Source organism: Rana temporaria, chromosome 2 (assembly GCF_905171775.1).
Source record: "Rana temporaria chromosome 2, aRanTem1.1, whole genome shotgun sequence".
NCBI lineage: Eukaryota > Metazoa > Chordata > Amphibia > Anura > Ranidae > Rana > Rana temporaria.
In genome coordinates, this window is record NC_053490.1 from 306,840,933 (window position 1) to 307,129,290 (window position 288,358).

General features: G+C 42.9%; 3 protein-coding genes and 1 long non-coding RNA gene across 4 annotated transcripts; 3 read left to right on the forward strand and 1 right to left on the reverse strand.

Moving 5' to 3' along the window:
• Window positions 1-30,581: 30,581 nt before the first annotated feature.
• Window positions 30,582-105,957, forward strand: CSF3R (colony stimulating factor 3 receptor). The gene is made up of 16 exons (XM_040337340.1): window positions 30,582-30,804; window positions 47,028-47,106; window positions 51,664-51,942; window positions 53,988-54,111; window positions 54,219-54,406; window positions 60,013-60,161; window positions 66,628-66,775; window positions 76,643-76,725; window positions 83,121-83,331; window positions 85,303-85,482; window positions 89,421-89,522; window positions 91,783-91,929; window positions 94,246-94,386; window positions 97,592-97,688; window positions 102,063-102,141; window positions 104,813-105,957. The coding sequence occupies exons 2-16, from the start codon at window positions 47,046-47,048 to the stop codon at window positions 105,242-105,244; spliced, it is 2,421 nt and encodes an 806-aa protein (XP_040193274.1). The 5' UTR covers window positions 30,582-30,804; window positions 47,028-47,045; the 3' UTR covers window positions 105,245-105,957.
• Window positions 105,958-121,532: 15,575 nt separating this feature from the next.
• On the forward strand, window positions 121,533-152,771 carry MRPS15 (mitochondrial ribosomal protein S15). Its single transcript, XM_040337341.1, has 8 exons — window positions 121,533-121,756; window positions 126,809-126,856; window positions 127,923-127,998; window positions 129,750-129,798; window positions 134,001-134,085; window positions 143,150-143,208; window positions 149,825-150,016; window positions 152,444-152,771. Exons 1-8 carry the CDS (start codon window positions 121,627-121,629, stop codon window positions 152,537-152,539), a joined length of 735 nt encoding a protein of 244 aa, XP_040193275.1. The 5' UTR covers window positions 121,533-121,626; the 3' UTR covers window positions 152,540-152,771.
• A 19,373-nt stretch (window positions 152,772-172,144) lies between these two features.
• On the forward strand, window positions 172,145-185,717 carry LOC120926981. The gene is made up of 5 exons (XR_005747014.1): window positions 172,145-172,249; window positions 172,355-172,473; window positions 179,641-179,777; window positions 182,445-182,545; window positions 185,627-185,717. It is a non-coding gene; the product is annotated as an uncharacterized LOC120926981 (long non-coding RNA).
• Window positions 185,718-206,791: 21,074 nt separating this feature from the next.
• On the reverse strand, window positions 206,792-226,684 carry EVA1B (eva-1 homolog B). The gene is made up of 3 exons (XM_040337343.1): window positions 226,390-226,684; window positions 213,300-213,383; window positions 206,792-208,976 (listed from the first exon to the last, which is right to left on the reverse strand). Exons 2-3 carry the CDS (start codon window positions 213,367-213,369, stop codon window positions 208,549-208,551), a joined length of 498 nt encoding a protein of 165 aa, XP_040193277.1. The 5' UTR covers window positions 213,370-213,383; window positions 226,390-226,684; the 3' UTR covers window positions 206,792-208,548.
• Window positions 226,685-288,358: the final 61,674 nt, after the last annotated feature.

Sequence of the window (288,358 nt, forward strand, 5' to 3'; positions counted from 1 at the left end):
GATTTGAAAATATTGACCAAAGTCCTAGCCCTGAGACTGAACACATTTCTCCCTAAATATATTCATCCGGACCAGGCGGGCTTCGTGCCTAATAGGCAGGCGTCGGACCAAACTCGTAGAGTTATTAATTTGATCTCTGCGATTCAATCTAATTGGGATGGGGAGGGCGCTAGGGGGGGTATGTTGCTTTCGCTGGACATCCAGAAAGCGTTTGATTCCCTCTCTTGGGATTATCTGTTCGATGTATTACGTCGATATGGATTTGGGGAGCTTTTTCTGGTCCTCCTTCGAACGCTTTATGGTGCACCGACAGCCTCGTTGATGATTAGGGGATACCCCTCTCACTCTTTCAACATCGGAAGGGGAACTAGGCAGGGATGCCCGCTGTCCCCGCTCTTGTTTGTCCTGGCAATAGAGCCGTTGGCAATAAAAATTAGGGACTGTCAGGATGTTAGGGGGATCGTCGGGGGAGGCTACGAGCATAAATGCTTGTTTTTCGCCGATGATCTATTACTGACAATGTCCTCACCAATCACGTCCCTTCCCAACTTATATAATATCCTTAAGCCATTCTCAGAGCCTAGCTCAGCCCAGTCGGTGATTGAACGGACACATCGGTTCCAATGGGAATCTGAAGCACTTTCTTATCTGGGGGTCAATCTGACCTCATCTCTCCAGACTTTGTATAGTAAGAATTACCCAGCCCTAATTAAAAGGATACTCGAGGACCTGGTGAGATGGCGAATTCACCCCCCATCGTGGTTCGGCAGACTCCACTCAATTAAGATGAATGTCTTACCGAGGATACTGTACTTATTTCGTACACTACCGATAGCCTTGGTACGCAGTGATTTGGAGATGTTGCAAAGAAAAATCCTTGAATTCATCTGGGGAGAGAAGAGGCCTAGGGTGAACAAACGCACTATGTATACTTTGAAGAGGAAGGGAGGATTGGGCTTACCTGACCTGCTGAAATACTTTTATGCGGCTCAGTTGGCCCAGCTCTCCAGGTTCCACTCAAAGAGGTCGCAGGCGATTTGGATGCTTATGGAATCCTACGCTTGCCGTCCGACTCCTATATCTCATATTTTGTGGCTCTCGCCTAAAGACAGACCCACCATTCTGTGCCCATCCTTGTCTTTTTCATTGGATGTCTGGGATAGGGTCTCTAGAATACAGACCTTCAAGTCACCTCATTCCCCATTAGCTCCCCTGTTGGGGAATCGTGCATTCACCCCGGGTCTCGACCCAGCTGCTTTTCAATGGTGGACAAACAAGGGACTGCTGCGCATAGCAGACGTTTATGACAGAGGGAAGGTTCTATCTGAGCATGTTATGCAGGAGAAGTATCAAATGCCATTGGTAGAATGTTACAGATATGTTCAGATACGTCATTTTATACAAATGTTGGCCCGCCAGGGGCGACTTGGAGGTTTATACTCCCATGGAGTATCTTTGTGTTCGCTATGATAGCTTGCGGGGACACATTTCGGAGCTATATGCGATGCTGATGTCGTCCTCAATTAAACTAAATTACATGCTCCGGTGGGAAGAGGACCTACAGGAAACCTTTGACCTACACAAGTGGTGCGAGTTGGCGGAAACGGCTTCTAAGTCTCTTATAAATACATCCATAATAGAAGCCAACTACAAAGTGTTGCTTAGATGGTATATGGTGCCGGCCAGACTTGCAACTTTTGTTCATGGGGCCACCCCTAACTGTTTCCGGGGATGTGGCCAGGTGGGGACTGCTTATCACATTTGGTGGACATGTCCAAGGGTCAGAAGATTTTGGATTCGAGTATACAACTTTATCTACTCGTTGACCCAGTTGAACATGGCTAAATCTGCGAAGCAGTCTCTTTTGGGTGACAGGGTGGTGGGGGCCTCCAAAGCTCAAAGGCGCTTGCTTATGTTTATTTTTATATCAGCTAAAATCACAATAGCTAGAAATTGGCGCTCCGCCTCCTTGCCACTTGAACAGCTTAAAAGGAAACTGTCATGGTTGATGTTAAATGAAAGATTGACGGCACTGGTTCAGGACAAGCTGGAGAATTTCAAAAAGGTTTGGGATCCATGGCTGGCTTATTTAACTAACGATCTAAGATCGCTGGAGGGGTGAGCTACAGTTATGGTTCCATTTGGCGGATTACTGGGGGCTGGCCGGTTGCTCTTCTATCTATTCTCTCTCTTTTCTGCTCTTTCTTTTCTTCCTTTTCTTTACTATGTACGTTTCTGTCCACTTCTTTACGTCTCCACCTTTCCTACGGAAGATGTTTGATGCGGGTCCTCCCGTCTGGATAGCATTATTGGTGATAAGATGGGTTTGGGGTTTCCAGATCTGGGACCCCTGACTGACGGGTTATGGGCCTACTTAGGTTGGGCCATTGAATATTTGAGGGGAACTACACCCCGTGTTTTATTTTGAAGTATTTTGTTAAGTGTTCTTCCTATTTGCTATGATGAAGATGCCAAACAATATAAGGTGTTATGTACTGTGATCGAGACCTTTCGGGGGCTCATTGACATTTTCAGAATATGTGGCGATGCATTTCTATTGTTGTAATACTTTTTCATTCTTTCAATAAAAACTATTGAAATATAAAGAGAAAAAATGGGTTAGGAGTACAGATCACTTTACTAACTGCGTAGGCCGTGGGTGGAGCCGGAAGGTTCAGGTGCAGAGTACAGATCACTGGGGAAAAACTTCCCAATAGTCATTCACCACTTCCTCTCAAATGGGTATTGCTCACCCGGATAGACCCCTCTCACATGGCCTAGCAGAGGGAATGATGCACAAACAATGATCAACAACAGTCTCTGCCACAGACTGGTTGTGAGCGAAAATGAACAGTCTGGAATCCTCTGCCACAGGATTTAACACTCGAACTTCCAGCCATACAGTTAAAGAGCCTTTAAGCTGACCCGGCGAAACTGTAGGGTAACTTGAGCTGTAGATCCCCCCCTTAATAGGGTCACCAGGCCTATCCCGAGACATTAGCCTTCCGATTGGTCTCCTCCTGGGCAGGTCCTCCCCTAGTTCCCTCCATTAAGAAGCTTCCTCTAGTAGACGGACAGTTTGGGATCTCTTTGCAGTTGTGCGCTACACACCTCTTTCCCATTCCTTAATTGTCCCCATTTTCTGTATTTCCCCCAGGTTACTATTTTCCCATAAGGGGGTAAACTCTCTAAGTCCCTTGTATTTCAATAGTGTCTTCGCTGTGGCACATACTGGGAGTTCCAAAGGAAAAGAGCTTGCTGCCTCCACCGCTTCCACTAGTGAACTATGTAGGGTATTCTGTAGGAGCATCCTCCTTCCCACCTCTCCTTCCTCCCCATTACATCCCCCCATATATTGAAGTTGTGATGCCAAAAAGTAACTAAAGGGGTATGGAAGTGCTACTCCCCCTTCCTGTTTCTGTAATTGTAAGGTTGCTAAGCGAATTCTTGCCGAGCCTCCCTTCCAAATTAGTTCTCTAAAGAGAGCATCTATCTTTAGGAACCATTTTTTATACAGCCATATTGGGGAGTTGTGCAATGCGTACAAAAGCTGCGGCATCCACAATTTTTTTTTAGATTACAATGCCCCGCCACAGATATGGGGAATCGCTTCCATATTTTTATCTTCCTCTTAAATTTAGCCAAAAGCGGAATGACATTGTCTATTATATATTGTTTCAGGTCTCTGGAGATATTGATACCCAGATGTTTCATTTTGTTCACTATTTGAATCTGAGCAACCTCCTCAGGGAGAGGACCTTCTAGGGGGTCTACTGGTAACAGAGTGGGTTTTTCCCAATTTATAGTATATAGTTGACCACTTTTTTTTGAAAATATACATTGCCTTCACAAGAGAGCTCTGTGTCTCCAAGGAACAAGATTAAATTGTCAGCATATAGTATGACCTTTTCTTTCCCCTCAGCTCTTCTGTAGCCTCATCTCCAGAGCGGACCTGAGGGCGGCTGCCAAAGGTTCAATTGCAAAGGGCAAAAAGGAGGGGCGACATAGGACACCCCTTCAATTACGTTATGAAAGCAATTCTGAAATGGTAATAGCAGATATCTGTTTTAGTAAGGCCCTTTTACAAACTTTTGATTAGTTTAGTGAATATTTATTGACTTAATACTTTTTAAACAGGCTGTGCCAATGTTGGTTAAGTGAGTTATCGCCTGGCCCAGGCCAGGGGAAAGGGTTAAAAGGGTTGTAAAGGTAAAAAATGTTTTCCCTAAATAGCTTTCTTTACCTTAGTGCAGTCCTCCTTTACTTACCTCATCCTTCGATTTTTCTTTTAAATGTCCTTATTTCTTCTGAGAAATGCTCACTTCCTGTTCTTCTGTCTGTAACTACATACAATAATGCAAGGCTTTCTCCCTGGTGTGGAGAAAGCCACTTGAGGGGGCGAGCAGGAGTGTCAGGACGCCCACTAACACACAGCTCCTTTCTCTATCTGGAAGGTAGAGAGCGTCCTGACCCTCCTGCTCCCCCCCTCACCCCTCAAGAGGCTTTCTCCACACTAAGGATGAGCTCCAGCGTGTTCGCATGGTACACGTGCAGAGCCCGCCTGGAAGTTATGCACGGCGCTGCGCTAATCACAGCCAGGGAGACATTGTCCCGATGCTCGACTGCAGAGATCGGGAAATGTCTCCCTGGCTGTGATTAGCGCAGCGCCGTGCAGACTTCCTGACGGGCTCTGCACGTGTACCATGCGAACACGCCAGAGCTCATCCTTACTCCACACCAGGGAGAAAGCCTTGCATTACTGTGTGTAGTTACAGACAGAAGAACAGGAAGTGAGGATTTCTCCGAAGAAATAAGGACATTTAAAAGCAAAATCGAAGGATGAGGTAAGTGAAGGAGGATTGCACTAAGGTAAAGGAAGCTATTTAGGGAATTCATTTTTTTTACCTTTACAACCCCTTTAAGTTATGTGTCCTTTTTGGTCTTAGCCAGCCTACCTGTGCTATAAAAAAAGAGGAATGCTGAGGTCTACGGCTCTGGTTGGTTGGTTCTGATCCTACTCTTGGCTCTGGGTTTCAGGACTGCTGTACCTTACAAGGAATGGAAACTACCAGCATGAACTATCACCTCATGGAGGTATGCCTGGACAGCGACACTATTGGAGTTAGGGTTAGGAATTGGACAATGTTCATACTGGACAGTAAAGTTACATTAACTGTTCTAAGCCCGGTCTGAAGTTAATTAAAGAGATGCATGTTGGTTCTGGCGTATCTTAAGAACCAGGGTCTGTAAAACACAAAGGGATATAAAGCTAAACTTCTACAAAAGGGTTAACTTGGCAAGACAAAGAGAAGCAAAGTAGTGGCTATGAGTTACAAAGCACAAGTTCAAGACACTAAGGGCCAGATTCACAGCCGAGATACGACGGAGTATCTCAGATACTCCGTCGTATTTCTCAGAGTATCTATGCGACTGATTCATAGAACCAGATACGCATAGATATCCCTGAGGCCCCGTACACACGACCGGATCTATCCGCTGGGATTGATCCGCGGATCAGTTCCAGCGGACAAATCCGGTCGTCTGTACGGCCTAGCGGATATTTATCTGCAGAGATTCGTCCGGCCGGTCCATTTCAAGAGGATAGAAATTTCTTAGCATGCTAAGAAATCTATCCGCTTGAATCGGGACCAGCGGATTGATCCGGTGGTCTGTACAGACTCACCGGATCAATCCGTCCGCTCCCCTCCCTCGCATGCATCGTAATGATTCGACGCATGCGTGGAAGTACTTACCTTCCAGCGTGGCGCACGTCGTCGCGTCATCGTCGCGGCGACGGCGTGACACCTCACCGCGGAGGAATTCCGTGCGGATTTTGATTCGATGGTGTGTACACGCCATCGGATCCAAATCCGGAGGAGGAATCTCCGCTGGAAACGGTCCAGCGGACCGTTTCCAGCGGAGATCCGGTCGTGTGTACGAGGCCCAAGATCTGACCGGTGTAATTGTTTTACACTGTCGGATCTTAGGATGCAGTACCGCGGCCGCCGCTGGGGGGAGTTTGCGTCGTAAACCAGCGTCGGGTATGCAAATTAGGAGTTACGGCGATCCAGGACGGATTTTCGCGTTCGATACGTCGCCACTAGTCTTGTTTCCCGTCGCAAAGTCAGTCGTCGTTTTTGGTGCCTTAACTTTACACAGCACACGTATGTGCTGTATAAAGTATGGCCGTCGTTCCCGCGTCGAATTTTAAAAATTCACATCGTTTGCGTAAGACGTCCGGGAATACGGAAGTACGCTACGCACGTCGCCGATCGAAAAAATTACGTCAGTTCGCGCAAAGCATGGCGGGAATTTCGAAACAGAGCATGCGCAGTAGGTCCCGCGCGGGAGCGCGTCTAATTTAAATGGCACACGCCCCTTTAAATTACGCGGGCTTACGCCGGAGGCCACCAGCGTAGGTTTTCATTGCAAGTGCTTTGTGAATCAGGCACTTGCGATGAAAACTTGTGGCGGTGTAACGTATCTACGATACGTTACGCCGCCGCAGTTCTACGTGAATCTGGCCCAAAGCAACCAGTCGTTAGGCATGGAACCTGGTAAAGGTGACAGGTTCTCCGGTAAAGAGGGGGTCATTGCTGGCTCCTTCCCCAGCGGTCGGTTTCCAATATCAACAAAGATTCATGGCCTGTTCACGAGTTGTGGAAAGGAAGGAGTTAATGAGCATGCATGAGGTCCAGGCTATGTGCTTGGCGGGACCCCATTCTGTTGCTGGGAGTATGGTAACAGAGGTATGCTGAACTAGTGGAATGGATGCAGGCTCAGCACATCTCTTCTAATGCAACCTGCAAGTTACAGGACAGCACTTTTCAGAGAAACTCTGTACTTAATTAAGTGCACACAGTATGAAAGCTCATCTCTAAGTCGGGGAACTTTTTTAATGTTAAATTATTCATGACTGCAGTCTTTGCCTGGTCCCGGGCATTGATGAGTGCACTCCGCAGGAAAGGAACCCCCACATTTCAGGGTGAATAGGACCTGCCCACATACTGGTCAAAACACTCGGCCTGTCAGTTTAGGTGGATGCAGGACCGGCCCAAGACATTGTGCTGCCTGGGTCCAAGAATGAAATGCTGCCCCCCAAAAATAATAAAAATAATATCACACCCACCAAAAGACCCCACATCCATTATTTTATCTCATGATACTTAAAACTAAAATTCAATTTATCAGGAAGTCAGATTTACATGCATCAGTACATTGTCTATGTGCAAAATTATATGACAGACCGCCATGTTACCGATCCCCCATCTTGGCACCCTAGGGCATCCATGGGTGCAGTGTGTGTGAGCACAGTGGGCTGTATAGGGGTGGGCTATAGCAGTATAGGGGCAGGCTAGGGTAGTATATGGACAGGCTAGGGAAGTATTGGGACAGGCTTGGGTAGTATATAGACAGGCTAGGGAAGTATTGGGACAGGCTTGGGTAGTATATAGACAGGCTAGGGTAGTATACAGACAGGCTAGGGTATTATCGGGACAGGCTAGGGCAGTATATAGACAGGCTAGGGTAGTATATGGACAGGCTAGGGTAGTATATGGACAGGCTAGGGTAGTATCAGGAAAGGCTAGGGTAGTAAATAGACAGGCTAGGGTAGTATCAGGAAAGGCTAGGGTAGTAAATAGACAGGCTATGGTAGTAAATAGACAGGCTAGGGTAGTATATGGACAGGCTAGGGAAGTATTGGGACAGGCTAGGGTAGTATATAGACAGGCTAGGGTAGTATATAGACAGGTTAGGGTAGTATCGGGACAGGCTAGGGCAGTATACAGACAGGCTAGGGTAGTATATTGACAGGCTAGGGTAGTATCAGGAAAGGCTAGGGTAGTATCAGGAAAGGCTAGGGTAGTAAATAGACAGGCTAGGGTAGTAAATAGACAGGCTAGGGTAGTATCAGGAAAGGCTAGGGTAGTAAATAGACAGGCTAGGGTAGTATCAGGAAAGGCTAGGGTAGTAAATAGACAGGCTAGGGTAGTATCAGGAAAGGCTAGGGTAGTAAATAGACAGGCTATGGTAGTAAATAGACAGGCTAGGGTAGTATATGGACAGGCTAGGGAAGTATTGGGACAGGCTTGGGTAGTATATAGACAGGCTAGGGTAGTATATAGACAGGCTAGGGTAGTATCAGGAAAGGCTAGGGCAGTATATAGACAGGCTAGGGTAGTAAATAGACAGGCTAGGGTAGTATATGGACAGGCTAGGGAAGTATTGGGACAGGCTTGGGTAGTATATAGACAGGCTAGGGTAGTATATAGACAGGTTAGGGTAGTATATGGACAGGCTAGGGTAGTATCAGGAAAGGCTAGGGTAGTAAATAGACAGGCTAGGGTAGTATCAGGAAAGGCTAGGGTAGTAAATAGACAGGCTAGGGTAGTATATGGACAGGCTAGGGTAGTATCGGGACAGGCTAGGGTCCATCAGTGCAGCCTATCAGTGACCATCAGTGTCCATCAGTGCTACCTCATCATTGCCCATCAGTGCAGCCTATCAGTGCCCATCAGTGCCACCTTATCCGTGCCCACTAGTGCAGCCTATCAGTGCCACCTCATCAGTGCAACCTATCAGTGTCCATCAGTGCCCACCAGTTCAGCCCATCAATGTCACCTCATCAGTGCCCACCAATGCAGCCTATCAGTGCCCATCAGTGCCACCTCACCAGTGCAGCCTATCAGTGCCACCTCATCAGTGCCCAATGGTGCACCCTATCAGTGCCCATCCGTTCCACCTCATCAGTGCACCCTATCAGTGCCCATCAGTGCTCATCACTGCCACCTCATCAGTGCCCAACAGTGCAGCCTATCAGTGTCCATCAGTGCCCACCAGTGCAGCCTATCCATGACCATCAGTGCCCACCAGTGCAGCCTACCAGTTCCCATCAGTACAGCTTATCAGTGAAGCCTCATCAGTGTCCATCAGTGCCACCTAATTATTGCCCACCAGTGCAGCCTATCAATGTCCATCAGTGCCACCTCATCAGTGCAGCCTATCAGTGTCCATCAGTGGCACATGTATTCAAATTAAAATGTATTCTATTTGAAATTCAAATTTCAGAAGATGGTTATGTTTTTTCTATTTTATTCGATTTTTTTTATTCTATTCTATTTGTTTCTGTTCAATTCTTTTATTTTCTATTTTGTTCTGTTTTACTCTATTATATTCGATTTGTTTCCTGTTATTTTATTTTCTATTCTATTCAAGTTTTTATTCTATTCCTTTATTTTCTTTTCTATTTTATTCTCTTTGGAAATTGGAAAACTATTTGAATTTGAAAACAAAAGCTTTGCTAATTCGAAAACTATTCGAATTCAAAAATAGAAAAAAAAGCAGAATAGAATAGAGTAGAATAGAATAGAATAGACATAATATAATAATCTTTGAGTAGAATAGAATAGAAATAATATAATAATCTTCTTCTAATTTAGTCTATTCTATTCAAATTCGAATGGATTCTATTTGAATTTTGAGATATGGTTTTATTCTTTCTAATCTATTCTATTGTTGTTTTAATTCCATTATTTTTCAATGTGTTTTATTTTATGTTCTATTCTATTATTTTCTATTCTATCATAGTCTATTCTATTCTAGTCTTTCTATTCAAAATGAAAAATAATTATTTTCTAAATTCAAATTTCGGAAGAGGGTTATATTCTTTCTATTGTTTTTTGTTCCATCCTGTTGTTTGTTCTATACTATTCTGTTATTTTCTATTCTATTCCAATCTATTATTTTCTATTCTATTCAAATTCGAATTAATACTATTAGAATTTTGGTAAATGGTTATATTCTTTCTATTCTATTCTATTGGTTTTCTTTTAATTATATTCTAATAATATTGTACCAATTCTATTATTTTCTATTCTATTATAGACAATTTTTTTTTCTATTCTATTATTTTCGAATCTTTTCCTATGTATTCAAATTAGAATTTCAGAAGATGGTTACGATTTTTCTATTTTATTCAATTTTTTTCAATTTTTAATTTTATTCTATTTGTTTCTAATCTATTCTTTTATTTTCTGTTATTTTTTTTCTATTCTATTAAAAAAAATGTATTCTATTCTTTTATTTTCTATTCTTTTTTATTCTCTTTGGAAATTGGAAAACGATTTGAATTCGAAAACAAAAGCTTTTCTAATTTGAAAACTATTTAAATTCAAAAACTATTCGAATTTGAAAACGTTTCAAATTCAAAAACTATTCTAAATTGATTCAAAAACGATTTGAATCAATAAAATTTTGTCCAATTTTTTTTTTTTCGGATTCATTTAAATTTGGTTTCTATTGTAATTCGGAAATTTGACTACATCAACATTTCCGAAATTTTTTAATTTGTCCAGATTTCAATTCGTAGCAAAACGAACTGCACATGTCTTATTCAATTATAAACCTAACTAGTCATAACTGCCCCCCCTTATATTTATGCTGGCTAACCTGTGTAAGAAAAAAAGATGTATATACTGTACTTACATATTTTCAGCCTACTCCATTTCAGAAGGGTGATGTAACAGGTGTTCTTCCAGCAAATGAAGGCTATGCAAAATGTCTTGTGTTAACCTTTATTATTATTAGGGTCAGTCATGCAAAAAAGGACAACCATTAATGACTAATAGGCAAGGTTAGCATGGTGGTGATGAGGCTGAAATAAGTCTAATAATTACTTGTATTATTAAAGAGTAACTCCACTTTTGTTGAGAAAAAAACATTCCCCTCTGAGTGATCGATCAAGGATTATAACAAACTTTGTTGCAGAGTCCTACCTGTTATCAACCAGATGCAGCAGCTACAGGGCTCTAATGAGGAAAATTGCTGGGTCTGCATTCCTTTAGACGTTATTTGAATGACATTTTTGTTGCAGGGGATGTCTGAAATCCTACTTGTATCCTAGTGCAGACTTCTGGGAAAATCAGTGAGAAAACAACACAAGCAGGAAATTATGTTTCTGAAGGGTGGTCAGCACACATTCTGGGACAGATCCACATAGATCTGAGCCGGGCGCAGCGTATGTCAGATACGCTACGCCGTTGTAACTTACTTTGCCTTTGTTTGAATCCTCAACAAATCCGCGCCGTAAGTTACGGCGGCGTAGTGTATCTCTCGCGGCGTAAGGGCGCGGAATTTAAATTCGGCGGGGAGGGGGCCTGTTTCATTTAAATGAAGCGCGTCCCCGTGCCGAACGAACGGCGCATGTGCCGTCCATAAAAACTCCCAGGGTGCATTGCTCCAAATGACGTCGCAAGGACGTCATTGTTTTTAACGTGAACGTAAATGGCGTCCAGCCCCATTCACGGACGACTTACGCAAACGACGTAAATGTTTTAAAATTATACGCGGGAACGACGGCAATACTTAACATTGAGTACGCCACCATATAGCAGCTTTAACTATACGCCGGAAAAAGCCGAACGGAACCGACGTAAAAAAATGCGACGGCCGCTCGTACGTTCATGGATCGTCGGAAATAGCTCATTTGCATACTCGACGCGGAATACTCCTGGATACATGTATAGAGCCATGGCAGGTCCTTTTTATACACCTATATACATGTATAGAGCCATGACAGGTCCTCTTTATACATCTATAGAGCCATGACAGGCCCTCGTTATACTCCTTTATACATGTATAGAGCCATGTCAAGTACTCTTTATAGTCCTATATACATTTATAGAGCCATGTCAGGTCCTCTTGATATTCCTTTACATGTAAAGAGTAATGACAGGTAAAGAGTCCCAGGCAGCACAATGTCTTGGGCCGGCACTGGCAGCACTGATAGGTGGCACTGATGATGAGGCACTGGTGGGCATTGATAGGTGGAACTGGTGGGCACTGGTAGGTGGCACTGGTGGGCACTGGTATTCAGCACTGTTATGCACCTGTAGGTGGCACTGGTGGGCACTGGCAGGTGGCACTGGAAGGCACAGCATAGCAGCAGTGCTATTCCCTGTTTGGGACCGATGTCCCTCTATCAGAAGCCAGTGATCAGCTTTTTTTTACCCTCATGCTATCATCGTAAGAGAAAAAAGGCTGATTACCAATCTTTGGCTGACAGCTGATCATGTGGTAAGGGGCCAGGCTGGGATCTGTGATCAGCCGAGTCTCATCGACTTGGTGATCACAGAGCACGCCGCACACACCCCACAGGGGGCGTGCAGGCAGCTGATGCACGGGAGGACGTCTATTGACAATTAAGGACCCCGCTGTAGCTATCATTAGGCTATAGCGTGGGCGGAAGGAGGTAAAGTATGATTGACTAAGTATGATTTCACATTATCATAAAACAAATGGCTTATTACACATTATAGAGTTAGAAAAAGACACTTGACTCTGGACATCAGCCTGTTAGGGGATATTCTATAATGACTTTCAACTGTCCGTCATTTGGAGGGACTGTGCTCTTTTTGGAACTATATCCCTCATTCCTCCTCTGTTGTCCCCCTGTTTTGGTCTAATTCTTTAAAAAAAAATGTAGAATCCAACTAGTAGTCTTATGCTATTCTAAACCTTTCAATCGTCCCCTAAATTATTGTATTTGTTATTTTGAAAAGCCAGTATAAAGGAGAAAAAGCATTGCTGACAAAAAGCATTAGTGGGTTTAACCAATCGTTTTTTTTGTGTATTAACTTGCGTGTGTCAACATACCCCTCCGAGGGTCCTTCTTTCCTTTTTCAGAAAATTGTGAGGTATGTTGTATAAAAATGTTGTTTACCAGGAAAAGATGAGGTGTTCCTGATGTAAGCACAATGCAATACACTTTTGTGTTACTCCATACTGTGGTTATGTAGAAACAAAGGCCAAAAGGCTAAAGTAAACAAGGGAATTGTAAACACACGTGAAAGTATACACACACTGAAGGTGTACATATACATACAAAGCTTTATAACAACAATAGGGCTGTGAAGTATTACCATTGTCTATTGTCCTTTTTGGTTAGTTTCGGCCCCCATGCATGGCTATTTTGTTTAATCAATGTTGACATAAAATGAACCCTTTCAGAGTTCAACCCAAAATCATAGGATTATAGTGTATTTCTAATTTTTCTTTTGTCTTGTTTTGTGTATTTAGTAACACGGATATGCTCCGTGTGAAAGGGCCCTATGACGGGCAGAATACAAAAAGTGGAGGAAAATGCTTTATTACATCATAAAGCGATTGACCGAATATATTACCGGATCAGTTTCCACAACCGTCAGCTCCGTGACATGCAGCGTCACGTAGAGGAACTCGACAACAGAGGACGACGCCACAACCTGAGGATCTGTGGCCTACCTGAATCTGTTGACTGTGACCATTTACCTCAGGTTATCTCTGACGCATTTAATGACATCCTCAATAATCCTGAGCGCTCTGTCATCCCCATGGAGTGAATACACAGAACTCTGTGCCCTAGAGGTAAAGACTCTGAACCTCCTAGGGATGTCATTTGCTTTGTGAATGACTTCAAAATTAAAGAATCCCTTCTGAGAAAAGCCTGTGATATGAATAAAATACTCTTTGAGGATCATCAATTGCAGATATTCCAGGATCTTTCTGCAATTACTCTCAAGAACTGGAGAGATCTGCGCACTCTTTTGGAGGTTCTCAATTCCAAAAATAAACGGTACAAGTGGAAGTTCCCGTTTGAACTCTTTGCCTACCACCAAAACCGCTCTGATCTTCTGCGAGTACCTGAAGAACTGCCAGCTTTTTGTAAACAACTGAACCTACCGCTTGTCGCAGTACCCAACTGGTATGCCGAATTTGCGACGCCAGCCCTTCATGGACCTGCATCGTCAGAGGAACTGATGGAAGCCTTGAACTCTGGGACTCGTCGCAGACGCTCACCATCGCCTTCATCACCCATTGCTGGTACTCAGTCACGTGATAGCCCTCTACCGCATAGTCCTCCTGCAGAACCCTTGCCCCGCAGAACCTGTCGTGATCAAGCTCACATCCCCCGCTGAACTTGCTCATCTATGTGAAGGTAGAAATTGTTTGATATCAGTGCGTATCAAACTGGCTTTTCTTTACATATGGATTTCCTTCTCTTAATGCCAAAGTCTTTTTTTTTCTTTTTTTCTTTTTTCTTTGTTTCTGTTCTCCTGAAGTTTTTCTATTGGAAGTGATTCCTGTGTGCTGGCTCTATGGTCTCCATTTGTATCTTTGATCCCCCTCTTGCCTTTCTAAAAGACTCCTCATCGATTCTGAGTTACAATTTTTTTGATGCCCTGACGCCTTCTCCCCTGTAAGTTTGCAACCTTTTTGGCTACGTGTTTGCCTCATGCACTATACATGTGGCCATTGAAGTCTCTACCCTTTTTGAGCTGCTTTATACGTGACCTAAAACGTCTGAATGCTATTAAGCATTTTAATAAAATGTTAGAGCATATTTATATATATGAGGTTGTATTTCATATAGAAAGCATTGGCTCTGCTCATGTATACTGCTACTTCTCCTGTAATTTCTGGGTTATCGGATGTTGACATGTTTATAGTTACTCTATTTTTATCCTACCGATACAATATTCTGCAAGTTTAGCGCAAAGTATATTTGGTTTGAGATACATTGTATTCGGTTTCTCTATTTTTCTTTTCCTTTGTTTTGCTTTAAACAGACATACTGTGCTGTTTACATATTCTCCTTCATCTTCTTGCAAGACGGTCCTTAAGAAGTATTGTTTCAATGTATTCGATACTTGATTTGGATGATTACGCAAACGAAGATATTGAGGGGGAAAAAAATAGATAAAGAAAAGGGATAAATAAAGATAAAATATAGACTAACACATGATATCTATATTAAAGGTGATGAAATTGTGGTGGAATGGTATTTTGAGTTATTGATATGGAGAGGAAGAAGGAAAGAAAATGGATGAGTTTAGAGATAAAATAAATAGGAGTTGCTTGGGGGAATGTTGGGGGGGATGTCAGGTAGGTGAGGAAAGAGGAAGGGAGAAAGGAGAAATAAAATAAAATAAAACAAGGGGAGGGTGAAGATAACAAGGGAAAAGGGATATAATAATATCAAATTAAATTAAAAAATTTAATTAAAGGAAAAAAAATTAAAGAAAGAAAAAAAAAGAAAAAAGGATACAAAAAAGAGAGGCAGTGAGGGGAGAGAAGGAAAGAAGAGAGGGCAGGATAAGAGATATAGAAGCCATACGATAAATAAGAAAAGGAGAAGTAGAAAAATTAAAATGAAAAAAAAAAAAGAAGAGATAAATGACAATATTGTTGGTAAAAAAAAAATAAAAAAAATAAGAGAGGATATTAGGAAATAAAAAATAAAAGAATAAAGATATATATATATATATATATATATATATATATATATATATATATATATATATATATATATATATATATATATATATATATATATATTTATTAATTGGTTGTAATGAAATGTTTGCTTTTGGGATATGTACTGCATGTCTTTATAGTTTGCTACATAAATGATTATACATGAATGTATTGACAAAGTTAATTTCTATTACATATGACTATCTATCTTTGACATGAAAGGGGAGATTATAATATGTGTTATTTCACATATATGCCCACATTTTATCACCCTATTCATGGTAGTCACACACTTGAGTGATTAATTATTATTATGGGTGGATATTTTTCCGTCCTTATGCCACATTTCATGCGCTTTTAAAATTATATCCAATTCTCTATGGCCTTCCATATTAATAACTGAGGATCAATTTTATTTAATCTTTCTTTTTTATTAATCGAAATAATTTGAATATTTGGATATAAAAGGGAAACTGTGATGTCAAGGAGGCTGCTGTAATGTGAAGGATCTGAGCCACCTCACAAATTAGATACTCGGACCTCTGTTGGAAAATGTTTTTACAGTTTGGGCCTTCCTGAATTTATATTCAATACACTTTGTCTCATACACTATGTGATAATTTATTAAATAAAAATACACTCATTTACATTCAAATTATTCCAGTTCTCCATACTTGCTTTTTAACCCTGAGCATTAAATTTCCATTTATCTTAGGGTTTTGGTAGTGAGTGTGACGACCGTCCCATGTTTTATGAGTTCACTTTTTGTCACTCTTCTCGTAGGTTTAGTCAACCCCCTTATAGTAGTCTCACTTTTATTTTAAAGTGATTCCTCTCCCTCACTCATATTCGAAGACTACTATTTAATTCCGGACCCCCCCCCCCCCGTTTCTGGTGTGCCCACTCTGGTTTGCTACTGAGTGGGATTACACAGATAGTCCGGTAATCCTTCCCCATATACATCCTCCCTTTCCTTTCTCCCTATTTGATTTTTCCCCTTATATCATTCCCCCCTGACTGCCGATATCCTTACATACCTCTTCATTGTCTATCTCGCTTACTCTTCAGCTCCGGATACATTATAACGACCACTATTCCATCTGGTAATGTTCCTCCAGTTAAGATTATCTCTCTACATGCTAAAGGTCTTAATATCCCAGAAAGACGATCCCAATTACTTTTAAATTTAAAACAGAATAAAGCTGACATTGTGTTTCTCCAAGAAACCCACTTCCGATCGAATTCGATACCCAAATTATATGATCACAATTTTCCCATAGTATTCCATTCCACTAATCCTTTGACGAAATCAAAGGGGGTTTTAATTGCTAAGAACTGCCCCCTTCTGGTTTCTGCTTCTATCGCTGATGATGAAAGGTACTATTTTGAATAATACGATTACTTTAGCAAATATCTACGCCCCTAATAGGAATCAGGTTTCTTTTTTCAGATCCGTTTCCGAATGATTAGCCTCATTCAAAGAAGGTGCCCTTATACTAGGGGGGGACTTCAATGTTCCCCTTAACCCTGTTCAAGATACCTCCACAGGCACTTCTTCGATCCCTTTCAAACATATAAAAAAAATCAAGTCTCACCTTCGGGACCTCTTACTTCATGACACTTGGCGCACTTTACACCCTGACGGTAAAGATTACACCTTTTACTCACCCCCGCACGGCAGATTTTCCAGGATTGACTATCTATTCATTACCCAGAATGATTTGCCCTTGCTCCAAAATGCTTCCATTGACCCTATGTTTTTTTCGGACCATAACCCTATTTCTCTGACTATTTCATTTCCAGATGCACATCCTAAAATGAATATTTGGAGGCTTGATCCTTCCTTACTCACCGACCCCTCTATAGCTCAACAGGTAGAGTCCAAAATTTGATTATTCTTTAATGAAAATTACCCACTAGATACTTCTTCTGTCAATAACTGGGAGACCCACAAATGTGTGATTAGAGGTATTCTTATCGCTGCAGCCGCCAAACGTAATAAGGAAAGGAAAAAAAGATACTCTGATCTGGTTTATACTATACAAAAATTAGAAAATGCACATAAACTTACACAAGCCGTGACAACCCTGACTGAACTTATTCAAGCTAGATCCGATATGTTGGATTTTTTAGGTAAACAAGTCAGATGCAAATTTGCTCTAGCAAAAAAAACTTTCTATGAGTTTGGTAATAAAGCTGGTAAGATGCTTGCCAAAGCCTTACAAACGAACAAAGCTAAAACAATGATCCATTCCATCTCTGATACCCAGGGAAACAAAGTAAATTCACCCTCTGCCATAGCCAAACAATTTGTTGAGTATTACTCAAAACTCTACAACCTCCCTTAATCTGATCCTTCATTATCCAAAGACGACAGACGAGACTTGAATAAAAATTTCTTGCAAAAATACAGCCCCATTCCCATTTCTGAGGAAACAAAATTACGTCTAGATACACCTTTGAACATAAAGGAAGTAAGCATGGTGCTTAAACAGATGAAATCAGGTAAAAGCCCTGGCCCTGATGGACTAACAGTGGGATATTACAAAACCTATGCGGAAACCCTCACTCCATTCTTTTTATCAGCCTTTAATTTGTTTGTTGATCCTGTCAAACCACCACGTGACCTACTATCAGCACATGTTGTAATGATTCCGAAACCTGACAAAGATCACTCCATGGTTGCTAACTATAGACCGATCTCATTATTGAATGTTGATCTAAAATGGTTTGCAAAGACTCTTGCGAACAGACTTCTTCCCCTCCTTCCCAGTTTGATAGACCTAGATCAGGCGGGTTTTATACCTGGCAGGGAGGCGAAAGACAACACCCTTAAGGCCATCAACGTACACCATTGGCTCACTTCTTCTAAAACTCCCGGTTTCTTGCTCTCGTTGTATGCAGAGAAGGCGTTCGACAGAGTGGCATTTGATTACATGACCGAAACATTAAGCGCTTTAGGCCTCCCATCCACCATGTTGAACTTTATTTCTACGCTTTATTCTAAGCCTACTACTAGAATACGTGTGAATGGTCACCTGTCGGACGCCTTCTCTGTGTCGAATGGTACTCGCCAGGGATGCCCTCTGTCCCCATTGATTTTTATTCTTACGTTAGAACCACTGTTGAACCGACTTAGAACCAATCCCAACATTAAAGACATAGACATTAAAAAACATACCTATAAACTTGCTGCTTTTGCAGACGATGTCCTTATGTTTCTCACAGATCCACTTACCTCTATACCTAACTTGCTCGAAGATTTTAATAATTTCAGGATTCTATCGAACTTCCAGATCAATTTCTCAAAATCTACCACCCTTAACGTTTCCATGTCTTCAGCAATGTGCAATTTATGCCAATCTGACTTCCCCTTCTCTTGGAGTACTCAAGCTAATAAATATTTAGGCATATTACTCCCAGTTTTTCTAACCGACTTGTACTCCCTGAATTATGCCCCTCTATTACAAAAGATACGATCTGATTTATTAAAATGGTCTTCTGGATTTTTTTCGTGGTTCGGCAGAGCTGCAATCGTTAAAATGAATATTCTTCCGAGAATTCTATATGTCTTGCAAACTGTCCCTATTGCGGTTCCCCAAGCCTTCTTTTCTTCATTCAAAAAAATGTGCACGGTTTTTGTCTGGAATAAACTCCACCCAAGATTAAGTTATGATAGACTTACTACCCCAAAACCGTCAGGTGGAATAGGTCTGCCTGACATATATAAATACTATCAAGCTTGCTGCCTGACCAGAATTATTGATTGGAATATTCACTATGAATACAAAGATTGGGTTAAATTAGAACACTTGTTCTCGCCAATACCACTTTCGCAAATCCCATGGATTAAACCTCATGATGTTCCCTTGACGTTTAAACAACACCCCTTGATCCATTCGACTATTCTTACATTTCGACGAGCTTGCAACAAACACAAAATCTCTTCTCCTAATGGTCCAATGACCCCAATCAAACTTAATCCTGTCTTTACCCCGGGAATGCATGTTGATTTTCTATCTGTTGGATGGCCTCACTCGACCGTAAGGGCTGGACAGTTCTTTCTGGGCGACGAATTGATATCCCAATCTGATTTGGCCGATAAATTGAACGTAGAATCATTCCCTTTTTGGACCTACGTACAACTGAGGAATTTTTTCATAAAACCGAACCCCAGACCGAATTGGTCAAGAGAAAAAAATGATTTTGAAAAATGGTGTGACAATGATGGACCTCTTAGACATCTTGTCTCTTCTACATATTCCCTGTTGTTCTCCACTCAGACACCTAAAATTAATTGGGCAAATCAACTATGGGAAAGGGATCTTTCGCTTGATTTAACAGACTCAGAATGGAGGAATATATATAAATTTATTCACAAAGGATCGATTCATGTTCAAACACAAGAAAATGCTTATAAGATTCTTTCCAGGTGGTATATGACCCCCCTTAAATTACATCGGATTAATGCTTCGGTGTCTAATACCTGTTGGAGATGCAATCGTGAAATAGGTTCCTTTCTTCACATTTGGTGGTCTTGCACTGATATCCAACCATATTGGAAAGAAGTCCATAAATATATCTCCCGAATAACCTCTTTTAATTTAGATTTCACACCTGCTCAATTTTTACTCCACTATTCTCCCTCATTACCTGGAGGATATTACCGATCCTTGGCAATGCACCTTGTCAATGCGGCCAGGATGTGTATTCCAACTAAATGGAAATCCAATCACCCCCCGTCAATAATTGACTGGTTTAATCGCACCCAGAGGAACATGGAAATGGAGAAGTTGATTCATCAAGCGAAAGATACTCAAAAAAGGTTCACAGATATTTGGTTCGAGTGGCTAAATTTCATTTCGACTGATAGTTACAAAGTCGTAATTTCTGGAAATTGACATCCCCTTTATTTGATTCTCTTGATACACTAGACATATGACAGATCCCTTCTTTTCCTCCCTTTCCCATTTATTTTCCCTCATTTATATTCAAAATGTTGTTATTTACTTGATGATTTCATTATCCTGGATGGATTGTTTTGCAGTCTAGATTCATGACCATGTCATGGGTCCGAGCTGTTTATTCTTTAAAAATGTATCTATTGTTTATTTGAAAAGCTTAGCTTCTCAATGATTTTATATATATATACTTTATTCAACCTGTAGGTTACATTGATGCTTTAATGTTCTTGTGTATATCTATTACTGTATGCTTCTACTCAGTCGCACGGCTACGTCCGTGATTCTATATGCTTTTCAATGTATTATTTATATTGTAATTGTTTAAATATCCAATAAAAACCATTACAACAAAAAAAAAAGTTTAAGACCACTTGAAAAATGGCAAAAAATCATATTTTACATTGTTGGATCTTAACAAGGTTCCAAGTAGAGCTTCAACATGCAACAAGAAGAAATGAGAGTGAGACAAAACATTTTTTGAGCATTCAATTAATTGAAAATAACGAATAAACTGAAACAGGCTGTTTTTCAGCTGATCAAAAGTTTAGGACCACATGCCTTTAAAAGGCCAAATCTGTGCAAAGATGTGGATTAATTGTCATTTTCTGTCAGGTAGTCACACGCGTTGTGATGGCAAAGGCAAAAAAAACTCTCCCTTTTTGAACGTGGTCGGGTTGCTGAACTGCATAAGCAGGGTCTCTCATCAAGACACTGGACGATCCTCAACCCAAGTTAAGGCCCTTACTGGTGCTGACTGCAGCCCTATAACCATCAGATGGCATCTGAGACTGAAGGGCTTCATAAACAAAAAACTTCTTCAAAAACCTTGTCTCCTTGAACGCCACAGAACTGCTCGTTTGGACTTTGCAAGAGAGCACCAAACATGGGACATTCAAAGGTGGAAGAAAGTTTTATTCTCTGATGAGAAAAAATTTAACCTTGATGGTCCTGATGGTTTACAACGTTACTGGCATGACAAGCAGATCCCACCTGAGATGTTTTCTACGCGCCACAGTGGAGGGGGCGCCATAATGGTCTGGGGTGCTTTTTCCTTCAGTGGAACAATGGAGCTTCAGGAAGTGTAGGGGAGTCAAACGGCCGCTGGCTATGTCCAGATGTTGCAGAGAGCATTCCTCATGACTGAGGGCCCTCGTCTGTGTGGTAACGACTGGGTTTTTCAATAGAACAACGCTACAGTACACAATGCCCGCAGGACAAGGGACTTCTTCCAGGAGAATAACATCACTCTTTTGGCCCATCCTGCGTGTTCCCCTGATCTAAATCCAACCAATTGAGAACCTTTGGGGATGGATGGCAAGGGAAGTTTACAAAAATGGACAACAGTTCCAGACAGTAGATGGCCTTTGTGCGGCTGTCTTCACCATTTGGAGAAATGTTCCCACTCACCTCATGGAAACGCTTGCATCAAGAATGCCGAAACAAATTTTTGAAGTGATCAACTCATTACTGAGTTCATGTTTGGAAGTTGGATTTCTGTTTTGGGGGGGTTTAGTTTTTTTTTGGAGGTGTGGTCCTAAACTTTTGATCAGCTGAAAAACAGCCTGTTTCAGTTTATTCGTTATTTTCAATTAATTGAATGCTCAAAAAATGTTTTGTCTCTCTCTCTCATTTCTTCTTGTTGCATGTTGAAGCTCTACTTGGAACCTTGTTAAGATCCAACAATGTAAAATATGATTTTTTGCCATTTTTCAAGTGGTCTTAAACTTTTGATCAGGACTGTATATATATATATATATATATATATATATATATATATATATATATATATATATATATGACATAGATTGGTGATTCTAATACATCTAAAAATAGATGTACACAAATGCTGTATAATAGTAATATACAGCACATAATAACGATGTTATTGATCAATTTAGTGACATAATAAGTAAATGTGTAAACAGTTATAAGAAAGAGATAAATATAAATAAAGAGACATATAGAGACACACCTATCAAATACTGTATTTATCGGCGTATAACACACACTTTTTTCCCCTTAAAATCAGGGGAAAATCGTGGGTGCGTGTTATACGCCGATCGCTGCTGTCTAAGGGAAGAGGAGCGAGCGCCACTGAATTACATAGAGCCGTAAACTCCTTCCTGTGTATCCGGCGCTCCGTCACGCACAGCCACTCCTCCTGGCCCCGCATTGGACTACTGTCTATCTACTACTACTATCATATGAGCAGGGATAGGAGGCGTGGCTGTATGTGACGGAGCGCCGGATACACAGGAAGGAGATCACGGCTCTATGTAATTCAGCAGCGATCTCGCTCCCCCTCTTCCCTCGGTGACAACAGAGATGATCTGACGCTGAAAGGTAAAAACTGCAGATTGGCACTGAACAGGGAGAGCATTTTGATAAATGTATAGGCTGCAGATGGGCACTAATCAAACTGCATTGAAGATCAATGCTGCAGATGAGCACAGATTAGGCTGCACTGAAGCTGCAGATGGACACAGATCTGACTGCCTTGAGACTGCAGATAGGCACAGATCAGGCTGCATTGATGCTCAGATACCATTATTTTGCTTCTAAGTGGTTCATTTAAAAAAAAAAAAAAAACTGAAACTTCCCTCTTAAATTGGGGTGCGTGTTATACGCCGGTGCGTGTTATACGCCGATAAATATGGTATATGTCCCATATATGTCTACCATAGTAAATTAAAAAAAATAAAATAAGGTGACTAATTAGCGTTAGTATGTGCAATTATGAACAATTATAGTGATAGCAACTTGCCATGGCAATCATACTGATGCCTATATAGGCAAGAGCCATAAACGTGCCAACTACAAAGGGAAAGATAACAAAAAAGGGGAGAAGAAAAAGGGGAAGAAAGAAAGACAGACTAGAGAAAAGGTTTGTAAGATTTGGTTTCATTCCGTCCGGGGAACTGAGTAGCATTTAATCTTTCGATCCAGATCGTTTCCTTCTGAAGGATAGCTTTGTCCCACTCTCCTCCTCTCGGGTTTTTGGGGATGGCGGCCAGGACAACAAAAGAGACACAAGATGTGTCAAACCAGTGATATAGGTCGAGGTGGCTACTAATCGGGGTTAGCATTTTGCCGTTCCCCGAATAGTATACATGGTCGTTAATCCTCTGTCTTTGTTGCCTGGCCGTCTTTCCCACATAGAAAGCCCCACATCTACAGACCATAAGATAAACTAGGGCTTGTGTGTGACATTTAGCAGAAAATCTTGGTGAGAAAGTCTCACCATTTGGAAGTATAGTGATTTTGCTGGGCAAAACCCATTTACAAAAAGAACAATTGCCACAACGTGACGTTCCTAACGGTAATTGTAATGTACTCTCGTTTGGTTTAGTATAGTGACTTTTAGCCAGTTTATCACAAATTGAATTAGCGCGTCTGAACACGATCTGTGGGTGTTCACCCACATATTTGTTCAGAGTGGGATCTTCCCTAAGGTAATGCCAGTGAGTGTTAAGCATTAATTTAATATCCTCATGATGTGATGAAAATGTGGTTATTAGTTTAAACGTTGGGTTAGAATATGGAACTTTAGTCTTAAATAACAATGTATTTCTGGTTTGGCTTGCAGCTTTGTTATATTGTTTTACTGTATCCCCATGCAAGCAGACGGGTTTGTAATTGTTTTGCTTGTTTTTGAAAGTCTGTAAAAAAAAGTGCAATTACGTCGCAATCGGATGTATTGAGCATACTGTAGGCTTCGAATGAGAGACGGGGGGGGGGTGAGCACTTGCCGCGTGTAACACTTGTTGCCTGCAGTCGTTTTTCAGTAGAGATCTGTTGCTAGAGAGTAATCCTCACCCCTAAATATTGTTAGATCAAGGAAGTTGGTTTTGTTGATATCACAGCTAAAGGTGAAATTCAAATTGAAGTGACTGGTATTAAATTTTTGAATGAACTCATCCAGCGACTCCCTGGTGCCTGTCCATACCATAAAAATGTCATCAATGTATCGCATCCGCCTGGTGAGAAGTCATTTTAGGCCCCTCACCCCGCTTCTCAACTCATTGGCTGCATGGGAGAAGAGGTAAGAAGTCAGCATCCGCCGCTTCTCACTTTAATGTAAGATGTCATTTCCACAGCAGATCACCCCCTCCCCCCGCTTCTCAACTTTAATCTTTAATGTGACATGTCACTGTCCGCAGCACCCTCCCACCACCCCGCTTCTCAACTTTAATGAATGTGACATGTCAATTTGCTAAGGGCCCCAGGGAGGTCAGGATCGGCACTGAGTGGCGTAGCTGACTTTGCATGGTTGAAGAGGCGCACCTGAATGGCCGAATCTTTTTTAAGTTACGCTGACCATGAAGGGAAACTCTGCGCCAAATTTTAAATAAAAAAAACGGCGTGGGTTCCCCTTCAGGAGCATATCAGGCCCTTAGGTCTGGTATGGATTTTAAGGGGGAACTCCTGCGCTGATAAAACGGCGTGGGGGTTCCCCCAAAATTCATATCAGACCCTTATCTGAGCACGCCGCCTGGCCGGTCAGGAATGGGGGTGGGGATGAGCAAGCGCCCCCCTTCTGAACCGTACCAGGCCGCATGCCCTCAACATGGGGGGTGGGTGCTTTGGGGCAGGGGGGCACTGTGCCCCCCACCCCAAAGCACCCTTGTCCCCATGTTGATGGGGACAAGGGCCTCTTCCCGACAACCCTGGTCATTGGTTGTCGGGGTCTGCAGGCGGGGGGCTTATTGGAATCCGGGGCACCCCTTTAATAAGGGGGCCCCCAGATACCGGCCCCCACCCTATGTGAATCAAACACCTACCCATTCACCTGGGGGGGAAATGTTAATTTAAAAAAACACACTACACAGGTTTTTAAAGTAATTTATTAGTCAGCTGGGGGGGCCTTCTGCCGGGGCCCCCCGCTTTCTTCTTTAAGCCCTTTTACAAGCGGGGGGGCTGGACTTCTTCACCGTTTTCTGCCGGGGGGTCCCGGACTTCACCGCCGTCTTCTGCTGGGGGGGCTCCGGACTTCTTCACCATCTTCTCTGTTCTCTCTCCTGCTGGGCTCCACCGCGGGGGCCCGGTCTTCTCCGCCATCTTTTTCCCTCTTCTCGTTGCGCAACAACTTATATAGGCATGGGGCGTGGTCACCAGGTGATGCCACCCGGAGACCCCACCCCTTATTACATCACATTCCTGTGGCATGATGGTATTGCGCCTTTTTGGTGTCTAAAATATTTTGAGTAACCCCTTTAGTAACCTAACTGTTTAATTTGGCCTTTAGTCTAACTAGGGGGTCAGCTAAAAGTGGTTTATAAGTACTTGTGTCATCTAATAAACTCTGAATCTCACCATAATAACTCTCTTTGGTAAGTACCACCACGCCTCCACCTTTGTCCGCCGGGCGGACCACTATATTTTTGTTTTGTTAAAGTTGTTTAATCCCCTCAATCAGAGATCGATTGGTCTTAGCCTTCTTGACCTCTAGTTGTTTAATTTCATGCTGTACCAAACGTTTAAAAACCTCTATATGATGATGCGTTCCCTTTTGTGGGTTGAACACAGAATTGTTTTTCAAACCACTATGTTGATACCCGGTTTCCTTAACCCCCAAAGGGTTGGCAAAAGTCCGGGAAGCAAAATAAAATGTTAGATTGAGCTTCCTGATATATTTCTCAATATCAATAAATAATTAAAATGTATTAATATTTTTATCTGGCGCAAATTTCAAACCCTGTGCTAAAACTCGCAGTTCATCTTCTGAAAATGTTACCCCTGCCAAGTTAAAAATCCCTGCATCTAGTTGTCCCTTGGTCTTTTTCTTTCCAGCTCACCCTCTTCTACCTCTTTTTCTATATATTCTTTGGGGTATTGTGGTGTAGTGGGTGGGATTTTGTATGGTTCTTTCCATCCCCTCCATTCCCCCCCCTGTTGGTAGTTGTTTTGGTATGGAGCTGGTCTTCCCCTAAAGTTACCTCTGTAGTTGCCTCTAGGTGGCCTAGGTGGATAATGGTTCAGACCCTGATGGTAATAAGGGTAACCATAATCCCCAGGTCTATTGTCTAGAGGAGCATACCTATTCTGAATAGGCGCTGCATATGGTGTAGAAAAATATTTATTAGATGGGGGGTTGCTGCCTGCATATTGCGGTGGTGGAGGGGGTCCCCTCCCACCCTATGACCCTTGTTCTTTGGAATTGGAAGGGGGTTTAGTGGCTTTCTTAGGAGTATGTGTCTTGTTTTTACAATTCTTAGCTAACTGAGCGACCACATTATGGACCTCCATGTCCCACTCCACTGACGATTCTTTAGAATTATCTAAAGTTAATTCTTCTTGCCATTTATAGACTTTGCTCTCTTCAAAGTCCTTGACGTCCCTCTGATATTTTTTATGCTTTTTTTGTTTAATATTACCATCATATTTGGATAAATGAGTCTGAAGGCTCTGGGCTTTCTCCAAGTTGTCTTTGGTTCCCAAAAAGGGTTCCATTTTACTTTTGAGATCAGCAATATTGGCTTCCACTAAAACATTTTTGGCTTTACGTCTTCTAATCATTAGCTGCATTAGTTTCTGCTCACAGGCGTTAAAAAACTGAAACCATTCATCTAAAAGGCTCAGGTCATCAACACCATAATTCGGATTCACATCCCATCTAAGCCTCCTGGGGGTAAGGTTCTTTCCAATATACATCTCAAATGATGCTATGTCCCACCATAGCCTAATTTGTTTCTCTGTATCGTATTGAAAATGTTTGAAACCTCTTTCTAAATATAGATTAGCAAAAGACAAGAAAAGTGTAGCGCTAATAATACGTGCAAACCAACTGTAGACATGTGAAACCCTCATGCGTGAAGGACATAAGTGTTGAAAGTCCACAAAAAATCAATGTAATTAAGATTGATATAATAATATAATAATAAAGTTCAATAATAATGTTCCAACAAGAAAGTGACTTGGTGCTGGGAAGAAAGTGTAGTAAGTTTTGAATAGGAAGTCCACCACCAAGATGAATCGGAGGCTTACCAGATGTTGTGGACCTAGATAGGTGTATACCTAATAGGTCACAAGGGCTTAATGGTAGCGATGTCTTGGCTTCAGGGTAACTTGAGCAGTATACAGGAGGATGATTCCCAATTGATGTAGTATACGATGAAACCATAAGAACACGGACCAATGATAGGCAATAGTCAGCAGAAATGAGCGGATAAGCTCACAAACAGTGAATCCAGGGGTTCAGAGCGTGTTAAACCCAAGAAGGAAAAAAGGAATTGGACATAGTGTGATACTGTATAAATTTACTATTGATAAAAAAGTAAAAATTTCACACTCACATATCATCAGAAGATACAGGCATGTAAAAAACGTGAACAGTGGGGTCAGCGGGTCCCGGCGCGTTTCGATCCAACGATCGGCATCTGGGGTACAGAGTTTAACACGCTCTGAACCCCTGGATTCACTGTTTGTGAGCTTATCCGCTTATTTCTGCTGACTATTGCCTATCATTGGTCCGTGTTCTTATGGTTTCATCGTATACATCAATTGGGAATCATCCTCCTGTATACTGCTCAAGTTACCCTGAAGCCAAGACATCGCTACCATTAAGCCCTTGTGACCTATTAGGTATACACCTATCTAGGTCCACAACATCTGGTAAGCCTCCGATTCATCTTGGTGGTGGACTTCCTATTCAAAACTTACTACACTTTCTTCCCAGCACCAAGTCACTTTCTTGTTGGAACATTATTATTGAACTTTATTATTATATTATTATATCAATCTTAATTACATTGATTTTTTGTGGACTTTCAACACTTATGTCCTTCACGCATGAGGGTTTCACATGTCTACAGTTGGTTTGCACGTATTATTAGCGCTACACTTTTTTTGACTTTTGCTTGTTTTTTCAGAATTGATCTAGTTCTGTAGTGTTGGCTGCCATCTATATACGTTTTATTGGTAGCACAGTGATTTATATACTTTTAGTATATTGTGTTTTATAAATCTAGATTAGGACTTGGTGTTTTTTCGAATATTTCCTCAATGTTGGTCTGACGACCCTTCATAAAGTTAAATACATCCATGGCTGCGTAGATTAAAGCCTCGTACACACGATAGGTTAAACCTATGAAAACGGTCTGATGGACCGTTTTCATCAGTCCAAACTGATCGTGTGTAGGCCCAATAGGTTATTTAACCTTAGGTTAAAAAAATGAGAACTTGCTTTAAAATTTAACCTATGGATTGGTAACTGATAGGTCAAAACCGATCGTTAGTATGCTAAGGCATTGGTTAAAAACCTGCGCATGCTCAGAATCAAGTCGACGCATGCTTGGAAGCATTGAACTTCGTTTTTTTCAGCATGTCGTTGTGTTTTACATCACCGCGTTCTGACACGATCGTTTTTTCAACTGATGGTGTGTACGCACGACGGACCATCAGTCAGCTTCATCGGTTAACCTAGGACAACTGTCCTTCAGACCGTTTTCATCGGATGGACTGACCGTGTGTACGAGGCTTTAAAGGTTTAAAAAAAAAATCAATAATGGAAATAGGAAATAGGTCTCGCGCCTAATATATTAAAAAATACCTGCAGTAAATTCCTGTCATATTGTATGTTTGTACACTCAACCTGGTGTGTCAGAGGGGCTGAGTTTTTTTGGAAAAGGTTGAGGCAAAGAACAGATGACCCATCCCAATCAGTGACTCTTATGGGGGTTGTGCTGCACAGCCCTTAACTGATAAATTACTGCCATCCAAAATGATTTTCAAACGTATACAATTTTTTGCTTTTCTAACAAAAGGATCTCTTGGTAGATATTATGGCCAGGATTCAGAGACATCGGCGCATCTTTAGTTTGGCGTAGCGCATCTCATATGCGCTACGCCGACGTAACTTGGAGAGGCAAGTTCAGTATTCAGAAAGAACTTGCTCCCATATGTGCGCCGGCGTAACGTAAATGGGCCGGCGTAAGCCTGTGTAATTCAAAGTAGGCAAGTAGTGGGCGTGTTGTATTTAAATTAACCGTGACCCCATGTAAATGCATGGCCGAACGAACGGCGCATGCGCGCGCATGCTCAGAATCACGTCGAATTTACTCCCTAAGATACGCCGGCTCAATGCCTGTGACGTGAACGTAACCTACGCCCAGCCCCATTCACGTACGACTTACGTAAACAACGTAAAAAGATACGCTTGTTCTGACGTTCATACTTTGCATTACCTGCGCCTCATATAGCAGGGGTAACTTTACGCTGGACGTAAGCCTTACGTAAGCGGCATTGCTGAATGCGACGGGCGCAAAGTACGTTCGTGAATCGGCGTATCTAGGTCATTTGCATATTCGACGCGTAAATCTATGGAAGCGCCCCTAGCGGCCAGCGTAAATATGCACCTAAGATACGACGGCGTAAGAGACTTAAGTCGGTCGCATCTTGCTAAAATTCAGGCGTATATGCTTTTCAGAATACGCGTATAGATACGACGGAGCACATTTGGACTTACGACGGCGTAAGTCCTTTCTGAATCTGGCCCAAAGTGTACAGTATACACCAGAGCATAGACGATGATTGATAACGAACATATCCGGCTATTATGATATTTTTAATCCAAGTATCAATATTCAATAACAAAAATTACTTTATCATTAGTCTGTTGTTTCAGTGCCTTGAAAAAGTATTCACACCCCTTGAAATGTTCCACATTTTGCCAGGTTACAACCAGAAATGTAAATGTATTTTATTGGGATTTTATGTGATAGACCAACACTGAGTGGCACATAATTGTGAAGTGGAAGGAAAATGATAAATGGTTTTCAATTTTTTTTACAAATAAATATGTGAAAAGTGTGGCGTGCATTTTTATTCAGCCCCCCTGAGTCAATGCTTTGTAGACCCACCTTTCGCTGCAATTACAGCTGAAAATCTTTTTGGGTATTTCTCTACCAGCTTTGCACATCTAGAGAGTGAAATATTTGCCCATTCTTCTTTACAAAATAGCTCAAGCTCTGTCAGATTGGATAGAGAGCGTCTGTGAACAGTAATTTTCAAGCTTTGCCACAGATTCTTAATTGGATTTAGGTCTGGACTTTGACTGGGCCATTCTAACACACGAATAAGCTTTAATGTAAACCATTCAATTTGAAAACCAATTATCATTTTCCTTCCACTTTACAATTATGTGCCACTTTGTGTTGGTCTATCACATGAAATCCCAATAAAATACATTTAAGTTTTTGGTTGTAACATGACAAAATGTGGAAAATTTCAAGGTGTATGAATACTTTCTTTTTCAAGGCACTGTATGTGTGCATTGCAGAAGGAGGGGCTTTCTGAAGCATTATTAATGTGTTATAGGAGTTTAACATATCCCTTCCTCCTGCTCTGTCATGTATGCTTGATGTTCAGAGAAGTGTTTTGCAATTTCCAGTGGGCTGGAGAGACGGTAATGGCATCATAACGCTGGGAACAGTTGTTTGGTATAACAGCTTCCCCAGAGCTGCAGGAAAACCATAGTGCTGCCTGAATAGTCATATGTATGTAGAAATACAGGCTGTGTGCTTCTTATAGCAGGTGGAAAAGTAAAAGGGTGAGTAAAAAGACTTAATACTAAATTCTGGTAACTTATATATCATAGATTATGATTTAATGCATTCTATAATATAATATATTATATTAATATGTTTATTCTGTAAGACAAAGAGCAGTGTGCAAGGTGCTGCAGCTTTATGTGACCAATCAACAATTATATTTTTATTGATCCAACTGCTCTAAACTGCTAAAAAGTTAATTGTACTTTTGTTAGTGAAAATGTTGCCATCCTAGCAATTTGTAAATTCTTATTAAATAAACTGTACAGTTTCAACAGAAATAATCCAATAGTTTAATGTTTAAAAGGTTATTTATATCGTACCCACAATTGTACATAAAGAGTATGTGGAGCCGTAATTGGCTCCTTTTGTCATTCTTATGTAAAGATAAAGTTTTTTTTTTACTGTTAGGTTGTGATTAACAATGGTACCAAATTATTTCTGTGGTCCATGCCAGGAAAATATTAGCCAGGATTACACTTAAAAAATGTCCTTATAATAACTACTACTTTATTCATTACTTTTTTTTTTCTTCATGTCAACTTAGATAATGTGGGGCAGATTCACAAAGAGAGTACGCCGGCGTATCTAGTGATACGCCGGCGTACTTTCAAATTTCCCGCGTCATATATTTGTTTTGAATCCTCAAAACAAGATACGATGGCATCTGGGTTCGATCCGACAGGCGTACGTCTTCGGATCTTAGATGCAATTCTTCGGCGTCAGCTGGGTGGCGTTCCCGTCGTTTTCCGCGTCGAGTATGCAAATTAGCTATTTCCGACGATCCACGAACGTACGAGCGGCCGTCGCATTTTTTTACGTTGTCTCTAGCCGGCTTTTTTCGGCGTATAGTTAAAGCTGCTATTTGGTGGCGTACTCAATGTTAAGTATGGCCGTCGTTCCCGCGTATAATTTGAAAAAAAAAAATTTAGTTTGCGTAAGTCGTCCGTGAATCGGGGTGGACGTAATTTACGTCCTCATAAAAAAAAAAGTCCTTGCGACGTCATTTAGCGCAATGCACGGCGGGAAATTTAGGAACGGAGCATGCGCAGTTCGTTCGGCGCGGGGACGCGCTTCATTTAAATGAAACACGCCCCCTACTCGCCGATTTGAATTACGCGTCGTTACGCCGCGAGAGATACACTACGCCGCCGTAACTTACGGCGCAAATTCTTTCTGGATCCGAAGCAACAAAAAGTAAGTTACAGCAGCATAGCGTATCTCACATACGCTGCGCCCATCCAATTCTACGTGAATCTGCCCCTGTGTGTATTGGTCAATTTACAAAGCCTTCAGAAAACACACTTGCTGTAGACTGTACAGCACATATGTGTGGATATGGCATGGCACAGCCAATAATTCTTTCATACTGCAGAATGCAGAATACTGTAAGAAAATTCTCTATTCTAGGACCAAAAAAAGGTGTTTATGCCCAGGCAGCGTATAATCACTGTAGTAGTGTGGTCCAATTTTTAATAAGGGTAAATTCCTGTTCTAGCATCTAACAGGTTTCAAATTTTATTTACTTCATGTCTTTATTATTAACTATAAAGTTGACATTTTATACAATTATTTCCAAAAGCAAATGATCAGTTGTTAGAACTTTGTGTGCACTACATGTATTAACAGTATATGTAGGATTATATGTCATATTTATAATAGTTCTGTCTGTATGTACAGAGTCTGGTTTACTAGAAAACTGTACCATAGCATGTGTTAACTTCAAATAAATCATATCTAAAGAATTTTGTTTTAGTCACCTTAAACTTTTTGCCTAGGTTCACATTGGAGTTATTTGTCATGCGATTTGAGAGATCAAATCGCATGACAAGTCGTAGCCTATTGGAGACAATGACACTGTTCCAATCATTGCAACGCCGATTTTGCAGTGCGGCACCAATTTGCAAAAAAAGTTCCTGCACTACTTTTGCCGATTTCAGGTGTGACTTCAATAGACATCTGTGTATGAAGCCACACAGATGTCTATCAAGTAGCACCTGAAATTGTGCTGACCTTGCTACTTTGAAATGGCGCTACTTTAAGTGAAGTGGACACGATTTCAAAGTAGTATCAACGTGAGCCAGGGCTTTATGTTCAAAAGGATCAACCGTGAAAATAACTTATTTTATGAAATCTGTCCCCAGTTATCTTTGACCTCACCTATTATATAAGTGGTAATAATATTAATAACGAGTTAATTTTTTATATAATTGGTCACGTGCCTATCAAGAAGATGCTAAACTTATAAAATGATGCTATAAAAACATGTTACAATACTTAAGTGAGTCTAAATGGAAACTTTGTGTAGTTTTGGAGACAGTGTTGAGGGGTTAGAACCCCTATCAGTGTTAAATTGCTGACAAATGGAGGAAAGCACCAGACCAGCAGACAGTAAGTCCAGAAAATGACTTTATTATAAGTCACATTCAGTAACATCCAATGTGTTTCAGTGTTCAAAGGGCCGCCATTTACCAGGACTACAACAAAAAAAATCATGACGGTTAAATAAATGCAGTAAAAAAAAAGACAATAAAACAAAGAAAATTCATATGTAAACTACACTATTATATAACACAAATGGAAGTATACATTTAAAACTGCAGCTTGCATGCTTCAGTGGTTAAAAACAGGATTAAGATTGTTCAAATAAAAATACATTTAATATTAGTATACTGAGTTACACATTGAGCTAAATACACAAATGCTAAATAACAGTTCATTAAAGTAGAACTAAAGGCAAAACATTGATGGGGATTTTCTGAAACTGGTGCACACAGAATCTGGTCCAGCTGTGCCACCCCCCCCCCCCCCCAAATAGAGCACCAGCTGCCACTGGTCCATAGTAACCACCAAGCAGCTTCGCTTCTAGGTTTTATTATTAAAGCTTAAGTATTGCTAAACCCACAACAGTGAAATCAGTCTGTATATGCAGTAAAGCATGCTTGTTATACTCACTATAAGCATTATATATATTGTTTTAGCAGATACCCTAGGGAATAAAATGGTGGTAACTTTTTATGTTACACGGTATTTGCGCAGCAATTTTTCAAACGTGCTTTTTTTGGAAAAAACAATACTAAAGTTAACCCAATTTTTTGTATAGTATGAAAGATGAGGTTACGCCGAGTAAATAGATGCCTAACATGTCACGGTTTAAAATTGCGCAGAAGAAGTTACATGTTTCGAATTACAGAAAAGGTCTAGTGCTCTGATACTAGCCACTGACCTGACCGCACGTCACTGGTATAACCCCTTTAAACATTTTTTCTATCGGTCTCCTATTGGGGAGATTTCACTTCACTTCCTGTTTCATAGCCAAAATAAGAACTGAGAGGATATCCCTCCAAAGTGAGATACTGTAATTGATTGTCACCTGGTTCATTGTAAAAAGTGTTCCCCGTTGGAAGATTTTTCCTCTATTCCTGTTCTGGTCAAAATCCAAAATTTGTATGTTTCTTTCGCTTTTAGGCTTTGTGATAATGATAAACATGACAAATAGAGAAGATTAAAGTGGTTTTAAACAATTACATATACCCACTGAAAAGACTCAGGTGATACACAGCAATTAATCAAATACTCCTACATACATTAGGCTCTACCTGTTTATCAAAATTTAGGGGGGAAAAAGCAGCGCCTCTAAGTGTAGACTGTGTAAAACGTATTAAAAAAACATATCAAACCACAAATTGCCACTCACATTAAGTAGGTGATAAACTGAATTGGCTGTGAAGCCTCCAGGGTCCGCAGCCGTGGGGATGGAGACACGAGAAAGCCATCGGGGGTAGTTCCAAGTTGGCGCTGGAGCGCGGCGTGGTACGCAGCCTCTACGCAATTATGTCACCGGGAAGGAAGAAGCAAAGCGTTTCTGAGCATGTGCAGTGCTATTTTGGGGCATGCATGCTCTTTCATTAGGCTGATATAAGGAAGGGGAGGATGTGAGCCAATATATAGGAAATATCAGCGTAAGATTGCTAGGTGTATTCACTTAGTGGCACCCGTACATCAGACCTTTACCTATTTGTTCCTGTTTATCAGCAGCCTTCTCTTCTCTACAGCCCTTCAAATTTCACATATCAAAGGCTATTTCTGCACTTCCAGGCAGGGATCAGATATCACACACTGCACTGCACAGAGCAGCACAGAGTGTAATCTGACACCTGAGTGGAGGGAATGAACACACAATCTCATATGGAGATTGTCAATCATCTGTTGTGTGCTTTGGGGGGCTGTCTCCTGGGATTGCTTTTTGTTGAAAGTAACTATAATGCCCCGTACACACGCTCAGGATTTACGGCGGAAAAAAGTCAGTCGGGAATCCCGAAGGGAAAAAAAGACAGCTGGTTCTCTTTTTTTTGCCGGCGGGTTTGGCAGTTTTCCCGTCGGAAAAACTGCAAGGGACCATACACACGGTCAGGATTCCTGGCCAAATGCTCTCCTCACAGTTTTTCCTATCAGAAAACCTAGTCGTGTGTGAAGGCATAAGAAGTGATTCATGATGATAGCAGAGGAATAAGAGAGCAGGCAAGGCTCACACTAAGTGCCTTGGATTGAGGCAAGTACACACTATCTGAGGATAAACTTTGTTAATTTTCCTTTTAGAGGTTTCCAACCACTTTAATAACCCTAATGGGGGGTCAGACATAAATAAAAACAAATGGTATTCTAATCCCTCTCCACTCTATCCAACACTAAAACAGTTCTTTAGTTCTTTTTGAAAGCATTATGAATATGTCTTTTTAAAATTAACTAAATAAATTATTGCTATTTCATAACAGTTATATTCTTAGAACATTTACTTTCTAATGAGTTGACCTCTATAAATTGTTTGTAGTCTTTGAGAAGTGTTAATAATATCCTGTGCTGTAACTAAGCATTGCTATAGTAGTGTTGTAATTGAGTTACGCTATGTGTTTAAAAGAAAAATTCTCTGATTTCATATAATGTAAGCCACGCTACAAATGTGTTTCTTTGTTTAAAGGGTCAGTCTACCCAGAATATTTCAGATGAGTGAAGTCTATAGACTGGATTTTTAATCTGATGGGAACTTCAATGAAGTTATCAGAAAACCATAAAATATAAATAAACCAAAACAAATAATCTAGTTCCCAACAGCATTAGGTGCACATATATTAATGTGTCTCCACCAAAAAAAATATATATATATATATATATATATATATATATATATATATATATATATATATATATATATATATATATATATATATATAGTATATATATATATAGACATATCTACATATATCTATTATATACAGTATGTATATATAGATAGATAGATAGATAGATAGATAGATAGATAGATAGATATGTGTGTATATATATATATATATATATATATATATATATATATATATATATATATATATATATATAGATATAGATATAGATATCTATCTATATATATACTGTATATAAATATATCACCTAAATGATATCACTTAGTGGCAATAATAAATGTGTACATAAATCCCCAAAAAATCAACAGTGTTCCAGAATGAGCTGAAACTGATACAAAGTGATACAGTATACCCCCCCCCCCTCCCAAAAAAAAGGAATGTAGCAAAGCTTCTTTCTTTACTCTTGTGTGGTAATGACCAGACATCCACCCATAGAACTCTAAACCAAACACCATTTGATGTCTTCCACCTACGTGGATCTGCACTCACCAAATAATATTGCCTCACTTTCACATGGCAATTGCACTTATGAGATCCCAGAAAGATGAAAGCTGCCTCTTGAATTACTTAGCTGTCGTCGACTGTTTGCATGTAATATTTCCACCAACAAACATACATAGGAAGAGGCCATACATAGTGTGATGCCATAGGATTAAAAGCTTTTTATTAAAAAAAAAAAAAAAAAATTGATGATTTGAATCTCTGTCAGTTCAGCAAGGGTTGAAATTCCTATCAGTTAATTTTTTGTTGTCTGTGTCCTGTTGGAAAAATGTCACTTTGCTTTGTGTCCTGAAAACCCATACAGGAAGTGAGAGAAATGCCCTCCAAAGTTAGGGGTGGCCCACTCTGTCAGGGGGGACCTACACAGTTTTCATCAGAATAAGTGTCCTCATTAGAAGATTTACTCTCACCACTTGTCCTCACGACAACTGTAAAATTTTGGGTATTATGTCCTAATGACAGTGGTCACCAAGAAGGTGAGGGTAAGGGCTCTTTCACACGTCCTTTCCGTTCGTCCGTTTTTTGGACGTCCGTTAACGGACCGCAATGCTTCCCCCCCCCCCGGCGGGTTTCCTCCGACGTCTTCGGCGGGGGGTGGTGTGCTTCTTCTTCCGCTATCCGGGGGGGTCTTCTCCGCTATAAAAGCGACCCCCCCCGGCGGTGGAAGAGAACCAGACGGCGGCGAAGAAGAGCGGCCCCCACCCGAAGACGTCAAAGAAGAAGCCCCCCCTGGTGAAAGAGCTAATAAAGAAGACAGGGGGGGCCTCCGGAGCAGACTAATAAATTATTTTAAAAACCCTTGTGTCGTGTTTATTAACTTTAACTTTTTGCCTCCAGGTGAATGGGTAGGGGGTACGATGTACCCCATATCCATTCACTTAGGGTGGGGGGCCGGTATCTGGGGGCCCCCTTATTAAAGGGGGCTCCCAGATTCCGATAAGCCTCCCGCCCGCATACCCCGACAACCAACGGCCAGGGTTGTCGGGAAGGGGCCCTGTCCTCATCAACATGGGGACAGGGTGCTCTGGGGTGGTGGGGCCGCAGTGCGCCCCCCCTGCCCCAGAGCACCCAACCCCCCCATGTTGAGGGCATGCAGCCCGGTATGGCTCAGGAGGGGGGGGCGCTCGCTCGTCCCCACTCCTTTCCTGGCCGGCCGGGTAGCGTGCTTTGGATACGGGTCTGGTATGGATTGTAGGGGGACCCCCTACGCCGTTTTTTCGGCGTGGGGGGGGTCTCCTAACAACCCATACCAGACCTAAGGGCCCGGTATGCTCCCGAGGGGGGAACCCATGCCGGATTTTTATTTAAAATCCGGCGGGGACTTCCCCCTCAGGATTCATAAAAACGCCGCACACGTGTAGAATTGGCGGGAATCTAAGTCGGATCTCCCGTCGCTTCTATGATGTGCTTGCTGGAATGTGCTTTTACTATTCCAGCGAGTGCGAGATGTCGGCACCCTGTCGCCGAGAATCAGCGCGATGCCGTTGTGCTAAAAACACATTCTCGGCGGCAGGCACTGTATGTAAAAAGCCCCCCCAAAAAACTGACAAAAAACGGACGAAAAACTGATGGAAAAACGGATCAACTGATGAAAAAAAAACTGATCTTAAAAACTGAACTGACGTGTGAAAGAGCCCTAACTTTTTTCAGGTGGGAAAAGCAATAATAATCCCTCCACACTTTATCCAAAACTCAAAACTTAAAATGCAAATGTTTGGGCTATACAACCACGTCTACCCACTCTGATGTAAAGAACCTTGTTTATATTCAAGATGTAAAATACGAATGCAGGGTCACTTCTGTGTTCATCACCTAGTGACATAGTAATGCTACAAGGGAAAGTCCTAGCATTAGGGGGAACTTGCACCTCCAGTGGCCCATTGGACATTGCAAAACACTAACTGTAATTTCTATAACATTGACAGGGTTTATATGTGGATATGCTTGTTGGATACAAGCCTCACATTTGTCACATATATTGGAATATGCCTAAGGAATGTTCCCAATGTTTAAACTAGATTTACAGTTGCCTAGTGTATGCAGAGACTTTAAACAGATATTAATAACAATTTAGTAAGACAGTAAAAAAAAAGAACAAATATTGTACAAAAAATATTGGGATAAATATTTGGATAACAGTCCCCCAGAATGCACCAAAAATATTTATACTGCAAAAAAAATCTCATATAAGAAGTCCAGAGTTGGGGGGTTTATAATTTTGGTCTATCTCTCATGCATGGCTGTCTATAACTTTTACAATTATATTGATGATATTAAAACTTTATTTTTAACATACTTCCTTGGCCTTAAAGTCTGACCATCAATATCTACCTGTAGTTATTGCTCTCCTTCCACTATAACTTTTACTTGTTATAGAATACAACCTACCAAAATTACATTAAGAGTCTACCTTAACGATTTGATGATATACCAAAAAATAAATAAACAAAACACTAATAGTAAAGGGAAGGATTAGAACCAGTATTTCTATGCCCTCTGTTCCTTGGCTGATGGCCAAACAGGAAGTGAGGGGATTCTCCCTGATGGGGAAAACAAACAGCAATAAGCCAGACACAACTCCCACGCTTCCTGTTTGGTCAGTTGGGCAACAAGTGAGCAGAATCTTTCAAATGGGGCCACAAACACCAAAACAAAAGCAATTTTTTTGTAATAAAGCAGGAAAAAAAAACCTTTATGAGGTTTCAGTTGGTTTCCCCATCGGAATGACTCTCTTCATTTCCTATCAATGAGATAGACGCAAAATGAGGTAATCTCCCCAACATAAATTGCAATGTAACCTGACAGTGGTTGTTACCCTTCCCTGTTCTATTGAAAACTATAAAGAAAAAAACTGATTGACTAAAGATGTTTTGTTGAGTTTTCAAAGTTTTAGCAATTGAGTGTAAATAAAGACGTAAAAAAAAAAAAACATATACCAACAAAATAAGACCATTTTGTGCTGCAAATTTAAACCTCTCTAAACTTGGTATAATGACATTTATTAATAAAGGTGTAGTGCTACTTTTTAAGTACACCGATGTGTTTTGTGCATCTGCCTAAATTCAATGGTTCTCCAGGCCGCCAAAGCATCTCCATATTGTGTAAAAAGCCAATTTGATATTTTCTCTGTAATAAGGCTGGGGGTAGCAGAGACTGTGGGAAAAAAAACATTATATTAACCAATGATGCATCTGATTAGTCATTAGATATTGTGAAAAATAAATTCACTTAGTTACGCTTTTCTTTTGTCCCCCCCCCCTTTATTATTACCTGCGGGCTAGCCAGTAAAGGCGGCCATACACGGTTCGAATTTCGAAATAATTTTCTTTCGATAATTGTATAAAAAAAAATTGTGTGAATATCGCACCGTTAGTGGGCTGCAGCAACAGCTGATTTTCGTGCGGCAATCAAATTTGAGGAATCCGACATGTTGGAAATTTTTGGAAAAACTAACGATTTTCTGATCAATGAGCAGAATCGTGCGAGAAATGTAATAGAAAAAAAATGCGCATGTGCAAGAAAAGAATATTCCCGGAGAGAAAAGAATATTCCCGGCAACATGAAGGTTTGGTCGGCCGAATTTCAAAATTCAATGGTGGCATGATCGGATCACAAAAAAAACGAACTTTCTGATTTAAAAAAAAAAGAAAATTAGTTCGAAATTCAACCATGTATGGTCTGCTTTAGTCTATCATGTTTCAATTTCCTTTAACAGACTAAGTTGCCCAGCAAATGTGTCAGTGACATGGTTGAGACAAACCATTTAACATTGATACAATAATCAGTTTTTATTCATTTATGTAAAACTATTAACCCAAAGGGGGAAAGGTGTTACTGCAACTGCTTAAAAAAAGAGTTAGCTTGAGTTTGGCTTAAATTTTTAGTCAAGTCCATCTAAATCTGCTAGGGCATCTAACACTATCCACTCCCCAGATTGGCAATACTCCTATCCAAAATGTGTCGCTATAGCTCCTTTAGTGGAATAGAGACAGCATTGGATGGGAAGTGTGATCCTGGCTGAATCACCAAGTAAAATTACGAAGGAAAAATGCATAAAAATTAAAGCTAATGACCACTTTTCCTTACCACTGGAAGACGAAATGCCTTTCATATCTGCCATATCTCTACTTTACACCCTCCTATCACTCATTATAGATTGCCAACTATCCACCATTTCTAAACAAACTCAAAACTTTGTTGCAAACTTGGAAATATTGCCCAATCTCTTGGATGGGCCAGATAGTGACCATTAAGATTATTTACCTAAACTTTTATACCTGTTCTGAGTTATACCTATTAGGGTCCCACCCCCAGTATTACAAAGTTTCCTGCAACAATTACTGAACTTTAGCTGGTACAACCATAAGCACGAGAGTACCAGTGGCGGCCCGTCCATAGGGACGCACGGGCTCCGCCCCCCCTCCCACAGTCACAAAAAAAAAACGGGCCCTTTAAGAACTTTTATTCGGCTAAAATGTCATTTTGACATTTTAGCCGCAGTTCTGGCGGCCGTCTATAGAGGGCGCTGCAGCGCCACCCCCTCTCGCAAATAACACACATTCGTGCATAAATGCACAAATGTATGTTATTGTTGGTTGCCAGCGCTGCCTGGTCTATTCAGATAACCGGATGCGGGACGCCGGTTACCCGAATAGCGGCAGCTGGTTGGCTGAGGGGAACTGCCTATCAAAGCCAGCGGCTCTGATAGGCTTTTCTCCGGCTCTCAGCTGTCTATACTCTGAGCGCAGGCAATCTGCGCTCATTGTATAAGACAAACGGCCGTTTCAGCCAATCAGGTTCCCGGATTCTGGTTATCAGGAACCTGATTGGCTGAAGCTTCACCACAGCGGCAGAAGACATCGAGGGAGCACATGGAATCCTCAGGTAAGTGCTTTTTACAGGGAAAGGGGCACAGTGACATCATGGGGCACAGTGGTGACAAAGGGCACAGAGGTGACAATTGGCACAGTGACATCATGGGGCACAGTGGTGACAAAGGGCACAGAGGTGACAATGGGCACAGTGGCATCATGGGGCACAGTGGTGAGTGACAATGGGCACAGTGGCATCATGGGGCACAGTGGTGACAATGGGCACAGTGGCATCATGGGGCACAGTGGTGACAATAGGCACAGTGGCATCATGGGGCACAGTGGTGACAATGGGCACAGTGGCATCATGGGGCACAGTGGTGACAAATAAAGGGCACAGTGGTGACAATTGGCACAGTGGCAACAGTTGAGGGGCACAGTGGCTGCGTTTGATGGCATGGCACAGTGGTGACAATTGATGGCACAGTGACTGCGTTTGATGGTATGGCACAGTGGTGACAATTGATGGCACAGTGGCTGCGTTTGATGGCATGGCACAGTGGTGACAATTGATGGCACAGTTGCTGTGTTGCATGGCACAGTGGTGACAATTGATGGCACAGTGGCTGCGTTTGATGGCATGGCACAGTGGTGACAATTGATGGCACAGTGGTTGCGTTTGATGGCATGGCACAGTGGTGACAATTGATGGCACAGTGGCTGCGTTTGATGGCATGGCACAGTGGTGACAATTGATGGCACATTGGCTGCGTTTGATGGCATGGCACAGTGGTGACAATTGATGGCACAGTTGCTGTTTGATGGCATGGCACAGTGGTGACAATTGATGGCACAGTGGCTGCATTTGGTGGCATGGCACAGTGGCTGCGTTTGATGGTACAGTGGCTGCATGTGATGGGCACAGTGAGGCTGCAATTTTATTTTTTTTCGTTTGCGCCCCCCCCAAAAAATTTTGAGCACCAGCCGCCACTGGAGAGTACCTTACCAAAACTGGCTCAGGGGTGGGCTGGGGTTCCTGAACCTGCAGAAATACTATCAATTGTCCTTCCTAAATACCATGCCAAAACCGATGTGCCTCTATAGTTGTCCCTCTAGGCTGCTGACAGGTCTTCTCTGCAGAACCCCATCAGGCCTCCACTCCCTATTGATATGGGGCGACCTCAAGCACTCCAGTCCCCTCATATGCCTCTATTGTCCATCCTTGGAAACCCTTTTTTCTGAATGGGAAAACCTAGGTGCATTTCCGCATTTAGTAGATCTAGAACTTACTGATATGCGTTCCCTTCTGACATTGTGTGGCCCTAAGTCGTTTTCTTTGCATTCAGACTGCAAATTACCTAAAGCTGATTTATTTGCATGTCGAACATTTTATTCAGTCTTTGATCCCATTGCCAATTACAGGGGTAGCCATGATGTCCTTTGAAAGACATTGCCATAATGATCTACATCCTCCAGGTTTGATATCCTTGTTATACTTTCAGCTGCTGACAGGCTCCTCGCCCCCTCAGCTCTTGGCAGGCTCCTGCGGAAAAGATAGTCTGATCTCAACATCTCCTTTAAGCGACAACAATGGCAGCAAATGTGAGAAACGACTCAATAATGTTCCCAGAATGCACTCTGTTAAATGATAAATTGCTTAGACGTGACGTGAGTTGCACCCTATACTCTGGGGCATGCTGGGAAATGTTTTCAGGGTTGCTTGGAACAGGGCATTTATCTTCATATATGGTGGACCTGCCCAATTGTGCACACTTTATGGACCCAGGCATAGGCTTGCGCACAGGGTGTGCCAGGTGTGTCTGGGCACACTGTAATCACCTTGTGCAGTGCAGATTGCCCCTGCACTCTCGGCTTCCTTCCTCTTCTCTGCCAAAGGCTGCTGCTGCTGGCACACACTAGGGAAGTTTTAAAAGGAGTGAGGCCGGTAAATATATCATTTACTGGCCCCTTCCCATTGCGAATGAACACAATAAGTGATCGGTATCATGTGTTTGAGCTTTGGAGTGCACACCCTAATGCTATAGGCTGCACACACCTGTGGACCCAGGTCTAAGATATGCTGCAGATACTCTTTGATGCTGATGTCCCGATGTTACCTGGTGTGGTGGTGCTGAATCTGTAGCCTTACCTCTCGCCATCTTAAACTTATGACCCGTGTACTCACAGCTACCAAGCAAAAAATAGCTAAAGCCTGGTTGATGAATACCTTCTCCCTCGACGCTGTGAATTTAAGGTACACTGGATGCTCACAATTTCAAATGATAAAATGACTGCCAAACTTGCCAACACTATGCATATCTTTCCTAAAACCCATGGATCTCCAAGTTTATGCCCTCGGATTATGATCACTGTGTACTGGACATGTGAGAGACTATTATAGCCCCCTGTAGTTGAAAGAATACACTCAAGCCTTCGACAATGCACCCCCCTCTTGCATTTCTTTCTTTCTTTATGTGTTTTACTTTCTCCAATTGTTATTTTCACTACTGTTGACCTTATGATAGAGCCTTGAGATCATATACTGCCTAAACCTATTTATATGGTTGTAGCGCCCCCTTTACTTCCAGAAAGGGCACTACGCTAAAGTTAGTGGGAGAATGAGAGAGATAAATTGCTCCCATTCTTAATTTTGTTAAATTTGGCTGTCGCCAAGTCCTGGATTGTTCTTTGGGTCAATCTGTGTTTCAGGGATGTGGTGCCATCCCTGGAGAGTAGATGGCGCCAGAGAGGTCCAGGTGGAGCCACTTCCTCCCAGCAGCCAATGCGAGTTGGGCCTCGCTGTGCATGCTGGGAGGGGGTATTTCTGTGGCGGAGGCCGTTGTTCTGGGTTCTTCGCGGGTTCCTGGTTCCAGGTGCGGAACCCACCTTTAGCGTGTGCGCACATCGCGGGTCCCACCACTATGGCCCACCTGGCCTGGGGTCGCGCGGCACGCAGAGTTCCTGACTCTGGGCCCTCATGGCCTGGAGCAACTGATGCCACAAAGGGGCCCCAGTGACTTACTGGGTCCCCACTTCCACTGAGGAGATCCCAGGCTGTATGACGTTCGGTGGGGGATTGGCTTGAGGAAAACCCGGAGGCAGGTTATCCAAAAGGGCTTTAACGAACCATTGGGGATCTGGTGACTGGACATTGACAGGTACACTTGCACTGTCATCCGGTGACCCTGACGTGATCTACTGGGAGGATTCGCTCTGCTGTTAATATTGTCAGCATTGAGCCTGTGGCAGAGGTTTCATCTGGCATCCTAATTTAATCAGAGCCAAGTCGGGGCAGAGACTTGTTCCTCCCAGCAACCTAGAGTGACACCCTGGCTGCCAGGCCTGTGGCAGAGGTCTGTCCGGGGGCACTTCACCCACTCTGGCTAGAGTGGCGACGTATCGTTACAGCTGTAGAAGAGCAGGACTGCTTTTCCTTATCCAAAGCCTGATACTGCAAAGTTACTTTATTTCATCAACCTTTCCTGTCTACCTCAAGTTGATGTTGGTCGTGTTGGACCAGGAAATAAAGCATTCAGAAAACTTCATCTATCGACTGGACATTCAATTACTGCTCTACTCACTACCTTCACCCCTAGACATCACATAGAGGTAACTTAATACGCCGGTTCCAAAACAATCAGCGGCTCCTGAGGGGGTAGCGCTACATTGTATTATCTGTATTTGCCGATGGTTGACTATCAGTATATTGTGAGCCTGCATGGCTTGTTTTTTGTCTCATGTATTTTGCACTGGCTCTTTATCTGCTGTTTTGCAAATAAAATAAAAACTATTAAACGGAAAAAAAAATCCACCAGCTTTTTTTTACCTTTTCTGGAAATTTTACACCAGGTCAAACACACAAAGCTTAATAAAAAAGATGAAATTTCACATTCAAAAGCAAAATGAAAAGGGTTCAAAGGCAAAATTATAAAATTCAAAGGCACTCAAAGGATCATTCTATCTGAGGACAAAATGTTATGCTTAAATCCCTTAATCCTAAAGCAGGTGTTGCTGGATTACTACAATATATTCTCACACGCAAACAGGGTTTATGTTGTCCATGAGCCTTTTATCCAAGCAGTTTTATAATCAAAACTTGCAGGCAATTAACCACTTTCTGACCGCCCTATAGAAGTTTTACTGCTAAAGGGTGGCAGTTCTGCACAGGATCACATATATACATGTGATTCTGCATTTCTGCCTGCAGGGGGTGTGTGCGCCACCGGTGGGCTGCTTCTGCTGTGATTCTTCTGCATATTTTTAGCACTGATCACTGTATTAGTGTCACTGGTTCCAGCAAAGTGCCAAAAGTGTTAGTTAGTGTCCGATTGTTAACTGCAATATTGTAGTCCCACTATAAGTCCCTGATCTACACCATTACTAGTAATTAAAAAAAAATCTATACATGTATATCATAGTTTGTAGATGCTATAATGCTCTCGTAAACCAAAACAAAATATGCTTATTGGGATTTTTTTTTTACCAAAAACATGTAGCAGAATACATATTGGCCTAAATTTTTGAAGAAATTTGATTTTTTTAATTTTGTTATTGGATATATTTTATAGCAGAAAGAACAAAATATTGTTGTTGTTTTTTTTGTTTTATAGCGCAAAAATGTGCAGTGGTGATCAAATACCACCAAAAGAAAGCTCTATTTATGGAAAAAATTACATACTTTTTTTGGGGTACAGTGTTGCATGACCGCGCAATTGTCAGTTAAAGCGGATCTCCCACGCCAATATGTTTTTGTTTTTTTAGGGGTAGTTAAATAGTTAGTTGCACTGCTTAAATAAACTCACGTATTTCGTCTCCAACGTCCGCTCCTCTGTCATTCTGCCTGCAATTTACACTTATATTCCTTTGTTTGTGCCGTTGCCATTTTAACTGTGGGCATTAGAAGCCCACGAGCAGGCACTTCCTTGTTGCGGTGATGCTGATGTCCCAGCATCCACCTCTTGATCTCGCGCATGCGCACTCGCAACGGGAGCAGCGACATCAGCGTCTGTGTTGCCATCACAACGGCAGGCGTCGTACCACAGCTCTGTACTGAACACTGGGAGCTATGAGAGAAGCTCCCAGAGCACACTACATGGTACGGGAAGTGACACAATACCCGAAGAATACCCGCAGTTGTGCAGACCAGAAGGCTCCTGAATACTGTACATTTATGAAAAACAAAAACATCCGTTTTAAGCAGTTTTAATATCGGCAGTACAATTAAGGTAATGTTGGAATTAAGGTGGAGCTCCGCTTTAAAGAAAAACAGTGATGTATCACAAAAAATGGCCTGGTCATGAAGTGGGGTAAATCTCTTGGAGGTCAAGTGGTTAATTCACAATTTTGAGTAAAATTATCAGATAAATTATCACTCTACATCTGTATTTAAGACAAAAGGTTAAATTATATGTAAAAGCTAGTGATATATGCAAACATGTACATAAAAGTAGTAGTACCTTCTCAGCCCTAGATATCTGACTATCATCCATCTTTTTTGTACAACTTGTTGTATAATGTAGGCTATAGTTATCAGCTAAAAAGGCTTCAGATTATAAATCTACTGAAATACTGGAAAGGAAGTAATATGTGCATTGTACAGCCTGCTAGGTTGAACCCCCAAAAAAAAGAAAGCATTTTTTTTTTGCTTTTCTTCTTATCACTGATTGGTCAACAGTCCTTCACCTATACTAACTTTTCTCTGGCAAATTGCAGGGCGAGAATTTTGAGGAAATGCAGAAAGACTGGCGTATATTGCTGCTAGAGGGGACTTTACTTCTCTTGCTGGTCAAAGGTAAGGGAAATTATATTTTATCATCACTTTAAAATGTGCTGTACTACACTAGGCTCTTGTTTTTTTGTCTAATTTATATTTGCTCAGCTGTCCATGAGATTTAGCCCCAAGAAAGGAAGTGAAAAATTTGCGGAACTGATACACTAAAACCTTGGATTGCGAGCATAATTAGTTCCAAGAATATGCTTGTAATCCAAAGCACTCGTATAGCAAAGCAAATTTCCCCATAAGAAATAATGGAAACTCAAATGATTTGTTCCACAGCCATTTATTTATAAGTCCTTCAGTTTATAGTCTATAAAAAAAGGATTATAGCAATGTGATAAGTTGTGTAACCATAAAATGTCCATTCACAAATGGAAGGGATTAGAGTAAATCCAGCAGGAGCTTCAGAGTATAAAAGAGAAGAGAGCTCTAAGTGTAGCAATCTGGTTACATTTAATGAAGGTACAACATTTAGCAACTCACACGGTTGATGATTAAAAGAGGCACATCTGTGACCCAGATTCTCATAGGAGATACGACGGCGTATCTTCAGATACGCCGTCGTATCTCTGAGTCTGAGCCGTCGTATCTTGGCGCCTGATTCAAAGAATCAGATACGCCAGAATTTGTATAAGATACGACCAGCGTAAGTCTCCTACGCCGTCGTATCTTAACTGCATATTTACGCTGGCCGCTAGGACCGTGTACGCTGATTTACGCCTAGAAATATGTAAATCAGTTAGAAATGCCAATTCACGAACGTACGCCCAGCCGTCGCATTACAGATACGCCGTTTACGTTAGGCTTTTCCCGGCGTAAAGTTACCCCTGCTATATGAGGCGTAGATGAGGTGTACCAATGTTAAGTATAGACGTCGGAACAGCGACAAATTTTTCACGTTTTTAGTCGTTTGCGGAAGTCGTTCGCGAATAGGGCTAGGCGCATTTACTTTCACGTCTAAAGCATTGGCTTCTTGCGGGTTAATTTGGAGCATGCGCACTGGGATACTTTCACGGACGGCGCATGCGCCGTTCGTAAAAAGCGTCATTTACGTGGGGGTCACATTAAATTTACATAACACACACTCACATCTTCCACATTTGAATTAGGTGGGCTTACGCCGGCCTATTTACGCTATGCCGCCGCAACTTTGGTTTGAGAATACTGCACTTGCCTGTCAAAGTTGCGCAGGCATCCGGAGTAAAGCTGTCCACATAGACCATCCCCCGCACTGCCGGCTCTCACCGCTGTCAGTCTGCAATCGTGACCGGGAAGACTACCCTGCAGTAGAGTGATCTGTGGACGGGATGATGTCGATGGCATTGAGGAGGATGGTCTATGTCAGTGATGGCAAACCTTGGCACCCAAGATGTTTTGGAACTACATTTCCCATGATGCTCAGCTACACTGCAGAGTGCAAGAATTATGGGAAATGTAGTTCCAAAACATCTGGGGTGCCAAGGTTCGCCATCACTGGTCTATGTGGACAGCTTTACCCCGGATGCCTGCATACTCAGATGTGCCTGTTTTAATCATCAACCATGTGAGTTGCCAAATGTTGTACCTTCATTAAATGTAACCAGATTGCTACACTTAGAGCTCTCTTCTCTTTTATACTCTGAAGCTCCAGCTTGATTTACTCTAATCCCTTCCATTTGTGGATGGACATTTTATGGCTACACAACTTATCACATTGCTATAATCCTTTCCCTTCATTAAATGCAGGGCTTTTTTTTCTAAGACAAAAGGTGCAGGTACCCCCCCTTTTCGAGTCACCCCTTTTCTCCGCCCCACCCACCTCTGAGCACTGTCCCTTGTCTCCACCCCCTACCCACCTCTGAGCACCACCCCTTGTCTCCACCCCTTACCCACCTCCTAGCACCATCCCCTGTCTCCACCCCCTACCTACCTCTGAGCACTGCCCCTTGGTTCCACCACCTACCTAGAGAATACAGAACCAAATATAATTTTTGGTACTAAGAAGTTTGTATGGAGTTTGCTAATGAAAAGCAGTTAAATAGGTCCCCTGCAGCCAGCAACAAAATACCCCTCTCCCCCACAGCAGTAATAGACCTCCTCAGCAACAACAGATCTCCCAGCAACAGTAGATCCACCCAAGCACCCAAAAATTCTCACAGCAACCAGTAACAATTGATCCATCCCCCAGTAGCAATAGATCCACCAGTAACAATAGACCCACTAAGCGACGACATAAAATTACAATAGATCTCTCCCAGCAACAATAGATCCCCCACAGCAAAATACCCACAGAAACAATACATCCATCCCAGAAACAATAGATCTCCCAGGATCCAGCCTCAATAAACTCTCCAGCAGCCAGCAACAATATAACCCCCCCCCCTCAACAGTAGATCTCTCCTATCAACAATCGACCCCCCAGAAACAATAGATCACTATCACGATCAATAGATGTCTACAGTAAAGATTAATCCCCCCAGCGACAGTAGAGCTCCTAGCAGCCAGCATCAATAAACCCTCCAGCACCCCTGCCGCGTCCCTCCAGCATCCCTTGGCATAATATACTTTCAGTACTGTAGGTGCCGGAACTGTGTTCCCCTGCGTTCCTGCTGAAAAATAGCCCTGATTAAATGTAACCATATTGCTACACTTAGAGCCGCCTCTCTTCTCTTTTATACTGTGACATGACACTTCTTGTATATCAAGACATCGCTTGTATATCAAGACATCGCTTGTATATCAAAATGTATTTAAAAATGTTGCTTGTCTTGCAAAACGCTCTAAAACCAAGTTACTCTCAAACCATGGTTTTACTGTACATTTATACAATAAAGCCCCGTACACAGGCATGTACTGGCCATTAGGACTACAGGGAGTTTCCCGGTGGGCCAATGGCTCAGTGGGCCGGTTTCAGTGACAGCCTGTCAAGTAATGGCTGCACGGCTCACTCTCCACTTCATACAGTGATGCAAGAAGGATGATAAAAAAACAGAGGAGAATAAGTAAAATAAAAGAGGACTTCTTATGTTATGATACTTATGTTTTTTTTTTGTGCTTGTTTGCAAAATAATTTGGGCTGGTCTGAATGAAGTCCAGAGCCCAATTTTTGTCTCAGTTCAGCCCTGCCCGTACACACACTACCCATTTTTTTTTCCATTCAACACAATGGATTGAACGAAAAAAAAACCCTGAAAGCTCAGGTTGGAGCCGCTATACTAACAATCTGATGTTAGTAAAGCGATCTTTCCGCTCCCCCCACCAGAATACTGTACTCTGGTCAGCGCTCTCAGCCATTGGCTGAAAGTGCTCATCAGGAGCCAGTCAGCAGGCCTTTTTCGGTCATGACCCTTCGACAGAGGCTGGCCAAACTCTTCTGTCGGACCATCTGCTATACACATGGGCCGAAGGTCCAATAGAAACCCAGTGATACCACCCGACATTCTGCCTGTGTGTACTACGCTTAAGGCAGAACTTCTTTAAAAAACTTCAAGTCATGTGGTGGTGCTGGTCTTACAACTCAAAAAAAAAAGAAGTTAAAATGTATTAATAAGTAGGTTCTGAGTATTCTTTGACCTTGCTGCTACCTTGATACATTCTTGTCACTGTGACTAAAATATGTTTGCTTGTGATATAGGTAAAGTATATTTAGGTACATTGAAAGAATGCATTTATTAAATGCACCATTCACTGTTTCACTGCACTATTCTTCTGGGTTGCTCATATTTTCATTTTAGATTATAACATCCATTTGAAATGAAATGGTGCTTTATAATACTGAAATCATTGTCATTTGATCCTACCAAAGTTGGCCAGATCACTTGGGTTCCCTTAGTGTTTTTATAGCTAGTTCGCTCAGGTGTGCCTCCCCAGTCCTCCCGGCTGTGATCACTCACCAGCCCTCCTGGCTGTAACCAGTAGTCCTCCCTGGAGACTCTTAGAAGTGTTCTCTCCTGCTGTCCTTTACTTGCTCTCTCATGTACCTCTCCTTCCAGGATCTTGTCACTCCTCCTGGATGCACCCAAGCCCCAGCCCAGGATTGCCCCCCAGACTGGGGAGCTCCTTGTGGGCCCCAACAGCCTCCACACTCCCTCACTCCAGCTCCTCCACTCAACAACTCCTCCTCAGCTCGGATGACCACATGTATTTAAGGAGGCCTGCCCCCCTGTCAATCCAAGTTGGGGATTGATCAAGGCTCCTTAAGATACCACCGACAGCCCCACCTCTCTTCTCCTCCTCTTCTTCTAGCACTTTCTAGAAGGAAGAGGGAGGTGACAGTGAAGTGATGCAGCCTGTGAGTCACCACCTGCTACCCTGAGCCACTTCCAGCCCATAATACAAACAAACAGGCCTAGCAACCATCTAGGCCTGCCTAAATCTACCTACTCTGCCAAAAAAATCATCACTCTAGCACCTAGCTAACTAAAGGGTGCGATAGATAGATAGATAGATAGATAGATAGATAGATAGATAGATAGATAGATAGATAGATAGATAGATAGATAGATAGATAGATAGATAGATAGATAGATAGATAGATAGATAGACAATTATACAGCAATAACAATAATAGCGTACAACTTTTTCTTTTGGCAGATGCCCAGGCTTGTCACATTACTATAGATTCTTCTGTAATTCAGCTTGGTTCCCCTCTGTTGGCTTCTTGCTCATCCTATTGCCCTCAGATCGGAAGAGGAGCAGTGGTATGGAAGCTGGACAATGAACTTCTGTCTGAGGCTCACGTGAATGTTCACGGAAACACTTCATCTGTGTATATCAAAAGCTTCAACAAAACTTCAGGACTTCTTCAATGTTATGTGGACAACAGTGAAGGACTCCTCCAGTTAATGGATGCAGTTCTCATTAGAGCTGGCTGTAAGTAACATTTTCTAAATACCATGAGTATAATTTTTGCAGTTTTTGTGCTCTCCCATCTGTTCACGGTTCTATACAACTTTTATTATCAAATGTATATCTGTTTAGTACAATCTACTAAAACTTTGCTGCAAGTGTATTTAAAGGGTGTCATGCTCTATTTTGTGAGCCTAAAAAGGATGAAAGCATGCGTGATAAAATGGCCATCACTTATTAAGTGAGCTTTTCAGTGGGTTTGGCACCAATGTAATTTGTTTGTGATCTACCTACACAGTTAAAGACCAACTCTGGGAAAATTAGAATGTATCCCTTGTAGTGAGGAGAAACAACTACTCACCTGATTCTCCACTCCCCCTGGAGACCAGACGATCCAGCAGCAGACTTTCCCTCGGCAACATCATGTCCATAACAGGGTTATGGACCCTGCTCTGGTCTTGATGACATCAGGACCTTGGACCGGTGGAGCACATGGGTGCAAACACTGTGGGGATCTGTCTAGCTAAGAGGTGGAGAGGAAAATCAGGTAAGTTATTTTTTTTGTGTTGCCTTAGACCAGGGGTGCTGAATCAAAATTCATGGAGGTCCGGTTGGTAAAAAAAAAATTCTGCAGAGGTCCGAATCTCATTTTTCTTCTATGACTCAGGTCTTTCACATGACAGCCTTCTGTACATTAGTATGCTCAGTCCCCCCTTTTCTATCACAGCCCCCCCCACATCACAGCCCCCCATATAACATCACAACCCCCCATTGTCCAGCTCCCCCTTCTCACATCACTTCCCCCTCCCCCATTACTACATCACATAACAGACTCCCCATATAACAGCTTCTGCCTCTCACATCACAGCCCCCTAGTATTACAGCTCCTACCTCTCACAACCCCCCCATTTCATAGCTTCCCCCTCTCACTTTACAGCCTTCCCATATCACAGATCCCTCCTCTGACATCACAGCCCCCCCCCCATAATCTTCCCCCTACCTTAACTCAGCATTGTGGAGGGTGGGAGGAATGGCAGGGTGGACTCCCTGAATGTACTTGCCTGCCATCGCTGAACTCACTGCAGGGAAGAGGGGGTGGCATGAAAGGTCTGCACAGAGGGCGGAGCTGCCCAACACTTCTCATTAAAAAGCTTGTTAATATGAAAGTTTGGGCAGCTGCCGCTCCTCCTGTAGACCTTCCGTGCCTCCCACCCTCCTCCCTGCTGTGAGCTCAACCGTGATGGCAGCATGCGAGTACATTCAAAAGAGGAGTTCACCCTGCCATTCCTCCCACCCTCTTCCCTACTGTGACTTCAACAGCGGTGGCAGTGGCAGACAAGTGCATTCAGAAGAGGAATCCACCCTACCACTCCTCCAGCCCTCTTCCCTGCTGTGACTTCAACAGCGGTGACGGTGGCAGGCAAGTGCATACAGAAGAGTCCACCCTGCCATATCTAACCACCCTCTACAATGATGTGATTTTTAACAGCTGCAGTGGCGGGAGGAGAGGAGTCCACTCAGGCTGCTAAGTGGTGCAGCCACGGTCCAGAGGGGCCTGTCACTCAGTCGGTGTCCGGACCACTGTCCGCTATTTAGTGACACCTGCCCTAGACAAAAGTAAGCAATTAACTCTTGCAGTGCAGGCACAGCCCTACTGCAAGGGATATTATTTATTCCCCGGAGTTGGGCTTTACATACATTCAATAAATCATTTTTCTTTATATAGTGGTCTGATATCCTGTTTTAGCCAATCACTACCAGGGCCAGTACAGGGGGGGGGGGGGGGCGAGAGGGTACCTGCCCTGGGCGGAGTTTTGAGGGTTGAGCGTCAGCTTCCAAAAAGGTAAAAGAATGCTAAAGCACTACAGGTGGTGGGCCGGGACAGAAGTCATCATGCAGGGACTAAACCATGGCGGATCTAAGAACACTGAAGAATTGCAAGTAGAGTGCAATTTTGTTCTATTTTAATCTGAAGAGTGAGCACTGTAAATTTGATTGCTGAATCTGTGTATTTTTTATTATTACATCCATCTTTGTCAATAAATGATTATCACTAATGTGAATTGCAGATCCACCATCTCCACCCACCAACCTGAGCTGTTTTATGAAGCCTTCAGATAATACCGTGACCTGCACATGGCTGCCTGGTGAAGACTCCCTCTTAACAACCAATGTCACACTTTCAGTTTTCAGGCAAGTGATCTGACAGCACATACCTCCTTGGACACAAATGTACCTGTTTTATTTCCTGTACATTTTTCGGTTACACAGTTGCTAATATTTATCTGTGTTTGGCACAGGTCTGTGGAACAGTGTGTGATGCCCACAAAGAGTGAATTTAACTGCACTCCCTTAATGAGACAGAATTTATGCACCATTTCCCGTGCCAACTATCATTTTAGCAGGAAACTTGCAGTATGGGTCACTGTAAAAAATGAGCTGGGCTCTGCTACCTCTGATCCTCTTTGTTTCATTCCACAAAAAGAAGGTATATAGTATAGGTATGTGGACCTCTTTTGGGTGGTTTACTGACGAAAAGGGTGGGGGCAAAGGGGAAAGGGACAGTGGCTAATGCTGACCCTATAGCATTCCCTCCCCCTAGGATTAGTGGACTATCTCGGTACTTGGTAAGGAGTGACATACATGTTGAAGTAAAAAATAATTTTTATTACATAAAATTATTAAACAAAGAATACATGATTACAATTTAAAAAACAGAACCTCAGGGATACCCCCAAGCAATATCTGTTATTACAAACGTATAGACTGGTCTAAGCCTCGACTAGTTTCGCGGTAAAACCGCTTCCTCAAGAGGACCAATCTATAAAGCAAACAATACAATTAATATTAAGCAAACATAATAGTTCAACAATAGCCATATTAAAACATAAAAAAGGATAATACAGAAGGAAATATGTCCCAAGGTAGGGGGAGGGAATGCTATAGGGTCAGCATTAGCCACTGTCCCTTGTCCCTTTGCCCCCACCCTTTTCGTCTGTATATCAACCTGGACGATGGTATGCTCTTAAGATTAACTATTCTGTTTATATGAGGCCATACTCAACATTTTTGCATCTTTTGGGTGGTCGTTGTGTCATGAAAAATGTCTCTCTCCAAACAAGATATTGTGCAAAACTTGCTGGTAAACAAGAGATCCAGAGCCTTTGCAAAGTGGAAGAGTGGGTTTTTGATAATAAAGTTGTCAGTGCCTCCACACAGGACAAGGCCTCTGCTTTCCTGATATAATAACCAGTAATCAAATCGAAGAAATTGAAAGCAGACGAACAACTGCAACCAGCATATAATATTAACCAAACGTATATAGATGCACACCAGTATATAATTAATATGAGCTTTATATAATAAAAAATGTATAATAGAATATTCATCCAATGTACAAACAGGTATTATGAGCAAAAGGGCCAACAGGAGTCCTGGTGGAATTGTACATATATACCTGCGTCTTTGTAGTTGTTAAAGCGGTTGTAAAAAAAAACCTGCAAGGCAATTGCATAATGTGCTAGTATACATGAAACGCTTACCTTGGAACAAAGCCCTCCAGCGCTGGAAAGTCACCACTGAGAGGGCTGACATGTTCTCCCTGTCTTTCTTCCAGGTTCGCAAGCTCCAGCGCTGTGATTGGCCAGAACTGTAATGACGTTACTCTCTTGGTTCCGGCACAAAGGTCTGAAGTTCCGGCAAGGTATGCACCGCTGACGTCAGTGGCTGCATGCATTGTGAATATCTTCTAAACTGTGCACATTTAGGAGATATTCATTTTACCTACAGGTAGGCCTTATTATAGGCTTAAAATAGGTAAAAATTACCAAGCAGAGTTTACAACCACTTTAAAAAGATACCTTCAGATGAATGTTGGAACAAAGTGCAGTTGCAGGAACCCCTGATGAAGATCCTGATTTAGTGCTGAAGACCTATAGACAAGGAAGGTCCTTCAAACATTGTCCAACCAGCCTGGAACACAGCTTCTCACCAGAAAAAACTGTAGTCCCTAGTAGCTTCTAATTTGTCATGCAACCGGACCTCTATTTACTAAGTATTTACCAAGTGGGCATCGAATGCCTAACCTAGCTCTAGCCTATGCTTATTGCAGCCCTGATCCTCTTCTTCTGGGGTCCCCTGCCAGTGCTCCTGGCTCCTCCTCATTATCAGGTACTCGCTCCCGAGTCCCACTGCTGCGTCCATTGACCCAGACAGCGGAACTCGGCCACGCCTCCCGCTCCTGTGTCACTGGCTTCAATTGACAGCAGTGGGAGCCAATCGCTCCTACTGCTATAAATTTGTCCAATGAGGAGAATGACAGCGACGGGAGCCAATGCGCTCACGCACATCTCTGGATCGGATGGGCGTAGGTGACTATTCAGCTGAAGCAAAAAAAGCTGAAGCTTTTCCCTCAGCATCCAATGCAACTGTTAAATTTCCAATGCAGATTCTCTTTGTTATATGTATGTTGTTGTTTGACCAAAGTTGAAGCTGACCCATCACTGACTGGATTACAACTGCCTTTTATGCCTAGGAGGATGGACACCTTTAGCCAAGTGCTAGGACAGGATTTATTGTCACAGAAAAGATAAAATAGTCCTACCTCAACTGCAGAGATGTCTTTGTAGAAAATAAACTTTACATTGCCTGTGGTCATATAAGCCTAATTTGGGCGCTTTTTAGCAATGTGTCTAATTATATTTGGAAATCACATCATTCAATAAATATATTCACTTTTTTTCACTATTTTAATTTAAAAAAAAATCTGTTTCAATATTTTATTGGATTTTCAAAAATTGTAATAAGCCGTGGTTTGCCCATGCAGGGGCGACGTTGAACAGATAAATAAAAAAGTAGCACATTAATGCGTAATGAATAACAAAACAAACTATAACCCGGGCCATAGAGGACCAGGTTGAAAATTAGGCCTGTGTAATAGACACACATGTTAATCTGTACCCCGGAGTACAGCAGTCTACATTGCTAGCCTTCTTATCAGAAAGCAATGAGAGAAAAAGCAAACAGAAAAAAAAGAGAATGAGTAAGAAAGAGAGAGTAGAGGAAAACAGGAGCCCCAGAAGAGGGCGAGTACCACAGACATGGGACCCATTGAAGCAAGGTTTCTTAAAGCTGACCATAACTAGTCTGGGCCAGGAAGGAAGGGAATAACTTATCCACGGTTTCCAGACTTTCAAAAATGTTGCATACGAATGGGCATTGGCTCTTTTGGTAGAAATAAAAAGGTATGTGGCCAATTTCTGCTGGCGGCGTAAATAGGCCCAGTATAGGGCAATGTAAGAGAGCCAGTCGGGCATCCTTACGGATTGTCATATGAAATAATGTCTGCAACAGGCCAAAGACCCTGGACCAGAAGCCGATCAAGCGTGGGCAAGACCACCATATATGTAGGACCTCCCCACGTTGACCACAATTCCGAAAACATCTATCACTGCTGCCAGTATAAGCATGGGCCAGTCTAGCCGGGACCCAGTACCCCTGCAGAAGCACTTTATAAGTGGCCTCTAGGGTGGAAGTGTTGAACGAACATTTTGCAATTGATGTCCAGGCTTTGCTAAAGCAAAGCCTGGACATCAATTGCAAAATGTTCGTTCAACACTAGAGTCCTCCCAATGTCTCATTCCCATTGTGTCACATAGGAAAGGGTCGATAAAGATGACCTGCTATTTAGAGAGACATAAAGCGATGAAATAAGACCCGGGGACCCGGGGGCCCAGAGAATGTAAACAAGTATGCTCAAAAGAAGTCGTTCGAAAAGGAAAGGCGGAGGTAAGACGAAGAGACAAAATCCAGTTGCGCAATTGCAAGTAATGGAAATGCTCTTGCCTGGGAATCTCATGTGTCTCCTGAATGGCCTCCCATGATGGGAACGAACACGCAGTTAAAAAGTGTTTAATTCTGGAGAAGCTGTGAGTGGTCCACCAGTAGAAGGAGCGAGGTTGCTCCAACCCCGGAAGACAAAGAGGGTTATTGACAATTGGTAGGAGAGGTAGGAAAGGGGACATTAAGTTCCCGGAATATCTAACACAGTCGTTCTCAACCTGGGGGTCGGGACCCCCTCGGGGGTCGAATGACAATTTGCCAGGGGTCACCGAATCCTAGGCTGTGCCTGAAGCCCGCACTGCTCTCCCAGTCTTTTCGCGGCCGCCTAGCAGGGCTGCTCCTGGAGCCCACGGCCGCCCACTCAGTTCACGGCATGGCTGGGGGGCAGAGATTAGAGGTCAGCTGACTGGTGAGGAATGTGAAGTGGGAGAGGCTGGAGGAGACCCTATCTCCTAATAACGGCATAGGTGTCACTGCTACGAGACACCACAAAGTCGGAGAAACAGTGAAGCCAGAGACACAGTGAGTGGTGGAGGAACAAAAAAATAAAAAAAGGGAGTAATAACAGGAAAGATGGCTAGAGAGAGGGATGGGGGAAAAAACAAGAAATTAACATAAAGAGAGATAAAAGGGAAAGAAAGGTGAAGAATGTACCATAAGGGGTTTAATACCGTACGAGTGGAAGGGACGGGGAGCGCTAAATGCCCATGAGTTAGGGGGGCAAATTACTTGTCTTGCCTTGGGTGATGACAACCAACCCACGCTACGAAAATGATTTTACTGTTAGGGGTCCTCACAACTTGGGAAATTTTATCAAGGGGTCACGGAACTAGAAAGGTTGAGAACCACTGATCTAACAGAATCCCACAGCTTCAAGCTATTAAGCATTAAACGGCTTAGCATTATGGGACTTAAAGGAGCTGTAAAGGAAAAAAATTTTTTGCTGAAATGACTGTTTACCAGGTATAGAGACATAATAGTTAACTGATTCCTTTTAAAAATGATTAAAAATAGATAAAAATCAATCATATAATGTACCTGTAGTTTCAGTTTCGTTTTTGCATGTTTCCTGCTTCTCTGCTGCACAGAGCCAATACAGGGCAGTGATGGTTTGGAAAACGAAACTGATTGTTGTGAGGGGTTTTAGACACACAGTAATCACACCTCCTTGATTAGTGACCACAGAGAGAAAGCTCCCATTACCTTTTTCATCAGGAAACAGACAACCAGGAAGTGTTCAGAACAGAGAAGGATTACAGCAAAAACGAACAATGAGGACATGAAACCAGGACTGCAGTAAGGTAAAGGAAGCTATTTAGCTAAAAAAAATTCCTTTAGTGTCCCTTTAATCTATGAGGAAGCCAGAGCAACGCTTCTAAAGAAATCGGGGCACAATTAGGTAGTTCTAAAAGCACCCATAATGGGACATCAGAAGTGACATGTAACATGGACAGTTGAGAAATCTGAGCCGCCAAATAATACTTGGCCAGATTAGGAACCCCCAAGCTGCCTTGTAATCTGTAAATGTAGAGCGTCAATCAGGGAACTCTGGGGTGTTTGTGGGCCAATTCTAACTTTTTTGATACATTAAGATTAGAATGAAACTTTAGAGGCTTACGTTGTGTGGTAAGTGTTGAGGTGTAACCTTAAGTGAGGGATAAGTGTTAGGTTAAAGGTTATGTATTGGGAGTTAAGATAAGGGTTAAGTATTGTGGAGGAAGGGTTATGTTAATTTAGGGCTGAAGTCACACTTTAAGGCCCTGATCACACCTAACACACATACAATATCACCAAAAATCGCACTGCGGGCAAAAGACCACAGTTTTCAAAGTGCCTTTGCCAAAGTTTTGTAATTTTGGTAATCAGCATGATAGCCTTTTAAACAAGCATTTGAAGAAGGAGAAGTCAGCAATGGCAGCCTTCATATTTCTTTCAAATGCTCATCTTATATACTAACCCAAAGTATTTTAATCTCAAAATAACTACAGAGCATGATTTGTGAAGCACAATACACATAATAGCCTCATGGAAGTTCTGTCTTTGGCAATATATCTAGCTATGAAAAATAAAAGCAACAAGTATCAGGTGTTGGATATGAACAATATATTCACTTTTATTTTCTTTTAATTTTGTATGTTAGACTCACAACACAGCTAGAAGATGTTTTTTTTTTTTTTAGAGGACTCTATAATGGAGATGTATTATATAAACTGCAATAATGATATCTTTGGAATATGTGTATTTCTGTTTCAGTGAAGCTTGATCCCGTTGTCTTTACCGAAGCAAAAGCCACAACTGGAGGCTGTATTAAGTTGAAATGGACATATGGTAAAGCTAGTTTTGTAAATAACTTGAAATGTCAGCTGCGCTACAGAAATGAATTTCAGACAGAATGGGCCAAGGTAAATCAGAGAAACTGCACAGTATTCACCTTCAATTGCTTTTACCATGTACTCAGTAATATGAATGTTTACTTTAGTTCTTGGCAATGCATATTTTTGTTCAGCAGTATTGATCCCGTAAGTACATATTTGCTGGAGCTATAAGATAAGTATACTTTATGCACACTTATCTTTTTTCAAAGGTGTCAACATGTCTTGTGATTAAAGTTGGTCCTAATTACCTCCAGTTTTGTTATCAAAAAACTGTAGGTAACTATTTTTGAATTTGGTGCTGTAGTAGCGTCACTTAGTAACAGCGGCGCTATTAAGAACTGCCTTAATTATTTTGGTAAAGCTACTACCTGTAGGGCTTTTTTAATCTGGTCTGAATTTTTTAAAGGACCTTACCACCAGAAAAGTGGAGCTAATGCTTTATTGAATTACCCTGACAGTGCTTTTATAAAGATGGAGGAGTGTGGTTAATTTTAGGCCACCATTCCCTTTGAGCCTGACATAAACCTAGCTTGCTATCTTTGTATTTTTCTGTTCAGTACAACTGATGATATCATGTAGCCAGGGCATACCCCGCAAAAGACCGAAAATAGGTGGGGCTTTAAAAAATGGGATTGTTTTGTTGAACTATGTTTGTATTTAGGGTAAAGTGTAGGAGCAGACACTCTTGTGATTCTCATAACAAAGTGGCATGGTTACACTACAAGTCTTTATGGCAGATTCCTGCATCACATGCTGGCTCACAATCGAATAAACATGGGCATGAAAGAACATCACCACATTGCTTAGGTTTTTCCACCCCCTCCAACAACAAGGCCATAAATTGTATTAGAAGCATTGCAAAGCAGTAAAGTCTGACAGGTCCAAAGTGCATAACCTTCCATTCTTTTGATTTCTGCTATGCAGAAAATTCTCAGAACAGCATATAAAGGTAGATTTAGGGTCTGTATCAATGGAATTTTCTTTGTGTCAGGTCTTTAACAATGCCAAACCCACTTGAAGCAGGTCAAATGCAGGTTAATTGCAGGTCAAATCCATTTGTTAATGATTTCTGAGTGATATCAGATGTATCTCAAACTGGTTTTAACTACTTAAGACCCAGACCAAAATGCAGGTAAAGGACCAGGCCCCTTTTTGCAATTCAGCACTGCGTCGCTTTAACTGACAATTGCGCAGTCGTGCGACATGGCTCCCAAACAAAATTGGCGTCATTTTTTTCCCACAAATAGAGATTTCTTTTGGTGGTATTTGATCACCTCTGCGGTTTTTATTTTTTGCGCTATAAACAAAAATAGAGCGACAATTTTGAAAAAAATTCAATATTTTTTACTTTTTGCTATAAAAAATATCCCCCAAAAATATATTAAAAAAAAATATTTTTTCCTCAGTTTAGGCCGATACGTATTCTTCTACCTATTTTTGGTAAAAAGAAAAATCGCAATAAGCGTTTATCGATTGGTTTGCGCAAAATTTCTAGCGTTTACAAAATAGGGGATAGTTTTATTGCATTTTTATAAAAAAAAAATTTTTACTACTAATTGCAGTGATCAGCTATTTTTTTCATGACTGCGACATTATGGCGGACACATGGGACAATTTTGACACATTTTTGGGACCATTGTCATTTTCACAGCAAAAAATGCTATAAAAATGCATTGTTTACTGTGAAAATTACAATTGCAGTTTGGGAGTTAACCACTAGGGGACGCTGAAGGGGTTAAGTGTGACCTCATATGTGTTTCTAACTGTAGGGGGGCGGGGCTGGACGTGTGACGTCATTGATCGTCAGGGAACAGACAATCACAGGTACGTGATTGTGCCCAGCCGTGCCATTCTGCCGACATATATCGGCGTTAGGCGGTCCTTAAGTGGTTAAACTGACACAACATAAGCCCAAATACACCTTGACAGAGGCCCTTAGGCTAGTTTAGGTTATGTATTGACGTTTTGGGGTAAGTGGCGCTGCTGGTCTGGTGAAGGCCTATCTATCTTTAAGTGATATGCAAGTATATAGGCAAATAATGAATGTTGGGTTCCTTCCTTTGGTTTAGCTTAAATATATAGCCACCATTAGGATGTGAGGTCCCCCTTTTTATTGATTGGCAGTGTATTTCCACTCTCAATTAATGAATGGTTCCCGTGTATCCGCCAAGGACATTAAAAAGTGTTTAAGAAAGAGGCTCAAATTATATATAAAGAAACGATAGGTTAGAGAAAGGGATATTAGTTGGTGTCCCCTAGACCCAGTGTGATATTGGTAGGTAATATCAATTATATTTGGAATGGGAAATTTTCAGTAATCCAATGTGCAAGCTTCTGTTGGTAATCAGTTCACTAAAAAAAATATATATAATAAAAAAATATGTAAGTTGGCCAAAAAAAATATAAATATATAAAGATGGCCCCCAAGTGACGAACTCTTATTCCGTGATAAACGCTAGTTATCTGAATCATATATAAAGTGTGTATCCAATATCAATGTTCAATCCAACAGAAAAAAAGGGGAAAAAGAAAAAATTGCAAAAAATGTAAAAAAATCCTTTACAATGCAAGCTATTATAGCTTCAAACTGTGCCCATTTAAAGTGCTATGTGCTGCTCAAAATTGAGTAATAATAAATGTGTCCTCAGATAAAAATAATGCAAGTTGAAAAAGGAAAAAATGATGTGAAAAAAATATATATATATAGTTCACTAGATTTCACATTGGGCTTTGAGCCCCGCAATTAGTGATTAGTTGCACTTTGGATTATTAATGTGTTAGTATCCAAAAGTTTCTACTGCGATAAGTTGTATAGATGTTTAGAAAGTATTATTCACAATTTCATTCAAAAGATTCCAATGCCAAAGTAAGAAGAATAAAAACCAAAAACATCAGGCGTTCCTTAATGGGGGTTAATTGAGCAATATGATCCCCAACATGATTAAACAGATAATCCTTATTCTGCTCTCATCAATTTTCCTCTATTCACACTTTGATTTTGACTGGCGATCCCCCCTGTTGTCTCCCCACTCACCGGACAGATGTCCCCTCGAGGGGGTGTAGGGCTTGTCTGAAATAAGCTTCAATGAGCTATCAGATGATTACCTCTCCTCCTTATTTCAGTCTGGTGCGGGGCAGCTTTCTCCCAGGGTGCCGTGTCTTTTCTCATAAGTTTTCGATAGTATGAAAGATAAAGGAAATCCACATAGAGTAGTAGATTCTAGACTTGATGATCAGCTTTACTAAAAGGTGATCACATCAAGTACATAAAAGGTTTTAAAATTGCTACAAGCCAGGCAAGAAAACGAGTAACACAAATAAAAAATATAAAATAAAATAAACCCGTTCTTATGCTGGCAGCAGCTGTAAGACTAGGTCCCAGTCCTCCAACTAGTTTGTACACTCGCCCGGTGCGTTAGGTTAGCCCAGCGGTATCTCGCAGCTCGTGTCGCGGCTGATGCTCCACGGCTCTGAAGTCCGTACCCGGAAGTAACTAGTAGCGGTGCGTACGTGTGAGGTAACAGACGCTGTAGGTCACCTGACTAGTTTCGTCTATGGACGTTTTCAATGGACCTTTGAAAACGTCCATAGACGAAACTAGTCAGGTGACCTACAGCGTCTGTTACCTCACACGTACGCACCGCTACTAGTTACTTCCGGGTACGGACTTCAGAGCCGTGGAGCATCAGCCGCGACACGAGCTGCGAGATACCGCTGGGCTAACCTAACGCACCGGGCGAGTGTACAAACTAGTTGGAGGACTGGGACCTAGTCTTACAGCTGCTGCCAGCATAAGAACGGGTTTATTTTATTTTATATTTTTTATTTGTGTTACTCGTTTTCTTGCCTGGCTTGTAGCAATTTTAAAACCTTTTATGTACTTGATGTGATCACCTTTTAGTAAAGCTGATCATCAAGTCTAGAATCTACTACTCTATGTGGATTTCCTTTATCTTTCATACTATCGAAAACTTATGAGAAAAGACACGGCACCCTGGGAGAAAGCTGCCCCGCACCAGACTGAAATAAGGAGGAGAGGTAATCATCTGATAGCTCATTGAAGCTTATTTCAGACAAGCCCTACACCCCCTCGAGGGGACATCTGTCCGGTGAGTGGGGAGACAACAGGGGGGATCGCCAGTCAAAATCAAAGTGTGAATAGAGGAAAATTGATGAGAGCAGAATAAGGATTATCTGTTTAATCATGTTGGGGATCATATTGCTCAATTAACCCCCATTAAGGAACGCCTGATGTTTTTGGTTTTTATTCTTCTTACTTTGGCATTGGAATCTTTTGAATGAAATTGTGAATAATACTTTCTAAACATCTATACAACTTATCGCAGTAGAAACTTTTGGATACTAACACATTAATAATCCAAAGTGCAACTAATCACTAATTGCGGGGCTCAAAGCCCAATGTGAAATCTAGTGAACTATATATATATATTTTTTTCACATCATTTTTTCCTTTTTCAACTTGCATTATTTTTATCTGAGGACACATTTATTATTACTCAATTTTGAGCAGCACATAGCACTTTAAATGGGCACAGTTTGAAGCTATAATAGCTTGCATTGTAAAGGATTTTTTTACATTTTTTGCAATTTTTTCTTTTTCCCCTTTTTTTCTGTTGGATTGAACATTGATATTGGATACACACTTTATATATGATTCAGATAACTAGCGTTTATCACGGAATAAGAGTTCGTCACTTGGGGGCCATCTTTATATATTTATATTTTTTTTGGCCAACTTACATATTTTTTTATTATATATATTTTTTTTAGTGAACTGATTACCAACAGAAGCTTGCACATTGGATTACTGAAAATTTCCCATTCCAAATATAATTGATATTACCTACCAATATCACACTGGGTCTAGGGGACACCAACTAATATCCCTTTCTCTAACCTATCGTTTCTTTATATATAATTTGAGCCTCTTTCTTAAACACTTTTTAATGTCCTTGGCGGATACACGGGAACCATTCATTAATTGAGAGTGGAAATACACTGCCAATCAATAAAAAGGGGGACCTCACATCCTAATGGTGGCTATATATTTAAGCTAAACCAAAGGAAGGAACCCAACATTCATTATTTGCCTATATACTTGCATATCACTTAAAGATAGATAGGCCTTCACCAGACCAGCAGCGCCACTTACCCCAAAACGTCAATACATATATTTATTAACTCTCATTTGAGGGTACTTAAGGGGAGGCAGCAGCATTCATAACCTAGTCCTAGCGCGGAAAAACCAAACTACTGACCTCTAGTTTAGGTTATGCTTGCAGTACTTTAAACTTTGAAAATTTTTAAGCAAAAAGTTGATTTTTGTTTAATAAGCTCTAAACTATCGTGTTTATTTTTTTTAAATATGAGTATGCATTCTGCTTTAAATTCCCTGATAGTTACATAGTTATATAGTAGGTAAGGTTGAATAAAGACAAGAGTCTATTCAATTCAACTCAACCTGTGTGGGTGTACGTGTGTCAGTGTCTATAATTATTTCACATATCCCTGTATGTTATGTTCTTTAAGATGCACATCCAAAAGTCTTTTAAAAAATAACTATACTCCCCACTGCCACCACCAATTGTGGTAGAGAGTTCAACAGCCTTATTGTCCTGACAGCGTAAAACTCCCCCTGCTCTGTTTAATGTTAAACCGCTTCTTCACCAATCTCATTGTGTGTCCCTGTGTCCTCTTACACTCCCTGAGACTTATTAGTTATTTTTCTATGCTGGGATATGCTTGAGATATTTGTAAATCGATATCATGTCCCCGTTTAAGCGTAGTTTCTCCAGTGAGTAAATTTAGTGCTTGTAGTCGTTCCTCATAATTGAGGTTGTCCAGGCCCCTTATTATTTTGTTGCCCTTCTTTGGACTCTGTCCAGTTCCAGCACATCCCTTCTAAGGACTGGTGACCAGAACTGGACGAAGTACTCCAGATGTGGTCTAACAAGAGTTTTATAAAGTGTCAGGCCTCGTACACACGACCGAGGAACTCGACGGGCGAAACACATCGCTTTGCTCGTCGAGTTCCTTGTTAGGCTGTCGAGGAACTCCATAAGCCAATTTTCTCCATTCCCGTCGAGGAAAAAGAGAACATGCTCTCTTTTTGGCTCGTCGAGTTCCTCTACAGTTTCCTCGTCTAAAAATGTACAAACGACCGGTTTCCTCGGCAAAAAAAACAAAACAGCAAGTTTCTTGCTGTTTTTTGCCGAGAAACTCGGTCGTGTGTACGAGGCCTCAGGATTATCGTTTTATCATCACTTATCACTTTTGTTATTGGATGGTTTCTACAATTAAAAGATGGTCACATATAATTTCATCTACTGTATCTGTATATAGGCTGCAATGATGTAAAACATATGATGTCTTCAGAGATGAATAAATATTTAGGTGACCATAGTTCACCTTGTAATTATGACTGCGGGATAGAAATATTTATCTATCTATCTATGTAACATTTTTTTCTTAGCTTGTAGAAGTATCTTCAGATGAGACAAACCAATGTGGACTGTTGGGCGCTACAAAGTATAACTTCGAGATTCGCTGTATTCGTAAAACTCTATCTGGTCAGTGGAGTGACTGGGGGCCATCAATCAGTCAGATCACATCTGAATCAGGTTAGTGAATTTCTCTACAGACTACTGGCACAGAGATAAAAATACATATTTTATATACACCATGGTAACATGTGGCAAACCTTTAACATTTATCACCAGTAGAGATTTTTGTATATATAATTGTATTTGTATTTATAGAGAATAAATAAAAACAACCTTGCATTAAAATAATTGGTGACAGAGTGCTACACTTAAGAATTCCCTGAGTACTGGAATAAAAATACAAAAACAATCGAAGGATTATATCAATAATGACCTCAGTGACAGACAGACAACTAACTACAAGTAGTCAAATCTCTAGCTAAAAAGCTAGCAAATGAATGACAATAGGTGAAAAAGAAAATATTTAAATCAAACAAATATGTGTCATCCCTAACAACTGTGTTATTTAGTGTCCATATTATCTTTCCTTGTGCAGAATCTTACAAAAATATCATTACAATGTATCAACATAAATATCCAAAATCAGAAAAAACACTGGGCCGGATTCAGATACCTGAGCGTATCTATCCGGCCGGCGTAACGTATCTTAGATACGTTACGTCGCTGTAACTTTGGGCGCAAGTTCCGTATTCAGAAAGAACTTGCGCCTAAAGTTACGGCGGCGTAACGTATGTGGGCCGGCGTAAGCCCGCCTAATTCAAATGGGGATGTTGGGGGCGTGTTTTATATAAATTTGGCTTGACCCCGCGTATTTTACGTTTTTTTTAGAACGGCGCATGCGCCGTTCATGAAAACATCCCAGTGCGCATGCTCGAAAATCTGCAGCAAAACTTCATTGCTTTCGACGTGAACGTAAATTACGTCCAGCAGTATTTGCGAACGACTTACGCAAACAACGTAAAAATTTCAAAACTCGGAGCGGGGAACGACGGCCATACTTAACATAGGATACGCCGCACATACCCCTCATATAGCAGGGGTAACTTTACGCCGGAAAAAGCCGAACGCAAACGACGTAAAAAAAAAAGCATCGGGCGGTCGTTCGTTTCTGAGTCGACGTAAATAGTCATTTGCATATTCCTTGCGTAAACAAACGGAAGCGCCATCTAGCGGCCAGCCAGATAATGCAGCCTAAGACACTTACACCTGTCGGATCTTAGGGATATCTATGCGTAACTGATTCTCTGAATCAGGCGCATAGATACGACCGACCCCACTCAGAGATACGACGGCGTATCAGGAGATACGCCGTCGTATCTCTTTTCTGAATCTGGCCCACTGTGTCCAAAATGATTTGCTGAGCCAAAAGTTCCTAGTTTTCCTGTATATTAACATCCAGTGAAGTGCTTCTGTGTTCCAACAGTGCCCAAAGAACAAAAAAAATGATAGCCTTTTACCAGATCTCTATGATCTCCAGATTATAAAAGATCATGGACAAAGTGAGATTGCAGATTTTCCTTCCACCTCCCAGGTTCAGTTGTACATCGGCATTATTTGTAAGCAGATCACACGTTCCACCACATATGCTCCAATCTCTACACCAGATCTCATTAAGAGCCTAGAGCCAGCTCTTTTCAATATTGAGCCGTATAGTGTATATGAAAAAAAGCTCAGCTCCTATCTCCTTCCGATGCGTTTCCCCGTATGAGGCTACATCTAGGATTGTAGAGTGGGGCCGAGGCATCCATCAACAACATTAAAAGCGACCAGGGCACCGGAATTGGATTGTGAACCATGTTGACCCTGAATAGTAAATCAAATCAACTGTTTATTAAGTCCATTAAAAGCACAAATAAATAGCTATTAACAGGCTCCTCTCTTGAGACGTGATACAAACTTATTAAAAATGAAAAATTTAAAGAAGAAGAAAGAATATAGGCAAATGTGATTAAAAAAATATTATCAGAAAGTATTTAAAAATATTTTTGAATTTGTTTATTCTAAAAGGAACTTGTATTCACTATCTAACCTGCATATTCGAAATATGAAATACCTATTGAACAGCCTGCATGCTAAAATATGAGCCAGGTCACATGGTTTACAGGGATCATTGGGAGAAATAGTCTCCCAATCATTCCTAACATACATGATATTCCATTTAAAAAAGTTACAATAAAACATACATCGAAAAAAATATATTATATAAAAATTAATGAAAGGCAAGGAACAATAATAAGCATCTACCAGGAGAATATATATTAATACTCAGTGACATATCCACACTCGAAATGAGGAATTGTAATAAAGTCAACTGCAATCAATGGAAAGATCAACTGTTATTAATAACAGTAAATACAATATCCCATTCCACATTGAGCCCCCATGGGCGGAAGGTCTGCAAGCCAAAAACCCAGCAGGTTTCATGTCTGAATATGTGCTTTTTTTATATTTCTTCCTATGTGGAGTGTGCTTCTCAACTACTATCACTTCCAATGAGGAGGGATTCCTGTTGTGACACTGAGCATGTTGTTTAGGTACACTATGCTTGTCAAATCCTTTATGTATGTTGGTCAGATGTTCACCTACATGTACATTTAAAGCCTGTGTAGTCCTGCCAACATATTGGTAGCCACATGTGCACCTGAGGAGGTATACAACCCCTCTTGGTGCTACATGTGAAGAAATCTCTAATTTTATAATGTTTTTTTGTGGCAGTGATTGAAAACAATTCATTCAAAGTTCAGAGAAGTTCAGAGGATTTAGGAATTCCTACAGACCTTACATCTCCGACAAGGGAAAAAAACTACTAAATTAGCAAACATCTTGGAGCCAACACATGTCTGAGCTTCCTAAAAATGACTCTTGGACGATCAGGTAGAGATGAGCCTAAGATCTTATCCTCTTTTAAGATGTACCAGTGTCTATTGAATATCTTATTTACCCAATTGGGGTGGCTAGAAAAAGTAGTAACAACGGGCGACTGGTGGGGGCTATCTCCCTCGTCAGATCTGGTCCTGGGTACAAAGAGGGTTTGTTGATCCAGCTCCGATACTTCAAGAAATTCCTGATCAAGCACTTCTGGAGAATATACTTTTGAATAAATCTGTTCCTCAGCATATTGGCCTAAATATGGTAATCCTCTTTTTTGGAACAATTCTGACAAATTCTTCAGAATTGCCCCTTGAGGATCGCTTTTAACCAGGTGGTATGGTGACAACTATCATGGGGTATAAAGCCATTTCTATCAGTATTCTTGAAATGGGTTCTGATGAGAAGTTGGTTGCCTTCCCTATAGATCCACAGATCAAGACAGTTGATAGCTTTATCCAGGGCTTTTTTTCTCAGAGAATAGGTGCAGGTACTCCCCTCTTCCAAGTCACCTCTTGTCTCTGCCATCTACCCACCTATGAGCACGTACCTTGGCTCTAGCCTCAACCCACCTCCCAATGCCACCCATTTTATAGAAAACAGAAACAAGCACACTTTTGTGGTGCCCCCACCCCCCAAGCAACAATAGATCCCTCCAGCAGCCAGCAAGAATAGACCCCTCCCTCAACACTAGATCCCTCCCAGCAACATAAGACCCCCCGAACAACAATAGACCCCTTCCTCAACAATTGATCCCCCAAGCAGTAATAGATCCTTCAGCAACCAGCATCAATGGACCCTCCAGCACACCCCAGCACCCCTTGCCATTAGAAAAATTCAACCGCGTTCCTGCTGAAGAAAAGCCCTGGCTTTATCACTGCATTCATAGGTAAAAAAAATACCCCATGTATTGGAGTTCAGGTGGGCCATAAAAGTATTTAAAGAACCACTTCCCCCTTCCATATAAAGAACGCATCATCAATGAAACAACACCAACATTTTTATTTTTCAATAAAATTATTATACAACATTTGTTCCTCCCACAGTGCCATGAATAAATTAGCGAGGCTGGGAGCAAATTTAGCAAATTTAGCTCCCATAGTTACACCTGTGTGCTGTAGGTAGAAGTTGCCTGCACAAAATAAATAATTATGCTCCATACTGAACTGTAAAAGCTCTAGTATGAACTCTTTCTGTGCAGGGGGGATTTTTTCATCTATTTTCAAGAAATATTTAGCAGCCTCATATCCCTTAAGATGTGGTATAATGGAGTAAAGGGATGTAACCTCCACAGTTACCAACAAAGCTTCTCCCTCCAAAACTATTTGAGATAGATTATTAATCATGTGTGTGGTGTCCCTCAAATAGGCTGGTGTTTTCATAACAAGAGGTTGCCGAAAATGATCTACATGTTTGCCAATACGTGACATGAGTGAATCTATGCCACCCGCGATTGGTCTCCCTGGAGGTTTAGTCAAGCATTTATGAATTTTTGGCCGATAGTAAATAATTGGAGTTCCTGGGGCCAAAGGGACCAATAATTATTTTCTTTTTTATCCAGAATTCCACTCTGAAAACCCACCTGTATAATATTATCAAGCTTTCTTTTATATCCCCAAATGGAATGCTAAGAATCTCTTATGTGTTCCAGTCTAAAATTAATTGGCCCATTTCCTAAATAGTCCTGCTTTTTAAGGAAAACTATCCTCCCTCCCTTATCAGCTGGTCTGATAATATTTTTTTTGTTCACAGAGGGATTGCATACCCTTTTTAAATAGATTATCAAACCTAGACCAAAATTGCCTATTCTCCAGATCCTTCAAGATCATTCTTTTGAAGACAGCCAAATTAGGTCCAGGGTTTTCAAGGGGATTAAATAAGGAAGCATTACGTAGTCCTGAATGTATAATTCCACCATACCTTTTAACAGTGCTATACTTTTCACCAGGTTTAGAAAGAAAATGTTAATTCTTAGTTTACACATATATTTTTGCACATCAATAAACATCTGAAATTTATTGAGAGGCTTCTTGGGTGCAAACTTAAAGAGGAGGTCTGTCGAATTTTTTTTTTTTAAAGTCAGACGCTACAAATACTGCAGCTGCTGACTTTTTAAATAAGGACACTTGTCCAGGGCGCCCACGATGTCGGCACCCGAGGCTGACCCGTCCCTCGATCCTCGGATGCTGCCGCTGCCATCTTTGGAGAATGTTTCCACCTCCCTCCCCTTCACCCCTTCTTCCTTTTCCTCCTTTCTGCTACCCTGGATGAGGTCCTAAAAAATTATTCGGTTCACCTCTCAACAGACCTGATCCATATTGTACACCACCTGAGCCATAATAGTCAGTTTTATAATAGTCTTCCTCCTCCTCATCAACTTCATCCTCTTCTGGATGTCCATCTGTTGTCTGTCAAAACACCTGTACCCCCATGTACGTAGGCATTGGAGGGTGCATTGTAACCCCCTGAATAATCTGAATAATCTACCCAGCTCTCAGAGACCTGATAGTTACCCCTCCCTCCCCTAAAGGGGGACTGATAGTAAGGACACTCCCCCTTAAAGGGGGAGGTTTAGTATCCTTGTCCACCTCCTTTGTGGTTGTCAGGTACCTAGCAGGAGTCTGATATGACGAGGTCAGCCTCCCTTGTATTTCCTACCCAAGCCCCACTGAAGGTGGAACAGATGGTGGCTAGGGTCAGAAGGAACACGAGTGCCTGGGAATGTTGCTTGTAGAACCTGCGGTGGAAGTAGTAGGCTTGTGGTACCAGCAGGAGAAGAGCTGGGGTGGAACTCAGGAGATCAGCATATGTTAAAGAGGAACTCCAACCAACTTGCAGGTTCAGGCTTGGTGGCTTGTCAGTACTTCCTATGGTCAGGAGACAGGAGAGCACAGGACACAGTAGAGCTGAGAAGATAGAGAGCCAGCGCAGGTTTCCAGAGGTGGTGTCAGAGCCGGGCAGACGATGAAAGCGAGTCATGGCGATAGCCGGGTTCGGTAACAGGCGGGAAGCAGAGTGCAAGGCATAAGCAGGAGGAGTCAGATACAAGTAATCAAGTAAATCAGGGTCCAGAAGCAGAGTCAGAGGAAGCCGGGATCAGTAACAGGTATCGCGCAAGTAATAAGCAGGTTTCAAAGGATCAGGACACAGCTGAAGATCAGTCAGCACTGGTAGAGAGTCAGAGCACCCTTTAAATAGGCCGTCTGGCGCCAACTGGCATTAGGGACGCGCTCCTGCGCATGGACGCCAATAGTTGCGCGAATCAGCAGTTCTCTTACAATGGTTATGATGTCTGGGGGGCCACCTCTAGGTTTACCATGGGGGAACCTTCCTCCACACCCCTCCCTGAGGGGTGTATGGTACCCATTGATATGGGGTGAATAATATCTACAAAAACATAGAATATCCAGGCTCAAACTTACCGACCAATCAGCAACCAACCAAATTCACCTGTCTAACTGTGTGCGTTAAAAACAGAGGTTTAGTTGCAAGCATTTGCAAATGCATGTGTAAGCTGCAGGCCCCGTCAAGGCGCTCTATATACTGCAGTCCTAACTATAACATTGCATTTTAAGTCTCCTGAGTAGGAGCACATGACTGCTGATGGGTAGATAAGGGGCAGGTGACTGGAGGTAGCCCAGCCCTCATTAAAGGGGCAGGAGCACACTGCACACTCAGCACATGGAAGCAAAGGTGCCAGTGTGCTGCCTGACCATAATGACATAAATACAACAAACAAAAGTCACTGCCCCTACCTATGACTGGTCTATATAATAAGGAGCGCTGGAAAGGGCGCATATACATACAAAAACATAGAATATCCAGGCTCAAACTTACCTACCAGTCAGCAACCAACCAAATTCACCCGTCTAACTGTGTGCGTTAAAAACAGGGGTTTAGTTGCACGCATGTGTAAGCTGTTAGCCCCATCAAGGCTGTATACTGCAATAATATCCTTGCTGACCACTATATTTGGGGGTTACTGGCGTATCTGTTCTAGGGCGATCACCCTTTTTATTTAATCTATTCCCATATATGCCAGAATCAACCCTTGCTCCATCATTAGAGCCACCTTGGGTAGGAGGAATAGGGGCGGGCTGGGGCTCTGTCATACCCTCTCCTAGTTTCTCTTGCCATTTAAACACATAGGGCTCGATTCAGAAACAACTTACGACGACGTATCTCCAGATACGCTGTCGTAAGTCTGAATCTGATTCGTCCTATCTTGGCGCCTGACTCAAAGAATCAGATACGCCTCAGGGTTGCCAAGATACGGGCGGCGTAAGTCTCCTACGCCGTCGTATCTTGGGGTGCATATTTACGCTGGCCGCTAGGTGGCGCTTCCATTGATTTCCGCGTAGAATATGCAAATGACCTAGATACACAGATTCAAAAACGTAGGTGCGCCCGGCGGATTTTTTTTTTTACGTAGTTTACGTAAGGTTTTTTCCGGCGTAAAGTTACCCCTGCTATATGAGGCGTAACCAATGTTGAGTATGGACGTCGGGACAGCGTTAAATTTTCCCTTGTTTGCGTAAGTCATACACGAATAGGGCTGTGCGTAAGTTACGTTCACGTCGAAAGCATTGACTATTTGCAACGTGATTTCGAGCATGCGCACTGGGATACGTTCACGGACGGCGCATGCGCCGTTCGTAAGGAACGTCAATTACGTGGGGGTCAAGGCTCATTTTAATACAACACGCCCACTGCCTAGACAATTTGAATTAGGCGGGCTTACGCCGGCCCATTTACACTACGCCGCCGTAACTTAGAGCGCAAGTTCTTTCTGAATACAGGACCTGCCGCTCTAAGTTACGGCGGCGTAGTGTATCTGAGATACGCTATTTCCGCCTAAAGATAGGCAGATCTTTCTGAATCTAGCCCTTTATTGATCCTATAATCATTGACATCCCGGAAATATTTTTTCCGCTTTTTGTTTTTTTCCTCCTGTACCGCTAAAATATCAGTTAATAACAGTTCATCTGTCTATTCATTGCAGTTGACTTTATTCCAATTCCTCATTTCGAGTGTGGATATGTCACTGAATATTAATATATTTCTCCTGGTAGATGTTTACTTTTGTCCCTTGCATTTCAATTTTTTTTTAATAATATATACTTGTTGATGTATGTTTTAATGTCATTTTTTAAAATGGTATATCATGTATGTTAGGAATGATTGGGAAACTTTTTCTCCTAATGATCCCTGTAAACCATGTGACCTGTCTCATATTTTAGCATGCAGGCCATTCAATCGGCATTTCATTTTTTCAAATATGCAGGATAGATAGTGGATACAATTAAAGTTCCTTTTAGAATAAACACATTTTTAAATATTTTTTTTAATACTTTTTGATAAAAAATTTAACATATTTGCCTGTATTCTGTCTTCTTCTTTTAATGATTAATTTTTAATGTTTTTGTATCACATGTCTCAAGAGAGAAGCCTGTTAGTGGCTATTTCTTTTTGCTTTTAATGGACTTAATAAACAGTTGATATGATTTACTGTTCGGGGTCAACATGGTTACAATCCAGTTCCGGTGTCCTGGTCGCTTTAAATGTTGTTGATGGATGTCTCAGCCTCACTCTCAGCCTTATACAGGGAAATGCATCAGAAGGAGATAGGAGCTTAGACGTTATTGTGTTCCGCACTTGGCGGTGCAAGCGGACCCTCTCTCTTCCGCCTATTATTGTTTTCATTGCTGTAAGTGCAACTATTGTAGCCTCATACAGGGAAATGCATCGGAAGGAGCTGAGACATTATTGGATATTTATGTTGATACATTGTAATGATATTTTTGTGAGATATTGCACAATTTATTTCTAGGAAATATAATATAGACACTAAATAACACAGTTTTTGGGGGTGACACATATTTGTTTTATTTAAATATTTTGTTTTTCACCTATTGTCATTCATTTGCTAGCTTTTTAGCTAAAGATTTGACTAATTTGTAGCTGACTGTCACTGGGGTCACTATTGATATATGGTAATCCTTTCCTATACAGAAAGCGCACATTCCATTTTTTGTATTTATTTGTATATATACACTGCACATATACTTTATACAGTACACACACACACACACACACACACACACACACACGTCCTCTGGGCCCCACTGTTGATGTTTGAGCGCAAAGGAGGTTGGAGGAAATGGAGTCCAGGCTTTGGGACTCTGGAGTTGCTGCTGTTTGCCCTTTTGGGGGGTCAAGGAGGCTATGAAGCTCTTCTCCCTTCTGGGCTCCCAGCTGCTCTCGGTCTTCACCTTCAAGCAGTTACGGCTTCCTTTTGCGGAGCCGCCCACTCAAAATGAAAGGACGTTGCCGTGCCGCGCTCCCACCGCCACCCTCCTGAAATTACAACCAGGGGCAGCTGCTTTGGGCTGCACAGTATTGACTGGGCCTGAGGCAGCACACTCTGGACTGATGGCACCATAGACCAGGCTGCCCCCCCCCAAGCTACGCCACTGCCCGCTGGAGAAAATTAGATCATGCTTTGCTGTGGTTTTTTGCCTTCCTCTGGATCATCTGTGGGTATAGGAATGTGTATTCCATGTTTTTAAGTATTTTTAAACATTTTGTGTCTTTATTGTATTCTTGTATATGTTGACCTCTTGCCGACCACATAACATGTATGTGCAGGTGGGCCTTACCGTGTCTATAGTGTCTAAAGTTCTTGTGGTGAGAGCACGCTTGCTGCTCCCTGTCTCTATTTATGATCAGGAACTGGCAAGACAGGCTTCTGATCATGTGATAGTCAATCACATTGGTCAATTGATCGGGAAGTCCATCCATAAATAAATGTCCATGGTGGGTGGGCAGGAAGGGGTTCATAAAGATGTTATGCTTTTCCCCATGGTTAGATGTACCTTGTGGCTACTGACTCATAACAAGGTTTTTTGTATTTGTTCTTTATGAATAATACATTTAAACCCTGATCTAAGGCTGAGCATTATATTGTGCCCATATACATTTATTGTAAAACTTATACACAGAGAAGAAATGTGAAGATCTAAAAGAAGTTTCAGGCATGTTCTTAGTGTGGATCTGATTTTTCATATAGAATCTGTAAAATGTGTTTTGTTAAACAAATTATTCTTTTTGTTTTAGTACCTACTGGTACACTCGAGACTTGGTGGAAGATACTGGAGACTGCAGAGGACAGTTCAATGAAGATTCAACTATTTTGGAAGGTAATATCCCAAAACCAGAGCAAAACGAAAAAAAGAATAATAATAAAATAAGCTTTGCAGGCCTAGTGATAAAAATGTTGTTAAGGCTGAAACCCAGGCTTATTGTCTAAATAAAAGAGGCCTATATGTTTATACTTACAGTGCCTTGAAAAGGTATTCAAACCTTTCAAGTCTTGCCACAGATTCTCAATTGGATTTAGGTCTGGACTTTGACTGGGCCATTCTAACACATGAAACCGCTTTGATCTAAACCATTCCATTGTAGCTCTGGCTGTCTATTTAGGGCCGTTGTCCTGCTGGAAGGTAAACCTCTGCCCCAGTCTCAAGTCTTTTGCAGACTCTAACAGGGTTTCTTCTAAGATTGACCTATATTTGTCTCCATCCATCTTCCCATCAACTATGAGCAGCTTCCTTGTCCCTTCTGAAGAAAACCATCCCCACAACATGATGCTGCCACCACCATGTTTCATGGTGGGGATGGTGTGTTCAGGGTAATATGCAGTGTTAGATTTCCACCACACATAGGGTTTTGCTTTTAGGTCAAAAAGTTCAATTTCGGTCTCATTTGACCAGAGCACCTTCTTCCACATGTTTGCTGTGTCCCCCACATGGCTTCTCGCAAACTGCAAACAGGACTTATGGCTTTCTTTCAACAATGGCTTTCTGCTTGCCACACTTCCATAAAGGCCAGATTTGTGGAGTGCATGACTAATACAGTTGCAATAAAAAGTATGTGAACCCTTTTGGAATTATATGGATTTCTGCACAAATTGGTCATAAAATGTGATCTGATCTTCATCTAAGTCACAACATTAGACAATCACAGAAAGGGTTATAAAAGTATCTCCAAAAGCCTTGCTGTTCATCAGTCCATGGTAAGACAAATTCTCTATAAATGGAGAAAGTTCAGCGCTGCTGCTATTCTGCCTAGGAGTGGCCGTCCTGTAAAGATGACTGCAAGAGCACAGTGCAGACTGCTCAATGAGGTGAAGAAGAATCCTAGAGTGTCAGCTAAAGACTTACAAAAGTCTCTGGCATATGCTAAAATCCCTGTTAGCGTATCTACGATACGTAAAACACTAAACAAGAATGGATTTCACGGGAGGATACCACAGAGAAAGCCACTGCTGTCCAAAAAAAACATTGGTGCACGTTTACAGTTTGCACAAGAGCACCTGGATGTTCCACAGCAGTACTGGCAAAATATTCTGTGGACAGATGAAACCAAAGTTGAGTTGTTTGGAAGAAACACACAACACTGTGTGGAGAAAAAGAGGCACAGCACACCAACATCAAAACCTCATCCCAACTATGAAGTATGGTGGTGGGGGTATAATGGTTTGGGGCTGCTTTGCTGCGTCAGGGCCTGGATGGATTGCTATTATCGAAGGAAAAATGAATTCCCAAGTTTATCAAGACATTTTGCAGGAGAACTTAAGGCCATCTGTCCACCAGCTGAAGCTCAACAGAAGATGAGTGTTGCAACAGAACAACGACCCAAAGCATAGAAGTAAATCAACAACAGAATGGCTTAAACAGAAGAAAATACGCCTTCTGGAGTGGACCAGTCAGAGTCCTGACCTCAACCCGATTGAGATGCTATGGCATGACCTCAAGAAAGCGATTCACACCAGACATCCTAAGAATATTGCTGGACTTAAACAGTTCTGTATAGAGGAATGGTCAAGAATTACTCCTGACCATTGTGCACGTCTGATCTGCAACTACAGGAAACGTTTGGTTGAAGTTATGCTGCCAAAGGAGGTTCAACCAGTTATTAAATCCATGGGTTCACATACTTTTTCCACCTGCACTGTGAATGTTTACATGGTGTGCTCAATAAAAACATGGTAACATTTAATTTTTTGTGTCTTATTAGCTTAAGCAGACTGTGATTGTCTATTGTAGTGACTTGGATGAAGATCAGATCACATTTTATGACCAATTTGTGCAGAAATCCATGTCATTCCAAAAGGGTTCACATACTTTTTATTGCAACTATAGTTGTCCTGTGGACAGATTCTACCACCTGAGATGTGGATCTCTGCAGCTCCTCCAGAGTTACCATGGGCCCTTTGGCTGCTTCTCTGACTAATGCTCTCCTCGCCCAGCCTGTCAATTCAGGTGGATGGCCATGTCTTGGTAGGTTTGCAGTTGTGCCATACTCATTCCATTTTCGGATGATGGATTGAACAGTGCTCTGTGAGATGTTCAAAGCTTGTGATATTGTTTTATAACCTAACCCTGCTTTAAACTTATCCACAACTTGCCTGACCTGTCTGGTGTGTTCCTTAGCCTTCTTGAAGCTGTTTGTTCACTAAGGTTCTCTAACAAACCTCCGAGGGCTTCACAGAACAGCTGTATTTATACTGAGATTAAATTACACACAGGTGGGCTATTTACTATTTAGGTGACTTTTGAAGGCAATTGGTGCCACTAGATTTTAGTTAGGGGTACCAGAGTAAAGGGGACTGAATACAAATGCATGCCACACTTTTCAGATATTTATTTGTAAAAAAAAAAATGTAACCCATTTATCATTTTCCTTCTACTTCACAATTATGTGCCACTTTGTGTTGGTCTATCACATAAAATCCCAATAAAATACATTTATATGAAACTATAAAACCATAGTCCACTAATGTATTGAAAATAGAAGACCAGAAGTTCTATTTTGTATGAAAGGTATGCATGGAATCAGAATGAGTATGAAAAATTCTTTCTGACAACATAATAGCATTAATTTTGTCTTTAATCTGTACAAAGGTACAGATGGATTTTTCCAATTAAATGGCCCACATTTTTGCTACACATGGGTTATTTGCAAAAGGCAAATCCACTTTGCACTACAAGCAGGGCCGGTGCTAGTGCAAGGCAACTAGTGCACTTGCCTTACGGCGCCAGCGCCACCAGGGCGGAAAACAGAGCGGGTCACCGCCGACCCACCGGGACAGTCGCCCGCCTGCTCGTAGAGCGGTAGTCAGTGACTCAGTGTCTTTGCGGGCAGCGGGCGGCATCTAAAGGAACTGTCAGCGCGGCTCTCACACACAGCTCAGCCTCAGAGCCGCGCTGACAGTTCCGCTCTCGCCCCCCATGGACTACTCTGCCAGCCATAGCAGTCCCGATGTCAGGATGTCCCTTCCTCCCCCTTTCTCATGTCGGCATGTCTGCAGCACGGGACGGGAGAGAAGAAAGCTTCCTGCTTGTTCTTCTCCCCTCCCACAGTGGAGCAGAAAAAACGAGTGGGGCATCCAGGGAAATGTAGTTTCGGGGATTACAGTCATCAGCATGCACTCTGCTGGGGCCTGGGGGGGAAATAGAAAACTCAGAAAAAAGCATGTACAGAACTACAGGAGACATGGAAATAGAAAGAGGACTGTGCTGGGGGAACTAATAGCCCCAGCACCACCAGATAGAGCCACACTGTACCCGCACCACCAGAGTGCCACACTGTACCCGCACCACCAGAGAGCCATGCTGTACCCACACCACCAGAGAGCCATGCTGTACCCGCAACACCAGAAAGAGCCATGAGAGCCACGCTGTACCTGCACCACCAGAGCGCCACACTGTACCTGCACCACCAGAGAGAGCCAAGCTGTACCGCACCACCAGAGAGAGAACCATACTGTACCGCACCACCAGAGAGAGAGAGCCACGCTGCACCGCACCACCAGAGAGAGAGCGTCAGACTGTACCCGCACCACCAGAGAGAGAGCCACGCTGTCCAGGACCACCAGAGAGAGCAGGTCAGTTTCACTGGGCAGTGTGGGCACAATAGGAGACACATAGTACTAGCATTGTTCTCTATCTATCTAGATATATTATGTGGTATCTCTCTGTATAGTGTTGGTGTGTGTGTGTGTGTGTGTGCACCTTCGCCTGAGTTGGCAAAAATCCTTGCACTGGCCCTGACTACAAGTGCAAACTACAAGTGCAAAGCGCATTTGAAATTGCACTGAAAGTGCACTTGGAAGTGCAGTCGCTGTAAATCTGAGGGGTAGATCTGAAATGAGGGGAAGCTTTGCTGATTTTATCATCCAATCATGTGCAAGCTAAAAATGCTATTTTTATTTTCCTTGCATGTCTCCCTCGGATCTACAGCGACTGCACTTCCAAGTGCACTTTCAGTGCAATTTCAAGTGCACTTTGCACTTGTAGTTTGCACTTGTAGTGCAAAGTGGATTTGCCTTTCGTAAATAACCCTCAAAGTGTGTGGAAAAAAAATTCTAAGGATAAAGGTACATTGGAGATAGGAGAAAATAATATACACATGAGAATAATAGAATTAGATGGTAACAGGTAGGCTAAGGTTGATACTCTTTGCCATGTTGGTTGCAGCTTTTCACAACTCCAAAATATATGAAAAAAAAGATCCTTTGTCACTACAGCCTCTTAAACAGAAATCAGAGGTTTCAGAAAATATGTTATATATTCGAGATTTGTAAAATAACATTTTCTTAAAACATTTATAGCAGTTTCTCTTAGAGAGAAAGTGTGCATTTACGGAGATTATATTTTCACATAGCTTAGTGAATGAGGTGAAGTTGTCCTCATTTTAATCATCATCATGTGCAAGCAAACATTTTTTTTCCCTTGCATATGATTGAATATTCTTTGCAAATTGAATTTTCACTTTGTTTCACCTCATTCACTTGGATTTGTAAAAACTCTTTTTCCAAAGTGAAAATTGACTTTGAAAGTGAACATTCTCTACTCATTAGGTAAACCAGTCAACACTTTTTGTCGAAAATTGGCTTTACATCATGTTATTTCTCATTGTGGCCTTCATCCTATATAGATTTCACAAATAGAAAATGTTACTGCAACCGGGTCAATTTAGTTTTTGGTAATACATAGCTTTAGTTATTAATGTGTGTCAAGCAGTGGCGGCCGGTGCTTAATATATTGGGAGGGGCGGAAAACTAACACCAAACCCCCCATCTCCCGCACATGGGAGACAGCCAGGAATGCAAACCCCGCCACCCGCGGGAGATGGACAGGAATGTGGCGTTCGGCCACGCTATTACCTATGGAGTCAGGGGGAATGAATACCTGGGCTGTTGATTCTCTTACCGAGAAGACAGGAACTGTGACCTGAGACACGATTGGCTAGTGAATTCTAAGACTCCCTGGCCAATCGGGTCACAGGAACTGCTTCCTGACTGGCCAGTGTTGCATCAGAATACTGCTACCCATCAGAAAATGTAACGGAAGTGACATTGAAAACAAAAATGCTCATTGCGCATGCGCTATGCTTTTCAACATGGCTTCTATGCGTTTCAATAGGTTTCCTAATCTAAAAGAACATGGTGGCAGCGTGACCGAGTGAGGGTGTTGAAAAATGTCCCTTGGCGCCAAATGACTATCAGTGCAGGGTGTACCAAGATTGCCGTTGGCGCCTTCTGACTGCAGGCTTATCACTGCTTTTCAAAGGCAATAAAAAACAGTGTCACAGATGTAAAAATACTGTATTTTAGTATATAAGGTGAGTTTACTGCTAAAATAAGTCTGAAATGGAAGACTTGGCTGGGTGTAACAACATCTTCGCCACTGCCGTCGTGTTCTGTGACATTAGGAAACCTATTGAAATGCATAGCGGCCATGTTGTAACGCATAGTGCATGCGCAGTAAGCATTTTTGGTTGGAATGTCACGTCCATTACTTTTTCTGATGGTTAGCTGTATTCTAAGGCCTCGTGCACACGGCCGAGGAACTCGACGTGCCAAACACGTCGAGTTCCTCGGCGAGTTCAGCCCTGAAGCCACCGAGGAGCTCGGCGGGCCGAGTTCTCCCATAGAACAACGAGAAAATAGAGAACATGTTCTCTATTTTCTCGACGAGTTCCTCGGCGGCTCCATCGGGCCGAAAGTGTACACACGACAGAGTTTCTCGGCAGAATCCGGCTCTGACCGAGTTTCTCGCCGAATTCTGCCGAGAAACTCTGTCGTGTGTACGAGGCCTCATAGAACACTGGGAGGAGAATCAGGACAACAATAGAGAATATTAATTTGCTATTGTCACACAACTGGGTGGGCTCAGGTCATAGTGCTCTGCCCCCCCCCCGTGCCCATCCTTTTTAGATGCCAATTAGAGCCTCATGCTCTAATGATGAGCTTAAAAAAAAATGGAATACATCCGTCCAGCGCCCTGCATGTAAATTAGGGGATTGACGCATGAATTAGGGTGCGGCGCCCCTGCGCCTCATATGGACGGGCTGTCAGTGGTGTCAAGTAAATACTGAGCAAATGAAGCACACAACTGCCAATCAAATGCAAATATTTACCTTTCAGCAGGCTCATCTGAAGAATCTAATTAGTAGCACACATTGATAAATGATACAGAGTTTTAGTAAAATGGAAGCAGGCCTAATCAATTCTTTTCATTTCACATAGCCAATGAAAAAAGAGGAGGCCAACACCAAACATCTCTCATATATTGTGAAGGAACCTACCGATCTTCTTCAACAAGACACTCTATTATGCAATACAACGAATCTCAGCTGTACATTTTCTCTCCCTCTTGGTAAAAAGAGAGCATTTATCTGGGCTCAAAATACAATTGGAGCTTCTCCAAAAAAAGAGATCATCTTCTTTGCAAAAAATGGTAAGAAAAGGTTATGCACATCTTATGCCCCATACACACGATCTGAATTTCCGTCGGGATAAACTCGGATGGATTTTTCTGACAGAATTCGTTCAAGCTGTCTTGCATACACACTGTCACACCAAATTCTGACCGTCCAAAACGCTCAAGTTCAATGCTTCCGAGCATGCGTCGACTTGATTCTGAGCATGCGTGTTTTTTTCTCCGTCGGAGTTCCATACAGACGAATGGAATTTCCAATAGAATTTTTCTTTCATCTGAAAAAAAGAGAACATGTTCTCTTTCTAAGTCCGTCAAATTTTCCGATGGAAAAACTTTAGATGGGGCACACACATGGTCGGAATATCAGATGAAAAAATTATAGATAGCTTGCAATGGGGAAAAACAATCAACCAATTGTTTTAACCTGTGCTATCTGCAGTTTACATGCATACATAAAAATGGTTATATGCTTATGTTAGTGAACTACAATACTAAATATTTCCACCAAAGTGCAATCGCGTATTATCAGCACTGACATGTGTTTCCATATCAGACCTGAAATATTACCTTAAAAGTGCTGCTCTGTAGTAAACATATATCAAAACAAATAACTATTAAAAATGAAGAAAAACATATTTTGTCCAGCATGCTGGAAAATAAATATAACCACTCTCAATTAAAGATTTAATATAAAATGTATGATTAAATAAAAAAGTAAATAGTATTTAATAACAGCATGTACAAATAAGTTCCTTCAGTGCAAAATCCATTCTCAATTTTATCAGTGTAGCCCAGTTTATTAAAACAGTCTAACTCCAGTGCTTGTAAAGTAAAGTGCCTAGTGCTGTAAACAAGAATGCATTCCAAGTGCTTCATACCTTGTGCTCTTTTTATGCACTCATCTCTGTTTTTCATACATAAATATTTTATAGGTCAAATATAAGCCTTGCCCGATAAAGGGTTAAATCCACAGTTTTTACACCTCTAGGACACCTCTTCATCTCCAATATTCACTTTTCATCTTTCCCTTTAAGTGGGTAATGGCTCCAACTTTCAGAGAAGGAATCCTCTGAAGAAGTCACGTGTGTAGTGGCGTAACACGTAAGGGCAGAGCCAGTGATGTCCTCACGCTATTCCTGAAAGTGAGCACGCACCAGGCTGAGCAGTGCTTCTCATGATCCACAACGATCTTAAGAAGATATACACATTGTTTTACGGCAGTGCACAGTGTACATTATCAAGCAAGAGTATTTGATTGCTTTAATAAATTAAAAAGATCACTCGTATGTATTTGTTTTGAGCAGAGTCTGGTGGAGCAAGTATAAAAGGAAGGTTGGAGCCAATACCCAGTTAAGGAGAAAAAAAGTGTTGAAAGGTGAAAAGTGAGTATTGGAGGTGAAGAGGTGTCACAGAGGAGTAAAGACCATGGATTTGGCCCCTAAAGGGGAACACTAATATTTGATCAAGACTTAGACCAGTGTTTCTCAATTGCAGTCCTCAAGGCACACCAACAGGTCATGTTTTCAAGCTTTGAATTATTTTGCACAGGTGATTTGATCAGTTTTACTGCCTTAGGCCTTGTACACATGACCGTTTTCCTCTGCAAAAAAGCTCCGCCACCAATTTTCTTGATGGATTTTGTTGAGGAAAACGGTCATGTGTACGAGGCCTTAGTAATTACCACAGCCGTTTAATCTGCGAGAAATCCTGAAAACATGACCTGTTGGTGCGCCTTGAGGACTGGAATTGAGAAACACTGACCTAGATGCTAATATTTGACCTAGAATTTATTTATAAATCAAAAACAGAGGTGAGCGCATAAAAAAAGCACAAAGGGTGAATAGAAGACACTCTTTTTACATTCTGACATCTAAACTGCTCTAATCAGATGCCAATTACATTACTTCATGAGCTTGCACTGGTGCATTAGTACATAGGCAGGCTTTACTGTTTTGTTCTATTCTATTTGACCTCCCTTTTTCACTACAGGAGATCCAGTTCGTAAAATGTATGTGTCGCCTAATGATGATTACAGCCTAAGAGTGGAGTGGGAAGCACAAGTTTCAGCTATAGCCTATGTGTTGGAATGGTGTAAAAGTGCTCAGCTGCCCAGCCGTGAAATTCATTGGAAAACTGAGTTTAAAGGAAGCACTCACTCAATTCTGCATGGTAAGCACACACTGAGCATTAACATACAGTACATTGTAATGGAACTATCCTTGTCATTTGGCACACTAAGGCTGGGTTCACACTATTGTGAATTGGATGCGGATTCTCTGCATCCAATTTTACAAGAGCAGGAGAATGTTAATGGCTCTCTATGGAGCCGGTCTACATATCTCCGATGCGGCTCGGGTGCGAATTTGCACAGGAGCCCTGTGCGTCTTTTGGTCCGTTTCAGGTCCAAATTCAGCCCAAAAATTGTGTTGAAATTGGACCTGAAACGCTGAACAAGGACACACCGGACCTCTGCTGGGAGCCGCATCGGCATCCAGTGTGAACCCAGCCTTAAGCTTACAATGCATTCACATGAACACACATAAGAAATAAAAATGTATTTTTATTTATTATCAAACAATGTGCCATGGCGTCACTTTGTTCAGTTAAAGTGTTACTAAAGACAAAATCAAAAATGACATATAGAATGCGGTCTGTCACTAGTACCTGTATTACCAAAACAGTCTTTTCTGAATTTAGCATTGTTTTACCTGTTGATCCTGCTGTAACCTTTCAACTTTAACAGACCAAGTTGTACAGCAGAAGTAGCAGTTAAAGGGTTGAGACGAACCATTTAAAGTGATTGTAAATGCATTTTTTTTAATAACACACATATTATATTTAAAGGGGTTGAAAAAGGTAAAAAAAAAAAAAAACTAAATAGCTTCCTTTACCTTAGTGCAGTCCTCCTTCACTTACCTCATCCTTCCATTTTGCTTTTACATGTCCTTATTTCTTCTGAGAAATCCTCACTTCCTGTTCTTCTGTTTGTAACTACACACAGTAATGCAAGGCTTTCTCCCTGGTGTGGAGTGTCGTGCTCGCCCCCTCCCTTGAGGGGGGAGAGCAGGAGAGTCAGGATGCTCTCTACGTTGCAGATAGAGAAAGGAGCTGTGTGTTAGTGGGTGTCCTGACTCCCCTGTAGTCCAAGGGAGGGGGTGAGTGAGTGAGTAAGTGAAGGACAACTGCACTAAGGTAAAGGAAGCTATTTAGGGACATTTTTTTTTACCTTTACAACCCCTTTAACTGCTCTGTGCAATTTTACACTGGGCAGCCCAAACCTCCTCTTCTTGGGTTCCCCACCAGTGCTCCTGGATCCTCCTTCCTTCTGTAATCAAGCAAGTTGCTATGGGGGCACTTATGTGTGCTTGATCCTCATCCACACTGCCTGCGTCCATAAACAGAAACAGCACGGCTCAGCCCTGCCCCCCCACTCCTTTTTCACCGGATTTGACTGACAGCAGTGGGAGCCAATGACTACCACTACCTTAGCAAAGCCTGTGAGAGTGGGGAGAGAAATCAGAGCAACTAAAGACGGGCACAGCAATAGATTAAGTGAGGACTCAGGTAAACATAAGGAGGGTGGGGGGCAATACTGGGTGCATTTAGGTAAAAATATGTTTAGGCGTTAGAACCACTTTAACACTGACAGCGGAGCTCAAAATTATCAGCTATTTTTAATTTAGCTAAAACTTTTATCCCGAAAAATAACTGTTTGTGTAACCACTTAAATAGTTTTAAGAGGAGTTAGACTTTAATTTAAACCTAGAAATCCCTCATGCAGTGCTATTGTGTTCTGCCGGTAGGGAGTCTTCAATAAATATCAGACCAACTCGATATTGTTGTTCCAGGTGTAAGACAGGAAGCAAAAATAGTAAAAAGAAATAGGCTCACTTTACCACATTAGAGTTCAAACAGAGTGCCATCACAGGGCCCAGCCAGCAATGGAGACATTTGGTGAAGCAATCATTACTCCACCGAAATAATCAGTGCTATTTACCTTTCCTGTGTACCCAGCTGTCCAATTTGTACTTTCTAATCCACCTTCTCTTTTTTTAATCCCTGTTGTGTCTCTTAAAGAGAGAAAGGGGATCTATATCTGCCATTCAAGACTCCATTTTGGCCAATACACAGGGTTATGGAACACATAAAATCTTCTAAGCGATAAATGCATTCGATTTGTGTCATATTTGGTCTCTATCAAATCGGAATTTAATTATGTTCAATAAGATGGTTGTTGGATTGTAAAGCAACAAATATAAAAAAACTTGTGACTTTAACCACTTAAGGACCGGACCAATATGCTGCTAAATGACCCAAGGGGTTTTTACAATTCGGCACTGCGTCGCTTTAACAGACAATTGCGCGGTCGTGAGACGTGACTCCCAAACAAAATTCGCGTCATTTTCTTCCCACAAATAGAGCTTTCTTTTGGTGGTGCTTAAAAGCCTCTGCGATTTTAATTTTTTGCGCTATATACAAAAATAGAGCGACATTTTTGAAAAAAAATCAATATTTTTTACTTTTTGTTATAAGAAAAATCAAATAAACTAAATTTTAGTCAAACATTTAGGCCAAAATGTATTCAGCCACATGACGTTAGTATAAAAAAAAATCGCAATAAAAAAAAAATAGCTACCTAGCGGGAACAGCGACACTAATACAGCGATCAGAAAAATGATCGCTTAGTGACACTGGCAATAGGGAGTGAAAGGGGTTAACTAGGGTGGTGATTAAGGGGTTAAAACTTTATTAGGTTCAGGGTAGCCCCCGTACCCCCCCTAACACTAACTGCCTGTCACACTGCCACTAAATGCAGTGATCAGTATATATATGATCACTGCATTCAGTGACACTGTGACAGGGGGGTGGGGGGGTGATCGGGGGTGGGGGGGGGGTTAATGTGCCTATGTGTAGTGTGTGTCAATGTAGTGTTGGTGCGACTTACTGTGTGATGTGATCTCTCCTCAGCGGGGGTTGAAAATACCGCCGAGAGGAGAGATCACATCACTTCCTCCTCCTGTGTTTACACAGGAGGAGGAAGTGACACGCAGGGGGAGCACGCGGATTGGCTGAGAGCGATTCGGAGGGGGCGGAAAAAAACAAACAGCCGCCCCCACATCCCGGATCGCTCAGACAGCCAGGGGGACCGCCGCAGGTACCAGGGGGGGGTCCCGATCGGACCCCCGACCCACGTCTAGGCAGGGACGTACAGGTACGCCAATGTGCCTGTACGTGCCATTCTGCCGACGTATATGTACATGCGGTGGTCCGGAAGTGGTTAAAGTGATATTAAAGGCTTTTAAAAAAAAAAAAAACATGTTATACTCACGTGTTCTGTGCAGTGGTTTTGCACAGAGCAGCCCGGATCCTCCTTTTCTTGAGTCCCCCGCCGGTGCTCCTGGCCCCTCCCTCCTGCCAGTGCTCCCAGAGCAAGCAACCTGCAATAGGGGTACCCAAGTAGGCTCAGCATGTCTATTCACACACAAAGCCATGGCTCGGCCTCACCGCTGCCCTTCTGATTGGCTCACTGGCTGTGATTGACAGCAGTGGGAACCAATGGCTCCCGCTGCTGTCTCAGCCAATGAGGAGGGATAATCCCTGGAGAATTGAGGCTCTCGTGCACGTAAAATATGCAATGTACGGATCAAATTTGCTGTGTATATGAGCCCCAGAATTACTGGAAGGACCAACTCATGAAAATAAAAGAAAAAGCCTAGAAAGGAAAACTAATGCAGCCACTACATTAAGGGGCTTGGTAATATGCAATTAATTTCTTAACAGAAGTATATTTTTCATGTTTGTTTTGAAGTTTAGATATTCTTTCATTTAAGAAAATGATGTGCAGTGTTCAAAGAGTATATGACATGTGACATGAGGCTCCCTGCCCAGATGCAAGAAGTCTTCTAGAGCTAGAATTTTTTTTTTTTTTGATCAGTTCACATTAGGATAAATTGAGTTTAATTTGTGATTTGCATTATTTGTGATAAATTCACAGACTGAATCTGATATTGGGGTCTGATTTTGTACCAGGCAACTATATATTAATTATTATGTACATAAGGAAAATAATTAAACTATACAATCCTATGTCTATGTCTATATTTCAGACAATATTGAGCCTTACCAGATGTACACGGTTACACTGTACCCTGTGTATAATGACAGCATTGGAACATCTGTTCAAAATAATGTCTATTCCAAAGAAGGAGGTAAAAAAATGTTTTATTGGATTGTAAATGTATTTTACAATAACATGTTTATTAGGCAGCTGTTTTGCTTATCAAAAATGTATTTTCTCAAGTTTTGGATGGCAAAGAGACAACTTTTAGGCCCCGTACACACGACCAGTTTCCTCGGCAGAATTCAGCTTCCGACCGAGTTTCTGGCTGAATTCTGCCGAGAAACCCGGCCGTGTGTACACTTTCGGCCGAGGAAGCCGACGAGGACCTCGGCGAGGAAATAGAGAACATGTTCTCTATTTCCTCGTTGTTCTATGGGAGCTCTCGGCCCGCCGAGGTCCTCGGCGGCTTCAGGGCTGAACTGGCCGAGGAACTCGATGTGTTTGGCACGTCGAGTTCGTCGGCCGTGTGTACGGGGCCTGAGTCCTTGCCAGCTAGTTTCAATTCCTACAAATCCCAGTCCCAATTTAGAATGAAACAGAGAGGTTTACCTGCAGAGGCGACTCTTTAATTAGGCGGTCGCCTAAGGCCTCACACTTACAGGGGCTTCGCAGCTGCCGAACTTACCCAATGCATTACCCCAGTTTTAAAGGGGCAGGAGACCTTAACGCTGCTGTGCTCAGGCCGCGTTAAGAGCCCCGACTCAGGAATGGGGCCGCCAGCGTCCTTAACCAGTGAATATCGGTGACACCACCCCTTGTGACGTCAATAACCCAGCATGCCCTCTGATGTCACAAGGGGGCAGGTTCACTAGGTGAAATCACCGGGTGGCCCCTGCCCCTTAGTTTTTAAAGAGCAGGATCTGGGGGACTTCCAGATTCCGATAAGCCCCCTGCCCGCAGACCCCCACAACCACTGGCCAGGGTTGTGGGGAAGAGGCTCTTGTCCTTGAATTATTTTTCCCATCATGGGTGAGAGTGGGGCCCCATGTCAAGTTTTGCCTAAGGCCTCACAAAGCCTAGAGCCGCCTCTGTTTACCTGTAAACAGAAATACTTGCCTTATTATACCCTAAATAAAGAAAAGATGTTGAATTTGGTTTGATTTCAATTTAGGCATAGTTATCGCATTGCATAATGCCGACAGACTATTTATCTTTTTCATTAAAGGGTATCACAACTTTAGATGAAAAAAAATATAGCACATGAAAAAATATAGCATATGCAATTGCTACACAAGCCATTTCAATCTTCAATGCTGAAATTTTTGGTAAATTTCAATGCAATATGGCAACCTGGAGGTGTTCTGTACACCGTTGTAATCTATAAAGGTTAATTACTTCCAAAGGGAAACAGACCCACCAATTGTTCTCACCAGAACACTTAAAGTGCCTCAGCTAATTATAATGAACCAGTCGCTCCCATTCAGAGTCAGTATGCAAAAGCCATGATCAAACAAGCCATTCCTTAAGAGCATATAAAAGGGGGGTTGTGGGACTTTAAATGAGGCAAGTGATGAATGAGTTTGTAAACATATTGACATATTTATTCAGCATGTACAAATGTAAAAGCATATAGCAATTTGTACATCCATAAGAAGACAAACTATTTCATCTATATACCATACATACCAATAACATAGTACAATTAATCTATATACATACCAATGACACATAACAGGTCATCTATATACCATAATGACATTTACAATGTAAATTGTTGTGAGCTAGTAATGCTCCGCATAAAAAGATACATAAAAAGATCTATAAAAAAAATTGCACCATATCTTGAAAAACTATATGCATCTAAAAGAGCTTGATTTATTTTGTGGATTTGTTCCACTTCCTCAGGAGCAGATGCATACAGTGTATCTGTGGAAGCTGTATAAGGAGACCAGTGAGGTATATTAGTAAATTCCACTAAAGTGAAGGGGAAAAGAAAAAACAAGAGGAAAATAGAAAAAGTCCATCCCTTTGATACTTGGATATTGGCTTAAAGTCCAAAACATGCGGTACTGCAAGCTGGGGGCTGTCAAAGGTGTCTGTCCCGCGAGCTGTGGTGATAGGGACCCATGGGAAAAATTGGGCACACAAAAGGTTAACCCAGGAGGATGGGAGTCTCCATGCTAGAATCATAGGTGGTACACAGAAATAGCATCCAAAGTGTCTGTAGAATTGATAAATATATAAAATTATATCTAGTATGTAAGCTGCTACTACCACAAGCTACTACCATTCCTTCAGCGCAGAAACAAGTAGGACTTGCATTGTACATTAAGCACCGAGAGGGGATTGTTTGTTTGTTTTTCTCAACAAAATGTGATTATTCTTAATTAATGTTGTTGTCTCCATAGCACCAGCCTTTTCACCAGAACTCAAACCTGTGAGTGTTGATGAGTCACAAGTAGAGGTGCAGTGGGAACCAATTCCTCTGGAGAAACGCAATGGCTTCATTACCAGCTATACTGTTTTTTGGAGAGACCCCAATGGCATAGAAGACTGTGAGCATTTCTCATGTATTCATTATAGATTGTGGTAAAAAAATGTTTCAGCAGTGAAAACATATTTTTAAGATTTACACTGCTGAAGCTGATCATATGCTGACAGTAGTCCAAACATATTTGTAAAGGATAGGTGTACTTTAGCACCTTTTCTGCCCCCTCCCTCAGCACATTTATAATATTTAGCTGTAACCCCTATAAGCCCAGAAAAGTACCTGAATATGCAACACATAGCGGTTGATTTACTAAAGTTAGAGAGTGCAAAATCTGGTGCAGCTCTGTATAGAAACCAATCAGCTTCCAGGTTCCATTGTCAAAGCTAAATTAAACAAGCTGAAGTTCGAACCTGGTTGGCTACCATTGTGCACTCTGCAGTTTTTGTAAATCAAACCTATAGCCTTAAAGGGACACTAAAGGCACAATTTTTTTTTGGACCCAGATCCGTGTCTTCTGGGGTCCCTCGGCGGCTGTCTCGGCTCCTCCTCGCAAAAGCTTTCTACCTTTATGTGAGCGAGCGAGCATGGTGGAAAGCTTTTGCAAGCGCGCTCCCGTGATACAGCAGCGGCCATAGCCGCCGACTGTATCACTCAGCCCCGCCCCCCGGCGCGGCGCATCATCCGCTGTGATTGACAGCAGCGCCAGCCAATGGCTGCGCTGCTATCAATCCGCCCAGCCTAGCCAATCAACGGCCAGGCTGGGAACCAAACAAGATGACAAGCACGTGCCCGGGACTTTCGAACGGTGAGGCAAGTAAAACGGGGGCTCGGGGGGCCGGTGCTGTCAGATGTTTTTTTACCTCAAAGCATCCTATAAAAACTTTTACCTTTACAACCCCTTTAATACATTTAAATGGAAAGTCCATCTGCAACCTGAGAAGCTGATAAATGGGTACTAAAGTAAAGCTATCATCTGTTGGTATTACTTTGAGGGATTTTGATGTCCTTAGAAAAGTGTTGAGTTGAGTGGCATTGTGATATAGCGTGGTCATTTACCCCATAGGATCCCAACGCGCTTGGCAAGTGGTTGTCAATTTATGAACTAAATGCTGCCCCTGACTTCACCAAAGGGCCACACATAATGTTCAATATACAGTACTTAACTGTAACCCCTATAACCCCAGAGAAGTACCTGAACGAACGTCCAACACATAGCTTCAATATATTTAAATGGAAAGTCCATCTGCAGCCTGAGAAGCTGATAAATGGGTACTGAAGTAAAACTTTCATCTGTTGGTATTACTGTTCAATATATGTAATGCTTGAGAGAACTGTCAGAATCTGCAGACCTAATAGAGAAATGAGGGTCAGAGAGTGTGGACATGCTACATTTTTGCCTGAGGATATGCTACAGAAGAAAATACAAAACTGGAAACATGTTACATAAGGCAAGTAAAGATCATTACCCTAATCAATGTGTCCACATTCACAACAGACCGCTGAGTTCTGAGAGCCGCACATCATGTAGCAAAGGACCGTAGGTTGGGCTCCAAGGCTTTAGACAGAGCCTGTACAGCTGTACAACTATGGCCTCGTACACACGACCGAGGAACTCGACGGGCGAACACATCGTTTTCCTCGTCGAGTTCCTTGTTAGGCTGTCGAGGAACTCAACAAGCCAATTTTCTCCAGTCCCGCCAGGGAAATAGAGAACATGCTCTATTTTTGGCTCGTCGAGTTTCTCGACAGTTTCCTAGACAGAAATGTACACACGACCGGTTTCCTCTGCAACAAAAATATCTCCCAGCAAGTTTCTTGCTGGTTTTTGCCGAGAAACTCGGTCGTGTGTACGAGGCCTATGTGTTGTCAGAGACTTCACTTGGAAATGTGATAACCCTAACTACCAAGACCTGAGGTGTGCCCTAGTGTAGCTCGTTAGTATGCCTAAAAGAGGGCATACCCTGAATATAATGTATATGAAATGTGTATGATATATAATGAAAAATGAAAGTTTGGGGGAAACGGGTGGGTGGGAACCAGGAAGATGAGCCGCCGCAGGACCTAACAGAGGAGGAGGGATATATGCCCCCCAGACCCCTCCTACAAATCCAGGCTGGTCTCTGGACAGCTGTCTAACTTATAATTTTTCCAAAGCATACAACATCACTGGGATGGATCTTCCAACTCCATTTTTAAACTCCTAACTGTAATTATTTAAATTTACAGCTGTGTGCCTTTTCCATCAAAGGCTCACCCATTTCCAGAGCCAGATTCACTTTAATAAGGCAACATGTTTTCTTACAAACACATCTATGTCTCATTATGTCATTTATGAATCTCCAACATGGTACTAGTAAATATTAGTATTTCTTGATTCTAGTTTCAACAGTACAAGGCACAGTTACAAGATTCAAGATAAAAAATATTCTCCCTTTCACAACATACCAAGTGTTTTTAAGAAGTTCTACGGCTGGAGGCAGTGTGAATGGTACCTTACTAATTGTTAACACCGCTGTGCCAGGTAAGAAAAATGCTTTTTAAAAGATGAATGAATACAGTTTTGGAAATTGAAAAGGAAAGATAGAGAAATATTGAATATTGCTTACAGATCATATCTTAGGTGAAGGGGGGTAAAGCAGATTAATTTAGAATTTGTAACATAGAATAAGTAAAAAAATAAAACTGGAAAAATTACATGACAATAGTGAACAGGTAGAGTATATATGTCCTATTTGTAGAGCAGAATAATTCAATAATCCATGTTAATATATGTGGCAAAGTCGGCATCCAGGGCATAGATATTCCGCTACCAAGATGACCAATGCAGTTATATATTGGCATGTAGCTTGCACATGAAGTTATAATAAAACAATTTCTAATGCTTCTCCACATGATGTGTTAGTGGTAGTTTGTGTAAAATGCTAAGCCTTCCAGTTCTCCACATGACAAAAATGGGGGAGCTCCAGAGCATGCAAAAGATAAACAGAGAGACACCAGTGCAAAGGCTAACGGTGAAGTAAAAACAAAGGGCCAAATCCTCAAAAACGTAGCCTAACTTAATTTTTCCCATTTAAGTTACACTGGCGGGAAATTTCTACCTAAGTGCCCGATCCACAAAGCACTTACCTAGAAATTTCACGCAGTGTAACCTAAATTCTCCCGGCGCAAGGCGGTCCAGTTATCCAGGGGGCGATGACAATTTAAATGAGGCGCGCTCCCGCGCCGGCCGTACTGCGCATGCTCGTGATGTAATTTTCCCGACGGGCAGCGCGCGAAATGACGTTACGCCGGGCTTTGTGGATTGCGACGGGACAATAAAGTTGCGTCGGGTAAAAAAAAAAGTTACGCGCCGAAAAAAAAAATTCTAAATTTAACAAAAATCGCGGCGATCGAAAAAAAGGTCTGTTTTTACAAGGTGTAAACAGTTTACACCTTGTAAAAGCAGCCCTTATTTTACGTATGCAAACGTAAACTTACGCAGAAAAAACAAAGCTGAAAAGCTTTGTGGATCTCCGTAAGTCCTCATTTGCATACGCAAAGCGGCATTTCAATGCGAAATGCCCCCAGCGGCGGATGCGGTACTGCATCCTAAGATCTGACAGTGTAAGTGTCTTACAGATGTCAGATCTTCTGCCTATCTTTGGAAAACTGCTTCTGAGGATCAGTTCCAAAGATAGGCACAGGGATACGCAGGCGGAACAGCAGTTCCGCCTGCGTATCCCTTTTGAGGATTTGGCCCAAAGTATTTATTATACAAAACAAATAATATGCACTCACAAATAATGGAGGAGTAAGGCACATAACCACATAAGATAGGGAATAGAGAAAAGAGGGCGCAATAGCCTTGTGCATTATCCTTTAGTAAAAAATGTTGTAAAAACAGATAAAAAAACTACTCAAATTCATTTTGTAAAAGCCTCCAAATGGTGGCAGTAAATCTAGGTACGACAGTCTCTAGATGGTGAATGAGAGGACTTCAGTACCACTGCTGGCTTACATGTTTCGAAGGAATACCTTCTTCCTCAGAGCCTCTTAGGGCAGCAAGGCCTAAAGGAATTGTATTCTTTTAAAGTAGATAACCTGGACATCACGCTCATGCGCAAGAGTATTTTTTTGCTACATAACCACATAAACGGAGGCTGAAGAAAGAGGAAATTAGAAACGTGTCCTGACTCTCGGCACCACTCCAACTGCATTTCTTCCTAGCGGGTAGACTTCCACTGACAGGTGGCTTCCCTCCTCGTGCAGCTTGGCAGCCTCAGCTCTTACATAGTGGCCAGCCTGCTCTATCCCTGCAAGGCTTCCCAATATCCAGTATCTGTGACGCTGGTGTGGTCCATTCTGTCCTAGTGGTTACAGTATGGACATTGCCCCTCAACTGTATTTGTTTTTTTAATCATAAATACTCAAATTTTAAACATACTACACCATTAATTAACCTTTGCGCTGGTTTCTCTCTGTTTATCCTATGTAATTAATTTACTTCCACTGACCACCAAGCCTGAGACATTGCTAATCCGCCTTATGGTGGGAAATGTTGTACTCTGACTGGCCACAGTCTCATAGTTGCCAACAGTCCTTCATGGAATTTAGACCCATGTCTTGGTCTGAGCATGTCCCAGGCAGAATCTCAGAAAATAGGTCCAGTGCAGGGGCATACTGTGCCGGGGGGCTGATCCCCCATAAGAGGGCCGCACTGCTTCACTGTCACTGATTACCGTGTCATCCCGGCCCGCTCACATAGTAAGCTGGGTGGGCTGGGAGTCGGGAGACTCTGGAATGGATCTTAAAGCAAACTAGAGCTACCTATTGGAGGAGGAGGTAGCAGGAGGCAGGCTTCACCGCATCCCAGCCAATGGGTGCGCTGTCCGGGCTTCCAGTGTTGTGTCGTGGAGCTGCTCTGCAAGCTGCATGAGGCGAGGAAGAAAAAACTATTATGCCTGAAGAGTAATTTAAAGTATCGCTCTCCCTTTCTCTCTTTCTCTCCTTCTCTCTCTTTTTTATTTTCTTTCTCTTTCTCCCTCTCTCTCCTTTCTTTTTTTCTCTCTCCCTCCATTCCTCTTTATCTTTCTTTCTCCCTCCATTCTTTTTTTTTTCTCTTTCTCTCTTTCTCCCATCCTTCCTTCCTTCCTTCTACCCTCCCTCTCTCTTTTTTCTTTCTTTCTCTCTCCCTCCCTCCATCCCTCTTTCTCTCTCCCTCTATCTCTTTTTCTCTCTCCCTCCATCCCTCTTTTTCTTTTTTAATTTTCCTATATATACATTCTGCCCTATGTAAGGCATCTCAGACTCTATTTAACCACACCACCTTTAAACCACGCCAAATATTTGGCACAATTGAAACCACGCCCGTTTTTTGCTGCGGTGTGCAAAGCGCTCCAAATGTTTCCTTTTACCGTTAAACCATGCCTACAAATTAATGCCCCCACTCCTAATTAAAATACTCCGCCTACATAAAGTGTCCCTAAAAATTTGGAGAACTAGGCAGTCTGACCCCCCCCCCCCCCCCCCTTGTCTGAAGGAAAGTAAACTGGCTGTTTGTTTAGAAAGTTTGTCTTGATTGTAAAAAGATTTCACTGTCCTGTTTATGCTCAATAACTACAAACTTGATGCATGTTTCTGCTGCAGTGGGTTACTACAATGAATTGCACTTTGCATCATGCTATTAAAAATAAGTTTTAAGATATATTGTCTGTTTCCATTATTCTGAATCTCTGATTTTCCTCCAGGTAAACCAGACAACACTATAATGCTCCTGGTTCTATTTCCGGTTTTATTTCTGGTGACCATTCTTGTCTTTATCATCTGTATAATGAAACATGACAGGTAAATTCTCTTTTATGCTATTAGATTACGATGCTGATCATTTCTACTTGTTGATGTACCATCCTTATAGAACTTCTCTCTCTAAATAATACCTCCATCTCTTTTCTTGTCCTTGTAAGGAATTATAATATCTCCAGCCAGATAATAACATAATTGACGTGTGGTAATTTTTCTTTTATTTTGTTACCCTCGGCTGCCCACCTGTGGACATTGATGGCCAAACTTAGTCAATAAACAGGTTAAGTGCGTTCAGGGGATATTGAGGACCATCCCACCTGTCTCTTATTAGTCTATAAAGTGAAAGATTACCTGTAAATATAAAGGTTAAAGTGGTTGTAAACGCTCACATATACCCAGTGAAGTGAATAGCCTCAGATGATACACAGGGATTAAACAAATCTTCCTACATAGGTTTTACTTGTTTATCTGTGGTCCTTTCTTCCCTACACCCCTTCAAAAGGACAGAAATGGGTTAAAATCCCTCTTCATCTGTCAGAAACACAGAGGAGGTGGCGGAGAGGCTGCAGTTACAGTGTGTGAGAGCTGATTGGAGGAAAGGAGCACACCGCCCACCACACAGCAGAAGTACTGAGTTCTGAATAGATAAGCTGTATTCTGAGCTCTCTACAAGATACAAATTGTATCTTAGGTGTCAAGAAAACTTCTCAGAGGTGACTGATACTGATAGCAGAGGATTGAAGCACCAACAATTATGGCCCCGTACACACGACCGAGGAACTCGACGTGCCAAACACATCGAGTTTCTCGTCGAGTTCAGTGTGGAAGCCGCCGAGGAACTCGGCAGGCCGACTTTTGCCATTGAACAACGAGGAAATAGAGAACATGTTCTCTATTTCCTCGCCGAGGTCCTCGTCGGCTTCCTCGGCCGAAAGTGTACACACGGCCGGGTTTCTCGGCAGAATTCAGCTCTGAACCGAGTTTCTGGCTGAATTCTGCCGAGAAACTCGGTCATGTGTACGGGGCCTTAGGCCCCATTCACACCTCAGCATTTTGTAGCTTGAAGCTCCCAAACGCTGAAGGAGAAAAAATCAATTATTTTCTATGGAGATGGTTCACATCTCTATTCCAAGTCTTCGGAAACACAAACGTCTGTAGCTCGATTCGGGCAAATTTTTGGAGCGTTTTTTAATCCTATTGAAATTAATAGAAACGCACCATTCACGTGTTTTTGTGCCCATTTGCGCGTTTTTGATTCGCATGTTCGTGTGATTTTCTGCTCCAACTAAAAACTGTAAAACATAAAATAGCAATAATATATGAATACGTAAATATTAACTAAATTCACAAATAACTAAAAATCATCATAAATAAATTAATATGTAATAATACATAAATAAATGATAATTAACCCCTAACCTTAAAAAAAAAAAACAATCAATTATTATAAATAATAATAATAGCAAATGTATTTATTTTGTGTTAGGGTTCAAATTTTTAGTTATTTATTATTATTATTATTATTATTATTTTATATTTTTCAGGGTTGAGGGTTAATTATTTATTTACTATTACTTATTATTATATTATTATTATATTGAGTTATGATTATTTTTATTTATTTGTGTATTTATTTTACATTTGTTTATTCATTAATTATTACAGTATTATTATTAGTAGTAGTAGTATTAACAACTTAACCCTAACAAAAAATAAATAAATAACCCTATGGCCCCGTACACACAACCGAGTTTCTCAGCAGAATTCAGCCAGAAACTGGATTCTGCCGAGAAACTCGGTCGTGTGTACACTTTTCAGCGAGGAAGCCGACGAGGAACTCGTCGGGCCAAATAGAGAACATGTTCTCTATTTCCTCATTGTTCAATGAGGAAAGTCGGCCCGCCGAGATCCTCGGCGGCTTCAACACTGAACTCGACGAGGAACTCGATGTGTTTAGCACGTCGAGTTCCTCGGACGTGTGTACGGGGCCTATGTCATGAAGCTAGTTCAGCTAATACTAATTCTTCTGTAGCTACTGCTCATTCTCTAAATGCTTTTTTACTAAAACAAATTCTCATGCAGCGAATACAAATTCTTCTGTAGCTAGTGCTGCATTTGCATTTGCATTTGCATTTGCTACAGAACAATTTGAGTTAGCTATATGAGAATTAGTAGCTTCCTGACATGGGTTTTTTATTTATTTATTTTGTTAGGGTAAAGGTGTTAATAATACTAGTACTACTACTACTACTACTAATAATAATAATAATAATAATAATAATAATAATAATAAATGGATAAATAAATGTAAAAAAATACATAAATAAAAATAAGCATAAATAAATGTAATAAATGAATACAAAGTACAGTAATAGTAAATAATTAACCCCTAATCCTAACCCTGACCCCAACTTTAACTCTAACCCCTTACCCTAACGAAAAAAATAATAATAAATAAAAAATAAATAAAAGCTAGGGGAAAAGCTTAAAAAAAACTGAAATACCTAGCAACAAATGATGCAACAGATAATAGCTTTTTCTATTGGCTAATTAAAAAATGCCAAGGCTCAAAATCATGCGCAAATCCCACATAAAACAGTGTCACAATCGCACATAAAAACATGCAAAAAAACACAAAAAAAATTCAAAGACGCTACATTCAGGTGTGAATGCAGCCTTAGAGCTTTGGAGAGAGATAAGTAAACACAACAGATATATGTGCTTTGCTCATATTTTATCAATGAGGTTTACAACCACTTTAAATGGCTGGACAAGGCTATCTACAATTGGGTAGCAAATGTGTGTTGGATCTTTATGTGTATATAAAAACTCCTCCAACTCCCCTGTAACCCTTACCCAACGTTTCCATCAAGATCAATAGCACAATAACTGCTCCCTTCACTCATGCTAGAATTCTAGATGTAAACCTGGACTTTGACCTTCCCTTTGGGCCCCACATCCATTCACTGTCCAAGTCATGCTGACTTAACCTCCATAACATTTCCAGAATTTGCCCATTCTTAACAAACACCACAAAGGTACTCTCTTGTTATAATATAACTATTGCAACCACATATTCCTTGGCTCCCCTTCGGTCTACCCTCCTCCCAAGTCCTAGTGTTCTCTAGTTCCCTCGTTACCTCCTGCAGAACTTCTTCAGAGCCTGCCCCATCCTCTGGAACTCCCTACCCCAATCTGTCAGGCTATCTCCTACTCTGTCCACCTTTAGGAGATCACTGAAAACAAATTTTTTCAGGTTAGGCCCCTTTCACATTTGTGTGACTTGTCCTGTGACTTGGGACTTCAAAGTCGCATGACAAGTCGTTCCCCATGATTTCCAATGATAACCATTCATATATGTGTAGAGGCTTGCTCTTTTTGAGCCAGCGCTATTGTAAATTTAGAGGAAAGTCTGAGAGTTAGTTTACTCAGACATTTGTGATTTTGAGTAAATTTGGCTTCTGTTCCAGCCATGGCTGTGCTGTGAGTGACCACTATTGTTTGCCTGGGGTGTAGTTGTTACTCCAGACCAGGGGTAGCAGCAGCTAGGTCAAGGTGATTTGAGTATTTTCCCTCAGCAGCCAATCAGTGGGGATGATCGTCCCGCTGTGCATGCTGGGGAGGGGTACTTAAGGGACAGACGTCACTGGACTGGGGTCGTCGAACTTGAGTCTGTCGTCCCACCACCCCCCATGTGTGGCCCTCCTGGCCGGGGGTGCATGTTCCTGTGATCCTGGCTCCGGGACCACGTTGGTCCGGGGGTTGTGATTTTCCACGTAGGCCCAGTAGGCAAATTGGGTCTATGCATTGGAAAGGTGATCCTGAGCTGTCCGTCCTGAGGGAGGAAGCCGCTTGATGAAGCACCTATCTTGGAGAGGACCGAGCACGAGGCTGGTGTCTCAAGAGAGGCCTTGAACTTCTTTGAAGGATGCACCATTTATACCCTGGACGGCGAGAACATGCCGCCCGAAAATATCCAGCAGCTCCTTTCGGGGGTAGTGCTACATATGTGTGACTTCAAGTCGTACCGACTTCAAAGTAGTCCCTGTACTACTTTGGTCTGAGTTACATACAAGTTAAGGTCCATACACCTTAAGTTTACAAGGCATTCCCTGAAATCGTGGCAAAATCTCAGTAAAATTGTGGCAAAACCGCACGACTTTAAAGTCGTAGTAGTGTGAAAGGGGCCTAACCCTAAACCTGAAAACTGTACTTCTACTCTTTCCATCAGTACAACCCCTTAAAGTTATCTTTTGTTTCACTTTAAGTACTGATTAAATTATTCCTCATATTCCATCTTTGTTCAAGATCAGCTTGAATATATTGTTTCTATACTTTATCTTGTGGTTTGATATTCTATAAAAATGTAATTGTCTATGCCTCTTTCACCAGTAATGATTTTTTTGGTTTTGACAGAATGAAGAATCAACTCTGGCCAACAGTTCCAGATCCAGCAAAAAGCCGTATGGGCAAATGGACCTCTTCCATGGAGGAGGTAATGTAATCTTTAAGCTGCACTGATCAATGTCAATGTACATTTTTCCCATTAAGTAGTAAAACTAGTAGGCTGCATCATACTAGAGTCATGGCACCCTCCTATACACATACACACCACACCACTGAAAGAGATCTTCTGACCACAGACTGTAAAGCAGTGTACACACAGCCATTTTTAATGTCCTAGAAAAAAACAATGTTTTTTTCTACGTGATTCTCGTCAAGCCTGCCTTGCATACACACGATCGTGAAAAAAAAATGCTCAAGCAAAGCGTGGTGACGTACAACACGTACGACGGCACTATAAAGCAGAAGTTCCATTCAGATGGCGCCACCCTTTGGGCTGCTTTTGCTGATTTCGTGTTAGTAAAAGTTTGATAAGAGACGATTCACGCTTTTCAGTGTTCGTGCTTTACAATCTGTTACAGCGTGATGAATGTGCTATCTCCATTACAAACACTACAACGTGAAAAGCGGCAAATTGTGAAAAATGCCGAGCATGTTCTAAATTTTCTCTCTGGAGCCTACACACGATCGTTTTTAATGACCATTTAAAAGAATTGCATTTTTCACATCATGAAAAATGGTTGTGTGTACGTGGCATTAGTCTTGTGCTTGTGGTACCTTACAGTCCGCTATGAGAAAAGCTTTTGTTTTTTAGTCTTGTGCTTGTGGTGCCTGCAGTCCACTATTTATAAAGCTGTTATTTGCTATACCTCACAAAAATATTGCACAATATCGCAATAACTTACTATTTTTTTTTTTTTTTTTCAGTTTGCAAACTGAAGTTTTTAAGAGTCTTAAAATATAGGATTTTGTCTAATTGACATATAGTAGGAGAAAACATGGTAAAATGTCTTCACGTCTATGCTATGTGCAGTGCAAACAAGGGCGTGCTACAGTAAACAAGAGAGCTCGCGCAAATGCAGATTGTGGAGCCATTTTCACATTCTTCTAAGTGGACATCAGCTTAATAATAGCATGCAATGCTAAGTTGCTGTTTCCAAAGCGAGCAAGGTCCTTTCTTGTATTAAGAGAGGTATGGACTGCAGAGAGAGAGATATCATTTTGCCCCTGTACAAATCATTAGTAAGACCTCATCTGGAATATGCAGTTCAGTTTTGGGCACCAGTTCTCAAAAAGGATATCGGGGGAACTGGAGAAAGTGCAGAGAAGAGCAACCAAACTGATAAGAGGAATGGAGGAGCTCAACTATGAGGAAAGATTAGAGGAACTGAATTTATTCACTCTTGAGAAGAGGAGAATAAGGGGGGGGATATGATCAACGTGTACAAATACATAAGTGGTCCATGTAGTGAACTTGGTGTTGAATTATTCACTTTAAGGTCATCACAGGAGGACAAGGGGGCACTCTTTACATCTAGAGGAAAAGAGATTTCATCTCCAAATACGGAAAGGTTTCTTCATAGTAAGAGCTGTGAAAATGTGGAATAGACTCCCTGCAGACGTGGTTCTGGCCAGCTCAGTAGATTGCTTTAACCTCCCTGGCGGTATGATTATTTCAGAAAAAAGGTGCTGAAAGCGGTACCATTATTTGCAAGGAAATTTGGCGTTTTATACTGTAGGCCTGTAATTCTTAGGAATGACTCACTTAAATCTGACCAAACAAGAGACTAGTAGGCATCCCGGGTATGACATTTTTTTAAAAACAAAATTATAAATTATAATATAATAAATAATTATAAAAAATGATAACAAGTAATAATATAATTATAATAAAAATTATTCAATAATGTAATCAACTCAAAATCACTGAAATTTACTCAATTCTGCAAGTGATTATAATTTATTATCACTGTTTTCTAGCTGCTCTAAAACCATTTTTGACATAAAGGGACACTTTTGGTTGCTATGGACAATCTACAGTTTGCAGGCAGAAAGAACAGTTTTTCTTATATAAAAGAACATGTAGGGCACTGGGCAGACCACTAGGGACAAGGGGGGTGTATATTTTTTACATACAGTACTATAATCTATAAGATTATAGTATACTGTATGTAAGGTGTTTGTTTACTTTTTTGAATTTGGCGCCGTTCTCCGCTCCCGTGCGTCGTATGGAGATCGGCGGCACAGGAGGACACTGTGTGAATTGAGCGAGGTCCCGCTCGCTCACACAGCGCGGTGGCATCGCTGAATCCAGGGGCAAGGTAAGTAACTTTGTCTCTGGCTGCAACGAGGCAAGCCCGAGTCTGGCTCGGGGATACCGCTTTTGGTATAAAAATTTCACTCCGAGCCAGACTCGGGAATACCCCTAGGAAGGTTAAGAAAGGCCTGGATTCTTTCTTAAATATACATAATATAACTGGGTACTAAGATTTATAGATAAAGTTGATCCAGGGAAAATCTGATTGCCTCCGTTGGGATCAGGAAGGAAGTTTTTCCCCTACTTAGCAAATTGGATCATGCTCTGCTGGGGTTTTTCGCCTTCCTCTGGATCAACTGTGGGTGAAGGATTGTGTATAGGAGATTGTACTTTTTTTTTTTTTAACTAGATGGACTTGTGTATTTTTTCAACCTGACAATGTAACTATGTAACTATGAACATGGCTTAGCATTAACATTTTTACCCTAAGTAAAAATTACAAATTATTACAAATTATTTTTCTGCATACTAAAGCATTACTTAAATGTTTTTTTTCTCTTTCTAGACGCCTAGATTAATGGTTAACCCCACTGATATTTCTCAGTTCTTAACAAGTGATATATCCATTGTAGAGGGATTGCAAGGAAAGAAACCGCTCACTGAAAGTCATACTAAAGAGACACCTGTGACCAAGACAAATGAAAGAAATAATTGGAGGTTCTATGTAAATACGGATACTGTTCAGTATGCTCAGGTGATCACTGGAAGCTACCGCGAACAAAGCCCTCCAACCTCTATCTATGTGAGGTCTGACTCCACACAACCACTCTTGTGTGATGTGTCTCCCAGTCCCCAAAATTATGAGAACATGTGGTTTCACAGCCAACACCAAGAAGACAGTGTGTTCTTGGTGGAAGAAGAAAATGTGATGGATTTCCCTCTTCTCCATGCTTTAGAAATCCATGAGAATGATGAAAGCTTTCATTTGTTTAACTGAGTGTTTCAGATGTTGTTATATTGAAAATGCATTAAAAAAAAGCTAAATATCTCATCACATAATCATGCATTGGACAGTATAGCACACACTGTACATATTGCTCATGGCACATCAAAATATATCTGATATATGCTACCGTATGTATAAGCTCATAGACTTGGGTTGTGAGAAAAAGCAGGACAGTACTGCAAAACGGGAAGCAGAGCTAATGCATGTCATGATCAAATATGGCTGCCACATGGACATGCATGATGACAAACTATAAATAGAAGGAAGGGTTTTTTTTTTTACTTTAAAACATGTTGATAAAATAAGTTGCATTAGGCTGAACCCTTTCTACATGTAAGTAACCCCTTCCTTCCCTTTAAATCAAATACCAGCCACTAGTAAAAAAGGCCCGGAGGCCATAATGTTTTCTTGGCTAGTTAGTAGCAAAAAATATGATTGCTATCAAGAAGTCAGTCTTCTAAAATGAGTCATGGGACTAAAAGATTAGTAAATTATCAGGATTTGTAAGATGGTGGCATTCATTGTGGTGCTCTGAGGCTAATATGAGAGATTTATGGTGTATTATAACAGCAGGAGTTTTTTTTTTTTTTTTAGCTAATCTGTGAAAAATTCATGACAATACTATGTTACTTTTTTTTATAGATAACTATTACTTTGCAAATATGCTGATTATGGCACACAACAATTAAAGCTATTCTTTTTAATGATAGAGTTCACATTGTAGTAAGCTCAAATAAGATACATTTTTAAATAGAATGCTAATATTAAACAAACATTTGAGCTAAGTATTTTATTCATAAATAAGGAAAATATTCGATTTTACAGTCCTTTTTAAAAAAAAAAACAAGTGAAACTTTAAGTTGACATATATCAATATTTTTCTTATAAAGATATACCTCAAACATAAAGCTAAATAAACATACTAGACAATACAAAAAGCACACAACAATACCCCTTAACTGGTGGAAATTAAGTTTTTGTACTAGATGTTTCTTTGTCATGGCAGAGCACTGAAATACTATACATTTTTAAAAATGGGCAAAAAAAATGTAAATTATAACTTTTCAAAGATTTGAGATTTTCCTTTAAAATATAATATAAAATGACATCTATTATATTGAACAGCTCAGGTTTATGGGGGAGGAAGGTGAAGGGGGATTTAAACTGAAATGGCAGGATTGGGTCGATTATAAGTCATCACAGAGTTACCTAGTTAAGATGGTATAGAGCAGGAAGCGCATTTTTAGTAAAAGTTGATAAGTTAAGAGACTGAAGTTCGGAGAGAAGAGGGTGGGTTTGGGTAAGGGGGTGGGGTCGGGTGGTGGTGCGGGCCTGGGCTTGGGTTTGATGATTTGGGTAGGGGCACTCTTTTTTTTTATCACTATGTAAACTCTAGCATTATTTGTATTTTTCTATTTTATGGCCATATAAGCCCAGTTTGTCTATACCTATATATGGATATAACAAACAAAGCAAAAAAAAAAAAAAAGAATAAAAAAAGAGAAAAAAGCAACTTCCTACCATGATGTGAACCAGGATGGAGACAGCGTATGAACGCAAAATTGATTATGTCTCCGGTTTGTGTTCTCTGAGTTAATTAAAAAAATATATATACATAATATAAAAATATATATACATAATATAAAATATAATAACCAACAATTTTTGATATGGTACAAGGTAACACAAATAGACTACAATTCCTGAATGCAGCTACTTCACAGCGTGACTACATTCAGAAGGAGCTTCCAAAAAATTTAAAGCGGAATTAAACACAAAAATATAATATATGGTAGTGTATCAATCATCAGATGTAGTGGCTGCATTCATTCTCTTTTTTCCCCTCTATTTTCACCTGTGGTTCTGGCCCACAACACACCTCCCATATTAGAGTGCCCCCACTCTGGATGAATGAGCACAGGGCCACCTTTGGACAGCAGCATTGTTCCACTCTGGATGAATGAGCACAGGGCCACCTTTGGACAGCAGCATTATTAATCTGGGGGGCAGGGGAGTGCAAGATGTACCAGCAGATTTAGATACACTAAAACATTAAAGCCAAACTCTAGATAATGTTTTATAAGCAGTTAGAGTAGACAGTTTGTTTTTCCTTTTGGGATAAAGGTTTTAACTAAAGGAAAAAAAATAAAGCGGATAATTGGAAACACCCATTTCAGTGGTAAATGGTTTGTCTTAACCATCTAACTACTACGTTTAAAAAAGAGCTTGTTCTTTTGAAAAATAACATAATTAGTGGCCAGATCACCAGATGAAAATCAAAGAAAAAAATTAATAAAAATTTAGCCACCACATCTAAGAATTTGTAAGCTGCAATATAATAAATGTTTGCTTTTGGGTATAATACCGCTTTAAAGATTAATTGAATCCTCCTCATTTATTATTGTGATGCATTCAGGCTGCATATACAGTAATAAATATGTTTTCCCTTTTTTCCAAAGAGAAGTGCTGCCAGCAAATGACTCTACTCCCTGTAAGCAGAACTGTTTATTAGAACAGTGTTCAGTGGGTCATTTCATTGAGCTGGGCTGCTGCTTGTGTGTGAGAAGGTAGTTTTGAATCTCTTAGTACTGCCAGCACAGGGTTTATAACAGTAAAAGTAAAAAGAGGCAAATGTATTGCTGTATATGCAGCCTGATTGCATTATAGTAAAAGTCAAGAAGGTCTAATTGGCCTAAATTAAAAAGCCGAACTTTGCATCACTTCACTCACCAATAACCACCATGTAATTTTCCCCTTGGGTACAGTAGGCCTGTTGTTGCAGGTGACAAAGGCTGTAAGTGAGATTTCTGAATTCTGAGTACTGAAAAAGAAAGAAAACATCAACTTCCATACCACCTTACCTGGAAAAACTTGTAGTAAGGGACAAGTCCAGCAAAGCTGGAGCTGTTCCACATCTGGCCCTATGCCTTGTTCTTAAAGTGATATTAAACCTTCATTTTTTTAAATTAAAATACTGTATTTATTGGCGTATAACACTCACTTTTTTACCCTGAAAGTAGAGGGTAAACTGTGCCTGCGTGTTATACACAGAGGGCTGTGGAAAGTTTTTTTCCTGAAACTTCCCTCTTAAAGTTAGGTTGCGTGTTATACGCCGATAAATATGGTAACAACCATGTCATACTTACCTGCTCTGTGCAATGGTTTTGCACAGAGCAGCCCCAATCCTTCTTTTCTGGGGTCCCTGCCTCCACTCTAGGCCCCTCCTCTTTCTCTGCCATTTTCCCTGAAGGCATCTGTGCATGCTCGCTCCCGTGCTCCACTGCTGCGTCCATCGACACAGATGGTGAGACTTAACACTGGAGTTGATTGACAGGAGCCAATAGGTCCTGCTGCTATCAATCTGCCCAATAAGGAGGGAAACAGCTGCTATTGTGCACATAGCTGGATCAGATTGGGCTCAGCTAAGAATGGGGGGGGGGCGGAGGGGCTCCTGCACCACAAAAGGCTTTTTACCTGAATGCATATAATGTATTTAGGTAAAAAAAAAACTTAGATGGATGTAAGAGGTGGGTGTCAGAATCTCTTCTTAAACTGCTTCTTGGGGTTTTCTCTCAACTTATATAAGAAACAAAAGCAGAATGAAGGGAAGGTGTCATGTACCTGGTCAAGGCTGAGTTGACAAGAGGGCTTCTCTTCCAACTCCTGTTCCGTTTTGCCGGGAGTTAAGGACAGGGTATAACCACTAGCCGACCAGCCGCCGCAGGTCGGCTCAAGTGTGCGAAATCACGTAGGTATACGTCATTTCACATTTCAGCCATTAGGGGCGCGTGCGCGCCGCCGGAGGCGCGCTCGCCCCTGGTGCCCGGCGGGCGTGATCACCGCCGGGCACCTGCGATCGCTCGTTACAGAGCGAGAACCGGGAGGAATGGGGGGAGAAATGACTGTCCGTCTGTTCATACAATGTATGAACAGCGATCTGTAATTTCCCCTAGTCAGTCCCACCCCCCCTTCAGTTAGAACACACCTAGGGAACATAGTTAACCCCTTCCTCGCCCCCTAGTGTTAACCCCTTCCCTGCCAGTGGCATTTTTACAGTAATCAATGCATTTTTATAGCACTGATCGCTATAAAAATGCCAATGGTCCCAAAAACGTGTCAAAAGTGTCCGAAGTGTCCGCCATAAGGTCGCAATGTGTGTGCACATGCATAAAGCGTACATGCGCTGAGCCATATATGGTTTTCTGTGTGCAGAAGAGTACTGGTAACTTGGTATATAAAAATATCTTAACTGAACATTTTATTTTATTTTATTTGTGCTGGGAAAGTCACCCTACATGTGAACATTTCTATTATAGTATACTGTATTGTAGAAGTCAATAACACAATTCTTTTTGGCACTTTATTTTTTCAAGTAAACATGCTATCCTCATTGAGTAGATTTTCAAAAATAATTTTACTTTACCATTATTATAGCAGAAGTTCTTATCTATCTTCACAGTTGTTCTTTATAAATTGACTTGTATACTATAATATGATAGTAAACATTTGTGTTATACATTATAAGCAATATTTTTTCTAATGTTTTATTCAAGTAGAAATTAATAGTTTGAACAGTTCTTTGGATTGTTCTTAAATAGATATGCATTATGCTAAACTGTATTTTAACATTATGTAGTTTATACTTTTTTTTTTTTACATTTCAAGAGATGTATATTTTATCAAAAAGTCATATCAATAAACATTTTATAAATCATTTTTTTAAATAAATACATATATTTTTAAATAATTTTAATAATGTATCTTTTAAAATATTTTGTGAGATTCCTGGAGAGTTTACTAAAATACTTTTAGTATTTAATGCCAATATTCTATATTAAATTTGCAGACATTCAAAAGCAACCCCATGATATTATTGGTAGAGCTGGAAGAAACATTTCCATGAGAAAAAAGAACTGTATTTCCATGAGTTTTCCAGGACAGCCCATGAGATATAGGCACCTCTTTTAACAGTAATAACAGAAACAAGAAATGCATCACTAAAAATACTTTAAAATAAAGTCCTTCTGTTGAACTGGTCAAGAATCGAAAGCCAAAACCTGAACAAAACATATGGAAAAACATACCAGAAGGGTGAAAATCCGGTTGTCCTGGAAGACTCATGAAAATACAGTTACCAGTAAGTCTTGCTGCGTACACACGGTCGGAATTTCCAATGGAAAAAGTCAGATGGGAGCTCTTCATTGGATATTCCGACCGTGTGTATGCCCCATCGGACTTTTTCCATCTGAATTTCCGACGGACATGGATAGAGAGCAGGTTCTCTATTTTTCCGATGAAAAAAATTCATATCGGAAAATCCATTCGTCTGTATGGAATTCCGACGCACTAAAAACCACGCATTCTCGGAATCAAGTCGACTAATGCTCGACTTGATTCTTTATTTTTCTTGGCTCATCGTAGTGTTATACATCACTACGTTCTTGACGGTCGGATTTGGTGTGACCGTGTGTATGCAAGACAGCTTGAGCGGAATTCTGTCGGAAAAACCACCTGAGTTTATTCCGACGGAAAATACAGTCGTGTGTACAGGGCATATCATCTTCTAGGACAGCCCATGATGTGGCAAGAACTTACCAGACTAGGGATGGACAATAAAAAAAGCCTGGAGACCTCACCTTCCACAGGGCTGACCATAAATATTACAGATATGGTGGACCCTAATATATTACATTTTCAGAGAGAAAACTAAGGCAGGAGACCTAACTGAAGGAAAAAGTCTTATGCCTCATACACATGATCGCAATTTCCGACAAGAAAACATGTTTTTATTCAGCAGGAAGACGGCTGAAATTTGTCTTGCATACACACGGTCACACTAATCTTGTCTGAAATTCCGAACGTCAAGAACGCGGTGACGTACAACACGTACGACGAGCCGAGATCAATGAAGTTCAATAGGCAGTTCGGCTCTTCTGCTTGATTCTGAGCATGTTCGTTTTTTTGCGAGTCATAAATGCATACAGACGAACACGATTTGCGACAGGAATTTTTCCTGTCACGAAAATTGATACCCTGCTCTCAATCTTTTCTTGACCAGAATTCTGACAGAAAAAGTGCGATGGAGCATACACACGGACAGAATTTGTGACAAAAAGCTCACTTTTGCACTTTTCTCTTCGGGAATCACGATCGTGTGTACGAGGCATAAGTCATATCAGAAAATAAGAGCTCAAAGTTACACAGGACCAATTTAAAAAAAAAAATCTGTATAACACTGTATAACACTGTATAACACTGGTAAGACTCTGGTCAACTAAGGACATATAAATGATGCTAAGCTTGTGTTACCAATGTAACAAGGTTAATGCACCATCTATTTAGTTACTTTTACTCATTGCAGTACACTGAATGCACAAAAAGCATACAATTAGAGAAAACTTAATGAAGACTTAGGCCACGTACACACGGGCAAACATGTACGATGAAACCGGTCCGCCGGACCGTTTTCACCGTACATGTCTGCCCGGGGATTTCTGTACGATGGCTGTACTAACCATCGTACAGAAATCCGCGCGTAAACAATACGCGGGGCGTGTCCGCGGCGTTGCCGCGACGATGACGCGGCGACGTGGGCGGCCCTGCCAGTTAAATGCTTCCACACATGCGTCGAAGTCATTCGACGCATGCGAGGGATGGCGGGCGCTCGGACATGTACGGTAGGTCTGTACAGACGACCGAACATGTCCGAGCAGGCAGGATTCCAGCGGAATGTTTTAAAACAAGTACAGAAATATTTGCCCGCTGGGAAAAGGCCCGGCGGGCAAATGTTTGCTGGAATCCTGCACGCTCGGGCCTACACACGACCGAACATGTCTGCTGACATGTTCGGTCGTCTGTACGGCCCATTAAACGCAAGCTATAAGGCACTAGCCACAACAGAACATACATGCATTGACTAGATCTGGGTTAATGGAAACACAAAAAGACTCACCCAAGCTCTACCACTATATCAGAAGGTGTATGAGCAGAGTGTTGGTGCACTGGCTATAGCGTTCACTGCATATCCATAGTAAACATGAGCCGGCAACCCGATTGCTTCTTCATTAGGAACTTTTATTGTTGTACAAAGGCAATGACAGAATCCAATAAGATGCTATCGCGTTCCAGTCAAAGCCTTCCTCATAGTATGCTTTGAGGACGGCTTCGGCAAAAACGTGGTAGCATCTTATTGAGGTCGGAGTTAAGGTGGGGATAAAACAACACCTTGTACAAAATATAAGCACATAAGAAAAGTCTGCTGCAGAAGCATACATCCAGCGATTTTTCCACCACCTACATCCTTGTAAATAAATGAGACAAAGCCTACGGCCTTGAAACATACATTATCAACTAAAAACCCATGTCCTACTCCACTGTGCAGTAATAACAGGCTCTGTCCAATAAATCAGTGTTATGGTGACCCCCCCCCCCCCCCCCACTTGTAGTCCAAGCTATTGTACACCTACTGAAAGGACTAAGTAGTAGGGTGGTGGCTTAAATGTGAACATAACTTTAGTACTTCAGGAAATGTTTGGGGATATTCCTCTCCAAATGCACCTTTTATCTGTGGGGGGGGGGGGGGGGGGGGTAGTATACTGGCACAGATGCTCATAACGGCATCAAGATTACTGACAACCATTAAAAATAGTAGTTGAATAACCAACTTTCAATTAGACAAAAAAAACATGCAATAAACTCTGTAAAGCCTCAAAAACACCGAATGGCAGTACACTGGGGTGCTGTGACGTGGCCGCTGCAGCTTACGCATATATTTTCAAATGTGTACAAACGTAACCCCTTGGTTTTAACATGAACTGATAGACAAGGTCAATTTGGTTTGTTGTCGGCTGGCTGGTAAGTGAGCTGGGAATTTTGTTTTTTGTTTCTCGAAGGGCACAACCTACACCATGTAAAAACCTAAGCGTTAAGCAACTCTTCTGACACTTAACAAATGCCATGCAGAAGTACCCTGCTACCAAACACTATGTTTACAGAAGCCTCCGCTGCTGCATTACCACACCCGAATGCCATCAAGAGAAGATTTACTGTGTAGTGAGCCCTGGTTCACATTGCAGCAATTTGACAAGTCAAATCACATGATAAAATCGGCGGCTATTGCCGGCAATGGCACCGTTCGAATGGGTCCGACGCTGCATTTGCGTCGCCGCACCGATTCCCAAAAGTTGTTTCTGTACTACTTTTGGCGACTTCGTGGTGCTATTTCAATAGACATCTGTGCAGAAACCTGCACAGATTCACTGAAATGCGACTGACATGCGAAAATTAAATTGTGCGAGTTCAGCTGAACTTGCGTTATTTCACTCCTGCTGTCAGTGTGAACCTAGGCTAAAAGAAAAAACTATATATTTTCTGATAAATGTAATTTTAGTTATCATGATATAAAATAATGAATGTGGGGGCCTTTTGGTGGGTGTTAATTTTTATTTTTTGGGAGGAGGGGGGGTAGCATTTCATTCTTGGGCCTAGGCAGCACAATGTCTTGGGCCTGCCCTGAGCAGCATTGAGATTATGAATTCAGCAAGTTTCCAGTTGTAGCAGTGTTCGATCAACATTGCCACCTCTGGTGTGTGTAGGTACGTGTTCAAGGGCTGTGAATTTGATCATATGCAAGTCAAAGTTATGGTAAATACCAACATGTCTGCTTACAGCTGTTTCCATCAGTTTTATTTTTAATGGGGGATACCTGGTCTTTGATTCTTTGAAAAAATTATGTTTTGTTTTGCCTATGAAGAAACATCCACATAGGCATTTCATGCGATACAGCACCCCCTACTGTTTAGCAGGTAACCCTGTGTTTAATTTAGTATGTTTGGCCATTTGGAAGAACAATTTCATGGCTATTTAAGATCAAAGGACAGACATCACATCCACCATAGGCACATGTGCCCGTTCTTAACCACTTAACCTCCGGACCAAAGACCAGAGCACTTTTTGCGATTCATCACTGCGTCGATTTAACTGACAATTGCGCGGTCGTGCGACGTGGCTCCCAAACAAAATTGGCATCCTTTTTTCCCACAAATAGAGCTTTCTTTTGGTGGTATTTGATCACCTCTGCGGTTTTTAGTTTTTGCGCTATAAACAAAAATAGAGCGACAATTTTGAAAAAAATGAATATTTTTTACTTTTTGCTTTAATAAATATCCCCCAAAAATATATTAAAAAAAAATGTTTTCCTCAGTTTAGGCCGATACGTATTCTTCTACATATTTTTCGTAAAAAAAAAAATCGCAATAAACGTTTATTGATTGGTTTGCGCAAAAGTTATAGCGTTTACAAAATAGGGGGTCGTTTTATGGCATTTTTATTAATATTTTTTTTTTTACTGGTAATGGCGTCGATCAGCGATTTTTTTTCGGTACTGTGACATTATGGCGGACACTTCGGACACTTTTGACACATTTTTGGGACCATTGGCATTTTTATAGAGATCAGTGCTATAAAAATGCATTGGATTACTATAAAAATGCCACTGGCAGGGAAGAGGTTAACACTAGGGGGCGGGGAAGGGGTTAAGTATGTTCCCTGGGTGTGTTCTAACTGTAGGGGGGATGGCCTCACTAGGGGAAATGACTGATCGCTGTTCATACATTGTATAAACAGATGGTCAGGCATTTCTCCCCTGACAGGACCGGGAGCTGTGTGTTTACACACACAGCTCTCGGTCCTCGCTCTGTAACGAGCAATCGCGCCCACCGGGCACCCGCACGGGAGTCAGGGACGAGTGGGGGGCGCGCAAGCACACGCCCCTAGTGGCCGCTTCAAGAGCCGACGTAGAGCTACGAGCTCTCGCGCAGGGGAGCCGACCTGACGCTGAAGAACTGCAGCGGCTGGTCGGCAAGTAGTTAATGGATTCCTACTGGTTTCTGTATTTCTGTAGTGGCAATGTACCAGGTGATCTCTCAAAGTGGATGCTCTTTTATAGGTTATTTCAGGGTATTTTTTAAAATATCTATTAATCGTAGGGTCTGCCAATAATAGGAGCCAGAATTTAGTTAGAATTCCCTTAATTTGTTTATGTTGTTTGCTGTACGGTGTAGTCATTCTTGCAGATTGTAAGGTGTTTTTTCTGGACCTAGTTGGATAAAGTTCCTTCTTGTCTCTTGGTTTTAGTATATCATTTTTTTAAGCAGGTATGGCTATACCCCCCTATCAGGCAGCCTGGAGCACAGTTCCCAGGCCGCCTTGGAGAAATCTTCCTCTTTACTGCATTTTCTTTGAATACAAACATATTGACTGTATGGTATGCTTTTCAATAGGGGTGGTTTTGAGCTGGTTAGCGTGCAAGAGGGTATTGCCCACAGAGGGCTTTCTATAGAGGGGGAGCCTAGTGAGCCATCTGCATTAAAAAATATTTCCAAGTTCAGAAAGCGATTCTGGAGAGATCACAAGTCATAGTAAATTCAAGTTATATTCATTATAATGTTCATGAACAGTTCTAATTCTTCTCTGGTGCCTGACCAAAATAAAAGAACATCATCTATATATCAATGCCAAGAATTTATATGTTTAAGTAAACTAGATATGTCATCACGAGTCAAAAGCTCCCTCGCACCCCACCGCCCCCCCCTCCCCACGGGTTGGCTGTACCTGGAAGTAGTGGGAGGATCCAAAAATGAACACTTTGATTCCTGTCTCATGAGGAATAGTATTATACAAACTTTCAATGTCTATGGCAACCAGCCAAGCATTTTGGGGGAGAAAAAGTCCCTCCGTCATTTTTAAAAGTTCTATCTTTTATATAGGAGTGTAATGCTACTACATGTACAGTAGATTGAAGTAATCATCAACTAGACTATTCATGTTTTCAGTCAAACAATTGCATTCAGATATTATGGGTCTACCGGGTGGTTGAATAAAAGATTTGGGTATTTTGGGTAAGGCGTAGAATGTGGGGATTTTTGGTTCCTTGGAGTAAAGAAATTTCCAAGTATTTTTGTCTCTTAGTATCTTGTTGGTAGGCTTTCAAAATAATATTATAGTATAAGTACAGTACAATAATGGTCTATTACAGTTTCAGTGATGGGTCTATACCAGTTCCTGATTTTTAGAATTTGTAGACACATATATTTATACTGTTTGGTGTCCATAATAACTAAGTTGCAACCTTTGCCTGCAGGTTTAATCACTATTTGAGAGTTAGTTTATAAAGAAGTCAAAGCCTTTCTTTAAGAGCTGGAGAGGTTGTTAGGCTTAGTTTTATTTACCACTTCTCGCCCACGCTATAGCCGAAAGATAGGTGTCCATGTACATCCTCCCAAGAATGCGCCCCCTGCGCACACCCTTCGGGTGATCAACGAGTCAATGAGACTCGGCTGATAACAGATCAGAGAAAAGGCCCGATCCCGGCCCCTTACACCTTACAGCTGATCGCGTGGTGCTTCTGTCAGAAGGACATCAGTCCCAAACACGGAGAGACACTGCTGTCATGCAATGCCTACCATTGCCACATACCAGTGCATATAAGTGCTACCTATCAGTGCCCACCAGTGCCACCTACCAGTTCCACCTATCAATGCCCACCAGTGCCACCTATTAGTGCCGCCTATCAGTGCCCTTCAGTGCCGCCTATCAGTGCCACCTCATCAGTGCACACCAGTGTCACCTATCAGTGCCCATCGGTGCCGCCTCATCAGCGTACATCAGTGAAGGAGAAAAATGACCTGTTTTCAAAAAAAAAACTATGAAACTGTTTTTTTTTTGCAAAAAATAAAAAACCCAGCAGTGATGAAATACTACCAAAAGAAAGCTCTATGTGTGTGAAAAAAAATGAGAACATTTTATTTGGGTACAGTAATGCATTACCACGCAATTATCATTCAAAGTGTGAAAGCTCTCAAAGCTGAAATTTGGCCTGGGCAGGAAGGGGGTTTAAGTGCCTAGTAAGCAAGTGGTTACTCTTCTAGTTGTGGTGAAGAGCTTGCCTTTAAGAAAGCTGCCTTTATGCTAACATCTTTTTCAATCTCATTGTACCCTAAAAAGAGTCACATACTGATGGACAGGTGGATGGGCAGTTTGGCAACCCAAATGGCGAGAACTCCACTTGTATACCTCCACTCCCCCCCCCCCCCCCCGGTCCACTGCCACATTTGGCAAATTTTGGGGGGAGTGGTACCTGTTTTTTCCAGACGTTTGGCCCCCCTCCTCCTTCCCACGCTGCTAGCCCACCAACAAAGCGCAGCCGCAAGGCTTCACTTCCGGTTTCCCATAGTCAAGATAGTGATGCCAGTACCCGATATCCAACTGTAAAATCAGCTCGGGTGAGGACACCACTGGACTCCTGGACAGGTAAGTGCCCTAATATTAAAAGTCAGCAGCTACAAATACTTCTCTTTAATGTAAAGAAACATTGAGGAAGGAAAGGATCAATTCTGTTGCTAATCATGATGATGGATAACTGTCAGGAAAAAGTCAGGAGCAATTTCCATCTTCAGAGAACTGGACATAATGTAACAATCGTGTAGGCAGAGGGTGTTAATAAGTATCATAATAACGTAACAAAATAGTATAGGGCATCCCTTGACAAATCATAGCTGCCAGGCAGATTGCCTAAAGTGCTCTCCTCCCCATCTTCTTCTCTAATGCAGTGTATTTGTGAACTGTTAGGCTGGGTGTTGCAGACTACCTGCTCCTGGTCAGTAGGGTAAACTCAATTACTAAAACTTCATATAATCTTTAACATGGTAATGTCATTTTTAAAGTCATTATCAATCTTTTTAAGTTTGGAACATTTATTAAGATCATATCTCGTTGCTCTCACACATTTTGCTTTGATCAGTAGTATCTCAGAAGTCAGGAGACTGGTTGAGTTGACAATAAATATAGAAAAAAGCTGGGCGCTTTGTGGGAATAGGACAGCTGCTGGCACCAAAAGGTGAATATGCCCAAACCCTTGTAAAAAAACTATATTAGAAAGCAGCGTGTAAAAAAAAAAAAAAAAAGGAAGCGCTTGTAAATAAAATAAAATGAATAGACCTGATATGGTCATAATGTGCAATTTAAAGTGTTACTAAGTCCAGGACCCTGCATTCACTATATCTGGTCTCTCACAGTACACGGAGCATGGAAATTCAATTATTTTAGTAAATATAAACTACTAAATATCTTTTCTCATCAGCAGCATACAGCAGTCGCGTGACTATCAGTGTCCAGCCAAGCACTGGTTAACCACTTTCCACCCGGCCTATAGTAGAATGACGGCCGGGTGGTGGTTCAGTTATCCTGACTGGGCTTCATATGACAGGGGATTTCTCTGTGTAAACAGAAAAAGAACACTGCGCTAACGTGTGAAATCAATTAACCACTTAAGCCCCGGACCATATTGCTGCCTAAAGACCCAAGGGGTTTTTACAGTTTGGGACTGCGTCGCTTTAACAGACAATTGCGCGGTCGTGCGACGTGGCTCCCAAACAAAACTGGCGTCCTTTTTTCCCCACAAATAGAGCTTTCTTTTGGTGGTATTTGATCACCTCTGCGGTTTTTATTTTTTGCGCTATAAACAAAAATAGAGCGACAATTTTGAAAAAAATGCAATATTTTTTACTTTTTGCTGTAATAAATATCCCCCAAAAACATATATAAAAACATTTTTTTTCCTCAGTTTAGGCCGATACGTATTCTTCTACCTATTTTTAGTAAAAAAAAATCGCAATAAGCGTTTATCGATTGGTTTGCGCACAATTTATAGTGTTTACAAAATAGGGGATAGTTTTATTGCATTTTTATTAATTTTTTTTTTTTTACTACTAATGGCGGCGATCAGCAATTTTTTTCGTGACTGCGACATTATGGCGGACACTTCGGACAATTTTGACACATTTTTGGGACAATTGTCATTTTCACAGCAAAAAATGCATTTAAATTGCATTCTTTATTGTGAAAATGACAGTTGCAGTTTGGGAGTTAACCACAGGTGGCGCTGTAGGAGTTAGGGTGCACCTAGTATGTGTTTACAACTGTTTGGGGGTGTGGCTGTAGGAATGAAGTCATCGATCGTGTCTTCCCTATAAAGGGAATGACGCGATCGATGCGCCGCCATAGTGAAGGACGGGGAAGCCGTGTTTACACACGGCTCTCCCCGTTCTTCAGCTCCGGGGAGCGATCGCGACGGAGCGGCTATAAACAAATAGCCGCGCCGTGGTCCCGGATCGCTCCCCGAGCGGACCCGACCTCCGCATGTAGCGGGGGGGGTCCCGATCGGACCCCCCACCCGCTAATAGGCGAGGACGTACGTGTACGCCCATGTGCCTGTACGTGCCATATTGTGGACGTATATGTACATGCGGGGGTCGGGAACTGGTTAAATAACCGTGAAAAAATGAATATAAAAATAAATGTAAAAAGCTGCCAGTATTAATTACTAAAATACCATAGTAAACAAAGAAACAAAAAACAAGATAATACAGCGCTAATAACTTGACCTGTGAGAAATATATGTGAAATATATAGCCGAAAATATGAATGAACACAATAGATGAATTAACGATATTATTTATTTATTTATTTCATTTGGATGGATTTGTTAAATTGATTACTATATCGTTAATTCATCTATTGTGTTCATTCATATTTTCGGCTATATATTTCACATATATTTCTCACAGGTCAAGTTATTAGCGCTGTATTATCTTGTTTTTTGGGCTTCATATGACGTCCAGCAGGATAACAGCTGCCGCGCGCATCGCGGTGATCCGTGATGTAGTGTGTCAGTCTGACACACCGCTACACCGATCTCGGTGAACACGTGATCAGCCGCAATCACAGCTGATCACGATGTAAAAAGGAAGAGACATTGATTGTTTTTTCCTCATTCGCGTCTGACAGACGCGAGTAGAGGAGAGCCGATCGGCTGCTCTCCTGACATTGTTTATCAGCGCAGCCCCCCCTTGGATGCCCACCCAGGACCACCAAAATGCCGCCAGGACCACCAGGTATGCCACCCTAGACCACCAGGGATATGCCAATCAGTGCCCATCAGCAATGCCTGCCAGTGCCATCAGTGCCATCTATCAGTGCCGATTAAGTACCCATCATTGCAGCCTTTCAGTGCCCATCAGTGTTGCCTATCAGTGCCCATCGTCAGTGCCTGTCAATACCCATCAGTGCCACCCATGAGTGCCCATAAGTGCCGCCAATCAATGCAGCCTCATCAGTGCACATCAATGAAGGAGAAAAATTACCGGTTTGCAAAATTTTATAACAAAATATGAAACAGATTTTTGTTTGTTTTTTCAAAAATTTCCTTTTTCTTTTAAAGAAAAAAAAAAAATCCAACAGTGATTAACCACTTCCCACCTGGTCAATAGCAGATTGACATCCGGGAAGTGGTTCTGGTATCCTGACTGGACGTCCATTGACATCCAGCAGGATAACAGCCGCCGTGACCGTGGGGGCATGCATCGCAGCGATCGGTGGTGCGGCGTGTCAGTCTGACACACCGCTACACCGATCTCGGTAAAGAGCCTATGAGTGCCCATCAGTGCCGCATACCAGCGCCGCCTATCAGTGCCCATCAATGCCACTGATCAGTGCCCATCAGTGCCGCCTATCAGTGACCATCATCAGTGCCCATCAGTGCCACCTCATCGGTGCCCATCAGTCGCGCCTTATCAGTGCCCAAGTGCCCATCAGTGGCGCCTTATCAGTGCCCATCAGTGGCGCCATATCAGTGCCCGTAATTGAAGAAGAAAACGTACTTATTTACAAAAAAATTAGCAGACAAAAAGAAAAACTTTGTTGCGCAAAAAATAAAAATTGCAGAGGTGGTCAAATACCACCAAAAGAAAGCTCTATTTGTGGGAACAACATGATAAAAAAAATATGGGTACAGTGTACCATGACCGCGCAATTGTCATTCAAATTGCGACAGCGCTGAAAGCTGAAAATTGGCTTGGGCAGGAAGGTGCGTAAGTGCCTGGTATTGAAGTGGTTAAATACCACCAAAATAAAGTTCTATTTGTTTGAAAAAAAATGAATACAAATTTTTTCTTTTTACTATTTCCTTTATATTGGCTTTTGAAGTGCAGCAATTAAAAAATGGGAAGAAAGGTTTATCATTGGGAAAGATAAAAGTGCATTTTATATACATCTATATGGATCAGAATAAAACGAAGGACAGATGGGGAGGAAAGAGGGACATTGTTCCAAATCAGGGACAGTTGGCAGCTATGGGTTCTGTTATTACCAGGTAAACATTACTGTACAAGTAAAACACAGAGCGAGTACAGACGTGTCTCAGCACTCCCCTCTAGTGGACAGTCCAGCGTGCAAAGAGATCTGCGCTCGATTGGTGGAGCCTGGACAAGATGTCTGCGCCCTTGTGAGAGCTGTCAGTGAGCGGCGAGTTGGTGACAATGTTGGGGCTGAGGAGAGCGGTGTGTGAAGTCCTGGGCCGGGGTGTCAGCTCTGACTTACTGTCTGCAGGAAGGCAGGTTGTCAGATGTCAGCCATGGATCAGAGAGAGGGTGAGCCGGCCTTCAGCAGGTATGTGTGTGATAGGAGGGCTCCTCGTGTGTGTACGGGGCACCTTGACTTTCTACATCCCATGGGCGGCCTGTATATTGGGCACAGTGCTGATCGATCATTGGATTATTCCTACAGAGGACTCCACACTGACACATGGGGCTGCACCATTGCAGGTTCTCTGCTGACAGCTGCATTTGAAATTGGCAATGATTGGGGATATAGAAGGATCCAGTCACATCCAATGTGCAGGCACTTTGCAGAAAAACACTGATCTTCTGATGAATGTATTACTTTACTGCCTAGAAGCCTGCAGAGCATTGCACAGTCAGTGTATTGTGGGTGGACTGCACAGGCTCCTGCAGTATTTACATACAGGGCGAGATTTACTAAAACTGGTGCACTCGGAACGTGGTGCAGCTCTGCATAGTAACCTATGCATTAAAATAAAAAACCTTTAGTGTGCAGCAGCCCCCCTAATACTTGCTCGAGCCCCATCTCGATCCAGCGATGTCCAGAAGTGCCTCGGCCATCCGAGACTCTTCCTCCTGATTGGCTGAGACACAGCAGTGGCGCCATTGGCTCCTTCTGCTGTCAATCGAGGTCAGTTGGCCACTTAGGAGAGGGAGGGGTGGGGCCAAACCACGTGTCTGAATGAGCACACAGAGCTGCAGCTCGGGTGCCCCCATAGCAAGCTGCTTGCCGTGGGGGCAATCGGCAGGAGGGAGGGCGCCAAGAGAGCCGGCAGGGCACCCAAGAAGAGGAGGATTGGGGCTGCTCTGTGCAAAACTATTACACAGAGCAGGTAAGTATGACATGTTTGTTATGTTTAGTTCACAGTGTGAGAGTGCTCAAAGCTGAAAATTGGCCTGGGCAGGAAGGGGGTTTAAGTGCCTATGCACAAGTTTCAATAGACAGCACATTGTGCTGTTCACATTACAAAAACATAATTAGTTGCGTTGCTTCGATATTGAAGCTTCATGTCGAGTCGGGAGGCGTTTCAACGTGTGTGTACGGGGCACCTTGACTTTCTACATCTCATGGGCGGCCTGTATATTGGGCACAGTGCTGATCGATCATTGGATTATCCCTACAGAGGACTCCACACTGACACTGATCACTGACTCCACACTGATGGGGCTGCACCATTGCAGGTTCTCTGCTGACAGCTGCATTTGGAATTGGCAATGATTGGGGTTATAGAAGGATCCAGTCACATCCAATGTGCAGGCACTTTGCAGAAAAACACTGATCTTCTGATGCAAGGGTTGACAAATTTGCTTGGAATCTAGGAGCCAGCTAAAAAAGTTAGGAGCCAGAAAACGCGCAGAAGCGAACACATACGTGAAAAGCGCCCGCATATGTAAACGGTGTTCAAACCACACATGTGAGGTGTCGCCGCGATTGGTAGATCGAGAGCAATAATTCTAGCTCTAGACCTTCTCTGTAACTCAAAACATGCAACCTGTAGAATTTTTTAAACGTCGCCTATGGAGATTTTAAAGGGTAAAAGTTTGTCGCCATTCCACGAGCGGACATCATTTTGAAGCGTGACATGTTGGGTATGAATTTACTCGGCATAACATTATCTTTCATAATATAAAAAAAAAAATGGGGATAACATTACTGTTTTATTTTTTAATTAAAAAAAGTATAATTTTTTCCCAAAAAAGTGCGCTTGTAAGACCGCTGCGCAAATACGGCATGACAGAAAGTATTGCAACGATCGCCATTTTATTCTCTAGGGTGTTAGGATAAAAAATATATATAATGTTTGGGGGTTCTAATTAGAGGGAAGAAGATGGCAGTGAAAATAGTGAAAAATAGTGAAAAATTACATTAGAATTGCCGTTTAACTTGTAATGCTTAACTTGTAATACCAACGGCCACCACCAGATGGCGCCAGCTCACATCTGGTGGTAATAACTTGTAATACCAATGGCTCACCACCAGATGGTGCCAGCTCAAAAAAAAAATTATTTTTTTTGCCCCCCCTTCCAAGTCAAGTCGCCAGGACCCTATTTCTAGTCGCCATGGCGACCTGGCGTCCGGGATTTGTCAAGCCCTGTTCTGATGAATGTATTACTTTACTGCCTAGAAGCCTGCAGAGCATTGCAAGTCAGTGTATTGTGGGTGGACTGCACAGGCTCCTGCAGTATTTACATACAGGGCGAGATTTACTAAAACTGGTGCACTCGGAACGTGGTGCAGCTCTGCATAGTAACCTATGCATTAAAATAAAAATGCTTTGTCTCTTCTGCATTAAAGTTACTTACCTGCCTGTCTGCTCTTGTACAGTGAGTTGCGCTAATTGATGAATTGTTTGCATTTATCTGGTATGACTGGTGCTATAGAAGAATGGGATCTTTCCTCTGGAATGATTGGGACTTCTTAGACCCCTTTCACACTGATGTGCTTTGCAGGCGCTATAACGCTAAAAAAGCACCTGAAAAGTGCCCTGAAAGAGCCCCTCCTTTCACTCCAGTGTGAAAGCCCAAGGGCTTTCACACTGGAGTGGTGTGCTGGCAGGACGGTAAAATAAAAGTCCTGCAAGCCACATCTTTGAGGCGCTGTAGGAGTGGTGAATACACCACTCTTAAAGCGCCCCTGCCTATTGAGATCAATGGGCAGCGCCGCCAGACTGGTTTTAACCCTTTTTTTGGCTGCTAGCGGGGGTTAAAAGCGCCCCGTTAGCGGCTAAATAGCGACGCTAAAACGACGGTAAAGCACTGCTAAAAATAGCGCCGCTTTAACGCTGACGCCCCCACCGCTCCAGTGTGAAAGGGCTCTTAGGGTTGGAAGATTTCACTGGTTCGAAGCACTGGAGTTTATTTACGAAAGGCAAATCCACATTGCACTTGGAAGTGCAGTCGCTGTAGATCCGAGGGGGACATGTAAGGAAAATAAAACACAGCATTTTAGCTTGCACATGATTGGATGATAAAATCAGCAGAGCTTCCCCTCATTTCAGATCTTCCCCTCAGATCTACAGTGACTGCATTTCCAAGTGCACTTGTAGTGCAGAGTGGATTTGCCTTTCGTAAATCAACCCCTCTGTGTTTGAATGGTTGCAGGGACAGCGGGAGGGATTCCTCTATTAACACTGTCTGTGTTGATGGGGGAATTTCTTTCCTGAAACCCCTGATTGCAGGAAAGAAATTCGCTCCATCTATGGCTGGCCTAAGTAACTGTTAGTAATGTTAGTTGGCTAATTATTACACCAAGGAGGCCCTGCCACTTAGCACAGAAGGTTATTGGAAGTTCTATTGACTAGAAATAGAACTCTTTGCAATGTACAGTGAGGAAAATAAGTATTTGAACACCCTGCTATTTTGCAAGTTCTCCCACTTGGAAATCATGGAGGGGTCTGAAATTGTCATCGTAGGTGCATGTCCACTGTGAGAGACATAATCAAAAGAAAAAATTCCAGAAATCACAATTTATGATTTTTTAACTATTTATTTGTATGATACAGCTGCAAATAAGTATTTGAACACCTGTCTATCAGCTAGAATTCTGACCCTCAAAGACCTGTTAGTCTGCCTTTAAAATGTCCACCTCCACTCCATTTATTATCCTGAATTAGATGCACCTGTTTGAGGTCATTAGCTGCATAAAGACACCTGTCCACCCCATACAATCAGTAAGAATCCAACTACTAACATGGCCAAGACCAAAGAGCTGTCCAAAGACACTAGAGACAAAATTGTACACCTCCACAAGGCTGGAAAGGGCTACGGGGAAATTGCCAAGCAGCTTGGTGAAAAAAGGTCCACTGTTGGAGCAATCATTAGAAAATGGAAGAAGCTAAACATGACTGTCAATCTCCCTCGGACTGGGGCTCCATGCAAAATCTCACCTCGTGGGGTCTCGATGATCCTAAGAAAGGTGAGAAATCAGCCCAGGACTACACGGGAGGAGCTGGTCAATGACCTGAAAAGAGCTGGGACCACCGTTTCCAAGGTTATTGTCGGTAATACACTAAGACGTCATGGTTTGAAATCATGCATGGCACGGAAGGTTCCCCTGCTTAAACCAGCACATGTCAAGGCCCGTCTTAAGTTTGCCAATGACCATTTGGATGATCCAGAGGAGTCATGGGAGAAAGTCATGTGGTCAGATGAGACCAAAATAGAACTTTTTGGTCATAATTCCACTAACCGTGTTTGGAGGAAGAAGAATGATGAGTACCATCCCAAGAACACCATCCCTACTGTGAAGCATGGGGGTGGTAGCATCATGCTTTGGGGGTGTTTTTCTGCACATGGGACAGGGCGACTGCACTGTATTAAGGAGAGGATGACCGGGGCCATGTATTGCAAGAGTTTGGGCAACAACCTCCTTCCCTCAGTTAGAGCTTTGAAGATGGGTCGAGGCTGGGTCTTCCAACATGACAATGACCCGAAGCACACAGCCAGGATAACCAAGGAGTGGCTCTGTAAGAAGCATATCAAGGTTCTGGCGTGGCCTAGCCAGTCTCCAGACCTAAACCCAATAGAGAATCTTTGGAGGGAGCTCAAACTCCGTGTTTCTCAGCGACAGCCCAGAAACCTGACTGATCTAGAGAAGATCTGTGTGGAGGAGTGGGCCAAAATCCCTCCTCCAGTGTGTGCAAACCTGGTGAAAAACTACAAGAAACGTTTGATCTCTGTAATTGAAAACAAAGGCTACTGTACCAAATATTAACATTGATTTTCTCAGGTGTTCAAATACTTATTTGCAGCTGTATCATACAAATAAATAGTTAAAAAAATCATACATTGTGATTTCTGGATTTTTTTTTTTGATTATGTCTCTCACAGTGGACATGCACCTACGATGACAATTTCAGACCCCTCCCTGATTTCCAAGTGGGAGAACTTGCAAAATAGCAGGGTGTTCAAATACTTATTTTCCTCACTGTATATAACTGAGTTACGGAAGTATTTTCTTCCATTAAAAAAAATTGTATATATATAACATAAATTCTTTGCACATCAAATATATCATATTAGTAATGATCTGTGTAAGATAATTTAGAACTTCACCAAACATATAAGCTATCTTCTTCTTTTTTTTTTTTTTTTTTTTCAGGTTCAAATCTTATTCAAGTTGCCAGGACATATGCTACGAAAACAACAGGTCAGTATTTTGGAACTAACAATATAAAATGCATGATGTCAACCACTTGGTAAGACTAATATTCTGCTATGGAAATATTGTGGTTGATCTACTAAAACTGGGAAGTGCCAAATTTTGGTGCAGCTGTTCATAGTAGCCAATCGGCTTCCAACTTCAGCTTTTTCAATTAAGCTTTGACAATAAAACCTGCAAGCTGATTGGTTTCTATTCAGAGCTGCACCAGATTTTGCACTCTTCAGTTTTAGTAAGTCAACCATTAAAGTGGTTGTAAACCCTTACAGACCACTTTAAGATGCAGGTTAGCCTATAATAAGGCTTACCTGTAGTTTCCCAGGATATCTCCTAAACCTGAACGGTTTAGGAGATGTCCCCTGCATGTGCCCATGTCATCGGCACATGCGCACTGGGGCAAACCGAAGCAATGGCACGTATACGCGGTAGTGACGTCATCGCGGCTATGGCCAATGACAGCGCCAGAGCCGGGTTTTTTTTTCCACACTGTTTCAAAACACATAGGTTTAAATGCACTATGTTTCTGATATATTGGGATTGATTTACTAAAACTGGAGAGTACAAAAGCTGATGCAGCTGTGCATGGTAGATAATTAGCTTCCAACTTCAGCTTGTACAATTAAGCTTTGACACAAAAGAATTGTCGGCAATTACACCGTCCTAATCGGTGCGACTCTGCACCGATTTCAAAAAGTAATTCCTGTACTACTTTTTGCGATTTCGGGCCGCGATTTACATTGACATCTGTGCAGAAACCTGCACAGATGTCTCTTAAATCGCGGCTGAAATCGGGACTGCCAGCGGGAGTGAAATGGTGCGAGTTCAGCTGAACTCGCACGGCTTCACTCCCGCAGCCCAGTGTGAACCAGTGCTCACTGTTGAGCCTCAGAATTGAGGATGCTACTTGGATGACTAGAGAAACCTCAAACTTTGCAAAACACGTTCAGCAGATTAGCTACTACCAAAAAATGTAAAACCTGAAGTTGACAATAATGATTACAAAGCCATCATCAAATTTCTCTTTTTATTATATGTATGTATTTTTATTCTTCAGGAGTTAGTAGCCAGTTGGATGATTTGCCAGCCACATTACTTAAGAAGGAGTATGGCGAAGTGCAAAAAGTAGAAGGGTAAGTGTCATGATGTTAAAAGATGTTAGGTGATTGTTTCTGTAATGACATTTCTGTATTTTGTTCAAAGCAGTGAAATCCACACAGATTATCACACTTGAAGTTGATCAATGCTTTGCCCACCTTTGTATTGCGTCCCCACTACTCTGATACAGCACCAGCATCCATAAAATTTCAGTGTATAATTCAACTTTCTGAACAAAGATGAAAGGTATACAAGGGTTGCACATAACTCCTTCAGCCCATGTATGATAGCGCTGAAGTCTGGCAGCGTTCAGCCACCAAGCACTGCACTGTGGGTGTGTCACATGTTCTCCTGTACCCAGAAATTTTGCACATTTCCCAGGTAGGCCAGCAGTGGTTTGGAGCAGAAGAGAAGCAATTGGAAGGTAAATATACACTATTTTGCCAAAAATATTGGGACGCCTGCCTTTATACACACACACACACACACACATGAAATTTGCCATCCCAGTCTTAGTCTGTAGGGTTCAATATTGAGTTGGCCCACCCTTATCAGCTATAACAGCTTCAACTCTTCTGGGAAGGCTGTCCACAAGGTTTAAGAGTGTGTGTATGGGAATGTTTGACCATTCTTCCAGAAGAGCATTTGTAAAGCCAGGCACTGATGTGGAGCAGAAGGCCTGGCTCGCAGTCTCTGCTCCAATACATCCCAAAGGTGTTCTATGGATTGAGGTCAGAACTCAAACTCACTCATCAATGTCTTTGTGGACCTTACTTTGCGCACTGGTCCATATCATTTGGTGGAGGGGGGTTATGGTGACAGGAGAGGTGCTTTGCAGGCACAATGTTTAGTGCCAAAATGCCTGTAAAGCACCTCAGTGTGAAAGTAGCCTTAAGGTGTCAGCATACCAAGACATTTTGGACAATTTCATGCTCCCAACATTGTGGGAACAGTTAGGGATGGTCCCTTTCTGTTCCAACATGACTGAGTACCAGTGCACAAAACAAGGTCCATAAAGTCCTGACCTCAACCCGATAGAACAGCCAGGCCTTCTCCTCCACATCAGTGTAGTGTCTATACCTGCCCTATACAATGAAGTCTTAAAATTCTTGTTTTTGGAGCTGGCTCTCATATTGTGAAGGACTGCTAAACATTTTAGGGGTTAAAGTGTAATCATTTCATTATCAATGTGCCATTCCAAAATTCAAAGAACAAAAAATAAAATGTTTACAGCATTATTAAGCCATATCTTACAGGACACAACTATGATCTGTCTGCAGTATACTAAGTAAAGATCCTGCAGTGTTGCATTTAAAGCGTATGTAAACTCAACATTTTATATTCCTGATTTGTGCCTGCTGTGCTATGTACTTGAAAAAACACCCTGTTTACTCGTTGATTAATTTGTGTGAATTCCCTGGTGTTCCTGCCAGTCCCTCTGCTTTCCTTTTACAATCTGACTACACTAGGCATGAGAGCACAGCATGGTCGGTTCTCTAGCTGTACTGGGAACACAGCCTGCTCCTCTCCAATGATCAAAATTGGCCTGACCCCCCTTCAGCTATTCACTGGGAAGACCAGTGTACTGCTGTTTCTCCTCCCCTAGCTCTTATGTAGCAGAGATTATGTGATCAAAATGGAAATTAAGGATGTTTTATAATTTTTTTTTTTTTTATATCTGTTCACAAATGTTTTGCCTTTTTTATTTTAAACTGAATGGGCTGTTTTACAAGTTGGGGGGGCTTACATATACTTTAAGGTGTTTTCTCTATTTGTTTTCTTCCAGAGTTAATGAAGTTGTCAAAAGGCTTTTGTCATTAGACATGGCAAGTCAGGTCAGTATCTGTTTTGAGCAGTGTTGCATCTTATTTTTGTTTGGGAAAAAAATCAGTCAAATAGATTTGATTCTCATTGGAAAATCTTTTTATAGTGTATCACAATCAATATGCCTTGGGTGTCACAGAAATGTAATCTTGACCACCTTACAACCTGCATGTTGCACCACCTTCTTGCCCAGGCCATTTTTCCCTTTTTCGTGCTGCGAGAATTTAAATGACAATTGCTCAGCCGTGCACTAGTCTACCAGATGTCCAGGCAAAAAGTGGACGTGATTATGTTGCACTGAATCCCCCCAAAAGTGTTGAACTTCCTCATTCTGGTCAATCGCCAAGCGCGATTGCTTGACAATTAGCTCAGTGCTGTCATGTATGGGCAAGGAGAGGGACCGTTTTGTGTAAGCTGCAAATCACAACTTAGAGCTTACACAGGGCTTCCTCTCTTTCCTTCCAGTGTTCAAGTGTCAGGGAAGTGAGACATAGGTGTGTTCTGCTGGGGAGAAGGGTAGGTTATGTAAATCTTTGCTTTATTCTACAACAAAAAAACTTGCGCTAGGAAATACAAATTCCAAATACCATAGAAAGAATTGACATAAAACCGCCAATCCTCCTGTTGCTGCTGTTTAAAGTCTAGCAACCTTCAGAAATTCATAATACAATCGTCCACAGTGCATAACCGTGATTCTCAAAATTCATCAGTTAAACCTAAATTGTATTATTTCCGTGCTATAATAATAAAACATTTTGTTAATATAGTGTAATCGATATAAGTCCATAAGTCCCAAAACTATTCATTTCACAATTGCCATTCTTCATTAAAGTTATCAGTGCTCAAACTGTATATATATATATATAAAAAAAAAAAAAGTGAAAAGGTGCTCCAGGCACCCCTCTTGTGCTCTTACTCACCAGAATGTGTGGACCCCCAGCTGGTGTGCATGAGGGTTTCAAGCACTTATTCCTGGTGAGGACAGTAGTGTTGAACGAAGTGTCTTCAGACTGTTCCTAGTTGGCTGCGTATTTTGATGTCTAATTGTCAGCAATGCCATCGCTCATCCAGACCAAAATAGAGGGAGAGCGCTCGTATAGTGCCGTATTTTCCATTTATTTGATTAAAAAAAAAATTAAATACACACCTATAATACAGATACAATGCCAGGAAGGGCTTGGATTGCCTCCTGGTTCACCGCGATTCCATGTGCATTCCACCATTACCGGACGTGACGTTACTGAGAGAACAGAAATTCTATTGATGCGTTTCGCCCCTGCCACATGGCGTTATCAAAGTCATTGCTGACAATTGGACATCATATTACACCAGCCAACTAGGCAGAGTTTGAAGACTTTTCATACCATACTACCCTCCTCACCAGGAATAAGTGCTTGAGACCCGCATGCACAGCAGCTGAGTAAGGCCACATGAGGGGTGTGTGGAACACTTCACAGCATGTTATTACCTTGAGCACCTTTGCACTTATACAGTTTGAGCACTGAGCTCTTTAATGAAGAATAACAATTGTGAAATTAATAGTTTTGGGATTTAAATGTTATGTTGATTACACTATATTATCACACATTTTTTTATTATAGCACAGAAATAATGAAGTTAAGGTTAAACTGATGAATTTTGAGAATCACTGTTATGCGCTGTGGATGATTGTATTCTGAAACCTTATACTTTGCCTGGCACCGGGTTCATTTTGAAGAATACGTTAAATAGATATATTACTAAAGCGGAGGGTAATGGCGCTTGCTAATACACAAAGTGCTAATATATAATAAACCGTATATAAATTAAAGGGTCCAGCGATCCCTGTGAGCCAGAAATGATGTTTCACTCCTAATCAATATAAGCCCACCAACCATCAACGGGATGATGAGGAGGGTAACAGGACTGATTTTAGTGAAAACGTGAATAAATGGGTAGTAAGAATATTACCACCAAACAAATAATGCAAAATCGCACTAGAAATGATGATGTAAAAAATAAACAGGAATGATAAATAAATTGTGATATAAAAAAAAAATGTGTGGAGAACCACAAGTACCAACCATGATCCACTATCAAAGTGTGATCAATGAGTCTATGTGCACAATCGTGCAAATAAAATAATTGATCAAGTGTTCAAAAAGGTCACAACCAAAGTGCTTCAGTCAATAATAATTTCCAAGGTGCATAAGTGCTCCACTCTAAACACAGGTGTAACTAAAATCCACAAAAGTTCCCACGGTGCAAATGTGCGGAAAAGGTGATCCGTTTCCCCAAGCCTCTCACCTTAAAAAGGCTAAAGAAGAGCCTATAATGCTGCTGGCTTAACAAGCACAGCAGATTCCGCTGATAATCGATGTCTCACGGCCAGCCTGTTAACTTCAATCCCCCAGGTATTGGTTCCCGGATCACAGCAGTAACGCTCCCAGGTATAGGTTCCCAGATCACAGCAGTAACACTCCCAGGTATAGGTTCCCAGATCACAGCAGTAACACTCCCAGGGTGGATGGCGCTCAACAGATAAAAAATGAAGGCTCCATAGTGTAACAACCTATAACAATTTTAATATAAATAAAATGTACTTGCAGTACAGTTGTACAAACAGCGTGTAGCGTGTATGTCAGGATAGTCTCCGCTCTCGGCCGTGAGCGGGATGACGTCACCAACGGCTCTCCTCATTACGTGTTGCGTGGCTGTACATGCCACTTACTCATAGGAAACATACTCACATTTTTTTATTACAGAAATAATGAAGTTTAGGTTTAACTGATGAATTTTGAGAATCACTGTTATGCGCTGTGGATGAGTGTATTCTGAAACCTTATACGTTGCCTGGCACCAGGTTCATTTTGAAGAATACGCTAAATAGATATAGTGGATCTAAAAAGTCTACCACGCCCCTGTTAAAATGTCAGGTTCCTGTGATGTAAAAAAATGAGACAAAGATAAATCATTTCAGAACTTTTTCCACCTTTTTAACCACTTAAACCCGGGACCATTTTGTTGCTAAATGCCCAGGCCAGGTTTTGCGATTCGGCACTGCGTCGGTTTAACAGACAATTGCGCGGTCGTGCGACGTGGCTCCCAAACAAAATTGGCGTCCTTTTTTCCCCACAAATAGAGCTTTCTTTTGGTGGTATTTGATCACCTCTGCGGTTTTTATTTTTTGCGCTATAAACAAAAATAGAGCGACAATTTTGAAAAAAAATGCAATATTTTTTACTTTTTGCTGTAATAAATATCCCCCAAAAACATATATAATTTTTTTTTTTTCCTCAGTTTAGGCCGATACGTATTCTTCTACCTATTTTTGGTAAAAAAAATCGCAATAAGTGTTTATCGATTCGTTTGCGCAAAATTTATAGCGTTTACAAAATAGGGGATAGTTTTATTGCATTTTATACTATTGTCGGCGATCAGCGAATTTTTTGACTGCGACTTCATTGCTCGAGCCATGAATAAGCACTAAGTCAGTGCGAAACGTCGGTTATCCTCCTGTTTCTGTTGCTGTGATCTGGTATGTTTTTGCTGTTCGTTTAAATAAAGACAACCTGTTTGGTTTGGAGTGCGGCCATCCATCCTTCATTTTACGCCAATGAGTTTGAATGTGCTTGCTTAATTCTGAACACAGATACACACTTATGCAACCACATTATTATTTTATTTTTTTATTATTCCCCCCCCCCCCCCCCCCCTGCTAAAAGAAAAGTTTATAGGTCACATTAAAGGAGGAAAAAGTTCTGAAATTATTTATATTTGTCTTTATTTTTTTTATTTATTTTTTTACATCACAGAAACCGGATATTTTACCAGGGTTGTGTAGACCTTTTATATCCACTGTATGTTCTTGCTTTATACATGTGTGGATTCATAAGGTGCATAATTTGTAAATAATTATTTGTTTTCATATGTGAACCTAAAGCTTTAACTGTAACTTTATTAAAGGAGAAGTATGGACAAAGCTCTTTTGGCTATACTTCTTCTGGGGTTCACTGGAGTGTATTTTTTTTTTCTGCACTCCTGTGACCCATTTCCGCCGACAGCAGGCTAAAGCCGCTGGTCAATGGTGTTTGATCACTCAGTTCTCGATCTTTGAGCCAGTTTGGGACAGATGCAGCATCAGATTGATGCTGCATCCATCCAGGTGAATCTAACGTTTTTTTGTTTTAATAGCCTATACTTCTCTTTTAATGTGCTGTTCTGTGTCTTTTAGTCTGACAAGCTCAAAATAAAAATCCAGCAGCTCGTGGATAAAGTGAAAAGAAGTCCTGATGATAGAACATCTAAAGAAGTCAAAAGTGAGTGCTAAGTTTTAGGAGAGAGATTTCAGTTAGAGCCGGTTCACACTTGGGCGACTTGCGATCCGACTTCATGTCGCCTCAAGTCGTCCCAAGTCGTGCTGTAGAGAAAAACAATGGAAGTGAATGGGAGCAGTGTTAATACACACGACTCAAGGCGATCCGACTTCAGAAAAGGTTCCTGTACTCCTTCAATCCGACTTGTAGGCGATTTGTACCCATTGATTTCAATGGAAGTCGCCTCAGAAGTCGGATCACTGTCTTAACTGAAGCTACTTTCTAGGAAGATAACATACATTTCTCAGGCAAACCCCTCCCTCCCCCTCCCTCTCCCAGAGCTGATTGTTGTTTTATTGGCCACTGGAATGTCTCCTGTCCTGGAGACGACTTCAAGTCGTGTTGTAAATCTCCCCAGATCGCCCTGTGGTTCATATTCAAGTCGTGTTGGAATCGCCTCTGGAAGTCGCGCTGGAAGTCGGATCGCCCCAGTGTGAACCGGCTCTTAGCATAATTTGTGTGTGCAGGTTTCCTTTTTTGTAGTTGTACTTTCTTTCTCTGTGCAGATATCCTTTAACCACTTCCCTCCCACCATATAGACAAAAGACGGCTCTCTTGTTCTTGCCCAACAGGGTATGACGTTGCCCAGCCTGTAAAGAGCTGCGGCAGCAGCTCTTTACCCGTATGATTAGCTGTGTCCAATCGCAGCTGATCACATGTAAACAACGTCTCTCCTCGCCTCTAGCTGACAGAGTGTGAGGAGAGGAAAGCCGATCAGCGGCATCTCCTCACAGGGAAGACCTAGGTAATCGGGACACTGATCATTCGTGCCCTGATTGCAGTGCAGCCCAAACAGTGCCCATCTGTGATGTCAATTTGTGCCAATCAGTGCTGCCTATCCATGCTACCTATCATTCCCCATCACTGCCACCTCACCAGTGCAGAAGAGAAATACATTTTTTACAAAAAAATTCTGACAGAAACCAAAAAAAAATGTTTTTCAAAATTTTCGGCTCATCTGCCTCTAAGCCTCCAGTGCCACATTTGGCACTGTATTTGTAGCTGCTAACTTTAAATGTTTTCTAAAAGGAGCCTGGAGCTCCTCTTTAACCACTTGCTTACTGGGCACATATACCCCCTTCCTGACCAGAGGACTTTTTACGATTCGTCACTGCGTCGCTTTAACTGACAATTGCGCGGTCGTGCGACGTGGCTCCCAAACAAAATTGACGTCCTTTCTTTCCCACAAATAGAGCTTTCTTTTGGTGGTATTTGATCACCTCTGCGGTTTTTATTTTTTGTGCTATAAACAAAAATATAGCGACAATTTTGAAAAAAATTTTTTGTTTTTTTTTCTCAGTCTAGGCCGATACGTATTCTACATATTTTTGGTAAAAAAAAAAAATCGCAATAAGCGACTGGTTTGCGCAAAAGTTTTAGCGCCTACAAAATAGGGAACAGAATTTTTTTTTTTTTACTAGTAATGGCGGCGATCTGCTATTTTTATCCGTACTGCGACATTATGGCGGACACATCGGACACTTTTGACACATTTTTGGCACCAGTCACATTTTTACTGCGATCAGTGCTATAAATATGCACTAATTACTGTATAAATGTGACTGGCATTGAAGGGGTTAACACTAGGGGGTGAGGGAGGGGTTAAATGTGTACCTTAGTGAGTGTTACTAACTGTGGGGGAGGGGGACTGACTGGGGAGGTGACCGATCTGTGTCCCTATGTACAAGAGACACAGATCGGTCTCCTCTCTCCCTGACAGGACGTGGATCTGTGTGTTTACACACACAGATCCACGTCCTTGTCTCTGTAACCGCCGATCGCGGGAGCCTGGCGGACATCGCGGCCGCCGGGCACACGCATCGGCATCCCAGTGATGCGGCGGGCACGCGCGCGCCCCCCAGTGGCCAGGAGGAGCAGGAGGAGCTCAGAGAAGTAGAACAACCCTGCGGCCATATAAAGACGTACGGCAGGCGGGAAGTGGTTAAATACCACCAAAAGAAAGCTCTATTTGTGGGAAGAAAATTATGATAAAAATGTAGTTGGGTACAGCGTTGAATGGCCACATAATTATCATTCAACGTGTGACAGCGCTAAAAATTGGCCTTGGCAGGAAGGAAAGGGAGGTGGTTAAATTTACTGTACCTTAAAGTGTATGTCATGTATTATTGTTTAAATTTTACAGATGTATTGCAGGCTAGCAATCTACCCAGCCTTTGCTGAGTAAAAAGGGTCAGGCTCAGAGGAACACTTGGGGCCTAATCCACAAAAGAGATACGACGGAGTAACTGCTGTTACTCCATCGTATCCCTTGTCCTAACTTTGGAACTGATCCACAGAAGCAGTTTTCCAAAGTTAGGCAGAAGATCCGGCATGTGTAATTGAATTACACTGCCGAATCTTAGGATGCAGTACCGCATCCGCCGCTGGGGGCATTTCGAGTCGAAATGCCGCTTCTAGTATGCAAATTAGCACTTAGGGCGATCCACAAAGCTTTTCTGCTTCGTTTTTTCGCCGTAAGTTTTAGTTTGCAAGTGTAAAACTAGGGCTGGTTTTACAAAGTGTAAACTAGTAACACCATGTAAAGGCCCATTCAAGCGACGGCATTTGGTATGCATTCCTGAGGGAGAACTCCACGGCAATTTGTAAAATCAAAACCGGCATGGGTTCCCCCCCCAGGAGCATACCAGGCCCTTAGGTCTGGTATGGGTTGTAAGGAGACCCACCCTACGGCGAAAAATCGACGTAGGGGGTCCCCCTACAATCCATACCAGACCCGCATCCAAAGCACGCTACCCGGCCGGTCAGGAATGGGAGTGGGGACGAGCGAGCGCCCCCCCCTCCTGAGCCGTCCCATCATGTTTCGGTAGGTACCCACGTGGTGGGTGCCTACCCACGTGCACCCACCACGTGGGTACCTACCGGAGAATGATGGGACGGTGATGCCTATATAAATGTGATGCAAGGCGCGCTTCCATCATTGCAGTGACAAGAGGCGACGAGTCAACATCGGAAGAGGGGAGAAGAACAGAAGAGAAGAAGGTGACGTTACAGAAGACCGCGATGGCTGCCTGTTAGTAATTGAGCTAACACACAAAGATAGCAGGCAGCCAGCGCTGAAGAAGAAGGCACCGGACAGCTGCAGAAGAACCGGGGTTCGCCGAGTCAACAGCGGCGAAGATAGAAGAAGACCCCCGGAGAGCGGAGAAGCCCCCCCCCCCCCCGGAGAGCGGAGAAGCCCCCCCCCCCCCGGAGAGCGGAAGAAGAAGCCCCCCCCGGAGAGCGGAGAAGACCCCCGGAGAGCGGAAGAAGAAGCCCCCCCTGGTATTAGAGCTAATAAAGAAGGCAGGGGGGTGCCTCCGGAGCAGAATAATAAATTATTTTAAAAACCCTTGTGTTGTGTGTTTAATAACTTTAACTTTTTGCCTCCAGGTGAATGGGTAGGGGTACGATGTACCCCATATCCATTCACTTAGGGTGGGGGGCCGGTATCTGGGGGCCCCCTTATTTGAGGGGACTCCCAGATTCCGATAAGCCCCCGCCCGCAGACCCCGACAACCAACGGCAAGGGTTGTCGTGAAGAGGTCCTGTCCTCATCAACATGGGGACAGGGTGCTCTGGGGTGGGGGGGCCCGCAGTGCGCCCCCCTGCCCCAGAGCACCCAACCCCCCCATGTTGAGGGCATGCGGCCTGGCACGGCTCAGGGGGGGGGGGGGGCGCTCGCTCGTCCCCACTCCCTTTCCTGGCCGGCCGGGTAGCGTGCTTTGGATACGGGTCTGGTATGGATTGTAGGGGGACCCCCTACGTCGATTTTTCGGCGTAGGGGGGGTCTCCTTACAACCCATACCAGACCTAAGGGCCTGGTATGCTCCTGGGGGGGGGAACCCATGCCGGTTTTTTCTTTGAAAATTGGCATGGAGTTCTCCCTCAGGAATGCATGCCGAGCGACGCTGTCAAATTATTATTTTTTTTTTCCCCGACGCAACTTTTTTAAGCCGGCGCGATCCACAAAACTCGGCGTAACGTAACTTCGCGCATGCGCAGTACAGCCGGCGTGGGAGCGCGCCTCATTTAAATGGGACTCGCCCCATTTGAATAGGAACGCCTTGCGCCGGCCGGATTTAAGTTACACAGCCTGAAATTTCTAGGTAAGTGCTTTGTGGATCGGGCACTTAGGTATTAATTTTAAGGCAGTGTAACTTAAATGGGATTTTTTAAGTTGCGCCAGGTTTTTGTGGATCTGGCCCTAGGTCTTTTTCTGCTTTCTATGTTTCCACTTTTATTGTATATAGTGCTTTTGTCATTTAGGCTTTGTAAAGCACAAGTATTAGACTTTCATTTAAAGCATTTGTTGCCCTAAAAAAAAATGTATCCTGTTCCCTTAAAGCATGTTCTGCAGCACAGTACTTGTGTTGTGTAATTTGCCCTCCCTGTATCGCCTAAAATACCTGGTTGATCCTCCCTGGTTCTGCCCTTCACCTGTAAACTGACCTACGGTTTATCATGGCTGCTGAGCCCTGACACCGTGGTCAGTTTACGCCCCTTTGTCATCCGCAGCTCTCCTCCCTGCCTGTCAGCTCGTGACAGTGCCTGCTCTGCTCCCCACCCATTCCCCTCCTGCTGCTATCATAATTGTTGTTAGATATTCATACAGTCTCCTGTGTTTTAATAACGACGTGCCCCAGTGTATGTGTTTTTATAAAAAATATGACGATTTCTACCTTTATTTCACAGCGCCTCCCGGCACTCATGTGACTGCTTGCCTCCTCCCCTCATCCTCGGCTGATGTCAGCAGGATATCTCGGCCCCTACCGCTGTAGTTGTCAGCCCGGGACAAGAGAGAGGCGGCAGTCATGTGAGCGCCGGGAGGTACTGTAAAATAAGGTTGAAATCTTCCTATTTTTTATAAAATACATACACTGGGGCACATGTCGTTGTTACACAGGGGATTGTATGTTCCTAAACAAGTGGCTTTACAACCATTTTAAGTTTGTTGTAAAAAGGCCTGGCTAGGTTAAGCAGATTTCCTCAGTTGTGGACAGTGTTGCATGATGTGGAAATTACCTCTTTCCTGTTCCTAAATGATGTAAATCTGAACATAAGGACATACATAACCATTGTTGCTACATCCTACAGTTATTATAAAAGATTACAGGAAGTAAAACGTTTTTTTCTTTAGTTCTCACCTTGGTTCCCCTTTGAAATAAAGATGTGTTCTTCCAAATAATAAGAGGATGCCAAGTAGTAAAGAAGGAGAACCCTTAACGGTGTATATGCATATAAATGTAAAATTTGATTATGGCATGTTAATATTAAAGATTGAATTTTTTTTACTTGGATTTTAACATGATGACTGCAGGATTCTGTAAAGTACCCATGCAATGGTGGAAGCTGCAGAAAAAATTCCAAAACGGCAACAATAAGGCGCATGGCCCGGATTCACAAAGCACTTGCGCTGACGTATCTCGAGATACGCCGCCTGAGTGCAAATATGCGCCGTCGTATCTGTGCGCCGTGCCCACAAAACTAGATACGCCTGAAAATAGGCTTCATTCCACCAATGTAACTTGCCTACGCCGGCGTATCGTGGGCGCATATTTACGCTGGACGCATGTGGCGCTCCCATTGATTTTCTATGCAAATGAGGGAGATACAGCGATTCACGAACGTACGTGCGCCCGGCGCAGGCTACGCGTAAGTTCAACGTCTGGCCTAAAGTTATTCCTCATAAAGCAGTTGTAACTCAGCGCCAGACGTGCACAGGTCAGCTGGACAGCAGCTGCAGCATCACCGTTACGGACGAGCTTAGCAACCACACTTGCAGGACAACACCTGTATGCCAACATGCCAGGCAGGGACGCCATCAGGAATTATGGGGCCCCTTACACAGCTTCAGGCATGGGCCTGGGGGGGGGAGGGTTCTGCCGCGAATCGAGAAATACTAAATAAAGAAAAAAAATATATATATATATAAAAAAAAAAAGGAACTAAAAAGAATAAATTTAAAAATATCAATTTTATTTTTTATAAAAAAAGGTGACTTGCCATCTGGGGTCCTGTGTTCACACCACATCCACTTCACATTGGTTTAGCCCAAGTCCACCATGCAGGACTTGGGAGCAGCAACGCCACGCCAAGGCCCCAATGGTGTTGCTGTCCATTCATACCACATTCACACGGTCGTGGGGATAACCTCTCCCCGACGACCCAAGGTGACACATCTTGCTGGCAGGCATGTCACCTACATTCACACACCAGTCACACTGTAGCCTGCACTACTGACCGTGTGCAGTCACTACAAAAATAAAAAAGCTCATAACCTGAGCAAAGAAAAAAAAGGCACTCATTTGCCCTGTCGTGGGCCAAGCATGGTGCCACGGCTCCGACTCCTCAGTTGTCTGGGGGGAGCCTCGGGTGGGGGGGTGGGGCATTAGGAGGAGGATCATCCCCTGGTCTGTCCCTCCTGGCAGATGCTGGCTGCCTGCCCTCCAATGCAAGGGCAATGTGGGTGAGGACTGCGTTCGTCTGAGCCTGCATCCGCAGCTGGAGGGTGGTGGTGTGCCGCTGGTGGCGCCTGGTCTGCCATCCCTCCGCCTCGATGGCAGCTGTGTTGGCCTGTATAGCCACTCCCAGGCTCTTCACCTCTGCCACGAGGCCTGATGTTGTGGCCTGCAGCTCCCCAATGCAGGTGACCATAGCAGCGCAGTTAGCACTGACATCTTGCAGGCTTTCAGAGATCGAGCTGGTCTGCTCAGCCTGCTGTGTCAGGCACTGCTGCACAGTGGCTGTGGTGCCCTGCACAGCCATTGTGCATTCAACCTGGGTCTGGGCTGAGGAGGCCAGGCTGTCTGCCACACAGCGCAGGTCACCGGCAATAGCACCCATATGGCGCGTCTGCCGGGCCTGCTCCCTCGCCAGCCCTTCCTGTAGGGATTGGCATACACCCCTTGTCTTCTGCAAAGCCTTCCTGGGGGCTGGAGAGGCTTGGGCCCGACGGGGTAGATCGGGAGGGGGTTCCCCTGGATGGGGTAGACCGGGAGGGGGTTCCCCTGGATGGGGTAGACCGGGAGGGGGTTCCCCTGGATGGGGTAGACCGGGAGGGGGTTCCCCTGGATGGGGTAGACCGGGAGGGGGGTTCCCCTGGATGGGGTAGACCGGGAGGGGCTTCCCCTGATGGGGGTGGAGGTTTTGGAGGGGCCAGAGAAGATGTTTTCCTCCTCGAGGTACACACATTCCTCGAGTTCTCCATGCTCCTCCTCAACTACCTCTAGAGAGGTGTGGGCACTCTCCTCCGGGGAAGGCATGGGTCGTCCAGCAGCAGACGACGGCCCAGCTCCCTCCAGCACATCTGTGGATGACACAAAACATTCACATGTTGGTGAACCCACACACTTGTCACATGTTCCCTTGCACCCCCTCACATGCTACACACCGGATGGGGGGTAAAACACACTTACCTGTCCTCAAGGCCTGGTCACTGGAGTCAAAGCCCTCCATGCCCTCCACCTGCTCCCGCCTCAGACAGCTGGCGACGACCTTCTCCTCCGGTGTCAACCTCAGAGATGAGGCTGGTCCTCCTCCCGTGCCCCTGACGTGCCTCCTCATAGTGGCCAGCTTATCACGGACCCGACGTCTCATGTCATTAATCTTTTTCTGTATATCATCGGGAGTCCTGGCCTCATGCCCAAGGGCATTGACCTCAAGGCAGATGTTGGCATACATCTCCCTCTTCCGTGCCTTGCTGGTCTGGGCACTGTGGGCACCATGGAGGTACACGTCATATTTGGCTATAGCTGAGGTGAGTATAGCCCTCTCCTCCCTTGAGAAATTTCAATTTCTCTTCCTCCTCTCCTTAGCAGATGCCATAGCTGAACAAAAATACCTTGCTTCAGGGGGGGGAAACAAGCAGGATGTACTTTTGCGCCGGACGGGCGTATGGCTGGGTGTATATTATGCGCTCGGCGTAAGCCGGTGGCCCGGCGTATCCCAGGAGGTTGCGCCGGCGTAGTTGTGAGCATGCGCACAGGGGCGCGCTCATACGTCCGCGTCACTGCTCATGCTCCGTTCATGATACGCCGGGCGTAAAACACTGCTCCACGCTCGGACCATCATTTGCATGGGGTCACACCCACTTCCACCTACGCCGGCTTACGCCTTCGAAATCTAAGCCACGCCGACGCAGCTTTGGGAGCACTGGTTATGTGAATCCAGTGCTTGCCTCTGTGTGCTACGTCGCCGTAGCGTAAAGAAGATACGCTACGGCAGCATAAATATGTGCCGATGTATGTGAATCCGGGCCATGTGTAGTACCTTACATGTCAGTATTTGCTAACTGCAGCATGTTCGTTCGTTTTGCAGTGCAACTGAGGCTACAGAGAGAGTAATTGGAGAATCTGTGTCCTCAATTCCTTTCTCTGTCTCGAAGGTGAGATGTCAGCTTTGAAATATATATATATATATATATATATATATATATATATATATATATATATATATATATATATATATATATATATATATATATATATATATATATATATATATTGCTATATATAAAATTGTAAAACAAAAAGTTTTAAAAATAAGAAGGAATTTTATTTCAAAAATGTAAAAAAAAATAATTTGGGAGGCCCGTTATTTCTAACTGCAGCCCTGGGGGGGTCACATCAGCTGTTAAATTTGTATTTATCATTCCTCCAGCACATGCTTTTCTAGTCTGTCTCTACCCTCATTGTATTTCACTGCTGTTATTCATGTGATCTTCCCTTTTCCACGTGTGACAAATTACACAACTGTTTGACAGTGGTTCTGATCTCTAGTCTCATGTCTAAAGCTGCTTCATGAGCACACATGACATGACACACCAGTTCATTAAAACAGCAGAAAACAGAAAAAAATGTAGGCTGGGACACAGTTCTCACCAAAGAAGTCTCCATAATAAATTGTTTGGTAAATTAATGACTCTATCATGTATCAAAAGCTAAAATATCCTGGTTCAACTGACATGGGAGTTTATGAATGCTATTTAAAACATGTTTTATAATTGCAGTTGCAGCTTTGACAGGCAGAATCCAAAACTTCAAGGAGCACATCCAAAAGCACCCAAAGGTAAGCAGTTTACAAAAACCTATTAAGGATAAGGTAAAAAAAGTGTAAGCCAAGATCCTATACGCTAAAAACAGACGGATGGGGATCTGTTCCCCATCCGTCTTGTGGTTGGGTGTAAACGGACAGCCAGTCCGTTTTTACATCTGACCACCCTTAAGTGAAGTGGACTCGGACCAGCCATCTGTCTGTTAAGTAGAGATCAGCGGACAGATTCCCTGACGAGCCGATGGACTCCAACGCAGCCCGCCCTGTGTGCAAGGGGCCTTAGTGGTGGTTCTTTGTGTCTCTGGCAGAAAATAGAATGACTGAGACCAGTGAGGCAACATCCTGAGCTATGGGTTTATCTATATGTTAATGACTGCACTTGTAAGTGAGTTTTTATCTTCGATTATAAATTAACCTCATGAGTCCTGATGGAGTGAAGTATGTCTTTGAAGTTTCCAGTTGTGGTTACCATAATATCAACCTTATCACGATTGATATTGAGCCTGTATGAACTATATAATATATTTTAGCATAGATCATGTTCATTCCAAGGGGACAGGACCATACAAGGGTGCTTTCACTTAGCTCAATTGAGTGGATGGACACTCAAACCTATGAAGACTGGAGGGGTTCTCAGCATTTCAAGGATCAAAATATGTGCACATAGATGTTTTCATATGTAGCCCTTGCAATATTCAAGCCAGCCAAACGCTGCCATTTACTTCACCAGAGGAAGTGATGCTACATCCTTTCAAAGGGTTTTTCCCATGTTTGTTACTTCCATTGAGCATCACAGATGAGGCCCCAATATGTTGGTCCACCACACGTGTCCATCTTGGAACAAAGAACAAACTCTCATTGATCAGTGCTGTCACATGATTGGTCATCAGTGAACACCTGGTACCTGGGCAAAATCGCAGCACCCTGTACCATGCGACAGCTGTGGCCAGTCACAGCATCACTGTAATGGTAAACAATCAGTCATGAATGAAAGTCATTCAGGACAGTTGAAACAATTGCTGTTACGGTATTCATCCCTGTAACAAGAAATCGCAGGGAAAAAAAAAAACTGACCACTCCCCCCTATGGTGTCACTGAACTAATCCGATGATCGTATGTAAAATAAAAATAAAAAAATGTAATAACATTTTATCTTTATTTTTATACACACTGGCCCAGATTCAAAAAGCAATTGCGTCTGCGTAACCATAGTTACGCAGTGCAATTTCTTACTTGCGCCGGCGTATCGAATGCTCCTGATTCAGGAACCTCGATACGCCGACTGTAGCCTAAGATATGCCTGGCATAAGGCTCTTATGCCGTCATATCTTAGGCTGCATTCTTACGCAGGCCGCTAGGTGGCGTTCCCGTAGTGGTCAGCGTAGAGTATGCAAATTGCATACTAACGCCGATTCACAACCGTACGCGCGCACTGCGTACGGAGTTTACGTCGTTTGCGTACGTCGGTTTTTGCGTAAGGCTACCCCTGCTACGTATACCCGTCGTTGCGACGTCATTTACCGCAATGCACGTCGGAAAAGTTTCCTGACGGAGCATGCGCACTACGCTTGGCGCGGGAACGCGCCTAATTTAAATGATCCACGCCCCCTACAGGATCATTTAAATTACGCGCCCTTACGCCGGGCAGTTTTCCGGAGCGCGCATGCAATTTACGGAGCTACTGCTCCGTGAATCAAGCGTAGCGCAGGAAATTTACAGCGGCAAAACGGTGCGCTGCGCCTCTGTAAAAAATGGGCAAAGCTACCTGAATCTACCCCACTGTCACCAGTCAGTACTGCCACAAGCAGTCATATGATGACACTGTACCACACTGGTGTGTAAAACAAAAAATACAAATTTATTTTCATTTCTTCTTCTTTTTTTTCTTTTTTTTTTTTTTTTAATTTGTGTCAAAAAAATTACAACTTCAAAAAACTCGCCATTCTTATTAAATACTTTGGACTGTCTGCTTTCTGAAAAGGGGCCATTTGGTGGGTATTTGATAGGCCTTCAGTACATCAGAACTGATTCATTTTCAGATACTTTATATATACCTTAGTTTGTGGACTAAATAATAAACACTGATTTGGATTATTTTTAGAAAAGAAATGTACTGGCATACATTTTGACATAAGTTTATTAAGAAAGATAAATAATTTTCAAGATTTTTATAACCGAAAGTAAGAAAAACATGATTTCTCTTTCGTTTGATGGACACAGCATTTTCTATTCTCGACCATCGAGTTATACCACCACTTACAGGAGTAGGACACTAGACAGAAAAAAAGAAACTCAGCACCTCCTATGTGCAGTTCTGGCTGATATAAGTCCCCTCTCTGCATAGGCAATCCAGTTCTTTCTGCCAAGTGTCAGGAGTATTCGCCTAAGGCCTCGTACACACGATCAGTCCAATTAGATGAAAACGGACTGAAGTTCAGTTTCATCGGTCCAAACCGACCGTGTGTACCCCCCATCGGTCTGTAGTCCTTCAGTCCAGAAACAGAGAACTTGCTTTAAAATTGGACTGATGGACGGCTGACCGATAGGTCATAACCGATGGTTAGTACGCAAAAGCATCGGTTCCAAACCCGGGCATGCTCAGAATCAAGTCGACGCATGCTTGGAAGCATTGAACTTCATTTTTTTTTAGCACGTCGCTGTGTTTTACGTCACCACGTTGGACTTGATCGGTTTTTGAATTGATGGTGTGTAGGCACATCAGACCATCAGTCTGCTTCATCGGTGAACCAATGAAACTGAACTTCAGTCCGTTTTCATCGGTTTGGACTTATCGTGTGTACAGGGCCTTACTCCCTGCTGGGACCTCTGGTTCCATAGCATTTTTTCCTTTTTTTTTTTTTCTGGGTTTTTATTTTCTGAGATCTATCAAAAGCTAGGCTGGATAATAAAGATCCAGTGGTCACCCCAGCCTGGCCAGTGAGCATGCGCAGCTCCTATTGGGATTGGGCAGCCCTGCAAGGTTCCCCTCCTCCCTGCCTGACCCCTTGTCTCTACTGGCTGTGCCCCCCCCCCCCCCTGATGATTTTCTCCCCCTGTGCTCTGTGGGTTTTTGCGATGTGCGGTATCTGATTATTTGTCCCCTTTCTGAGCTAAAGGCTGGTGGCTTGGCCTGTTCCTCTGTGTGGGGGTTGGGGCATTGTTTGTTGCTGCCTGGTGCTCCCTCTTTTCTTTTGTTACCAGTAAGTCCTTCCTTTCCATATTCTTAATTGTCTCCAACTGTTTATTAACAAAAGTACTGTCATGAACTTTTTGTATAAACTTTTCTTCAAACTGTGCTGCTTGTTCCATATATTGTTCTTTCCTCATACCGTTCCTTCTCAATCTGACAAACTGTCCTCTTGGGATGTTCAATAACCAAGGTTTATGATGACAACCGTCAATTGCTATAAGACTTACAATAATTTTTGGTGTAAATCTCCCCCTCATGGACATGCATCTCAACATCCAAAAACACCATACTTTGCTTATCATGTTTCCATGTTAATGTTATATTTTTATCACTTAGATTTAACCTGTTCATGAAGGAGAGGAGACCAGCTTCATCTCCTCTCCATATCATGAACAGATCATCTATAAATTTATGGTAGCCAATTGGCTATTCGGGTCTATGTTCAAAGACCATCTTTGACTCCCAGTGTGACAAAAATAAATTGGAAACACTGGGAGCAAACCAAGCTCCCATAGGTACACCCGTCCTCTGTAGTATTCTCCATCGTACCAAAAGTAATTATGCAATAATCCATATTACAGACATGCAGGGGTCGATATCACCAAAGGTTGTAAAAAAATATCCAGGTATTGGCCAAGTCTACATAATAGGGAATCCACCCCATTAACTGTTGTCCTCCCTGGTGGGTTTTGGTTATCCCTGTGTATTTTTGGAAGAAAATATATTTTTGGGGTACGACATGAGGAAGGATTTAAATATTCTGCTTCTTTTTTACATAAAATATTTTTCTTTACTCCTTTTGCTACTAATTTTGAAAGACTTTCTTTATATTGCTTAACTGGATTGGACATCAATAATGTGTAAGTATTAGTGTCACTTCATAATCGCTCCATCTCTTCCTTTTTATAAGCAGTTATCAATCAATGTCCTGGAACTTTAGGCAATCGGGCTCTGCCTGGAGCAGTGAGAGGAGCATCTTCGGGGACACCCTATCCGGATCCAGTTGGACACTGCCACAGCGGTGGCCTATGTCAACCACCAGGGTGGGACAAGGAGTGTGGCTGCATTGCTGGAGGCCTCACGCATCCTCAGGTGGGCACATCCCCGGCGTGGACAATTTGCAGGCAGAATACCTCAGCCGTCAAACGTTGGACCAAGGCCAGTAGTCCCTGCATCCTGATGTGCTTCATCAGATTTCTCTCCAGTGGGGCACTCTGGACATGGATCTCATAGCATCTCGGTTCAACAGGAAGGTGCTGAGGTTCGTAGCCAGGACAAGGGATCTTTTGTCTTGCACAACACTGATGTCAGTATCATCTTTTATATATGTCTTCCTTCCTCCAGCTTCTATTCCACCTGCTGCAAACAATAGAGGCCGAAGGCATTCCGGTCATTTTAGTGGCTCTGGATTGGCCCCCGCCACCCCTGGTATTTCAACGTGGTGCAGTTGGTCACAGATACCCCATGGCGTCTGCCACTCAGGAAAGATCTTCTGTCTCGAGGGATGATCATCCACCCTGCTTTCCAGTCTCTGGCTTTAGTGGCTTAGTTACTGAAAGCCAGGCTCTAAAGGTTAGGGGATTGTCGGAGTCCATCCTTCCTATCATGCTGAAAGCGCAAAAGTTTACTTCCAGGAAAATTATACCATCGCACTTGGAACGCTTATGGTGGTGTGAGGCTGCAGGTGTTTATCCGCATTCTTTCTTGGTGGCTAGGATATTGGCCTTTCTGCAACGGGGCATTGAGCAGAAGTTGGTTTTAAGTACCATCAAGGGGCAGGTTTTTGCTCTGGCTATTTTCTTTCAACATCCCCCTGCCACACACACTTTGGTCCGTACTTTTGTTCAAGGAGTTCAGCATTTGGCTCCTCCAGTGCGCTTCCCTTTGCCACCTTGGATTCTGAATTTGGTTCTCTGTTCTTCAACTACTTCCTTTTGAGAATATTGGGGAGATTCCCTTGCTTACACTGTCCCACAAGGTGGACTTTTAGTGGCTATCACTTCTGCTCTCAGAGTGTCGGAGTTGGAGGCCTTCTCCTGCAGGTCTGCTCATTTGGTTGTTCACAGAGATGACGTGGTTCTCCGTCCGTGCCCTTCTTTTCTCCGGAAGGTGGTCTCTGCTTTTCTTTGGAATGAGGACATTGCTCACCTTCCTTTTTACTGCCTAGTGTCCTACTCCTGTAGGTGGCGATATAAGCCTATGATCGAGAATAGAAGACACTGTATCCGTCAATTAACTCAGAGAAAGGGATTTTACGGTGAGTAACAAGAAAAATCGAGTTTTTCTCCATTTTCAGTATTGTTTTTCTTTATATAGTAAAAATAAAATGGCACCAAAAGAAAGCTAAATTTGTGTGAAAAAATTATATAAATTTAATTTGCGTACAATGTTGCATAGCTAAGCAATTGCCAGTTAAAGAGAAGTCCAGCCTGAGCTTTTTAGGCTGGGTTTCTCCTAAGGGTCACAGGAGTGCAGATAGTTTTGCACTCCTGTGACATAATTTTAGCGTAGAGCGATCTGAAGTACGCTCTCCGCTGATGTCGCTGCCATCAGTCGGGGCAGCGCGTCATCACGACTTCCAAGTCGGGAACCGCCAGGTGCCCTGATTGATGGCAGTCTCATCGAGCCACTAAGACAGCCTCTCCCCGCCCCTCCACAGCTCAGTGCTCCAATGAGCGCTGAGAAGTAGAGCAGAAGCCATGCTGACTGACAGTCTGCATGACTCTGCTCGGGGAGGTGTGGGAACCGAGCCATCGGCAGTGTTCGGTGGCTCAGTTCTCAGTGCAGAGATGAAAGGGGACAGATGCAGCATCAGTCTGATGCCGCATCCACCGAAGTAAGTATGAATAGCAAAAAAAAAAATACTTATCCTTTTTAATGTAGCACAGTGTCAAACAGCAAAAATGTCTTGGTCATGAAGGAAGTAAAACCTTCCAGAGGTCAAGTGGTTACATTTATTAAAGTGTCATAAAACAACACTTCATTCAAGTCTTTGTGACGCAGTGCATTTACATGTAGTTTGGTGTATTGCACTGCATAAAAATGCAGCATGGCTGCAGTGCTGTGGTGTGAAACCATTTCTTTCTATGTCCCTTTTCGTTGAATCTGTGCTAATCTATGTAGATTAATGTGGGTAGCGTGCATGAGCCCTTAGGATCTGTGTGCAAAAATAAGACTACTTTCATTCATCATCATAGTTAAATGCTTCTGCTGAGTAGTGGTGATAGTAGTAGTGATTCCAGTAGACAGAAACACAACTGTGTAGACTGGCATAAGCATATTGCATTACTGCAGACAGGACATCTGAGTGAGTTCTAAAAGGTCACTCCACAGCTTTTCTTTAAAGCTAAGCTCGAGAAGGTTGCAGAACATCTTTTGATCTTGATGCTGTTCAACATGGTTTATTATTTCTTGTGTTTGTTTTTTGTTTTTTTTATGTAGGACAAGGCAAACAAGAGAAAGATGCTAATGTCAATAGATCAGCGCAAAAAGATGTTAAAAGAGCTGCGGCTGACTCGTTATGACACTTTTGAGCATGTATGCAAACAGCTAAACATTGAATACACTTTCCCTCCAGAGTACTACAGACGTGCAACCAAGAGATGGCAGGCAAAGAAAGCTTTATGCTTGAAGGTGCGTTTCATTGTTGTTGCATGAAGGGGTCACCAGAATTTTATAAGCTAGATTGTAAGCTCTAACGAGCAGGGCCCTCTGATCCCTCCTGTATTGATTTGCATTGTGACTGTACTGTCTTCCCTGATGTAAAGCGATGCGCGAACTGTTGGCACTATATAAATCTTGTATAATTATAAGCTTGTTAAATCCCACTGGAGACCCACACTTAGTCTTGTTCAAACATGTACAGTAGTTTTGAACTAAAATTACATTTTCTTTCCTGTGAGTACTGGCTGTTGCCCCTATTCCAGGTTGAAGCCAGCACTAAAGCCCATGCCCTTTCTTTGTGTGTTGAGTGTTTCCTATTACATTAAGTACATGAAGCCAATGTACAAAAACGCATACAAGAAGCACAGTGCAGATTGGTCCTGAAAACGTTAAATTTTCCCACTCCACATCTTCCCAGACACACACACACTCTCAGGCGTCCTGCTTTTGGCCAGATGCATAATCCCCCTTCTCTTCTTTGGGTTCCGTGTCTCTCTGACAGCTTCACACACTCCCCCCTCCTCTCCTCCTGGGGACTCTGTGTCCTGTGTCTCCGGGCCATCCTCATTCTTATACAGAACACCCCCAAGCTCTGATGGGTGCAGATAGGATAGCCTTGATGAGGGCTCCTAGTGCCTCATGGACAGAATCCACAAACAAGTAGTCCACCAGAGCAGTCTTCGTTCGTGACACTCTGTATGTGCAGTATTGATCCACAGGTAGATGACTGCAGGGTCTGGTCTAAGAATAGATGTCACAAGGGTAATGATGCCGTGCTGACATGTTTCACTCGTGAATACGAGTTTCTTCAGAACAGAGTGTTATAACCTCTGTGAGATTATTTTTATTTCCACCAGCTGTGTCCCACTGTGGAAATGTCACTTCCTGTCCCATAGCCAAATGGGAAGTGAGAGTAAATCCTGCAAATTAAGGGAATTCCTTGGGGTCCCCCAGGTCATCAGAACTAGTGTCCCCATTGGAAGATTCCCCCTCTAATACTTTTCTGGGGACAACCCAAAAAGTGTGATTTTTTCTTTTACTTTTACTTTCAATGATAGTTGTGAACAGGACACATAGAGGGGGTGAATCTCCTTAAAGGGGCACAGACAGACAATATAAAATGACAGGCTTTCTAATCACTCATCTGTCCAAAGCTAAAAAAAAAAATCCTTTTAGTTATACTTTATTTGAAGAGGTACTCCTTTAATTGGTATGCAACAGGTGGAAATGTTATAAAGGTGTTGGATTGCATCTCAAAAGGTTGGTTAGCAGAACAAGTTTATTTGAAGAAGTTTGCTAGACCAGGTTTGGAACCAAATGGCCACATATCAGTGATGCTAAAACATTCTAACTACCAGGACCTATATGGGTAAGGGCTTGTTCACATCATACATTGATGGGAACTGATATGAAAACCCGTGCAGTTTCACTTGCAGAGACATTAGTTTCACATCCGTTTTCATGCACGTCAGTTATGCACTCTTCACACCAATGTTTGTCATGTCAGTTTTTTTTTCCCCCCTGCAGAAAAAATCCACACGTGATACCAGTGGTGTGAACAGAGCACATGGAGAACAATTTTTATTTTTATTTTTGTTGTGCCCTTGCAGAATGTGTACAGATAAACTGGCTTCTCTGCACCATAGTGTGAATGGGGCCTAAATGTGATTGTTTCCTCCTGTATGTACCCACTCATTCTCGATAACATGGTTAGAAAGTTATATTCAGCTCCTATAATGCAATGCAAACTTTCAGTCTTTGCTTTAAGTAAGCAGTTACCAATTAGTATATTAGAGTAGGTAGGATATTTTGCAAGGTTTGATCTGCATTATTGATGGATAGGTAACTGCTTTGAAAGCAGTTAGGGCAAGATTATTCTTGTGTATGAATGTGTTGTGGGAAAGTAAAGCCTGACAGTAGCCCCAGTGTGTGATCAGTCTGTTGTGCATTGCTAGCTGAATTTTTCTCAAACAGTGCTACTTTGAGACTGATCATAACACCCTGAATTTCAAGAATTACAGGACACTGAAAAGGGTATTTCTAGGATTCCTGCTATTCAATTGCGTTACAGCTTGTTTTCCAGAATGGAAAGGAAATCTTATGAAATAAAGGAATTGAAAGTGTTATGAAGCAAATATCATGTGATGAACGCAACTGTTGCCTAACTACCAGCCACGTATTAGATCTGGGGCAATAACTTCATTCACAGAAAAGCTTTAATAGCCTTATCTTAGCTGGACTGGGATTGGCATGTGCTTTTGTAGGTCCAAGAATTGCAACTTTTGTTCTTCCGGTTCAGGTATTTTTCATTCTGAATGAAAACAAGATATATATATTTATATGTAAATGTACTTGTCCCTGCCAGTTTCTCAGTGATTTCCCCCCTTTTTTTTATAGGTATATGCAGAAGTAAAGAAACAGAAAGCTGAAGGGTTGATAAAAGAGTGGAAGCCTAGACAATCCAGAGCCAGGCGTATTCCAGTAAAGGCATGATGGATATCTTAATTTCTACTGTACTTTTCCCTGAAAAATTAAATATCATGTTCTTTTCGTTTGTCGATATACCTTCAGTCACATTCTACTGTGCAAACACTTCTTATATACTATTTAAGAGTGATGTCAGACCAAAACTCCCTGCTTCTGAAGGTAGACATAAGGTTTGAAATGTACAATTACAATTGTTTTCTAGTCCAGAATAATAAAAGTTCAATTTTTGTTTACAGTGGCAATTTGTGTTTAATGTTAACAAATACTCATTTAGGCTAGGTTCACACTAGAATGTGGTGCAGGAAACCTACAGTACAGACCAAAAGTTTGGACACACCTTCTCATTCAAAGAGTTTTCTTTATTTTCATGACTATGAAAATTGTAAATTCACACTGAAGGCATCAAAACTATGAATTAACACATGTGGAATTATACATAACAAAAAGGTGTGAAACAACTGAAAATATATTTCATATTCTAGGTTCTTCAAAGAGGCCACCTTATGCAGCAGACACATCTCTAGAACTGTTAAGAGGAGACTGTGTGAATCAGGCCTTCATGGTAGAATATCTGCTAGGAAACCACTGCTAAAGAAAGGCAACACGCAGAAGAGACTTGTTTGGGATAAAGAACACAAGGAATGGACATTAGACCAGTGGAAATCTGTTCTTTGGTCTGATGAGTCCAAACTTGAGATCTTTGGTTCCAACCCCCGTGTCTTTGTGCGACGCAGAAAAGGTGAACGGATGGACTCTACATGCCTGGTTCCCACCGTGAAGCATGGAGGAGGAGGTGTGATGGTGTGGGGGTGCTTTGCTGGTGACACTGTTGGGGATTTATTCAAAATTGAAGGCATACTGAACCAGCATGGCTACCACAGCATCTTGCAGCGGCATGCTATTCCATCCGGTTTGCGTTTAGTTGGACCATCATTTATTTTTCAACAGGACAATGACCCCAAACACACCTCCAGGCTGTGTAAGGGCTATTTGACCAAGAAGGAGAGTGATGGGGTGCTGCGCCAGGTGACTACTTCTTGAAGCTCATCAAGAGAATGCCAAGAGTGTGCCAAGCAGTAATCAAAGCAAAAGGTGGCTACTTTGAAGAACCTATGAAATATATTTTCAGATGTTTCACACTTTTTTGTTATGTATAATTCCACATGTGCTAATTCATAGTTTTGATGCCTTCAGTGTGAATCTACAATTTTCATAGTCATGAAAATAAAGAAAACTCTTTGAATGAGAAGGTGTGTCCAAACTTTTGGTCTGTACTGTACGTTCCATGCGCATTTTTTCACAGTGCATTTAAATTGCACTGCAGTTGGGATCTGCAGCAGTTGTCTGTTAAAGTGGTTGTAAAGTCTGAACATGTTTTTACCTTAAAGCATTCCTTGCCTTAAGGTAAAAAATGTTTAGGTGTGAGCATCCCCCCTAACCCCCCTCCCTTTACTAACCTGAGACCTCATTCAATCCAGCACCGTGCAGATATTTTCTCCCCTCACTTCAGGGTATTGCTGTGGCACTGACTATCAATGCTGTCAATCAAAGCCAGTGACAGGAGGCAGGGCCGAGTCCCGCTGTCTGTGTAAATGGATGCAACAAAAGGACTTGGATGCAAGGACGCACTACTGCCGCAATGTAAAGCGGCTTCCCATAAGGGCCCTGGCCAGAGAGGAGGGGCCATGAGCGCCGGCGGGGGACCCAGCCGCTCTATGCAATTATTAGGGTTGCACCGATACCAATACTAGTATCGATATCGGTGCTGATACCGAGTATTTGCAGGAGTACTCATGCAGATGCTCCCGATGCCTAGTTCGATACCTGGACACTCATTGCACTGCTTGGACACTCATTGCATGCTGGGAATTGTAAACCTGAAGTGGCATGTGACATCATATACAGAACAAGTTACTGTGCCATCAGGAATTTGGGTCGTGTTAAAGTAAGTAAACCCCATGGAAATATTTTTTCTCAACATTTTTGAACCTGCAAATATTAGATCTTCATTCAAGCAGTGCTAAAGATAGATGATATACTTGAACAAATGACACATACCTACACAAAGTCCAAGGTGTATTCATTCTCATAATCTAATACAGATTTGATGCAAGAAAACAAAGTACACCCCTACATTTACCACCACATCAAATTCATGAAATTAGAATTGGGTCTTACAGATTAGGTGTCAATGATTAGAGTATGCATATCAAACCTATTTTATTTCAACCTCAGATATCTAGGGTTTGGGGTTTGTTTTCCTATTGATGTGTGTGTGTGTGTGTGTGTGTGGTATCATCATGTCAAGATCAAGAGTGCTCTCTGGGGCCCTTTTGGGGCCTTTTGAGTTTGAAAAGGTGACCAAATAATTTGAAACCAATCATTTTACTGTAAGCATAGATTTCAACTGATGGCTAATTTTACCCAGAAACTGGCTGGCCTTGCATATGTTACCAAAGCTGACATTTTAATGGAAAAAAAGTCTCCAAGAGCCCCACAATTAAAGCCTTGTACACACGGTACGATTGTTGGCCAACTGAGCATCTGATTTTTGTCAAAAGGGACGTGTGCCAGGATCTTGTCTTGCATACTAATGTTACTACGGTCGTGTTTGTGGCACAGTAAGCCAGCTCTTAAGCGCCACCCTTTGGGCCCTTTCTGCTAATTTCGTGTTTGGTGAGCATTGTTTCCGAGCATGTGTGTTTGTACTTTTGACTTTTGTGTGACGAATTTGTGTACAAATCATATGAAAATCAGACATCAAACCTTTTGTCCGCTTAAAATTTACTAGCCTGTCACCCAACATTTGTTGGCTGAAAGTTGAACAACAATTGTCAAAAGGAGCGCACTAATGGTAAGATTTTAGGACAACAGTCTGTCAACAGACAATCCCCTGCCAAAAATCGTATTGTGTGTACAAGGCTTAACTCTTGCAATAGTTGGTGTCAAACTAAATGCATCTACAATTAGAAAGTGATTCCACTTATTGAACCTGCATGGGAGCAGTGCCAAGAAAATGCCTTTGCTGTCCAAAAAGAACACTAGGGCAAAACCACAGTTTGCCGCTGAACATATAAACAAAGACCAAGCCTTCTGGAACAATGTGCTGTGGACTGATGAATCAAAAATAGGCTTGTTTGGTCACGGTGTCAGTAGATGTGTTTGGATGAGCCAAAGACAGCGTTCAAAATCGGAAGAACCAATACCAACTGTGGAACATTGTGGTGGAAATGTTATAGTTTGAAGCTGAACCAGAAATGGATCTTTCAGTTTGATAGTTATCCAATACACCACTATCAAATGTGTCAAGGAGTGGCTCAAAAAGTAGAAATGGACTGACCTAGTCAATACCATGATTTAAAACCCATTGAAATGTTGTTGGAGGATTTAAAACAGGCAGTTCATACAAGGAAACCAACAAACATCTTGCAACTAAAATTATTTTGCATGGAGCAGTGAAAAAATATTCAGATATAGTCTTGCTAGCATCTGTCATGTGACATTAATTTTGTACTCATGCACTTTGTATTCTCTGTACATCCTCTTACTGTATGGTATTCTACGATTTTGTGAGAGGTTGCCATTGTTTTGTCCTACATTGCTTTTTAGGATACTATTTGTGTAAATAAAGAATATTAAAAAAAAATATTCATGTCTTGTCAGTTACACAAATAGAAGCCATTTCTGCTAAAGGGAGCAGTAAATTACGTCCAGCCCCATTCACGGACGACTTACGCAAACGATGTAAACATTTTCAAATTTCGACGCGGGAACGACAGCCTTACTTAACATTGGCTAGGCCACCTAGGGGGCAGCTTTATCTTTACGCCGGCGTACCTCTTACGGTAACGGCGTATCTTTACTGCGACGGGCAAGCGTACGTTCGTGAATCGGCGTATCTAGTCATTTACATATTCTACGCCGAAATCAACGGAAGCGCCACCTAGCAGCCAGCGGAAGAATTGCACCCTAAGATACGACGGCGCAGGCCGTTGTATCTTAGCTAGGTTTAAGTGTATCTCAGTTTGAGCATACACTTAAACTTACGACGGGCTTAGATTCCGAGTTACGTCGGCGTATCTCTTTGCACAGGCAAACATTAAGGGCTGGATTCACAAATAGGTTAAAGATTTAACAACTTCCATGGGGTGTATTTACTTTTTCACATAACTGTATACGGACACATTATTTTTATGAAATGCTTACACAGAGCTTTAACCATTACTAACTCACACTTTAAGGAAATTGCATAAATAATCATGTGTCAGTTCCCCAAAAATATTTGTGATCAATATTTGCATATCATAAATCATATGACGGCTAATGCCACTTCTGTATCAAGGAAGATAACATTTGTGTTTTGTTGTTCTGTGTACAGTAGTATGGCTTAAAGCGAAACTTCACCCAAAAGGGGAACCACATTTTGCATGTAATTTCTTTTGGGGTGAGGGGGAGCGGTTTCCTAGTTTTAACAGGTACCTGCTCCCACTTCCACTCAGATTTCCTAGAGCCCTCTTCACCCGCAGCTTTCTGGGACATGTCACAGGTCCCTGCGCATGCCCAATAGGAAGCAGGCTGTGAAGCCACAAGGAGTCAGACAGTTTCCTATGCTAAAGATGCCAGACACTAATTAAAAATTAGCCTGGGTGAGGATGGCACTTTATCCCTGAACAGATAAGTGTTCTTTTTATTAAGTCAGCTGCTACAGGAGTGAAGAACCTCTATAAGGTCAGCATGTGCTGATCATAACTTCTTTCATAATTTATCTGGGAAATTGAGTTATTGCTACACACTTTCAAAAAAAGGAAAACAGAAAAATAATAGAGTGGTGACAGATAAAGCATAATAAAATCCAAAAACAAAAATGTACTTGTAATATGCTGCAGTTTACCAGTCCTTAGCTGTTTTAAATTAATTTTTTCCCCAAACATTTTTAGCTGATGTTCTTGTACATAACACATTTGTTGCTACTTGTCTACACTAATTTCTCTACTGTTTCTATAGAAGGCGCTATGATTGGCACACAGGCTTACAGTTTCTCTTACATGATGGATTATTCAGATTAGCCGTTTACACAAAAAATATGTTTGTGCTTTATTTTAAGCTCAAAGGAAGTGACAAGGATTCTGCATTTCTGGAAAGATCAGGTATTTTCTGTACTTGCTAAAAAAAAGGTTCTTAGCCTGAAAAATTATAACTAATCCAGCCACCACACATAAGGGCTAGAAAGCTGAAATATATTACACTTTTTAAGGTTTAGAAACACTTTAAGGTCAGGTTTTTATCGCGTCTATTTGTCCTGGTAAGTACTTAAACCAGGAACGAAAGTAAGGAAAAAAACCTGACCGTTTTAGTTGTCACTGGAACAGGATTAGAGAATCAGAAGGGCAACTAAGTGAAATCTCCCCAATGGGACATTGAAGACATTGAAAAAAAAAAATCTTATAGGTGGTTTAATCCTTACTGATAGCAAAGCCACCTGCGGCAAACATTTTCCTGAGGCAGCATACAGTGGATTGTGGCTCCGCCCCCACAACCTGATAGGAATGGTTAACTATAAATCAAAGACAGACCCGACTCTCAGTATTCTGTTTTTTTTGTCCTCACCTGATCAGGACTGGAGTCGTGAGGTATCCCTTACGGTTTGGCGCCCCAGCCAGGTTCAGCCTCTCCTAGGTGGAAGACCTTCCTGTACAGCCTCTAAATGGGCTATATGGTTGGAGCCCCATTCTGGTTGTTTGGGGGGCATGGTTCAGCCTCTCCTGGGTGGAAGACCTTCCTGTACAGCCTCTAAATAGGCTATATGGTTGGAGCCCCATTCTGGTTGTTTGGGGGGCATGGTTCAGTCTCTCCTGGGTGGAAGTCCTTCCCAGTAACGAGGCGTGTTCGGATCAACCCCACCAGGAATCTGTCCCTGCACACCGCCAATCATAGGCAGTGAGGCATTTCCCGACCGGCAGGTGCACATACACACTGCCTGCGATTGGCGGTGTGCAGTGCCGACTTCCTGGCAGGTTCGATCCGAACACGTCCGAGCCCATCGCTACTTCCTATACAGCCTCTAAATGAACTTTCCTGATGCATCAGGAGATGCATACATCATGGCAGCACACACTGGGTTGTGACTCCGCCCCACAACCTGACAGGATTAGTTAGCTATAAATTTGAAATAGGCACCCGCTTCATTCTCTTTTTTTATCCTCACCAGACAAGATTGACTTGAAAGATCTCTCCGGTACAGACTCAAAGGAATTTTTTTATGGAGGGAGCCCCAATCTGGTGGTCTCTGGGCCCATTTTCTGTCATTTATCACAAGTTTTAAAGAAGCTTACATATCGCAGTGGCCTCCTACCTTTTTTTCAGACACCAGGTATTTTCATTTTTCCTTTTTTTTTTTTTCTCAGCATTCTAACACCTGTTCTCCCACAGGGAGTCAGAGACCTCTCCAACATGGCGGTCCTCCGCCGCCTTCTGCGCATGCGCCAGAGGAAGCGAAATGGCCTGCCTGGTCATCCTTCCCTTCTTCAAGATGGCGCTGGTGCCAGTGTGCTTCTTCTGTGCATGCGTCTGACGTAATTTCCGCCGCGACGCAGGTGCCAATTTTAAAAATGCAGGCTTTCTGTCAGAAAATGCTGGTTGCTCTATGGACACTACTTCCCTTAGAAATTTGCCACTTCTGCTGTCAGAACAATCTCAGGTATGCTCCTGTTCCTATCCCTTCCTGTCCTTTATTGATTTTTGCATTTCTTTATATATCTTACCCTCAGTATTCTCTATTTGCTACCTTCTTTCAGGTGTTGTTACCTGCTCACTGCTCAGGGAGGCCACTGCCCAAGCAGAGGTGTCCTTTATGATGGGTAAGTATTAAAGAGGAAAAAGAGAGCATCAATTCACCACTAACGCTACGACTTTTCTGGCAGCCCTACCAGGTCAAGATCTGCAAATTCCAGACATCAGCATCGCTCAAGCCATGCCTCAAGCCACAGAAGATCTATGAGCCGGTCAAGATCCTCATCTCGCTATCAATGCTCACGTCCGAGCCGCTCATGTCATAGCCACTCACACCGTAGAAGGTCACCATCATCCCGTAGCTGTCACACCCGCCGTGCAGCAAATGCCTGCTGGGTGTGCGGCACTCCAGCCTCGCCAGACAAATTAGCCTGCCGTGCATGCTTCAATGAAGCAACCAAGGAAAAAGAGTCAAACGTAAGAGTGGTAACAGATCTCATCGGGGAATCCTTTTGTGAACCCATTCTCGAGACATTGGCCCCTGAAGCAGAGAGGGCAGGTCCAAGCAATTCATCTACAGCTCCTAACCCCTCTGTGGAACCAGAATCATCCTCGGAGAGTGAGGATCCGGAGATACCCTCTGGTTTTGATTTTAAACTGGTCGAACCTTTCGTAAAATCAGTAAAAGAGGCTATAGGATGGGAGGAGATTAAGGAGGTTCCCTGCAAGGTCCTGAAATATTTCCCTAATTTGGAGAAAGAACCAGAGTCCTTCCCCTTCATAGAGGAACTGGAGGACCTTATTAGGGACGAGTGGGAAAGCTCAGATAAAAGATCCAACCTTAATAACAGGCAAAACTGTATCTCCTAAAGGAGCCTAATGTAAACCCTGATCCACCCACCAGTGGTCGATGCCTCCTTAATGCGGCTCGCGAGACACGTCGCCTTACCAATCAAGGACGCAGTGACCTTCCATGTTGTGCTGAATCAGAAGATTGATTTAGACCTAAAGAAAGCATACTCTAAGGCAGGCGGTGCCGGTAGGCCAGCTGTTGCTGCAGCACCAGTTGGTAGGGCGATTTCTGGTTGGTCTGCCAATATAGAGAAGTCTCCATGCAAGGGTGCCGACCAGGAGAAAAGGATTAGTTCCCTCCAAGAGTTGAAGCTGGCAGGCGATTTTGTCGCAGAAGCGTCAGTGGATGTCATCAGGTTTTCGGTCAGGGCAATGTTGGCTTCAGTGATGGCAAGGAGGGCCCTGTGGCTTAAGCAATGGGTGGCAGACGCAACATCAAAAACAAACTGGTGAAAAATTCCATATGACAGAGTCGATCTTTTTGGATCTCAAATGTGAACAGGTAGGAAGGCTGCCGCTCCAGGTGAGCACACTAGAACAATCAATGTCCACTCAGAAACCAATGGGTGCAGGCAATGCACGGGATATGCAAAAGAAGAAAGATATGGACAGCCGCACTCCAATTTCTTAAAAAGATGTGCCCTTTATTGGGTAAAGGAAAAATGCACTACAGGTATCAGCACACAGTGGGAAAAACAGCTGACGCGTTTCGCATTGGATATCAATGCTTAGTCATAGCTCAAATGTGACAGGAGGAAAATCTGGTCTGATACCTTCCAACAGAAGACCAAAACCAGGGGGGTACCAGCAGAAGGGGCCGCCCTATAAATGTAACCTACCAGAGAGGTATAGAGAGGCAAGAACATATAGGCCTGGAAAAGAGTTTAAAAGAAGCTGGAGAAACAAACAATCATCCTTTTTCAGACTTCAAAAACCTAAAACCTACCCCGGCAGTGGACCACCAAAAATCTTTCTGAAGGTGCGCCATCCTTTCTGTGAAAGTGGGAGCCAGGCTCAAGGAATATATACAGGTTTGGATGGAGCACATAGAAGACGCATGGACACTTTCCACAATAAAGTATGGCCACAAGTGGAGATTCATAAACAGTTTGCCTGGAAATCACTTTCAGTCAACCAGACTACCACTATCACCAGACAAGAGGAAAGTGCTGTTCAAGTATGTGGTAGAGTTAGAACAGAAGGGGGCAATCCGGGAGGCTCCAATGCCCCAAAGAGGCAGGGGGTATTATTCCCCTCTATTTCTAGTAAAAAAGAAGACAGGGGATCTGCGTCCAGTGTTGGACTTAGAGTCTCAACAAAAAAATACAGATTGAAGCCTTCAAGATGTAAAGCCTCCAATCAATACTATTAGCTATAAACTTAAGAGACTGGATGCTGTCCGTAGATTTATCGGACGCCTACCTCCTATACATCCTGCCTTTCAGAAATTCCTACACTTCCCAATCAACAACCAGCACTTCCAGTTCCAATGCCTACCATTCAGCATTTATTCTGCTCTCAGGACATTTACCAAGATTCTGCTGCCTGTAATCACTCTTCTAAGGGAAGAAGGCCTGAGGTTGCATCACTATCTGGACGACATCCTGCTCTTAGCAGACAGTCGAGAAGCATTGATTCATTACCGGAGTATTTTACTCTCGACACTTCAAGTCTTCGGTTGGCTAATCAACTGGGAAAAGAGCAACCTTCTGCCCACACAGAACATGATCTTCCTGGGGAAAGAACTGGACACCCAGTCGAACAAAGTTCAGCTACCTCATGAAAAAGGTAGTTCCCCTAATCCAGAGAGCCTGTCTCAGTATATTGGGTTCTATGTCCTCCACTCTACCAATGATCCAATGGGCACAATGGCATACAAGATTGCTGCAGACCTTATTTCTCAGTCAGTGTAATGGAGCATCAATTCTTCAGACAATTTCTATTTGCAGGAGCATGGCACAGTCAATGTGGTGGTGGATGCATGTCAGCAACCTCAGGAACCACAGGCCTATAGTCCCTCCAGATCCAGAAGTAATCACATTGGCTGCCTGTCAAGAAGGATGGGGGGCTCACTACCTAGATCAAGCGACTCAGGGTCATTGGTAGCTATGACTAAGCATTAGTTCCTAATGCGAAACGCGTCAGCTGTTTTCCCCACTGTATGCTGATTGTATGCTGTGTATTTTTCCTTTTTAAATAAAGAGCATGTCTTCTTTTAATGACCTATTTGGAGTGCGGCTGTCCATCCATTTTCTTATCTGCATAGTCATTGGCAGTTTCCCGCACATGGGCTAGTGTCGAATATTCTCCAACTCAGAGCAGCCTTTCAAGCCCTTCTAGCCTTTGGACCATCCTTGAAGGGGAAGAGCGTCCCAATTCGGACGGACAACAAGGTGGCGGTGGCATACATTCAGAGGCAGGGGAGTACCAGGAGAAATACCTTACTGGAGGAGGTCCGCCCCATCTTGGAATTCGCCCGACTATTCCTAACGGATCAGAGGGCTGTGTACGTTTCGGCAGCACAGAACCTACTGGCCGATTGCTTGAGCAGGAAATTCCTGTCAAACAATGAATGGGTCTCTGAGCCACTGAGCCTTCAGTCTCTTGACCCAGACTTGGGAAATCCTGGATATCGATCTGGCCCCGACACCCACAAATACCAAGTTCAGAGGTTCTTATCGAGAGCAGCATACCCAACAGCCGAAAGGGGTAGACTGCCTTCTCTACCCATGGAATTTTCATCTACGGTACATATTTCCACCAATACCACTAATCGCGAGGTTCCTCTCCAGGCTCAGGAAGTCGTCAGCATCATTAATTGCAGTATTTCCTTCTTGGCTGAGGAGGCCTTGGTTCACGACCCTGTTGCAGCTCAGTCTGGAGGATCCGCTTCCTCTCCTGGTGACACAGGATCTCCTTATCAAGGGGCGATTCTTTCATCCGGCTCCAGAGAAGCTACATCTAATGGCATGGAGATTGAGAGGAATGGGTTCCTAAATCAAGGCTGTTCCCAAAAGTAGTATCAACGTTACTCCAGGTTAGCAAATACACCATTAACGCCATCTACGTCTATGGCTCAGCAAAATAACTGGGATCCACTATCTCCAGAGGCTCCACAGATTCTGGAATTCCTTCAAGCGGGCCTGGCTAAAGGAACTAAGCTCAAGTACTTTAAAAGTGCAAGTTTCAGCTTTATCTGCAAAAACAGGTTTCAGATGGGCCTCACATCCTCTCCTAATTCAGTTTATGAGAGCGTGTTTAAAGATCAGACCTCCGAGAAGGCCAATGTTTCTGGCATGGGATTTGTCGATAATTCTGAACACTCTTTCAAATTCCCCTTTTCATCCGGCTGACTCTATCTCACTGTGGGACAAACGGACCTTTCTCATCACCATCACCTCAGCTAAGAGCGTTTCAGAGATGCAAGCCTTAATGATTACCTCTAAAGAAGAAGGTAATCCTTCAAAACGCGTCAGCCTGCAGTGGCCCTTGTCATCTCCTCTGTGACCATCTGGAGTACATCTGTTTTAGACTCTCTGCTGCTACTTTGGATACTATTTACATTCACCTACATTTGTAAATAGTTTTCTATTTTATCTATTTTTAATAAAACTTACCTGAAGGATAATGCACTAGGCTGGTGAGCCCTTTTTTCTTTTTCTTTTTCTCATAGAGTGGTTCTGAGACCTTCGGATCACTTTACTCCAAAAGTGGTAACATCTTTTCATTACAAGCAGGACATCAATCTTCCAATCTTTACCGACGATCAGGGCCAGCCCCATGCCTTGCATGTTAAATCAGCTATTAGCAACTACCTGACAGCTACAGCCTCTTTTAGGAAGACGGACAACTTATTGATAATTCCCCATGGGAACAGAAAAGGTCACATGGCATCATCTCACACTCATGACTAGTCAGGGCCATGAAGAAAGCCTATACCATTCAACAGCTATCGATACCAGAAAGCATCAGAGCTCATTCATCTAGGGTAGTAGCAACCTTGTGGGCAGCATATTGCATGGTTTCAATGTAGACAATCTGCAGGGCAGCAACCTGGTCTTCCAGACATACATTCATGTCCCACTATAGAGTGGATTCGCCACAACTATCAATGGTATATTTCAAAAGATCTGTGTTTCAGGCCAATTCTACAGCTACATGTTAAATAAATACTACCTTTTTTCTTGCACCCACCCGACTGGCAAGTTATTTCCCAGTGTGTGCTGCCATGAAACGTCAGGAAAACAGAAAATTGTATACTCACCTTTTTCGAAATTTTCCTTTCCTGATGCATCTTCATGGCAGCACACAGCATCCCGCCTTATTATGATGATAGATACAGAGAATGAAGCGGGGTGCCTCTCTTTCAAATTTATAGCTAACCAATCCTGTCAGGTTGTGGGGGCAGAGTCACAACCCAGTGTGTGCTGCCATGAAGATGCATCAGGAAAGAAAAATTACGGAAAGGTGAGTATACAATTTTCCGTTATATGGTTGGAGCCCCATTCTCATGGTGCAGGCCTATCAAACAAAGCTTTAAATAAGGTTTGGCGTAGGTGGCAGCATTTACCCCTGGCTTTCCATATGCTTTTATCTGTTTGTCAGTGCTTTCCTGCACCTGTCTGTGTTGTGGGCGTTTGCCATTTCCAAGATGGCTGCGGCAGTGCAAGTACACTCTGAGCATTGATAGCAGGAAGTGATGTGGCTTTCGTGACTTGCCCTTTTCCAAGATCGTGCTGAGAGCCCAAAGACTGCAATCTGAGCATGCTCAGGCACTGATATCACTAATGGCCAAGGGTTTTTTAAGGCAATTTTGGGCAACATATGGTGGTGTTCTCTATTCATGCATGCTAGATGCTTATGTGGTCATTGTTTGCAGGTATGTTTTCTCTTTTTTTTTTTTTTACTTTCAAAGTATTTTATTTTCAAGAAATAAGAAATAATATAAAGACAATAAACCACAATACATCTTAGTGTAAGCAAGATACCTCCCGGAGAGATATAACAAAAAAGAAAGGATAACCAACAACTAATAAGCGAATATAAACAGAAGAGCAGGGGAAAAAAAGGGAAAAAATAACATCGGAGATACAAGAATATTTGTTAGGGTAGCTTAAGCATTAAATAAGAGGCTAGACTATGCCTAAGAGGCCCCTGAAATGCTAGCCATATGAGGAACGGATATCCCTATCTCTCTGCGGCACCCCTATAGGGATCAAGCTGTGCCAGAAGAGAGGACCTCCAATCCCCCCACATGAACTTAAATTATAGTCTTTCTAGACTCTATTAAGTAACAGAAAAATATCCAATATAACTCATTTTTAATTCTCCAAAAATATTGCTTATAAATATAATAAAACTAAAGGATAAACCTGTAAATAGGATCTTTAAACACGTCTCCGGGAGACATATGAAAGAGCACTAATAGAAAAAAAAAAGGTAAAGAAAAGGAAGAAAGGAAAGAGAGAAATAGGAAGAGCAGAGAGTACATGTCTAGCTCCGTAAAGATGAGTCTAGATAGAATGTAGATACGTCTCAACTAAGTGATATTCCAATATAATTAGCCCATGGTTCCCATATTTTCCAAATTCTCATATTAGTGTGTTATTTTGAATACTGGCCAGTTTCTCTTGAGTCATTATCCACGAGACTTTCCGAATGACATCAGAAAGAAAGGGTTTTGTTTTTTTCCATGCCTTGGCAGAGAACCTCAAGACGGAGGGAGCCCTTCGAAAGGTCAAAGCCTTTCTGTCATTCACTCCTTTCACTCCTTGTACAAGAGTTGTACTGTGCCTAGACAGCAGTGGAAGGGTAGAATTCTTAGGCTGTCAGTGGAACTTCCAGTATCGATAATTGCAATTATACCATTTTGGCTGAAGAGGCTCTGGTGTCTGTTTCTCCTACAGCTGGACATTAAGTCACCACTGCCTTTGCCAGTGAAGACGGATCTGCTCTCTTGTGGCCAGTTTTTCTATACAGCCCCATGAGACTACATTTGATGGCATGGAAATTAAGAGGTGGAAGCTACCAAGTCATGGGTGCTCAGTGCAGGTAGTGGCTGTGACAGACTCACCTGGAACAGGGGCTTTTGGAGAGGACTAGGAGAAAGCCTCTTACCCATTGACTATGGGCCCTGGCATTTAGGGAAACACTACTCTTTGTGAGGTGTATGCCTGGGGGATCCAAGGAGTGGTATTGTTTCTGATTCCAGGTTCATGTCTCCCCAAAACACACAGACTCTGGGTACTGGGGGTTTCATTTCCATATTTGGGGCCTCTATGCCTCAAACCAGCAATGACTGTAGATGTTAACGTAATCCATTCAAACGACTGGGATACCCTGCCCTAATGTGTTTATTGTAAGTAGGTCTCCTGCTATAGTCTGTTTATTAAGGTGTTATGTGTCCCATTGTATCATTTCCCCATTATGTGCCTCCTCTGTTTGTATTCCCATTGTCCTATTGTTTCTGTCTGTCTGAAAGTATTGTCCCCGCCACCTAGGCTGGTTTAAGTGCCTAGTTAATTAGCTCATGTTAAGTATATAACTGTAAGTTATTAGTTGCTAGAGGGGTAGTAGCTTAGTTTTTGTTAGTTGTACCTTAGTTATATTTTATTGTGCTGTAACCTTTAGCAACCAATCAGTGAGCAGTATTACTGTACAGTAATCTCTAGCAACCAATCAACAAGAAGAAATCATGTGCTGTAACCTCTAGCAACTAATCAGAGAGCCGTAATATGTAAGGTAACCTCTAGCAACCAGTCAGTAAGTGGTAATGATATGCTGTAACCTCTGGAAACCAATCGCAATCACTGCCTAATCCGATACAGTAAACTGATTTTAAGTCTAGCAGATATTTATTGTATGTCTTAGAGTAGGTGGAGAGCAAAATTGCATGGGGGGGGGGGTCCCCAAGAAAATTTGTGCCCATGGTCCAATCAACGTTAAAGACGACCCTGAGTCCCGGTATAGAGATATCACTTTTGATGTAAAATGTTGTAGGCCTACAAGGTCCTTTGTCAGCTACTAGACCCCACAGCCACACATATACACGTCCCTTGTATATGTGCAGCTGTGGCTTGGGGAATGCCTTGGCCCCTGGTGGTGCACAGTGACAGCTTTCTGACAAGATAGCCAAACCCTCCTGAGCTCATCCTTAGTAAAGATGCAGATCTGCTATCCAAATATCAGGTGGGAAACAGAGAAGTGACGATGAGCGCTGAACTGCTGAGTCAAAAAATTCATTACTAAATCAGGAACCACGTGTGTCAACCATCTGTCTGTGCTGTGTGGAAAATGTGTGTAAATCACAAGATTACCTTACAGTGCTACAAATTCGTTGGTAGGAGAAACAGTAAACATGTTGAATGTATTTATTTTTTGCAAAAAAAATGCTCTTTAATATGGCCGAAAAACAGATCCGTTTTTCATTTCTCATTGTGTGATGAAAAGTAGAATTATAGCCCTTATTGGTGGTTGATACATACCTATGTGGAATCTAATATATATATATAATTTCCTGCCCTCCCCACTTCTCCCTTCCCCAGCACATAATACTTACTAGGGCTCTGTTTCCACTACTGTAAGTTGTTGTGCGACTTGACACATGTGAAGTTGCATGAAAAGTCAAAACCCATGTATTTCAATGGTCCCCATTCTAATCGGTGCGACTCAAGTCGCAGCGACTCCAAAAAAGTTTTTTGCACTGCTTTGTTCCGACTTCGGTGCGACTTGTTCTCACATGGTTTTCACCGGTCGCATGACATTGCATCAAAAATTGCACTGCAATGTCGCATTGTAAATCGCGTGACTTTGGTGTTGCAATAGTGGAAACAGTGCCTAATACTTCCTCCTTTTTAGGGCATACACTGCAACTCAACAAACTACAATCATTACTGGGTATAGGATCACACAATTGACCAACTTACATATTCTGTTTGACTGTTGGATTTAATATTTACAGCAACTGAGTAAGCCTGCCGTGCCCAAAAGCATCATACAGGTGATATACTGTATACATATGAATTTCTTAAATTGGGGACAGAGATGCTTGAATTGCGCTATAATATTATAGCACATTATTTTTTAAGGGCATTTTTTCAATAAGAGAACATTCAGTCCTTATATAGGATACAGTCTGCAGTGAATATTTGGGGTGATATGTAACATCATTAAAACATTGATATTATTGGCTTACAAATACAAATAGCAGATGGCGCGATCTGAGTGTAGCAAATTATTATAAGAAAAAACGAATGGCAATTAACATGTAAACAGTAAAAACTTGCTGATCATCAAAATAAGTCATATAGTCATGAGGGTCTCAACACACCTGTCCAGAAGCAAGGTATACATGGCTGTCAGCTGGATGTACTTATGCCAGAAGAACACCAGAAGGTGCCAGACTAAGTGCAGTATAAAAACATTAACACAGTAGACAACACATATGAATGTGGAAGAATCAGTACATGTACAGTAAGAAAGTCTAGGTCCGCAGCTCCAAAAATGCATACAGATCACTGCAGGCTGAGAATTTTTGCCATTATCTTATATACTGTACTTAGTCTGGCACGCTCTGGTGTCCTCTTGGCTTCATAGATACATCCATCTGACAGCCTTGCACACCCCATGCTCCTGGACTGACCCTGAACACACCATCCCCACCATGAAACTTGTTGTGGGGATGCTTTTCTTCAGCAGGGACAAGGAAGCTGGTCAGAGTTGATGGGAAGATGGATGGAGCCAAATACAGGGCAATCTTAGAGGAAAACCTGTTAGGTTCACCTTCCAGCAGGACAATGACCCTAAACATGCAGCCAGAGCTACAATGGAATGGTTTAGATAAAAGCATATTTATGTGTTAGAATGGCCCAGTCAAAGTCCAGACCTAAATCCAGTTAAAAATCTGTGGCAAGACCTGAAAATTGCTGTTCAGACTCTCTCCATCCAATTTGACAGAGCTTGAGCTATTTTGCAAAGAAGAATGGGCAAACATTTCACTCTCTAGATGTGCAAAGCTGGTAGAGACACCCGAAACAGACCTGCAGCTGTAATTGCAGCAAAAGGTGGGGCTGAATGCAAATGCACGGCACACTTTTCACATACAGTATTTGTAAAAAAAAATTGAAAACCATTTATCATTTTCCTTCCACTTCACAATTCCACTGTGTTGGTCTATGACATAAAATCCCAATAAAATACATTTACGTTTCTGGTTGTAACACGACAAAATTGTGAAAATGTCAAGGGGTATGAATACTTTTTTCAAGGTAGTGTATACATACATTAGTCCATGTATGCCATATTCACTGCTTATAATATTGGCTTGAATGTAGGTGGCTGTGGAAAAAACACGAGCTTTGTAGATTTTTGGTACTTCCCCCTTTTATAAACTCATGAATAACCGTATGACTCTAACACATGCCATTCCTTATTTCCTTATTTCCCACTATCTATGTACACTTGTGTGCCACATTCACTACCTATCTAATTGGCTTGGCTGTATGTGGGTGTGGAAAAACGTGAGGTTTGTGGAATTTTGATACTTCCTCCTTTTATGAACTCATGAGTAACTGTACGACTACACCTGCCAGTTCCTTATTTTTCCCTATCTATGTACATTGGTATAGACCACAATAGGGGTTAACCTATGCTAAAACTGTGGAGAAAAGATGGTTAGCTGTTTATCTTCTAAACCGAATATACTGTATATCCCCTACTGTTCCTTTCTTTTACAATGTATTTTGTGTGCACCCAATCTGGGATGCACTTTGTTCTTGTTTACTTGAATTTGGTGCAAAGAACAGAACAATTTACTTTTTTATTGTTCTTACATATGTGTTAGGACTCAATCACGAGGGAGGCCAGAGGGCGGTAAAGACAAGCTGTTGACCACATGCATTATTGCAGATGAATGCGACCCATTCAAGTGGCCAGGGCTGTGCTGCCACCACCCTGCGCTGTGGGTTGGCATTTTGAGAGTTAAAGCAGCCAGTGAGGCGGTAAAATATCACTCACCACCTGTCAAATGCCTTCTGAAAAGCGATCCACTGCAACATGACATTTTTGCTGACGAGCAGGGGGGACTATGTTACATATTCCTGACCTTTGCATTCTATTCGTGCCAGTGTAATTAAATTGAACCCTTGTTTTTTTTGTAATAAAAATAACAAACATGCCTATACCCACCTGCTTTGTGCAATGGTTTTTCAGCTCTCCATCAGGTGCCCATTGACACAGACAGTGAGACTCAGCCCTGCCCCCCACTCCCATATCACAGCTTTTGGGTGAGAGCAGCCGGGGGGCCAATGGCTCCAGCTTCTATCAGTCTGTTCAACAAGAAGAGCGACAGCGGCTGGAGCCACTGCGCTTGTGCACATCGCTGGATCGGATCTGGCTCAGATAAGAAAAAGGGGGGTCTGGGGGGCAGCTGCAGCACAGAAGGTTTTCACCTTAATGCCTAAAATATTAAGGAGAAAAACCTTAAAGGGGTTGTAAAGGTTTGTTTTTTATTTTCTAAATAGGTTCCTTTAAGCTAGTGCATTGTTGGTTCACTTACCTTTTCCTTCAATTTTCCTTCTAAATGTTTTTTTCTTTGTCTGAATTTCTCACTTCCTGTTCCTCCTCAGTAAGGTGTTCAGTAAGCTGTTCTAAATGACTTTCCACCGCTCGGATGATGGTGTTGAGTTGAGAAACGACCATCTAGTTCAACCAGCAGTTTAGTAATGCTTAAAGTTGTGTCCAATATTCAGTTTAATTTAAAGAGGAGTTCCAGTCTCCCCCCCCAAAAAAATTTAAGTCAGCAGTTACAAATACTATAAGCACACTTACCTGTTCAGGGATCCAGCGATGTCGGCACCCAAACTAATTCTTCAATCAGCTTCACGTGCAGGCTCCGGCATCTTCACTAGGGGAAAGCGTGAGTTGTGCTGTGCTTTCTGAATGGTCCCACTCAGGGCCGCCATCAGGGAGGTACAGGCATTACACCTGTAAGGGGCCCGATGGTCCCCCTGTCCCTCTTATCTCATCTCGCGGCAAGAGAGAGAAGAGAAGAGATGACACTTTCTCGTGGCAGAAGAGAGGAGGGGCCCCCCTTCTCTGCTCCAGGACGGCCCTGCCTAAAGCGTTGTAAGGGGCACCAAAATTTGTGATGGCTGCCCAGGTCCCGCTGTCTTCTGGGACCTGTGTCTGTCCCAGAAGGCAGGGGGGAGGAGGGGCAGGACATACTCAAAGTTTGCTGCAACGATCTTACCCGGAAGTGGAAGCGGGTACCTGTCAAAACCAGATACTCGCTCCCCCTCCCCCCCCCCAAAAAAGGGGCAAATGTGTCAGTGGAGAGGGGCAGGGTATGAACAAGCAGAGCTTCCCCTTTTGGGTGGAGCTCTGCTTTAACCACACCTACTGTTTGCTGCAGCACTACGCCTGCTGCAGGTCCTTACCTACCTAAGACCCCTTTCACATTGAGAAATAGAAAATATAGAAATAGCGCTGCTATACCGCCTGAAAAACTCCTTCACTGCCTACTCATTGTGAAAGCCTGAGGCGATTGCGCTGGCGGGAGAGAACAAAATCTCCTGTCAGCAGCATCTTTGGAGCGGTGAGAGGAGCGGCATGTATACCGCTCCTTTCCATTTAAAACAATGGGAAGCCGCGGCAATACCACCGACAATGCGCCTCTGCAGAGGCGCATTGCGGGCGGTATTAACCCTTTATCAGCTGCTAGCGGGGGTAAATACTGCACCACTAGCGGCCGATTTCCGCGGCAATCCCGGCGGTATAGCGCCGCTGTTTTTAGCGGCGCTATACCACCACCGCGGCTCCCGCTCCAATGTGAAAGGGGCCTAAGATGTCCAAAAGTTGGGAGCTACAACATTCTATCCAGACAGAAAAAACTACACTCTATCCAAAACTAAAAAAGGTTTTAGATGGAAATATACATTAATAGATACAAAGACACATGCATCATTTTAACTATAGTTTACAGGAGGAAACCAGAGGGTTATCACATGTGGTAAAGCTTAGCAATCTACATGAAATACTGCTTTCTCATTTTGTAATCTCATCAACTTCTCCTTTTCTAGACTTTATGTAATGCTGTCCCCAAAAAACAGACTCAGAATCTCCAGTCATAGGGGAACAGTAGGTTTTTCTCTGCTTTATTGTACTTGTAAATGTGCTTCTAAATTTGTGAGTATTTTATGTGGAAGCAATATGGAACTCACAATTTGTATGCTTTTATACTAGAAATACCATGGCAGTGCCAGTGATCACCCAGCAGCCTGGATATGGCACCTATGCTGCCATGTCTCCAACTGGTGAGTGGAGCAGCCAGCTCTGTGACTGTTGCTCGGACTGCGGCACCTGTAAGTATGAATACAACCTTTTTTTATTGTTTTACCACAATCAAATATGTAGAAAATAACTTAAACATTAGGATGTTTGTGTGAGCTTAAATATCTCAAATTTTTTTGTGTTACTATTTGGTTGTTATAATTCTAACAAAAAAAAAATCGATCACAATATAATGTGTAAGCATATTGCATTTCACAATTAGTAGCCGTGTGCAAATGTCAGTTAAGTTATGTAACCAATCAGAGATTCTCTCTCTGCACTTTATTGTAGCCAGATTCATTTAAAATTTCTGATTAGTGACAATAATTGACATTATATTCTCTGGACAATGATTTAACATGAAATGTAATGTACCTGTAAATGTTAGGTGAATAATTCTATCATGGTGTTTTCTGGGTGACTGAGCAATTGTCAAAATGTCTTTGGGTACTTTTGGACCTTATCAGACAGTTATAGGGTCATTTCTTCAAGAATAGTCAAACATTCCAGCGCTCAGACGGTGTTACATCCGAAGGTGTCACAGCTTGTAATCGGTGTTGCCAACCTACCAGATTGAAATTTACTGGCACGACACCCGAAATTTACTGGCGCAGCCACGTTTTTACTGGCATTTTGCAAAAGTTACTAAATTACATTTTTAGGTGCAAATTTCAGTATTTAGGCTACAAACAAGTACGCCAGGCAAATATCAAAGTGATTTAAGGTAGAAATTAAGGTAAACATTTTTTTTTGTTATTTTTGATATAATAAGGGCAAATTATTTAGTCACATCACCCCCTGCCTCCATCCCCCTCTGCCACCAACACCCCCTGCCTTCACCCCCCTTTGCGGTGCCACAATCCTCCCCTGCCTCCAATCTCCCCCAGGCCCCCTGCCTCCAATCACCCCCTGCCTCCATCGTACCCTGCCTCCATCCCCCTCTGCGGTGCCACCAACAACCCCTGTCTCCATCCCCCACCCTCTGCGGTGCCACCATCCCCCTCTGCGGTGCCACCAACAGCCCCTGCCTCCAATCACCCCCTGCCTCCATCGTCTCCTGCCTCCATCCCCCTCTGCGGTGCCACCAACAACCCCTGTCTCCATCCTCCACCCTCTGCGGTGCCACCATCCCCCTCTGTGGTGCCACCAACACCCCCTGCCTCCAATCACCCCCTGCCACTAACACCCCCTGCCTCCATTGCCCCCTGCCTCCATCCCCCTCTGCGGTGCCACCAACAACCCCTGTCTCCATCCCCCACCCTCTGCGGTGCCACCATCCCCCTCTGCGGTGCCACCAACAGCCCCTGCCTCCAATCACCCCCTGCCTCCATCGTCTCCTGCCTCCATCCCCCTCTGCGGTGCCACCAACAACCCCTGTCTCCATCCTCCACCCTCTGCGGTGCCACCATCCCCCTCTGTGGTGCCACCAACACCCCCTGCCTCCAATCACCCCCTGCCACTAACACCCCCTGCCTCCATTGCCCCCTGCCTCCATCCCCCTCTGCGGTGCCACCACAGCCACCATCACCCCCTGCCTCCAATCACCCCCTGCCTCCAATCTCCTTGCCCAGTTCCAAGCCAAACCGATCTCGGCTATTTTTACTGGCACATTCCCGCAACCACGGACATTTACGAACGGGGGGAGAAAGTGGCAGTTTTTACGAACTGTCCATAAAAATACGGACGGTTGGCAACAGTGCTTGTAATACTATGCAGCCCTCCTTAGACAGGGAAATCTGGAAGGTAACTGTAAAACCACATAGGAGGGTATAAACACCTAGTTTTGTATTACCACCACCACCACCTTTTATTAAATCAAAAAGCCAAAAACATACTCACAAACATAGCATGGAACAGGCATATCAAATAACAATTCCAGCCATGGGGTGATGTCATCTGACCATAATGTCAAAGTTAGTAGGCTAACACGTTTCAGGGGGTGTGCCCCCTTATTCAGAGCTCAATCATATCATGATATTTTCTGTGTGATTGGGCAATGGTCAGGATGTCTTTAGGTACTTTTGGATCTCATGAGACATCTTTAGCCAACAGTTCTTAGGTAAACATCCTTGCTACATGTTATTATTAGAATATGCCAGGCAGTACAGGTAGGTCTTGGATTGCCTTGTACATTATACAACTGCACTCAGACATGATGGAGCAGCACAACACTAATGAGATTGCCCCTCTTTTTGCCTACCTGTAATTCTAATAAATGATGCACCGTGCAAAGCAGAAGAATCCTTATTGGTTTAGAGTGCTGAGCTCCAATTCCCTTGCTGCTTTAAAAATACATTAAAGCAAATCCATGGTCACAGTATACGCTTTCATTTTAGAATGTCAGTATTGTAAAAGCAATACAAACAATTATTTTTGACAATCCAATATAAGCTTACTTTAAAAAATCTCCTTTCATGTTGTGAGTTCTTCCTGCCTGCTGGCCATCTCTTTCCACAACTTCCTGGATTCCCTGCATGCTTTGCAGGTTCTCCTCTGCTGTTTCCCTTCAGTTTCTAAGGACTATATATATCATGGTACCTTGCTACCTGAAAGCTGTGATTCCTGTACTGACTCTGCCTGTGCAGCCTGTAGTTCAGAAGGCAGACTCTGGAAAATGAGTGACACAGCAGTGCTTACGCACACAACGTAGTGAATATGTGTCAAAGAATTCAGGGAAGTAAATGTGTGGGAGCTTCACAAAGTAAGTTTATCAACTTTACTATTGTTCATGTTACCAGGAGTAAGCTACAAATGACTGAAATACAATGTAGAATTAATATATGGCTCAGGCCCGGACTGGGACAAAAAATAGGCCCGGGCATTTTTAGACTGAGCAGCCCGGTCACTGGGGGGGGGGGGGGGGTTGTCGAAATTCATGGGGGTGGCTGGTGTCGGTTCTCCACACTGTAATGGGCAGGGACACAGTGATATAAAGGGGACTGCACTGCAAAGGGGCCCTGCTATGATTACATTGCCCCTTTACAGTGCAGTCCCATTTTTATCACAGTGTCCCAGTCCTATTTTGGCTAGTACTCTTTGTCTCCTATTGTCCCCACACTGCCCCGTGACACTGACCTGCTCTCTCTCTGGTGGTGCTGGACAGCATGGCGCTCTCTCTGGTGGTGCGGGTACAGCGTGGCTCTCTCTCTGGTGGTGCGGATACAGCATGGCTCTCTCTCTCTGGTGGTGCGGATACAGCATGGCTCTCTCTCTGGTGGTGCGTGTACAGCATGGCTCTCTCTGGTGGTGAGGGTACATTGTTGCTCTCTCTGGTGGCGCGGGCACAGCGTGGCTCTCTCTGGTGGCGCAGGCACAGCGTGGCTCTCTCTGGTGGCGCGGGCACAGCGTGGCACTCTCTGGTGTTGTGCGGGTACAGCATGGCTCTCTCTGGTGGTGAGGGTACATTGTTGCTCTCTCTTTGGTGGTGCGGGTACAGCGTGGCTCTCTCTGGTGGTGAGGGTACATTGTTGCTCTCTCTTTGGTGGTGCGGGTACAGCGTGGCTCTCTCTGGTGGTGCGGGTACAGCATGGCTCTCTGGTGGCACGGGTACAGCGTGGCTCTTTCTGGTGGCGCATGTACAGCGTGGCTCTCTCTGTTGGCGCGGGTACAGCGTGGCTCTCTCTGTTGGCGCGGGCAGTGTGGATTTCTCTGGTGGCGCGGGCACAGCGTGGCTCTCTGGTGGCGCGGGCACAGCGTGGCGCTCTCTGGTGTTGTGCGGGTACAGCGTGGCGCTCTCTGGTGTTGTGTGGGTACAGCGTGTCGCTATCTGGTGGTGTGGGTACAGCGTGGTGCTCTCTGGTGGTGCAGGTACAGCTTGACGCTCTCTGGTGGTGAGGGTAAAGGGTACAGCGTGGCTCTCTGGTGGCGCGGGTACAGCGTGGCTCTTTCTGGTGGCGCAGGTACAGCGTGGCTCTCTCTTGTTGCGTCGATACAGTGTGGCTCTCTCTGGTGGCGCGGGCACAGCGTGGCTCTCTCTGGTGGCGCGGGGGCAGTGTGGCTCTCCGGTGGCGCAGGCACAGCGTGGCTCTCTGGTGGCGCGGGCACAGCGTGGCGCTCTCTGGTGTTGTGCGGGTACAGCGTGGCGCTCTCTGGTGTTGTGCGGGCACAGCGTGGCGCTCTCTGGTGTTGTGCGGGTACAGTGTGTTGCTATCTGGTGGTGCGGGTACAGCATGTCGCTATCTGGTAGTGCAGGTACAGCTTGGCGCTCTCTGGTGGTGAGGGTAAAGTGTGGCACTCTCTGGTGATGCTGGGGCTATTAGTTCCCCCAACACAGTCCTCTTTCTTTTTCTATGTCTCCTGTAGTAGCTGCAGCCTGCTCAGCCTATTTCCTGGTTTTCTCTTTCCCCCCAACAGAGTGCATGCTGGGGAATGTAGTCTGCTCCCCACTGATAACAACTGGGCCACCTATCTCTGGGACTACATTTCCCATGATGCCCTCTATTTTTCTGTGATTGGTCTCCGCTGTGGCCAATGGGGAGGGGAGAAGAACGGGCTGGAAAGACTTCTCTTTCCATGCTGCCGACATGAGAAGGAGAGGGGGGGCCAGCGGGGGAAACATTCCGGACTGCAGCTCTCCCCACCTGTGCGGACGCTCATGGCTGGACGAGGAGGAGTGGAGAGCGGAACTGTCAGCGCGGCTCTGAGGCTGGGCTGTGTGTGAGAGAGACACACAGCCCAGCCCATGCAGCCGCTAGTTCCGCCAGAGATGACAGGTATGGCCGCATAGCGGTAGGCGAGCGGCAGCCGCGGCCTGTGTTAACCCTGTCCAGGCCGCGGTCGTCGCTTAACTCCCGCTGTGCGGCTTGATCAGCAGCATGTCACGGAGCGAGTGGCCGCAGCCCACCGGGCATTTGCCCGGTCTGCCCTATGGCCAGTCCGGGCCTGATATGGTTTTAAATCTTGACCATAGATACATATTTTAATAAATACAAAACTGGATTAAAAGATTTTTTAAATATCAGCTTTAAAGTGACTCTGTTGCTACAATAAAATGAAACCTTCCAATATAGGGAAAGAAAACAATGCATGCGGGTTCCCGGTATCCAATTTGCAATAGCAGAAGATTTTGATCGGCTCAGTATGGAGCTGGTTCACATATCTTTGCTGCAGCGCTGGTGCTGGTGCGAGTCCTGTGCGTCTTTTGGTTCGTTTCAGGTCCAAATTCAGCCCAAAATTTTAGACCCTAAAATGGTGAACCAGGACACACCGGACCCCTGCTGTGAGCTACATGCGGCAATGGTGTGAACCCAGCCTTAATGTTGATTCTGTGGTCGCCTATTGTGCACTGGGGTCCCGCTTTAAAGTGGTTGTAAAGTCAGAAGGTTTTTTATTTGAATGCATTAGGCATTAAGATAAAAAACCTTCTGTGTGCAGAAGCTGTCCCAGCACCCCCTAATAATTACCAGAGATCCATCTCTCTCCAGCAATGTCCACAAGTGCCTTGGCCATCCGGGTCTCTCCTCCTAAATAGCTGACAACAGCAGTTTTGCCATTGGCTCCTGCTGCTGTCAATCAAAGTCAGTTAGCCAATCAGGATTGAGAGGGAGCAGGGCCGAATTGGGGCTCCATGTCTGAATGGACACAGGGAGCTGTGACTCGGTTTAGGTGCCCCCATAGCAAGCTGCTTGCTGTGGGAGCACTCAACAGGAGGGGGGGCAAGAGAGCCAAAGAGGAACCCGAGAAGAGGAGGATCTAGACTGCCCTGTGCAAAACCACTACACAGAGCAGGTAAGTATAACATGTTTGTTATTATTAGAGAAAAAAAATTGACTTTACAATCACTTTAGCGGCCTTTTGCACACAGGGCTATCTAGGTTCAATGTGCCCTTCCTGGCATTTTAGATCTCTTGGGAAGGACAGGTACAGCCTCCAGTCCCACTTCCTGATGCCTGTCAAAGCCTATGACAGGTTGTGGCTGGAAGGGGCTAAACTCTGTAAAAAGTGGTACTAGCGCCTAGGGCCCTATGTGTTCGGGGACGAAAGTCTGGAACGCAGAGGACCTACATTGCAGACGTTCATCCCTGAATGCACAGGGCCCACTACCTCTCAGACAGGCTGCAAGCTGGGGGTCGAATGCTTCACCTGTCTATCCCAGGCCCACTAAAACACCAGGGGGATTCGCTGCACCTAGACAGCCCGATACGTGCAAAGGGCCAATCATGGTGGAAGGAGAGAAAATCTATGAGCTCTCTTAGCTAGCACAAACAATGGTTTGTGTTTATACAGGACCCAGTGACAACTTTCTACATACAATACAGCACACTAAGACCCCTTTCACACTGGGGTGTTTTTCAAGCGCTTTTGGGCTAAAAATAGCACAAGTAAAGCGCCCGAAAAACGCCCCCCTGCAGTCTCAACGTGAAAGCCAGAGGGCTTTCACACTGAGGCAATGCCCTGGCAGGACGTTAAAAAAACTCCTGGATGCAGCATCTTGTATACACCGCTCCTGCCCATTGAAATGAATGGGCAGCGTAGTTTTAACCCTTTTTTGGCCGCTAGCGGGGGTTAAAATCGACCCGATATCGGCCAAATACCTCCGTAAAACAACGGTAAAGCACCGCTATTTTTAGCCAATGACCCTGACGCGCCCCAGTGTGAAAGTAGCCTTACATAATTACCATAATTTTCTATAGATATGGTCCAAAACAGATAGATTCATCCAAAGAAAAAGGCACCTAATCCTCAAAAAAGAAAGAAAAGGGGATAATTTGCCGTGCGTGTTTTTATACGATGATAGTGATGAGAAAGCATAAATTCTTTGTTATAAAATTTACAAAAGATACTTTATTCATTATTAAATAGAGATACAAAATATACAAAAAGTTCTTAAAAAGAAATGGACAAACAGTTGTTGAATTGATTCTGTGGGTAACAAGGAACATCAATCAGTTGGAATAGAGATGCAACTGGAAAGGAAATCGCATAGACCCTACATGTTTCGCGGACTTCCGCTTCTTCAGGGGAGAGAGCAATATCCAATCAGAATAAACAACTGAAAAAATATATACAAAAATATTAACCAGTGAAGTATGATACACAATCAGGGATATTGAGTAACATAGATCTGGGATGGCACAAAATGATAAAATGGTTCCAGTGCTTAAAAAAACACACAAAATCTTACCCACAGGTTGCCCACAGTTGATGAATGCCACAGGGTCTCGCCAAGGTTGGACTGGTCATGTTTTTCTATGTTTCAGGTCTCCTTGGATTCTGTTTCCCAACATGTTTAGCGTGTTATGTGGCTGATAAATACGGTGAAAGCTGCTGTTTGCCCATTGTCCCAGGAGGGATGACTGCAATGCGAACACACATGCGATTGACTTATGGCATTCGAGTAAGTATTTTGGCAAATTAGATTCATACAGGCAACACAAAGCACAGTGATGACATTTGCCGTGCAACTGCAACATTCACCAATCGAGTTAGTTAACTCTAGTTACATCATGTGTAAGGTTACTCAGTTTACTTCCTGGGGTCCTTCTTCAGTTGTCCACATCACTGCATGACTGATATGGACACTTCTTATTGGTGGAGGCAAGACAGGAGAACTCAAGTGACCAGTGTATAAGAAATTAAGAAGTAGAGAAAAATGTCTAGTCTCCAGGGCAGGAAATTAGCATAGAGATCATAGAGACTTTGATCCATAACACTCCAGGATGGCTCAGGAATGAGGAGTAAGGCGACTGATCAACAATGCACAATTTAAACTTCATTTTTGCCTTGGGTTGGACTTTAAGAAGTAGTTTAGTCATAAACAGGGCTTCCTGCAGTTAAAGTTATACTAAACACACTGGCCCGGATTTAGAAAGAATTTACTTTGGCGTATCTATTGATACGCCGCGTAAATTCTAGCATGCGCCGGCGTATCTTCTTTCTGTATTCAGAAAGCAAGATACGCCGAAATTAGGCTAAGATACGACTGACGTAAGTCTCTTACGCCGTCGTATGTTAGTTGCATATTTACGCTGGCTGCTAGGTGGCGCTTCCGAAGATTTACGTGTAGAATATGCAAATTAGGTAGATACGCCGATTCAGATACCCCTGCTATATGAGGCGTATCCTATGTTAAGTATGGACGTCGGGCCAGCGTCGAATTTTCCGTCGATTGCGTACGTCGTTCGCGAATAGGGCTGTACGTAAGTTACGTTCACGTTGAAAGCATTGACTATTTGCGGGGTAATTTGGAGCATGCGCACTGGGATACGTTCACGGACGGTGCACAAATTTACGCCGGCTTTTTGAATCCGGCCCACACTGTTTAATTTACATTATCCCTTCTCTTTCTGTATGTGGATGATGGCACATCTAAGTACCTTTTTTCCTGTCATATGAACTAGCCTTTTCCCAGTTTTTCTGTAGGAAAACAGTAGCAGGAGGAGTTTCTAGTCTTCTGCTACTGGTCACATGTTCAAATAAAAAAAAAAAATGCCTTTGGGATACAGAGTAAAAATAAGTAATTACTGTATTTATCGTGGTATAGCGCGCTCCCGCGTATACCGCGCACCCCTAAAGTTGCCCCCGAAATTCCTGTGAAAAAAAATGTTATATGATTTTATTACTTACAGTTTTGGTGTCTTCCCAGCGTCCATCGTCCGGTCCGGCGTCCGTCTGCGGCCTCGATGGTGTCCTCCCGGCTTCTCCAGCACGCGCCTCAAGTCGAGTCCCCGCTTCCCGCGCTCAGTTCGAACGCCTCCGCCGACATATACCGAGTGCAGTACACTCGGGTACATTCGGCAAGGCTCGGCTTTGCTCGCGCTCATGCTCTGTGACGTTTATGCGTGAGCACGAGCGAAGCCGAGCATAGCCGAATGTACCCGAGTGTACTGCACTCGGTATATGTCGGCGCAGGATTTCAAACTGAGCGCGGAAAGCGGCTATCGGCGTATATCGCGCACCCACGATTTTCCCCTTATTTTAAGGGAAAAAAAGTGTGCGATATACGCCGATAAATACGGTAATATCAATAAATTGTTTTAACCACTTTCCGACCAGCTTGAGTAGGCACCTCGACGTGCCAGTACATCTTTCGCCCATGCGCACTGTGTGCGCTCCCTGGGGCACTCAATGGCACGGTCTGTGACTGCTGTGTCAAATGGACACAGGGGATTGTGGTGCTCGATATCGTGCTGCTGTGATCAGCCTAGATACCACGTTATTGCTATATAATCACATGTCACCTAGTAAACAAAAGTCATGAATGGAATCCATTCATTGTTCACTACTGTGTGTGAGCTTGTGATTGGTCAGGAGTGATCACATGGTACCTGGGACAATCACAGCACCCTGTACCATGTGATAGCTGTGGCCAAGCACAGCATCACAATAGTAATAAATGACTCATGAACGAAAGCTATTCATAAAAGTTCAAACATTTGCTGTTACAGTGATTATCATTTTATTACATACTGTTATCAAGTCAGTATCCCTGATCACCATCACCCCAGTCATATGATAAAGCTGTACTGCACTGGTGACAGTTTGTAAAAAAAAAAAGAAATGTGAAAAAAAAAAAAATTATTTCATTTCTTTGTTTTCCAAAATAATGTGACAAAACATTAGAACTTCAAAAAACCCAGTGATGATTAAATACCACCAAAAAAAGCTCTATTTTCATGGAAATTATATAAATTTCATTTATTTCATTTGCGTACAGTGTTGCATGACTGAGCAATTGCCAGTTAAAGTAGCACAGTGCTGAATAGCAAAAAATGCCCTGGTCATAGATGTGCACAGCCTATTGCATTAGGATTGCACCTCAAAAATGGAATTTCCACTTTAAGTGTTGGTGACCCCCTGATATATATAATGTTTGGGGGTTCTAAGTATTTTTTTAGAAAAAAAATAAACTGATTTTAACTTGTAAACAACAAGTTTGAAAAATAGGCCCCCGTCCTTAAGTGGTTAAACATGCACAAATCATATACAATTTCTTAAGCTAGAGGAATACGTGTTCGTGCTTTAGCATGCTAAGTACTACTGTACTGTATGTTGCCTCTTTTAGGGTACTATATGCAATGATGGCCTTATGATGTTGTTCTGTGGATGGTGTGAGGTGTGTAGAATGGCTCGGGAAATGAAACGTTATCACCGTTAAGCTACGTGGTAAGTCTTTAAAAACTAACCTTAATTTCAGCGTCTGTAAATCTAGAAATACAATCTTATTTACTGGTGTGACGAGCTAAGTTTTAACCTACTTGTGTGAGATTTTCCCTACAATCCAAAAATATACTGGCAGGTTAATTGGCTTTTACGCTATAATGTATAAGTATATTTACACCCCTGTTCCTAATCTGCTAAAAATGTCAGTTGTGTGACCTCCTTGGCACTGCACAGCCCCATGTCACAATCATTTCTGTGTAATATAACATGTGTATTTACCCTAGGTTCAAACCTATGCATTTTTTTGTGTGTTTTGCAGTTTTCAGAAACGCACTACAGTCCATTTAACATGCTTTTCCATTAAGAATGTTCATATCTATGCCTTTTTCAACCAGTGTGTTTTTAGAAATGGTCAGGGACTTTTTTTCCCACAGTAGATTGTGTTTCGGATGTAATAGACTTCATTGGAGCTGCACTAAAAACACAACACAAATGTTGCAATTTTGCATGCTTTTATATGCGTTTTGCATTTTTTGCAATCTGTATAGCTGGTTGTTAAGGAGCGGGCTGGGAAGCTGGCAATTAAAAAAATTGTTAAAAACAGCATGGGTTCTTCCCCCCTAATCCATCCATGGGGAGGTGCTTTGGGGCAGGGGGGCTCTGTTCTCCCAAAGCACCTTGTCTCCATGTTGATGGGGACAAGGGCCTCTTCCGCACAACGCTGGCCAGTGGTTGTGGGTTTAACAAGGGGCCCCTCAGATCCTGGCCCCCCTTATGTGAATGAGTATTGCTGATAGCTGATGTCTCATCGGTTGTTAAGGATGCGGCGGCCGAATTCCTGGCATGCTTCATAACAACCAGCTATTCACAGTTTGTTATAGAGAAAAAAAATAAAAACAGCAAAACTGATGAAAACTGCATGCAAAAACGCATAAAAAATGGGTTTGGAAACTCAAAACGCCAAGGAGGCCACACAGCAAAGATTGCCTAAGGCCCTTTAAACACTTATATGACTTGTCCTGCGATTTGGGACTGCAAAGTCACATAACAAGTCATACCCCATGATTTCCAATGAGTACTGTTCAAATCTGTGCAACTTCAAAGTAGTCCCTGTACTACTTTGGTCCAACTTTTAATGCGACTTGCGGTCCATAGACCTCAAGATTACACAGGCATTGCTTCAAATCACGTCAAAATCATGGCAAAGCCACGTGAATTTAATGGTAACACAAGTGTGAAAGGGGCTCAAAGCTTTGTTTTCACTTGTGGTTGAAGGGGCAGTAAAAACATGGGGCTGAGCCATGTTTTTACTGCCCCTAACCACTCCCCCTTAAGCTGCATGTTCGTGCAAAATGATCCAAAAGGACAAGCTCGAAAAAAAAAATCTGGTACAATAACAGAATGAACGATTTTCATTTAATCAGTACAGTATTTGTCCATAAAAAATCAAGTGACCAAGACCACGCATGCTCGCCAATGAAAGAATACAATACATTACATCATCACATGAAGCTGTATTATGTCTTACGAGAATTTTCGTAACCTAATCGTTTTCGATATTAAACTAGCATGCAAGAAAAAAAAAACATATATTCATTCTGTACCAGGCTGTATGGTGAGTGCTGGCTGTAGCATTAAACAAGATTTTACCAAAATTTGGATTTGCTTGATACTCTTCAGACAAGTAATTACAAGAGACATGTTGGCATCCTCGCCTTGGATGTCAGAGGATCTTGTCTTGACACTGGGATATACTGGTCCAGGACCTTTAAAAGATGAACTACAGTCGCCTTCACTCCCAGCGAAGCAGTCCCTCACCAACCACTGGCATGCTCAGTAGTTTTCTTCCAGGTACTGATCTTCAGCCATTTTGATTGGCCAGGCTGGGAAGATTTTAATTAATATCAGCAAATGCCAAAATTGTACACTAAGCTGCACGTGTACAGCTCAGTGTACAGTGAAAACAAGCAGTTTTTATTTCTTTTTGGAGAAATCAGTCTAGTGGATGCTGAAGAACTTAAAAACATTAGAGGGCTTTTGGGTCACAGGATACTCCAAAACATTAATAGGAATCAAGGGGAGGATGCACTACCCTTACGAGAGCCGCACACACTATAGTCCCAAATTAGGTCTTTCAATGTCCCAGGAGCTGTCTGCCACCGCCATCGTCAGTGAGACAGATTAAAAATTCTTCTCCAGACAAGGGCTACAGGACTGTGCCCTCCAGAAAAAAAGTCCATTAGCAATCTCCTCCAGGTCCTCAGCCAGGGGCGGACTGACCATTTGGTCACTCGGGCACTGCCCGAGGGCCCCATGCCACTAGGGGGCCCCATCAGGGTTGTTTTTTAAAAAAATACCAAATTTATAGCTGCCCCGCCTCTCCAGGACCTTTTCAGTGTGTGTATATTGTGTGTGTGTATACTGTGTGTGTATATTGTATGTGTGTGTGTGTATACTGTGTGGCCCCATAATCTCCTATTGCCCGGGGGCCCCATAATCTCCTATTGCCCGGGGGCCCCATGAGTCCCTGTCCTCAGCCCAGCTCCTGCTGAGGCCCAGGTCATAATCTCTTGTCTCAGCAGCCTTTTCCTAGGGGCAGCAGCCTCGGGAGAACTGGAACCTCATTCTGGTCATTTGACTCTCCCTGCCCTATATATATCTATCTTTCAGAAGCAGGTGAAAGAAATCAAACACCCAGCCTGGAAACCCTGACCAGACAAAAACAATCAATTGCTGGTCCACTGACTGCAGTGAAGCCAATAACTAAATGTAGCCCAGCAGTCTAACTAGAGGAGGGTGCTACATTACTAATACTAAAAGAATAAGGATTAAAAATAGTTAATGTTGATTGTGAGATTTTAGTTCTGCTTTTATGGTTGACAACAAGTGCTATTGCTGTTTATCTCATTGTACAGCTGCAATAAATCTTCTGAGTGTGCTGTTATCCAGTGTGATTTCTACATTTATTGAGATGAGGTTTGGAGGTCTGCCAAAGGTCTACTTTCTATGGAGAAACGAACTTACATTTCTTTATTGCTGTCCACATTCTTGCTATCAATTATGTTTTTGTTTTTGCACTTTTAGGCTGCAAGCAGAATGCAACTGCAAGAGAAATTGGAGTAGTCCCTAGGAAGGAACTGTACAACTGAATCTTCATTTTTTTTTTTTTTTTTTTTTAACAAATAATAAATGCATTATAATAATAAATATGTTACTGTGTCTTGTATTTGTATATTGAAATCTAAAATCACACTATCTTAATTATAAGTAGGTAATACATTCTTTGTATACCCTCTACTGAAGATGGTAAGGGGATAGAAACAATATAAATGATCCATCACACCACATAGAGAGAATTTGGGTGGAGTTGGGTGGAGCCAGAGAGAAAAAGACAGGCTGGATAATAATTTTCTTCTTCTTTTTGAAATATATTTGTCCCAAGCTGGGCCCTTGCCGCGCTTCCTATAAATGCTGCAGCCGCCTGAGTGCTGCAGCACTTCTGCCTCTCTCATCACTTCCCCTTCCCTGTAGGGTGGCCGAGCTCCTCTTCCTTCCTCCTGTCAGTCTGGCCGGGTACCTCGCGGTACAGGAGATTCAGTTTCCTGTTCCCGGCCAGACTGACAGGAAGTGTACACTGAGTGCTTACTTCCTTTCAGTCCGGCCGGGAACAGGAATCTGAACCTCCTGCCGTGCGGTATGGTAGGGAAGGGGGGCGGGGGAAAGAACATAGGGAGGGAGGGGGGAGTAAAAAGAACAATGGTGGGAAGAAAAAAAACATGGGGAGGGGGGAGTAAAAAGAACATAGGGAGGGGGGGAGTAAGAAGGACACAGGAAGGGGACATGCGTGCAGGGGGGGGGGGGGGTTGGGGGTCCTCTATGTCCATTTTCCTTCAAACAGCCCTGGATCTGGGGCTAGAGCCCATAGCAGTGAAGGAAAGTCATACGCTTGGGTGGACATACACGTGTATATAATATATATATAATATATGTGTGTGTATACAGTGTATATATATATAAATATATATATATATATAATCAGCCCACAAAAGATCTACTCGCCTGCTCGCATTTTGCAAGTGGATTTTGAGGGCTGGCAAGCTATATGGCTGCCTGGGAGCAGGGGGGGGCACAATTCTGCACACAATTAGGCATATGACTTCAATATGGTCTCTGTATATCTGTGGAAAGAACCAAAACCTCCTTTTGTCTCCATGTAGAGAATCCCTGCAGTTTATTCAATTCCGGGTATTTGGGATTATTCCACAGAGGGGTGAACCCTAGTGGGCCCTCAATAGATAAAGCCTCTCGAAATGCCTTCCACACTCCTCCTAAACCACTGCTAAAATGCTACTACAAAAAGCTATCACCAGCATTTTTTATCCAGTGTGCATGGAGACAATTTCTCTGGGTTTTGTAGTCCAGGATCAGGACATGGAGTTTGAAGGTACTTAGGGGGTAATCCACAAAGATCCGGCGTAACGTAAATTTTCCCATTTAAGTTACACTGCCTTAAAATTTCTACCTAAGTGCCCGATCCACAAAGCACTTACCTAGAAATTTTTGGCTGTGTAACTTAAATTCCGCCGGCGCAAGGCGTTCCTCTTTTCATGGGGGCGATTCCCATTTAAATTAGGCGCGCTCCCGCGCTGGCCGTACTGCGCATGCTCGTGACGTCATTTTCCCGACGTGCATAGCGCAAAATTACGTTACGCCGAGCTTTGTGGATCGCGACGGGTCAATAAAGTTGCGTCGGGAAAAAAAAAAGATACGGCAGAAAAAAAAAAATTCAAAACAAAAAAAAAAATCGCGTCGCTGGACAGAAGGGTCTGCTTTTACATGGTGTAAACAGTTTACACTTTGTAAAAGCAGCCCTAATTTTGCGTTTGCAAACTAAAACTTACAGAGAAAAAACAAAGCTGAAAAGCTTCGTGGATCTCCGTAAGTGCTAATTTGCATACCCGAGGCGGCATTTCGACACGAAATGCCCCCAGCGGCGGATGCGGTACTGCATCCTAAGATCCGGCAGTGTAAGTCCCTTACACATGCCGGATCTTCTGCCTAACTATGGAAAACTGATTCTGTGGATCAGGAAACAAAAGCAAAAACGAAACTAAACTGCAGGCACATTATATGATTGTTTTTTATCTATTTTTAATCATTTTTAAAAGGAATCAGTTAACTATTATGGCCCGGATTCACGTACAGCGGCGTATCTTTGAGCGGGCGTAGCGCATCTCATATGCGCTGCGCCAACGTAACATAGAGTCTGTGAGACTGAGGAAGTTGAGGCGGCTAGTGCAGGACCGTCTTAATAGCATCATAATGCTCTGGGGCCCCTACAATGGAGACAGTGCAGGTAAACAGACATCAAGTAGGTAGAAGGCAGACAAGCGGAACTTCCCCTTTTGGATGAAGCTCCGTATTAACTACATGAACAATCATTCTGTACAGCAAAGAAACAGTGGGGAAAATACTACATACATAAAGTAACAAAGCTGTCCTGTGCATATAATATATCTGCTAGATTGATGCCTCCCCAGCACCCCAGATATCCCCCCAGCACTCTGACCCCTCTACACCCCAGATATCCCCTCAGCACTCTGACCCCTCTACACCCCAGATATCCCCCCAGCACTCTGACCCCTCTACACCCCAGATATCCCCCCAGCACTCTGACCCCACTACACCCCAGATATCTCCCCAGCACTCTGACCCCTCTACATCCCAGATATCCCCCCAGCACTCTGACCCCTCTACATCCCAGATATCTCCCCAGCACTCTGACCCCTCTACATCCCAGATATTTCACCAGCACTCTGACCCCTCTACACCCTAGATATCCCCCAGCAATCTGACCCCTCTACACCCTAGATATTCCCCCCAGCACTGTAACCATATACCATAAGATACCCCTTGAATTGTGACCCCACTACATTCCTGATACACCCTACACTGTGGCCTCTCTACATCCCTGATACCTCTAGCACTATAGCCGCCCAGGCTACCCCAAGCATTGCTAGCCTCTATACACCCCAGATCTCCCCTCAGCATTGTTTTCCCCATACACCCTTGATATCCCCCAGCACCATTATTCCATTCATGTAGTACCCCCTTTTCCAGTGGAGATACAGTGCATGTAAACCTTTGGCTCTGTGCCCACCTCCAGCACTGCACTCACCTATACCAATCAAGCAGGCAGAAGGAGGGGCAGAGGAGGGGGCATCCCTCTGGGCATTCCAAGCCTTTCGGTGCAAATGGTGCTGGACAGCTGGGCTCACCATGACACCATCCACAATGCTACTTCCGCAGGTGGGCTCTCAGTGTTGCCGACTCAGCAGCTCCCACTCCGGCTCCTACCCTGCTGCCTTTGATTCCCGAGCATTCAAGCTGCATAGGGCGGGGTCAGAGCATCACTGGCGCTCTGGTCCTGCCCCTCCCTGCTGGCTGTGAAATGGGTATCGTTCTGCACAGCACGGTGCACCACTGCCAATCTGCCTCCCCTGTGTATCCATCACTCTCAGTGCCATCATGGGGCCCCCACGTTTGGGGCAGCGTGGGCTCAAGGACCAGCTGCTTTGGGGAAAGTACAGGGCCCCCCATGCAGCTGAGGCCCCCAGGCCGTGCCAAGGTGTGCCCTCTCATTAAGACAGCCCTGGGCTAGTGAGTTTTCTGGACTGGAGGGAGTCCAAAAGTCTCTGAAGGAGTGAGTAAGTTTGAGGGGGCTGGAGAACCCTATTTAAAGACCTGGAGTAGGGCTGTGCAGTGAGGTGCTGCAACCAAGGCTGAGTGAGCTTGAAGAGCCAGTGGTCTGAGGGACCAATACTAATAGCAGCATTGCCTCTGAAGCTTAACCAGGTTGGCTAGCATTTTTGTTTGATTGTTTTGCTGTGAGAAACAGATTTTTCCTGTGTGAGCAACTGTGGTATAAAGACTTTGGGCCAGATTCACAAACAGCGGCGCAAATTAAGTTACTCAAAACGTATGTCATTTAAGTTACGGCGCCTTAATTTTGTGTCGTAAGTGCCGTATCCACAGCGCATTTGCGCCCCAAATTGCGCAAGCGTAACTTAAATCCTGAGGCGTAAGGCGGGGTTATTGCAAGTGGGAAGGAAGTGGGCGTGCTCCATTGTAATGAGCCGTGACCCCATGCAAATGAAGGGCCGGCCGTACTGCGCATGCGCGCACAAATCTGTACCTCACTGGGCATGTGCAGAACTTGGCTCGGCGCAATCAGTGAGATAGGAAAAAGGCCAAGCGTACTTAGTTTGAGAATCGCCCTGTGTATAAATAGCCCCAGACAAACACACTTCCCTTGCAAAAGTACATCCCTGTGTTCCCCTTCCTAGAGCAAGTTGCTTCTGCTCTGTCGTCTGTTGGTGTGTGTGAGTTTAGTGTTAGTTAAAAGATTTGGAGGAGTAGTAGAGTGTAGTAGTTGTGTGTTTTTTCTGATTGTTTTTTTTCTGAGTGTATTTTCTGTTTGTTTTTTCAGAGTTTGTTTTTGAATTTGTAGTAGCTGTCTGCTTGTGTGGTTTGATTTTTGTGTGTGTTTCTTCTGTGAGTATTTGTGTTTGTTTGTTGTGTGAGTATTTGTGTTTGTTTGTTGTGTGAGTATTTGTGTTTGTTTGTTGTGTTTGTTTTTTGTTGGTGCTGAGTGGTGGGTGTTATGGCACCGAAGCGCAGGAAGTTGAATTTTTCTAGTACAGAGAAGCACATACTTGCTCAGGCTATCACCCGATATGGGCGTTATTTACATGGCCCTGAGAGCCGGAACACCTCCCCGGCCAAGAGGAAGGAGATCATCCAGAAAATCACGGATCAGATCAATGCGGCGGGGGGGGGGGACGAGGACCCCCGGTGGGATACAAAAGAAGATCACTGATCTTAAGAGCCTGGTCCGTGAGAAGATGGCCAAGATCAATGCCCATGCCAGGGGCACTGGAGGAGGCGCACCCTGCCCCATCAGGCTGAGTGAGGAGGAATGGGGAGTGGCCCAGTGTTTCCACCCACAGCAGGTGGTGGGCCTGCCTGGCTATCAATCTGATTCTCCTGTGAGGACAGGTACGTTTTGGGTTTTTCTATCTGGTGATTAGCATGTGTGGGTGGGGGAAGGGAAGATGTGCCAAGTGTGTGGATCCTCCAACCTGTGATTGTTTTGTGTCCTCCACAGATGGCCAGGAGATTGCTGGGCCATCAGGCCAGGAGGTTGCTAGGCCATCAGGCCAGGATGCACCACCCCCTGGACAACAGGCTGCAGAAGAGTCCCAAGAAGGGCAGGAGTCCCCAGGGGAGGGGAGTGGCCACACCTCCCCTCATGAGGAGGTTGAGGGGGAGGAGGATGAGGGGGGGAGGCTGAGGATGAAGATATGGACATTGCCAGGGAAGTCCTTTTGGCCTCGGATTTGTTTACCCCTGAGGCTACCCCTGAGGCTGGCAGCAGTCAGGCCACCATCAGGGGTAGCCCCTCCCACTCCTCCCCCAACAGGCCTCAACCCACAAGGGTCTCTCTCTCCCCTCCTCCCAGGCCACAAGACTCTGATGCAGGCAGGATGGCGACCCATGAGACCAGGGGGGTGGCCGAGAGTCTGCCGGCCAGTCTGCAGAGGGACAATGCCCGGCAGACCCGCCATCTGGCTCAGATCAAACAGACTCTGACCCAGATGGAGGAGAGCCTGGGTTCAATGACGGAGTCACTCACTGATGTGGCCACAAACTCCTTGGCGGTCATCACATACTTTTGTGACCTGCAGACTGCCACAACAGGCGTGGCCCAGGAGGTGAGTGCCCTGACCCAGGCTGTCCAGGACAACACCCGGGCTGTCCAGGCCAATACGGCTGCCCTCACTCTCAGTCTGACCAGGATAGCAGTGGCCTTGGAGGGCAGGCCAGCAGGAGGACAGTCACCAGGGGAGGCTCCTCCTTCCCCTGCTCACCCCCCCCAGGAGGATCCTCCTTCCCCTGCTCACCCCCCCCCCAGGAGGCTCCTCTGGTTGGCCGTGCCCGTGGGCGGCCCAGGTGTAGCTTACGCCGCCGCCGTTAATTTTTGGGGGTACTTTTGATTTTTTTTTTTTATTATTTTTTTTAGTATACTGTACTTATGATTTGTTTTATGTGTGTGAATGATGTGTGAATGTGGGGGTGGCATTCCTGATTAAATAAGGGTGTCACCCTCAGTTTTGGTGGAGTAGGGATCCCCAGGATCAGGGAGAAGTGATCCCAGGTCCATGTGAATGGTGTATGAATGCACAGTGACATAATTGGAGCCGTGGCGTAGCGTTACTGCTCCCAAGTTCCATTGGGGGTACTTGGATCTAATCCAATTAGATGTGCATGTGATGTGTCTGTGCTAGGGACCACAGTGGGTGTGCATTCATGCATTCTCATTGTGCCATGTTTAATGTGTGTGTTTACTGTGCAAAGATGCATTCTGCGAGGCGTCTCCTGACTGCTGTTCCCTCAGAAGAGGGGGTACCCTCGGTTACTAAAGTCACTAGTATAGCTATGCGCATGGATGCCCCTGGCATGTTGGCATACAGATTGTTGTCCTGCAAGTGTGTGTGCTCAGCTCTTCCTTAATGGTGTTGCTTTAGCTGACATTTACACGGCTGGTGTAAAATTAGGGCACCTTTTATAAAGTGTAATTTTACACCATGAAAATAACAGATGCGCACAGGGCGTAATCTACGCCGCACACACTTAATTTTGTGGATCGCCTTATCTCCCTCATTTGCATCTTTGCCTATAAAAACAGCGGCGTGTCTAGCGTATTTTGCGTGCGAAGAAGCGCCGGTGTAATTCTTTTAGGTAGGATGGAAAAACCTGAATTTCAGGCGTATCTCGTTTTGAGTATCAGGCGCAAAGATACGCGCGGCGCAAATTTCAATTACGCCGCGCATCTCGAGTTAAGTCGGCGCATCTGCTTTGTGAATCTGGCCCTTTGCTTTCTTTTTCGAATAAAAGTGGGCTGCTCTTAAACTACAAGTTCAGACTGACATGTTTCACTAAAATGCATCTATCACTTTGCGCCTAATCACGCCATATTACGATACCTATTACGGAAAGTCTTTATCAAAATTGTCACATGTAGAACCGGAATGTTTGGAAACATCACTAATCCTTAGATTGTAGCTGCAGATGACTTAAATAGATTGAAACATTTCCCCATTTCTATACAGCTGCAGGTAAAATAATGCTACATGAGTGCAATCTATGAGACCAATTACATTTGGGAAACTTGCTACAGTATAGTAAAAAATGTCCCTTAATTGCATTTAACTTGTTGGAAAATACATATCTGAGCCGTCGTATCTATGTGACTGATTGTTAGAATCAGTTACGCAAAGATATCCATTAGATCCGACAGGCGTAAGTCTCTTACGCCGTCGGATCTAAACTGCAAATTTTTTTTGGACCGCTAGGTGGCGCTTCCGTCGGATTCCCTGTTGAGTATGCAAATTAGCTAGATACGCAAATTCCCAAACGTACGCGCGGCCGACGCAGTAAAGTTACGTTAGGCTTTTCCTGGCGTAAAGTTTCCCCTGCTATATGAGGCGCAGCCAATGTTAAGTATGGCCGTCGTTCCCGCGTCGAAATTTTAAAAAGTTACGTCGTTTGCGCAAGTCGTCCGTGAATGGGGCTGGACGTCATTTATGTTCACGTCTAAACCAATGACGTCCTTGCGACGTCATTTGGAGCAATGCACACTGGGATATTTTACGGACGGCGCATGCGCAGTTCGTTCGGCGCGGGGACGCGCTTCATTTAAATGATACACGCCCCCTACCCGCCGAATTTGAATTCGGCCGCGTGATTTACGCTACGCCGCCGCAACTTTACAGGCAAGTGCTTTGTGAATAAAGCACTTGCCTGAAAAACTTGCGGCGGTGTAACGTAAATCGGGTACGTTACGCCGCCGCAGAGATACGCCCAGTGGACAAGAATCTGGGCCATAGTCTTTCGCTGTTGAAATTATAGCATCAATAACTTCAGATGTCCGGTCATTGATGCCTGAGACATGACAGTATGATAAGCTGTTGTATGCTTTTAGGAGGAAGTAAACACCCCCCTCCGAAAAAACGGGAAAAAGGAAAACCTTGCAAGAGAAAAGCATAATGAGCTAGTATGCATAGCATACTAGCTCATTATGTGGCACTTACATGAAATCAAAGCCCCCAAAGTGCTCCTCGTTCCCCTCCGCCACTGCCGCTATGTCCCGGAACTTCTTCTGGGTATCGCCGCTCCGGTGCTGTGACTGGCCGGAGCGGCGATGACGTCACTCCCACGCATTCGCACAGGACGGCACGATCCCATGAATGCATGCAGGAGGGCATGATCCCATTCATAAAGCCGGGACGCTCAGTACGCCTGCGCCTGTTGTCTACAGCACGCATGCGCCGTAGACATCGGTGCAGTGTTTTCGGCAAATATCTCCTTAACCGTGTAGGTTAAGGAGATATTTCTTACACCTACAGGTAAGCCCAGGGCCGGTGCAAGGATTTTTGCCAACTCAGGCGAAGGTGCATTTTGCCGCCCCCACCCCGGCACACACACACACTATACATTATATATGTATATATATATATTCCTCTATAGATGGCGTTATTCTGCATTGCGCTGTATAATGTACTATTGCTGGGATTTGTAGTCCTCTATAGCTGGTGGTATTCTGTGAAAACTACAAATCCCAGCAATAATACATTATACAGCGCATTGGAGAATATCATAAGCTATAGAGGAACAACAAATCCCAGCAATACATTATATAAAACACAATGCAGAATACCAGCAGTTACAGAGGACTACAAATCCCAGCAGTGCAGTGTGCCATTTTTTTTTTAAACAGGAAACTTTAAAACAGGTCGGTCCCCCTTACCTGTTTCTGAACACCAATCTGTGCACCAGGCGGCTCCCGTCCCTAGTCCCTCAACAGGTCGCCGTCGCCTCTAGGATGACACCGCAGGCTGCACTGCCTGCTGGTGCGGGTCCGGTCCGTCTGTTGCTCCGCCTCCTGCAGCCCTCGCTCCTTCACAACATGTGGCTGAGCGGCCAGGGGAACCAGGGGTGGGGCCACTTACGTCACTCACTGACGTAGGACGTAGGCGCCGCGTAATCAAGGATGAGACAGTAAGACAGAGTGACAGCACAGGTCAGCGTCGCTGCGGGGACAGGGGGGGACTCGTCCTTCAGATGCCGCCCGCAGCGGCAGCCCACAGACACACTCTACTATCTCGATGATCGGGCGGTCACCGTCACAGACCGGTCAATTTTCCGCCCTGTTCCCTGGCGCCGTAAGGCAAGTGCCCATGTTGCCTTGCGCTAGCGCCGGCCCTGGGTAAGCCTTAATCTAGGATTACCTGTAGGTGCAAGTTGTCAAAGTGGGTTTACAACCACTTTAATGTACCACTTCCCCAAATATATAATGTGTCCAGTCTAATGAGAACTTTCCAGGCCAAAGATAGCTGACATCCTTCTGTAATCGTCAGATTACCACTGGGGACACAGGAGACTCCTATATACCGCCACCCAGACGCCGAGGCTCTGAGCACAACACTGGGCACTACATTGGACCCTGGTCCTTCTGCCCAATATACACTGGTTTACCTTACCAGTTTATACTATCTTGTTGCGGTAGTTGAGTCTTTCCTGGATTTATCTTCGTCCCCTCCTACTTTGCTTACCAGCAAATTGTACATACTTTTATGACTGCATCTTTATGATTACCTATGCCTGACTGGCAATATGTTTTCATATAATGCCACTGTCTCGGTGTCAAGGCTGACTGTTGTTTCATTTAACACGGCCATTTTTATACTCATGCTCCTGAAGAAGCGTTCCCTATAACACGTAACATGTAGAGCAAGTTTTTTTCCTACATCTGGACCCTCTTCAAGGTTATCTATTCCATACTTGTATTATCCATGTTTTTACTTTCTATTGTATTTGCTTAATTTACAATACAACTGTATATTAGTGGAATTACTACGATAACACTTGAGAGGGCCATTTAATAATGTTGTTATATACAATTTTATCTGTATAATTGTTTTATCTTAAAGAATTTTCTATAATAAAAAAACGTTAGTGTTTTACAATACTTACCTGTGTGCCTCTAAAAGTCCAAATTTCTTAGTTCGTAGTCCAATCCTTTTGTATGTGGTGGGTTGTGAGGCATAGTGGGTGCAAGGTGGACAAAGTTATTGGGCGCCAGACACTTCTTGGATATAAAAGAGGTTTTATTAACAGTCCTTTTTGTATTTTTTGGCGAAAGAGGGTTAGGGCCAGGACACCCTTAAGTAGTTGTAGATTCAATTGACAGACTCAAAGACTTTGAAAGGTGGACAGCTGTGCAGAGAAAAGCACCAGCAAGGCGCCACATCTGCACATGCAGGAATGCTGTGTCCTATGGCAACAGTCTTTAACAGTTTCTAACTCAAACGTAACAGTTTCTTCAGCTTCACGATAACTGCCTCTTGTAGTTCTTCAACACTGAGCTCCCAGTCTCTTACTAGACCTTCTGATTCACTGACTCTGTATCCCTTGAGCTCCTCCAATCTTTGCAGTGGTATGTCCCTCAAGTGTCACCCACACCTCCCTGCTGGGTCCCTAGCTTGGCACTCCAGATACATCTTAAGCTTCACCCCTGCTGAACATCTCAGTCCCTGGCTTGACTCACAAGGCTGCTCTGCAAGCGTCATCTCCGCTGGTTTGGTCCCTGATCACCGATCACATCCACTCAGACAACCGCCCAGGTGGCACAGAACATAGATCACCTGACTCCACCCGAATATATAGGCTCTCCCAGCAGGCCAAGGGATTCAAGCAAACCCCTGTCCATTGGCTGAGATAGAAGACATAGATTTTGGGGGCCTTTATATGAGACCATGACTATACAGTAAACAGGTCTCCATCCCCAAATAGTTGCAGAAAAAATGGCAAAAGGGGCAGGGAAGGGGCAGTGGGTCTTTAAATGAAACAAAACACTGGGGCAGGATGAGTCAATCAATAAGGTAAACACAACATTTAATAGTAGCATCATTGAGTATAATACATAAAATTACATTCATAATACATCCATAAAACAGTACCAGGTATGGTATAAAATTATTGGTAAATCATATCAAACATGGTAAAAACTAGTTGCATAAAGTGCATAGTAGCCCATGGTTCTCATAGATGTCAGTAATGTACCCAAATGTTGAACATATTAAAATAAAACATTGAATGACATTGATTAATGACTCAAACTTCTCAATATAACCCATGGTGACTTCATGGTTGCTGTGATATGACATAAATTGGTAGTGAGGCTCGGCGCGTTTCGTGGAGTAATATCCACTCATCAGGAGCAGTAATTGGAGTCATCTATAATGAATAAGTAATGAATAGATTAACCAAAAACAGGAAGAGAGGGAACATAAAATGTCTAATCCTAGCACTCATACCTGTAAGTTATAATGTACAATGATAGAAAAGTAACTATTGTTGTATAAGATGAGAAGCACCAGGGGACAACATACAGATCACCCGGGAGCTGAGGCGGTAATGAAGTGGCGGCAGGGCAGTCCATATAGGGATTCGAAGCATAGGGGTAAAGAGTAGCCCTTTCACTGGTAAACAGGTAGGTAAGAGCCAAAATGGCATCTGTAAAACATATAAAAATAGTAATAATACACCTTGAAGGCAGTGAGCTAGTGATGAGAGAGTAAAGAAAGTAAAAAATAGGTAAAGTTAATGAGTTGAAAAACCAATGGGATGACCACCCTATAGAAGGATATAGAATGCAAGACTCCCAAGATAAGAACCGTGAAACAGAGTGTAAGATTAAGTGGTAACAACCATAAGTGTAAAGAGTAGCCCGTCCACTGGTAAACTGGCAAGTAAGAGCCCACGGGGCAACTATTTAATATGTGTAAATATAATAGGCCAATATAGTAAGTCACCTAATGAGTAGAATAGTGAAAAATATGTATATATATATATATATATATATATATATATATAATAATTAACATAGTAGGGTGAGATTAATAGATTAGGAAATCAAAGGGTGACCACACACATAAAAGATATAAGATTCCAAACTCCAAGAATAGGAGTAGGGAATACATAGGCGCACAATATCTCCGTCATGTTGCACGCAGATGGAAAAACCAACACCGTCAGCACGGGGCGTCATAAGACGCCATTAGTGCGGACGTGGGGGGCGTGGCGTCGACGCGCAGCGAGTGAAAGTCCCCGGTCCCGCAGCCAATGAGGTCTAGGGAGTGGGGAATAGCCACGGTGCGCGTCACAACTCCAGGGAATGGGTGCAGAAAAATCCTCCAAGTGAACATCTAAAAACAATCTATTAAAAACAGAATATCCCAGTATTGCAAATAACCCTTAATGGCACTTGATGAAATTCAACAGCAAAGCATGGAATGATAAAATTAATAAAGTGTATGTTTCCATCCCTAGTAGTTTGAAGACAAAGATTTTTGGGACTTTATATGAGACCATGACTATACAGTACACAGGTCTCCATCCCCAAATAGTTGCAGAAAAAATGGCAAAAGGGGCAGGAAAGGGGCAGGGATACCCCATATACCCATAACCTGACCTTGAGTTGTCCTTCTCATATCTAATACCACCAAGTGCCCGGCCACCTAGTGGTAGAAGAGAAAAGTACAACCAGGCCAAGCTTAGGGAGAAATAAATGGATCTCAACAATTGACCAGGTTAACTACTCCTGGCAAGTAAATGTGTCCCTGACTAAACCCCAGGGTGCTATATGTGGATAGCAATTTGGTATTCTTTATTGGAGAGGACATTTCACCTTATTATACAGTATAATGATACAGTTGGACATTGCCGATATTGATATTTGATCTCAGCCATACACCCTTTCCTTGTTGTTTATGCAGGAATGTTTACATTTTGCCACAATTTCTGTATTATTGGCATGTTGTTGTAGAGATAGGTATGCCATTGTGCCAAGTAGATAATCCATGTCATAAAATAAAATAAAAAAATGATTTTGATATAATAATTTAACTGTCCCCACACCTGGCCAGCATGGGGCCTGAAGGGTGATGAAATTGGATGGACATCCTTTGTTATCATTTGCTCAAAGGAAACTCAAAGTTGAGCCTGGGAGAGGAATGAATTTTTATGACCTTTGGTTCAATGATGTCTTCAATGACTGTGATTACCAACACTCAGCTGGGGAAAAAATGTACCCTGGCAAGAGAGAAAACCCCTTTGAATGTTACCCAAATGCCTTCTCAAATGGGTATTCAGTGCATGTGTGGTCTGATGTTTACACTGAATACCCTGTTGGGAGAGCATTTGGGTAACATTAATAGGGGGTTTTAATAACCACAGTGTCTTAAGACACTTTGCTACAATACACAACAAGAAAAACTTCAGGTACAATTTATTTTGGCCATAGCCGAATTCACTGCACATTGAAGGGGAAGTGCGATCAAAAGGAAAATCTCCAGGTTGGAGACTAATTAGATATTTGACCGCAAGTCATATCTACCTCATGGCCTTAAAGGATCACTAAAGGATTTTTTTTTTTTAGCTAAATAGCTTCCTTTACCTTACTGCAGTACTGGTTTCATGTCCTCATTGTTCGTTTATGCTTTGAAGTGGCTGTAATTCTGATCTGATCTCCACACTTCCTGCTTGTCTGGCTCCTTATAACCATCGTACTGGGAGCTTTTCACTGTAGGTCTAAGCTGTCATTACTGTGTGTCTAAAACTTAACAGAACCAATCAGATTCATTTTAAAAACAAAACACTGCCCTGGATTTGTTTGTTTTTGTTCTGTGTGTCTCTCTAGGTCACAGGAACATGAAAACAGTTTAAAAGTGAAACTAACCTACAGGCACATTATATGATTGATTTGTATCTATTTGTAATCATTTTTAAAAGGAATCAGTTAACTTTTATGTCTCTATACCCTGTAAACAGTCATTTCAGCAAAAAAAATTTTTCCTTTAGTGACCCTTTAACATCGAGTGGTACGTTAATGTGCTTTTTTAATGATGCTTAATATGCTGCTTGTCTTCTTTTCCTTCCTCTCTTTTTACATACGGTATATATATATATATATATATATATATATATATATATATATATATATATATATATATACACACACAGTGCACCCAGAAAGTATTCACAGCACTTTTTTCAAGCTTTGTTATGTTATGTTATAGCCTTATTCCAAAATGAATAAAACATATTATTTTATTCAAAATTCTACAAACAATACCCCAAAATGACAACATGAAAGAAGCTTGTTTGAAATCTTTCAGCCCAGGATAATGTGGAGGCCTTCTTATATACTTTTTAGAGAACTTTGGAGGGGCAGGCCTGGCCTAAGGAACACTAAGCTTCTCTTCTGGCACCACTGTTAGCAGGGGACTCCCAAAAGGCATAGTTTCACTTGACCGCTGAGGATGCCCGAGATTATGACAAACTGAAAGCTGATATCTTGCGGTGTCTGGGGTCACAACAGCAGTGAGGTCACAGCGAGAACATAGCTGGAGTTTTAAGCCAGAGGGATCTCCCCGCTCCCAAATGTATGACCTAATCAACCTGGTCAAATGGTGACTGCAGCCTAAAGTACTCAGAGGGCCCCAAATAGTGGAGAGAGCTGTAATGGACTGGTTTCTGAGAGCTCTATCTCATGAGTTGCAAAGGTGGGTGAGGCAAGCTGATCCAAATTCAAAGGCTGATCTGGTTGAGCTGGAGGAATGCTAATTTGCTGCAGAGGACCTTGTTCTGGGGTCTATAGGTTTAAGGTTCCTAACTGCCAAAAGACCTCCTTTAGTAACCACTAGGTCAAACCCAGCAGCACAGCTGGTAAAGCCCAAAAGGGGAAGTCCGGAGAGGCTGGCCAGAGTGGCCGAAGGGTCGGCTCCTGTTGAAAGACCCCATCTGGGAAGCCCGGGTGGAACCTGTGGGCATCCCAGTGTTTGGCAATGCAGTGAGTGAGGTCACATTGCTGCCAAAATTCCCTTGAACACTGAGCTCATGGAGTGCAACGTAGTCCGGTACATGTCCTTATTTGCTCCCTAAGGCCTAGTTGCAGGTCTTGACATGCTTAACTATTGTAAAAATAAGGGGGAAAGTGTGCGTGCCCACCTTGACTCTAGAATCCTGGTTACTTGTTCATACCCGGCTTGTGAAACATTAACAGTTGAATCAGCGTCAGGTAGGAGTGGTATGAGAAATGATACCGCTCTAAAAACTGCTGATCCCTTGGCTTTTCTACGGAAGAAAAGCCCACTAAACCAAAAAGGTGCTGGCTATGCACAGGTGCATTGGATAGAAGAAAATCCTGGACTGCCGCACTCCTTAAAACGATGCTACGAGTAAACATCACATGATGTGAAACATGTCAGCCACCTTTTTCCTGTTGTTCACTTCATTTTGACTGCATCGCTTTGGTTGTTTTTTTGATTTTATTTATACAATAAAGACATCGTTTTAAGGAGTGCGGCAGTCCAGGATTTTCTTCTATCCAGGTAGGAGTGGTATGTGTGCATAGTGACTGTAAAAAGTACCCCACAGTGCTGGTGACCTTTGAAACCAGCTCAGGATCTGCAATAAAGTGGCTGTGTCCCCTATTCTATTGCTCAGTTGTGATACTGGGGAGAGACTTTCCACTGTTCCAGGAATTTTTTCAGTAGGAAGGAGAAAAGTTGTAAGCCTGAACTTTCTAGGGGGACTGCAGGAAGAACCCACAATCCTGTCGGCTGATAAAAATGCTGTAGGGGTGACCCCTGATGAAAGTATATTTTCCCCTAACAGTCTGTGCAAGTGAACCGGAGGTGCCCCCTGAGACCCTTGAGGTGCCCGGTGTGCCAGAGCTGGAGGTCTTGTGGGACAACTTCAGGACCACCCAGTTATGGGACCCTACTCTTGAACAAGCCTGGAAAAATGTGAAGGCAAACAATGAAAGCCCAGAAGTTCTGGGGCTTGAGAATGTGTTTCCTTATATGGCAGTTTACCATGACACGTTGTACCGGGTTGACAAATTTGACATGAGATTGTGGAACAACTTGTAGTGTCTGGCCCTCATAGGAGGACAGTGCTGAACTTGGCACATACATGTCCCTTGAGGGGAGTCACTTGGCATATAAAAAAACCAAGGAACATATTTCACAGCGTTTCTTCTGGCATGGGATACATGCCAATGTGAAAAACATTTCCGAGTCTTGCCCTGAGTGTCAAAAGTCAGCCCCTATGCCCCATTACCATAGCCCACTGGTGCCATTGCCATTGATCGAGGTCCCTTTTGACCGAATCGCCATGGATCTGATAGGGCCAGTAGTAAACTCTGCCAGAGGCCATCAGTATTTCCTTTGTGGTCATGGCCTATACCACCCAGTATCCCCACCCAGTATCCCAAGGCTGTTCTTGTAAAAAACACTTCCTCTAAGATCGTCAGAGAATTGTTCCACATTTTTACCCATACTAGTTTACCAAAAGGAGATTCTAACCAATCAAGGGACTCCGTTTGTCAAAAGTAATGAAAGATTTGTGCAAACTGTTCAATATTAGGCACTTGCATACTTCGGTTTACCACCCTCAGACAGATGGTTTTAGAGAGGTGCCACAGTTCTCCACCTGGTACTCATCCTTTGCGCTTTTGTAAGGGAGGCATCCCCATACTGCCCCTTGTTAGAGAACACATGCAACAAGCACAGGAAGTGCAAGGGCAAGTGTACAATAGATTGGCAAAGGTTCAAACTTTCCACCTCAGAGATTGTGTACTCATTTTAGTCCCCAAAGTGGAAAGTAAGTTCCTTGCTAAGTGGCAAGGACCCTATGAAGGACTGGAAAAGGTTGGGGAAGTAAACTATAAGGTGTAACAGCCAGACACGTGGAAGAAAGCACAGATCTCTCATGTAAATTTGTTTAAAGCATGGAAAGATAGGAAAGCTCTCTAATGCCGTGTACACACGATGGGATTTCTGATGGGATTGAATCCAATGGATTTTTTCATCGGAAATCTGATGAAGCTGACTTTCATCAGTCTTGCATACACACTATTAGACTAAATTCCAACCGTGCCAAAAGGCGGTGACGTAAAACACTACAAGGAGCCGAAAAAATTGAAGTTCAATGCTTTTGAGCATGTGTCGACTTGATTCTGAGCATGCGTGGATTTTTCTCCAATGGAGTTCCACACAGACAATCAGGATTTACTATTGTTTTTTTATCCATCGGAAAACATGTACTAGTTTTTTACACTGATGGAAAAAAGACCAATGGGACCCACACACGATCGGTTTGTCCGATGAAAAAAGTCCATCGGACTGTTTTCACGTGTGTACACGGCATTAGCCATGGGTGATCAGCCCCTAAAGAAAGAGCGTGATTTAGATACCCGAGTCCATGTCTGTATCACAACAGCAGGAGGCAAGACACTTTCTACAGTGTAATAAAGATTTCTTCTCGGAGTTGCCAGGCTGCACAAATATAAACATGACATTGTCACTGACCCCAAGGTTCGGTTGCAGCCTAAGCCTTATAGTATTCCAGAGGCCCGGCAGACAAGAAGTGGCTAAAGATGTACAGAGGATGATAGACCTCAGGGTGATAGAGAAGTCCAAAAGATGGGTCCTTAAGATTTTGCAAAGACTTCCAGAAACTGAACAAAGTTTGATACCTATCCTGTGCCCTGGGTTTATGAACTAGTGGAGAAGTTGGGCTTTGCCAGGTACATAACCACCCTTGATCTCACTAAACGGTATTGGCAGTTTACTCCGTGAGAGTTTTAGCAGAATGTACTTTTAATTCAAAGATAAGAACATTCTGCTAAAACTTTGTAAATTAGTACTGCTTAGACCTTGGAATAGGGTTCATACTCCAAAAGCTTGTCCTGAAAAATTGTATGTTAGTTCAAATAAAATACAAATTATGGACCATACTCAATTGTTTCCGATGTTTCTCTGAAAGGCTTTGTCCTATACTACTTATTAAAAGAGAACTAGTTCAGCACTTTACAAGCCTATACCATGTATTGTAAATGAGAATCATAGTGGCCTGACAATGCTGTACATTGCCACTGGGACAGTATTTCCAATTTTTTTTGCATGTTCTCCTTTTTTTTTAGGAATTTCTTTAGGCTGTTCCAGTACCCATCCCCTCCCTCTTACCTCCACATACACGTACAGTTCAAAAACATTCTAATAGGTTTCCTTTGTGGAAGAAAGGCCTGGCAATATACCTCTGTAGACTGCAAAAAGTGTCATTACAGTGGTTTTTGCCATGCCTAGGAGAGTAGAACTAAGGCCGCGTACACACGGTCGGTCAAAACCGATGGAAACGGCCTGGAGGACCGTTTCAGCGGTCCAAACGATGGTGTGTGGCCCCATCGGTCAGTTATCCTTCGGTCAAAAATTTTAGAACTTGCTTTAAAATTTAACCGATGGACGCCTACCCGATAGGTCAAAACCGACGGTTAGTATGCAAAAGCATTGGTTAAAAACCCGCTCATGCTCAGAATCAAGTCGACGCATGCTTGGAAGCATTGAACTTCATTTTTCTCAGCACGTCGTTGTGTTTTACGTCACCGCGTTGGACTCGATCGGTTTTTTAACTGATGGTGTGTACGCACATCAGACCATCAGTCAGCTTCATCGGTTAACCGATGACAACGGTCCTTAGGACCGTTGTCATCAGATGGACTGATCGTGTGTACGCGGCCTAAGATTTACTTGGTAATTTATTTGGCATAATCTATTTTTTTAAAAAGGAGGGAAAAGCAGAATCATATTTGAAAACAATTTAATAGAATTCCAAAGACATAGAAAATAAAACTATAGCATAAAATTCAGAATTACATTTTTATAAAATACAGCACTTTAATATTTTGCCATGTACAAAACAGTTTCTTTAAAATTTATATACATTGAAGATTGCACATCATATGGGCCTTTATTTGTCACTGGCAGTCTTTTGTAGCACACTGGACTATAGTATACTGCTACACCATTCACCTATTCCAACCAAGAAATCAAGCAAATACTTCTCATTCATTAAAAAAAAAAAAAACTAATCTTTCATCACGTGCTATGTCAGGTATGAGGATCCACCTTCTACATTTTAAGTCAGCAACTTACAGGCTAAACATGGCTTGCTAAAACATCTTCTCTGTCCTATTTTCCTACATCAAAGGAGTTTTGTAGAATATTTAATAAGTTAGTGCAAAGATAAGCAATAAACTTTAACCTACAGCAACCAGGAGTAGTTGTTAACAGCCTGTCTGAAAATTGATAAAAAGTGACTTGTGGTTGGCCGCTATTTACTTGTTCCCCCCCAAATATGGAATTTATTATTAATTAAAGTGGTTGTAAAGGCTAAATGTTTTCTACCTTCATGCATTCCATGCATGAAAGTAACAAATCTTCTCTCTGTAGCCCCCCTCTTTAGTTACCTGAGCCTAATCTCGATCCAGCGACATGCACAAGAGCAACGGCTCTCTCCTTTGTCATAGGCTACGAGACACCAGCAGGTAGAGCAGGTAAGTATGACATGTATTATTATTTATAAAAATATGCCTTTACAATCATTTTAAACTGACTTATTACAGGAAACTTTTACTCACTAATACACACTGTCCAACTTTCCAAAGAGGGGACATTTAGATGCATTGTTTAGGCAAAGGGGTACAGTGCTGCAGTGTAGCTATAGTAAGATATTGCTGCATGGTGACTGCAGGTTGATAATGTTGGAATCTCATTTTAAGTACACATACAGTACCTACAGTCAGTGCCGGGGGTATCAATAGTGTTTACACAACATTGTCCCTACTTCCAATAATTAGAATAATTTGGAAATGATAATCCTACAGTCACTGTAAAGAGGGTCGAAATGCACTGCTGGACTGAATGTACCCTAGTCCCAACCCTTGTTCTTTTTGACGTTGAAGGGGGGTCTGATGAGGAAGAGGTACAATCAGATGGCAATGAAATATTACAAAATCACAAGATATATCCAAACCTCAATAGCAATTTGTTCTGACAAACCATTGCACTGGTACTTTTCCCATTGCCAAAATTCAGTTCTGCTTTCATAGTGATGTCATACACGGTCATTAAAAGGTTGTGTGCTAAACCAATTTTGGAAATTAAAATCATTACAGGCATACCCCACTTTTAAGTACACAATGGGACCATAGCATGTATATAAAACGAAAATGTACTTAAAGTGAAACAATACCTTTTTTCACTTCTAGGGTGTAGTGGGGGGTCAGGAGCTGAAGTGGGGGTGTCAGGAGCTGTAGTTGAAGTCTCAGGGGCTATAGTCGGGGTGTCAGGGGCAACTGGAACAGGGCAGGCTATGCTCTCGGAGCTTCAGCTTCTTCTACTGCAGCTGCAAAATGTCTGTACAGTACTTTTAAGGCACTTTACATACACTCGCGGGTATGTCCTTACTCTCAAGTGTATGTAAAGTGAGTGTACTTAAAGCAGGGTATGCCTGTATATTGATTTAGTATTGAGGTCTAGGGGAAACATTTTGCCGTTACCCAGAATGGACATTTTTCCAAAAAATCTTTTTCTCTATATTCTACACATATAACAGGGTATATTAGATATCCACAGACCCACCCAATGATAAACTGACACAGCAACTTTTAGTTTAGTATGAGTAGATCTTCTCACTTATTACACAGTAAAAAACACACAAAATGTTCGCCTCAGTGCTAGGTTATATGACCAGGTATCAAAACAAGCACCCCCTAATGCCAGGTCTGAAAGGACAGCTTGAGCCATGTGGTTTAAACACAAGGACTTAGTGAAGTATCAGCTTTAATTTGCATTCCCAGAGATGTTGCCTGCAGCCTTTTGGCTGGCTGTGCCTGATGCTTCAGACCTATTCTATTTCACTGTTTGCCCCAACCTGGTCCTCTTGGCTTGGAGAAATTTTGAGAGACCTCTGAAGGCAGTTGTGTTACAGTATATACTCAAGTATAAGCCGAGGCACCTAATTTTACCACAAAAAAATGGTAAAACGTATTGACTCAAGTATAAGCCTAGGGTGTCCATCTGCATGCCTCACTGCGCCTCACTGTGTCCATGTGCATGCCTCACTGTGCCCATGCCTCACTGTGCCCATGACTAGACTGAGGTTTAACATGGGAGTCTATGGAAGGAGGGCCCAGATTTGAAAAATCGGTGCTCCCCATTCATAGGTCCCCCAGACAACAAACTTGTAGAGGGGAGATGGGCTACATGTGTGCCAAGTTTGGGGTCCAGGGGACCTACGGCCGGCCGACACCGGGTCCCCAAAGTCCGGGAGATCAGGCGCAAAAAGGTGACTCGAATAGAAGCCGAGGGAGGCATTCTCAGCACAAAGAAATGTGCTGAAAAACTCGGCTTATACTCAAATATAAACGGTAAATGCAAGAGAGCATCATATTTATAAGGCTAGAATGTGTACATTTAGAAATGAGGAGACTCAGTTCTCAGGCCTGGGCATTGATCAGGATGTCTGTAGTTAAACATAGATGTCAGAAGACATATTTGTAGAGAGTAGATTTTGTACTCAGGACCAACTAATACATCTGATAGCAGTGGTAGAAACATCTGCAGTGCATATACATGAATATTTGTAGGATACGTGCATAACGAGCGAAAGAAAGATTGTGCAGTGGTCAAATCATTCGTTAACGTGTGACCTCTGTCTTTAAGGTAAGCCTAAAAGAAAAAAAAACTCCATGAACGTAACAGCTTAGTATGCAAAGCTAACAGAAGAGCAACATTTACATAAAACAAAAATACATCAGTGCTTTAAATAAAGTTTTCATAAAAATAAAAAAAATCACTTCCTGACATTGCCCGTGTGGGAGCATTTAATGTTAATGTGGAATGTTCTATCCTCAGGGGAGATTCAGGAATGAAACTTAAAGCACCAGTGTTCCCACAGTGTGGGGGAACAAGAAGAAAAACAGATGTTTTTTAAACCGAGAGGCCAAAGTCCTGTAATAAATTGCAGACTGGTTAACCCATTGCAGAGAGCCAGGTCTGCTACTAATTACTAAACCATGCACGCTTACACATACTGTACAAGGCACATATGGTTGTTATTCGGTACTGCAAGATCCAGCATACTTAGAGTTATTCATAAGGTAATGCTGAACACATTCTAATGTAGAGGCACAAATACATTTTGAAACATACTGTATGGCTTCAGTGTATTTTTTTGTAGACTGTATATTTTGTCTAATTGTCAATGTGCTTATGTGAATAGATATAAATCACACACATAACAAATGCCAAATCTCTGCATACATTTTCCAGTTGAACTTTTGTTTCCAGGTTTGCACATATATATATTTATCTTCCTATGTGTCAGAAACCTTCACATACACATGTATATGCCATCTCAGAATGGATACCAGCAGATTACCTGCATATCACACTCTGATTGAAAAGACACACAGCCCAAAAGTGAACTGATGCCATCATAAAGGATCCATGTAAAAAGAATGCTGGTTGCAATAACCTTTTTTCCTGGGTAGCATGTAATTCTAGTAATTCTTTATATCACTACATTCATTGTTATACACCTTTATGTAATGTTTTCCAAAGCTTTCATTTCCAAATCTGAAATTTCAGAGGCCATAGTAAATCGTGGCACGGGAAACCGCCCAACACGTAAAATGTCGGCCAAGATATATGGGTACCATCAGTGGCATTATAGATGTGTTTGGTCATCTGTGCCCTATTATAATTGCCACGTACCATCATAATATTAAACATTTCCAAGTTCTGATCCACCACTGGGCAGCAACGGCATCATTCAATTCTGTATTCTTTCATAACTTTAGAAAGATATCCATTGGCATCAATATTACTGGAAAGTTACTGGTCTAATAAGACAAAGGTACTTGAAGGAAAGTGCCTGGATATCTCATATTTTATACGTTAGAAGACAAGGAAAGGCAATTGCCTTTTAATTGCTGAGAAATAGCACCATCTTCAGTTTAACTTCCTGCATTACTATTAGTAGTAATGTACACGACCAATGGTGCCAGTTCCTGTGCCCAGAATATCAGGCTGTCCATTCCGCCATATTTCTCGGATTATCCTCTCCCGCTCTTCTAACCTCTGCGCTCTCTCTAGCTCTTCTGCTGATGTGAACACATTAACTGACAGAGTACCATCCATAGGGGTCTGGGCTCCAAGGGGTGTGTCTGTCATAGGGGTCAAGATAAATGTTTCTTCATTGTCATCGCTGTCTTGATCCTCTCCATCCACCACAACAGACAGGGGCTCTTTTATACAGTCTTTGGGAGGAGTCTTTTTTGGTTTGGAGGGAATGCTGGGAGTCCGAGGCTTGCAAGAGATGCGGATCACCAGCATACACAGTGTTAATATCAGTCCAAAGCATACTCCAAGCACAAAGTAAAGACCAAAGGATTCTGGGTTATCTAAAAACAAAAGGTTCACAATGGTAAATCGTATGTCAAAATATAATAATTCATTGCAATACAAAATTACATAACATTAGAGTGCACATTGCGCTTACTGTCATTGATTTGTCATCCAGGGGCTTAATATAACCACTAGACTTCTGGAATATTTACCCCCTTAATAACCAGGCCATTTTTTGGCGATACGGCAATGCGTAAGGCCCCATACACACGAGAGGATTTATCCGCAGATACGGTCCAGCGGACCGTATCCGCGGATAAATCCTCTCGAGGATTTCAGAAGATTTCTATGCGATGGCGTGTACACACCATCGCATTGAAATCCGCGCTGAAATCCTCTGCCGATGACGTGTCGCGCCGTCGCCGCTATTATGACGCGGCGACGGGCGCGACGCTGTCATATAAGGAATTCCACGCATGCGTCAAATCATTACGACGCGTGCGGGGAATCCCTTTGGGCGGATGGATCCGGTAAGTCTGTACAGACGAGCGGATCCATCCGTTGGAATGGATTCCAGCAGATGGATTTGTTGAGCATGTCAGCAAATATCCATCTGCTGGAAATCCATCCCTGGGGAGATTTATCTGCGGATAAATATCCGACGGAGTGTACACACCATAGGATCTATCCGCAGAAACCCATTTGATGGGATTTATCTGCGGATAGATTCTATGGTGTGTATGGGGCCTTACTTTAACTGACAATTGCGCTTTCCTGTGATACTGTACCTAAATAAAATGCATGTCCTTTTTTCCCATAAATTGAGCTTTCTTTTGGTGGTATTTGATCATCTCTGTGTTTTCTATTTTTTGTACTTTAAACAAAAAAAGACCGACAATTTTTGAAAAAAAAAGAAAAAACACCAATACTTTTAACTGTCTGAATTTTTTCATCAATTTAGGCCAATATGTATTCTGCTATATAGTTTTGGTAAAAAAAAAACAATAAGCGTATATTGATTGGTTTACGCAAACATTATAGCATCTATAAACTATGGGATTTTTTTATTTATTTATTTATTTTACTAGTAATGGCAGTGACCAGCGACTTAAAGCCGGACTGCAATATTTCGGTGGACACTCTGCCATTGACACTGTTTGGGAACCACTGTCACTGTTCTAATTACACTGGCTGGGAAGGGATTAACATCAGGGGCAATCAAAGGGTTAACTGTGTGCCTAGTCAGCGTTTATGTGAACTGTGTTAGGTGCTTTTACTAGGGGAAGAGATGGAATTTATTCCCTGCTTTGCAGGGACACAAACTCCATCCCTTCCCCTGTCAGAACGGCGACCTTTCTTGTCTACATTAGCAGATTGCAATTCCGTGTCTCTGCCTAACTATCAGCGGGTGCAGGCGGACATCGAGTACCGATCAGCTTCAGCGAGCTGCTGGCAGTGCACTTTTGCATCCTCTACCCGGTAGCATGGGATCACGTATATATACACGTGACTGTATATTCCGGGGGTTCTCAGTTCTTCCTCTTCCCAGGGTTCTCGGCTCTTGATTGGATAGATTGATAGCAGTGCACCCATTGGCTCCCGCTGCTGTCAATCAAATCCAATGACACGGGCACCAGGGGCGAGGCAGAATCCTACATTATGAACGCCGAATGAATGACTCGGGAGCGTGCCCCTAAGGTAACCCCCCGGGAGAGCGCTTCTCCTAGGGGGTTATCTGATGCGGGGAGGAGCCGCCATAACCGCTGGGGGACCCCAGAAGTTGCAGATCGGGGCCACGCTGTGCAAAACGAGCTGCACAGTGGAGGTAAGTATGATATGTTTGTTATTTTAAAAAAAATAAAAGCTTTACAACCACTTTAACCTACCCTACAATTACAACTCAATTGCAGGCATCTGCTGCCCTCTACTGTCTGTATTTTTTAATTTCTGCTTTTAATATGACAAAGTTGTTCATGTATTCATGTATGTCACTTCCTGTCTCTGTATAGCTGGTTTAAAAAAAAAAAAACAGAAGGAGAAAGTGGAGAGAGAAGAGCATAGATCACATGTGCACATGGAGAAACTGTTGTTTTTCCAGACCAGCAGGGGTTATTAGGCAAGTTCTCCTATGTTAGTGTACTATTGTTGTCCATAGCTTCTGGGTGTATAGATGTATATATTTAATGACTGGACAGGTATATCTGTTTCCTTGTTGTTATCTCACATGCCCTATAGCAGGGGTAGGCAACCTGGGGCCCTCCAGCTGTTGCAGAACTACAAGTCCCATCATGCCTGGGAGTAATTGTAACTGCCAGCCTTGCAATGTCTCATGGGAAATGTAGTTACACAACAGATGGAGGGCCCCAGGTTGCCTACCCCTGCCCTATAGTATACATTACAATATAGTTCAGTCTGTGACCCTGTGTGTGTGTAGTGGTCACCTTGCTGTATGTTAGTAGGTGAACCGGTTTATTGTATTTGAGTTTATATGCAGCTCCTGTTAGTCTAGTTAACCCTGTCCCTTCTGGTCATAGATTCTATAGCTAGTTATAGCTTAAGGATCAATAATCTGCATAGGTTAGAGCCAGGTTAAACATCTGAAAGCCACTTGATAGTTAGAGGTCCGGTTGCAAAACAGATTGGATGCAACTTTGGACTAAGCACAGAGTAGATAGGCTGACTCTCAGTTCCAGTACCACACCATGGTTTCTGCTGGTTAAAAGCTGAATTCCAGGCTTGTTGGACACTGAGTCAGGTCTCAGATAAACGCTGCATCTTGAACAACCTCAGGGGTTTGTGCAACTGGACAAGCTGCAACATTCATCTGGAGGTATCTATTGATAACTATATATTCCCCGGTATATGTGCACAATTCTGCTAATACCTGTGTGTACACAGGTCATATGTACTATTTTTAATCTTTTCTTATATAAAGCTTGTATGATTTCCATAATGGTTTGCATCTATATACATATGTTATATGCTGGTCGCAGTAGTTCCTCTGCTTCCAATTACTTTGATTAGATTACTGGTTATTATGCCAAGAAGGGAATTCCCTCTGTTCACAAAGGCCCTGTCCTGGGTGGAGGTACTGCCAAGTTTATTATGAAACCCACTCTTCCACTTAGACCCCTTTCACACTGAGGCACATTGCAGGCGCTATAACGCTAAAAATAGTGCCTGCAAAGCGCCCTTAAAGTGCCGCTCCATTCACTCCAGTGTGAAAGCCAGAGGGCATTCACACTGGAGCGGTGTGCTGGCATGTTGTTAAAAAATGTCCTGCAAGCAGCATCTTTGGAACGGTGAAGGAGCGGTGTGTATACTGCACTTCCACCGCTCTTGCTCATTGAAATGAATGGGCACTGCGGCCATACCACCACCAAAGTGCCACTGCAATGGCGCTTTGCGGGTGGTTTTAATACTAAAACTGGCAATACACGGGTCAGTTTTTTTTTCCCCTCAACCAGCAGGTTGAATGAAAAAAACTGACTTGATTCCCCCATTCACACATTCGATGTGGATGGGGAAAACCTCCCGCTGTGTCATTGTATTCTGACAGTGGGGAGACTCCCAGCCATTAGAATACACAGCAGAAACAAGAAACAGAGGGTACACAAACAAACAACATTGGCAATAATGCAAAGTCCACAATATATTTGAAGCGGCTTGGTCACCTAGACAAGTCCCAAACCTGAAAAGACCATTTAAACGCCTGACGCTCTTCCTCCAAACACGTCACTCATTTATGACGTTCTTCTCAGATTAAGGACTTGCCTAGGTGACCAGGATGCTTCAAGTATATTGTAGACTTAAATGTGCCATATTGCTGATGTTGTTTGTTGGTGCGCCCTCTGTTTCTTGTTATTACAGTATTTCCTTTGGGTTTCCCCAGCCTGGGGGCAGCCAAACCCGTGCAAAAATTGGAGCATGGATTGTATTTGGCCAGTGCATCTTTCTTGAGCGCAGGAGATTTGTCTTGTTGTGTTTGCATCAGAATACACAGATCAGCGCTGTAGCCTATTGCCTGTGTCGCTGATCGAGTCAGACTATACCCACAGTGCGGTTGAACAACGCGTGGTACATCAACTTCTGTTCAACCACAGTGGTCATACATGGATTAAAATTCAGCTGGTCCCTGCTGAACTGGACAAATTTCGATTCATGCTCGGCCAGCTTAAGAGATTCAGGACATTAGTAGTGTTTGTGTAGAGGCCTCCGGTGCACTGGCAATTATAATCACAATATTAAACAGTAAAGAGTTGACCACATTGACATTATCTAATTGGCTACAACACACTTCTTGCATTGCAGTTCTGGGCTACTGTAGGTTTACATTTTTAAGCCCCAAAGACATTTTAGATTCAAATACAGTACTGTACCTCTGATATGAGCATACGCGGCTATGCTGTTACTTAGAAACTCCATTTCCCTCTTGTGGGTATCCATCATCTGAGATTCAAGATCTTAAAGAAGAAAGGAAAATGTCAACATTTCACAATATCTGAGATTGTCAATACACAGTTTGTGCTCTTAGTTAAATGAGGGATAATTGGTGCATGTGCTATTTTTTTGGTACTACTCCTACAGAACCGTATTGGGGGGTAGTGTACACAGCCTTCTGACTCAGAAGCTGGTCAGGCACAAAAATGGTCTGATTTTGAGATCCTCCTAAGATACAGTCCTGATCAAAACATTTTTTGAGCAATCAATTTAAAGAAAACAATGAATAAACTGAAACAGGCTGTTTTTCAGCTGATCAAAAGTTTAGGACCACACCTACAAAAAAAAACTAAACCCCCCCCAAAACAGAAATTCAACTTCCAAACATGAACTCAGTATTGAGAAGCTCCACCGTTATTGTTGATCACTTAAAAAATTTGTTTCGGCATGCTTGATGCAAGCGTTTCCATGAGGTGAGTGGGAACATTTCTCCAAGTGGTGAAGACAGCCGCACGAAGGTCATCTACTGTCTGGAACTGTTATCCATTTTTGTAAACTTCCCTTGCCATCCATCTCCAAAGGTTCTCAATTGGATTTAGATCAGGGGAACACACAGGATGGGCCAAAAGAGTGATGTTATTCTCCTGGAAGAAGTCCCTTGTCTTGCGGGCATTGTGTACTGTAGCGTTGTCCTGTTGAAAAACCCAGTCGTTACCACACAGACAAGGGCCCTTAGTCATGAGGAATGCTCTCTGCAACATCTGGACATAGCCAGCGGCCGTTTGACGCCCCTACACTTCCTGAAGCTCCATTGTGCCACTGAAGGAAAAAGCACCCCAGACCATTATGGCGCCCCCTCCACTGTGGCGCGTAGAAAACATCTCAGGTAGGATCTGCTTGTCATGCCAATAACGTTGGAAACCATCAAGGTTACATTTTTTTCTCATCAGAGAATAAAACTTTCTTCCACCTTTGAATGTCCCATGTTTGGTGCTCTCTTGCAAAGTCCAAACGAGCAGTTCTGTGGCGTTCAAGGAGACAAGGTTTTTGAAGAAGTTTTTTGTTTTTGAAGCCCTTCAGTCTCAGATGCCATCTGATGGTTATGGGGCTGCAGTCAGCACCAGTGAGGGCCTTAATTTGGGTCGAGGATCGTCCAGTGTCTTGATGAGAGACCCTGCTTATGCAGTTCAGCAACCCAACCACGTTCAAAAAGGGAGAGTTTTTTTGCCTTTGCCATCACAACGTGTGACTACCTGACAGAGAATGACAATGAATCCACATCTTTGCACAGATTTGGCCTTTTAAAGGCATGTGGTCCTAAACTTTTGATCAGCTGAAAAACAGCCTGTTTCAGTTTATTCGTTGTTTTCATTAAATTAAATGCTCAAAAAATGTTTTGTCTCACTCACATTTCTTCTTGTTGCATGTTGAAGCTCTACTTGGAACCTTGTTAAGATCCAACAATGTAAAATATGATTTTTTGCCATTTTTCAAGTGGTCTTAAACTTTTGATCAGGACTGTATATATTGGATATGTCGGAGATACAGTCACATTAAAGTGGTTGTATAACTAAACACAAACTTTTTTTTAAGTTTTGCATAGAGAATGATTAGAACACCTGAAAGGTAATTATTGCTGTCTGTAATCCCATTAGGGGAAATCATTCTCTCTATTTGTCCTGTTTACCATTACCACTAAAAGTAAAAGAAAATCCCCAATTTCGAGTTGTCCCCAGAACAAGAACAGAGGGTAAATGTTGCAATGGGGTCACTAGTTTTGGTGACCCAACGAAAACTGTGGGTTTCCTTATTTTACAGGGATTTCCTCTCATTTCCGGATATGGGACAGGAAGTGAAGGGAAATATCTCCAAAAGGGGCACAGATGGCAAAAAAGACCTGACAAGGGTCATAACCATACTTTACAATATCCAAAATGAAAGGTTTTGCCTTTAGTTTTACTCTAATGCATTCATCTAAAAAATGTCCCCATATTTGTATGCCCCCCCAGTCCTCACGGGATCCAACAGTGTGCCCATCTGCAGTGGCTCTCTCCTATCTCCCTGCATTTACAGAACGGAGAGCCATTCGCTCTTGCTGTTGTCAATCAAATCCTGTGAGCATAGAGCGGGGTGGGGCCGAGTAGCAAAGTGTGTTTCTATAGATGTACACAGCCCAACTTGCAAGCCTGCCCTATAGGAGGAAGATTCCTATGGAGCACACAGAGAAAGGGAAGAATCAAGAGCGCTGGTGGGGAACACCAGAAGAGGAGGTTTGGGGCTGCTGTGTGCAGGAACAGGAAAAAGTGCAATATGAAACAAAATACTGCACTTATTAACCCATGTCAAGCAGTTTACTGTATTATTGAGTGCTGTACTTTACAGATTGTCACTGCACTTGACACAGCTGTATTTTTTTGGTATAACCTGACCACAGTGGTATATATGGTTACTATCTAATGTAGCAGCAGTGGCGGTGCATCCACAAGGGGGGCACAGGCGCCACCCCCTCTCTCCATCCACCCCCTCTATCACGAATAGATAGATTCATGAATTGCATTAATCTATCTATGGCCGCCGCTGACACCCCCTATTCAGGCGCCCGGCCCCTTTTCGGGCGCCTGAATTACAGCGGCAGGGTATTTTTCTGAAGCACCCGATTAGAGTCATAGGCTCTAATAGGCGTCAAAAAAGGTGAACAGCAAGCACCATGCTGGGCGCTCGCAGCTCACTCAGCTGTGTGTTAGGAAAGCGAATATTCATTTGCTTTCCTAACACTGAACAACTTCTCCGCCAATCAGGTCCTCGGGTCGGTCACCTGTCACCTCAATCATAGGAGAGGATGGGAGGAGCGGACAGGAAAAGAAATAGAGGAGGAGCATGGAGGACACTGGAAACCGCTCGCTTCCATCACCCGCTGCCCCAGCGAGACAGGGTAAGTGCCGGGCAGATGGCGGGAGGGCAGGGGATACAGTGGCAGCATTTGATTAGCACAGTGGGAGAATTTGGGGTACAGGGCAGCGTTTAATAGGCACAGGGGCAGCATTTGGGGCATTGTGGCAGCATTTAATGGGCACAGTGCCAGCATTTATTGGGCACAGTGCCAGCATTTAGTGGGCACAGTGGCAGCGTTTGATGGGCACAGTGGCTGCGTTTGATGGGCACAGTGGCTGCGTTTGATGGGCACAGTGGCTGCGTTTGAAGGGCACAGTGAGGCTGCAATTGATGTTTTTTTTCAGAATTTCACAATTTGTTTGCGCCCCCCCAAAGATTTTGAGCACCAGCCGCCACTGTGTAGCAGTCTTGCTTGGAAAATAGAACATGTTTGTGTATGGGGGTCTTCCTTTTGTATAAAATAAAGAAACACGAGTCTGGAGGGTAAGCAGCATAACATGGTGTGATCTGATGAAACATAGGTATTAGAGAATCACATCCCCCACCAGTAATGACCTGGTTTCCTGCATGTCCTAAAATACATGCTTGTCATTTCCTTCCAGGTTGGAGACATTCCCTGACACTCCCATAAACAGTACGGCTTCTCTGTATCTAAAATACCCTTCTATCTGCATTCATGACACTTATTCACAGACAGTGTACAAAACTGCTAGTATACAATATGTGCATCAATTCATTCATATCTTTCACTATCGTTATTTTCATCTATGTGTTGTCTACAGGAAGTAGAGACAAAAGAAGATAGCATTTGTGGAGAAATGTATGATGGCGAGCGCTTTATGAGGCCTAAACAGAATTCTAAACTCCTTATGTGTAGTGTCACACGTTTATTCATTGCCTTACATTGTGAGTCATTGTTTTTTTTTTGTTTTGTGCGGTCTGTGTTTTCAAAATCCTTTCTTTAAAGTGGAAATAAAGAAAAAAAAAAATCATAAGCATGCTTCTATTCTCAATTGTTTCATATATTTTTCTCTAAAATCCTATGAATATTTAGGCCTCATTTACAGCTTTTTGCGATGGGAATGAGGGACACCTATCAGCAAAAGCATGTAGGCATATGACACACCCCTTGCCACGCCTCCTTAAAGGAGAATAGTACAAAAAAACAAGGTTGGTTAAACCCACAAGTGCTTTTTTTTTTACCACTACTATTCCTTTATATTGGCTTTTGCAATTTAGAAATCAGATGAAAGGTTTAGCACTGGGAAACACTTTTTGATAGATAAAAAGTGAATTTAATATACATCTTAATAGATCAAACCAAAATGAGGGACAAATGAGGGGGGATGAGGGACAGAGGGGCATTGCTCCAAATCGAGGACAGTCGGGAGCTATGCGTATTGATCTGTGTCAAGAGCTGTCTTCACCCATGTGAGATGCACGGGTACTACGTGCAGATGCATGTAGGCAGCCTGGTAAATCAATGAGAGGCGGCTGTATGGACCTGTACAGATCTCAAATGCATCCCCGGTACATCTGTGTGGCATTGATGCATAGCTCTCAACTGTCCCTGATTTCGAGGGACTGTTGCTGATTTGGAGCAATGTCCCTCTGTCCCTCATTCCTCCTCATTTGTCCCTCATTTTGGTCTGATCTATATAGTTGTATATAAAATGCACTTTTTATCTATCAAAAAAGTGTTTTCCAGCACTAAACCCTTTATAAGATTTCTAAATTGCTGCATTTGTAAATTCCAAAAAACAATATAAAGGAATAATAGTGGTAAAAAAAGCACTTGTGGGTTTAACCCATATTTTTTTGTACAATTCTCCTTTAAGGGGGCGTGCAAGGGGTGTGTCCTATGCCTGCATACTTTTGCTGATAGGTGTCCCACATTCCCATCACAAAAAGTTAGGAGGTATGTTGATCAGTGGCGGCTGGTGCTCAAAATTTTTGGGGGGGCGCAAACGGAAAAAAAAAAAAAAAAGAAAAAAATTGCAGGCTCACTGTGCCCATCAAATGCAGCCACTGTGCCATCAATTGTCACCACTGTACCATGCCATCAAATTCAGTCACTATGCCATCAATTCGCACCACTGTGCCATGCCATCAAACGCAGTCACTGTGCAATGCCATCAAACGCAGCCACTGTGCCATCAATTGTCACCACTGTGCCATGCCATCAAACGCAGCCACTGTGCCATCAATTATCACCACTGTGCCATGCCATCAAATGCAGTCACTATGCCATCAATTCGCACCACTGTGCCATGCCATCAAACGCAGACACTGTGCCATGCCATCAAACGCAGACACTGTGCCATGCCATCAAATGCAGCCACTGTGCCATGCAATCAAACGCAGTCACTGTGCCATGCCATCAAACACAGCCACTGTGCCATCAATTGTCACCACTGTGCCATGCCATCAAACACAGCCACTGTGCCCCTCAATTGTCGCCACTGTACCAATTGTCACCACTGTGCCCTTTAATTGTCACCACTGTGCCCATTGTTGCCACTGTGCATGTCACTGTGCCCTTTAATTGTCGCCACTGTGCCCATTGTCGCCACTGTGCCCATTGATGCCACTGTGCCCATTGATGCCACTGTGCCCATTGTCGCCACTGTGCCCATTGTCGCCGCTGTGCCCTGTAAAATGCCATTACCTTTCTCCTTCCACGTCCCTCGATGTCTTCTCCTGCCTTGGTAACGCTTCAGCCAATCAGGTAACCGATAACCATAATCGGTGAACCTGATTGGCTTGGACGGCCGTCAGTCTTATCCAAGGAACGCACCCCCGTACGTTCCGAGGATAAGCTTCCAGGAGACAAGGGCTGTACTCGGAAAGCCTATCAGAGCCGCTGGCTCTGATAGGCACTTCCGCACAGCCAACCAGCTGCCGTTATTCAGGTGGTCGGCGCTCAAGTTCCGGCCATCTGAATTAGACCAGCGGCAGCTGGCAACAATAACATACATTCATGCAATGCATAAATGTATGTTATTTCAGTGGCAGTGCGGAGCCACCAGAGGGGGCGGCGCTCCAGCGCCCTCTATAGACGAACCGCCACTGATGTTGATCAAAGCAGACGGACTGTATTGTGATCTGTGCATTAGGTGTAGGCTGCTGGATGTTCTTGAAGATGCCTGTAGGTCCATGCAGCTGCCTGGGGTATGGATCCGTAAGGCCATGAAAATGAAACCTAAGTCCCCACAAATACCTTAGAAGCATTTCAGAGATCATCACCCGCATTAATTCCCTTTATGCCTGTGTCCTATACTGAATTCTACTCTTTCAATATCTCCCTTTGTAAACACACAATCAGATATCACTATGTCTGAGGCTACAAGTCTAATACCGCGTACACACGATCAGAATTTCAGACAAGAAAAGTTCGATGTGAGCTTTTGGTCAGAAATTCCAACCGTGTGTAGGCCCCATCGGACTTTTTCTGTCCGAATTTCCGACAGCAAAAATTTGAAAGCTGGTTCTCACATTTTCAGACGGGAAAAGTTCTTCGGAAATTCCAATCGTCTGTATGCAATTCTGACAAGCAAAAAAACATGCATGCTCTGAATCAATTCGACGCATTCTCTGAATCATTGAACTTCATTTTTATCGGCTCGTTGTAGTGTTGTACGTCACCACGTTCTTGGCGGTCGGAATTTTGTGTGACCGTGTGTATGCAACTCAAGTTTGAGCCAAGATCGTGTGTACGCGGCAAAAGTGATGATGAATGACGCCCGAGTGAAAGAACACATCCTGGCATACCTTTAGGCGTGTTTATCCCTGCTGGCCACTGGATGATACAAACTGTAGCTATGTTGTGCCATTCAGTTGCTTGATTACTTTTCCAGAAGCAGGTCTGAGAATGTAAACAAGCAACTGATGGAGAGGCTGCATACAGAATTTCCAAACTACAGCCCTCCAGCTGTTGCGGACCTACACATCCCATGAGGCATTGTAAAACTCTGACATTCACAGACATGACTAGGCATGATGGGAACTGTAGTTCCTGAACAACTGGAGGGCCACAGTTTGTAGACCCCTAGTCTACATCATTGAAGTGGTTCTAAAGGCAGAAAGTCATTTACCTTAAAGTGATTGTATAAAAATAACAAGCATGTTATACTTACCTTCTCTGTTACAGTGGATTTTCACAGAGCAGCCTGGATCCTCCTCTTCTCAGGTGCCTCGTCGGTGCTCCTGGCCCCTCCCTTCTGTTGAGTGCCCCCACAGCAAGCAGCTCGTTATGGGGGCACTCAAGCTGACCCAATCCACGGGACCCAGAGACTTAGTTGAAATCTCAGCATGGTCCCATTGAATTCTGGACGGTTTGAAACTAGGAAGAGGGTAGTATTTGACGGACTAGCAGATTTAGGTAGACTTGAGTCGAGCCTGCCCGACTATACCCGAGTGTATAGGTATATGCCGGCACAGTGGTTCAAACTCAGCGGGGGGAGGACACCACGATGGCCGCAGAAGGACGCCGGACCTGACAAAGCCGCCGATGGACGCAATTGACGACGGGCAGGACGCGATGGACGACGGGCAAGACACCGACGAGGGGCTGCCAAACTAAGTATTTTTTTTTTCCAGGAATTTTTCTTCAAGTTCGGGGGTGCGCGATATACGCCCGAGCGCGCAATAGGCCGATAAATACGGTATGTAGTACAAGGGCCTGCCTGATGGCATACAAATTGAAAGTGTTTAGGTTTGACCTCATATTATATGGTTTTGGTAAATCTAAAGGAAAGCTGTAGAAGAAAATTGTATAATGTATGTCCAGCCTTACTGGCTGGATCACCAAGTGGAAATAAAGGAAAAATAATATGTTTTCGGTCTTTGGTTTAATACCAGGTGATAACAGTGTTTTTCATTATTTGGCAGAAGATCTGCTGTGTGAGCACTACTTTCTCCATTGCTTTCTGTCACATCATCCGCTGTAACATTGTATCTTTTATGTTCACTTATATTACTATATTGTTAAGTTTTAGGAAGGAAACATATCACCTGCCCCTGACATTTTCAGGCAATGTGCAGCCACAAAAAGCAAGTGATTTGTAACCTTTTCATGTACTGGCTAGTCACCTGTGCCTGAAGCACTGTAGTCCTTACATGTGACAATCGTTTTCTTTCACTCCCTGCAGCTGTCTGGAATCCCTGTAGACACATATGTCATGACCGACTCCCTGACAGCTGGCAGTTGCCAACTATACCCCTTCCTGGCTCTTCCTGCTGCCATTTGCCAGCAAACCAGGTGTTGGAAACTTTCCCTAATGTAACACATGCCCAGTGTAGACTGCTGAAACTGATGTGTGATTAGATGTTACTGCTTTCCATGCTCCATGTTACTACTTAAAGTAGAACTAAAGGCAAAACTTTTTTTTTTCCATTTTGGATAGAGTATGGGAGGGTTATAAACCCTGTCAGGGTTTATTTTTTTTCTCAATCTGTGTCCCATTGCAGAGATTTCCCTTCACTTCCTGTCCCATAGCCAAACAGGAAGTGAGGGGAAATCCCTGCAAATTAGTGTTACTTAACCCAGGACCCTGCATTCACTATATCTGGTCTCCTACAGGACACAGAACATTGTTTTTGCAAATATTAACTGCTAAATACCGTTTCTCCTAAGCAGCAAATATCAGTCTTATGACTTCTATCAGTGTCTGGTTAAAGCTTGTAGGAGGAGTTTTCTTTCTACTCTGACTGTCCTATGAAGCTGCAGTTCCCCTGACCCTCTGTCTGGACAGTGCGGTTTTTCCTGAGCCGATCACTCTCCCAAGAAAAAAGAAGAAACTCTCTAGCAATACACACCAAACTGGGCATGTGCAGAGTGCCCACAAGGCTCTGTTCTATAAGGAGATTGGAGACATTGGAAGAAGGGGGGGATCAGAGAAGACAGAATCAAACAGCCTTTTTATACAATACAGATTAACACCTTGGGTTCCACAGTGAGTATAACAAGCATGCTTTACTGCATATACAGACTGATTTTTACTGTTGTGGGTTTAGAAACACTTTCCTAGGGGACCCCCAGGTCTCCAAAGCACTGTTCCCATTGGAAGAATTCCCATCTATTACTTTCTGGAGACAACCCACAATTTGGGGCTTTTACTTTCACTTTCAATGATAATGGTAAACAATACAAAAAGTGAATCTCCCCAATGGGGGCATAGACAGCAATAAAAACCGACAGGCGTTCTAATTCCACTCCTCTCTACCCAAAACTTAAAAAAGTTTTGCCTTTAGTTATACTTTAAAGCGGAGGACCACCCAATTTTTTTTTTTAAAAAAAGCCAGCAGCTACAAATACTGCAGCAGCTGACTTTTAAAAAATTAACACTTACCTCTCCAGCACGCCCGAAAAGTCGTCAGACAAGGACGAGCAATCGCTCGGTCCTCGGATGCTGCCGCCGCCATGCTCGGTAAGGGAATCAGGAAGTGAAGCCTTGCGCGAGTGCACGGCACGCCGTCACTGGTCCCCGCTCTCTCCTGGGAACACTGTGTTTCCCAGAAGACAGCGGGGGGTGACGCGAAGGGGTGTGACTCCCACGGGAGTCAATACCCGGAAGTGGTGCAAATACCTGTTTTATACAGGTATCTGCACCCCCTTGAAAGGTGTCAAATGTGATACCGGAGGGGGGAGGGTTCCGAAATGCGGAAGTTCCACTTTTGGGTGGAACTCCGCTTTGAGTTGACATTACTAAAATACTGACTTATTTTAAAACAGCATGAAATAGCATCAACAACATCAATAGCTATACTATGAAAACGTGGATGCCTTATGTCATTTTTTCAGACTCTCCAAACATTATACAGTTTGATTGTACAATCTTTGACCAATCAATTTTAGATCTACCAAACCTATTTAATGTGATGACCTATCTAATCTATCCAATCAAGTCTTATCCTATCAGGCAGGCCTTTCCACTTAATAGATGTTGCCTGTTTGCAATCCCCTTGCAGAATGTATTTTGAGCTGCACATGCGTAGTTCAGATTTCATGCAGCACACTCCCATGCATGCACAGGAGTGACATCATCCCATGGTAACCAATCAAAACAGCCGAGAGACCTTGCAAGCGTCAGATCATTGGCGCTTAGGTGAGTATTTATGACTTTAGTTCTACTTTAAAGCGGAACTAAAGTCCTGTTGCAACAAACAGCGACCATGCAGGGTTTTATGGCAGAACAGACTTGCAATGTCTTCTGTAATAAAATGCCCCTACCAGCCTGCTCTTTGTCATCTCTCTGTGCCAGGATGACTGGCTCCTGCGCATGCATAGGAGTGATGCCATCATGTGTGGCTGCAAACTGGCACACAGAAGAAGATGCCTGTGAGGGAGCGTTAAAAAGATACGTTTAGCCCCTTCAAAGTCATGCAAGTAGGGCCAGGCTGACCCAGAGCCAGAAGAAGTGGGCTGCCGCGGGGTGGGAATGATAGCATAGTGAGTGAAATAGCTGTAGTTCTGCATTCAATTGGGAACTTCTGATACCATCATGTGATACAGATGATATTAAATGGGGGGGGTGATATATGGGGGACCTGTACATTTTTGGAGTAGGACAGGTGATATATAGGGGTTCTGTAAACATTATAGGAGTGGGAAGATAAATATATGCGTGGACTTGTACATTATAGAAAGGGCAAGGGGTGATGCATAGGGGGACCTGTACATTATAGGAGGGGGAGGGATGATATATGGGGGGATCTGTACATTATACTGTAACCTGAACATTATAAGATAGGGAGGAGTGCTGTATGACAAATCTGTACATTATACTGTCAATGCTATATAAATCCTGTATAATAATTGTAAAGGAGGCGATATGTGGGGGACTTGTACATCATAAGGGGGGATATAAAGGGGATTGGTACATTATAACCTGAACATTATAGGGAATGCTATATAAGGAATCTGTACATTATAATGTTGGCACTATAAAAAATCCTGTATAATAATAATAATAATAATTATTATAAAGGGAGTGATTTTTAGGGGACTTGTGCATCATAATAGGGGGAGGGGCGATTTAAGGGGAACTTTACATTATAACCTGAACATTATAAGAAAGGGAGGAATGCTATATGGGGAATCTGTACATTATACTGTTGGCGCTATTTAAATCCTGTATAATAATATAATAATTATAAAAGGGGGTGATATGTGGGGGCTATGCATTGCGGGAGGAGAAGTGGTGATATATGGTACATTATAGGAGCTGTAAGGGATGAAATATTTGGGGGCCCTGTACATTAAAGAGCGAAAGGGATGATATATGAGGAACCCGTACATTATACAAGGGGCTAATATATGGGGGATCTGTACATTATAAGACGGGATTGTGTGGTATATGGGGAGACCTGTATGTTACAGAAGGGGTGATATATGGGGGACCTAATTATTATAAGTTGTGCTATGTAAGGAATCTGTACATTATGACTGGGAGGTGTGATTTATGGGGGATCTGTACTATAATATCAGTACTCCGGACATATCCTTCAAACCCCTACCACTTTTAGTGCAATGTAGCAATACCAACTATTTGGGCTGCAATTAGCCTGCTCACCCCCCTCCCGCATTCTTAGGAATTAAGATTTTCAAAAGTTCCCAGGTATGTCAATGGCGTTACTATTGCAAACACATAAGCTGCTTAAGCTGATATGACTTAAACAGACACTACCATTACAAAGCTCTAACCCATAAATTGCTAATATAGCACTTTGTTTTCATTTCACATCCTTCATTAAAACACTGCATCCCTCCCTGTTCCGTATGAATATATAACTCTGCTTGTTTGCTAAAATTTTACTTCCTCTCAATACTGTAGCAAGTTTAACTCTACAGGATACACACAAAATAAGAGGGCAATTGAATAAAACTGAAGCAGACAGAGGGCCAGATCCACAAAAGAATTACGCCGGCGTATCTATTGATACGCCGTGTAATTTCAAAGTTCCCGTGTCGTATCTTTGTTTTGTATACACAAAACCAGATACGACTGAATGAGGGATCGATCCGACAGGCGTACGTCTTAGTACGCCGTCGGATCGTAGGTGCGTTTCCGTCGAATTCCGCGTTGAGTATGCAAATTAGCTAGATACGGCGATCCACGATAGTACGTCCGGCCGGCGCATTGTTTTACGTCGTTTGCGTTCGGCTTTTTCCGACGTATAGTTACCCCTGCTATATGAGGTGTATCCTATGTTAAGTATGGCCGTCGTTCCCGCGTCGAATTTTGAAAATGTTACGTCGTTTGCGTAAGTCGTTCCCGAATAGGGCTTTGCGTAGAATGACGTCACCGTCGTAAACATTGGCTTGTTCCGGTTTAATTTCGAGCATGCGCACTGGGATACCCCCACGGACGGCGCATGCGCATTTGAAAACAAACGTCATTTACGACGGGTCAAGACGTATTTACATAAAACACGCCCCCATCACATCCATTTGAATTGCGCACCCTTACGCCGCCAAAATTACACTACGCCGCCGTAACTTACGGCGCGCATTCTTTGAGGATTAAAAAAAAAAATGTAAGTTGCGGCAGTGTAGTGTATCAGAGATACGCTACGCCCGACGGAAATATGCGCCAGGGTACGTGGATCTGGCCCAGAATCTTCAGCAACTGTGCGCGGCAACCAATCAGCTTCCAGCTATCATTTTCAACGTTTAATTGAAGAAGCTGAAGCAAGAAGCTGATTAAATATAGCTGCTCCAGTTTTAGTAAAATGCCCCCAAAGTAATCCATTCCTTTGACCATTACAAAACAAGACGCAAATCCCTTTGACAAGCACAGTCCCTGGTGAGTGTGATTGCAGCTCTATGTAATTGCTGCAAGATAAAGGAGAAGGATATTGCCCACAGCAAGCTTCCATTCTATAGCCTGTCATGGGAACATGTCTGGAATGGCCAACACTCGCAACCCTTGTCCCATAAACCAGCACTGCTGCATTTTTCCCATCCAGTGATATCTGACTTGTTATCTGGTCCCCAGCTCTGTTCCTGCACACAAACATGTCATCTGCTTCCACAATGACTTCCTTTTCAATAAAGGGATTGTGGTGACTACACACTACTTTATCAATGACAAGTTAAAAAATCCCAGGCGTGTACATATTTGTATATTCACTTACCATCCAGTGGTGTCCTCTCTGGTCTCAGTCGCCCAATGTAGCTGTAACTCCTAGCTGACTTCTTTATTGAGTAGCAGTTTTGTTGTGCTAGTAGCGACACCGTTTATTAAATTCCTCCAACATAACTGAGTAATGAGAAGTTGTCTTTTTTTGTGCTGTTTGTTGCACAGCAGTTCTCTTCTCAGGTTGTGTGTAGTGAAGGATTGCTGTTTGGCTGAGTGCAGAGGGTAGACTGGGAATTACATTGAATCCCTCCTTCTCCTTGACTTCCCTCCCTCTGTCCAGATGTAAATTGTTTGGCCACAAACTTACTGCTCTGTTCTCAGGAACTCAATGAACACAGCTCAGCCTACTGTGGCCAGACAACTAACCCCTTCCACACTGCACACACTCAGAAAGTTCTGCAGACTTTACTTATCAAGAGATTTGCTCACACCGTAGGAAACCTAAGCATCTGCTGATCCGGTAGTGTGCAAAGCAACCCAGTAATAAAATGTGTACCGACAATTCATCTCCGACAACAGCACAGGGCTTACAATAATGCTAGCCTTAAGCCTCGTACACACACACGGCTTTCTCGGCAAGAAACAGCAAGAAAACTGCAGAGTAAACCAAGCGTGTGTACGAGGCTTTCAGGTTTTTCGTCAAGAAAACTGCCCAGAATCTCGATGAGAAAAATAGAGAACCTGCACTCTATTTTCTCGTCGTGATTCTCTGCAAGGTGTTTTCCTGCCGAGAAACCTGAGCGTCTGTATACTTACCTTTCGCAGTGGAAACCCGCGCATGCTCGAAATGACTTTGACGCATGCGGTGTAGCTTCCAAAGAATAGGTAGGGTGAAGCAAGATGGTGGCGACGGCATCGAATGTGACAAGCGCATGCTCGTCGTACTTGATGTCACCGCGTTCGTACCATTCAAAAGAATGGCGGTTCTTTTTTTCTGATGAGATTTTTGCCCGTGTGTGCAGGGCTTAACACCCGTAGAATCTTGTTTGAACTTACGGACAAGAAAGGATCAAAATCTCTTGTCCAACCATTCAATGGTTCCTTCATGGACTAATTTTAAATGAACTTCCGTATGAGTAAATTAAAATCTTTTGTTCGACTTCTACTTTGACCAGTGCATGTGCATTAATTAGAGTGCATCCGGAAAGTACTTACAACGCTTTACTTTTTTCCACATTTTGTTATGTTACAGCCTTATTCCAATCATTATTTTCCTCAAAATTCGACAAACATCACCCCCATAATGACAACGTGAAGGAAGTTAGTTTGAAATCTATGCACATTTATTTAAAAAAAAAAAAAAAAACGAAAAAAATCCCATGTACGGAAGTATTCAGAGTCTTTGTTGAAGCACCTTTGGTACCAATTACAGCCTCAAGTCTTTTTGAGTATGACGCTACAAGCTTGGCACACCTATAATTTGGGCAGTTTCTCCTATTCTTCTTTGCAGGACCTCCATCAGGTTGGATGGGGAGCGTCAGTGTACAGCCATTTTCAGATCCCTCCAGAAATGTTCAATCGGGTTCAAGTCTGGTCTCTGGCTGGGCCACTCAAGGACATTCACTGAGTCGTCCCTTAGTCACTTCTTTGTTATCTTGGCTGTGTGCTTAGGGTCATTGTCCTGTTGGACATTTAGAAATCCATTTGTTCCCATTAGATTCAACAAAAAATGTCCATCTTTGTTCTTCAATTTATTTATTTTCGCTCACTTTGTTCAAAACCAATCACCAATCCTTCCATTTAACTGTTAGATAATCGGAGGAACATTCTAAAAAGTAAAATGTTCTAATGAAATTGTACAAGGGTAAGGCTGGCCAAACAGAAGTAATTTTATTTTTCGTTCAACCAGAAGGAAAAAAAATGACTCAATCCCCCCATCCACACACTTGATCTGGATGGGGGAGTCCCTCCGCTGAGTTTTTGTATTATGACAGCAGGGAGCTTTCCCTATGGTTAAATACATTCATCAGTACTGTTGGCTGTGGCCGGCAGCGCTGATCGAGTACATTTTCCATCAGGAGGATTTGTTCACAAGGCGATCAGTAGACCGCCTTGTGTACAACCAGCCTGCCCATACATCGATCAAAATCCCTGCTGAACCTGCTGAAGTTCAATCCATTTCCGTCTTAAAGTGGTTGTAAAGTCACTGTGCCTATCCCCTGTGTTATATGTTGTCTTTGCTTTATAAAAGTTATGCAGGGAAATACCTTATTTCACAGTGCCGCTGTGCCGTTACCTGACGTCCCACAGCTCTCTTTCCCCGATCTAAAGACTACAGTGGGAGGGGCTGATATTCCTCTCTAACGTCAGCCAGTGGAAGAGAGGTGGGCAGTCACGTTAATGCACAGCGAAGCTCTAAAATAAGGTATTGAGCGGCATAATTTTTATAAAACAAAGATACTGTGCCACATAGCTTCATATAACATAGGAGATTCTAGTTATTAGGCACAGTTACTTTACACAGAATAGCAGCAGGAGGGGAGGGGAGCAGATCAGCTTAATCGATTAATAGATTATAGGCAGGGAGGGATGGGGAGAGGGAGAGACTGCAGACTGATAGAGGCATGCAAACCAGTGGTGGCCCATCAAAAGGGGACGCAGGGCCCCGAAAGCAAAGAAAAAAATTGTCCCTCTAAGTCTGTGCGATGCGCCCCGAACACTCCCACTGTAGCATTATGTTCCCTATGCTTAGTGTGCTACTAAGCGCCTGATTGGTACAGTCCGTAGGATGTAGGCGGTGCTTTTATCGACCCACATCGTCACTTGAAGTTTCTCAAGTGACTCATCCGTCGCCTGGTGAGCAGGCCAGGACATTTTACTGCTGCAGCGCTGCTAGGGAAGAGTGCCTGGGACTCAGAGCATGGTGTCAGCAGCAGGGCTACTACAGGGGGCTATTGCTGATGCGCTGCATCACTGGGGAGTGGGGACCCTCAAAATGGGCACAGGCACAGCGGGTGCACAGACCCGGCTAGGAACTCAGCACAGAGATGGTGGTGGGAAGTGAACCCCTCATAATGGGCACAGTGAGGCTGCATTGATGGGCACAGTGAGGTTGCAATTGATGGGCACAGTCAGGCTGAAATTGATGGGCACAGTCAGTGAGGCTGCAATTTATGGGCACAGTGAGGCTGTAATTGATTGGCACAGTGAGGCTGCATATGATAGGCACAGTGAGGATGCACATGATAGGCACAATGAGGCTGCAATTTAAATGGCTATTTACAGTCCTGCATTACTAAGAGCCGGTTCACACTGGGGCGACCTGGGATCAGACTTCAAGTCGCCCCAAGTCGCGCGGTAGAGAAAATGAATGGAAGTGAATGGGAGCCGTCTTAATGTACACTACTGAAGTCGCTCCGACTTCAGAAAAGGTTCCTGTACTACTTCAATCCGACTTGTAGGCAACTTGTACCCATTGATTTCAATGGAAGTCACCTAAGAAGTCAGATCACAGTCTTAACTGTTGAAGTTGCCTTGTAAGTCGCCTGATGATTCATACTCAAGTCGTGTCCAAGTTGCCTCCCAAAGTCGTGCTAGAAGTCGTGTTGCCCCTGTGTGAATGGGCTCTTACAGTTTAATTTTTCAGTTTGTTTGCACCCCCCAAAATATTTTGAGCACCAGCCGCCACTGATGTAAACTACGGTATAATGGATCAGCAGGCATGATTACTGTGGTCAGCACACACAGGGGGACACACATGTTGTCCTAGAGTTTTTCTTTCGGTTTGCATGGAGAAAGAGAAGTTCTGTTTTGGATCCATTAAGTTTGAGGGAGCTCTCAGTCATCCAATTATCGATCAATAATGCCGCGTACACACGATCAGTCCATCCGATGATAATGGTCCGACGGACCGTTTTCATCGGTTCACCGCTGAAGCAGACTGATGGTCTGATGTGCGTACACACCATCGTTTTCAAAACCGATCGGGTCAGAACCCGGTGACGTAAAACACACGACGTGCTGAAAAAAATGAAGTTCAATGCTTACAAGCATGCGTCGACTTGATTCTGAGCATGCGCGGTTTTGAACTGATGCTTTTGCGTACTAACCATTGGTTTGGATCTATCGGTCATCCGTCCATCGGTTCGATTTTAAAGCAAGTTCTCTTTTTTTGGACCGAAGGACAACAGACCGATGGGGCGTACACATGGGCGGTTTGGACCGATGAAACTGAACTTCAGTCCGTTTTCATCGGTTTGGACCGATCGTGTGTACGCGGCCTCAGAGGCAGTTTTCTAGTGTGTGGTATTGGTCCTTTTTGTCGGTGATGCGAAGGTAAAGTTGAGTGTCATCAGCGTAGGAGTGATCGAGCAGGTCCTGTTTGCTGATGATTTTGAGGAGTGGGTGGAGGTAAATGTTGAAGAGCACGGGCTATAGGGGTGATCCTTGAGGGACTGCGTATGTAATTGTACATGCTTCCGAAAGTGAAAGCTCCTAGTTTCACTGTCTGGGATCGATCCTTTAGGAAGAGCATGCATTTTTTCATATGGAACACATTGGGAACACAGCAAAACACACCAAAAGGCTCAGATCACACCAATAATGTACCAGAAGGCACATGTCCTTAACCACTTGACAACTGGCCTATTTTGGCACTTCCACATTTTTTTTGCTAGAAAATTAATCAGAACCCCCAAACATTATATATTTTTTTTTTTAGCAGACACCATAGGGAATAAAGTGGCGGTCATTGCAACTTTTTTTTCTCGCATAGTATTTGCGCAATCATTTTTTAAACGCCTTTTTTTGGGAAAAAAACGGTTTCATGAAATAAAAAATAACAAAACAGTAAAGTTAGCCTAATTTTGTTGCATAATGTGAAAGAGGATGTTATGCCGAGTAAATAGATACCTAACATGTCGCGTTTTAAAATTGCGCACACTCATGGAATGGCGCCAAACTTCGGTACTTAAAAATCTCCATAGGCAACACTTTAACATTTTTTACAGGTTACTATTTTCGAGTTACAGAGGAGGTCTAGTGCTAGAATTGTTGCACACGCTCTAATGCACGCGACGATACCTCACTGGTGGGGTTTGAATGGCATTTACATATGTGGGCGGGACTTGAATGCGTGTTCGCTTCTGCGTGCGAGATAACGGGGACAGGGGTGTTTTTAAAAAAAATTGTTTTTTTTTTATTTTACTTACTTTTTTTTAAATTTTTTTTTGGATCACTTTTATTCCTATTACAAGGAATGTAAACATCCCTTGTAATAGGAGTCAGTGTTACGGGTCCTCTTTATGGAGAGATGTGGGGTCAATAAGACCCCACATCTCTCCTCCAGGCTTACAAGCATGAAATTGGTGGAAAAAAATCACGATCACATGCTGACAGTCACGATTGCGGCTTTGTTTACTTCCGGGTACCGGGCGTGATGTTATAACGTCGCACCCGGGCCTCCAACGGTCATAGAGATGACTGATGACCATCTGGTCACCAGTCATCTCTATGCTTTCCAGGCAGCGCCGACCGATTCGCTCTCCGGGCCCCCGATGGCACGGGAGAGCCCGGAGAAGCACTGGATGGGGGGGACGTCCCCTCCCGCTGCCTATAAGAACGATCAAGCCGCTTTGATCATTCTTATCGTGCAGAGATTCGGTGGCTGAAGACGGTGATATCTGAATAATGCCTCTAGCTGCAGGCATCATTCAGATATCACCGCACAAAGTCGAGTACGTCCCAGGGATGTCCTCGGTTGTCAAGAGGTTAATTGAGATGAAAAAAAAGAGGGTGAAATAACGCCCTGGAATGTGCATAAAATATGGATGCAGAAGTGCATCCAAAATGCAGAAATTGTGGCATGAATCAGCTCTTGTGATACTAATGGCCTCTCCTTGTTTGAGGTTCTAAAAATTTTGGGATTTTTGTTATTTTTTTCTTGTTTGTTACAGCAAGTTTTCAATAAATCAAAGGAGAAAGCTGCCAAGGGCAATAAATAAAGGAAATGATTTCAGTATGGCTTACACTACAATGTAAGCCCTCTCACATGGTCGACACATTGTTGGTCAGTTGATGTGTGTTTTTACTACCCCGACCTCCAACCTCCGAAAGAACCTGGCAGCATCAAGGTGCAGTTGTTTTAACTCAACGTGTCAAGTTTGATAGGCGGCAACACTTGCCAAACTCCCCCATTGAAGTTAAAGAGGCTGCACCACAACTGCCAGGGCAAATAAAGAGCCAAATTAAAACATTTTTAGAACGGGGAAGAATTACAGCATCTGTCAAGTCTGTTGACTATTGCTTGAGCTCAATGGACTTTTCTTTTTTTTTAAAACAATTTAACTACTGTATTTTTTGGACTATAAGGCGCACTTAAAATCCTTTCATTTTCTCAAAAATCGACAGTGCGCCTTATGTATGGTTGTATTGAGCATTACAAACATACATGATAGGTTTACAGCATCCACTTACATGTAAATAGTAGAGATCCGGCATGTAGATCATGGAAATAGTTTCTACTGTAACGTCCTTCCGCACCAGATGTAAGCTGTAAAATGATCCTATGCCCCTCTATGTCGAACCGTCCGTATAGCAGTGAAACTAGCTGGTACGGTGACACTGTTGAAAGCGAGGCATGGGGCGCAGCGTGAGCCACGGTGACGTCACTGGAATGCGACGGCATTTCGGAGCTGGCGCTTGCGTGTGACAGAGGTGTGTTCATTCATTCATTAATTTTCTATACCCGCGTGCGCCTTATAACCCGGTGCGCCTTACAGTGTATGTATGGAAAAAAAAAACTGTTATTAGGCGCTCAACGATAGTGCACCTTATAACCCGGTGCACCTTATAGTCCGAAAAATACAGTATGTTGTCTGTGCTCCAATTGTGAAGACTTCTCGATATTTAATTTCTCAAACACACAAAGCGGGCCGGGGGAACATCTGCCTTGTCACAGACAACAATTGAAACATAGCAAAGGTTCACACCCTTCTCTGCTCTATCCAAAAACAAATAAGGGGTTTTGCTAAACTGTCATTGCTTTAGACCTAGATATAATGATTTGTGTACTAAGAACTCTAGGCTATTATTTCTGAGGAATAAAGTGTAGATAGTCTAATACCTAATTATTCCACCCCACCCACATTTACCTTACTTGTACTTTTAAACCTGTTAGAACAGGTCTGAGAATCACAGTACCAAAATAAATCTTAATGATGTTAATACATGCCATGATGTTAAGATATGAATGATTTCACATCAAAAGAGTATAAATATTAAGCAGAAAAAAAATATTTATGATCCCAATAAGACCATTAAGTTTCTTTTGCTAAGCTGCTTTGAGGCTAGAATCAATCATTTCCTAAAATTGCCAACAATCAGATTGCAAAAAAAGCAAAAGCACTCACCTGCTCCTTTTGGCCAACATCTTCCATTGGCATATTATTTATTTATCCTAGGATAAGTAAACAATCACACATATTACAAATGTGCATTTCCTGTATATTCCTGTACCATGGCTGATGTGGCCATTTTGAATGTCTTTTTTTTTTTTTAGAATGTGTGCAACTTTGAAGCATAGAAAATTGTTGATGTATGTGGAAAGATCTTTCGTATGAAAGATTGTTTGCATTGGTGTAGGGCTCATGACATTATTGTAAATGATACCTCCTGGCTCTGCCCAACACGTTGCGTCATTGCATCCCCAGATGAAGTCATATGATCAATGACACAACCCGTATCGATAATGATAATAGTACCCAGTTACTTTGTTATGCTGACTGTTATTAAATCAAATGTAAGTGCAAGAAGCTTTTAATAAATCTTATACACCTAAGAATAATACACTATGGTGACATACTATTTTCTTAGAGCTCCCTTCCAGCCGCGATACAGAGGACTTTTAAAGGGCGCCTACCTACCTGAAGAACAGGATGAGAATTCCTGATCTGTGAAAGAGTCACCCTGCCACCCTACCACCCCAAGAGAGGGTGCATTAGACTTATATTCCTATATGGGTCCAAAGTTTGAGGTGAGTGATTAGGGTGCACAGAGGTGACGCACATTTTGGAGTGTTTACAGCAGAGCACCAAAGTTGTGGTATCATTTCCCTGGAAATATGTTTACTTAGAATGTATTTAAAGGACTTTTCTTTACACATTTTAGCACATTTGTTTTATATACTGTATGTATATGGTTGTTAAAAAAGTTGTGGGAGCGCTGGAGTTGTGGTATCACTTACTTTGTTACAAATTTCTTATAAATGTGTACTTTGGCTAGAAATATTTGTATTTTTTGTTATTGGTGGTGCTCCTGCTAATCTGCTGCAGTGAGAACTAGTAGGGCAGTGAATGATGTGTTGACAGTGTCAGTAGGGCAGTGGGTGGTGTCAGTAGGGCAGTGACTTGTATAAATAGAGCAGTGGACAGTGTAGGGCATTGGATGAGTCAGTAGAGCAGTGGACAGTGTCAGTAGGGCAGTGGACTTTGTCATTAGAGCAATGGATGATGTCAGTAGTAGTATATTTTTATTCTATTTTTAATTATGTTTTACAATTTTATTTTTTATTATATTTACAATATTTTTACAATTATTGTTTAGGAGCCCCATTGGGGGCTTTGGTGAAATAACAGGGGTATAAACAGACCCTTAATGTCTCACTTACTAGACAGAGAAAAGGGACTGAGGACAGAGATGTCCCTGTCCCTTTGGCCCAGACACCAGCAGGAAGGGGAAGTTGGACAGGAGAGGCGGTGGGGGCAGCATATACTAGAACGGTTTGGCTGTATTTTACTCCTGTGGCTGCTGCAGTTTTGGCCCTGGGGGGGGGGGTGCAGAGGTGAGCTGTGTTGAAAGAGGATTGCATGGGATGCAGAAGATTGCACTGGTTGAAGAAGGTTTCAATGTTGGAAGAAGGTTGCAGGGGATGCATAGGTGGGGAGTGTTGGAATAGGTTTTTAGGGGGTGTAGATAAGTGTGTGCGTTGGAAAGGGGGTGCAGAGGTGAGTGGTGTTGGAAGAAGCTTGCAGGGGTACAGAGGTGAGTAGTGTTGGAAAAGGGTTCCAGGGGGGCTTAGGGATGAGCAGTGTTGGAAGATGGATGCAAGTGGTGCAAAGGTGAACTGTGATGGAAAAGGTTTACAGACAAGAGCTGTGTTGGAAGAGGGTTGCAGGAGGTGCAGACATGAGCAGTGTTGGAAGAAGGTTGTAGGGAGTGCAGAGGTGAGCAGCGTTGGAAAGGGATTACAAGGCATGCAGGGGTGAGGAGTGTTGGAAGAAGGTTGCAGACGGTGCAGAAGTGAGCTGGAAGAATGTTTTAAGGCATCCAATCATCCATGGCCTGTAGAGCTGATGTGCATCATTCCCACTGACTGAACAATTGATTGCTTCAGCGGAGGCAAGCCGAGCCAGCACCCGAGATGTCACTGTGCAGTGTGGTGCCTGATCTTGCCTGGAGCTCCATGTGAAATATTTGATACTGACAGGTTAAAGGGATTGTAAACCTTTCATTTTCTAAATAACAAACATGTTATTCTTACCTGTTCTGTGCAATGGTTTTGCACAGAGCAGCCCTGAACCTCCACTTCTCAGACCCCCCCCCCCCATTCCAAACACTCCTTGCTCCTTCCTCCTGCCGAGTGCTCACTATAGAAAGTCGCTTGCTATGGGGACACTCATGCGGGCTTGCTCCTGAACCAGCTTTGTGATACATCGACACACACAGAGCGGCACAGCCCCACTCCCTGCTCCCTCCTCACTGTCTGTGATTGACAGCAGAAGGAGCCAATGTCTTCCTCTGCTGTCTCTGAGCATATGAGGAAGGAGAGTGCAGAGAAAGCCACTGCTCTTGTGCACATCGCTGGATTGAGATGAGACTCATGTAATTAGGGGGGGTTGGTAGAGCTGCACTCAGTCCATAGTGGGCGCAGGAGCACCGCCCCCTCTCTCCTGCACCCATCAAACAACAATACATAGATTCATACATTGCATGAATCTATGTATTGTTGCCTCTGCCGCCCACTATTCAGCTGCCGGCCCCCTGTGGAGCGTCGGCCATCTGAATAACAGCAGTGGGTGTGATTTGGAAGTGCCTGATTAGAGCCAGAGGCTCTAATAAGCTTCCTGATTAGAGCATGTGGGCTCTAATTGGCTTCCAAATGGTTAAACAGAGGGCGAGCAGAGATGACATAGAGAGAGCGTGGAGGACGACGGTTGACCCGAGAAAGGTAAGTGCCGTGCGGGGGGGGGGGCAAGCTGGCTACATTTGAGGGGGCAAAGTGGCTGCATTTGAGGGGGCAAAGTGGCTGCATTTGAGGGGGCAAAGTGGCTGAATTTGAGGGGACAAACTGGCTGCATTTAATGGGGCAAACTGGTGGCATTTGATGGGTCAAACTGGTGGCAATTGATGGGCACAGTGGCTGCGTTTGATGGCACAGTGGCGTCAATTGATGGGCACAGTATCTGCGTTTGTTGTGCACAGTGAGGCTGCAATTGATGTTTTTTTTTAGTTTATTTGAGCCCCCCCAAAAATTTTGAGCACCAGTCGCCATCTGATCTGAATGGTTCTATGTACTCTGGAAAGCGCTGCTTAGATATGTCATGAATATATGCATAAGGCCGGGTTCACACATGTCCGAAGTCTGCTGTGTTTCTGTTCACTGGTTCAGGTGTGATTCAGGTGCAAATTTTTCCCTGAATTCGCACCTAAACCGGACCCAAAAATGCACAGGACCCTTTTCCAAACCGTGCCCGCCCCAGATATGTGTGAACCGGCTCCATTGATAGCCAGTCACATTCACATGTTATGTGAATTGGATGCAATTAATTTGCACATATGTGAACCCAGCTAAAAATACAATTTGTACATATTTTCTGTATGTTTTGACAGTTATGGTTAGTTGTAGGTTGGTAGATGTTGGCAGATGATAGCCTTGTGGGCACAGTAATCTTACTGGCATTTTGAAGACAGGATGGGGAAAGGATATGTCTCAAGGAAACAACATTACCCACTGACTCAAAGAGAGAAACTGTAAACTATAAAGATCAAAAACAGCAAAGGTCATTAAAGAGAATAACAACCTAAACATTGTTCATGGGAACCATTTGACACAAACAAACATGTGAGTAAAGACTATTACAGATACCAGCCAGTCCTACAGAGAACAGATGCTGATCAACTGTAGTCGGTAAAAAATCAGTCAGTAAAATAACAAATGTAGCCAAACAATTTTGCAAAAAAAAATACAGATACTGTATGTATATTCTATTACATTTGCATGTAGAAGGTATTGCATCTGGATAGAAGTCTTCTCACATAATTCTGCCCTGAAGCTTCCTGTCAACATTTTTGGGGTGTTGTAGCAATCGATTCCACAAAAAGTTTGTGCAAGTTGAGCATACAGATTTGCTTTATATGTGTATATCTAAAATGTTGAAACTCTTGTCAGAAGATTTACCCTACTGTTGCACAAAAAAAAAAAAGGTGATGGGAAATACAGTAGAACATTCATTGGTCACCGCTACACAAATAGAATAATGGAAACATGTGTGCTGTTGCCAGCCGTTAAAGGTGAGGTTTCCTCTCAATTTTGGTTCTTTCTCCAGGGCTGTGTCCTCCCAATGAGGATTCAGACAGAAATGCAAAGCTAATAGATATTTCTACCCTTCTACATGCTATCCAAAACAACAAAAAGCTGGAATTCCACTTTCACAGATGAAACGGCATTGAATTCCAATATATGTAGCACCAAAATATTCCTCAGTGTTATACTGGGTACATAGTTCTATTCATAGCAGTTTACTTTTCTCCCTAAAACCTCAAATATTCAATGGAATAGTGGCAGTTAATTTAAAAATGAATACTGGATGCTAAATAGCCATCTGTATAAAGAGTCTAATTATATTGCAATGTTTTTTCAATGTTCTAGGTCAGGGGTATCAAATTAAAATTTAGGGAGATCTGGTTAAAAAACATTTCTTTCAGCAAAATATCATGTTTGTACTATAATTCAGATCATTCAAATCATAGCCCCCATTCACATCACAGTCCCCCCTTAACATTACATCACAACCCCCCTTTACATCACAGTCCCCCACTTCACATCATAGTCCCCCACTAACATCACAGTGGCCCTTTACATCAGTATTCTTAGTCTCCCCTTTTCATCACTGTCCCGTCTTCACACTACAGTACCACCCCTCACAGCATTTATTACATCGCAATCCTTAGTCCCCCTTCACACCACAGTACCACCCCTCACATCACAGCATTTATTACATCACAATCCTTAGTCCCCCTTCACATCACAGTACCACCCCTCACAGCATTTATTACATCGCAATCCTTAGTCCCCCTTCACACCACAGTACCACCCCTCACATCACAGCATTTATTACATCACAATCCTTAGTCCCCCTTCACATCACAGTACCACCCCTCACATCACAGCATTTATTACATCACAATCCTTAGTCCCCCTTCACACCACAGTACCACCCCTCACATCACAGCATTTATTACATCACAATCCTTAGTCCCCCTTCACACCACAGTACCACCCCTCACATCACAGCATTTATTACATCACAATCCTTAGTCCCCCTTCACATCACAGTACCACCCCTCACATCACAGTACCCTCTTCAAGTCAACATCCACCCCTCACATCAGCATTCCTTTTACATCAGAACCCTTAGTCCAGTGCCCCTTTCACATCACAGTACCCTTTTCACATCAAAGTCCACCCCTCACATCCCAGTACAATCTTCACATCAACATCCACCCCTCACATCACAGTACCCTCTTCACATCAAAGTCCACCCCTCACATCCCAGTACAATCTTCACATCAACATCCACCCCTCACATCACAGTACCCTCTTCACATCAAAGTCCACCCCTCACATCACAGTACCCTCTTCACATCAACATCCACCCCTCACATCACAGTACCCTCTTCACATCAAAGTCCACCCCTCACATCACAGTACCCTCTTCACATCAAAGTCCACCCCTCACATCCCAGTACCCTCCTCACATCAAAGTCCACCCCTCACATCACAGTACCCTCTTCACATCAAAGTCCACCCCTTACATCCCAGTACCCTCCTCACATCAAAGTCCACCCCTCACATCCCAGTACCCTCCTCACATCAAAGTCCACCCCTCACATCACAGTACCCTCTTCACATCAAAGTCCACCCCTCACATCACAGTACCCTCTTCACATCAAAGTCCACCCCTCACATCCCAGTACCCTCCTCACATCAAAGTCCACCCCTCACATCACAGTACCCTCTTCACATCAAAGTCCACCCCTCACATCCCAGTACCCTCCTCACATCAAAGTCCACCCCTCACATCCCAGTACCCTCCTCACATCAAAGTCCACCCCTCACATCACAGTACCCTCTTCACATCAAAGTCCACCTTTCACATCACAGTCCCCTTTTCACATCACAGTACTCCTTTCACATCACAGTACTCCTTTCACATCACAGTACTCCTTTCACATCACAGTACTCCTTTCACATCACAGTACTCCTTTCACATCACAGTACTCCTTTCACATCACAGTACCCCTTTTCAAATCAAAGTCCACCCCTCACATCACAGTACAATCTTTACATCAACATCCATCCCTCACATCCCAGTATAATCTTCACATCAACGTCCACCCCTCACATCACAGTATAATCTTCACATCAAAGTCCACCCCTCACATCACAGTACCCTCTTCACATCAAAGTCCCTCTTTCACATCACAGTACCCTTCTCACATCACAGTACCCCTTTCAAATCAAAGTCCACCCCTCACATCACAGTACAATCTTCACATCAAAGTCCACCCTCACATTACAGTACCCCTTTCAAATCAAAGTCCACTCCTCACATCAACATCCACTCCTCACATTACAGTACCCTCTTTACATCAAAGTCCACCCCTCACATCACAGTACCCTCTTTACATCAGCACCCCCTTTACATCAGTATCCTTCCATTCTTTAAACATTTTTTTTCCCATTCAACCATCAGTTTGAATGAAAAAAAAACAGATTCACTCCCCCTATGTTATTGTGTTCTGCCGGTGGGGAAATGTTGCTGGCTTTAGCCAACAGCACTGGTCGTTCGGAAAAAACCTGACTTGTACACAAGTCCATTGTAAATTGACTTGAGTTCAAGCAGCCTGCAAAAACATACCTATACATGGATCTAAATGTGGCCAGTTTGCTTTACCCCCCCCCCCCCCCGATTCACAATACAGTCCCCTCTTTACATTAGAGTCAACTCTCACATCACAGTCCTAGGAACCAAAAGATGACAGTGGCAGCATGGAGAGACCTGGGATAGAATTCTGACTGCACTGGTGATAGAGTGGACATTGTCACAAAAGTGACATAAATAGTGAAAGAAAATCATTCAGTTGGGATATCTGATCCAATGAGGGCTGTGAATGTTAGGATTTAGGATTTCCCTTCACTATAGAGAGATTTACACTCTCTGGATTAACAAGTGAAGAGAAATAAATGTTTATATACATTTATATTAGATATTTAATTGATTATTTTGTGGTGCCTATTATCAAATCCATCACCTGATCAGGGTCGAATGTTAAAGACAACCATAGTCTACTCATTATTATTATTATATTATTGTGTCTACCGGGAAAAGTCTGTAGAACATGGATGGACCGCCATTTCAAAAACGATTGTTCTCTTGCTTCCAGTTTCTATGTATATCCAGCATTACGCTGTCAAAAATGGCTGGAAAATTCAACTAATGCTTCACAGTTTCACCATAAAGTATTCTTCTACTTGGAAATAGAGGAATAGCTTTTAGCTTAGAATATTATAATAATATATAAATTACTTAATTTAGGGTGACTATTCCTACAGATGCTGGGAAATAAATGAATGGCCAATAAGTATGCAGGAAAAATCAACCACTTAGCTTTTGCCACCTATAGGCGCATGCCTATTGGTAAATACAGCCGTGGCTGTTTAAAGTACTGGACATAGATTCCAAAGCATTACCTTGAAAATGAATCACCTAGCACAACATCAGGAACAAAGTACAGTGGTACACCCATCATCATATGGAAGAAGAGGAGTGCCACAAGGGATAGTACGGATAGGAATAATACCAGGATAGCGACAAACAAGGAGTAGGTAAGTATATAAAAGTATACATTTTATTTGAAAATATAATTTAAACTTAAAGATCTAGTATCCCCCAGGTTGGCAGAAGCCTACAATGACTTATTGAAACAAAAATCCTTCAGGCAAGAGTCTTTAATGGCCACTATATGTATGATCCCTAAACCACACGCAGACACCACTCTTAGTGAAAACTACCGCCCAATATCTATGCTGAACACCGACATCAAACTGCTAGGCAAAATACTAGCACGCCGTCTAAATAAATTTATCGGGTCACTGATCGATAGAGATCAGGTAGGGTTCATGCCCAAAAGACAGGCAGGGGATAATATAAGAAGGGCAACTTTAATTGCACATATAGCCAAGAAGAGAGGGATCCCAGCGTGTTTTGTCTCCTTAGACTTAAAGCAGGCATTTGACTCCGTTTCCTGGTCTTACTTGGAATATAATTTGCGGAAATGGGGATTTGGACCTAATTACATAAACTGGATCCTAGAGTTGTACAAGAACCCTAAAGCGTATGTTAAATACGCGGGGTATAAATCAGATACCTTCAATGTACAAAGAGGTACAAGACAGGGTTGCCCCTTATCCCCTTTACTATTTGCCCTCCTTGTAGAACCCCTCGCTCAAAAGATCAGGACGGAACCCACAATCCTAGGCATAGAATTGGGTGGTATCAAACACAAGATATGTTTATACGCAGATGATATTCTCCTTTTTCTCTCATCACCCCAGGTCTCAGGCCCCAACCTTTTCCCAATTTTGAATCAGTTCGCATCGTTTACAGGATTAGCAATAAACTCCAAAAAATGCAGAGCCTTAAATATTTCACTCTCATCCATAGAACTAAGTGCCGCCAAATCAGGTCTTCCCTTCGATTGGCCAACCAAAAGCATCCCATACTTAGGAATCCACCTTACAGCCGCTATATCCGACTTGTTCTCGCTTAACTACCCTGCTCTCCTAAAACAAGTAACCAACCTCATGAAATCCTGGACCCAACTTCCACTGTCGTGGTTTGGTAAAATAAATGCCATCAAAATGACAATACTACCAAAACTACTCTATCTTTTTCGAGTGCTTCCCATCCCTGTCCCGGCTTACTATTTTAGAATACTCCAAAGAAGAGTCTCATCCTTCATATGGGGCTCCTCCAAACCAAGAATTAAACCCCAAACCCTTCATTTACCCAAGACTAACGGAGGCTTAGGCTATCCCAACTTCTTACATTACTATCAAGCAGCACAACTAGCAAATTTAACGAAATACCACGCAACGCACGAGACACCACTATGGGTATCTATAGAAGCGTTAGAATGCGACCCTATCTCAATATCCAACGTACTCTGGATCACCCCAAACTTACGTAAACATATAAGTAATCCCGTCCTTAAGCACGCACTATCCTTATGGGATAGAATTAAAACCAAGAACCGCCTACAATCCCCACATTCGCCGTTACTCTCATTCTTCAAGAATCCTGCTTTTTACCCAGCATGGGTTTACCCCGGCACTTTCAAAGAGTGGGTGAAAAGGGATTGCATCCAAAAACATAAATTTTTTTTTGATTCTTCCTCAATGATCCCCTTCCCTACACTATGTGAATCATACGGTATCCCTCAAAAGGAACTATTCAGGTACCTGCAAATTAAAAACTTTTTTTTACCCATGGCAGACGCACCTGCCCTACCAATTCAGCTATCAGTTTTTGAAACCTTTTGTACAAAAGACCCGCACGCAAGAGGCTTGATATCTACCCTTTACTCCCAACTAACCACGCAACCCAACACCGAGAAACTTTTATATGTCCGCCGATGGGAGGAGGACCTGGAAACAGAATTGAGTGACTCAGACTGGAGCCAAATATGGTCTAACACTAAAACAGCATCCCCAAATGTACTTGCGTCAGAGACGAACTATAAAGTGCTTTCTAGATGGTACCTTGTGCCAGCTAGAATAGCTAAATACACACATAATTACTCTGAGCTATGCTTTAGGGAATGCTCTAACACAGGGACTTATTACCACGTCTGGTGGTCGTGCCCGAAAGCGCGGACATTCTGGTTGGAAATATTTCAATTGGCTAACACCCTGACAAAAAAGAATATTCATCTAGACCCCAAAATAGCTTTACTCAATTTAAAACCTGATGAATTATCGCATACACAATTCATACTTATTAGGCATCTCTTCACAGCCGCCAAGCAAACTCTTGCAAAAGCATGGAAATCCCCAAATTTGTCAGTAATGGAAGTTATATCTAGAACAAATACAGCAATGGTTCATGCCAAAATGTCTGCCATAGACTCGGACACGATCACCAAGTTCGAAAAAGAGTGGAAACCCTGGATCACTTACACAATGTCAAATGCATTTAATGATGATGTGATGATGCCTTGGTAGCCCAGCCATCGTAGCAATAGCTGCATTTCTTGCTCAAGTAAAGTTGCCTCCCGGCCTGGTTCTGCAGACTCCCCTGACCTATCCATCCCCTCCTCCCCCCCCCTTTTTTTTTTTTTTTTCTCTTTTTCTTTCTTTCTTTCTTTTTTCTTCTGCTCCACTCTTCGCTTCAAAGATTTCAGTATATATTTCGCTTAAGTAATCTTAGGTGGACAACGGGAAAATGAAGCTTCCACGGTTTGACAAGATAAGATAAATAGACTTAATTATCGGGTTTATCAGTTTGGAATATACGGCATTAAGTTTATTTACAAGTTATACTACCACAGAATTAACATGCTACAAGAATGGTATATACTTTTCCACTAAGGTTGCTTTATTAACGTTATTTGAAATCTTTCGAGATAACATCTTTATGAATGAATCTTCACCCTAATTGTAAAGTTTGCATCTTACAATGTTTGAACAAATCTTTTGTCAATCACAAATAAAGATATTTTGACAAGGAAAATATAATTTAAAAACAATCATGGAAATAGGACATGATCTCAAAAAAGATATACAGCTGCTTGTTTTTAAATTATATTTTCTTACAAATAAAATGTATACTTTTATATACTTACCTACTCCTTGTTTGTCGCTATCCTGGTATTATTCCTATCCATACTATTCCTTGGGGCATTCCTCTTCTTCAATGTTAAATTTGGGATGTGATGGGAATTGCCAGGATTAGTCATCAATTAGATTTCTTCTACAATTGTTTCCCTATCATCATATGGTCCATCCTTTCTCAACCAGTACATTAAAGGGGTTGTAAAGGTTTCTTTTTTTATTTTCTAAATAGATTACTTTAACCTCCCTGGCGGTATGATTATTTCAGAAAAAAGGTGCTGAAAGCGGTACCATTATTTGCAAGGAAATTTGGCGTTTTATACTGTAGGCCTGTAATTCTTATGAAATAACTCATTTAAATCTGACCAAACAAGAGTCTAGTAGGCATCCCGGGTATTTATTTATTTTTTAAAAACAAAAGTATAAATTATAATATAATAAATAATTATAACAAATAATAATATAATTATAATAACAATTATTCAATAATGTAATCAACTCAAAATCACTGAAATTTGCTCAGTTGCAGAATTGTCGCTGTCATTACTTTTATTTTTTTATGACGAATTTCCCCACAAATCGCTATCGCACAATTCTGCAAGTGATTATAATTTATAATCGCTGTTTTCTAGCTGCTCTAAAACCATTTTTGACATAAAAAGACACTTTTGGTTGCTATGGACAATCTATAGTTTGCAGGCAGAAAGAAAGGTTTTTATTATATAAAAGTACATGTAGGACACTGGGCAGACCACTAGGGATGAAGGGGGTGTGTATTTTTTACATACAGTACTGTAATCTATAAGATTACAGTATACTGTATGTATTGTGTTTGTTTACCTTTTTGAATTTGGCGCCGTTCTCCGCTCCTGTGTGTCGTAACGTCGCAGGGAACGGAGATCGGCGACACACAGGGACACTGTGTGAATCGAGCGAGGACCCGCTCGCTCACACAGCGCGTGGCATCGCTGGATCCAGGGACAAGGTAAGTAAACCATGCCTGTGATTCAGCGAGGCGAGCCCGAGTCTGACTCGGGGTTACCGATCGTAGCCAAAAAATCTCGGGAATACCGCCAGGGGGGTTAAGCTAGTGCATGGGACCGCAGGCCACACCACCCACCCCCTCAGAACCCAAAACTCCCAGTGAACAAAAATCAACACAACTGCTTGGCATTTTAATGGCCGTGGCACCTTTATTGGTTTAAACAAAATTAATCTATATAGAATAACCATCTTTATTTAATCAAATTATTGAATTGAATAGTAAACTTTAATAAACCAAAAAATTCCCTGCTCAGCCATAGGACTCGAGCAGCTTAAACTTGGAAAAACTGTAAAGTCCCCCCCCGATTCGGGGGTGACAAACCACATAATTGTGCCAACGACAGGGAGGGGGGGGTGGGGATCAAAGTCCAGTACCCAGCCAACAGCCCTGAGTGGACGCAGCTGCAGCCTTATATAGGGTCCATCCGGAATCCAGAACCTTCCAGCGGTCACCTGCTCTACCTGGACCAGTCAGAGCCCACTTATCCAGGTACCTGTAAATTACTAGAAGCAGGAGAAATTGCACAGGTGTTTTATAGCAACAATCAGGTGTTTTACTATACTGACCATATAATTTTGCCAGTAGAAGCCAGGCCTGAAAAGGGGAGGGGGAGGGGTGGCCGCAGGACCCATGTGCATGGGCCCAAATGAATTGTGCCCTTTTATGCCATGGGACCGCAGGCCACACCACCCACCCCCTCAGAACCCAAAACTCCCAGTGAACAAAAATCAACACAACTGCTTGGCATTTTAATGGCCGTGGCACCTTTATTGGTTTAAACAAAATTAATCTATATAGAATAACCATCTTTATTTAATCAAATTATTGAATTGAATAGTAAACTTTAATAAACCAAAAAATTCCCTGCTCAGCCATAGGACTCGAGCAGCTTAAACTTGGAAAAACTGTAAAGTCCCCCACCAGCCAGACCTGTTGCAAACAGGACTGGCCTACCCAACAGCCACGGCCATTTCTACACAGGTTTGTAGTCCCAAATTAAATAAATCCAAACCAACTTCGGATAAATGGATAAGATCTGATCGATAAAACCCCGGGATACCCCCTTCCAAATCAGCATGTCTGTAGGAAAAACCTTCAATAGATGGCATAAATTTTTCCATAGATCTGTTCACCCGCCTTCTTACCTTCTCAAGCGGCTTAAGCTGGGGGGAAGTGGACCAGGAAAGCCGGGGGACTATTTCAGAAAAAACAAATTTACAAGATGGGAAAGCTAGCTTAAACCTTTGAAAATCCCGCTTTATATTAAAAAGCAACTCAATGGATTTCATTTTCCCAATGTCATTACCGCCTGCATGTATAATGATAACAGAGGGAGGAGGCCATTGTGCGCTTAGCTGGGCTAGTTGAAAAGACACTTGACACCAGCGCAGCCCCCGAATACCTTGCCATAATACTGAGAAGGCGTCAGTTGGAAGCGTTAAGTTCTCCGTGTAGCAACGCTGAGATGCTCTCCTACGTGCCCAGAAAACAAACGAGTGCCCTAAAATCCATATGGTGTTGTGAAAACCTGAAAATCAAGGAAGAAGGTTAGGCCGGACATATAATTTGAATCTACCAGATTCCCATCTCCCCAACCTGCGGATGATTGCCTCATCGAGCCCCAACCTTGCCGCCTCTGTTGCAGCGCCGATGCGGAAAGAATGGGTTGAGAAGAAAGCATCCGACATACCAATAGCCCGTAAACACTTCTTAAAAACTGAACTAAACTGATATTTGGTCAGTGGTGAGCCGTCACTGTGGCAGAGAAAATTACCTGTGCAAGGGGGTCTTTGAATGACGTATAAACAAATCGATCCCCTCATTGGAGACAATGACATCCTGGAACAACAGACCCGAAGTTCCAGATTTATTCGCTGGTACCAACTCAGATACTCTGAGTGCTGCGAAGAAGGCTATACAAAAGGCTGCTGTGAACAGACCAGCCTCAAATTGATTCAGACAAGTGTAATTTGTGGATACGCAAATTCTTTTGAGCAGTTCAACTGATACTGGCCTACGCTTATCCTGTACAAACGTGCTTTTCCTATAACCCTTCAGGGCTTGTTTGACCGAAAAGAACATGTTCAGCAAAGGTAGGTTATGTAACTTAAAAAAGAAAGATACACCAGCCAAAATCTTAGATATGTGGCCGTGTGATAGATTTTCGTGCATCAATGTACACAAGAAGGATAGAACCGCTCCCTCCGAGTATTGGTAGCAATCAAAATCCAGGGATCTACAGAAAACTAACCACCGATTCCAAGCGGCCGAATAGCCCGACCAAGTATGAGGGGATACAGAGTTCTGGATTACTGTATAAAGGCTTGCTATATCAGGTCCCACAGATGAGCTGGGCATACACAACCCTCGGGATCTGCCTGCGGGAATAACTGCCGGAACCGTGACATCTGAAAACGGGATAGAGCATCCGCAATAGTGTTAGCCTTACCAGGAATATGCTGAGCCTTCACCCAAATATTATGTTTTAGACAAAGCAAAACAAAATGCCGGATCAACCTGACTACTGACAAGGATTTGGAAGAGAGACAGTTTATGGCAAACATCACCCCTTTGTTGTCCGTCTGCACCGTTATACGCTTATTCGCGAAGTGAACACTCCAAAGTTCGAAAGCTGCCACAATAGGAAAAAATTCCAGCAAAACAATATTCTTGGTGAGTTTTCGGGTCACCCAAGAGGCAGGCCAGGCGCCGCAAAGCCAGTGTGTTTGCCATATGGCCGCGAAGCCCAAGGAGCCCGCTGCATCAGTGTGAAGCTCTAGCTCAGTAGCCAAAACAAAATCCGTTTGGAAAAATGACCTCCCGTTATACTGATCAAAAAATTTAAACCATACCGACAGGTCATCTTTCAGTTCTGCAGATAATCGAACGTGCGAAAACGGAGATTTGAGCCCCGATGTTGCCAATGACAAACGACGTGAAAATATTCTGCCGACCGGCATGATTCTGGACGCGAATGCCAACAGGCCGAGCAAGGATTGGAGCTCCTTCAATAAAACCTTCTTTTTTCGAAGCATACCAATTATGACCAATTTCAGACGATCGATTTTGCTTTCTGGCAACCGAAATTCTAAGGCAAGGGTGTCAATTGTGATACCCAAGAATTCGAGGGACACCGACGGGAGGATGGTCTTCTCTTCTGCTAGGGGAATACCCAAATAAGCCGATATTTTTGAAAAAAGCTGCAACAGCTGCAAACATGCCGGGGAACCTGCCGGCCCGACGAAGAGATAGTCGTCCAGGTAATGGACTATGTAGTCCAGACCTGACTCAAAAGATACAACCCATTGTAAAAAGGACGCGAACGACTCAAAATAAGCGCAGGATAGTGAACACCCCATTGGTAGACACATATCGAAAAAATACTTGTCTTCAAAACAAAAACCTAACGAGTTGAACGAAAATGGGGCAATAGGCAGCAGCCTAAAGGCAGCTTTAATGTCCGCCTTAGCCAATAGCGCGCCTTGACCAAGGCGCCGGATCACCTTTATGGCATCCTCAAAAGTTGAATAGGAAACTGAAGAAAGGGAAGTGTCTATATCGTCATTCAATGAGCTCCCCGCCGGGAATGATAGATGGTGAATTAAACGATAAGCATTGGGTTCCTTTTTTGGTACGATACCCAGGGGAGAAATGCGGAAATTAACAAAAGGTGGCGAGGCAAAAGGACCTGCTACTCTACCCTCTCTGACTTCTTTTAATATTTTTTCCCGGACAACCTCAGGAAACCTGTCCACTGATTTCAAATTTTTTACTGGTTGGCAACCTATACCTGTAAAAGTTGGTAAAGGAAAACCATCCCTAAAACCTTCAATTAAGAGGCTGGCCTTCACCCTGTCTGGATAGATTGCCAACCAATGGAGCATGTTTTCCAGCCTCACTGGCGTGCAGGCTTTTGGAAAAAATATCCCTTTGGGAGCTGGTAGGGGTGTTCTTTTTAAAGCATTTTGCCACGGGGTGTGGACCTGAACAGAAGGAGCATTCATGTTTAAAGTGGCAAGAATTACCCCACTTGCACTGACTTTCATTGAAAGAATAGCAGTAACCTTTCTTGTATGGAGACTGGCCAGTGCTATTGACTTGAGGCGTTGGTTTCGGAGGGACGGATCTCTGGGGAACAATAAGATTTAGCCAGAGGCCTACGTCCTTCATGCCCCATTGCAGGCTGGGATAAACAGCCAACTTCTGGCGGAAGGATTCATCGTATGCAAACCATCCGAAACCACCAAAGCTTTTGTATGCTTCCAGTATGATTTCCACATGCTGGAAAAGGCCGCTGCAGCGATCCGGGAATTTTTCTCCCATTACGCTAGCGAAGATGCAGAAGGCCTGCAGCCAATTAAAAAAGGACCTGGCTACCGGCCTCCTTCTATCATCCTCTGACCTATCATCCACCCTTCTGTCTGTGCGCAAAAATTCTTTGGCAGAGGGAAGTAGAGACAGCATGTCAATGAATTCCCCTTTCCAAATTTTTTCTTTTAGAGATGTAGTTAAATGAAAACCCAGGGGTGATAGTGCACAGGGCATTACCTCCCGGACAGATGTTTCAGGGACAGGATGATTAAATAATTCTGTTGTAGGATAAGTGTTAGTAAGCACAGGTGTATGCATAACTGTAGAAGCAGGCATATTAACATTAGACCACACTTTAACAGGAGAATTATTCACAGGTAAAGCAGGTACAGAGGGTACAGCAGGTGAGTTTTGCTGGGACACCACTGCCTCAGCAATTTTAGACAAAGAAGAAAGGAGAGAATCCAGCAGAGGGACAGAACCATTGTAAGCAGCCTGAGGCAACACTACTGGTAGAGCAGGGGTTAATTTACCTTGCAGAGCCTCCGGTGCGATCTGGCCTCCGTCCTGTAGGTGGCGCCCTGGCGGCTGGTGTGTGCTGCTAGTTGGTATAGGAGCTGGGCCAGGAGCTGAAGGCACGGCTGTGCGCCGCCCACGGCTCCCTTTTCCACCAGGTCTGCATGGGGAGGAGGAGGGGGCCCGCTTGCCTCGGCCAGACCTCCTCACTGTAGGGGTGGCGACTGCATCCTCCTGCTGGCGTCGGGACTCCTCTTCTTCAGGCGTTGCGGCTACAGCCCGCTCCGCCGCACAGCTGCATCTGGGTCTCGAGGTGGGAGGGCTGGCATCATGGCGCTGTTCCTCCTCGGTTGCCGCGTGTGTCGCCGACGGTCCTTCTCCCACATCTGCGGTCCGTTCTTCAGCCGAATCTTCCATGGCCAGGCAGCGGCGGATCCAGTCTTCCCCTCCGGTGCTTTCTGCTCTCACAAGGAGTTCCCTCAGGAGTGAGTTCATGGCGGGCCCGCAGGATCAAAGTCCAGTACCCAGCCAACAGCCCTGAGTGGACGCAGCTGCAGCCTTATATAGGGTCCATCCAGAATCCAGAACCTTCCAGCGGTCACCTGCTCTACCTGGACCAGTCAGAGCCCACTTATCCAGGTACCTGTAAATTACTAGAAGCAGGAGAAATTGCACAGGTGTTTTATAGCAACAATCAGGTGTTTTACTATACTGACCATATAATTTTGCCAGTAGAAGCCAGGCCTGAAAAGGGGAGGGGGAGGGGTGGCCGCAGGACCCATGTGCATGGGCCCAAATGAATTGTGCCCTTTTATGCCATTGTTGGTTCACTTGCCTTTTCCTTCCATTTCCCTTCTAAATGTTTTTTTTTCTATGTTTTCTTTGTCTGAATTTCTCACTTCCTGTTCCTCCTCAGTAAGGTGTTCAGTAAGCGGTTCTAAATGACTTTCCACCGCTCGGATGATGGTGGAAAGCTTACTGAGGAGAAACAGGAAGTGAGAAATTCAAACAAAGAAAAAAAACATTTAGAAGGGAAATCGAAGGAAAAGGTAAGTGATCCAACAATGCACTAGCTTAAAGGAACCTATTTAGAAAAAAAAAGATGAACCTTTACAACCCCTTTTTTTTTTTTAATAATGAATAATATCTACAGAGTTTATAATAAAAACAAAAATAAATGCTAGTACCTAAAGAAATGCAGGTAATAAATTTATCTTTATAGACTACTGTATGTTATAAATTTATCCTATATAAAACAGAAATAACTTGTGGACAGCTGCCACGTGTCGGCATTGGATACAATCATTAATGTTCAGAGCTGCTGAAAATTCTTGCTAGAATAGCTAAATAATGAACTTTGAACTTAGAAAACTTTCATTAAGCTCCTTTCACACCCCCAGGCAGTAGCTGGGATTCTACAAGAAGTATATTAACCCTATTTTCATAAGTGGTAAAAATAATAATGTAGGGGAGTATTTTTCTACTTTTCACATTGAGGTAATATTTTGCAATATGACTAAATAAATCTTTGTGTATTTATCAGCAGCCTTTTTACACTGAAAGGAGCCAAAGATAGATTTATATTGGTCTTAAAGTATTTCTACACATATCATTCATAGGCAGAATTACTTTGTTTTATAACTAATTTGACGATACTCAGTATATGGACCTTCCCTGATTTAGTAGCTCAATCTTTATCCAACTGTTCAGACAAGATGGAAAATATGATGACATGAAAACTAATTCAGCATGTTTCAAGCTATTGTAAAAATTAAGGTTTTGCTTTTAAGGTTATTAAAACCTTACCCTGAGGTCCAGAAAGAATGAAACCCAGGACAACGTAATCTTGCATTTTCAATCTGTTGCCTTAAACAGACCTTTACAATAATGGCTTTAAAACCCAACTCCAACCCAAACTCCAACCCAAAATATTGAGCAGATTTTAACAGCTCAGCGAAGCTGGCCCCCCTACAATCAGCACAAATAAAAACTCAAGTGTGTTTCTTTAGTGCTACGTTTGTGCTGTTTTGTGCCGCAAAAATTTACGTTTGTGCTGCTTTTATTTTGAAGATATTAGCAATTGTTTTTTCCAGACTATGACATCACACAGCCCCCCTACAACAGCCAAATGGCACAAAACTGGTCTCGTTGGTTAGTGCTACGTTTGTGCTGTTTTGTGCTGCTATTATTTCCGTTCTATCTTTTATCGTTTTTGCGTTATTAATGATTTATTAAAGGTCACCAAAGGTCACACAGCCCCCCTACAACGCCCAAATGACACAAAACTGGTCTCGTTGGTTAGTGCTAGGTTTGTGCTGTTTTGTGCTGCTATTATTTCCGTTCTATCTTTTATCGTTTTTGCGTTATTAATGATTTATTAAAGGTCACCAAAGGTCACACAGCCCCCCTACAATGCCCAAATGACACGAAACTGGTCTCGTTGGTTAGTGCTACGTTTGTGCTGTTTTGTGCTGCAATTTTTTTTATTTGTGCTGTTATGGTTTTAAAGTTATAACAGTTTATTTATTTTTTTCAAACCCCACTCACTTTGCCCACCTTACAATCAGAACAAATAAAAACTCAAGTGTGTTTCTTTAGTGCTATGTTTGTGCTGTTTTGTGCTGTTTAAATTTCCTTTCTATCTTTTATCGTTTTTGCGTTATTAATGATTTATTAAAGGTCACCAAAGGTCACACAGCCCCCCTACAACGCCCAAATGACACGAAACTGGTCTCGTTGGTTAGTGCTACATTTGTGCTGTTTTGTGCTGCAATTTTTTTTATTTGTGCTGTTATGGTTTTAAAGTTATAACAGTTTATTTATTTTTTTCAAACCCCACTCACTTTGCCCACCTTACAATCTGCACAAATAAAAACTCAAGTGTGTTTCTTTAGTGCTATGTTTGTGCTGTTTTGTGCTGTTTAAATTTCCTTTCTATCTTTTATCGTTTTTGCGTTATTAATGATTTATTAAAGGTCACCAAAGGTCACACAGCCCCCCTACAATGCCCAAATGACACGAAACTGGTCTCGTTGGTTAGTGCTACGTTTGTGCTGTTTTGTGCTGCTATTATTTCAGTTCTATCTTTTATCGTTTTTGCGTTATTAATGATTTATTAAAGGTCACCAAAGGTCACACAGCCCCCCTACAACGCCAAATGACACAAAACTGGTCTCGTGGTTAGTGCTACATTTGTGCTGTTTTGTGCTGCAAAAAAAATTATTTGTGCTGTTATGGTTTTAAAGTTATAACAGTTTATTTATTTTTTTCAAACCCCACTCACTTTGCCCACCTTACAATCAGCACAAATAAAAACTCAAGTGTGTTTCTTTAGTGCTATGTTTGTGCTGTTTTGTGCTGTTTAAATGTCCTTTCTATCTTTTATCGTTTTTGCGTTATTAATAATTTATTAAAGGTCACCAAAGGTCAAACAGCCCCCCTACAACGCCCAAATGACACAAAACTGGTCTCGTTGGTTAGTGCTACGTTTGTGCTGTTTTGCGCTGCTAATATTCATGTTCTATCTTTTATCGTTTTGCGTTATTAATGATTTATTAAAGGTCACACAGCCCCCCTACAACGCCCAAATGACGCAAAACTGGTCTTGTTGGTTAGTGCTATGTTTGTGCTGTTTTGTGTTGCTAATATTCATGTTCTATCTTTTATCGTTTTGCGTTATTAATTATTTATTAAAGGTCACCAAAGGTCACACAGCCACCCTACAACGCCCAAATGACGCAAAACTGGTCTTGTTGGTTAGTGCTACATTTGTGCTGGTTTGTGCTGCTAAAAATTTTATTTGTGCTGTTATGGTTTTTAAGTTATAACAGTTTTTTTGTTCTTTTCAAACCCCACTCACTTTGCCCCCCCCCCCCGTACAATCTGCACAAATAAAAACTCAAATGTTTTAGTGCTATGTTTGTGCTGCTAATATTTTTATTTGTGCTGCTATGGTTTTTAAGATATATCAGCTTGTTTTTATTTGATAACAACCCACTCACTTTGCACCCCATGTTATTAAATCTTAAAAACAAACATACTATTTGTTAGTGCTACGTTTGTGCTTTTTTGTGCCATAAAAATACAAATTTGTGCTGCTTTTATTTTTAAGATATAAGCAATTTGTTTTTTCCCAGACAATGACATCACCCTGCCCTCCTGTCCCATACCTGGTTAGTGATCTCCTGGTTAGACAGCAGCAATTGGAGCACAGCGAGGTATGGGTGCCTGTTTCGTGTCATTTGGGCGTTGTAGGGGGGCTGTGTGACCTTTGGTGACCTTTAATAAATCATTAATAACGCAAAAACGATAAAAGATAGAACGGAAATAATAGCAGCACAAAACAGCACAAATGTAGCACTAACCAACGAGATCAGTTTCGTGTCATTTTGGGCGTTGTAGGGGGGCTGTGTGACCTTTGGTGACCTTTAATAAATCATTAATAACGCAAAAACGATAAAAGATAGAACGGAAATAATAGCAGCACAAAACAGCACAAACGTAGCACTAACCAACGAGACCAGTTTTGTGCCATTTGGCTGTTGTAGGGGGGCTGTGTGATGTCATAGTCTGGAAAAAACAATTGCTAATATCTTCAAAATAAAAGCAGCACAAACGTACATTTTTGCGGCACAAAATAGCACAAACGTAGCACTAAAGAAACACACTTGAGTTTTTATTTGTGCTGATTGTAGGGGGGCCAGCTTCGCTGAGCTGATTTTAACTGTAACTATAACTCTATGTACTATTTAAGAAGATTTTACCTCACTTCCTGGCATTTCTGACACCTGTCATGTGGGCAAAAAAAGCCTAAATGATCCACAGACATCAATAATAACCTGACGGAAGTTCTAATTGTTCCCCACTCTCTACTACAATGTGTAAAGCCTCGTACACACGACCGAGGAACTCGACGGGCGAAACACATCGTTTTCCTTGTCGAGTTCCTTGTTAGGCTGTCGAGGAACTCGACAAGCCAATTTTCTCCATTCCCGTCAAGGAAATAGAGAACTTGCTCTCTTTTTGTCTCGTCGAGTTTCTCAACAGTTTCCTCGACGAAAATGTACACACGACCGGTTTCCTCTGCAAAAAAATATCTCCCAGCAAGTTTCTTGCTGGTTTTTGCAGAGAAACTCGGTCGTGTGTACGAGGCCTTATTGCTGCTTATCTCCCTGATGGGGAGATTTCTTCTCACTTCCTTTTTGTGTGACAGACAATTTCAATAGGCAGTAAATAAAGAGAAATCTAACCAACATAGCCATACGCAGCAACTAAATCTTAACAGAGGTCCCAAACCTTTCATACCTTATCCAAGTTGCTACAACGATACTGATTCTTAACAACCAAGTTAATGACAAAATGTAATGTTTCCTCAAAATCCAATATGTTCACTCACAATCAATACAGTCTTTCACTGTGCTTTATATGCGACATGAGCAGCAGAATTTTATGGCTAGACTAATAATTTATTACATCTGCTTCCAAATGATAATTATTTAGCCATATCACCAGATATGTGGCTTTTGTCAAGCACAGTCACATCTGGAAAATAGTAGAGAACAGAGCACAAGCATAGCAGCTTCTGAGAAAGGAAAAGCCATACTCCATCCAAATATTTACTTTCATTTTGGGATCAAGTGGAGATAGGATAGAACCTCTAAGGACAGGAAAGGATCTCTCTCCAGACACATACTGCTACAAAACACATTTTTCAATAAAATGTGGAATGGTGAGAACTGTCTGATTATTATTGTATGACACCTGCTCCCCTAATTTTGTATCCTCCTGTTACAGGGACAAGGTAAAAGCTCCCCAGTGGGATCACAGTCAGTAATAAATATTTTACATTTACATGTTTACTTTATCCACATAAAAAAAAAAAAAGAAATGAAGTGTGACTTTTATGAAATAAAGGATATATATATATATATAGATATATATATATATATATATATATATATATATATATATACACATATACATACAGTTGTGCTCATAAGTTTACATACCCTGGCAGAATTTCAGATTTTTTGCCCACTTTTCAATGAATATGAATGATAACCAGAGCTTTTTTTCTCAGACAATAGGTGCAGGAACCCAACCACGACCCCGGTCAGATTTCACAAACAGTAGGAGGGTCTTAAAGGGTGCAGAGTTCAGGGGGTTACACACAGAGTGCAGAGCTATCACTTGTAAACACAAAAAAACAGACTTCTGTGTTTACAAGTGATTGTGGTGAGCAGGCACCAAAGGGTCTGAGCCAGAGGTGGTGGAACTGAGTTCCCCCAAGTTCCCCCTGAAAAAAAGCCCTGATGATAACACAAAAACATTTCTTTCATCCATGGTTAGCGTTTAGCCATTTATTATCAATCAACTGTGTTTACTCTTTTTAAATCAGAATGACAACAGAAGCTACCCAAATAACCCTGATAAAAAGTTTACATACCCTGGTGATTTTGGCCTGGCACACAAGTTGACACAAAGGGGTTGGAATGGCTATTAACCACTTAAGGACCGCTGCCGCCGATATACGTCGACAGAATGGCACGGCTGGGCACAAGACAAGCACAAGAGGTATGTCCCCTTTAAGAACACAGCCATGGGTCGCGAGCACGCCGCCGGCGGCGCGCTCGCGACCCAGTCCGAAGCTCCATGGACCCGATCGCCACCGGTGTCCCGCGTTCGGATCACAGAGCTGAAGAACGGGGAGAGGTAAGTGTAAACATACCTTTCCCAGTTCTTCCTAGTGGCTTGTCAGTGATCGTCTGTTCCCTGTCATAGAGAAAGACGATCAGTGACGTCACACCCCAAGCCACGCCCCCCTACAGTAAGAATCACACACGAGGGCACACTTAACCCCTACAGCGCCACCTAGAGGTTAACCCCTTCACTGCTATTGTCATTTTCACAGTAATCAGTGCATTTTTATAGCACTGGTCACTGTAAAAATGACAATGGTCCCAAAAATGTGTCAAAAGTGTCCATAATTAGTAATTAGTGTGTGTGTATAAAAGGTCAATGCGTTTTTGGACTCCTGGCAGACCCTTGCGTTTTTCATCCAGTTCTGCACTGACATTTCTGGATTCTGAGTCAGGGGGAAAGCAAAAGAATTGTCAAAGGATCTGCGGGAAAAGGTAGTTGAACTGTATAAAACAGGAAAGGGATATAAAAATATATTCAAGGAATTGAAAAAATGGCAATCAGCAGTGTTCAAACTCTAATCAAGAAGTGGAAAATGCGGGGTTCTGTTGAAACCAAACCACGGTCAGGTAGACCAACTAAAATGTCAGCCACAGCTGCCAGGAAAATTGTTCAGGGTGCAAAGAAAAGCCCACAAATAACTTCAGGTGAAATACAGGACTCTCTGAAAACATGTGGTGTGGCTGTTTCAAAATCCACAATAAGGAGGCACTTGAAGAAAGAGGCATGGGCTGCATGGTCGAGTCACCAGAAGAAAGCCATTACTACGCAAATGCCACAAAGTATCCCACTTACTTACTTATATATATATATATATATATATTCTTGTCAATAAATCTCTCTTTGTGAAGCTGTTCCCATAATGTAAATAGGCACATGGCAGGGAAAAAATAGTGGCGTCACCACAAAACACCTTATTCATAATGTAGTGGAACAGAGAATTGTTCTGATGTCATGACATCAGCCCCTCTCTCTCTGCATTAGCAGAGGTCCAGCCTTGGTCAGAAAACAGATGGAGAGGAAAGAGAACCCAACCTTGTCATGTGACCAGCCCGAAGAAATTGTGAAAAAGTCAAGTACAAAAATAGCAAAACATACATAGGGGACTTTCAATGGGTTGAGGGATAAGATTAAGGCTAGGGGGCTGAGCCAAGAGTTGGGTGTAAAGTGAATAAGTTGTATCTCTTCCACATATCAACAAGAGGATAACTGTAGTTACACCAGACTATGCAACTTCTATTGGGTCCAGTACCAGCAGCCAGCACACTCTGGAAGCATAGTAATTTTTCCAAGCAGCAATACCATTTAGCATATTACTTAGGACCAAATGAAGATATAGGCCCGGATTCAGAGACGAGTTACGACGGCGTATCTCCGGATACACCGTCGCAACTCTGAGTGTGCGGGGTCGTATCTATGCGCCTGATTCTTAGAATCAGTTACGCATAGATTTCGCTAAGATCCGACCGGCGTAAGTCTCTTACGCCATCGTATCTTAGTTGCATATTTACGCTGGACGCTAAGTGGCGCTTCCGTAGATTTACGCGAGGAATATGCAAATTAGGTAGATACGCCGATTTAGAAACGTATGTCCGGCCGGCGCATTTTTTTACGTCGTTTACGTAAGGCTTTTTTCCGGGGTAAAGTTACCCCTCATAAAGCAGGGGTAAGTCATGTTAGGTATGGACGTCGGAAACATACGAACAGCGTCGTATTTTACGTTGTTTGCGTAAGTCGTTCGCGAATAGGGCTGTACGTAAATTACGTTCACGTCGAAAGCATTGACAGTTTGCGGCGTAATTTGGAGCATGCGCACTTGGAAACGTTCACGGACGGCGCATGCGCCGTTCGTAAGAAACGTCAATTACGTGGGGTCACAAGTAATTTAAATAAAACACGCCCACATCATCCAAATTTGAATTAGGCGGGCTTACACCGACACATTTACACTACGCCGCCGTAACTTAGGGCGCAAGTTCTTTCTGAATACAGGACTTACGCCCTAAGTTACGGCGGCGTAGTGTATCTGAGATACGCTACGCCTGCCAATAGATACGATAATGTATCTGAATCCGGGCCATATAGTTCAAATAAGCCAGGAGGCTTATTATTATTTGTCATGTAGTTCTATTATTTAAAATCATGAACCTCAATATGGTGCCGAAAGCACTTTCTTCACTCTACTGGTTTAGGTAACCCCAATTTTGGAGAACAGTCTAGATATGTAAAAGTGTGATTATACCATTCAGTTTCTCAGCTGGAATGGAGAAGCCAGAAATGGCAAACACGTTATTTAGAGTTACCAGGGCGATGTCTTAAATTTTCATTTAGCAATGAGCCTTCTCATAAGTTTAAGTTGTTTCCACTGATGTAACAGTTGTCAGGATTGAAAATAATTTTCTCTAGGGAAATGAGAATAAAGTTCCCTTTCAGTGCATAAGAAAAAGCTGTAAAAACTAAAATACTGAAGACAACTGACATCATTGTGAAGACTTTCCTTGTCAATATATCTTTATTGTGTAATAGTAACAATAAGTATACAGAATTTTCAAATAGTATTAGCGTATACAGAGGAAAATACTGAAATATTATATAATGAAGCATAACATCTACATTACATATGAAAATCATTCATGAAAATCCGATTAAAAAATAAAAAAATTCAAAAATTCAAAAGTTTAACAGAGAAGTTCATCAGGACATGTTTTTGGATATCAAAGGTCTTGCTTTGTAATATTTGAACTTCGTTCCAGGTGTTGTAATGCTTCCAAGATGTTAGAGGCATCTAGTTGATGTTGTATTTTCCTAATATCTTAGGTAAATAGAAGTCGCAGATTCGACGTAATAAGGAAATAAAAAGTAAAAAGGAAAATTATAAAGCATTAAATTAAAGAGGGAAGGTAAGGGAGGGAGGAAGGGATAGAGGGCTCTGCAGGACTAGACCGGGGATCCATCAGCATTTTGGTTAGATAAGTCAGGCTGTCTATACAATGGCTGGACTACCATGGCATCATTACCGCATTAACAAATGTGTTCTGCATTGTGAGATTAATCCAGGGTTCCCATATACATTCAAATCTGGTGATCGTATCCAACTCAATGGCCGACATTTTGGCATACTTCATTGCTGTGTTCATTCTATTGACTACTTCGCTCATTAATAAATTAGGAGATCTCCAAGCTTTCGCTATTGTTTGTTTTGCTGCCGTGAGGAGCTGTTTAATCAGGTTGAATTACATATGCGACAAATTGTGTGGTTTTAAATTAAGTAATGCCAATTTAGGATCCATAGGGAGGGAAGTTTGAGTGAAGATTTCTATTGTTTGGAAAATTTCTGACCAAAATACCTGTGCCTTTGGGCACGACCACCATATGTGAATATATGTTCCCGTACCAGAACAATCCCTAAAGCATTGATCAGAATAATTACTAGAGAATTTGGCCACTCTAGTCGGCACCAAGTACCACCTAGATATTACTTTATAGTTCGTTTCCGCTGCTAGCACATTAGAAGAAGCTGTTTTAGTGTTGGTCCATATTTGCTCTCACTCCCTCTCATTCAGTTCTGTGCCCAAGTCTTCCTCCCATTTACGGACATATGATAGCTTCCCCTTGTCTGATTGTGAAAGTAGCTGCGAGTATAGGGCTGAAACCACTTTTCTAGCATGAGGATTCTTATCACACACCTTTTCAAAAATCGTGAATTTGTTCGGCAAGTGTGCTGAGTTAGTAGGGGGTTGGAAAAAGTTTTTAATCTGTAAATATCTAAAGATTTCCTTCGATGGTATCCCATGTTTTGTACACATAGATGGGAAGGGGGTCATTGACATTGAATCAAAAAATTTGTATTTGAGTGTACAGTCCCTATCCACCCATTCTTTAAAGGAATTGGGAAAGACCCAAGCTGGGTAGAATGCTGGGTTTTTATTAAATGACAGTAACGGGGTTAATGGAGACAATAGGTGATGTTTGGATTTAAGTGCATCCCATAAGGAAAGCGAGTGCTTCGTGACTGGGTTGGTAATATGCTTACGTAACTTTGGAGAGATCCACAACAAGTTAGATATAGAAATAGGGTCGCTTTCCACTGCTTCTATTGATACCCAAAGTGGCACCTCAGTTTTGGCATGATATTTTGTTAACATTGCCAGTTGCGCTGCTTGGTAATAACGGGCAAAGTTGGGATAGCCGAGTCCACCTGCCGTCTTGGGGAGATGAAGGACTTGTGATTTGATTCTTGGCCTGGAGGAACCCCAGATGAAGGTGGAGACCCGTTTTTGTACTATTCTAAGAAAATGCGCCGGAATAGGTATGGGGAGTACCCTAAAGAGATATAGGAGCTTGGGCAGTATGGTCATTTTTGTTGCATTAATTCTACCGAACCAGGATAAGGGGAGTTGGGTCCACGAGTGTAAAAGACTTGTTATGTGTTTCAAAAGTGCAGGATAATTGTAAGAGTATAGATCTAGTATATCAGCAGTGAGATGTATTCCTAAATAAGGGATGCTTTTGGCTGGCCATTCGAAGGGAAGACCCACTTTCGCCGCATTCAATTCTGTGCTTGAAAGTGAAACGTTGAGGGCCAGACATTTCTTAGGATTTATCACTAATCCCGAAAAAGACGCAAATTGGTGCAAAATTGGGGTTAGGTTGGGACCAGAAACTTGGGGAGACGAGAGGAACAATAAGATATCGTCCGCATATAGACATAATTTGTGTTTTACACCGCCCAATTCTATACCCATTACCTTGGGGTCCGCTCTTATTTTTTGGGCCAGAGGTTCTATAAGGAGGGCAAACAATAAAGGGGATAATGGACAGCCTTGCCTAGTGCCTCTCTGTATGGGGAATGCATCTGATTTATATCCTGCGTATTTGACATACGCTTTCGGGTTTTTATATAACTGTAGAACCCATCGTATGAAGTTGGGACCAAAGCCCCATTTCAGCAATGAGTACTCTAGGTATGACCAAGAGACAGAGTCGAAGGCTTGTCTAATATCTAATGATAAGAAGCATGCTGGAATTTTCCTCTTTCTTGCTATGTGTGCTAATAGACTAGCCCTCCGAATGTTATCCCCTGCTTGTCTATTGGGCATGAATCCCACTTGATCCCTATGAATCAGTGATCCGATAATCTTATTCATTCTGCTAGCTAGGATTTTGCCAAGTATTTTGATGTCCGTGTTGAGCATGGATATCGGGCGGTAGTTCTCACTAAGGGTAGCATCTGAATGTGGTTTGGGTATCATACAAATCGTGGCCGTGAGGGATTCTTGTCTAAAGGATTTATGGTTCAATAGATCATTGAATGCGTCAGCCATTGTGGATGAGATCTGTTCCTTGAGCGTTGTGTAGTAACGCGCAGTAAACCCGTCTGGACCTGGTCTTTTATTTATTTTAAGGTCTTTGATGGCCGCCAAAATGTCTGATGGTGTTATAGGTCCGTCTAATAGTGCGTTTTGGGAATCACTCAATCGCGGTAACTGTAGATCGGAAAAGAAGGTATCAGCTTCCTGTGAGTTGAATATCTTATTTTCGGAGTACAATTTTTTAAGGTGCGTACTGAATTTTTGCACTATTTTGATCGGATTACTAGAAATGTTATTATTTGCAATTTTTAAATGGATGGGTTTGTACGTTTTATTAATTGAATTAAGTGATCTTGCGAGGAGTGAGCCTGATTTATTAGCATGTTTGTAGAAAAAGTGTTTTGTCCTATACAGGGATTTATTGGCAGACTCCGTGAGGAATAAGTCATATTCCAATCGCGCCTTGTCGAGACGGGTTTTTGTTGTGGGTGAATGACTATGTTGGAAGGCCATGAATGCCAGATTGTGCTCTAGTTCAAGTTTATTTGCTAGTTGCTTGCGTTCCCTTTTAAGGATACCGTATTGTTTTTGTATTATTCCCCTCAGCACTGGTTTGTGCGCTTCCCACAGTGTTAGCGGTGAGATTTCCGAGGTTGCATTAAGCGTCAGGTATTCCTTTAGGCTTTGCTCTATTACCATTTTATAAGATGGGTGTTTGAGAATTATATCTGGCAGGTACCATGTGGAATCATGCTTTTTGGGTATAGTCGAAGCCAGAGTGGTAAGGACTGCGTTGTGATCCGACCAAGGAATAGGAATGATGCCGGAGTCTAATACCTCCGGCAGCATACCTATTGTCAAAAAGATGTGATCAATACGACTGGACGATTGATGAGGATTTGAGAAGTACGTGTAGGAGCGCCTGGTGGGGTTCACTTCCCTCCAGGAGTCCACTAGATTGTGCTTAGATAGTAAGTTGGAAAGGGACCATTTGACCTGTTTTTTCAGAGGGGTGTAGGGAGTTTTGTCCAAAAAAGGGAGGAGAACCTGATTAGAATCCCCACAAATAAAGAGGGAGCCAAATTTGTGTGTGTTTACCACTTGAAATAAGTGCGACATGAATGGGAGTGGGTTTTGATTGGGTGCATAATATGATACAATAGTTACTGCAGCGTCCATTATATGACCTGTTAGTATGATGTAGCGACCCTCTGGGTCCTTTATTTCAGACTTTACCGTGAATTGTGTAGACCTATGGAATGCAATTAGGGTGCCCCGTTTTTTAGATGAAGCGGATGCTGTATAAACTTGAGGATAGGAAGCATGAAAAAATTTAGGAGTGGCGGTAGGGGTGAAGTGGGTTTCCTGTAAGCATACTACATGTGCTTTCTTGGCTTGAAAATATCTGAAAGCCTTTACTCGTTTTTGTGGAACATTTAGGCCCTGCACATTTAAAGATAGTACATTCAAAGGAGCCATGGCAGCCAAACCATTCCGCACATCTTACCATGTGAGCCTGTACTACGATTACCCGGTCTAGTCCTTGCAGAGGGGGGAAGAAGAGGAAAGAAGGGGTTCAGGAAATTGATTACCTTCAAAAAAGAAAACAAAATGTTACTGGTAAAATAATAAACAAGCATTAGAATGAATAAAAAATGTTCCGAACTGGCCCGTGACCGGGAGAAAAGTACCCGGTCAGGGGAAAAAGGGCCCACGTCTAACCCTCGCATAATATTGCGAGGATCAGAGGGGAGCCAAGTGTGGCACGTGTATTGTCCGTGCCATGGAGACCCGCGTCCAAAAAGAAATTCTGTAAGTACCCAAAACAGGTACTGAATGTACAACATCTCTAATAACTTCTATAACATACGGGGTAACTGGTTTGTGTAAATAAGAAAAAACTATTGGTTTTGAAGGAAAGAGGGAAGAGGGAGTAGAGTGAAACTCCACTCAGTGAGAACCGGGATGGTGGTATCTCTTTCCCTATAAGCAGGGGAGAATTAGCATAAAGGCAGCAGAGTATATGTAGGGCATTAAGAGAGGATGGGTTAGATTGAAGTATCCTAGTGAGAGATTGGTGAATGACAAAAAGTTGTATAAGTAATAGTCAATCTGGCAATTGGGTTTACTGGTCCCCTGTATTGGGGAGGGGAGTGCCTAATCTTGTGGTGTGAGGATGCTGCGCTTCTGAATAAAAACCCATGCACATTAGTGGTCCCTCCTATGAGGGTATTGGCTATAACTATGGTTGAAAAGTAGAAGAGAAAATTAAAGAAATATATAAGAAAGAGGAAAAGAAAGAAAAAAAAAAGAAAAAGATGGTCACTGTAATTGCCATGCGTTTTGCAAACAACAATTGAACAAGTTCCTGCCTTTAGGCAGAGGGAAAAAAGAAGTGTCTTGCTCAGTGGAATCAGTCCATAGTATCTTCCTGGTCTTGTGCTTGCTCTTGAGCCACAAATCTGCCTCGCTTGTGCATTTGATGGATGCCATTAACCTGGTCTTGCTTAGGTGAAGTGTTGTGAGGAGAGGAGGATGCAGATCTTCTGCGCGCTGCATGTGCTGTTGGTGGATTTTCAATAATTTTGAAGTCACTAAGAGCTTGGTGTAGCTGATCCGGGGTTCTGCACACTATTTTGGTGCCTTGAAAAGTGAATCTCAGGGAGAAGGGGAAACCCCACTGGTATTTAATTTGGCGATGTTGTAATTCTTGAAGAAAGGGTTTCATAGCCCTTCTCTTATTTATCGTCAGCTGGGAAATGTCCGCAAAAATCTGAAAGTCATGCCCCTGAAAGGATAATTTCTTTTTTTCTCTGGTGGCCTCCATTATTAATTCTTTGGTTTTGTAAAAATGGAATTTGGCTATAATGTCTCTAGGTGGTCCATCCGCTTTTCTGGGGGCAAGAGCCCTGTGGACTCTGTCCATTTCCAGTCTGCTTACGGGTATGCCAGGCAGCAGTTCCTGACATAGTGCCAATATGGTTCCAGGCAGGTCCATGACTGATTCGGGCAGACCCCTAAACCTTATATTGGACCTCCTGGCTCTATTTTCGAAATCTTCCAGTCTGTTTTGCAGGGTTAAATTTTCTTCCTTAAGGGTATCAATTTCAGTCAAACACTCTTGTGTGAATACCTCAACTTCGTCCATTTTTGATTCAAGGGCTTCTGTGCGGCCTCCAAGGTCCCTAATCTCCTTGGTGAGATTGGCTGTTATCTGGTCTGAGGTAACTTGCAGCGCTCTGTGTAGCATCCTTTCAAATTGCTGTAAAATACCTGAGGGGACCGCTGCATTCTGTCTTAATAAAGATGAGGGTTCTTCTAATGTGTCCTCTCCTTCACTATCAGTGATTATATTACTGCGGGAAGCCATTTGTTTCTGTGGCTTTGTTAAGGGTTTTTTCCTCCTCACAACCTCTGAGGAGAATTCACCTGAGGTAACTGGCGCCTTTTTCACAGCCGCGCTCTTGAGATGCTGAGCGCCGTTTGTGCCACTATTCTTGTTCTTTCCCTTGCTGCCTCCCAGCACCATCGTATATCATTCGATGCCTCTCACCTTCCGAAAGTCCGTTCCGGTGTCCCCGTTCGTTTTGACGGATCGGTCCGTCGTTTATTTGCGGGTTTATCTCCTGCACGGAGCAGAGCTCTAGCCCAGCATTACCGCTCCGCTAGGCTCCGCCCACACGCCTCTGTGAAGACTTTCAAGCATAGTGATGTCAGAAGCACCATCTCCTGATACAGACGGTTGCTTTAAACAGCACTTTTCAGCTTTAGACCAAATATTGTCTAACTTCTCTGAGCTAAAGAAAGACATTTTTGCTCTGCCTCTATGGTAGATTATGCTGATTTTTTATGAGAGACTATTAACTAAGCTGATTTAGATGAACTGGGACAAAGAAAACTAAAGCAAATCCAAGGGCAGCTACCTCAAACCAAAAGCAGCCTTAAAAAGGTTTTATACATTCCTATATTATTTGTACCTATAGGTAAGCCTAGAATAAAGCTCATCTATAGGTACTGTAAATATCTCCTAAACGTGCGCCGTTTAGGAGATACTGTATGGTTTTGTAAACTGCACTGATGATCTCATCGGTGCATACTGCCTGTGCCGTTTCTTCAGGAGCGTGTGCCATGACTAGCGGCTCCCGCAGGCATGCGTGGGAGTGACTTTACGCGGCTCCCGCCAGTCACACAGCCGTAGTCTACAGGCCCTGTGGTTGTACAGAAGGTGATTTACCGATTGACTTCTGTGGAACTGTCCTGTCAGTTTTTAGCCACACCATCAGCATTGCAGGCTTAAGCCTACAGTGCTGATAAGTACTAGTATATTCTGAAAGTGGGGAAGTCTCTCTGCCATCAGAATAAAATGATACTTCGAATGTGTGGATGAGGGAATCAGCTCAGTTTCTTTAATTCAATTGCGGTTTGAACAAAATAATTTGATTAATTTTATAGGCTCTTTGAAAAGAGGAGAAGGAGGACCTACTTGAATTTAGTCACTGTTTATGTCACGGCTCTGAAAGAAATGGCACAGGTATGCCATTCCTTCAGAGTGACTTCACCAGCTTCATCTAAAGTAAATATCTCCTAAATGGTGCACGTTTAGGAGATATTTACTGTACCTATAGGTAAGCCTTATTCTAGGCTTACCTATAAGTAAAAATGATACAAGGAAGTTTACTCCCACTTTAAGAAGACTTATCTGGCCAGTTTCAGCTGAATAAGGTGATATACCATATTTATCGGCGTATAACACGCACAGGTGTATAACACGCACCCTAACTTTAAGAGGGAAGTTTCAGGAAAAAAACATTCCACAGCCTCCTGTGTATAACACGCAGGCACAGTTTACCATCTATTTTCAGTGTAAAAAAGTGAGTGTTATACGCCAATTAATACAGTACATATTGCCTACTTCTGGCAGAAGTCTGGATCTCATGTTTGTTCTATGACTCAGATCCTTCACATCATAGACCCCTTTACATCACAGCCCCCCCTTTAAATGTCCTTAATAGGGATGAGTCGAACACCCCCAGTTCGGTTCGCACCAGAATTTGCGAACAGGCAAAACATTTGTGCAAAAACCATTAAAGGAGTTCTCTAAGCTAAAACTTTTAACCCCCGCTGTGCCCGGGCTGTAAAACTATACAAAATAAACTTTCACTTACCTGCCTACGATCCCCCGTTGTTCTGTTATCGCCGCCCGTGCTCCGGTTCCTGTCAGCTTCCTCTTCCTGCGGGTCGGTGACTCACCGTGCGCTCAGCCTATCAGCGGCCGCGGCGGGACATTGCTTCGGCCGCTGATAGGCTGAGCGCACGGTGAGTCACCGACCTGCAGGAAGAGGAAGCTGACAGGAACCGGAGCACGGGCGGCGATAACGGAACAACGGGGGATCGTAGGCAGGTAAGTGAAAGTTTATTTTGTATAGTTTTACAGCCCGGGCACAGCGGGGGTTAAAAGTTTTAGCTTAGAGAACTCCTTTAAAGTCTACGGGACACGAACATGAAAAATCTAAAGTGCTAATTTTAAAGGCTTAAATGCAAGTTATTGTCATAAAAAGTGTTTGGGGACCCGGGTCCTGCCCCAGGGGACATGTATCAATGCAAAAAAAGTTTTAAAAACTGCAGGTTTTTTTAGGAGCACTAATTTTCGATCACAGGGCCGACAACCCGAGAAAAAAAAACTGAAAAACTGCCTCGATGGGAGGTTCCCGCCAACTGGAGCATGTCTGTCATTTTGCCATTGCAGCTTAGAAAATAAAAAAGGGAATGAGGTTGCTTCCCTCATGCATCACAAACATGTTTTTATCCTGCACTTTTATATAAGGTACTCCTTCTATCATTTTATACGGTCCTTCTTGGACACTATGCAACATCAATCAGAATGAAAAGCTGTCTCTGTTCAGGCTTTTCTCATGAGATGTAAAGTAATACATCTGCTGTCCTTTTTTTCTGCTGATTAGTTTTACATTTATGATGCTAAATTCTAAGCGTCCACAAGTCATCAGTCAGTACAGAAATAACTTATGGGGTTAACGCCTTCTCCTCCTACGCTGATCCTTCCTCCCCAGATTACCAACATCCTGCCAGTTATGTAACCTTTTAGTTACAATTGGAAACCAACGGAAAAAAAAGCAACTACTAATAAACTGCTGTTTAAAAAAAAAAAAAAAGACAACTCTATCTTGATCATGGAGTTGGAGTTTTTAATGTTTCATAGATTTGCTGTGCTTTTCAGTTGTGTTTTGACAGTCCACCATCAGATATGTAAAAAGGGAAATCTGAAATGTTGCTGTTTTGCTGGAGTTTGTTTTCTTGCCGGTCCGGAATGGAAGCCAAATGGAAAATCCCTTTAAAAGAAACCTGTGAAGATAGAAATATTGGAGCTCCTATTGTTGACTTTTATTTGAATGATACAGACATTTGGACTATCATGCATATACTGACTTCATAGCCTAGTAAGTCATTCATCTGGATCAAGCAAGTCCGTGAAACCTGAAAAATAACTGCATGCTAGCTCCAGATCAGTGACTAGGTAGTGAAGCCAGGATCAGGATAATGATGTGTGGCACAGATCCCCCCTGCTGTCCTTGGAATCTATGGTAAGGGGGACTCAGATGTAAGAGGTGCTGAGCAGACTTTGATGTAAGGACATTGTGGGGACATTGTTAAGCAGAAACCCCTTTACATCAGATTTCCACTTTACACCAGAGTCCACAGGGTTCCCCCTTAAAAAAAAAAAATTCCATGCACAGATAATGTGTTTGGGTTTAGTACCCTATTACTAGGGATAACCAAAGCTGTGCACCAATGCCAGGGCTATCCCATTGTTAAAGTACACCTGTCACGAAAAAAATCATACAGGCCCAAATTCTGACTTTTCTGGTATTCATTTACAGGATTCATTTTCTAAAATGATGCTACCTTAGGTATTGAATCCAACTAGCATTTTCAGAAGGAGGCCAGCAATTGCAATCCCCATATGTCTCTCAAAAAAGGTGTACTTTAAAAAGCAAACAAGCTCAGGACAGGTGAAATTCACACAAGGTCAAAAGCACAGATGAAATGTGATCAATAAAAACTTTTATCCTTGAGTCTAAACAAATTCTACAGCAGGCAGGTTTAAGGGAACAGGTTGCCTTTAAAAACGGAACTTCACCGCTGAGGACATTTGATACTGATATGTTCAAACACGAGCCTGCAGGCAGACAGGGCACCTAAGGGCATGAAGGGAATGCTGATGCTGGACTGTAAACTCTGGAGAAGAGATTGGAGTGTGGATTGACCTAGCAAGGAGCTATCCAGAAAGTGCATTACAGGAAATATAATAGATTTTTTTATTATCAAAAGAATAGTATGTAGGCAGGTTGCTTGCAGTTGTTAGCTAGACAGCGGCTGGCTCAGGTTAGGGAAAAGAGTCAATGTTGTGTGCTGCTGTTCACGGTCTTTTTGGATTCAGCCTACCTGCCTGTGATATAAATAAGGGGGGAAGGCTGGGTTCCCGAGCTTTGGCTCGCTCAAGAGAAGGGATGGCATAATTGCTGATGAGACGTAATGCTACGCCTTGCAGTGTGTCGGAGGCACTGGAAGTCTGGAGATCTTCCAATATTGGAGAACACCAAAATGGACTACCACCTTGTCAAGGTACACCTGGGAAGCCAGCTAGAGGTAGTTAGGGACATTTTAATGTTAATGTACACATTGGACTGTACCATCTAGATATTTTAAGTAAAAGTTGCATCAACTGTTTCAAGCCTGGTCTGAAGTAATTTAAAGGGGTGCATAATGGTTCCTGTCGTATGAAAGAACTAGGGTCAGTAAAGCACATGTGGTGTATGAGGCAAAGCCACTACAAAAAATCAAGACAGGCAGGAGTAATGCAATTGCTATAGGTAACCAAGGACTAGTAAAATGTACATTGCAGCCCATCAATGAGTGGGGTACTGAGCATGGAAAGGGTTCCTCCAGTACCAGTTGATATCCTTGCTCCCTCCCCAGTGGTCGGTCTCCTGTAGCAACCGGGACCAAGCCCAAAATACAGAGACCCTTAACCTGGCAAAACAGTACAGTAAGGAGCGATTTAACAAGTGCACGCATGAGGTCTGCACTAAGTGCATGGCGGGACACCATTCTATCACTGGGAGTGAGGGGACACTGGACTGGTCGAGAGGGCATAGGCTCAGCGGTGCCCCTCTTAAATGCAACATACATCAAGCTAGGTGTGTAGTAACATGGAACAGCATGTTTTCAGAGGAACTATACTTTTATTATTGCACACAGTGTCATGACTCACCTGTAAGATGGGGAACTACCATAATATTTGATTTTTACGTGACTGCGATCCCTGCCTGGTCCCGGGCATCAATGAGCGTGTTCATGAGGAAAGGTACCCCCATGTGCAGGGCGAGTGGTCCTGTCCACAAGTGCACTTGTCTTTAAAGTGTAATGCCTTGTACACACGATCGGAATTTCCAATGGAAAAAGTCAGATGGAATTTATTTTTTTATCTGATATTTCGACCGTGTGTGACCCCATTGGAGTTTTTCCATAGAAAATTCAGACGGACTTAGAAAGGGAACATGTTCTCTTTTTTTCAGATGAAAAAAAATTCTATCAGAAATTCCGTTCGTCTGTATGGAACACCGACGGAGAAAAAAACATGCATGCTCAGAATCAAGTCAACGCATGGTCGGAAGCATTGAACTTAATTTTTCTCGGCTCGTCGTAGTGTTGTGCTTCACCACATTTTGAACGGTTGGAATTTGGTGTGACAGTGTGTATGCAAGACACGGAATTCCATCAGAAAAATCCGTCAGAGTTTATCCCAACGGAAATTCCGATCTGGTCTCCCACAGTACACAGAACATGGAAATACAATAATTTTAGTAAATACAAACTGCTAAATACGTTTTCTAATCAGCAGTTAGAGCAGTCTTGTGATTTCTATCAGTGTCCAGCCAAGCACTGGTTAAAGCTTGTAGGAGGAGTTTTCTGACTGTCATATGAGACTGCAGGACCCCTGACCCTCTGTCTGAAGAGTGCTGATTGACCCTGTGCTGATCACATGCTCCCAAGAAAAAAAAACGCTCTAGCAATACACACCAAACTGAGCATGTGCTGTATTATCAGGAAATTATTAGGGTGCAGTGGAAGGAGGGGAGGATCAGATAAGCTAGGATCAAACAGCCCTTTTATACAATGTGGAGGATTAACACCTTAGGCTCCACAGGGAATATAACAAGCATGCGCTAATGCATATACACACTGATTTTACCGTTGTGGGTTTAGTAACACTTTAAGTGAATATAACATAGCAGTGCTGCTCCAAAAAAAATGCATACCATTAAACTTATTATAATGAAACATAGTAAAATGCATCCATATATTAAATTTTATTTGGCCGTTTGGTACATGCACAGCACTCTGATGTTTTATAATACATATAAAGGATTATTTACTGCATTCAACAAATAAACTACAATTTGCCTGGTCTATAAACTACCACCAAGTATTCTGTAATGGCTGCTGTTTGGAAAATTATGCCTTTTTTTTAAGCAAGTGTTAAACCAGAAAGGGTTTAGTAAATGCTTGCTACTGACTGGTCATCTTCTGTACAATAAGTAGAAAAGGAATAAAAATTGTACCATATAAAGCCATTATCACTGACACAACCGATACAACATAAAAGACAGTATTTATAGCTATGAGTATATGCAACATATGGGAGGAGATTTACTAAAACTGGAGCACTCAGAATCTGGTGCAGCTCTGCATAGTGACCAATCAGCTTCTAACTTCAGCTTGTCCAATTACTCTTTGACAATAAAACCTGGAAGCCGATTGGTTTCTATTCAGAGCCGCACCAAATTCTGTGTTCTTACTAGTTTTAGTAAATCTATCCCATAATGTTGTATAGCAACCATCACTGTCTATGGCTTTGTGTTGAACTGAGGACTTTTAATTAAGTGAGAACCCCTGAACTTATGGGGCCAGTTTCAGAACGGAGATACGACGGCGTATCTCCGGATACGCAGTCGTATCTCTGAGTGCGGGCCGTCATATCTATGCGACTGATTCATAGAATCAGTTACGCATAGATTTCCCTAAGATCCGACCGGTGTAAGTGTCTTACACCGTCGTATCTTAGGCTGCATATTTACGCTGGTCGCTAGGTGGCGCTTCCGTATATTTATGCAAGGAATATGCTAATTAAGTATTTACGCCGATTCAGAAACGTATGTCCGGCCGGCGCGTTGTTTACGTTAGGCTTTTTCCGGCGTTAAGTTACCCCTGCTATATGAGGCGTAGCTAATGTTAAGTATAGACGTCGTTCCCGCGTTGAGTTTTGAAAATTTTACGTCGTTTGCGTAAGTCGTTCGCGAATAGGGCTGGACGTAAGTTACGTTCACGTCTAAAGCATTGACGATTTGCGGCGTAATTTTGAGAATGCGCACTGGGATTTTTTCACGAACGTCAAATACGCAGGGTCACAGTTAATATACATAAAACACGCCCACATCATCCTCATTTGAATTAGGCGGGCTTACGCCGGACCAAATACGTTACGCCGCCGGGCGCAAGTTCTTTCTGAATACGGAACTTGCGCCCAAATTTACGGCGGCGTAACGTATCTGAGATACGTTACGCCGGCACATAGATAGACCATTCTATCTGAATCTAGCCCATGGACTGCAGTGGGCTAACAATGGACTTCCTACTAGGAAATGTTGCAAATCACTGTCTCCATAAGCTACAGCAGTAGCTCTAAGACTGCCAGGGGGTGACGTGAAAAAAAAAAAAACCTTTAAAACTCCAGAGCCTTTTCACATTCTAAGCACAGAACAGAAGTTTTGTCTAATGTTGATCACATACTATATATAATGATAATCATTAGAATGAGCCTTTGTGTCTAAATTGTGTTATTACTACAAACAGGTGGGCGGGTATAAAAAGAAAATTGGAAAACCCTTTGTAATTGAGACAGGTGACAGACGTTTAGTGACAAACGTCCTGGTGGCAAAACTCATTTGCTTTAGGAGGTCACCGTTACCAGAAACAAAGAGCTAGTCATGGACACGGCAGGTGTCTGAGGTGACACTAGGAGCTTTTGTCACCTATTTAGAAACAGGGTCTGTTAGACATGGCTCAAGTTAAATATAGCTGTTTTGAAACAAGAAACAAAAAACGTTTTGTGAAGTTTTGGAAGGGGTTGATAACAAAGAAAGCTACGACTTGAACAGACTTGTTATTGGGAGGAATTACTTTAACTTTTTATCCTTGTGACCCCCAGAACAACAGGCAAGGAGAACTGGTATTGCCATAGAGCCCACAGAGGTTCTAGCCTTCTCTCCTATTTTTCCTCACGCTACATCTCCATTCACAACTGTCCACCGTCCTGAAAAGCAATTTGCAGTATATGGTGGAAGGAGGTTTGCAGGCATTCAAGAGGCAATGTATTATAATAATAATAATAATAGCTGGCCCCTGATTTATTTATTTTTACTACCTTTTTATTATTGGCAAATGCCAATTTTGCACTGAAGAACAGAAACTTTAAGCCAGACATATCCGTATTCACTTACATGGGAGCGTTACATGAAATTGCTGCACCACTGTGCAGTGTGTACCCATCTAAGTGGCATTGTGTCTGCTTGTATGTGGGTGGTCAGTAAAAACCCACATCAACAGCCTGTATTTACCGCTTGTTTGAAAGGAGCCCACCAAAAACAGTGTTTTTAGAAGAAAGATTTCCATTGGGGAAACAAACGGAAATAAAAACACTTTACTATACGAGAGTTTTTCTACCAGTATTAAAATCTTATGTCTCACAAAATAAGGGATGATCAACAAATTGCTTTATTTACAACCAAATACTGTTAAGTTCCTGGTAAAAAAAAAAAAAACACAAACATACCGTACTTAAAGTGGAGGTTCACCCTAAAAACAATTTTTTTAAATTAATAGTACAATAGTAAGGACATTTCAGTTCGGCAGTTTTTTTTTTTTTCTCTGTACTTACCTTTATATCCGGATTTTGTCCAGGGCTTCCGCGTTCTGATGACTTCGGGACTGGGCGTTCCTATCCCTGCCTCAGGGTTCCGATGACTACGGAACTGGGCGTTTCTATCGTTCCGTTCGATGATTGACGTCTTGTGAAACAGGTGACCTGTCGCACAACGCGCGTCACCAGATTTCCGGAAATAGCCGAGCTGCGAGTCGGCACTATACGGCGCCTGCGCCCGCCGTGTAGAGCTGACTGCGCAGGCGCCGTATAGTGCCGACTCGCAGCTCGGCTATTTCCGGAAATCTGGTGACGCGCGTTTTGCGACAGGTCACCTGTTTCACAAGACGTCAATTATCGAACGGAAGGATAGGAACGCCCAGTCCTGCAGTCATCGGAACCCGGAAGCCCTGGACAACATCAGGATATAAAGGTATGAACCCCCGCTTTAATTACTGCCACGTGTTAATGAATGGTACATCCATCCGTGTGTATCATTGTGCTTTTAATTTCTGTTCACATGGACCATTCATGTAGAATTCCACCCTAATGGAACAGCAGACTAATTTCTTTGTGATGTTAAAACGTAATAAGCAACTAAGAGGGGGATTTACTACAACTGTTGCACAGAGAATCTGGTGGAGCTGTGCATAGTAACCAATCAGCTTCTAAATACAGATTGTTCAATTAAGCTTTGTCAATAGAACCCGGAAGTTGATTGGTTACTATGCACAGCTACGGCAGATTCTGTATGCATCAGTTTTAGTAAATCTCATTCTCCCTCTAATAATCATAAATTCTGGAAAAATTGTTTCTGTGCCGGCCCACTTTCTAACACCTATATGCTACTATAGAATACCACAAAACAGAACTCCAGTCAAAAACTCAAATTGCCTATTTAAAGATAACAGTTAAACAAAGCTTTTGCTGCAGTACTCACCTTCAAAATAGAGCTGTCCACATAGCGCTTCCTTTCTGCCACTGTTCTTCCAGGTTGAATGGTGGACAGCAACATTTTAACCAATTTCTCTGAGCCAAGGCTGTCGTGAACCCACCCACAGCCTATGAGTGGACAGTGAATTAATATGCTTTCTATTTCTATCAGCATGCTCCTCATCAGCACAAAAAATAATTGGCTCCTTGTGCTGCTTTTCCTGTCTCTGCTGTACAGAGACTGCAAGAGGCTGATGCAAAGTCAGATTCAGACTTAGGCCTCGTACACACGACCAAGTTTTTTGCCGAGGAAACCGGTCGTCTGTTCATTTTTCGACGAGGAAACTGTCGAGGATCCCGTCGAGCCAAAAAGAGAGCATGTCTTCTTTTTCCTCGACGGGAATGGGGAAATTTGGCTCGCCGAGATCCTCGACAGCCTAACAAGGAACTCGACGAGCAAAACGATGTGTTTCGCCCGTCGAGTTTCTCGGTTGTGTGTACGAGGCTTCATACTGTTGGTAATTTAAAAAAAAATACATTTAATGAATAATGATTCATTTGCATCTTGTATATCTAACTAGAGTTCAGCTTTAAACTTTTAAGTATTTCTAAATATTAAATACATTGCTTTATTAGTTGCACGTTCTTTTTTTTCCAGCTTTTCCTTATAAGGTAATATGGCCCAATGTATTATGAAACAAAAAACACATCCACAATAAGCACAAAGGCATATTACTTCCTAGCCATTCCCTGACTGGCAGTAAAACTGTTAATTCAGGCAGCAAGAGAGCTGTAGCTGTTAATGCGTCACAGTTCCAGACCTATTTCCTGCGCTCCTAATGCTAAACAGGCTTTTCATTCTTTAGTCAAAAGAAAAAAAAAAGTTCAGTTGGTTCCCTGGGCCTCAGCTCAGCAGAGAAATAATGTATATTTAAAGCGTGTCGCTGACAGATAAAGGGGGTTGGAGCGTTGGGGGATGCAGGATTCACCCTTTCTCGGGAACCCTTCATTAATAGAAACATTTCCAACAGAAGTTACGCTTAAAGTAGTGAGAACCCCTATAGTTCAGGGGGATTTATGTGACATGACTGCACAATGCAGGTTTAGGCTGCTTTCACACTGAGGCGCTTTGCAGACGCTATTATGCTAAAAATAGAGCCTGCAATGCACCCTGAAAGAACCACTCCTTTCTCTCCAGTGTGAAAGCCTGAGGGCTTTCACACTGGAGTGTTGTCCTGTCAGCCACATCTTTGAGGCGCGGCAGGAGCGGTAAAAATGCTGCCCCTATAGCGCCCCTGCCTATTGAAAATAATGGGGTCGCGCCTCCAACCCACCCGCAAAATGCCGAAAAGTGACGTTTTTACAAGCGTTTTTAACCATTTTTCGGTCGCTAGCGGGGGTTAAAACCTTAACCGAAAATCGCGGCAAACACAACGGTAAAATGCCCCTAAAAATAGCGGCGATTTATCACCAGCGCATCTGTGTGAAAGTAGCCTAAAGGATACAGGTGTCATTATTACTATTATTAAACACGATTTATATAGCGCCAACAGTTTACGCCGCAGCGCTTTACAATGTATAGGGGGAACAGCACAATTACAGTACAGTTCAATACAAAAGGTACAGGAGGGCCCTGTTTGGGGGGGGGGGGGGGGGCGGTACAAAAGGTAATAGCTGCAGAGAATGATTTGATGGGGGTGGCATTTAATTAATAACAAAACTCAGAGATTAAAAATCTCAATTCCTTTTTTCTTCTATAGGCACAAGGGATCAGTCTTGTACAACCGATCTCTTATCACTGATATATGCTGTAACAGAAGGTGCCAGTGATTAAAATGAGCCTATACGCAAGTTTAAAATTACCTTATTATCTTTATTAGCCAGAAATCCCTGTTCTTTTGCCCCCTCTGATCTAGTTTAATCAATGTACGCTTCTTGCGATTTATTTTACCAAAAATATGTAGAAGAATACATATTGTCCTAAACAGGTGAAGAAAATTTTTGGGGGTATTTATTATAGCAAAAAGTAAACAATATTGTTGTTTTTTTCAAAATGTTACCTTTTTTTTTTTGCCCAAAACTGAACTGCATGTTCCAGATGAGATCTTACTAATGATTTGTACAGGGGCAACATTATCTCTGAGGTCGGCTTGTAAGTTGGCGACATCCTGTAAAGACGTTATTCCACTGCATAGCTTGGTGTCATCTGCAAAGACAGAAATATTACTTTTGATCTCAGACCCAATATCATTTATAAATATATTAAAAAGTAAGGGTCCCAACACTGAACCTTGGGGTACACCACTGATAACCTTGGACCATTCAGAGTAAGAATCATTAACCACGACTCTCTGAATTCTGTCTTTCAGCCAGTTTTCTATCCATTTACAAACTGATATATCCAATCCTGTAGACTTTACCTTACACATTAGCCGTGTGTGCGGAACTGTGTAAAATGTTTTTTTAATCAAAATCCAAGTATACTTCGTCCACAGCCACCCCTCTGTCCAAGGTTTTACAAACCTTCCCATAAAAAGAAATCAGGTTTGTCTGACAATTTCTATTCATGCTGTCTGGTACTTAAGCACTTCCCGACGGCCGTACGACTTTGTACGGCCGCAGGGTGGCTCTAAATCTCTGACACGCCGTCTTTTTACGGCCTCCGCTCCTCCTGGCCACTGGGGCGTGCCCACCGCATCACTGAGATGCCGATGCGCGTGGCTGGCGGCCGCGATGTCCGCCAGGCACCCACGATCGACGGTTACAGAGACAAGGACGTGGATCTGTGTGTGTAAACACAGATCCACGTCCTGTCAGGGAGAGAGGAGACCGATCTGTGTCCCTTGTACATAGGGACACAGATCGGTCACCTCCCCCAGTCAGTCCCCTTCCCCCACAGCTAGTAACACTCACTAAGGTACACATTTAACCCCTCCCTCACCCCTAGTGTTAACCCCTTTAATATCAGTCACATTTATACAGTAATTAGTGCATATTTATAGCACTGATCGCAGTATAAATGTGAATGGTGCCAAAAATGTGTCAAAAGTGTCCGATGTGTCCGCCATAATGTCGCAGTCCCAATAAAAATCGCAGTAAAAAAATAATAATAAAAAATAATAATTCTGTCCCCTATTTTGTAGGCGCTATTACTTTTGCGCAAACCAGACGCTTATTGCGATTTTTTTTTTTTTACCAAAAATATGTAGAATACGTATCGGCCTAGACTGAGAATTTTTATATTTTTTTAATTGGGCTATTTATTATAGCAACAAGTAAAAAATGTATTTCTTTTTTTTCAAAATTGTCGCTCTTTTTTTGTTTATGGCGCAAAAAATAAAAACCGGAGAGGTGATCAAATACCACCAAAAGAAAGCTCCATTTGTGGGAAAAAAAGGACGCCAATTTTGTTTGGGAGCCACGTCGCACGACCGCACAATTGTCAGTTAAAGCGACGCAGTGCCGGAAGCTGGAATTTCACCTGGGCAGGAAGGGGGTATATGTGCCCAGTAAGCAAGTGGTTAAAATACTTTTTTCCAGCAAGAACTCCTCTATGTGGTCTTTTATTAAACTCTCCAGTATCTTCCTGACTATAGAAATTAAACCAACAGGTCTATAGTTACTTGGTAAAGACTTTGTCCCCTTTTTAAATATGGGCACCACATTGGCCTTATTCCAATCTAGTGGTACTATCCCAGTCCCTAAAAATTAGAAACAATGGCTTTGAGATGACAGAGCTCAATTCTTTAAGGATCCATGGGTGGATACCATCTGGCCCAGGTCCAGTAACTAGATCTGAAGCAAAGACATGGAGGTAGAGCATTTACATACATTCAGAGCTTACTCATGCAGATGGGATGTGATGTCTTTCATCACATTAGCACTGCCACATTTGTTATGCAGCACAGGAGGGATGGCAAGGCATGGACTGGACACTGTGTGACCACGAACAGAAAGTCATCATGCCACCTTTTCGAATAAGGACCAGCAAACTGGGGGCAGCAGAGTGGTGTAGTGATTAGCACTTTCACCTAGCAGTAAAAAGGGTCACTGGTTTGAATCCCAACCACGACACCATCTGCCTGGAGTTTGCATGTTCTCCATGTGCATGGGTTTCCTCCGGGTACTCTGGTTTCCTCCCACACTCTAAAGACATGCTGGTAAGTTAATTGGCTCCCGTATAAATTGGCCCTAGTCAAGCGCGTCAGGATCCTACAGGGTAAATGATCACGCTATATCAAGATGCCACTCAACTCAAACAGCAGCAACACATGGACATAGGAGAATCGATCACAAACTTCAACACTATAAACTTCATTACAAGATAGTACACACAGGCAGAAGGTTGTCCGTATTTTTTTCTATTTGCAAATGTCTCCCCACATTCTGTCCATGTGTACCGGGCTTAAAGCCTAGTTAAAACAACAAAAACATTGAAAAGCGTACAATACCTTTAAAGCCCAGCTCACATCAACAAGATGCCCTGAACACATGGCACTGTGAGACCAAGGGCTGATGTGTTGACCATGGCACATGATACCGTTTACGATTTCCACAGAACTTTATGGAAATGTCAGTAGTAGCATTTCATTAGAGTTCTTTTCTCCATGGCGGCATTACAATACAGTGGTTCGCCTTGCAATCTGTTGTGCTGAAAAAAAGTACTGCAAGCTGTCCTTTTTTCAGGGCACACCACAGCAGGGCTATGGCATTAACTGGCAACACAGAGAGCTAGATTATCGCGTATTGTCTATGCACTAAAGCTTCGCTGCCAGCGCAGCCCCACCGCATCTGGTGTGAAGGGGCCATAGAAAATGAATACAATCTACTGTCTGAGGGGACATCAGGCAGTGGCATGTTAGACACTCTATGATACTGTATGTACAATGGAGAAGCGTTAGGCACGTGAGCCAGGTGCAATGTGTGGGACCAAGATCCCAAGTACTCCTTGGCTTCTGTATAGATATGCATGTGAACCATGTCACCCTACTATCAGACACTGTTATATATAAGGTTTGTGTGTGTCTTTTATTTACCTCCATGCCATGATGCACTTATTTCAAATTCTCTGTCTTTCCAAATTACTTGGAACCACTCTATATATCAGGATATCTCTATTGCCTTGAAAGTAGAATTTATAACTCATGTAATGCTAACTAATGATAAGGTATTTAAGCTGAATCAAAGCCGTTCGTGGCGTCGTTTCAGTCTCTCTCTGGGCACTGGAGGCGGCGGATCACAGATCGGGTCTCCCGGTGGGACGGGAGGCCCGGTAAAAGTGGCGGAGGCAGCGGGAGGGGGAATGTCACCTCCCGCTCCTCAGGGATAATAACCAAGCGGCTTCTAGCCGCATCGTTTGTTATCCCTGGAAAGCCAATCGCCGGCTCTAAAAAATTATACCGGGATGATGCCCGCAGCTGCACCACCGAAAGCCAAATAGGCATATGTGCGTACACTCGGTGGCAAAGGGATAATTGTCATGAACAAGAAATATCAATTAGGATAAGATATGCATATAGAAACTAAAAGTTATGTATAAAGGTTGAACTCTATATAACATGAGTTTTGATGAAATTCCATTATAAATCACACATTATCATCAGTAATGTCTAGCTATTTTCATAATTCCCAAAGATATGTGATAGACCCTTTTAAAAAGAAGATTGATGCAGACCAGATTTTGTTTTCTAACACACAAAAAATGTTCAGACAAGGGTAAATAACGATCTACATATTATAATTACTTTTGAAATGTGTGTGTTGTCTGGCCTTCTTTTATTAAATAAAAGATTCACACAATAAAAACAAGACTTGTGGAAAACTGAAAAGGTTGCTGTGATGAATATTTTGTTTCAGTTTGAATGAAGTGAGATGCTCTAGTGGATGAAGTGAGGTTTCCCACTCAGATCCAATGCCAAGTCTCACACTTCTTACTGGTTAGCCTTTTGGATACAGTCCAGAATACATTTATCCACCACATTTCACATCTGTAGACTGCTTTGTCTTATTTGCCAACTGATGCATTTTTTTTTTTTTTTTTAACACGAATGATTACAAACTAGAACTGTGAGAGCTAAAGAAACGAACTGAAGTGTATTAAACTTTAACAAAGTAAAAAAGGAATAATCAAAATCGTGCCAAGCTAATTTGGCCGGAATAAAGATAACACTACATAGAAACAAGAGTCACCGTTTTCACAAATGTGATTAGACCCTATCGGGTCACGGTAGGTGGTTTATTATTTGTCATTTATTGTATTTGGTATATCCTTGTTAGCCTCTGTTTGCATGTTTATCCTAGCTAGGCTTCCCCTTCAGGTTTAGCCTTGCTTAGTAGTAGAGCAGAGGTGCCCAACCAGTGACCCAGGGGCCATATGTGGCCCACAGAGCCTTCTGATGTGTCCCACAACCTCCTTCTCTGTGATAGTGGGTTGGCAAGCCCAGATCACAGTTTGCCAACCCACCATCCCAGAGCATCGGTGTTGGGAATGAAGACGGCAGTAGAGGAAACAAGCGGCTGTGCAGCAGAGCCACATAAGCTGATGCTTCCTGTATAGCGCTGGCTCCTGTCACAAGCGGAGTGATACCAAATGCACTCTGTTTTAACCTGCAGGTTTGGTGCACTTTCAGACAGTGCACCACATCTGCAGGATATAATAAAAGTCTATGGCAAAGTGCAGCCAACCCGCTGAAAATCCACAGGTGCACTGTGCTGCACCCGGGGTGTGGGTAAACCGCAATGCAACAGTGTGAAAGCAGCCTAAAGCCTCGTACACACGACCGAGGAACTCAATGGGCGAAACACATCGTTTTCCTCGTCGAGTTCCTTGTTAGGCTGTATAGGAACTCGACAAGGTAAGTTTCTCCATTCCCGTCAAGGAAATAGAGAACTTGCAACGTGCAAGAAGCCACACCTCCACAAATTTGTGGGAACAGAGTTCACCTCTAGTTATAATTGATAATGGAGATTTGCCTGTGTTTCTTCAGATTTAGCGACCCGTCAGAATTGGTAATGGAAGCGACGTTCTGTCTGCCATCTTGCTACACCCTGCTCTCCTCCATAGTAAGGATACACTGAGAAGGGGGAAAGCAGACATCTTGTTACACCCACTGGACTTTTGCATTTTAGACTTATTTTTAACAGGAAAGTGAATTTATATAGTCATATACACTACTTAGAACTCTGTGTGACTGGTTAGATGTTGAATTTTAAAAGCAGCGAACTTCTGTCAGATTAGCAAACCTGTGAGATGAGCAGGCTTGGCGCTGCTTTTAAAATTCAACATCATAACAGTCAGACAAGGTTCTAAGCATAAATTCACTTTACTGTTAAATATAAGTGTCAAATGCAAAAGTCCGGTGGGTGTAACAACATGCCGCTTTCCCCTTCTCTGTGAATTCTTTCTATGGTGGAGTGCAGGGTATAGCAATATGGCAGCATCGAAATGTCACTTCCGTTATCAATTCTGACGGGCAGCCGGAAGTCACTCCGGGAGAGATGGTGGCGACATGGAGGAGGGGAACGAGGACCGCTGTGGGGGCTTCAATTCCAGGTAAGTAATTCATAATGATACTAATGCTTACTAGCTCATTATGCCTTTGTCTTGAAGGGTGTTTTTTTTTTCCAAAGGGTTTACTTCCTCTTTAACAGCTGTTTCAGCAATAGGGGGGAGCTGCCGAGCAGAAATAGTTTAACAGGCTGGGTCAGGCTGCACTGCACTGTGGGAATTGTAGTCCAGAGGATAGACTCTGCTGTGGTGATCAAAAGCTTTTTAACTACATTCCCCAGAAATGAGATTGCTAGTAGGAGGGTAAAGAGGGTAAAGCGTAGCCCTTGGCTGTACGGGAAAACGTCCTCTGGCAATAAGGCTGGCTGTAGAGTGCACATCGCTGTCAAGTCTGCACCATCACTGCTGTATAGTAGTGGCCTGAGCAGGATCTAAAGTGCTGAGCTTGGGGGTGCCAACAGACAAAGTAATCTGTGTGCAGAGCAGACAGTGGACTAATCACAGTGTGACTGAATGATGAGCATAAGTATTGTTGAAACTGGTGAGCTGCTGCTGTGGGAAATTACTGTCTGCTGCTGAGCCCTGTTTTCATGTGCACCAATTGTACAACTGGGCCCCAACACTAGCCAGCTGGAGAGTTAAGACTAAAGAGTGCCCTTTAAAGCTGCTACACAGAGACCCTTGTCTTTTGGTTATGCTAAGAGGTACCTCCCAATGGATATTGTACCATATTCTAGGCATTCTCCTACAGTGAACTCAAGACTAGTAATTGTTATTATTCACATTGCAGTTAACTTGTATATGTACGTTTTTTTGCTGAGTTTGCTGATTTATTCCAGTCTAGTGATACAGAACTCTGTTCTAAGTTACTTTGGCATAGTGATTATACTGTCTAGCAGTGTCTGAACCTACCTTTTGTATGCTTATTTATGCTCAACCCATTTGCTCCAACCCATACCAATACATTAAGTTAATTTACCACTAAACAGTCTTGTGTCTATTTCCTGGTATTAACTAACAGTCAAATAAAGGTGTCCATACTGGTGTTCTTATATGTGCTTGCAGTCGTTTTCATTCAACCAGGTATGCCAGAGGGCTGAGGTTATTCATTGAGTCGAGGCAAGGAAGAGATTACCCAATTAACCAAGTGGCTCCTGCGGGGGTAGCACGACAGTTGTAAACCTCTGACATGAAATATGAACAAAGCATATCCTTCAATGTGTGTACTTGCCTCAAGCACTGAATGTGGTTTCTGTCTGCTACCTCATTACTCCGCTATCTGCATGAGCCATTTCTGACAGTTGTGCAAACTCCAAGTAAGGAGGGGGAGGAGCTCCAGTACACAGCCTGTGTTTCACAGCCTCAGCTATGCATGTTTCCCTATGAGATTGTGTAGAGGGATGTGTGTCCATTCCCTACACTCAGGGTGACAGATTACACTAAGCTCTCCTCTGAGCTCTGCAGTGTGTGACATCAGATCTCCACCCCCTGCTTAAGGAGGCTCAGAAATGTTGTATAAAATCTGGAATTTGAACTGATGTAGAGGAGAAAGGGTTTCAGATAAAAAAAAGTACAACTTATATAGGAGGATTTGTTTAATCCCGTGTACCCCCACAAGTCTAGTCACTTCACTGGGTATATGTAAGGCTTTACAACCACTTTAAATTAAGCCAGTCAAGGGAAAAGTTAAAGGGAAATCTATACTAAAAATAATGTGTAGCTTGCACTTCTAAAAAGTGCTAGTTGCCTGGCTGCCTCTGGCTTCATTACTTTCTAAGTGTGGCACTACCCCTGAAGGAGCTGCTGGTTTAGATTTGGGCCTGCCGTCACCTTACTGTTCCTTGCGCTCATCTCAGGGGTTCTCCTTGAAGAGGTGGTTAAAGAAAGAAATGTCTGCGCCAAACACCCAGTCTTTTTTTCTCCCTCCTGCAGAGAGGGTTTTTATTAAAGTAAACTTCAGAAAAGAGGGATGGAGGTTTAGGGGAGATTCAGGCATCTTACTTGCAAATCACGGATATTCTCCTAGGTCCAGAGGAACAACTGTCTCCACGCTGGACTCAGTGACCACCGGATAGACCCACTCTCACTGGCCTAACAGCCGGTGCGAAGCTCGACCAAAAGATAGTCTCTGCCACAGACTTGGTGAAAGTAGAATTGGTTCAATAGTCTCTGCCGCAGACTTGTGTAACCACTCACTGGGTTAACTTCTGAAGAAAAGAGCACAGCTCACAATGCCAGGATCTCTCAGCCGTTCTGGTAGCACTGTGAGGTAGATTTTAATCCGGATGTATCCTCCAATTGAGTCCTCAATTGCTCGGTCTCTTCCAGCAGGCAAGGCGACACAGGATCATCCCTGGATCAGTAGGCCCAAGCAGCTTCTGGGCCTACATCTCAGTAACGGAGCCTCAGGCCAACGTGGCCCCGAGGTGGGAACCACCCAGGAAGGCCCTCAGATCCGGATCAGGGAAAACCGACCCCACCAAATGGTGTCTGTCCTTTATGTACCCTCTCCCAGAATGCACGGCGGGTTGACCACGAACACTGAGCCACTTCTGAAAAATAAATACCCAATACATTCAACCTGTTGCATTTCCAACCTTGACCAGTGGTGACAGTGACACCTACTGTCAAGTGGACAAACGTGCAACCCAGCTGAACTGAAACAGAACCACAATTTGAATACAATCTTTCTGAGCCAAACTCTTGCTCAGACAAACTATAATTTTAACATATAGCACCCACTCATTGGGAGCAGGTTGATACTTGAGTAACAGAAATGCTTATCTGCTTACTTGTTGCAGCTCAGTGACAGATGACATTGAAAACACGCATCAACATGACAGCCAAGGAACTAGCATTTTAGCCGCGTTTAGCAGCGTTTGGTGCTTGAAATGCCTCTAAACTCAGCGTCTGAACTCATTTTTTTGCTTTCCACAAAAGCCTCTAAACTCAACTGCCTAGAAATGACTATAAGCGACCCTGTGTACATGTACTGATAAGATAACATAGAGAAGAGTTCAGGAGCAGCTGAAAAAAATGCCCAACTGCTCCTAAAGGTCTATTTACCAGCAGTAGTGTACAGGAGGCCTAGTTACATCCTACTTTCTTTAAAGTTATATACATTCTTTTTGTAAATTGGTCATAAAAATTTCAGTTTTACAGGATGTGCTGAACATGGAATTTGTATATTTGTTTTTCTTATAGTAGTAGTGATCTACCATACCACAAAGTTCTCTGCTTGTACACTTCCTGGGAAATGCTGAGTCACACATTATATCCCACTCCCTTTCCCCATTCTTTCTAGACCTTGTTCTTTATTTCTCAGCGTCACGTACCATTTCCCTGTAGCTCTACACATCACATTTCATTATTATTCCTGCCTGCCTCCTTCCCTCCTCGGTCATATGATAGTATCTATCCTTGCTCAACATGCTTTTTCTATTTATTCCTGTTTACACTTCATTCCATGACTTTACAACTCTGATTAAACCTGGCCATCTTTTTGCTGGGGCAGGCTGTTGCTCCCGAGCTTGCAAAAGATTATCAGCTTTTCAACAAACAACGAGAAGGGAGAAAAAAATGTGCCTTTTGATGATCGAAAAATGTGTTTACTTTACAGAGTCCAAAGGCTATGTCCAAAGCCTACTGAGCTCCATTTCGGCTCAGTTTGAAATCCCCTGGCATTGTTCCACAAATCCAAAATATGCTGAGAACAGCAGAGTGTGGAGTTCAAGCATTAACTCTCTGTGCTTTGCCTGTACCGAATTCTGCTGTAAATTGTCCGTGAGCGAAGGACAAGTATTCGAAAAAAATCGCATCATTCGCTTTAATCTATTTTCCATGCATTTCCTATTTTTCACAACAGCAGATTTTTTTTCTATGCCCCCATGACATGTATGCATTAATAACTTTTTAACAAAGTACATACTAAGAGTAGTCACCCACTTCAAGTCTGTATGAAAATCCATCACCATTGGAACACCTAAAGCCTCGTACACACGACCGAGGAACTCGGCGGGCGAAACACATCGTTTTCCTCGTCGAGTTCCTTGTTAGGCTGTCGAGGAACTCGACAAGGCAAGTTTCTCTATTCCCGTCGAGGAAAAAGAAGACATGCTCTCTTTTTGGCTCTACGGGATCCTCGACAGTTTCCTCGTCGAAAAATGTACACACGACCGGTTTCCTCGGCAAAAAAAAAATCCCAGCAATTTTCTTGCTGGTTTTTGCCGAGAAACTCGGTCGTGTGTACGAGGCCTTAGGAAACAACAACCAAACTCTATGAACTCAATAGGAAAGCAGCAAGTCACACAGTAATGAATTCCGATTACACCCAACGTTATCAAACCCAGACATAGCACACTACCCCTTTGTAATGGTTCACCCAATTAGGGCTTGATCACAGATCTCTATGATCAAGCCCATATTGGGTAAATGTTAAAGTGAGGCAGTACTATGCTTTGTCTTCTCTGGGTTTAATAAAGTTGGATCTCATGTCATTGGTGTACAACCCCTACAGTGAAGTCCAGAATAGTTCTGGTAACATAGGTGAAAAACTGGAGTGATCCATGGCCCAGAGACAAAGAGCCACCCCACTGGAACTGAAGAACTCTCAAAGCAATCAGAGAGGTGCTCTCCACAGTAGCTGGGTCTTCACGAGAAGCTGCATCCTATTAGGCTCCATCCCAGCTGGCCACACACCAGTTCTGACAAATGAGGGCTCTAATCTGGCTGCAAATCACTTGACTGGATACTTCTGCCTCATAAAGTGTGATGAGCAGATGAGGGAAGCAAAGGAACCCTGGGTATTCTTAGAAACCCTGGCAGTTGTGGGAGGTATAGGGGCCTGCACCTTCATCTTAGCATTGTGGGTAAATGGGAACTCCGCTCCTGCTCTTACAACATGGCCACTATTATTTAATTGCCCCTAATTTTCCCTGTAGCACCTTCTCGAGCTCCTTAGCTCCTTCTCTCCCTAATTACAGTCACTCAGTAATAATAGTTAATGCTTTGATTGTCTCGTTGATTCATTATTGACATTTGAACAGTAAGACAGGCAGAAGGGCATGTATTTGCCAGCAAACCCTACATTTGAGTGCTTAAAACAATGGCATTTTTAATGTTGAGTATTTTGCAACCTCAAGCTTCATTCTCAGGGCTGAAGTCCTGCAGGAACGCGTGGGAACGGAGTTCCTGCACTTTTTTCACAGCAGGAACGCAGTTCCCTTTGCAGGACTAGAGCAGCCGAGAGCAGCCGAGCTGCCCGAGCCAATTCTTCACTAAGCGGCGATGCCCAGCTCAAGTCACTGTCAGGGGCAGGCGAACCTTAGTAATCCTTTGTTACTGGCCGCTTCCTGTATATGGATTCATCGGGTAGTGTGCGGGTATTCCGTAACTTCCTCGATGCCGCAATGTCTCCTGGGAGCTTTTATCATTGTTCCCAGGAGACATTGCGGAGGTCTGCCGCGAGTTATCGCGGGATTTAGAAAGAACTGTTCGAACAAAAACCAACATGCGGTTTAGTAATTATGCAT

Coding starts and splice junctions, on each gene's coding strand:
- EVA1B (XM_040337343.1), bottom strand. CDS start 213,369: ATGATGGATACCCACAAGAGGGAAATGGAGTTTCTAAGTAACAGCATA. Junction 208,977..213,299: donor CGCGTATGCTCATATCAGAG/GTACAGTACTGT, acceptor TTTTGTTTTTAG/ATAACCCAGAATCCTTTGGT.
- MRPS15 (XM_040337341.1), top strand. CDS start 121,627: ATGTTGGGGCTGAGGAGAGCGGTGTGTGAAGTCCTGGGCCGGGGTGTC. Junction 134,086..143,149: donor AACATCTAAAGAAGTCAAAA/GTGAGTGCTAAG, acceptor TTATAATTGCAG/TTGCAGCTTTGACAGGCAGA. Junction 150,017..152,443: donor AGAAAGCTTTATGCTTGAAG/GTGCGTTTCATT, acceptor TTTTTTTTATAG/GTATATGCAGAAGTAAAGAA.
- CSF3R (XM_040337340.1), top strand. CDS start 47,046: ATGCAGAAAGACTGGCGTATATTGCTGCTAGAGGGGACTTTACTTCTC. Junction 76,726..83,120: donor AGATTCAACTATTTTGGAAG/GTAATATCCCAA, acceptor CATTTCACATAG/CCAATGAAAAAAGAGGAGGC. Junction 94,387..97,591: donor TGTTAACACCGCTGTGCCAG/GTAAGAAAAATG, acceptor ATTTTCCTCCAG/GTAAACCAGACAACACTATA.